The sequence below is a fragment of the Rhinolophus sinicus genome, chromosome 9 (genome assembly GCF_057876585.1).
Source record: "Rhinolophus sinicus isolate RSI-liver-muscle chromosome 9, RSI-T2T, whole genome shotgun sequence".
NCBI classification, from domain to species: Eukaryota; Metazoa; Chordata; class Mammalia; order Chiroptera; family Rhinolophidae; genus Rhinolophus; species Rhinolophus sinicus.
In genome coordinates, this window is record NC_142509.1 from 39429229 (window position 1) to 39708888 (window position 279660).

Genomic DNA, 279660 nt, shown 5'->3' on the forward strand with positions numbered 1-279660 from the left:
TAAAATTAATATAAAATAATATTGCATGTAAAAAATATATAGATACACATATAGCTATAAATATATAGATTTTTTTACCAGTTGCAAAGGACTCAGCCATACCCTACATCAATATAGATATATAGATATTGAATATATGTCTACACTATATATATCTGCATCTATCTATCTATCTCTCTATCTATCTATCTATCTATCTATCTATTATCTATATCTATCATCTGCTGTGTTTCCCCAAAAATAAGACCGGGTCTTATATTAATTTTTGCTCCAAAAGACGCATTAGGGTGTATTTTCAGGAGATGTCTTATTTTTTCATGTATAACAATCTATATTTATTCCAATACAGTCATGTCATCTTCTTCTGGAACATCGTCATAATGTACTAAATGCGTCCGTCTGGCTGAGATCTTAACTGGGGCTTATTTTCGGGGTAGGTCTTATTCTCAGGGAAACATGGTATCTATTATCTATCTATCTGTCTATCTATCTATCTATCTATCTATCTATCTATCTATCTATCTATCTATCTATCTATCTGCCACCTCATCTATCTCTCTGTCTGCCTATCCATCTATCTGAAATGACGCAGAACCTGACACTGCTCCCCTCCCCTGCCACCCACGGGCCCAGACTCCCTCTATCTCTCACCTGAATTATTACAGCAGCCTCCTGACTGGTTCCACTGCTTCTGCTCTCACTCAGCGTAGTGCCCATAGGGCGCCCAGGGTGACCCTATAAAAACCAAAGTCATCCCGTCGCTTCTCTCCTTCAACCCTTCTGGTCATTTCCCACCTTGCTCAGAGTGAGAGCCAAACTCCTCGGGGGGTGTCTGAGACCCTCTGTGGTCCGTCTTCTTTCCTCTTGGGCCTCATCTGCTCCCTTCCTCTTTGTGTATCCTGCTCCAGTTTCCACACTTCCTCAACAGGCCATGTCTGCCCGGCCTCGGGGCCTTGGAACGTGCTATTCCCTCAACCTGGAATGAATGTTCTTCCCTCCGACAGCCGCCTGACTTGTCCCTCTCCTCAAATGTCACCTTCCTGGTGAGGCCTCTTTGGGGAATGCTGTCCAAAATAACGCCTGGCCCGTAACCCCAGCCCTCCCCCCCTTCCTTCGTTGCTTTGTTCTGCCCACAGCGTTACCACCATCTAACACACTCTGCCTGCGTCCACTCCCCGGAAGTTTAGCTCACGAGGATGGCAGCTTGGGTGTGAGCACGCTGCTGGTTCCTCAGGGCCGGGCACACAGCGGGTCACAGAACTATCTACCGACTGAAGGAATGAGTGGGGCAAGTTATAATGTATCAATTGGGTTCATAAACACGGTACGGTAATGGTGACAGACTAGAAGTTTCTTTTCTTGGGATGAAAGAAGAAAGAAGTGATGCATTCAATGGACTTTTGTGTTTAGCACCACAGGGCACCGAAAACCCAAATAAAGAAGTGTCCTTCTTTACGTTCTGTCCTCTTTTAATGTATCATCAAGAATAGTGTTATTTGGGGAAACTGGAAAATTCAAACGCTTTGATCACGATCCATTCACTGATTTTTCAAGGAGAACTTTAGGTGGGGTTTTGTATGTGTTTGATGTACCTGATTAGAAAGCAAAGCCTCACCCACCTAAATTTCTGGTTGAAAGGCTCCATCTTTGTGTGGATGCTCACAGAGGGGCATCCGGCAGATGTCAGCGGGTTCGTCCAAGGAGCCGGTTTTGATCATTTGGCAGGAAACAGCTTTTGCAGGATTTTGAGAGCACAGGATTTTGAACACTCCTGGGTTCGCCTATGTGCAAAGAAATGCACACACCCTGTGCCACACACCCTCCTTCACGTCTCGAAGGGGGACCCAGTCATGCTGATTTCAGCCCCTCCTCCCGTGTGTGGGTTAAATTAACTTTAGAAGCTGCCCTTTCCAGTCTTGAGGACCTAAGATGTTTCCTTTCATCTTAACTGATACCTGGTCTTGCCAGGGGAATAGCGTCGCCCATTTGGACAGGACCACACATTTTTCACTGTGCGCTGCTAATTGCTGTGGTCACGGGGCAGCCATCCCCTCTCTCTTTTCCATCCTTTGTGTCATTTCCTGTCCCTGGATCTACTGGCCCAGTTACCCACACAATCTCCTGGTGCTGACACACAGAGCAGGGTGCGTCCTCGTGCACATTAAATACCACAGGGTGACCCCTTTCATTGTCCCCGACGTCAACTACATGGGATTCTTTCCATCAATAATAATGTCAACAGCAGCTATGACTTATCAGGTGCCTCCTTTGTGCCGGGCACGGCACACACTGTCCCACATCACATCCTCCTGACATCGCTTCCTGTGTCAGCAAAGGGATCTGAGATGCAGAAGAGGTAGGTTCCCCAAAGTCCCCCAGGTGTCGAGGGGGACCCCGACTCTGCCTCTGGGCTTCACGTCTTAACCCTGGCCTCCCATAAGCACCACCATCCAGGGGTTTTGTCTGTGTTATTTGAATGAATCCTTGCAAGGATGCCAAGTGCTGGGTAGTTAGGATTGTCTGCAGTTCCCAGGTCTTCCTTACGGAAGTGCCACAGGCTGGCGGCTTAAACAGTGGAAATTCACTCTCTCCCAGTTCTGGAGCCAGAAGTCCAAAGCCAAGGTGCCAGCAGGGTTGCTCCTCATGGAAACGGAGGAAAAATATTCCCAGTTTCATCAAGAATAGTGTTGACTTGTAGGCGACTCACTCCAATCTCAGCCTTTGTTTTCCCATGACTTCTCCCTGGGCACCTGGGGGCCCCAGTTTCCCTCTCTGTGTAGAGACATCAGGCACTGAAGTAGGTCCACCTAAATCCACCATGAGCTCATTTTAACCTGATTACATGTGCTAAGACCCTCCTTGCAGATAAGATTCCAGGTAGATATGAATGGTGGGGGAGGGCACTGTTCAGCCCCAATTATCGTCCCACGTTAAACACAAGGGGCTGAGCAGGTTGGCCCTTCACAAGGTCAGCTTGCCCAGCTGACACACAGGGTTAGAACCAGGCGTTACACATCGCTCACGGTCCACTCTTCCCTGTCTCTCTCCTAAGGAGAGCAGCACTGCAAGGGCATGGTGGCCCCAGCCCCCAGGGCTGCTGGGCGTGGGCGGATGCACTTACAACACACCGCAGTGATGTTTGGCAGCAGTGAGCTGGAGGAGAGGCCTCGGCGACGAGCCACTGAGAGCCTGTGCCTCCCGCGTATACACACCACGCACCAGCATTTTCCCGTTGGCGACACCATGCGCTAGCATACACGTACACGGCCTGTCCAGTAACACACTCCGGTTCAGACGCAGACATGACGTATGCAGATGACAGCATTCCTCCGGACACTCATTTCACAAGAGACTGTGTCCCGTGGTCCAATCCTTAGTTCCACAGAGTAATTCCACAGGGGTGATTTCTAGCACATCTCTTACAGTTACAGAAAAAACACGCGGGGTCGCTCGGCCAGGCCCACAGGTGTTTGCTTCAAGGAGCTGGGAGCAGTGTGAGCGGGAGCCCCTCAGCCTCCCCAGTGAGACAGAAGTTCTTTCCGGAACAGCTTCCCACTCCCAGGCATGGGTTAACGTTCTCTGCCTTTGTGAGAAAATCGTCCTGCCCATTTCAAGACTATATGGCAAAATCTTCTAAATATACAGAATCCTCTAAAGTTGAATTCTGTTCTCAGAGCCCATGAGTGTTAAGCGATATTGATAAATAAAATGTAACAATAATAACCAACCTTGAAGGACTATTTACTGCATATCACACACTGTTTTAAGAGCTTTCTACACATTATTTAATTTTTCAAACAACCCTTGTAAGTCAATTACTATTATGATTCCCAACTTACAGATAAGGGAAATAAAGTCCAGGGACTAAAAGAACACGCACAAGATCAGACAGCCAAAAAGCAAAAATACTGGAGCCATTCGAGTGTGATTTTCAAAAAAATGTATAGTCGTATTTAAAAGAAATGGGCAAAAACCACCATTTGACAAACACTCCAGTACGAATTGTTTCAGACAAAAGTCATCAATGGATGCTAAAATTAGTGGGTGAAGGCTTAACGAGGAACAAGATATTTACATCGTCTGGAAGTATCTCCTCATAGGATACTTATCACTGACAAAAGGAAAAGCAGTAACTTTGCAGGAGAGAAATCTGGCCCCCCCCCAACGTTCCATTACTCATCAACTAGCATTTACTACCTGTCCCCGGGGACACAGAGCTACATAAAGCACCACCCTTGACTCAAAATAACTGAGGGAAACAATGGATCATGTCTTCATGTCTTTTAGTGTAAAGGATGGTTGGGGTCAAGCCAGCTTTTATTACTCGTTGAAAAGATTAAAAGCGTCAGTGTGCAGGGTGAGGTTGCATAAGGCACCTGTTTGTGAATATTTCTGAATGAGCTAATTAATAAAGCCATTGAGCTACCTTAGTTTGAACCTAAGCAGCTGTCTGACATTCTTTAGGATAATAAAATGATGTAGAAAAACTGAATGTAGGCAGTAGATTTTTATTAAAAAAAATGCACAGAAAGAGGCTTCGTCGTGCCAGGTAGTTGACATAGAGCAAGGTGATTTTTAACTGTGCTCAGTGAAACCAAAAGATACATGTGGAGAGCGTTAAATCATCCTCTCAGGGCAATTTATTGTACCAGCGGGGTTAAGTTCATGTTTTAAGTGCACGTGAAAGTCCAGGTTCTAACCCAGGTTTTTTTCTCACCTTCTATCTTTAAGTGACACCCTCACTATTGCACCCTGCAGCATTCACTTGGAAACATCTACTATGCACTGGCTTGTTTATTTATCTAATAAGTGCTTACTGGACGCCCAGAACACCGTGGGAAACGTGCGTGAACAAGACGAGCCTGTCGCAGGACACTTAAACTCAGGAGACGGGAACAAGCATTGCACAGGGACCCACACACGTGGCGTCAAGTGGGGTTGGCCCTCAATGCCACGGGAGGGACCCAGTCTGCTCCCGAGGGACTTGGAGAGTCCTCAGGGGTGAAGACACAAAGGACAACCACGATGGTGGGAGGAGGAGGCGAGAAAAAGGGATGGGACAAGACGGGGCGAGTGGGAGGGGAGGCGGAGAACTGGGAGCCGCTGCCATGGGGCAGAGAGGGGAGGACGTGGGTTGCGCCAGACGCCTGATTTCCAGTCCTAGCTGTTCTCCTTACAAGAGGGGTATCGTTCCAGAGTCAGGTAATGTCTCTGGGCGTTAATTTCCTCATCTCTCAGACAGGGATTAGGGCACCTATTTCCCAAGGCTCTCGATGAGAAGTAAGCCCAGGCGTTAGTTATTTAAATCTTTAAACACCAGCAAAATGCATTTTAAAAGGATGTTTGATCGAAACAGATGTTAACACCTGCCTCCCCTTCTTGCTCCACGTTCCCAGAAATGATGGGAATAGTGTAATTACAAATATTTTTAAAACTTAAGGTCTAGGGAAAACAAGAAAGGTGCCGTTAAGAGAAGAAAAGTTTCCAGAAACACCTGAACATGAGAGCGCAGATTGGGTGAATTGGGTCAGAGATGGGTCAGTGCCCCACCCGCAGCCAGGACGTGGTGGCTGAGGAGGGTGACGGCAGTTGCACGACAACCCAGAGAATGTCAGCGTGTCAGGGAGGCAGTGAGGTGAAGGCAGGGGGTGGGTGAGTGCCAGGGCTCTGGTTCTGTTTGGTGAGTGGAGCTATTGGTTAATATTAGACATTAAACAACCATTGTAAAGATCCTATGTATCATAATGGCGATTTTTAACAACTGGCTTGCAAACTTCTTGAAACGTAACAAGCAGCTCTCAAAAGTGAGTATGAACGGACTGGCACCGTCCCCCACTGAGAATTAGCAGAAACTCAGGTGGGTTGAAGAAAAGCCTGACTGTCACACTGCACGAGTGTCTCCACTCACTGGCACGTGGGGGGCAAACACCAAAAGACACATTTGCCGACAGAGGAGGAGTCGATATGCTATCTGACTGTATTCATGGCACGGCACCACTGGCAAAACCTTTTGCGAGCCACATTCTCGCAGAACCTGAGGAAAATGGGCTTGGCACCCCAGAATCCCAGCTAACTCAGTGCGTGGGAAGGCAAACATCGATCTGAACGGCGATCCCAGAACAACCTCTTACCCCGGGAGGATGCGTGAGAAACATTACTCGTGGATTAAAATTCTAAAATAGCTTGTGATGTAAACGTTAATCTCTGTCCTCTTCATGGTCAAGATCAACACAGAGAGAAATTCTGCTGAACGCCAGCATCTTGAAGGTGAAAAGAAAATCCTGCTCTTTCATTGGAAGAAGAGAAAGGACGTCTATTTAGGGCTGTCGGAATTCACAAGCCATAATAAATTATTCCTTTTCATGACTGATTGATTAAGCCGGCTGCTTGGTGCAATGGCATAAAATTTCTGTTTAATTTTCACAGTATCGGACAACTGTGATTTCTGATCTGAAATCATATTGAGTTGTTAGAAGAACGGGGTGTATTTAGTGTCATCCACCAGACTCTGTCTTTACTCCATTCTTTCAAGAGCAGGTTGAAGCACTTACAGAAAATGGCCGTTTGGGTTGGAAACAAGACATCAGCCCTGGTGTTGGGGGGGGGGGGCAGTCTCTCTCAGCAGTGTACACCCCAAGTCTCTCTGGTCTCAGAATCACTAACAGGTAGATCAGCTGTAAAACACTAACAGGGTCTGGATACCCCATGCCAAAGACTCACGAGACCCAAAGGATTCTCGATTTTCACTGAAATGAGAATTTTTTTTAAATACAAAGAATTGACCAAAACGTTAGCGTCATTGGTGTCGCTAGAAGGTGGGAAACATAGGATGTTTCAGGAAACTTTCTATATGTACAAAATTATAGTTACGTGCGCAGTGTCCGTACTCACAGAGAAGCAAATCAAGGCCCCTGCCGGTGAGATTGTCAGCGGAGGCCTTACAGGGTTTCTTCCTCCCATTCACGCATCTTATATTAAACGAGCGTTTACCAAGCTCTTACTATGGGGTGATTCAGCCCTCGAAGAGGTTTGGAGAGATTCTGGGAAAAGCTACAGAAGATCCAGATGAGACGTGCGATGGCTGAGTCAGGTCCGGAAAGCGTGGAACAGCACGCAGGGCCCGTCTCTCCTGGAAGGGCAGGCAGGAGCGATGCTGGCAGGTGCTGAGACTGATTGTCTTCCAGGCAACGGACGAGCTGGAAGGTGGGCAGAAATGGACCCGGATACAAGTGGTGTTCTCCGTGGGGATCTCACTGAAACAACAGGTCTTGCTGGTGACTGGATGAGGGTGAGTGGGTGAGCTCGGGTGGGTGTCAGGGATGACAGCCGTGTTTGGCACGCACGGCTGGTGGGTGGACTTGCCCTGAAGTAGCAGAGGACAGCGGGAGACGGGCAAGGTCGGGGGGAGTAGACGGCATCCTGCTGCCGTCAGAACAACGTGTTCACGCCGCTTTGCCTCTGAGCAGCGGATGCACGGGGTCGGAGACGTGTGGTCAGGCCTGCGCAGCCCGGGGCAGGCCGCCCGAGGTGGCACCGGGGACACGACACCAAACCCCAAGGGGAAACCTGTGCCCGGCCACGCATTCCAGCCCATCCCCCCAGGTGGCGCGTTTGAAAACTCCCTGTCCTCTGCCCCGAGCAGCGCCATCTGCCGCCCACCGCGGGCTCCTCCCTGTGGGCACCTGGTGACGGCCGTGGGGTAGGTGGTCGCGTCTGCGGACGGCGGCGAAGGCGCAGGACGTGCGCTCACCAAGCCGCCATCCAGAAAACCGCGGCCGGGCAGGATTTTCCATTTCAGCCGGGGGTGGGGGGTGGGAGTGAAAGGGGGAGAAAAGGGAGCAGAAACAAAAATAACAAGGTCATTAATCTTTCATTAAGTTAAAGGGATGAAAAGAAATCGCTTAAAGTATCATTCTTCCGTTGCCACGAGCATGTTGCCCCCTGCCGACTTCAAAGGCGCAGACGAGAAGCTGGTTAGCGTTGTTGGCACAGTCCCAGGCTGCCGCTTGCTTTTGCTCAAGTATGAGCTTTTTTCCCTTTTCAGCAAAGAGAGCGGAAGGGCCGGCACTCGCGGATGGGGGGAGGGGACGGGGGAGGGGGACGGGGGGGAGGGGACGGGGAGGGGAGGGGACGGGGGGGGGGGGGGGGGAGCCCCGCAACGGTCCAAGACGGATTTGTGCTGCGTGCAGAGGCCTTTAGAGCGTGGCTCTGCCAACACGAGTTGTTTGTAGACTGACACAGTCCGCACACCCACCACACGCGTACGCGCGTGCACACGCACACACATGCACAGCCAGAAAGAGCGCAGAGAACGGCCTCAGCGTCCTCATTCTTTCTCCGCTCTCCGCCTCTGGAGAGTCAGGCCTCGTCCCTGACTCCACATCTGGGCTCCTGGTGGCAATTTGCAAGATACAATTTGAGGGAAAGAAAAGAGAAAGTCCCACCACTTTTCAGGCAGAGTGAAAAAGCCCAGCGTCTCACCTGCCTGGGGGCTGGGGGTTTTGTGCTTTGGGAGGCTGTATTTTTCTTCAAGGTGCTGCTATTGACACTGAAAACAGAGCTAATTGGTGGGAGTGTCCGGGCTTTGTGGCTAGGCCCTGGCTCTGTGTTGGTGGCTGTGCCACCTGACAAGCCACTGTGACCTGGAAAGCTCTCCCCGACTGAAGGATTTATCTCACCAGTGTTCTGGACAGGTGAACAGACAGTATACACAACCCATTGACCAAACTGCCAAAACGGTCCACCTGTCTTAATGTTAGTTGCATATTTTTATGATTGTTACTGTCTGCAAAATATTTTTTGGTCAAAACTTAAAGCTTCAAAGGAAGTGTTTACTCTAAAATTGAAGAGTGGGTCCTTTGTAATTATAAATCAAATTTCCCCCCTTTGTTAAGCTTGGAATAAATTCAATTGACTAATGGTTTTAGAAAGCCAGCTGTCTGGGCTGTGACACTTTTTAACAATTCATCAATGAACACGCCGGTGTGACGTCTTGTTATCTGCTCCATAACAACTAATCTAAAGTGCAAAGTGAGTGAACCAGAGACACCTTCCAAATCTAAGACCAAGTTTATAAGACACGTGGCAAATGGATCCTTATAAGGACTGCTTTAATGCAGACGATGTTGGCTTCCGCGGTCCTTGCACATGTCAGTACAGGCAGCAGCAGTGGGAGAAAAGTGCTGCTGCCAAAGCACTGCGAGGAGGCCCAATTTTTTCATATTCAGTCAACAAATGCTTATAAGACTCCATTACATGTCAACGAAAAACTGTCTCTGTTCTTAGGAAATTAACAACCGAATGGGACACACAACTAAATAAACAAGTATAAGGGTCACGAGAGTCCTGAATTAAATTGCTTTATTTGGGGGAAAGCGAAGGGTATGAAAGGGCACGTCGATTGGGATGCTGGGAAGATTTTGCTACAGAAATGACATCTAAACTGATTCCTGAAGAACAAATATGAATCATCCAAAGGAAAAGTGAAAGTTACTTTCACTGCCCTGGTCACGGGAAACAGTGAGTGGGGGAGGTCGGGGGAGGGGGACAGAGAAGGGCCAGTTCCAGGGACCCAGGAAAGTTCCATGTGGCTGCAGTCTAGAGCCCGGGGTGATGCTGCAGAGACAAGCGGGGGACAGGTGACAAAGCACCAGGATGTCCTGAGCTGGACAGTGGCCATGAGTGTCGGTGTGACAGGTAATTGGGTGGTGGAGTGGACAGAACTAGATGCTGGGTCAGAGAGCACAGGTGAAGGGGAAGAGTGGCGAAGGACTCAGATTTTGGGGGCAACCAAGGGAGGACCACGGGGGCTGGAGGGCTGGCAGGGACATGCTGAGTTCCGTCTTGGGATGGTTGAGTTAAGGCATCTGGAAATCCCTAAGAGGAGACATACAGGCCTCAGCTGGACACATGGCTCTGTAGCTCAGACATACAAATCAGGGAATGGAGAGTTATCCCCAGATGGGGGGTGTCTGGTGTCAGGGGAAGACACGAGCTTGCTCCATTTGCTAGAACAGCCGAGGACCCTTTGGCACCCCATCTTTAAGGACTGGCAGAAGAAGAATACTCAAGAGACACTGAGATGGGAGCGTATACGTTGGGACAAGACCACAGTGACCGGGCCGTGAAGGTGGACGACTGTTAGCAGGTGGGCAAAAACAGAAAAAGTGAGCAAGAGAAACGAGGAAGGGGTGACCAGAGAGATTAGAAGGAGACCGAGGGGGTGTGATGCTGACCCAAATGCCGGAACGGGGGCCCTAGAAAGTGGAGGTGCTGCCGACACTAGAGAGAGTTCAGGAGGAACAGGCGCTGAGCTGGCATCAGTCACGACAGGCAGAGGATGACCGGGAACATGGGGGCGAGTGGGGAGGAAGCCAGAGGGGGCGCGGGGACCACACAGCTTCTTCAAGGAGTTAACTGCCAGGGCAGCAGAGAGACTGTGCAAGAGTGTTGTTTTCTTGCACTGTTTCTATTTTATTTCATTTTAAGTTGGGAGGGACTGTACGACTTTCAACATCTATCTGCAAGATTCCACAGGGCAAAGATGTTTTCCACGTGCGTTTCTGATTCACTGCACTTTAGACGAGATCCCTACTTTGCAGAGCCCCCCTCTGAATGAACGGACACCCCTGAAAATGGAAACTCATTGTTACTCATTCAGATCAACTCACTACAAAACCTTACCCAGAAATGCCTGACAATGAACACATTAACATGCTGTGGTTGCCATTTGGATTTTTTAATTGGATTTTGTTAGAAATGTGCTTTGTCTACTCCCTGTGAGTCTCGAGGGGTCGCTCAACCTCCGCCTGAAAACTCTGGTGACTAGATATTCAGCATTTCCAGAAACAGTCTGGTCTATGCTGGAGCACCTCTGACTTCCAGAAAGTTCCCCATTATACAGAGTCCAAATTTGTCCTCCTGCAAGTTTCTTCTGCTTGGGAATCACGAGTAGAAATTTTGAAGTCAGACTTCCTGGGCTCAGAGCCCTGCTCAGGTGACTTGGGCAAAGCCGCTGATCTCAGTGGCCTCGGTTTCTTCACCTGTACAATGGGATGAGCACCAGAAGCAGCGTCATGGGCCCGTTGCTAAGAGCGATCTGGATAATACACGTGAGGGTCTAGAACCGAGCTCCACAGATTTTAACCATTATCTCACTCACCTGCTCTACTCCGTGGCCCATACAGGGAAAATGAAAAGGAAACGCTAACAAGCTCTAACCTTTGAAACCTTTCAGGGGGACTCTCACGCCAACCCTGTATGTTTCTCTTCTAAGTATCAGAAGTGTCTCCACAGCTTCTCGTCTGACACAGCCTATGTTCCTTCACCATCTTGCTTACTTTCCTTTGGACATGGGTTTTTTATAGCCCCTCAAATCCAGGTTACTTGTACTCCTCCCCTCGGAGTGCGGTGCCCAGGACAGGATAGAATATTCCAGGATGGTGTGTCCTCAGCAAAACTGACAGGGCTTATCGCTTCTTTTTTCCTTTATGTTGAAGTTCTATTAAGGTCACTGAGATGCTGTAGCTTTCCGCGTTGTTACAGTGACAACACAGGGCTGCTGCCCGCGGAATTCAGCATTGGCACAGCGCAGCAGCCCCTGAGCCTGTGCACGCGTGCCCCGCCCGCCAGCAGCAGAGCCCACACTTCGGAGGGGAAGGCCTGACGTCAAGGTCACGTCTGGCCCACCAGCGCTGTGATGCTGAGCACCCTCTCTGGGCCCGGGTCTCGTCATCTGTGAAATGGCGTCATGACACTACACCTGCTTCACAGAAGTTGTTAAGATTGAACACAGCTAACACATGGCCATCCTTGCCCGGTGCACAGTAAGCCCGACGCAGATGCCGGCTGTCCTTATTGTCCTTCTGGTTTCTCCCCCTTGTGAAGGCCGGTACACAGCTCTGCTATGAGGCGTGTTTCCAAAACACGAATTTGTTCCAACATGACTGCTGCATTGGGGGCAATGTGACCACAACACAAAATTCACATTCGCTCACAGACGACTTCGGCTGCAAGAGAAGCTACGTGAATACGGAGAAGCGCACCAGCTGAGTCAAGCAGGAAAGAGAGCACACAATGCATGCATGCGTACACACGTGCTCACACATGCACTCACATGTGCATACATGCTCACTGCCCACACACGCACCTTGGACACGGCCCTGCTACTCAGCACGCTGAGGATGGAGGATGCGCCCCAGGGGACCTGCATCGGCACACTTTCCTTCTGATTTCGGATGACACTTTACACCACTTGACAAGAACTCACCGGGTCCGGTCCTGGTCCCACTGCCACAAGCCGACGTCAGGTCTTTTGCCAGCCCCCACATTCACTGTTGCATGGGCGCGCTTCTTAACCACCTAAAGTGCAAAACCACGCTCGCATTGTTACTAGGTTCCTATCTTTTTTCAGGTGTCCCTGACAAGCTTGTGAGTGCTGGGCCCCACCCCCTTTTTCTCACAAGCTGTACGGTTTTTATCGCGTGATTGTGCGTAGCACGGTGATTGTTAGGCGTGCCTGGGTCAGCCTCGTGATGGCAGAACTGATCATGACAATCTCTGCTAAGTTGCGTGCACTCAGAATAGTTTGATCCTGATTCTGTTATTCATATTTGCTATTTCTAATCTTCATGTTATGCATGAATCTGATGAGAATTTAACACTCGGTGTCTGAGTTACGTTCCGGAGGAGTGCCTAAGGAACAACGCATTTTCAGGATAGTAACGCAGTTTAAATAATGTGATCAATTGAAGAAGCTATTTTCCAAGTTCACTTCCAGAAGAATAACCCCTCCTCCGCCCACACACACTTATTGAAACCTTCATTTAAGAAGGTTTCTTAAGAACTGTGAGGCTGTGGGCTTTGGACGGCTTGTAAGGAGTTGTCTCGTTCAACCTCTTCACTTTAGACATGAGTCCGCGTGGCTGTGGGAACGTATGTCTCCCAAGATCGCACGACTGGGTCACCGTGAGTGACAGAGCCAGGTTCCCACCTCCTGGTTCCCAACTGCGCTCACCATCACAGGCCGACACCCAGGGGACATGCTGTACAACTCAGATCCTTGTAATATTGCCATAGCTTACCCCAAACCAAACCCACCCGCTCCCACAGGATGGTTTTGTACAGTAGGTGGCTTTCCAGACTGGTGACAGGAGCGGGACCGCTACAGCCCTCCAGAGTGGCCCACACCACCCTCCTGGGGAAGGGGCGTGGGCAGCTTTTGCCGTCCCAGCAAACACTAGCCTTGTAGATGCCAACCCATAAAATGAGGACAAACCCAGCTGCTTCCAAGTAAGTCTCTTGCGTCTCAATTTCTCCCCAGTAAAATGGGAAATGACTTCATAGGGCTTTTGAAGCCCCAAAGACCCTTTGTTTGCAGGCGGAATGAAAAAGGACACATGCTCTATGGGTGTGGCTTATAGTGATAAAATAAACCAGCAACCCCACCTCAGTCCCGCCCTAGGAGCACACCCTCTTGTTTTTACTGGAATAATTCTCATCAGCTGTGTGTTTACCCCCTTGGAGTTAATTCATGAGTTTATAAATAGAGAACTTGGGAGGGCCTGAACACAATATCTTTACTTACACCCCCTCTTGTTTGGGTGTTAGTTAGTTTAGCTCCCCACTTATTTACCTTTGGGAAAGCTCCGGGCTTATATTATTTACTCTTTCGTTGGTTTGCTGCTTAGAAGACGTAACCATGTACAGGGCAGAGGATTAAAAAGGTGTGAAAGGTCTGACAAGGAAAAATAGATCACTGTTGTGCGGGGCAGCCTGCGGGTTCTCTGCTCCCGCTCCCCACATAAGAACACAGGGCACGGTGAGACCAAAAAGGAACACCCACGGAGCCATAGATGGGGGAGTCATACCACTGTATTCTCACTGGTGGCATCCGCCTCTCTGCAATTCCGCGCTTGCTAGCTCAGCCACCATCTTCTTGCTAGCCCCCATATTCTTTCTCTTTCTGCTAGCGTAGCCACAGCAGTTATATTAGTGGCCAATGGCTCACTGGTTACAGCTGATGGCCATCCAATCACAGTTGATGGCCATTTACTACCTGAGCCAGCACCTGTCTATGTGAGGCTGAGAGCCTGGAAACTACTTTCTGGGGCTCTGCCCCCACAATCACGTTCCCCCATCTCCTCCCCACCTAGGAGAGGAAACTACTTTGTACCAAATGAGAATTTGCATCCCTTTCCAGGATGGGCCATGCATTCACCATCGTGTGTGCACGCACGTGTGTGTGTGTGTGTGTGACACAAGTGACAGCCTGCCATATGTACGTTGCTACAGTGCTTCTCAGCTGGGGTCGATCTTCCTCCAGTGACATTCAGCAACGTACTGGAGACATTTTTGGCCTGTCACACTGGAGGTGGGCAGCGACTGGCATCTGATCTGTACAGGCCGGGGGTACACGGCTCAACACACTAAAACCACAGGACAGCCCCTGGCACCAAGAGCGACCCTGCCCAAGAGCACTGGGGTTAGGAATATCCAGCTTTTGTTCCCCCCCTTTTTTTTTTCACCTCTTAAGCTGTTTTGACTATGGAGAGAAGAAAGTTTTAAAGTTGCTGGGAACGGGAGATCAATTTTGTTTTCAGATCCCCGGCACCTGGCAGAAAGCATGGCTATAAGTACACGTTGAATGCAAAGATGATTGATTAATTATTATTTAATTTAAATTAAAGCCATTAAGTAAAAAAAAATGAAGTGTACTGTAAGCTGTTCTTTCTTTAAGTCCGAAATCCCCTCTTGTCTGGAGCAGAGGTTAGAATTCAGCGGGAGTCCCACAGATCAGGGAAGCTGTGCAGGTCTTTGGACCTGAAGAAAACAGCGTGGCTGCTGAAGGAAATGTTCTATTTTGGAAACAAACATCAGAGAAATTGGCCGCCTCAGAGTGGCCCCAGGTCCTTCACCTGTCCTCACTTACAGAGACAAGTTATTAAAATAAACAGAAAGCTTGCCTGGCTTTTTAAACGACAAGGCCAGCCACCCTCCCTCAAAGACATCAGAACACACAGCACTGAGGGGGTAGAAGGTGTTTCAACCTCATCAAAAGCCATGAAAAGCAGGACCCCTTTTGTATCGGTGCTTTCGGGACGTCTGTCAGGATTGATGTGTATTTTCCATCAGGACCGCTCGCAAAGCAATCCCCTTTCCAAAATGCACGGCACAAAGCCATCCTAGCAATGACCTCTACAATCCCAGGCTGGACGGAGATATTATTTTTATAGAAAAAAAAACGGATCTCTTTAATCAGCTTTAAAAACACATTGGGAACAGTCACTTCTCTTATTTAAAAGTTTAACTTTACTTTCATCAATTTATAATCAGAGTTCTTCTGGTATGTTTGATTCCTGACAAACAAGGATAAAAGTCTGGTGCCCCCATTGCTAATGAGACGATAAAGCAGCAGGGATCAAGGTTTTAATTACTACAGGCGCTGCACTGGAGAGGTACCGATGATATTTTCTATGGCATGTCGAAGTTGTAACTTCAGGCTTATGACAGCCCTGCTGCGCTCCAGCGCCTTTGAAGATCACTCATCTTTGTCTCCTGAGAGCACACAAAAATTTCTGAGCCAGAATCCTGGGGGGCTGGCAATTATTGGCATAACCTGGTCCAGGTTCCCCTCTTCAACCATCACACTCAGTGAGGGTCCAGTTTCTTAATGCCTGCCATTATCCCGAAAGGGAAATTGGACATTCAAAATGTCTGTGAACTTTGTTACTCGGATGATACCCGTTCTCACTCACCCAGCATGGACTTCCTATCAGTAATGAAATGCTTAATTGAATTGGGAGATTTCTGGTATATACTTTCTCATTTCTTTTCAAAGTCATGCTTGAGATTTTTTTTTTTTTTGGCAAAAACTTTATTTTTATAGTTTTGTAGACGTGTATTATACTTATCACTCTAATCTATTTAAACCTATTTCTAGCAATATTCCCTTTGTTACTGCAGACAGTTGATAATTGGAGTTTTTAAAGGTGTCATTTTGGGTCAAGTGCATGAAATGGAAAGGTCACGTGTTCTTACCCTGTCTGAAATGGAAGCTGGACGTGGATTCCATTAACTCTCATGTTCACAAGGTGCGTGCGCTCACGCATGAATACACACACACACACACACACCACTGCTGAATGGCCTAGAGCACTCAACAAATAAGCCTTGCTCAAAAACCTACTTTTGGCCCTAAAAGCCAGAGCACAGAGTTAATCTGAGCTGTGGGTGGCCACCAACTCAGTCCGAGCCTAACCAGTTTATCAACCAACTACCCAACTCATCAAATGACTAACCAGCTTAACTAACAACTAATCTCTGATCACGCAAGTCAGTTCTGAATTATAAGGTAAGAACTGAGAATCAGAAGCACAAGTGTCGACCGAGCCTACTGAATGGTTAAATTTCTAAGATTTTTGGATCATAAACGTAAAAATGCATCCTCGGCTACTACATCGGGAAAACCCACAAGTGAAAAGAGATTCACAGAAAATAAATCTAAATTGACCTTTATGTCCACTTATCCCTCTAAATTTGCAATACCTATTAGGAATTACTATTTTTATCAGCACAGCTTTCATGGTCTTAAAAAATATCATCTATGTGAAATGTGAAGACCACATACATGCAGCTCATTTTCTTCTTGGCAAAGGGAAGTGACAAAATGTTCCAACTGTGTAATTTGTGCATATACTACAGACTTCTCATTACTTGTATGAGTCAGGATAGACCGATGCTGTAACAAACAGTGCAAAACCTCAGCGGCTGCACACAACACATGCTTAGTGCCCATCCGTGGGAGTCCCTGCCACAGGCCTGGGTGGGCACTGCTCCTGGCAGCTGTCCTCAGGGCTGCTCCTGGCATCCAGCAGCGCCCCCATCTTCTTGGATGGCAGAGCCACCACTGGACTGTCTACATACGTCAGGCAGCAGGGGAAGATCCAGTCTGAAGACCCCCAGGGGCCACATGGGCCATGCCCAGAAGTGGTGGCTTTACCTTGCACACCTTCCATTGGCCAGAAAGGGGAACCGAGGAGTCATGTAGAACTGGCTCAGCACAAAACTTGAGGAACTTTTCTGCATTAATTGCAGCAATACTTTACCCATATAGAAGACTCTATAGTTGTTGAGACTTTTATTGCTATCACCTCATTTCATCCTCAGAGTCATGGAATTAGACAGAGATTATTATTATTTACAGATAAGAAAACTGAGGTTCAAAAATACTCGTTTCCTTGCTAGAGGTCAGACAGCTACTAAGAGCTGGAACCAAACGCTGGTTTTTCACTTTTCTTTTCATGTCGGTTATGTCACATGCTTGTCTTGATTTATGAAGTCCATTGTCTTATACAAATAGTTATTTAGATGAAAGTAAAAGCCTGCCAGAATTAAGATGTTTAACCATTAATGACTTAAGTTATTCATTACCCACATGCAATAAAATAAATGAATTTCTGGAGCTTATTGGGTACAAGGCATTGTTCCAAGTGATTTTATATTTGCAAACTCTTTTAATGCTTGGAGCTACTTTACTAGGTGGTCACCATCATAATCATCATCACCACAACTGCCATCATCATCTCCATCACCATCACCGTCATCATCACCGTCATCATCACCACCACCACCACCACCACCACCACCATCACCACCACCACCACCACCACCACCACCACCATCACCACCACCACCACCACCACCACCACCACCACCACCATCACCACCACCACCATCACCACCATCACCACCACCATCACCATCACCATCACCATCACCATCACCATCACCATCACCATCACCACCACCATCACCACCATCACCACCACCACCACCACCACCATCACCACCATCACCACCACCATCACCATCACCATCACCATCAACATCACCACCACCACCACCATCACCACCACCACCACCACCACCACCATCACCATCACCACCACCATCACCACCACCACCACCATCACCACCACCACCACCACCCCCTCACCATCACCATCACCACCACCACCCCCCCTCACCATCACCATCACCACCATCACCATCACCACCACCACCACCATCACCACCACCATCACCACCATCACCACCACCACCACCACCACCACCACCACCATCACCATCATTATTTGTATCATCATCATCTTCATTTTACAGGGAGTGACCTGTCCAGGGTCACACTCCAATAAGTGTCAGCGAGGGGTTTAAGCCCAGGCAGTTTGACTACACACTTCACACTGCAGTCAGTACTTATTTGAGGCAGCCAAAGAAGACTTATTATTAATAGCTTCCCACTGTAAAAGACTGTTAAGTGTAAATATTTCACTGAAAAGCAATGAATGTAAAAATAAACAAGGAGAATACTTTATTCCTTTGACTATGATCGAGATTTTTCCACTTTAATGAGAATTTTAAAATACAATTGCTTGCAGAATATTTTGTAGAAAATATTATTTTAATAAATGCCAACTTTATGTAATTCTCTTTATACGCCTTTCTTGCTAACGTTATAACAACATAGACTTAATTTTTCTGCTGTTTTCCTTACTGTTACTTTTATGCAATGTTCCCCTGTATTAATGTCGCTGCTGTACTTGATAATCTGAGACTTATATTCAATCACACTGATAAGCCACAGTTCTCCTGAGCATTGCCCAGTTCCTAGACATTGGAGTCTTTCCAACGTCTCACCGTTATAAATACTCAAGCTGCAAATATTCTGGTGAAGTGTTGTTACATGAGTGATTTCCTGGGTTACAGTCCACAGAGTGGGATCTTTAGGTCAAAGATGTGGATAATTTCATTGCTGTTCTTACACATTTCCTTATGAGTGCATTGATTAAGTTTTATAGCAGATGGAACATATAATAATAATTTCAGATGACTTTTAAATCTCGTCACATCAGCTAAGATGCCGTGAGCACAGAAGACTATTCAAGGTGACTTAACAAGCAGTTTGGGGGAAAATGGTGTCAGATATCAGCTGGGATCCCGATGCTTTCCCCCTCTCCCCCCACCATCATTTATTCGGTGGTTTCTCCTCTTAAACCGACAACTGTCAGGGTCTCAGGATGGCTGCCAGAGTTCCACGGGGGAAGGAAGGAGGGTGTCTGGTGTCACGGCCAGCCGACTGAGGTGAAAGACGGTGGTGCTCAGGCTGGAGTGGCAGCAGTGAAGGAAGGGGTCAGATTCTGGAGCTACAGTGAAGATGCAGCCGGGTTTTCCGATGGTCGGATGTGGATTGTGCAGGGAGGTGTAGACTGTTACTCCAGATGGAGCTCGATGCCCTCTGTGCCCCAAGGACGGGTCTCGTACAGACTGTTACATGAGAAAAACAGAAGCCACACACACTGTCTCTTCCTGGATGTCTTTACATAGATCTAGATAAACAGACAGCAAAGGGGATAGAGACATGTAGGCAATAAGTGTTAACAGCCATCATCTCTGGGAGGAAACCTTGGCTGCGGGTGAGGTGGGCAGAGGAGAAACAGCCGAGGGAGGATGGTCGAGCACGGTTTACACCGTATATTTCGTTCACATATTTTATTATAAGCGTCCATACTGTCTACATGATGTTTTTAAATGTTTGAAACAATTTCCAAAAATCCAAATTTCCAATATGGCCTAAAAGAATAGAGGGCAATATTAGTGAAGATGTGGTTCAGCGTGATGCTGTTGGAGTGACATTTAAAGAGGCTATGTGCAGACAGACAGACAGACAGACAGACAGACAGACAGACAGCTCTCCTACGGACAAAGATGGTCTCTGGCAAGACACAGGTGACACTGGTCAGAGTGGGGTCCCTCAGCGAGGTTACTGGCTGGGGTGAAACTGCACCTTCCTTCGCACTTGGTACCCAACTTTTGAATTTGCTTCCTTGTTCATGTGTTATCTACTGAAAACTAGTCACTTAAATGTTCAAATAAAGGATAGAAAGGAAAAATTGAAATGCCCAAGTAGTAACACACAAACCAAAAACGGAACCAAATCTGAAACACCCCAGGTAAGGCTCAAATCCCTGTGACCGTCACCATTTCTTTAGACTGGTTTTAGATGAAGTCTGGGTGACAAGGTGAACAGAATAGGTGGCTTGGAGGGACCTAAGAGGTTCTGTAGTTTCTCATTGACGTGGATCACTCCATTTCTAAATTAAAAGAGAAAACGGAGTAATTGTAAAAGCATCCAGTCAACACAAATCAATAGATATTTACCGAGCCAAGGGACTGACTTGGGCATGTGCCCACTTCCTGGGGGTCACCATCACTTGGGACCATTCCCAGTGACCCCATCACTTGGGAAACTGTTTCTAAGCTGTTCAGGACACAACGTTTTGCAGGCGAAAGGACAATGGAGAATCCAGCCATTGCTGTGATTGGTAATTTCTGAACGTATTTAAATGTTTGCCTCTGTTTCTAGTTAAAAGCACAAGTGTAGGTTTCTCTTCTTACAAAATCACAGATTAATCTCTTCCATTTCCATTTGGAATTACCAAGAGCAGCCATGGAGAGATGAGTGAAAGCAGAAAGATGCTTTGGTAAAAAAATTGACACCAAACTACAGTCATTCTGGTGAATAAATGAATTGGGGCCAAGGCCGAACGATGAACGTTTCAACAAGTCTGAAATTAAAAACAAACATTCTTTAAACGTGAATGTGTTTTGTGTCAACCGCCGAAAAGCAAACATGGAAAAATCCATCTCGTGATAAGAGGAGGAAAAGGGTAAAATTGTTGACAAAATCTTGGCTTTCCTTCCAGATACGGTCTGTGGTTTGTATGACACCAACACATTCTGAATGGCAGATTATTTAACAATTTCAAAAAAATTAAATGATCTAGTTAGCAAAAGGTCTGGTGCACAGACGGCCACCTACCCCAGGGCCCGGGAGGGGAAGTTTTCCGGTGGCCTCTCTCTCCAAACCCGCCCCTGCTCACACACACTGGTGCTCGCGAGACACATGCCAAGCCGTGTGATTCTCCCCCTGCTATGTTAAAAATGCATTGCTATTTTTTCAAGCATGCTTCGATGAAAGAGGGCACATCTGTTTTCAGTCTTTTATGAAAATTACTGAGCTTCCTCAGTGCACTTTATCTTTTAATTTCAAAATTCTTTGTCGCAATGACTTGAGATAATCACCGACCATATTTCTGGCCCCTTTAAAAAATAAAGGGTGGGTGTGGGGGGGTGGGGGGGGTTTAGGAAAAAAGAAAGCCCGAATGAGCCATTTCTAGGCTTTGAACTCCCGTCCCTAATCCTCCCCCTTCAGGACTGGGTGGAAAGGGCCCCTCATTTGCGTTTAGAACGGCTGGGTCGCAGCCCCTGATGGCAGTCAGCTCTCCTCCCAGCTGCAGCGGGCGCAGCGTGAGGCTGCAGGATTATTCATCAGCTCCCCGGCAGGGGGGAGCCCTTCTCACAGCCACTGCTCTGCGGCAGAGGGCTCCACTTCCCTTTATAAGCCTCTTCATAGCCTCCTCCCCAACCCTTTTGACAAAGTTTCTCACCGTCTCCCAGCCACGGGAGGGGTGCCTTGATTGTACAACACACTAGATCAGGTTTTAATACCCATGCCTCCCACCTCCCAGCACTTTTGTTTTGACTAGCACGCAATACGCAGGGGGTTGTTTACCGTATGTCTTTCTGCTTTTAAACTGGTGTTCAAGGCCCCGGTCATTGGGAGGACTGGAACCAGAGGCTTGAGATTCCTCGTCCAGATTTCCTGTACCCCGTCCTGCTTCCTCTAGGCATCGATTAAACGAGTCCCTGGAATAAAGTGGGGACCAGAATGCCACTGGACAGTCCAGGCATGGCTGCGCGTGGGACACGGCCCAAAGGCTTGGACAGTGGCGCCGGTGCCGCGTCTGGGGCAGACCCACTGCTTGGCTGCAGTGCGATGGGCTGCAGCACCAGGCAGACTTACACTCTTGCCTTTGCTCCCCATCACGTGAGCCTAACGACATTCCCAGCAGACTTCACAGTCATCCTAACAGAGGGGCTGCTGCCAGGCCCGACGCTTGCTGTGTGCTGTGCTGGGAGGCTAAAGAGAAAAGACAGGACTCCGGGGTCTGGGTCCTGCCTCTCCCGTCACTTGGAAGCACTCAGTCCCACCCAATAGTCACGCCTACGATGTCCACTGGGAAATTTCCTGAGTCACTAGCCGCATAAGAACACAAGACAGGAAATGAGCGTAAAATTTAGAGAAATGCTACTGGCGTTTCCCCACACCTTCCAGCCCCACCCGTACAGTGGCAGTGTCTTTCCCCCTTGACCTTGGTGGACAGGGTCAGAAAAGACAAAAGGCATCCACGCGGACATCATGGACAAGTCAGAATTCCGTGGGTCTTCCTGGAGCTTACTTTATGGTTTAATGTTTCCTTACTTAAAGGATCGAGCCAGTGCCGCAACATGCATTCACTCAACAGTGCCGACGCCAGACACAAAAGCTGCGTCATGTTTGGATCCATTTATGTGCTGTTGGAGGGCAGGCAGAACGAATCCAGGCTTTCAGAAGTCAGGTTAGTGATTCCCCTTGTGGGATGGGGCCCAAGGGACCCCCTGTGTGCTGGAGATATTTGCTACCTGGTTGGGTGGTGGCTATCTGAATGCGTGCAGACATAAAATTTCAATGAATTGAGCACTGGAGGTTTGTGCATTTGAGTGCATTATATGGACGCAGAAGACACCCTTTTTACAAAGCTTAGAGTTTCTAGAGCTGCCTTCGAGTCTGACCCAGGGCAAGCCTGGTTTACTTCTGGCTGGCTGATAAGATCTATATGCATTAATATTAGCAGCGTCCAGGGCTGGGTGAAGGAGCCTTTATGATGAAATGGCAGGCGTCAAGACAGGGGACAGCAGCTAGCCAGTGACGGGGAAGCAAAGTCACCCTCTTCCAGCCGCTGGGACATCTGGCCCCTTTATGCTACTTAAACAGGCCCCAAGGAGATGTATCGGCAAATGCCCTCCCTGAGAGGGAGGGGGCAGCTGGCAGCTCCAGGGAGGCCCCTGGCATCACAAAATGAAGATGGATTGGTGGGCAGAGGGCTGGACAGACAGAGGGACAGAAAACCCAGCAGATAGAGCATCTAGGGTGTGAGCCATCCGCGTTCTCTCTAAGATTCTTCCCATTTTTCCATAGGTTTGAAGCATTTTATAGTACAATCTTGGGGGAAAAGACTCAGGCCCCTTGCTTTCCGTGTCTCCTGGCTCAAACACCACGAGACCTTGCGGAATGGAGCCAGGTCCCTTGGTCATTCATTATAACCTCAGCAGTGTGAGCTAAAAACCCCCAAACGCATTTTGGGAAGTCTTTTTTTTTTTAATGGTGAGATGATTTCTCAAAAACACACTTCATGTCGACTTTGGGGCACTATATAGAGCCCTTTTAAGTCCAGCTGTCTAGAAAAAAGGTTCAACATCACCTTCGTGGAGAGACCCAGTTAAGGACGAAACGAATCACTACTTTCCTTCCTCCCTCAACTTTGCTCTCAACAGCTGAGATGGGACCAGAACCCCGCCCGCGCTGGAGTAGCTGCTGGGAGCCTGTGAGGTCACAGTGGAGCGTGAAGAGTCACCGGCTGCCCCCCAGGTATTGAGGGGACTGTCCTCTCGGGAGGGGGGTTAACAAAGCGATACATTTCATGAGAGACACGGTGGTTCCCCACCCTGTTCTGAAGCGCTTCCAAACACACTCCCAGCTAAAAAAGTCTTAGAAATAAGAAAAGGAGGCCTGTGTCAGACACCCCAAGAAGTAGTGGACAAGCCGGAGAGCGAAGGGCAGGGTCACAAAGACTGGAGTCGCAAGTCCGGGGCCAGGGCAGGTGGGCGGGGCTTCTTATGGCCCCGCCCACTGGGTCCCCACTTTGCACCACTCAGGACAAAAGATGTGGACTCCTGCCACCCGTGCATGCATTCTGCCCCAGAATGCGACGGAGCTCATTTGTATCTTACCCCAAACCGGTGTGCAGCGTCTTCCTTGCAGAAGGACGTTGTGTCCCCTGAAACTCACAACCTCTGGAAGGTTGCAACGAAGGTCAACGAGAAAGCAAAGTAAGGCAGGTGTGTGTCTTATTCAGTGGGTGACTTGTAAAGCAGCACGTATGTCTCGATGAAGACAAACCAAACTTTTGAAGGTAAACAATGAACTCGCTCCTCATTGTTTCTGGATTTGTCTCTCTCTTTGGAGATAACTGTGTTTTACGAACCTTTCAGGATGAGTAGCAAGGAAATGTAGTTAAGTCGGGTCTTGTGTGTGTGAATAGAACTATTTTAAAAGCCATGTTCGTGGGGCTCACGTAATGCAAAGCATTTAAAACCTCTTGATCACGACTGATCATAAGTCTCGAGTCTTACAAAGAGGTAGAGCTGACGTCTGATATGTTTTCAGTTTCATTGGTCTTCATGTGCTTAGACTTTTGTTAATCGGTTAAATTTTCTTCATAAAAATGAAATATATTTAAAATTCACTGAAACTAGTACCAATAATTTGTCATTATTTTAAAATCATGTGCACAAGTTATAGAGTCTACAAACTATAGGGTGTATGTCATGCAGTGTAGATTAACCTACACCATATATAATAATAGATCAGATCATAATACAATAACGTAGCTCTATCATTACATATTATATGCAGCCTGGGTCAAAATTCTGCTCTGACGTGCACCCACATGTTCTTGAGCTTCCTATACAGCATTCCTAGGCCTCAGTTTCCTCATCTATCAAGTGGGAGAAACACAGGTACCGGGCGTGGTCACAGTGGCACACAGAGCTTTCCCCACGCCCGCAGGCCTGCGTCTCCGCCAGTTTCAATGGTGCACCTGGCTTTGTGGGAATCTGCCCTGCCACCAACACCCCTCTTCCCTCCCCCGCCCCCGTTTATTCAGCTATTCAGCCCTGGAAGCAGGACAGGGGAAGAGAAAGACATTTCCTGTCCAGCTGCAGGCTGCCCTTTCACCTCCACGTTCACACGCCCAGACCAGACGGCTGGCACTCGAGGAGCCCTCCTGCTGTCCTCTCACTGCTGCTTTTTGCCAGCATCTGTCTCTTGAGACAAGGACACAGAGGTGAGGGTGGGGGCGGGGGCAGATAGCAAACACACCACTTTGGAGGGTAAACAAGGAAATGCTGCCAACCTTCCCTGGACCCTAAGGATGAATCTGAAACCAATAATTTAATTTGAAACGTGCTCGCCTGAGAGCCAACTAGGCCTGACCCATAGAAGCCAGGCCGTTCCCTGAAGATTAGCTGACAACACCATCACCCACTTCAGAGAAATAACTTGGAGCCAGTTCTTACGAAAAACAATTAGACGGTTTCAAAATGTTCTGCGTTCTAAATTAGGGAGGAGGGCCGTTAAAAATGCTACTGTTGTTCCTGCTACGCTAACACTGCTGCGGAACACTAAATCCATAGTTTGGAATAAGTAGGAAACATATTATTCGTGCATTTTTCTGAAGCGATGATACATAAGACAGAAAGAGTCTATGGCCTCGCAATGTACTGACACTTTTAAGGAGCTTCAGAATAACTAACTCTATTCTGCAGAACAATCAGGAATGTGAGTGGACAGCTGCTGTGCCGTCCCATCCCAGCTATAGCTGTCAGAGTCCACACTAACTTCACGAATTAAGTGAACCTGGAGGGAAACGCCCTTCTTTTATAAAGAGGTTAAGACAGCTGATAGACTCAACCCACAAACGAGACATCAGGAAGCAGACAGACATTCGGTGACCTGGCCACCAGAGGAGAGGTGTAGACTAGAGACGCAAATGTGTCAGGTATCCACACAGGGTGTTCAGTGGAGCCAAGGGGATGGGTGAGGTGGGAACGTGGGGTGGGCTGGTCTAGGTCCAAGCCGTGAGGAGCCCCAACTTTGGGTGACCCTGAGGAGAAGGATGGTTACACAGGAGAGAGAGAGCAGAGGCCAACGAGGAGGGGATCGGAGTGTGGGGCCGTGGCCGGTGGGGGTGGGGTTCTGCCGACAGTTACGTGACGTGTCCTTGCCTTAGGGAGAGATGAGCACGTTGTCACAGGGAGTAGAGGAAACGTAACATCTGCCAGGAGTTAGCATCACGCTGAGCGCCTATCAGATGACCTGACACGGAGACGGTGCTTCTGACAGGGAGGTGCCCCCAGGCCTGGGGTGGCATCCTTCCCGTGTGCCCGGAACCATCCCGGTGTCACTGGGGACACCCCCCCTCATTCTCCAAAGGTCCCAAGTTGGACTGTAAATGACATCACAGTGACCACCATCACACGGACAGTGAAGGGAGCGTGGAAGACACGTCCTTTTACTGGAATGAAGCCCATCTTTCAGGTGGAGCCAGACGGGACGGTCCCACATCGCACCAGCTTCAGGAACAAGGGACTCCAGAGCGTCAGTCAGGGCCCCAGTCAGGGCCCCAGAGCCACGCGGTCCGGCTTCCTCGTGCCACCGGCAAAGCTAAGTGCCCGACACAATGCAATGTCAGGGGTTTAGGAATATACGACATCTTTCCCCCTAAAACCACCCATGGATATTTTCACATTGAAGTATCCTTATAAATGAAACTCCATTGTGACGTGGAGCTTTAAATATTCTAGGCTTGAGAAAACAGAATCCTATCCCGGAAATTTCTTTCCAGTCATTAATGAGGCATGCATTTATAGAGCACGCAGTTTTTATTTTTATTTATGTTCCTTTGATAAATAGCTATCGGTGGTGACAAACGTCCTCTCCCGTTCTACGGAGCCTCAGAAATCAATTCCTTATTATGCGAAGTGACGTTATAGATCACACTATACCGATTGATTCCTTCTGAACCAGGGGTAGTAAACAGGATTGATAGGTGTGAGGAGCATAAACATTTTAAAAAGGAGCCTTTGATATTTACAAACAAAAATGCTTTCTGTCATTGCTGAGAGGTGATTTTTCAAAAAGTTGAGATAGCAGAGTGTGTTTAAAAGAGGGTAGGAAACAAAGACCAGTATGACAGGATCATCGATGTAAAAAGAATTTGTTATGTTTCTGTAAATGTAACATGAAGAAATTTGACCATAGTGCAAAACAGAGCCCCCACCCCTGCTGGGGACACCCGACAGGAAAAAAACCACGAGTGATCTGCTTAGAAGAATATAAACTACATGTCAATGTGACAGTAACATGCGTTGATTCGCATGAGAAATGTCAAGACCTCAAAATGGCTTTATTAAAATATAGATTTTTTTTTTACAAAGATCTTAGCAAGCTCACAAGAAAATATATTATTTTCAAAGACATGGAATTTTTTAAAATAAATTTATCGAGCAATCCCTCTCATGCAGTAAAATCCATGCTTTAAAAGTTTGCAGTTCAGTGGGGTTTCATATAGTCACGTGATTGTGCAACCATCTCTAATACATAATTTTAGAACATCTTCCTCAGCACAGAAGGAATCGACGTACCCATCAGGCATCACTGCCCCTCCCCAGACCTCGGCGTCCATCAACCTGTTTTCTGACTTCACGGATGTGCCTAGCGAGACATTTCACGTAAACGGAATCCTACAGTAAGTGGCCTTTTGCGCACGGCTTCTTCCACTGAGCGTAACATTTTCCAGGTTCCCCCGTGTTGTAGCACATGCCAGCAATTCCTCCCTTTTGATGGCTGAACAACAATCCATTTTGGTAGATATACCATATTTTTTTTTATTCATTTGTCCACTGATGACCATTTGGGTTGTTTCCACTCTTTGGCTATTCAATTCTCTTTCAAGTTTTTCCTCTCAGCGTCTGGAGCCAGACATCTGACATCCAGGTGTGGGCAGGGCCAGGCCCCCCCCCCCCACAGAGTTCAGGGGACGCTCCTTCCTGCCCCCCCAGCTCCTGGGGCTCTCGGTAGCCCGTGGCGTCCCTGGGCTTGTGGACACAGCACTCCCATCTCTGCCTCTGTCTTCACGTGGCCTTTTTCTCCATGTGTCTCTCACCGGACTTGCGGACCCACCTAAACCCAGGATGGCTTCATCTCCAGATTCCCCACTAAGCACATCTGAAAAGACTCTATTCCCAAATACGGCCCCTCCTGAGATGTGTGTGCACACGGTGCTGGGGGCACATGACTCACCCACAGGGCAGCATCACCCAGGCTCCCTCACTGGCTGCTCCTGAGTTGGGCTCAGTCAGGGGGCAGCAGCCAGAAATCAGAGGGCAGCAGGCGAGGGGCTGGGGTGCTCCTTCCCACTCCCTCCCGGGCAGTGGCAGTGGCTGCTCCCTGCCCACCTGCCGTTCCCACCGACCGAGCCCACCTCCAGGGCTCAGCTCACTTGGCTCTGCCTGTCTCCTCCTCATGTCCCTTCAGGCCTGGGGTGGTGACACGCCTGCTGTCACTTGCCCCTTGGTGCCCCCATTTCTCGTGTTTTCTCCTTGCATACTGCCCGTCCTTGTAGGGAATCCTTTGTGTAAAGTATCTCCCAGTGAACCATCGGAAAGAAATTCCTTTTCCTGCTGGGACCCTGATTGATACAGATTGTCATTGACTTTTTTTTCTCAGTACGAGTGACAGAGACGACCCGTATTGGGGTGAGTGACTTTTTTCATTTTTATCTCAGAGCAGCAACACGTGAGTGTGCCGGGCTCAGCTCAGCACTCTAGTAATACTCCTAAATTAAAATTAGTTCTAAAAACAGTTCTAAAATCATAAAGGAAGATGCTTGGCTCCATCCGCTGGCATTTTCCACCCTGTCCCCACCATGTCTTCATCCCTCCAGAGCCCCTGCTCGCCTGAAACCATCTTCCTGCCATTCCTTTGGGTGTAATGACCCAGCACTGCTGGTGTCCTCTTGGATAGTCTTCTCTGAGGGACCAATCCCACAAACATCCCATGGGCCACTCCTTTCTGTCACACTCGTTACTGGAAAAGTGTCCTGTGACCCTGGCTGTGAGGTCTGCCTGCCAGAGATAGAACAGGCCCATCTGGGAGAGACCGATTCCTTTCTGAAGGAAGAAGGTCTTACGTGTGTAACTGCCCACGGAAGTTGGGCAAGGTACAGCCCGGGCTGCCTCACAGCCTGCGGGAGGTGAGCGCCGGGCTGAGCCAGAGTCCGAGGATGCTGTGTTCTGGGTGTGCAGCTGAGTGTCAGCAGCGACCGGCACACCTGGGTGGCAGGATTATCCTTCTCTGTGCAGGTGAGAATCATTTTCATCTCGTCCCCAAATCCAAACCATGGAATTGAATTAAATATTTTCCTTATTAAAAAAAAAATGATGCCTTTGCAATACTCAGTATTCTTGTCCAAGAATATATATTTCTCTCCATCTATTTTTATAGCCATTGGCAACGTTTTAGGGTTTCTTCTCACATATTTTTTATTTATTTTAGTCTCTTCCTTTTTTGCTATTTGTAGCTCTATTTTCTATCGCTTGTCTTCTTGAATTACCTAGCACGTTCCTCAGCATGAGCACTGAACATTTGAGACCTTTGATTCCGGTCCTGATGTCGATGCCTCTGCTTCTCACTGTGAGGACGGAGTTTGGTGCTGGTGTGAGGTGCAGGTCTGTTGTCACGCCGAGGCCGTGCCCTTCTAGCCCTCGTTTGCTTGTGTCTTAGCAAATGCCTCCCCAGCATGTTCCAGTGGTTTTCCTTCTCTCACCATTTCATGTGATGAATCCTATCAATGAGTTTCGAAATACGCGAGTTTCAAAATAAGCTATCCTCGCCTTATCCAAAGAAGCCCTAACTGGCCAGGGTGCATTGTCCTCCCGCATAGTGCTGAATCCGATTTTCTGGCATGTTGTTTAGGATGTAGAGATTGCTCATTGTAAAGGGGAATCATCTCTGTTTTCTTTCTTGAACTGTTAGTTTGGGAATCAGGGTCAGGCTGATTTGTACGACTAATGGGGAAGCATTTCATCGTTTTCTATGTGTATAAACTAACGAGTTTTCGAGTTTGGAGATTGGAACTCCAGAGGGACCTTCTCTCATTCCTTCTTCCCAGCCCCTCTGCCACCACTGCTCTGGCCCCTGTCACTGCACATCCCTAACCAGCACCTCGAGTCTCTGCCCCTGGAATAGTCGTGGCGGGTGCTATGATTCAAAACCTGGCCCCAGGCCCCTCAGCAGCCTCCTACTCTGTGCTTAGCCGTGAATTCCAGCTGCCTGAGCACGAATCCTGGCCTGACCACTTGCTACATGACCCACGGCGAATTACATGACCTCTCTGCCTGTCTCCTGATTTGTGAAAGAGTAGGAATAACCCCCGTGGGTCGGCTTCCTGGGTGCTGGCAGCACCCAGAATTTGCTGGCCAGAGATGGGTACAGGAATTGGGAATCAGCACCGTTGCAACTAGATGGTGCTGTTTGTCGACTCTCGTTTTTAAAGTTGAACTTGTAGATTGTACATCTTTGTTTTCATTTCACGTTCCTGGGAGTCCGTTTGCATCGCATTTTAGAAAAGTAGCCGTCAGTTGCACATCGGAAGTAGACAACACAGAGCTGATTGCGGGGAGACTGCTCTGTAGCCTTTGCCCTGCATCTCTCCAGAGACCTCAGCACCCTGTGGGTCACGCTGAGACGCGGAGACGACATCAAGACCAACAGGGCAGAGCTCACACCAGGTGCAGACTGTGTGTCATATGCGTACTTCAGGTATCAAGGGTCGCCTTAGGAATCCAATATTCCCAAGCAGCAAATCAAGGCTTAGAACGTTGAAGAAACCACTCGAGGGCTCAGATCTGGGAAGCAGCAAAGTCGGAATTCAAATCCAGACCTCTGGGAGTCCTGAAACCCACCTTCTCACCACATGATCCGTGAACTTGGTGGTGGGGGTGGGGCATGAAAGGTGGGGGTGGGAGACCGTCTGTCTTGATTACTGATGACAAATCCTGCTGCCTCCACTCCAAGCCCTCACATAGATTACTTGTCTAGCCCCAGGGAACTCACAGGTGCCTTTTTGAAAAACCAGGGCACTGTCTCAAGTTTTAAGTAAGAAGCATGGGGAACTGAACGATCCCAGAAGCCCAAAACCACAGCACCAGAATGACAGTAGCCAGAAAAAGCAGCCTGTCAAACCTTATCCTCCAATGCCAGTCACCCTTTTATTTTTTTGACCAAAAAAAAGACAAAAATGTTGCTCCAAGAGCCAGTGGTTCAGGTGCTCAGATTCGCCCTGAGCTTTGAGACGGTATTTTCTCAACCACGAGCTGGTCTGCGGATTAAAGGCAGGCATTTCAGAAATAATTCTGTAGCTTAAGAAAACATACTTCAACAATTACTGTTTCCTTTTCCATATAACCAAATTCACTGTACATGACAACTTTAAAGCTGAGATCTAAGGTTTCGATCAGCCCTTTAATCCTGCCTGTGGGTTCAGGTTCTTCCTGCTCTTTATGAGAAGGGCTCCAGGCCAGCAGCTGCCTGCGAAGGAGAAGAAAACAGAGAGCAAAGAAAAAGGACTTCGCTGGCTGGGAACAAAGTCCCACAGCATTAAAAAGGTTAAGCCACAGCACTTAAAAATCTGACACTTAAGGAATACCTAAGGTAATGACACGACTCACCCTGTGTGCTCCTCGGGGAATGAAATGATTTAAAATATAATGACGCAGGAGAGAAGTGGCACTTATTACCCATCTTGTCAAGTATTTAACTTGAAAAGCGTATTCCATGCCAGGAGCGCCTAACCTTGTTTTGCAAAATTGAACCCACTTTGGTCTTCATTTGGTTTGCCACGTTCCAGATTTACCCAGTGTTTTGTTGTGTGTGTGTGTGTTTCTTTTCATTCATTAGTCAATACAGGGCTGCTAACGATCGATCGATCGATCGTCATTGAGGTCAAAGTCACCTTAGGAGTTCTGGAGAGGAGCGGAGACTCAGAGCGTCACGCCCTCCTAGAAAAAAACATAATAACGCGCTCTGGTTTTCCATCTGTCAGTCAGGGAGTAAGGACGCTCGTTTCAAGTGCATCCTTTGGAAGAAGCAGGAAGTTCAGGTCCAAGAGTGTCATGAGAGTGCTCGCCCGTCCTGTTCCTTATCCCCTCTCGTTTTTACACCATTTGCTTTCACCAGAAATGTTTGTTTCTTGTTCAGGATCTTCTAGAACATATTTCACAAACATCCAGCCCCATAAAAATCGAGTGACAGTGTCATGGGTCTTCCACGTAACAGCTGACACCCGAGTGCCAGCCTGGCCCGGTTACACGTCTGGCTTTGCTTATGTAGGACCAGGCTGTGTCAAAACTTTGGGAGCCTATGAAGACACTGGCACCTGAAATTACTGCCCACCCGACTCTGAGCAGCTTGAGGGGCTTTCGGCCTGATCCAGTTAGCAAGTCTGCACATCTTGAAAACCAGATGGAGAGGCAGCGCTCAGACTCTTTCAAAAGTCCGTTCCTCTGTCTGAGCTCGCCCCTCCTGGGAACGCTGCGCAGATCAGAGACTCACTCGATTCTGCTCGTCACACACGTAACTTAGAGCTGCGAGGGAGACGCAGCGTTTTCTCACACCCTGGGCTCTCCTGCGTGTTCTCCCTCTGCAAGTTCACTGAGGGCTCTCTCCCGAGAGCTACCGACGACGTGCATTCACAGTTGTCTGCCAAGCGATTCCGGCCTCCCCAGGCCTCTCTTTCCTGTTTGTACTCGTACATCAAACGTGGCTTTGGAAAATTCCCTGATTTCTCCTGTCCTGTTTTCTTTGTTCTGTTTCCATTTAGAGACGGCATGTAAGGGAAATGGTTTATTGCAACGACTAGAGATGATGGGGAAGGGAGCCAAATGGAGAAAAAGTAAACACGCACACACACACACGCATACTCACAGACACACACACGCACACACACGCATACTCACACACACACGCATACTCACAGACACGCATACACACGCATACTCACAGACACACACACACACACACACACACATGCACACACACAGGTTATCAGAAAACAAAGCTCAAAGCTGAACCTTCCCAAATAAGCATGGGCTGCTTCTCCTCACATAGGACCAGGAACAGTGACATGTGGATTTGGGGGGAGAATTTTATACAAAATGGCATGTCACAACCTTTTCTGGAACTTTTAGCTTCAAAACGACTTTGTTTCTGACTATCACCAGGGCAGGCCCCTCAATACCAAGCTGTGCACGCATCCTGCCCCCCTGCCCCCCCCTGCCCCTGTCCCCCACCCCCCTGGCCCCCCGGCCCCCGCCCCCAGCACTGACGGCGGGTCTCTTTGGAACCAGCCAGGTCCCATAAGGAAATGTGTGTTCATGTCACACAGATGGCAAAGGAGCTAAGAAGACAACTGGCAGTGGAGGTGGGTTTAGTTCTCGTCGCAGTCACCCCACAGGAGTATAACATTGAAGTAAAATGGGCCTGCTTGTTATATATTTTTTTTTTTAAAGGGTGGAGAACAGACTCTACCTTTTTTAAAAAAAAAATACATTTTATTGGGGAATACTGGGGAACAGTGTGTTTCTCCAGGGCCCATCAGCTCCAAGTCATTGTCCTTCAATCTAGTTGTGGAGGGCGCAGCTCAGCTCCAAGTCCAGTCGCTGTTTTTCAGTCTTTAGTTGCAGGGGGCACAGCCCACCATCCCGTGTAGGAATTGAACCAGCAACCTTGTTGTTGGGAGCTCGCGCTCTAACCACCTGAGCCACCCGGCCGCCCCTGGCCTGCTTGTTATGTATGGAGGCAGTCTCCCTGCCCCCAAAGCGCATGGCCATCCCTAATTCCCTCAAGGAAAATTGGGGCTGTCACTGTTTGCCCCAGCGCCGTGACAAATGAGAAGCTCAAGAAGAGCAACAGCCACACACGTTTGTTTTCATCTGTAGTGTTGCATGGATTGGGGTGTGGCCAGGAGGAGACAACACTGAACGAATGCAAACTAAAAATAACTCACATCTGTAAATGTAACCATGGAAGGTTGGGGGGGGGGCACGTTGAAAATCCCTAATGTTTCATGAAAGGGATACTGGTATTCACAGGTTTGGTTCTGATTAAACCGGTGGGTCCTGGTCCTCTCGCCACACTCCCAAGGCAGTGCATTGAAATAATGTTGTGCAAAGGCTTCGGTAGCCCCTCTGTTTATCTTTCTGACCAAGCTGAGCTCAGATGATCCTGAAATCATATTCCTGTAGCTTTAACCCCCTGACCCCAGGAGAGCGCGGCAGGCTGCCACATAATAAAGTTCCCCACTGTGGGGAAAGTGCCCAGGGCAAGAGCGGGCTAATCAGGCAAGAGCACGTCTTGCATAACTGCGCTCTGTTTTGATGAAATATTCATCTATATTGATATTGGAGCAATAAAAATTATGGCTGAGAAGTTCCATAACCTCTTCCTGAGCCCAGTGCCGACGTGCTAAATGTCATCCTTTCAAAGCGCCACCGAGCTTTTGATTTTGTGGCACCAGTGCCTGGCCTTTACGACGAGAACTGAAACACAAGGGAAACCTTTGATCGGCCAGGGCCAACCCACGTCAATCGCATATGTTGTCTGACGGTTTTTTAATGGAAATAAGCTGCTGTTTTTATTATTTTGAAAAGAATGTAGGTCCACCAAAACGCCAATGATACAAAAATGCATAAGGTAGAAATAAAAATAATGACGACTGCGGCTCTCCAGAGTGTTGATCTTTCCAGATCTGTACACCATGCACAGGACACACACACACACACACACACACACACACTGACACACACACTCACACTGACACACACTCACACTCACACTGACACACACACTCACACTGACACACTCACACCCACACACACAACCACACACACTCACACTGACACACTGACACACACACTGACACACTGACACACACACTCACACTGATACACACACTCACACTGACACACACTCACACTCACACTGACACACACACACTGACACACTCACACTGACACACACTCACTCACACTGACACACTCACACCCACACACTCACACTGACACACACTCACACTGACACACTCACTCACACTGACACTCACGAACATGCACACGTCTCACACACGTCTCACACACACACACACCCCGCACACCACACACACACACTCACACACACAGGATATAGGTGTAAATATGTGGAGGGAAAGAGTGCAGAAGAGAAAAAGGAGAGAGCAGAGGAGCAGAGAAGCAGCAGAAGGGGGGGCGGGGAGGAAACGGCTACTAAACGGAGGTCATGTGACTCCGGCTAGTTTGCAAGTAGCTTTTACCAGTAACCACGAATGGTGCACTTTTTTTGCTGCCAAGAGACATAGACCTGCGTGCAATTTTGTAGCGGCTCTATAGATTACTACCCACAACCCATACTGTATTCAAATATCCTCCCGGTAACGGTCATTTCTGGTGTTTCCACTTAGCCCCATTTTAATGACACATGCATGTTCTTTATACTTTTTAGTTAGAGGCTGACTCACACTCACTTATCTTTAGAGCGAATTAATAAAGTCAAATTCAGACAGAACTGTCAGTGATCTAATTCTTAACTGTTATCAGTTTAGTGTTTAGGAATAATTTCCTTCATTTACTACGCAAATCTCCTCGAGGAAGCAAAGGGATGGGTGTATGAAAGAAAGAAGAATCGAGATGAGAGTGAATGAGGTGGGTTTGGAAACACTCGAAGACCCTATCAGGAGCTGTGTGTGTGAGTGTGGTAAAAATCGGACCGGTATCTACAAAACTCATGTTATTAGCTTCCATTTTCATGTAGTGGTATGTTTTCTTCAGGATGGCATCACACACATCAAAAGTGTTCTCTGCCTTTAAAAAAAAAAATAAAACTGTCCCAAACCCCAAATCCAGCCTTTTGTCCTGGAAAGCAAGGAGCCCTGAAGCGACCTCAGTTAACATTATATGAATCTGTAACTATCTTTTCTTTGTACATAGACTCACACAGACCATCACACCCATCAACTGTTACATCGAGAAGTGTGTGGACGTGGCTGTAATGTCTTGACTTACTGTGGATTGAAGTATGTGTGTATTATTGTGAGCAGGTAAATGCAAACACATGTGCAGACTCTAAAAGCTGCCTTGCTCACCAGCTAGAAGCACAAGCTTTGGGCCACAGAGACCGGGGCCTGGAGTCTGCCAACTGCTGACTCTGTGGACACGTTACATGAACGTCCGCCAGACTCATTTTCTGCACCTGTAAAGGAGGGACCGGAACAGTGTTTACCTTGCAGGGTGGTGAGGACTGAATGAATAACGTTATTAAACTGCTTAGACGTCCAATAAAAACTATATAGCATGATGACAGCGAGGATGAAAACAGTGGAGGCATCTTTGAAGCTGCAGCTGATGACAATAGACACTGGGCCTGGCAATGTGGGTGATGGCTGACCACACTGAAGGATTTCCAGACGAGCAGTGACACGATCCAACCTGTAGGACCTCAGTGAACTCCAGGAGAACCCATGACTGAGTGACATACCTTTCTTCTGGATGGAAAAAATTACATTTTATAAAAATGTCGGTTTCCTCCAAACTTACATCATCGATCAAATAGGGCTTTTGCTGGAGGGTAACGGTGGTGGTTGTGTGCCTCACGTCCACGGCTACCCTTTACTGAGAGTGTGGAGTGTGCCAGCCAGTGTGCAAGCACCTCTCTGCATCGTCTCCTTCCTCTCCCGCACAGTTTTACTGGCGTCACACAACTCACCATTTAGTGCACGACTCAATGGTTTTAGTATATCTGCAGACCGGCGCAAGCGTCACCACAATTTCACAACACTTTCACCACCCGCAGAAGGAGCCCCGTACACATAACGCTCGCTCCCCGTTTCACTGCACCCTGCAAGCCTCTCGCAGTCGGCACCTCCTTTCTGTCCCTGGAGACGGGCCCATCCTGGACATTTCACACGGGCCCTCGTGACTGGATACTCTCACTGAGCATCGTGTTTTAACTTCCTGTCACACATCACGGAAGGAGCAGGTGTCAGTGCTTCATTCTGTGTCACATCCCCTCGTGTGGACAGACCACATTGCGTTTATCTGTGTATCCGTGGATGGGTGTTTGGGGTGTTTCCACTTTCTGAGTACTGCGAGTAATGCTGTTATGCAGATTCCTGCACAGATTGTTGTGTGGATATGTTTCCATTTCTCTTGGGTGCAGACCTAGGAGTGGAATTGCTGGGCCACATGGTACCTCTACAGGTAAGCTATTGAGAAGCCCAGACTCTTTCCCAAAGCAGCTGTAGCCTGTATATTCCCATCAGCAGTTATGAGGAGGCTGATTTCCCCATGTCCTCGTTAAACACATGGCTTTCTTACTGTAATCGCCCCCGTGGGATGTCATTGTGGTTTTGAGTTGACTTTCCTGGGCAACTGATGGCACCGAGCGTCTCTTCATTTGCTTATTGGCCATCTCTGTATCTTGCTTCGCTGTTCAGATCCTTGGCCCCTTCCAAGCGGCTTGTCTTTTTATTATTGAGTTGTAGAAGTCCTTCACATCGTCCAGATGCCATTCCCTTATCAGAAACATGATTCTATCATCTGCAATAGAGATCGCTTTACTGCTTTCTTTCCAAGCTGGACCCTTTTTGTTTCATTTTCTTGTGTAATTACTGTAGCTACACCTTCTGACACACTTCTGAACAGAACTGGCAAGAGCAGACATCCCTGCCTCGTTCCTCCTCAGCCTTTCACCAGGAGATAGAACATCAGCTGGGGGTTTTCCTAGGTTGCCTTCATCAGACTGAAGAAGTGCCCCTTCCGTTGCTAGTTTGTTGCGTGTTTGACCTTGAAAGGACACTGAATTGTGTCAAATGCGTTTTCTGCATCTATTATGAGGCCCAAGTGTCTGGGTCCTTTAAGCTACGGGCCGGGTGCGCCACATTCATTGATTTGCGGATGTTAAGTTCACCTGGCATTCTCGGATAAATCCCACTTGGTCGTGGGGTGTCATCTTTTTTCAGGTGCCTGGGATTTGGTTTGTTGGTATTTTTGTTGCAGATTTTTGCACCCATATTCATAAAGAATATTGGTCTGTCATTTTCTTTCCTTGTGATGGCTTTGACGGGCCTTGCTATCAGTGTTATGTTGGCTTCATAAAAAAATTGGGAAATGTTTCTTCTTACGTTTTTTTTTTTTTGGTAAAAGTTCTTGAAGAATTTGTTTGAATTGTTCTTTCGGTGTGTGATTAAATTCACCTGTGCCATCAGGGCTTGCGCACCAGGATTACTGCCAATGATGAGTTTACAAATAGAGTCCGACTGAAACAGATGCAGGTGACGTACTGTGAGCAGTTGACATGCAATGCAACGTGCCATCTGTTTGGGGACAGTTTTCTCTCCTAAGCAGGTTACATCGGTCCCTGCAATCTCATTCACACAGTGCTTTGCATCAGAAACACCCCTTGAAGCACAAAGGTAAACTACAACCAATTAAGACGTCGTGATCCCAGGTTCTCGTCAACAAAATTTAACACAACAACATTTCCCCATATGCATCCTCACTTATCACCTGAATAAGGTCCTGTGTCCATTAAAATACATAAAACCGAGTACCTGTAACTTGATCTACCTGTAACTCAGGCAGATGGACCACCTCCCTTGTTCAAGGTCACAGAGCCATAGACATGTATTTCAGCATTTATTCATTCAACGGACATTGAACGAACCACTATTTCTGTGAGATACTAACAGCAGCAGCAAGTGGTAGTGCTTTGGGGGGTGAGGGGGGTTTGCCAGCCTCCCTGACCTACCAGCCCTCACTCAAGCCAGCCTGAAGGAACAGACAACTGGTGCCCACTGTGTTCTCACACGCAAACGTGCCTGCACACCCCTTCCGTGCCACCTCCCACTGCCCCTCCCACACAGCAAGGCTAACGGTGTCCCTGGGTCTGGCTGGGGGCTCAGCTACAAAAGTCCCCAGTGTGGTCAGTCTAGTCCCCAGCAGGGTACAGCCCCAGGGCTAGATCAAGAGCCTCCCGATAGTGGGTGGAGAACGGCACACACTCATGTGAGTGTGTGTTTCCACGCCAGGCGGGAACCAGAGCTGCCGGATTTCAAGAGGGCACAAACTACTGACCTCACGTCATCACTGCAAGGTCTGTCATGCAAAGGGCCAGCTCTGCCGCTCACACCGTACCTGGGGTCTCCAAGTCACGTTTTCCGCACATTTCTCCATCATCCTACCTATCAGAGCAGGAAGAAGACTCCAACCGCAGGCACGTGCTCATAATATCCCAGTGACACACCATGTGGCAGGGCTCAGTATAACTTCTTGTCATTTTGTAGCAAAAGACTCCAAGTGTTTGATCTTTGCTCTCTGACTATAAAGAACTGAACTAAAGATGGCTGAAGTTTCAAAGGCACGGATACCTAAATAATAATACAGGTTGACACACAATCCAAATCACTTCTACGTCTGCTACCAATCATTTCAGATGCTCAGCGAGTTCCAAAAGACGGATATTTCAGGCGAGTTCTAGTCAGGGAGCCAGAGTAACTGTGTTATTCAACGTAAGGGGAAACTGAAACTTCCACCGACAAATCTAATCACATGTACGTGGTTTTATTATTGTCGCCAGACTAACATGAACCTTTTTCTGAATGATATTTTTCAAGGTACTCTCTCACGTGCATCCTTTCCACAACACTGATGCAGAAGCGTCGTGACAATTTCTACTAACATAGAAAGTAACACAGATTTCAGGGACGTTCAGCTTTGGTCATAATAGAGCTCAATAATTGCTGGACACGTACAACAAGAACACTTATTTTAGAGCACTTGTTTCCCTCGAAATACTTACCCTGGACAGATACCAAGGCAGGCTGCATATTTGTCCCAACTGGATGTGTCCCTAACTGAATTCTGATTTTATGTTATATAGATTCCACCGCCATGAAACAAATAGTCACAATGAAATAATGTGAGACCCAGCAAATCTGGACCTTATTCCTCTGGGTAAGGACGGGCTAGGACCCAGAGTCACGGACTCTGTCAGGTAGGCACTGGCGACACTGTTTGTCACAGTCCCTGCGTCTACCCCTCTTTGGTGACCAGCCAGCTCTGACTGCATCCCTGTTGGTGCCCGGGTGTCATGCGGGAGACCCTGCTCGCTGCGCCATTTGTCGTGCAGGGAGGCCTGCGGGGTCTCTGCTCCCGCTCCCCACACAAGAACGCAGGACACGGTGAGGCCAAAAAGGAACACCCACGGAGCCATAGGTAGGGGAGTCATACCACTATATTCTCTCTGGCGGCACTATACTCTCACTGGAGGCTGGATCCACACTGTCCGCAAACCGCCATCCACGCTTGCCAGCCCAGCCGCCATCTTCTTGCTAGCCCCCATTCTTTCTCTCTTCTCTCCCTCTCTCTGCTAGCGTAGCCACAGCAGTTATATTAGTGGCCAATGGCTCACTGGTTCCAGCTGACGGCCAACTAGCCACAGCTGATGGCCATCCCATCACAGTTGATGGCCATTTACTACCTGAGCCAGTACCTGTCTATGTGAGGCCGAGAGCCTGCAGACTGCTTTCTGGGGCTCTGCCCCCACACTGGGCCTTCCATCAGCAACAAGAAAGAGAGTGTATTTTACGCACAGCTCCCAGTGGGGTGCATTCTGCAGTCTGATGTGTGGTTTTTATTGTCTCTCAACTTCTACAACCTGGTCTGTCCCGTCAATGTCATCACCTGCCACTGCCTACATGTCCCTGTCACTCCTGCTGTACCAAAGTACTGGTAGTTCCTGAACACCCCGCCGGCTCTGACCACAGCCCTTCAGCCAAGCGGTCCCCACCGCTCCCTGCAGAGCCCATCCTTCCGGCGGCGCCCTTCCATGGGCGTCTCCCCACCGCCCCTCCCTCCAAGCACTCTGCTCCCCTGCAGTGACCGATTAGCCCCCTCAGGATCCACTGATGGAAGGATGAACTGCATCCATTCATTTTTCAGTTTCCAGAGGCAGATACATTGTTGCCTCCAGTAACTGAAGCCACTAGCCTTCTGGTCCCACTGTCAATATGGAAACTCTTAACAATGTTCCCCCAATTTCTCTCTGTGGCTTTTCTTTTTAAATTCTAGGTGAGCTTTGTGAGAAGTCCTGTTTGCACCTTCAGAAGAATGAGGGTACCTGCATCTTGCTCTCTGTATTACAACGTTTTATGTCTTTAGAAACCAAGATTTCACACATCACACACCCCAAGACACTCCTGGGATGTTTCACAAAAGCGTTGTATCTTTAGCAATTACAAGGTGAGGCATGCAGAGAAAAATAACCACAGAGGGAGAACTGTTACTCCTACCTTCTAACGTCCTTTCTTGGTATTTTTCTCCCCTGCGGCTGAGGCGGCCAAAGATCTATTTCTTGTTTTATTGTGCCATCTGCTGGGCACATTGCAGGACAGCTTTTTCACCAACATAGTAAATCTTTTCTGGAAAGGCTCAAGTTCGTATTGTATTCCAAATTGTGCCTTTCACTTTTTAAAAAGTGCAAACCTTTTTGAGGCCATTTTTTTTGGTCCTAAATTACTCCCATCTTCAAGTTTTGCCTTTTCTCATAAATTCTTTAATTGTGAATGACGTCAGATCACAGATCTTGCCTCAAATTTCTCACATTTCTCGGAGCATGAGAATCAGTTGGTGGGCCTGCCAGGTGGCGCAGGTGGTTGGAGCGACGTGCTCCTAACGCCGAGGTCACCGGTTCGACTCCTCCATGTGCAAGGCCATAACACCAGCATGAGCCAGGGAGCTGTTTCCTACACAACTAGACTGAGAAACAACGTCTTGAACCTGAGTGAGGGGGAGGCGGAAGAAGGGGAGAATAAAAAAGAATCACTTGGCATCTCGTTAAAAGAAAATTCCTTCCTCCCATCCCCAACTTACTGAATCAGCATCACCTGGCAATGCGTTTTTCAGAAATTGCAAGGACCCAGTGGATTTTTACAATCAAGGTAGTGTGGGAAACACTGAAATGTAGCCTGTTCCTTCGCCCCCCCCCCCCCACAGACAAGACTGTAGGACTTGGGGAGCTGGCTCAGGGAGACTTCCTCCCTCTCCAGCTTCCCTACCTGCGCTAAAGCATACATTCTTCACCTGCAATATAAATGCAGCTTTAAAACTAAAACAAGTCAGGCAGCCATATCGCCACTACCCCCTACACTTTGTTATAAAAAAGCTATTGAGTTATTACTGGATTTCACCAGTTGCATAATTACTTACGGTCAGCCCCACTTTTCAGCTGACAAATAATTCTGTTGTATTTTACAATAGTTTTGTGTTCATTTTGCCCCGTGAGGAAATAAACTCCCATTTAGTTCATTCCAGCATCGAGCTCGGTGCCTCCTGTCAACATGGCCCCTGGATCCGCGGCACCAGCATCACCTGAAAATTGTTAGCGGTGCCCAGCAGTGGGTCCCACCTCCCAAGCCAGCAGAGTAGAACCTTGGGGGGGGGGGGTGCAGCAGTGCAGACAAAGCTTTTGAATCTCTTCCTTGCGCGATGATATGCATGATATGCATGAACTCACCAGCCAAGTTTGTTGATTCGGGAAGTTAAATGTGTAGGTGCGCAGCCGCCTGGCATCCTGGCCTTGCAATGCAAATTTATTTTTTTTGGGGGGGCAAAATTCAAATCTCATCTCTTGAGTGAAATAACTTCTAAATTCAGTGGCCACCCAAGATTAAGTTCACTTTTTTACAGCACAGCGGTCAAAGCGCACCTGGTCACAATTTCAAAGTTTCATGACTCTGAGCTTCAGCCGGGAGTGAACTGAGCCCACGGCCATCCTAGCCCTCGCGGGATTACGCTCCAGGGACAACATCTGGCCGGGCCGGGGGTGGGGCCTGGGCGCGGGGCTGGGCGGGCCGGGGCGTGGCCCAGCCTGGGCGGGGCTCGTCTGGCCCCGCCTCCATATCCGCCCCGCCTCCATCTCCGCCCCGCCGAAAACCGCTGTCGGCGCAGCAGCCAATCAGGGCGCAGCGCGCGCCTCCTGTCGCACCGTTAGCCGGGTCACGTGCAGGACATGTTTGCACTCGCTTGAAGTCCGTGTCCATCCGCCCAGAAAAAGGAGACCGCGCCCACTTCCGCCGGCGCCCCGCAATCGCCCACAGTGGGAGCCCACAGCTGACAGCGAGGTGACAGCGAGCGGCGTGGCTCTGCGGGGACGAGGGGGCCGGGTCCCTGGGCGCCAGCGTCCAGGCGCGAAGTCCCGGCGCGGAGGGATCGGCGTGGGTAACGGTTGGCGACGCGGCGGCGGGACTGTTAGTGCGGCGGCGGCGGCGCGGCCGAGGGAGCTGCGCGGCGGCTGTTCTCCGGCTCCAGCCTCCGGGCCTGGTGAGGCCGCAGCCCCAGGGCGCGCGGGGCTCCACCGCGCCGTGTCCACCCGCGATCGTGGCCCCACGCGTGGTGGGCTGGGCGAGCCGTGAGCGGACCTGCGGAGCGGGGTGACCGGGGTGGCGGGGGCGCAGGGCCGAGCGCCCACCTCCGGGGACGCGGGCGTCCGCGGGCCTCAGGTGTCGCCTCTCCGGTGTGATGCTGGGCGGCGCCGGCCGTGTCCCCTCGGGGCCGTGATGGGCCGTCCGGCCTGGGGACCTGTGAAGGGCGAGGGCCCAGCGCCCAGCGCGGCGGGCGGGAGCCCTGGGTCCCGGCACGTGGTGACCGTCAGCGTCGCCTGGAGCCTCGCTCAGGACGGGGAGCTGGGGGCCCGTCTAACTGCATTTCCCGCACGTTCCCGGCAAGTTCCAGTCGGAGCCACACTGAGCAGTACCGCGCTGCGACGGCGGTGCAGCTGTCACGACTGTCGCTGACGGAGGACAGTCCCAGGGCTGCCCGGCTGCCCGCGATCAGCCGTCCTTTCCCGTGTCCGCGCGGGACAGGGTGGGGGCTCCCCACCCAGCGGATGGCAGCTGGACACAGGCTTTGCAGGACAAGGTGGAAGGAGCCCCCGAGCTGGGCCTGGAGGGACAAGCGGGTCTTCCTGGTGCGGACAGGACGCAGGCGGGGCGGGTGACTCGGGCGGCTGCTGGTCTTCGCTCGTGTCCACGTGTGCGGGGCGCACCGGCGGGCAGACCTGGGCGCGCACACTAGTGCGTGACGCGTGCCTTGTGTCCCCACAGCCATTGTCGCAATTGGCATCGCGGGAAACAAGGGTTTGACATGGCGTTAAAGTTCATTATCACACGCTGGCGTCCCCACAGCTTATGTTGTGCAACTTACTTTGGAAATTGCTGAGTTCAAATGAGATTGAAAGGCTTTTTACAGTTAGGTGAGCCAGTGTATCTGCTTTGAATCCTGGAGAACGTGCTAGGAAGTCACAGAGGCCTTTCAAATTGGAGCCTGTCATTCGATTTGTCTTTCCAGGAAGATGGTGATGGAACAAAGCCTTTGAGAGGCTGTTAACAGTCAGGAAACAAGATGGTGTGACTTAAGGCACAGTGATCTTTAATGTTAATAGGCTGCTCCTCTCATTGCCCTCAGTGGTCTCTCATCGCACCTGAACATCACGTTCCAGGCCCTGCTTTTGTCTGTGAGGCCTTGTGTGGACTGACCCACGGCCCCCTCAGTTCGCCGGCTCTCAGTCACTTACTGCGGTCACACTGGGCATCTTTCTGTTCTCCAGACAAGCCAGGCGCTCAGCCTGTGGAAGGGCCTCCCTCTTGTCTGAGGACTGGTGCCACCTGCCTGCCCCCCAGCGCCCAGAGCTTCTCCAGCTCAGTGTAAATGGTAGCTTCATTGGAGGCAGGCCTCTTCGGGACGTAAATTAGTTCCCACTTTCTTTTTTGTGAGAACATGTTGCTTATTTCCTTCTTAAGCTCTTAAAATTTTATAATGACAACTTGATATGCCTTTTCCACTAGGCTAATATTTGTTGGCTATTTCTCTGTGGCAGGTACTTTGTAAGTGCTTTGTGTGTGTTCTCGGCGAGCTTGACAATTGACCTGTGTGGTAGGTTATTGTAACTCATTCCACAAAGGAAGGCACAAGTCCCAGGGTCCGGGAAGGAGAGGGATTTGGGCAGTCTGACACTTACAACCTGGTGGTACTGCTTTCTGCGTGGGGACGGGGAGTGGGCAGGGAACCTTTTATACACAGTAGCACAGCCGATGCCTGACACAGGTCCTGGCTCCCCGTGGGTACTTAGAAGCATGGTGGTGCTGCAGAAATGGGGACAGTGGTTGGGTCGCATGAGGAAGGAGCAGTAAAGGAGTAGTTTCGAGAGAAATGACTCAGTCATTTTTCTTCAGCGACCAAGAATGAGACTATGGGACAGAAATGATGTCATAGGAAAGACACTGGCCTGGGTACATTCACTTTAAGCTACACATGGAATTGTGGGAGGATCCAGGAGGAGGCAGTTTATACATACACGGGTTACCTCAAGGGCCTGGCATGAAACTCGCCACCAATGCTGTTTGACAGTAGCTTCCACAAGAAAAGTAGTTACCAGCATCCTCAGTCTCAACAGTTTCTCCTGCTGTTTATACTAGATCAATTGAAAAATGAAACAGTTATTAAAATCAGTCTTCCACTTGTGCCCTCCCACCTGGCCCAGCACCCAGTGCAGTCAGCACTGAAGTTTGTTGAAGGCGGGGCATTTGTGCCGTAAGAAACTATATGTTAGAGAGGTTAGGAAAGAGGAAGTTACCAGGAGCTGTTTCAGACTTCCTGACCAAATCAGTTTAAAGGTGCCCTTGTAGAAACAGTCAGATGTAAGCGTGTACACTGAGTGCTGTCCTCACGTTTATTTCCTTGCAAGCAAGAACGCAATGACTGGGCGAGCCAGAGCGCGAGCCAGAGGAAGGGCCCGTGGTCAGGAGACGGTGCAACACGTGGGCGCTGCTGTGGTGAGTGAGCCACCATTTCCGCTTTGATCATGGAAAGCTCTTGGCAAACCTGTCTTGGCCTCGGCTGGCCTGTCAGGGACAAGGTGAGGCAGGAGAGGAACGCTACAAGGACGAGTGTGGCCCACGTCCCGAGGGTGCTAGACATGGGCTTGTGACTCTCGGTGGTGACCCTTTGTGAAGGAACGTCTATAATAAAACACTGATGAACAGTTTAGATCAGTTTTGGCTGGATGCCTTAGATTTGTTTGAGACTCATTACTTCATATCTGTGAGTCTTGATATAATAAGAATGTTCTTTATTTGCGGATAACTGCAGAGTCAGCAGCCTGGTTACGCTCAGCTGAGACCTCAGCAGCCCCTAGAGGGGGAGCTGGTTGGCCGAGGACGACTGAGAGGACCAGTGGGAGCAACAGCCAAGTCACAAGGTGACGGGAGTGAGAAGACCGTGTGTGTGGGGGGGGAAGGTGTCCTGTTGGACGTGAAACGGTAACCAGTGTACACACTAAATAAAACGTCCAGTATAACGATCTCACACTGTGTAGCTGTTACCCAGTGGGGTGTCACAGGCTTTCTTCTTTCCCTAGAAATGGAAAGAGCATGTCTGTGACACGCCCAAGGATTACAAGGCAATTAAATGCTAAATGAATCGTAAATTCACTTATTCATTAATAAACCATTTTAGAACATTCTCTTGGCATCTTTTGTGCTAGGAGAAGCTGGAGCAGGTTTAACATTTGTAGCTTTGGTTTATAAAATACATTTCACACGTGTTGTATTGGGTCATCCTGCTTCTCAGATGTGAAAACCGAGGTCAGAGCTGTGACAGCTGGAGGGGTCAGAGCACCAGTTCTGATTCCAAACACGGTGCCTTTTCGCTGCATTGTTGCCAAAAATGAATTATGTGGATGCATGATACAAGATTCCTCTATGGCTATTAAGTTTTCTTATTTTTGTATAGGAAATAACAGGGCCATATACACACGGGGAATTAATGTAGGAACATTGGATTTTAATCTGTGAGGCGGGCCTGGGAGATGGCTGGTCAATTAAATAGTGTCGAGGCACGTGGATAACTAGAAAACAAAGCTGTGCCCTATTTTATCTCTTGCATTAAAGTCCCATGTACTCCAAATACTTAGTCATAACCAGTGAAATCCGTAAACATTAGAAAAACCACAGATGGATCTAAAATCTTGAAGTGGTATAAAGTGATCTGTGACAAATTCTGTCAGTGTCAGAAGACAAGCCGGACACTTACTGGAATGTTGTCTGATACACAGAGCATTCTTACAAGTCCGTGATCCTGAGCAGGCGGGAGAGTGGTGAAAGGGCCGTGCACTGAAAATACAGAGGCCGATGAAAACGCTCAGCCTGGTCATTAAAGAAATGTCAGAGAAACTGGCACTCCATTTACCTGTTTCTTCTCCATTTTGTTTGTTGCCAGTGTTGGCAACTGCAAAAGTGGTACCTGTGCTCCCCGTGGGTTGCATGATGGCTCTAACTGGTGGCAGGTTGTGATGTGAGCCTCGGCAGTGGCCCTGCGCAGGGGAATGTGCTGGATAAGTAGGTACCTGACTGTGTACAGGTGTGAACTGTATACCACACGCGGTGCCAAAGCACTGGAAACACATGACCAGTCAGAGCCACAACTACTGCCCGTAACCACAGCACCATTGAGCCATTTTCAAGGACGGAGAAACCCAACCGGGCTGTGTCGATTGAAAACGAGCTGTAAAACAGCGTTCGCTTTGTATTTTTACTAAATGCAGGTGCATGTGTGTATTTCCTGTGTGAAAAGTTTTGAGGAAAAATACATACGTTGATAGCACTTCATCTGAAGAGTCAATTAGAAGATAAAGGGTCTTGTATTTGTTACTTGATGATGTATCCAATTACATGTGTTACTTTTTGGGTACAAAGTGTTTATTTTTCAAGTGCCTGATGAGACTTCATTTATGGGCATTAATCTCTTAAAGGATTTTACTCAATCGTTTTCTCTAATCTTGATGCCTCAGTTCTTTGGAAACTTCAAATGTTTTAATCATTTAGCTGCGTTCAAAATATTTAGCAAAACTTCACTTGAATTAAAACTTTGTATAAAATGATGAGCTGAAGGTGTTTTCAAGCATTTCTTTATGGATGCAGCCTTGCATGCAAACGATACTGTGGCAAGTCCTTAAATCTGGTGTCTCAAGCACTCCCCATGCTGCTCTCCGCTAACTCGTTTTAAGTTACTCGGGAATGCTGTTCAGCGTCTGTAGAAAGGTGCCCTACCTTCCCAGCAAGGGTCCTTGTGAGGAGTCAGTCCTGCCTGGGTCGTAAGTGGAAGGCCGAGCTACCACTTCTCACCGCGTTTGTAAGGACGGGACTGAGCTGCTCATCACAGGAAAAGTTCCAGTACCAACTAGGTGTTAGAAGTAAAAACGGCACATTGTAACAGATGGGTGGTTAATGAGGTGACGTTTAGGACTTTGGTTTTCATTCTGTGAAGGGGGTGGACACACCAAAGGGTAGAGCGGCAGCCAGTGTGATCTGTGCCTTTAATAAATCACTCTGACAGCTGCATGGAAGGGAATTAGCAAGGCTTCCAGTTTCATACGTTCTCAAATCTGTCATCTAGAGATTGACAGTCAATCAAGCTTTGGTTAAAGATAATAATCGCAGTATTATACGTGTAGGTAGAGAGGGAAACAGACCTCACCATTGTTTATATTCAGAAACTTGCAATCAGGTTTTTGCATCCAGAACTGAATTTTTTAAAGAAAAATTCAGATTTTTTCAGGGGAAAGCTCAAACCTTTATGACCTGCTGTTGCTCTCAGGTAAGATGCAGAATGCCTGACCTGTGTTAGGATTCTCAGTCAGGGCCATAGTGGTAGAAACCGAACGTGCTGGGGAGAGAAGTTCACTGAGGGCGACAGATAGGAGCAGTCACATATTTAAAGGACCTTTCAGTCGAGCCCCTGAAAGTCCCGAGGTCCAGGAACCAATGTGTTCAGCAGCCCCTTTAAAGTGCTTTATAAGTGATGTCTCGTAGACACTCACCACGTTCCTGTGAAGTTCATTATCCTCAATTCTTCAGGTGAAGAGCATGAAGCTGTCAGTAAGATGCTTCCGCGGTGTGTCTGGAACTGCCATTGTGTTTAAGCCACTGTTACTTCTCTGACGAAGAAATCGGCAGTTCTGAGCGAGTTCTGGTGCTTGTGGGCGGAAGAGAGCTGGGCTCTTTGTTCTTTATTTCCTGTTCCGTTTTACTGGGGTGTATAAATTCTCTTTTCTTTTTTTAAGAAGTCCAGATTTCTGCTGGATTTCAGGAGCTATCATTGGCAGAGAGAGGAGGTCGTCGTCGAGACTTCCACGACCTCGGTGTGAATACAAGACAGAACCTGGACCATGTTAAAGAGTCAAAAACAGGTAAGGTCACTCTTTTTTTTTTTTAATTAAAGTTTATCAGGGTGACAATTGTTAGTAAAGTTACATAGATTTCAGGTGTACAATTCTGTACTACATTATCTATATCTCACATTGTGTGTTCACCACCCGGAGTCAGTTCTCTTTCCATCACCATATATTAGACCCTGTTAGGTTCATTCTTAATGTAGTTCTGTGCACTTGCTTCTCAGGTTTCAGGACAATGCATCGAAGTGCTTTGTCTTAGGTGCTTTCTTGTCTGTTGCATTGCCAGATAGAAAGGGTATGTTTGGTCCAGGATGCTGCATGGGTCTTTCTCCCCTTTGGCTTTGAGGAAGTAGGTTGCAGGTGTCTTCAGCGGCACCAAAAGGTTTTTTTATTAAATAGTACGTCGATCACTTCTTTCTTTTAAAACTTTCTGCCATAAAGGGATCTGGTTGGTTCAGTTGTAAATTACTTGGTCAAAGGAGGATTTATTTCTAAATGTGTGCTTTTAGGGGTTTCCCTAGATGGGGAGGGGCCCCCACAGTCTGGTGGTGTCTGGTGTTCTGTCTTTGGGTTACAAAAGGGTATCCACCTTGTCACATAGGAACGATTTCATGGAAGGACAAACTTGGTGATTTGCTAACTGAGTGTGACTTGTTTTCACAGGTTCTTCAGGCATCATAGTGAGGCTAAGCACGAACCATTTCCGGCTGACGTCCCGCCCCCAGTGGGCTCTGTATCAGTACCACATCGACTACAACCCTCTGATGGAAGCCAGGAGGCTCCGCTCCGCTCTTCTTTTTCAGCACGAAGACTTAATTGGAAGGTGTCATGCTTTTGATGGAACAATATTATTTTTGCCTAAAAGACTACAGCACAAGGTTATTTCAGATGTCGGTCGGGATGGGAGAGGGAGGTGGGGGATTCCACTTCAGAGCAGACCTCCACAATCTAAGGTAGCTCTCGGAGCAAGCCCGTGAGAGCCCGTGGACTAAACCCAAAGGTCCTGTGGCATTGTCGTGGCATTCTTACATCCCGAGTAACTCAGTGATTACAATTCCGTTACAGTGTGGGCACTTACCCGCTCTTCTCTCGTAGCCATCCTTTGTCTCCACTTTAAAACTTGTCTGTACGTCTCATTGTTGCCTTATTAAACAGGCGTTATATGACTAGTTTTCTTTTAACAATTCAAAGTTCGGTTTTGCACCTGTCTGGCCTCAGGTCACTGAAGTTTTCAGTCAGACGCGGAATGGGGAGCATGTGAAGATAACGATCACCTTGACCAATGAGCTCCCGCCGACGTCACCCACTTGTTTGCAGTTCTACAATATCATTTTCAGGAGGTACGTTAGCGTCTTGTAACGTGTTATTAGGAAAACTTTAGACATAGAGCAAAGTTGAAAGAACTGTACAGTGAATACTTGTGTACTCAATTTCACAGTGGTTTGTGAGGGTCATTGGGTCGCTCTGAACAGCAGCCGTTTAGGGCCTGGTGTGCTGGTAATGTCACTGCAGGCAAGCGTGCGTGTGTCTAACTCCCTTTCTGTGCTGCCATTTGCTATTGGAGCCTGTGTTCAGAACACTCCCATTCTCAGAAGCTCATCGCTCGCTGTGTTCCTTCCCCCACCACGCTGGTGACTGTCCAGGCAGCAGGGCATCTGGAGGTCTGTTCAAATGGGCTTGTTTCATCCCAGGAGACACTGCATGCTCTGTCACTTGCTTTCAATATAGACACCATATTTCCCAAATCTAAACTAAGGACCCATGTCCTGCGAAGCTTTTCCCCCTGCAAGAAGCAACGTGGGAGATTTGCCTGAGCAATGAGGCACAATACTGGGACTTGTAATTTACCTCTTGAACTTGGTCATGAGATGCCTGTCACTGATGCCAGGACGTTCATCTCGGTGGGCACCTGTTTTGAATTAATGCAATCAGTAGGCTGATTTTTCTCTAAATGAGGGGTTGGCAGACTTCTACAGGGGGCGGGCAGTGAGCACTTTAGGCTCACAGGTCCTACGCTCTCTGTCTCAGCCACAGAGCGTTTGTAAATGAAAGGCCACTGCTGTGTTCCAGGAAAACGCTGCTGATGGGCACTGACCTTTCATATAATTCATGCATCATTAATCTTTGGGTTTTTTCCAATCTTTAAAAATGTAAAAAGCCATTCGTCGCCCCTCGGCCCGACACAAAATGGCAGGTTGGCTGGATCCGGCCCGCGGGGGCCCCACCAGCCCCTGTAGTAAACACACGCCACTGTGGTCGCAGCTGGGACACACCGATCAGTATTCACTTCTCTGTTCTGACCTTTCAATTCCTAGGCTTCTGAAGATCATGAATTTGCAACAAATTGGAAGGAATTATTATAATCCAAGTGACCCAATTGACATTCCGAATCATAGGTTTGTATGAAGTGGAGAGTTTCTATTCCTGAGGTTTGGAAAGTGATGCTCAAATTTGAAATGACCAGATTTCCCCCTGTGGCTGTTAATGGTGCCCATGACATTCAGTGGACATTTAACCTGGCGTGGATAATAGACACATCCTAGAATACTCGGATTTGTAAAAACCACAGGAGAGCTGAAAGACATGCCTGACTCTAACTCTGTTTGCTCTGAGGTAGTAAAACTCACCAGCTAACCGGGATCGCTTCAGAGTTACTAGTGGATAAGAGTGCAGCCCACGAGGCTTAGGTGTATCACAGTGATGCCAGGTGCTTTCAGTTAGATCGGCAACTTTGTCAAATCTTGGGCCGGGGTCCCTTTGATTTTCAGGCGCTATTTGAACTTGTGTGAAGAACACGCCTGCTCTCAGAAGCTTAGCACTAACTTTATGTTCCTCCCTGCCCTCCCTTTAATAAATATTAGTCTTTTCATTTAAAATTGGACTTACCCAGTTGTTATAAAAGAACACTCATTGTTGAAAATCTCTAATAGACAGGTCTTCCTCTGGAACCACGTAAAACCTAGAAAGAAGTAAATTGACTCAATCAGAACTTTTGTACTTTAAACCCAATTCATAAAGCTGAAAAACGACTTGATGCGTGTGAACCACGCGGCCGCTCCTGAGGTGGCCCCCCCCCCCGCCCCCCAGGTTGGTGATCTGGCCGGGCTTCACCACGTCCATCCTGCAGTACGAGAACAACATCATGCTGTGCACCGACGTGAGCCACAAGGTGCTGCGCAGCGACACCGTGTTAGACCTCATGTTCCACCTGTACCATCAGACCGAGGAGCACAAGTTCCAAGAGCAAGTCTCCAAAGAGCTCATTGGTCTCATTGTTCTTACCAAGTAAGACGTCTTCCTAAAATGCGAACGAACCACTTTGTAAGTCTTACGACTGTGGCTTTCTCGTCCTACAAAGTTAGGAGAAGGGAGCGTTTCGAGTGCAGGGGTGGGAATGGCAGGGAAGTGGAGGGATGCTTGTAAGCTCTCAAGACGAAGCTTTCGGGGGGGGGAAAGCACAAATACCTAATGACTTCTTTCCTTTCTAGTTTTACTTTCTAATAGTAATTTAGTCACCTTCCCGTCCATCCATCATAGTCTTTAAGAAATTCTTTTCCGTTTTTCTTTCCATAACATTGCATATTCCTGAGTGATTTGAAATTTCATTTTCTAGAGAGTACATACTGTCTAGTTAGTCTTCCTCTCCGATATTTCTGCCCATCTTAACCAAACACCACTGCATGCTATTGTCCCACAGGTATAACAACAAAACCTACCGAGTAGACGACATCGATTGGGACCAGAACCCAAACAGCACCTTCAAGAAAGCAGATGGTTCGGAGGTCAGCTTCCTGGAGTACTACCGGAAGGTGAGACGGGCAGCCAGCGGGGCTTTCGCCCTGGTGTGGAGTGCTTGGGCTGGTGGGGAGAAATCGGGACGGTCCTAACGCCATGTGTTATAAAGCTGCGTATAAACGTGTCCATCAGGCAACTGCTGCGTAGTTCATTTTAGCTCCCGAGCCAGTCAGAAGCGCCCTCTCCTGCTTCCTCGGCCGCAGAACTCAAGGTTACATTGAAGTTCAGCTTGTGGAGGACGAACGGGAGGGTACTGGGCGGTAAGCACTGCAAGTTCACAGCTGCCCAGCCCTCCCCTTAGTCTAAGGCGCTTTCAGACCTCACCTGGGTGTGGGGTGAAGCTCCCGAACCCCCGCGTGAGTCGTGCCCCGTCCGAGTGTGGGCTAAGTTAGAACTTGTTTGACACGCTGACCGTGCAGACAGGCTTGTTTTCCTACGGCGACACGAGCTTATCTTCTAACACTGTTTTTATAAAGACGTGTCTAGCTTTTGGCTCAGTAATCACCACACTGAAAAAAAGAAAGGCAAGTGGGGGCAAGAAAAACAATTTCTGACTGGAAGAAAACAAGTGTTTATGTAGGAACACAGACTGGCATTGTTGTAGCGCTCAGAGGTGAGCAGATCTGGGCCCTGAAGCCTCGGAAGGTTGGATTCCATTTGATAACTCGGTTAAAAGTGCAGGAAAAGTATTTCTAGAAAACATAGCAATTAAAATCTTAAAACTTATCTTTGAAGTGCTAAAATTTATCTCATTTTTTCAACTTTCTGTAGATCATTTCCTTTGTCTAAAAAGCTGGATGAATGAACTATTATATATTCACATTTTGTCTCAAAAGTATACATCTCACTAGTGACTTAGTGACCCTTGAGGGGTAAATGCTGTGGCCTGATCTGCTCTGAGACAAACACCAGGGGCCACTACAGACACAAGTGGTGCTCTGTGAAGTTGCGTTAAGAGCTGATCTTATTCTGGGCAAAATGAAGGCAGACGAGGGGTCAGCTTAGCTCAATTTCTTGGCTGCTCTTTCCACCTCTTTCCTCCTTGAGGATCCCAGTTACAACTAACCTCCTCCTTCCACGTGTCAAGTTACTGTGAGAAATGAGTCTCAGTGTTTTTCTGTGGTTTATTTCAATAATCACTGTTGGGTGGGAAGAGGTGATGAATATCAACACAGGACACTGGTGAAAGTTTGGTTTAAACCTGCGCAGGGTCGGGGACGTCTCCCTGAGACTAGGACTGAGTCTCACCTCCCAGTGTGGCTTCTCTGAGCGGCCTTTTAAGTGTTGAAAAGCTTCCAGGTCCCACCTCAGGCCCAGCCTGGCCGCCCGCTGTGACTCCCTACATATTCACTCGCTGCTGTCTCGTCTCGTCTACACCAAGACGTCAGGTTGAATATGTTACGATTCCCGATCCCTGGCCCCAGCCTGGCGTGTGTAGGCTCCACGGCGCCCTGATTCTGAGTGTCTGGATGTCACGAAGATGCTGCCCAGATGACCCACTGGACGTGTCATCTCCCTGACTGGGCCCCTGGGTCAGTCAGGGTGCAGCCTGTACAGAATCGGGGTCTGTAGTGCACCCCTTCCGTGCCTCAAGCAGGCACGCAGGCCGTTGAGCGAGTGAACGGGTGAATCACAGGTCACTGAACCCTCGGCCCCCACATCTGTCTGCCGGACCCTGTGTGACTGTCTGTCCAATCCTGTCCGTCCGCCTTGCTGTCTGAAAGACCTCCCTCCTTTTCTGAGTGGTGGCCCCGTTGCTCTCACCTATTCAACTGGTCTCTCGGTTTTTTCATCTCTCCCGCCTCCTGATCCATTTTCAAACTCACACAAATCCGATGTTACTTTCTTCTACCTGAAGAAGTTGAGAGGCTCTGCGTTGCTCTGTTGACTTGTTTATGCACGTGGGTCTTTGTCCACCGAGACGCTGAGTGACTGGCCTGCCTGCTTGTTCATCCCCGTCAGGCCCCGCCCTCTGCCCCCACCTTAGCTAATCGCGGGTGCCTCTGCCAGAAGCGCTGCCGGCTTCCCTCTTGCTCTCAGATGTCAGCTCAGGTTATTTCTGAAGGGAAGACTTCGCTCACTGCCAGGGCAGATGAAGTGTCAGCAGATGTGATTAATGGAAAGGGGGTGGGGGGAAATATTTGAAAGAATCAAGGCATTCTGAGGACTTCCCAGTAAGTGCAGTTGTAGTCATAAGTGACGGCGTGGATTTTATAAAGATAAGAGCTGGGAAACAGAGCAGGAGACTCGAGGGACTTGGGAAGGGAAGGTTGTGGTCGGTCAGTTTTAAAAGAAAAAGGGCTGACATTAACATTAAGCAAAAGTGAAACTGCTGGTTCTCAGACACGGAAAGGTGTTCAAAGGATCGACAGGCTTTTGTTTGGACCCTAAGAGGCTAGAACGGGGGCCCCAACGTTCTGTAATCAGGGGCTAAGCATTTAAGTTCCTTTGGGGGAAGAGAGCGAGAGTCAGAGCAGTTCTGCAATCACTCTGTGTGTGTTGGCTCCCAAATAAATGTGTGAGGAGGGTGACTGTGGGGCCCCCATTCAAGAAAATAGGTTGAACACAAGAGTTTGACATGATATTTTCTAGTTTAAAATAAGAAAATTAACTTTTTTCCTGGATGTCTGGAAAAGAGTTCAATACAGGACAAAGTCCAGAACAGGCTGGAATTCATGGTCTCTGAATTCAGGCGGCTGAGTGAGCAGGACCTTGTCAGATACCAGGAATAAGGACTGGACGGAGGAGATGACCATGATGACACTACTCTCTTGTGTGTTTAGTGGAGACGTGATGTTTTAAGGAAAAAGAGCAAGTGACGGATCAGAACGAGGGTCTTGAAGACCCTCAGGGCCACGAGCTCGAGAAGCCGGTGACGGCGCTACAACTGCAGAGCTGAGCGCAGGCCAGAGAGCGTCTCGTATGCACAGCAAGTCGCGGGCATCGGCGTTTGCTGTGTTTTTACAAATTGTGCAAACTTGCCTTAGACAACGGTGGCACGTGGGAACCTTAAGATGGGGAATCTTAATACTCTGAAACCGAAATTCACCTTCAGTGTGTCGCTCCGTAAAAACTTCCTGCTGAAAACTGTCGCGTGGCCTGCAAACCGCCCTTCCCACATTTATTCTTAGAGCAGAGACTCACAGCTGGTTCTCACTGTGATGCCAGTGGGTTCAGAGGAATCCCACCGTGGTGAAGACCTGAGTTACACAGGCTCCTGCTTATGAATCAAGAAATGAAAAAATGAAGCGAACAGAACTGTGACGAAAAGTCAAAGCTTAGAGCCTTACTGCCCTTGGCCTCTGAGTTTCTAGGAAAGGAGGGGCTCAGGAAGGCACATAACTCACCACCTGCTGTAGTGGGGTTCACACTGCGTTTGTGAAGCCAGCCTTGCTTTCGATAGCATCAGTCGGAATTGACGCAACTGACCGTTCTGCCCACGGACGTGTTACCAAAGGCGTTTACTGTCAACAGTGACGCCTTTCTCCTCTCAAACAGCAATATAACCAGGAAATCACCGACCTGAAACAGCCGGTGCTGGTGAGTCAGCCCAAGCGGAGGAGGGGGCCCGGGGGCAGCCTGCCCGGCCCGGCCATGCTCATCCCGGAGCTCTGCTACCTCACAGGTAGGCACCCGGCGGCCGCCCGCCGCTCCGCCCCAGCGGGCACTGGAAGCTGCTTGACAGCCGCCCCCCGCCCCCCCAAACCCTCAGAGCTGGAATCCTTTCCCTGTCGCCAGCCCACACCTCACTCACAGAGTGTTCCCTTCAGCAGACACCTTGAAACGCTTTCCTTAAAGGGCTCACGGACAAGATGCGGAACGACTTCAACGTGATGAAGGACCTGGCGGCCCACACGCGGCTGACCCCCGAGCAGCGGCAGCGCGAGGTGGGCCGGCTCATCGACTACATCCACAAGTGAGTGGGCGCCGCTGCGCGGCGTGGGTGCGGCGGGGGGCGCGTTCCTTGCGTGTGGCCGTGTTTGGGGGTGCTGTGCTTCCTTCTGCCCCTGAGTGAGGCTGCCGTGCACCAGAGAATAGTACCCTGAACCTTGGCAGCCGGGCCTTTGACTCTTCTCGTAGAAAAAGGTAACAAAACGAAAGTGAAATGTTTGGGGGCAAATCGATTTTCTCTCGGTTATAACATGAGGAAGAGATCGCTTGAATATCAGCATTTTAAATGAAAGGCTGTCGTGAGGGGAACATAGATGGGGTGACAGAAAGGGGCTGTGCCTGGGGTCCCCAGAGTCGTCCCGGGACTCGGGCCCGAGGGACACGGGAGTTCACTGCAGCCGGGGCGGACGCTGTGCAGGCCCCTGTGCTGTCTGCTCACGTGTGGCGCCTGCTGAATACGTTCACAGAGATGACAACGTGCAGAGGGAGCTTCGGGACTGGGGTCTGAGCTTCGACTCCAACTTGCTGTCCTTCTCAGGAAGAATCTTGCAAGCAGAAAAGATTCACCAAGGTGGAAAAACAGTAAGGCCCTTTGTAAAGTCGCCAGTCCTGTGGGATTCGGGTCAGACCCCCAGAAAGCGAGCAGAGCGCCCTCGCCAGGCCAGCACAGCTCTCAGCTCCCGTGCTCCCCACCTCCTCGGCCATCTGCCCGCAAAAGGCAGGGGGGGTGGACTGCCCCAGGAGTGGGCGGGAGATGCAGAATTAATCATCTGCAGCAAAACGGTGGCGTGAACGTCTTCAGTAACCTGAGCGGCTTCAGGTGCAGTGGGGGTTCTGCCTCATCGGGCCCCTCTTCCGTCTGCCGCCACAGGGACACGCGTTCTTTGGTTTCCTGTTTGCCTGGACAATGTGTGTGTTAGGACACATGTTAAACAGTGTGGTGCCTTTTCTGTTTCACCTTCAGAAAAGGAACGCGGCTGTTCTAAGGTGCCTGAAGCTGCTTCAGAGGGCAGGGTCCCCCGACGGCTGCTGAGTGTCCTCAGTAGTGGCCTTGCCCTGCAGGCGGGCTGTTTACCTACAGTTCTTTTCTTATCCCGGTAGAAATAATAAAAACGTACGCCCGCCTGAGGGCCGCCGGGAGGTAGGAGGACGTGTAAGAAGCACCGCAGTTCCCTCCACGATGCGTGTCCCTGGGTCGCTGGGCTCTGGTGCTGTGTCAGCTTCTGCCCGGCTGTCCGAGCTTTCCCAGTTTAGTCTAGCCGCTTCCCTTTCAAAGCCAAACCTTTTTGTACCTTTGTCATGAGGGAAGTCATACCTGTCTTCGTAAGATTCTGGAAGAGATGAAGGAGAATGCAGCTACAGCACTCGGGGTCCCTGGTGCCAGCAGGCACTTGGGTGGCCACTGTGGACGTGAGTGCTGTCCTCCTCTGCACACACTTTGTCTCTGTCCCCTCCGAGGGCACTCTGCCCGTCCCTGCAGCCCCAGTGTCAGCGGGGCCCCCTGAGGTCCCCCACGTCAGTGGGGGCCTTACTGACGACGCTTTGGCTTTCTCGTGGGAACGCACACAGAACGGTGTCTGACTTTCTTCCAGTTTGATTACAACCCCCAGTTTGCAGACTGGTCGAAGGAGACAAGGGGGGCACCGCTGATCAGTGTGAAGCCGCTGGACAACTGGCTGCTGATCTACACGCGGAGAAACTACGAGGCGGCCAACTCGCTGATCCAGAGCCTGTTCAAAGTGACGCCAGCCATGGGCATACAGATGAAGAAGGCCGTCATGTAGGTTTGCCAGGTCACTCCCCCTGATAATGACGGCCACGCGGAGCGTGTGGGGCCTCGGGAGTGGTGAGAGAATTAACAACTCGATCATCTTCATGATGTGACACAGCTCCGCCGGACGCGGACACAGACGGATGTCAGTAACTGGGAGTGGGCGGGAGACCTGGCCGGGCTTCTCAAGGTCCTGCTCTCGTGTGGGACAGACAGCTGCCGTCCCAGTGGCGGCTCTGGGTGTTCTGTGTCATGTCTCACCGGGAAGTGCTGTCTATACCACAGCATACAAGGCTTTTTGACAAACGCTGCGTTTGCCGCCCCGTCCTCTGACTGGATTGCGTGTTTCCATGCTAGGATCGAAGTGGACGATAGGACCGAAGCCTATTTAAGAGTCTTACAGCAGAAGGTCACATCAGATACCCAGATAGTAAGTAGCTAATTGACCCACAGGCGGCGGTCCTGGAATGCTGGCTTTAAAAGGGGCATCTGTAAATCTCAGAACTTGAGTTCATTTTCCAAATATTATAATTAGTCCACAGCTGGCCACAGAATATATTTGTTACTTCATACAGTAGCTAAGTTCATGCCCGCTCTAGTCGTGTGCCGTGGAGCTTGTGCACTCACTGAGAAGGTGGGGAAGGGACGGGAAAACAGCCGCCTTAAATTTATTTGGACTCAACGGCTTTAATTGTTCTAGAAGACGGGGGAAACAGAAAGGCCCAAATGTAAACATCAGCACTGTTACCCAGCACGCACTGTAAGTGATGAGGCGGCAGCGCTCACGATACGGTGTGCGTCGTGCTTTACCTCCGAAATGAACTGGCTTCACGGAGCAGCTGTTGTAGGCCTTCATCTCATACGCACATGCCAAGGCAGGTCACTGCACGTTGTCAGGGATAAAGGAGACGCCCAGGACGGGAAGACGAATTGGTTGGGGGCTGTAGAGAAGGAAGACAGGAATCTGGGAATAACCTGGAGAACACAGCAGTGAGAGTCTGGAACGTTCCTAAACTTGGACGTCCAGGATTTGGGCAGCCGTGCGTGGGTCAGTTTATTTTCCTGCGTTACTGAGATGTAATTGACTGTAACTTGTATGATGATTTGATACACGTATCTGTTGTGAACTGATGACTTGATATGTGTATCTATTGTGAACTGATGGCCACAATAGCATCAACTAACACCTCCTTCCCCTGACATAGTTAGAGCTGTGTGTGTGTGTGTGCGTGCGTGCGTGCATATGTGTGTGTGTGTGCGTGGAGAACGTTCCAGCCGCTCTTCAGCAGCTCTCAGGACCAGTACATACCACAGGACTGGTAACTGACCACCATGCTGGTGGTGAGACGCCCACAACTTACTCAGCGTAAGCCTGGAATTTGTGCCTGTGGACCAACACCTCCCCGTTGCAGGCAGGGCTGTATTTAGAGGTGGCACGCCACTTTGTTTCCCAAATTGTCCATGGACTTCCTGGGACATGTCAGTTTGATCAGATTCTCAAGCCAGAGCCTTCAAAGGTTAGTGCCCACCTGGTGCTAGAGCATAGTTACGTCCCCAGGTTTTCAGGGCATTGCGTTTTAGGTGGTTTGCTGACCACGATTGCTTTGTCAGCACCGATCACTGAGCTGCCTGTGATGAGCAGTGTGTAAAGCTCACGTCACACTCACTAGCTGTACGGCGGACACGAGTAGTAACATAAATGCCTGTTCGGCATTCACATCTCACAGCAGGTGAGTCTGGTTTCCTTCGTCTTCCTTGAACTTAATCATCAGTTTCCTAATTCCTTGTTTGTTTTCAGGTCGTCTGTCTATTGTCAAGTAATCGGAAAGACAAATATGATGCTATTAAAAAGTACTTATGTACCGACTGCCCCACCCCCAGTCAGTGTGTGGTGGCCCGAACCCTAGGCAAACAGCAGACGGTCATGGCCATCGCCACGAAGATCGCCCTGCAGATGAACTGCAAGATGGGCGGGGAGCTCTGGAGGGTGGACATGCCTGTGAGTGCCAGCCCCTCGGGGGCTGTGTTTCAGTGGTTTAAGCAAAGTGGGTTGACTGTGCACGCTACCGGCGGCGTAGTGCTGTCACTGACACCCAGCACTGTTGTGACAGCTGAAGCTGGCCATGATCGTCGGGATTGACTGCTACCACGACACCACAGCCGGCCGGAGGTCCATCGCAGGGTTTGTTGCAAGCATCAATGAAGGGATGACCCGGTGAGTGATGGAACCGCTAAACATGGCAGCCGGGACAGAGTCCAGGGGCAGGTGTCTGGGGGCCAAGAGGTACCAGCACTGTGCTGATTCTTTATTTTCAAACTGCTGATTTCTCTGACTTCTCTCCAGCCTAAAGTGTAGGAAAGAAAAATGATTAATAACTCCTACCAGTATTCCCTTTCTTCACTGTCTCTGTCTTTCAGGTTATTTCACTATTATTTGTATTCCGTGGGTGGGTGGGGGCACATCTTGTTGAATGTGACCTTCTCTAGAAGCGTCTTTGTTTAATACATGTTATTGATGATTGAAATGTAGTTTCAAGTTTTCACATTGACTTTATTTTAGAAAACCCACTTCCGTTTACCTAATCACTTCTATTTCTACACAGTGAAATTATTTTTTAGTGCCTTGATTAGAACTAAGAGAATTGCCAAGAATAGGGGAGAATGAAAATTGGATGTATATTGATGTGTTGGCATCACTAATGGGCATATTTCCAGGCTTTTTATCCTTTAGAAGAGTGAAGTGTGTGACACATGGCTTCTCAGGGTTTGGCAGCAGAGTGTGCTTCTGTGTGTGTGGATATGGGGGCCCAGGTGGCACTGTGGGTGGTACGGCTTACATTTTATTTTCTCCTCAGTAGTGGAACAATAGCATTGATTTATAATAAAAGAAACTGAGTTTATGGATTTTATAAAGGATTTACTGCGTCTTCTTCCTTCTGTTTGGGCTCAGAAAGTATTTGGAGATATTAGCAGGTATCTTAGGGAGGTCAAAGGTCATTAATTACTAAGAGCGAAAGAAATATGGAGTAATCCAAAGGCAGGATGGCTAGACGGGCATTCTCACCATGGCTGTGATTTCTCTCTGAGCAGCTGGTTCTCTCGCTGTGTGTTTCAAGACAGAGGACAGGAGCTGGTGGACGGGCTCAAGGTCTGCCTGCAAGGTTAGTGTCCTGCGCTTGTGCTCTGGTTCTGCAACTGTTAGTGGAAGGTGTGCCCGGATTGTGGTGGGGACACTGTGGGCAGTGTGTGGTGTGCGCGTGTGTCAGCCGTGGGCGGTGGGCGGGGGTGTGTCAGCCGTGGGCGGTGTGCGGTGTGTGTGTGAGCTGTGGGTGGTGTGCGGTGTGTGTGTGAGCTGTGGGTGGTGTGCGGTGTGTGTGTGAGCTGTGGGTGGTGTGCGGTGTGTGTGTCAGCCATGGGCGGTAGGCGGGGGTGTCAGCTGTGGGCGGTGGGCGGGGGTGTGTCAGCCGTGGGCAGTAGGCGGGGGGGGGGGTGTGTGTGTGAGCTGTGGGTGGTGTGCGGTGTGTGTGTGAGCCGGCCCGTGTCCTGCACCCTCACAGCGGCCCTGCGGGCCTGGAACAGCTGTAACACCTACATGCCCAGCCGTATCATCGTGTACCGGGACGGTGTGGGTGACGGGCAGCTGAAGACACTGGTCAGCTATGAGGTACCACAGTTCCTGGACTGCCTCAAATCCATGGGCAGGGGCTACAGGTGAGTGGCACGGCCCGGGCGCTGGGTGTGCAGGGCCACTGTGCGGTGCTGGCTCAGTGTCGAGGAGGAGGAGAGCAAGAAGCTGACCTGCTGGGTGCGGGAGGTGGGGGTCATGGGGCGGGCGAGGCTGCGGGCATCCCCCTGCGGCCCTCGGCTCAGCGCCACCTGGAGTGCAGGCCCTGAGGCCCTGCGTGTGCAGACAGCGTGGGCGTGGGGCTGCTGAGTCAGGCCATCCCAGTCTTACCGTCCTCGTCCTCGTCACAGTGACACCTGCTTCACTGCTCTGCGCATGTGACTGCGCCCGTCCTCCTCGATGGGGAAGGTGGGGATGCAAGTACACGTCCCCGGGCAGCCGCTGCACGCAGCAAGGCCTCCTTCAAAACCCACGTGGGCTTCTGTCTCCTGTGCTCTCCCGCAGATGTCACTGGCCCTGCCGTTGGGCAGCCAAGTGCCTCCCACCTCACACTAGCTGATTCCATAAGTTACGCTGCTTAACGTGTGCTGGTTCGCTTGCCCCGGTGGGGGTGGGTGGAGGTCCGGGACTGTGGTACCAAGAGCTCAGCGCCTGGCCCGTGAGGGCTGCTGGGCTGGTTCCCAAGGACACACAGGAAGCCGCCAGGCTGGCTGGTGCATGCCTGCCCATGCACACGTCAGCGCTGGTGCTTCTGCCAGACCTTCTCGGCACACTTGGCCCCACTGGAGACGTGAGGGCTTGGAAAGCTGCACCCATCTGGGCCCAGCATGGTTTATGTGGCCTGTGGCTGAGCACTGAGAACGGGCTCCAGGCTGGTCTGCTCTGGGCTCACTGCCAGAGACCTTGTCTAAGCGTTGGCCCTACTTGTCCCTGACAGCGCCGTTATGACGCTGGCAAATTCTCAGAGCAAGTCAGGGGTGTCATCTCTTGAAGTAATTGTGTTTTGGGTTAAAATGCTAGTAAGCAGTTTTTAGTATTTTGGAAATGAAGGTTAGCGTTCTCTCCTACCCCTAAAACTCTTTTAACACTGTATTTTCTCACGACTGTGTTGTGTTTCACATTCTCCTCTGACTTCAGTATCTGTCCATGGCAGGTGTGTGTGTTTGGTGGGGAGCAGAGAAAGTTCTAGAGAGCACTGTTGTTTCTAGTCTTTTTAACTGTCTGCTACTGTAGCACTCTGCATTTCTAGTTTGTTTAGGTGAAATCACCTCCCTGTCCTGTGCTGGGCGCCAATCCCGTGAGGGAGCACAGCTGGGCCTCTCCCCGTTTGGGCCCCGTCTGACCGTGTGTGTGAGCAGCGCACTGTGCGCTGGGTTTGTGCTCGCAGAACAAGCGCCCTAGTGGGGAGGGCACAGGACCGGCCAAGGACGCAGTTAGCGTGATACTCACCATGTGCTCAGCGCGTGCCAGCACCGTGTGACTCCTTTCCCCCTCTGACGGTCCACACGCTGGGTCTGAAATGAACTGTAAGACGTAGCTAGAAAAGTGTGTGGACGTTGCTCAGGCCGACTGCACACTGCCCACAAGAGAGCCACAGGGATAGCACAGTGACCGCTGCACATTCACTAGGGGACAGTTTAGTCTGGACTCAGGGAAGCCAACTGAGGAGTTGACGTAAGGACTGGGGGGTGACGTGTGGGGGCTGAGGGGTGAGTGAGCAGTGACACCCCCCCCCCATGCACTGTGAACCAGTAACCGAGAAGCAGGAAGTCGGGCGTGGAGACCACTCGAAGGCACCTACCTAGCAATGGCTTCCAAGTAATACCTCCTTTTCCACACAGTAGGAAATGCCCAGTGAGGTGTTTCGAACTGTGCACTTTCGCAGACGGGCCGGGCTCAAATCTCCATGTGACAGACACAGAATGTCCCGTCTGCTGAGCACACGTCTGCATGGCCTGTGTCACAGGGCACGTGCACATGCCGTTGTTTCCCACCCACAGTTCTTCCTCATCCTCTAGTCTAGGGCCTTAAAGTCGCGGGGCTTCCCTCACAGCCTGGGCAGCTGATGTGTCCAGGAGGGTGGGAGGGGGTGTATTTCTTTTTAAATGGAGTATATGAGGTCTGACACTTAAGTTCACAAAGTTGTTGCAACAATGTTGCTAACCTTTTTTGATATCCGAGGGATTGTCCATTATAAGTTTATACCAACTGGACAGTGAACCAAGTTTACTATTGGGAAGTGCTGAAAAGGCTGCATGAAAAAGTTAGACGACCTGAACTTTTTGTCAACAGTTCATGGCTCTTGCATCACGACAATGCACCAGCTCACACGGCACTGTCTGTGAGGGAGTTTTTAGCCAGTAAACACGTAACTATTGGAACACCCTCCCTACTCACCTGCTCTGGCCCCCAATGACTTCTTTCTTTATCCGAAGATAAAGGAAATATTGAAAGGAAGACATTTTGATGACATTCAGGGCATCAAGGGTAATACGATGACAGCTCTGATGGCCATTCCAGAAAAAGAGTTCCAAAATTGCTTTGAAGGGTGGACTAGGCACTGGCATCAGTGCATAGTTTCCCAAGGGGAGTGCTTCGAAGGTGACCGTAGTGACATTCAGCAATGAGGGATGTAGCACTTTTTCTAGGATGAGTTCGCGACCTTCATTGTCAGCCTCGTATACAGCCAGAACAGTTCATCGCGTGAAAATAAGACGACTGAATGTAACTTTCTTCCTTGTCTTTAAGCCCAAGACTAACAGTGATCGTGGTGAAGAAACGCGTGAACGCCAGGTTTTTTGCTCAGTCTGGAGGAAGACTTCAGAACCCACTTCCGGGCACAGTCATCGACGTGGAGGTGACCCGGCCAGAATGGTAAGTCCTGATTGGCTGAAGGTGCTTCTCTGGCTCTGCATGGCCCGTGCCCATCAGCTCAGCCTGGGGACTGCGTTCTGAGCTGTTTCTTGTAAGAACTGCAGTCTTCAGCCAGTGAGACCTAAGATGACGACGAAGCTGTGCTCCGTGAGCTGGTTTCCTGGGCGGCGTTTCACGGGGGCAGACTGTGCGTGTGGGGCATTAACTATCCACACACAGGTTAAGAGCGTCGGCTCAACCCTGCATGTACTTGGTGGTTTTTCTACATGTGTAACGTTATCCACAGATTCTTGTTTTCTAATCAGAATTTTTAGATCTGTAACGCACTTAGTTCTCCAAAGATCAGAAAGCTCCGTCTGCTGAGAAAAGTGGCTTCTGAGTAAACACAGCCTTTTCTGTAACCTGGAGCTCCAGTCTGCTAGGAGAAAATAAGCGAACCCACTGGGACATTGGGGCACACTTGTGGGCACTCAGGGTCCAGCCAGGTCCTCTGTGGTGGGCATTAGTGGTCATGTCCGTGCCCTCCTCCTGAGAGCGAACGTCAGGATGATTTCCGCTCTTCTGCGGATGTGGTTGGGAGGGAACCTTTCCACACGGGCCCCTTTCATCAGGAGGCAGTGGCGTCAACCTGCAGAGTGTGTGGGGGACGCTTTTACTGGGGGTCTGGGGAATGAACCCTCACCACACTTGCTTTAGAGACCAATGATAATACCGATTTTAGCTCCATTTAGTCAGTTGTGTGACAGTGGGCAAAATATGTATTCTGGAGTGCACTGCCTTGCATGTCTGTCTTTTTCTCAGGCAGTTGTTAGTTACGGCAGAGCTTCTGACTGACTGGGAACAGACGGCTCGGGCAGCGCCTCGTGGGGGCACTTCCTACAGCAAGCCCACGGCCCTGCCTTCTGCCGCTGCCCTCTGCTAACCGGAGCTCAGGGCGACCCTGACCCGAGGGCATAGTCAGCTCCCACAAGTGGGCTCAGACCCGAGTCAAACGATGGAGTGTAAGGAGTGCCTTCTGTACCCGACGCTACGCAAGCGTGCCGGCTGCTGGGGCTCCTCGGGCACCTGGAGAAGCCAGGCCCTCATGTGGCCAGTCCTTGGCATGGGCACTGAGGCTGTGCCCTCGCTGCCATGGTGTCGGTTCGGGCGCGTCACTTCACGTTTCCTGTGAAGTCTGCACGTGCTGCACGCAGCTGGGGTCTCATCCGCCTCTAGTGCCGCGGGCAGCCGGTGCACAGCGCCCCGCCCAGCCTCCCCGGCTCCCAGGCCAGCGCTCCGCCTCGTGTCTCCTGGCTGCCAGGTGACATTTAGTAGCTCTGTAGTTGTGCTACCTGGTGTTTGTTTTGCCCTTTGAGCCTGTGCTCCTTCTCCTTACAGTCTTTCATGTTCTCTGCCTCTCGGACTTGCTTTAAATCCTTAACGGTCACAGTTAGTTAAGTAGCAGTGGGAACAGCCGGTCGGGCGGAGGTTCTGGGGCACAAGTGTGTTTGGGGAGGGCAGGGCCTCCTCCAATTCCCCACTGGGGGCCCCGGGGCCTCTGGCTGCTCAGCTGCCTGCCTCGATGTGCACGTGGGAGTTGGGACAGGTGGGTGCCTGTGTTGAGCAGCCTGTCACGTGTCTGTCATGCCATAGACTCCGTGACGAGTACTGACATGGAAGCAGCTTTCACACACACACGGTCCCGAGTGGGTCACGGTGCATTTCTGGGCCCCACGGCAGCACCGTCCTGAGGAGTCAGGTCACATTAGTCCATGAGACCTTTGCTGTGTCAGAAACTTGAATCATCTTGCTTCCAGCCTTCACAAAAGGAGGTCTCACGTGCTTGCCGTCTGGTTTTGTTCTGTAATTCCAGGTATGACTTTTTTATCGTGAGCCAGGCAGTAAGAAGTGGCAGTGTCTCTCCCACCCACTATAACGTCATCTACGACAGCAGTGGCCTGAAGCCAGACCACATACAGAGGTTAACGTACAAGCTCTGTCACGTCTATTATAATTGGCCAGTAAGTATTCTTATACATCGTGAGTCACTTTACAGAGTGGAATTGCTGTGTTTTCAGAGGCTTGTGTAGTTAATACTGAGCTTTAGCGAAAAGACAACTTCGAGTAATAGAAGCTTTTTTTCTTCCACCAAAGGGTGTCATCCGTGTGCCTGCTCCGTGCCAGTACGCGCACAAGCTGGCTTTCCTCGTGGGCCAGAGCATCCACAGGGAGCCCAACCTGTCACTGTCCAACCGTCTGTACTACCTGTGACCTGCGGGGGGGCAAGAGGAAGGGCCGCTTTGCTTTTTGAAAGTATAACTTGGGGATTTTTTTCAAGCTTAATTTTTTAACATTACCTTTCTCGATGAAACTGGGGAAGGGAATTAGGAAATGTTATACTGCTATTAACTTATTTTATAGGTAAAATTTAAGATTTTATATTTTATCTTGTTTGCTTCTCATAAATACACTGTGAAGAATTTTTTTGTTTTTGTTGGAAAATGTGGTTAAGATTCTTTGTTCTAAACAGACTCTGTTAAGCTATTTGAAAAGCGGGGATTTACTTGAAAAATCCTTTCATGAGTGAGTCCTACTTGTGAACCTATATTAACCTTTTGAAGTATTTCTTTTGAATTTAAAGGAGAAAATACATAAAGTGGGAGGCTCGGTCCAGTCGTGAGCTCGGGTTTTATTTTGGTATCTCATAGCTCCTATTTTAAAGACAAAAGCCACCATTTAAAGAACCGATAGACAGCGTAGGGACCAGGGAGAAGTCTGCTCAGTTTTTCATTTTGGGGCAAAGTGATATGGGGGGTTAACAAAAGCTAGTTGAAAAGTTTTAAATTTCTGTCCAAAGAAACATTTTAAGACTCGTTAACAAGAGGCCAGTAGCCTGTATTAACATTACTATTTATTTTGTTTTTCAACTGGGAATCATTCTATTTGTTATCAAATAAAATTGAAGTGACTGTCACTTTATTTGAATGACAGTGTAGTTTTTGCTTTTGCTGACAGCATGCGCATTTTTCTCCATTTATGTATTTTTTAAACTGCTGGAGCATACACTTCAGTCAAAAGGGCTCAAAGCTGAATTAGCACCATTTTTGAAGTTCATGTACGAGCAAACGTGTCGGCAGCACTTCCGCATGCAGCGTTAAAAGCCTGAGACTGGATCTCGGAGCTTGTAAGGAGACGCAGGCTAGGCAGGGGGTGCTGTTGCGAAGCTGGTCATTGGAATGAGTTCACAGCAACACACTGGTAGGACTTTTCAGGACCTTTCGCAGAGTAGGCTTCAAGTTGATGAGTAATTGTGTGTCATGAGAACGCCCTTAAACGTTGCTCATGAGGAACGAGGGGAAACTCTGCGGAGGGTACACAAGCACAGGAACGCTACGCTGGTCTTATGTTGTACTCGGTCGTGCGGAATAAATGCCTTGTAGGTCCAGCCTTCCTAACGAATTATGAATGAAAACCGTTTGTTTCCTTTCAGTTCTTGGAGCTCTTAACTGTTGTTAACCTGGCTCTTGGCATTAGCTGTTTCTAAACCTGTTTGATTTCTAAAGATCAGAAGAAAAGAAACACAGAGGACTGAAGTTTCAGAAGAATGCCAGAAAGACAGACTAGAGGAAAGGGCCGCAGTGCTGGGGGAACCAGAGTCTGGGCAGTGGGTTTTAGTCACGCAGTTGCGTGGCTAGTCAGTAACTTCGGGCGTTAAAGCCTCGTTCTTAGTACATTGTAAATGATCCCTTCAAGTTGAAAGGCTTTAATGTCATCAAAACCACCAAGTTGGTAATTGTGGTAATTCTGGGAAAGTGGCAGTAGTCGAGATACACTCCCTGTATCGTAGACTGGTCTCAAGGAACAAAATGCCTGTTCAGGTCACGTTCAGCCAAGAGGGGCGTGACATCACGGGCTGTGTCACTTAGCCTAGGCAGCGGGTCCCAGATGGAGCCCGGCACACATCCCAGACTGCTGGGCTCCTGCCAGACCCAGGACGGCAACCGACGGGACCGAGGGGACCGAGGGGAGGCCAGGTGAGCTGTCACCCAGCACAGGTAGTTGGCAAATGCCGGTGCACAGGCGTGTGGCCTCGAGTAGATGAAGTGACGAAGTGACTGACACGGGATCTGTCTTCTGCTTATGTTTTAATCACGCGTCCTTCTGGGGGACAAGCTGGTCAGAGGACCCAGGTTCATGTCCCAGCCTCCCCAGTGGAAGGAGCGGTGCTTGTGGCAAAACCCAAGGCCCACGGCCCCGGTGGGGGGGCCCGCCACGCACGGCACCCGGGGGTGTTGGGTAAGAGGGGCCCATTGGAGAGTCGGTAAGAAGTGGTCCCCAAGGAAGATGGGGTGCTACAGCGCATGGCGCCCCAGTGGACGTCGCTCTGCTTGTTAAAGGCACGTCAGCATGGCTGACAGTGAGACAAGGACAGCAGAGCTCTGTGAGGGACCCTTTCAGAAAGCGAGCACACCCACCCCGTCCCGCTGCTTCCTGAGGACAAGAAATGGCCTCCTGTGCTGTGCGGGCCCCTATGCAGGAGGCCAGACTGCGGGCGGCGTCCCCCACGCCCCTGGACCTGGAGGTCTCCCCACGGTACAGGGCTCCATGGCGCCCTCATATTTCACACCTATCCCCATGCCCCTCGGGCAGCCCTGACACCCCCTCTACCCAACACTTACCGGTGTCTTCTGGAACCCAAGGTCATGCATCAGCGACCCCTTGTTTGACGGGTCCCTTACCTCCTTGCTTTAGCACGCTGGCTTTCTCCCTGGACACTTCTGCTTTCGAGTGGCCCCCGTCTCCCACACCTCTGTCCTCCAGGTCTGAGGTGGGGCAGGTGTCTTCCAGGTTCTGCAATGACACTTCCAGACCCCCTCCTCACCCCCCGCCTGCCCAACACACAGCTGACCCCGCACAGCACCCGGTCCCCTCCCTCCTGTCGTCCTGGAACACCGGGCCTCAGATTCCTCCGTGAGGATTCTGGCTCTGGCCTCGCTCACGCCGTTCCGGGGCACTTTGTTCCAAATCCCATCAAAAGCACTGCAGTCACACTGGGCCGGCGCTGGCCGCCTGCCTGCCTGTCCCAGGCCTCGCTGCCACACGCTGGACTCACGCACAGTCGTGGTGCTGCCCGAAGGCCCATCTGGCCCCCAGGACCCCTATCGCCCCCTCGCCGCGGCCCAGAACCCTGCTGGTGTTGCGCTGAGACGTGGCCATGTCCCGCACCCCCCCAGTGCTGTGGCCCCCACACAGGACGCCCATCCAGGACGTGGCTCTAGGACCACACTGCTCATTATCCGGCACCCGGTCCGTCCCCAGCAGCCTGCAGGCCTGCTGTTCTATTTCCATCTGAAAACCCAAAAGCCTCTTGGGCCCCATGGCGCCTGCAGCTACACTTGTTTCTCTTCCCCTTAAAGCATCATTCCAGCCTGGCCTATCCCTGCCCGAGCTCCCCGCCCGCCAGGCCTGCGTCCGGTGCACGGCTTGTGTCCCGGGCTGGCAGGAAAGCGCTGAGGAGGAGCAGTCCCGGCCAGGGTGGCATGGCAGGCGCTGTGCTCCTGGTCCCGGCCTGGAGATGGCCCACGCAGGAGGGCATGGCCCACGCAGGAGGGCATGGCCCACAGGGCGGGCCCTGGGCCGCTGCAGCTCTCTCACAATGGACTCCCTTCCCATCGGCCGGGGCGCAAGCTTGGGACGGTGGTAGAGACGCCTCTTTCCAGGCCGCAGGGGCCTGTGAACACCCATCTCGTTCCCCCTCACCCAGCGTACAGGCCATTGCTTCCTGCTGTTTGGAATGGACTTCACTGAGGTATAATTCACATGGAAATGAATCCAATTGGATGAGTCCTGAGAAACTCAGACAGGCCTGCGTCTCCCACCGGGAACATTTAGCTGGATCGCTCAGCAGTTACCATGCTCCCAGTGAACATGTCTTAGACATATCTTGTTGAATTTGTCCCTGTTTCGTGGTTTTGATGCTAACATAACTAATTACCTATTTTCATTTTATCATTATGTCACATAGATTTGTATTTTGTTTCTAATTGTTCCTGCTGGCTTGTAGAAATACAGCTGGTTGTTGCATGCTGACCTCGTACCTTGTCACCCTGCCACAGCCACAGTCACTCTGCAGATCCGAGCCTTTTCCACGGTCATGGCACGTCTTCCTTTCCCAAGGGTCTAGCTTTTCTTTTCCTTTTCTTTCCTTATCGCGCTGGCTCGGAGCCCAGCTCCAGGACGTCCTATGTTGTTTCTGAGGGAAGGGGAATGGATGGTGGCCGGTCGGCACTGCAAAGGGTGGTGATGGCGGTTAACTCTGCCAGGCGGAGCTGAGTGCCTTTCTTTTCCTGGTTTCCTGAACAGGCGTTGAGTTTTGTCCACTGCTTTTTCTGCATCTATTGAAATGATCAGCTCTTTGCTCACTTGTTCTGTTAATACAGTAAAATACGTTGATTTTTTTTTCAGAATGTTAAACCAACCTCCATTCCTGGGATGAACCATGGTTGGGCCTTGTGTGTTCTCTTTTATATATATTGCTGGCTTCAATCTGCTAATATTTGAAGGATTTTTAAAAACTTTCTGTTCGTGATGCTATTGCTCTGCTGTTTTCCTGTGATGTCTGTCTGGTTTTGGTGTCAGGATAGTGCTGACCTCCTAAGTTTGGGCCTTTTTCTTCTCTTTTCTGGAAGAATTTATACATAGTTGGCATTGTATATTCCTTACCTGTTTAGTGGTATTCAACAAAGCTGAGTCCAGCTTGTTACTGCTTTGTGTTTTGTTGGGAAATTTGTAAATGTTTTCAAAAAAATTTACAGAAACATTAGTCCCGACTACTTCTGCTGATTTTTTTTTTTTTTTGAGAAATTGTCATAAGCTTATTTTTTATTATGATAAAGTGTATGTAACATAAAATTTACCATTTCAGCCATTTTTAAGTGTGGTGGCATTAAGTATTCAGGCTGTTGTGTAGACTTTAATTTCTTACGTCAGAATTCTTATAAACAGGAGTTTTAAAACAATTTAAAACATTCCATTTAATCTGGCATTTGTTTTTGTTTTGTTTTGCTTTTACATTACATTACGCTGCAGAATGTGTTCACCCTGCCTGCCTCAGACTTTGTGCCCTTTGCCTGTCGTCTGCCCTCCCCGAGCCCTGGCAGCCGCCCCTCCCTGCTCGTACGGGTCGTTTCAGGTCCCTCGTGGAAGCGAGCGTCCCTGTCATCACTTCCTCACTGTGTCAGTGCAGCAGGTGACAAGCTCTCCAAGCGTGAATGACATCAGGGAGCGGCTGTGACAGTTCCATAGCTTTGCACTTGAATTATATTTTCATCTTGCCATATGCACGCTGGTTTTACCTCTTATCAGAACAAACCCTGTTATTTAGAAAATTTTAAAATAATGAAGGCCTGTAGGAAAAGTCCTTACGTTTGAGAAGACGGCTCATGTCTGCTGCATTTCATTGGCTTAGCTCTGTTCATACCATTTGAATGGTCATGTTGCCAAAGGGACATGCCACAAACGTGTCCACTTTTGAAGTCTTGCTTGCACACAAGTGTTTCTTGTGCACAAGAAATGCTGACTCAATGCTCACTACCTGGTTTTTGGCCACTGAGGGGGTTGTCACCAGCAATGCCAGTGACAGCACTTTGTAAATGACTCCCAGAACACAGGCCAGAACTGTTTCAGAAGAAAGTGCTGCCAGAACGGGCGGGGCCGCAGGCTGGTCCTGTACAGACAGGAGCAGGGGTCAAGGCGCTGCTCTGACAAAGCTTTCAAACAAAGACAGCGCAGGTGGCTCTGTACAAAATAACAAGTTTATTTGTATAAAAGGTTTTACACTAACTGTACACATGCACACACCCACACAGCTCGTAGCCACACATCGAGGACTCTCCTCTTAATAGATGTACCACACACTTTGATAGTACAATTTACAACCTAGTGGTTGAAAACAAGTGGGAAGCTTTCTCATTTATTTATAAACCTTCCATAAATTACAAAAGAAAGGCAGTCTGGAAAGTGTGTATAAAGAATAAAAAGTTTACAAGTGGACAAGAATTACAAAACAGTCATCATCCAACACATGTGCCAGCGACTCTGTAAGTCTTTTGTTCAAGTGCCTGTGACGGTGGGTATGGAGCCGTCGGACCTCGGTGTGGGGGGTGTGGTGGGGCTTATGCTTGTGGATTGTTTTTCCTGTGTGCTACTCACTGTTGAGTATTTGTTATGGCATTTTGATAGGTAATGAAAGGAACAGAAATCCACATGCCACAAAACGCAGCACTCAGAGCAAGGAGTGTTACTAGCTCTCTGGCAGGTTGGAGGGGTGGGAGTTACCAAACCAGGTTACTTTCTCTCGTCTGTTTCGACTGGTTTGAGAAGTAAACGTTCTGTACTGCTTGGCTGGCTGTGAAGGACGTCAAACCAGAACCTTAAGACTCAGCGTGTGCTGGTCGGTTTGAGCCCTGTGTGAGAGCACGGAGCACACTAAACGCACACACACGTGGACACTGAAGCCTTTATTAGACCGTACAGCTCACTGTGCATTTATAAGGCAGAATCCCACCAAGGCCGTTCGACTAGGAATTTCAAGACCAGAGGTGAGTGAGTTATGCATTACGAGGGAAGCATTTGCACAGGGACAAGGCTGAAACCATTCTTTTAAGGGCAGATGACAAATGCAGAGACTGGAATCACAGGTAGGGGTGAGCTGCCAGGAGTGACTGGCCCCCCGTTTGTTCGTGAGACCCCACCTGCCGACAGACCTCGGCATTACGAGGACGGCTCAGGCCGGGCAAGAGCGCCAGCCACCCTTCCCTGGCAGGTGGCGTAAAGCGATGGTGCAGAGAGAGCACTTCTCTGCTGTGTCAGGGGACATGGGTTTTAGGAAGTCCTTGCGTCGTGAAAGCCCTAGTTTGGAACTAAAGACAACGACAGATGCGGACGTTGTTGGAGGCGCGTGAATCACTTCGCTGCCCCCAGCTTTTGCAGGAGTCTCTTGCCTCTGAAAAGCAGCCCCTTTTTCTTTTTCGAGGAGACTTCCCTGCCTCTCCCAGGACTACCAGTACCCATAGGTGACGCAGGTGACCCCGAATGGAGGTGGGCTGTGGGGGATGGCGCTGTCCTTGCTGTACCTGCACCCTCAGGAGGGACCTGGGACGTACAGTGTGACAGTTTATTGAGTGCGTGAGCGCCAGCAACACCAATCCACTCGGTAACACCGCATGCCCGTGGCCCGCCAGGAAAGGTAAGGGTGGTCGTTCCTTCTTCCAAGTGCTAACATGCCAGCGCCTCTGAGGGAAAGGGTCTGGCTTTGCCAGGTCTGTGTCCTCAGGGGAGGGGCTGGCCAGTGCTTTGGCAGGACAAGCTAGGTAACCACTGACTTGGTCAACTCAGACCCAAAGCAGGGTGGGGGACGTGACTTTAAATTAGGTCGATAGAAAAATTGGCCGAGTACCCATCAGAAATCTTAAAAGCGAACGAACGTTCTTAAAGGGGATTTTGTCGTCTCTGAAAACTACTCGGGTCTGTGAACCCTGCTGTGGTCGAGCGCATTCCTGGTTTAGAAACATTGGAGATGGCACACCGGTTGAAAGAAAAAAAAAAAAAAGAACTAAAATGAACCTTAATTACAATCAAAGGAAGCGTCAAGGCCCTTAGTGGCTGCTGCCAAGACTCCCCCGTGACTGAGGTGGGACTTCTGTCCCCAGTGAGCACGTGTCCGTCCCGGCACGAGAGCCATGCCCCCCAGCAGTGCCCGGGGCCGTGCCCCCACCGCCTACCTGCACTCCCCATGAGTGTTCATTACCAGCAGGCAAATGACAGAAGCAAGGGGCTTGGACTTGGACTTGAAATCAAGGTCCGACTCTAATGGAAACACCTGTCAAGCACCCAAAGCCACCTGAAGATACCAGCTACTCCGTCTAATGCGATGGTTTGAGCTGCGTGTCCCAGAACCTGGTACAGCACGGGCAGGCCAGCACGCCCAGCTCCACCAGCGTCTGTGCTCACAACACTCCTGGTGCTGAGCGCCCTCGTGAGACAGGCTCGGCTGCTGCAGAAAAACACGTGCGGTTGTCACACCAGCACGTGCAGTGCTCAGAGCCAGCTCGTCACCTCGTGGTCACGCTCCTCGGCCTGACCTCGAGTTATGCTTTGCAAAATAATTGACTACAGTAAACATTTTGATTGTGTTGTGCTTTTTCCAGGACGGGCTCACAATGCAACATGCAGCTTCAAGCACGTAGACCTGGGAGACTGTGTAAACACACAATTAGCCTGGTCAGAAATATGTCCCCAGTGCTGGCCTTTCAAATGTCCTCACTGCCGAGGACAGGACTGGGAGAAACGATTCATTGCACTACACACTCAGTTGCTTTACAACAGACCAAGTGCTGTCCTGATTCTTTAGGTGCAATGCTCTTTTGAGACATATTTCTTTTCCTTTTTTCAGCCCCACAGAGAACGTAAGTCTACCGCATTAGCCCACTAAGGTAGCTTAAGGTGGTATCTTTATAGGTATCTTCGGTTGCTCACTTACGTGAAGGTATACTGCCTGATTAAGGTGTGAAATGAACACTCTTCTTCTGTCTCCAAGCAGATGAGCAAAGAAATAAAAAAAAATATATAAAAATAGAATATATAAAACTGGATGAAATAAAATAAAAATGAGACACTAAGCGAATGTAACCTCCTCCTCCAGTACGTCTGAGGGGTTCTCTGGTCTCTAGTAAGAGCACTGAACCCTCCACGGGGCGAATCGCCCTCCTGCCTGGAACCTAAGGGCTGGCCACGCCCCTCCCCTCTCCGCCAGACTGGAAGGTGCGTCTACCAGGTGGGCTGGGGTCCCTTTGCTTACCAGTAAAGGCGGGCTGATTAGAATGGAAAGGGTCACGTTTTGTGACATAAACTAAGGTTTAGAATTACAAATTTTTAGGCACAGGCCCCATGGAAGGGCAGAGAAAAAAATGCCGGGTATGTGTTTTTCGGTCCAAGATAGAAAAACAACAGCGCAAACACTGTGGGAGACCGCCGGTGGCCAGGGGGGGTCAAACACGCTGAGGGTGGCTGCTTACCCTTTTAGCCTTTGAGTGCATCGGCGCGTCTTGTGAGCAGTGGGACGGGGCGTCAGAAAGGTAGACTTCAACGTCGTCAGGCACTTCTTCTAGGAAGTTGGAGGGCACGAGGCCTTTCTGCCCATTAAGCTCGCCCTAGAAACACAGGCAGGAGGCAGGAGAGTGATTTACTCCCTATTTCTAAAAACCCACTTCTTGCTTTAGCTAAAGGAACATGGGTCGGAGCGGAGACGCATGGTGGTTTGTTCCGGTTCCAGAGCAGGCGGATCAAAGGGCCTGCAGGGTTTCCAGACTGCCCTGATCACGGGACACCCTCGGTGACCTGCTCAGAGCGCGGGGACCCGGGCCTCCCCTGAGCTGGCCTGTCTGGGGCCGGGGGAGCCGAGGGGCCTTGGCGATTCTTAGCACCAGGCACATCTAGGAACCCTCCCCGGGACCGGCTCGTGTAGAGTCCTCAGCCCTGGGAGCCGAGGCCCCTCGCGCACAGCTGCCGAGACGGAGTGCATCCCGACAGCAGCCACACCCAGCGGCCTGCCTGGCCCGCCCCTCACCTCACACAGGCTCCCACCCTCGCTGTGAACACTGAACAACATGGGGACAATGAAGTCTGCTGACCCCCCTCAGAGATGACTGCTTCAGACTGGCACAGAGCCTTCCAGACCTTTCTACGCATTTGCATATCTGTGACATGAGCCATAGGGCCAGCTGCCCACTGGACACCCGACTGAGCAAGTCACATCCACGGTGCCCTTTCTTCCCCACCCCCAATGCTAACCTGCCCCTCAAGTGCGCAGACCCAAGTCCAAAGTCAGCCCCAGACAGCACGGGGGTCCCGTGTTCACAGGTCAAGAGATGACAGCATGACAGGCTGCCTCCCACGTCCCAATAAAAAACGCACCCAAGGATCAACAGGGAAAGCAGCCTATGGAAGGGGAGGTCGGACACGGGGCAGTGTCCAGGCCGTGAAAGGACTCCTTCAACTCGAGAGAAAACGGGCAAAGGACTCGAATAGGCCATTTCCCCAGAGAGGCCACCATGGCCACCAGGCACACGAGAACGTGCCCAACCATGTCTGACCCTCACGGCAACGCAATGTACGGCCACAAGACACCACCTCACCTCCCGTGGGATGGCTACTGCCAAAAACAAAGTGTAGGAGGTAACAGAGAACAGCGTTGGTGGAGACATGGACAGACTGGCACACTTGGTGGGCGTGTGAAACGGCGCGGCTGCCACCGAAACAGCATGGCGGGTCCTCACAGAACTAAACATGGGACAACCATGTAGCCCAGCAGCCCCCTCCTAGGAATACACCCCAAAGAAAGAACAGACGAGCAAAACCAAACATACAAAATGAATAAAAGGGGACTTGTTGATGTTTCAAAAACTTACATAATAAAATCCATCTTCATCGATTTCACCAAAGACAGTTATAATATCTCCCGTGCAAAATGTCAGTTCAGCCTGTGGATGAAACACAGTTAACGGTTCTCTCCCTTACAAAGTAGTTGTTTTTGTTTAAAAATCATGATTTCTCTAACCATTTCTCCTTTTTTCTTATTGTTTTGGTATTAACTTTCAGGTAAATTAGGAAGAAAGCTACAACGCTAACGAGAGCCCCTGTTCATAGCCTTTTAGAAAGTAGCCACACATCAAAATAAGGCCAACCCTTAAAAAGGCTCCGTGGCTGAGTCTCAGCCGGAACCCCAGGCCACTGCCAGGTCCCGGCTGAGCTTCCAAACCTGGAGCCCGAGGCACACGGTCCCCAGTGGAAAGGCCCCCTCTCACTGAGCCTAAACGTTTTTGTTCATTTATTAAATGTCTATTTACGTGCCCACTGTGGGCTGGGCTCCAGGCTCGAGACGGGCAGATGAATATAGTAGAGGGTGCAAAAAAGTGCAGTTTGATCTCTAAAAATGAACGCACACAAGGGCAGGAAGTGCACGTCTCGGGGCCAGTGGGTCCTGCGCGGGGCCAGCTGGTACAGGACTCGGGGGGCCTGGCGCCGCTCGCCTGTCGGGTCAGAGGGACACTGGGCACCACCACCTGGGGCCACCCTGTGCTCTAAGAAAGTGGCCACATGGGTGCAAACCCATCTCTCATTCCTGAAGGCACAGCTTCCCAGCGTCCCCGGGGCGAGGATGCCGAGCATGGCAGGTGTGGCAGGTGTGGCACAGGCCGCAGCCCCATCTCCCCACCCACCTGCCTGCTTTGCCTGTCACCCTGGCGGTGGGCGTTTAGTCCTCTCTTCAGGGTGACGCTATTGGGCCACCACCATGGGGACCCTGGGCCGCTGTGCCTGCTGTGCCCGGAGCATGTCCGCAGGCTGCCCCTAGCGTCTGCCGACCATTTACTGGCCCTGGAGCCCCCCTACGCCCGTCCCCGAGAAGGCTGAGAGGCTGGGTCAAGTGGCTGAAGCGGGGTGTGAGGAGCAGCAGGGACATCGCACAGGGTGTGGCCGTGGCCGCAGAGCGCTGGCGGCCGGCGGTACCTGGACGTCGATGTTGGGTGAGCTTTCTCTCGGATCGTAGTCGTACAGGGCCACCATCCTGCGCGTGCACACCGACGGCTGCCGGCCCCTCCTCCTGGTCCTCTCTGCTCACACCACAGGACGAGAGAGCCATCGTGAAGTCACCGCAAAGGCAGCGGGCCCCTCCCTTGCTATGTGGGCGCTGGGACCAGACAACCCCCTCCCAGGTCTCATGCTCAGGAACTGGCGACAGCACTCAGCCTGGGCCCACGTGTGCAGGGCGTTTTGCCCTAATTTAGAATAAGCAGAGGGCAGCCAGCCGGCTCAGTGGTTAGAGAGCAATGCTCATAACACTAAGGTCACTGGTTCGATTCCCACAGAGGCCAGTGAGCTGCGCCCCCCACAACTAGACTGAAAACAATGACTTGACATGGAGCTGATGGGTCCTGGAAAAACACACTGTTCCCCAATATTCCCCAGTGAAAATTAAAAAAGAATAAGCAGCACACCTTCCAGGCCCGGGCAGGCCGCCCTGACACTACGCAGACTTTCCCCAGACGGTTAGTACAATGCCCTGAGCGCGGTCATTTCACAGGACGGGACAAGTCTGACTTCCGGAAGGTGGCAGTGACCACACACACGTTCTCTATTATACAACCAAGTCCACCCCTCCTAACGTGCACTCCTGTGAGGTCTGATCAGCTCACACGGTCACAGGAACAGCATGACAATCAGGGAGAGTTCCGTCACCCCCCAGTGCCGCCATGCTCCTTCACTGTCCCCTCCGGCCCCCGGCAACCCGTGAGTTGTCTGCTGTCCCAGTACTTTTGTCTTTCCCAGAATACGGTTTCAGTGGAATCGCGCAGAAGGCAGCATTTAGACGCTGGCTTCTCTCCTTCGGCGGAGGCATCTGAGCCCATCGGTGCTGTGGCATCTGTCAGCCGTTCACGCCGTCTTCACCAGCGAGTAGGATGCCGTCACCCGGACGCCCCGGTGGTCTCCTGCGTCACCAGGCAAACGGCAGGAGCTGTGCCTGTCATCAGCGACCCCTGTGAGTCAGGCTGCCGTAATCACGCACGGATGGCTTCTGCGTGACGTTTCCATGTCGCTGGGACTGTGGGCAGTATTGTGTGTTTACCTTCCTAAGAACCCGCCAAGCTGGGTGTGTGTGGGTTTCCATCAGTTTTATCTGTGTCTCACTAATGAGGTGAAGGTCTTCTGGATGCTTCTTTACCATCCACACGTCTTCCGTGGTGAAGGCGCCCTCAGGCCTCCTGACGCCCTGTTCCAGGTGGTTCCACTTCCTGTTGCTTGGAGAAGGCTACTGCGTGTCCCAGACTCAAGTCCCTCTTCAGCTGCGTTGCTGGCAGACTGTCGTTCCTGCCTGTGGCTTCTCCTTCCATTCTCTTCCTGGTGTCTTTCTAAGCTCAGGAGTATTTCATTTGGATGAAATCGAACATCAGTCATTTTTCCTTTTATGCATCATGGTTTTAGTGTCTGATTATCAAAGAAATCGTTGTCTGACCATCACAAAGTTTTCACCTATGTTTTCTTCTAGAAGTTTTATAGTCTTCCTTTTTATATTGAAGACACTGTTCCATTTTGAGTTAATTTTTTTAACATGGTTTGAGGATGGCCTGAGATTCCTTTCTGGCGTATTGTTGTCAGAAGCAGAAGGTTGTCAGCAGCTGTCACTGGCCTTCCACTGAATTGCCTGTTTATCTTGTTGAAATCCATTGACTGAGAAGTGTTGGTCTGTTTCCAGATGCCATTCTGTCCCGTTGACTGTGTGCTGGTCCTTTCTCCAATCCCACCTGTCTTGGTTCCCTTAGGATTAAGTGATAGGAAGTTTCAAAACCAGGTTTTGTTCTTTAAAAATTGTTGTGGTGATTCTCGCGCCTCTGCCTTGTCACGTGGTCTTAGATTTAGCATCCTGGTCCGACGGGCACCCTGCTCAGACTTCCTCTGGGTCTGCGTCCATCTCCACGTCAGTTTGGGGCATCTGACATCTTAACCAAAACAGTAAATCCAGGAACATAATATCTCTGTTTATTTAGGAATTCTGAGATTGATCACATCACTGTTTTGTAGTTTTCAGCATACAAATCCTGCCCATATTTTGTTAAACTTGAGCCCAAGTCATTCGTGTGTTGTCATTATTGGAGATGATACCACTTTGAGTTTCAAGCTTTCGTTGCTAACACCTGGGAAGACATTTGGTTTTGCATCCACGGACCTCACTAAACTCTCGTTAGTTCTAGGAACCCTTTTTATAGAGGCTTTGAGACTTTCTAAGTAGATCTGCATGTCGTCTGTGAACAGAGGAAGTCGTTTCTTCCTTCCCACTGTGTATACTGTGTATTCCTCTCTCCCCACTGTGCTCGTCAGGCGCTCGAGCACGAGGCTTAGGACTGGTGGGGGCAGACATGGTGCCCTAACCAGGCTTGGGGGGGGGCAGCGCTACTCTCTGAGCCCCGAGCGTGACGCTTCCCGGTAGCAGAAGGGCAGGAGATGTCTCCGCTGGCCCCCTGGACGAAGCGCATTTAGAAAGCTGGACTAGGATAGAGAGACGGCTAAGCCACTTGGTCGTGTCCATCCAGCGACCGTTTCTTAGCAGGCTGCTTCCAGGCGCCCGGGGCTGTGGTCACACAGCCCCTCCCTGCACGTCACTGTGGACGTCAGGCAAGGAGAGCGACCGCAAAGGGGTCGGCAGGGTCGGGACTACGTGTGGGCAAAGGATTCACGTGAAACCTCAGCTGTCAGAGGTGGGCTTTAACGTGAGACAGTGAGTTCATTACTATGAAAAAGGCTGAAACGTTTCATTTTTGTGATTATCCTTAAAATGATGCATGTCCTCTGCACCACTGAGTTTTGTGAAGTCTGATTTAGGCGTGAATCCAATGTTCGCCAGCATGAAAACCTTACATATGAATGACATAAAAATGGTCTGTCTCCGGAGATTCAGAAAAAGGAGAGACCTTTGGAACGAGAAGCTGTTCCTTGCACGTGGGGAGAACGAAGATCGTACGTGTAACACGGTTGAAAGACTGGGTGCCCAGGGAGGACCTGCTTCTGGCGCCTAGATGGTGGCTTCTCCCTGTGCCCTCACGTGGTGGACGGGGCGAGGGGGCCCCTTTCATCAGGACACTGACCCCATCGCCTCGTAAAGGCCCCACCTCCAAACCATCACCTTGGGGGGTAGGATCTCAGCACATGAATTGGGGGACATGGACGTTCAGTCCCAAACCACCGGGGAGCAGGTGCCAGGTTCAGGGAGAGCAGAGGCCGGCTGTTACCTATTTTCTCCACAGGGGTGCTGAGAGGGAGGAAGCCCTGTCTGAGCAGCTGCTCCATCATCTCGTCATCGGCTTGGATCTCAGAGACCATGTTACAGGGGATGAGGCCGAGCCGGGCACAGGTCTCCCCGCGGTAGAAGCCGTCCACATCTTTGTCACCGTAAACCTAGAGCCGCAGAAAGAAGGCGGGGCCTGTGACTGGCTGCTTCAGAAATACAGCAGCTCTGCTCACGGCGCCGTCTTAGTTAGCGCGGACCGTGCCTTAATGCCATCGGTCACCTGGACGTCACTACAGATGTGCACGTGCCCTCGCCGCCAGCCTCGCCCAGGTTCCGACAGCGCTGGGGCTCCTGTCACTTCTGGGCTGCCGGCCAAGGTGGTAGCTGTGCTTTGCTGGGCGCGGGACTGAACTTGCACAGTTCAAGGTGTTGGTACAGAGACCCCGCCCCCGGGGGGTGCCCACTGCATGTTCCTCCACAGGGAGACAGTGCCCCGCGCCGGGTGTCCTGAAGTTAGAACTCTTGACTGACCAAGGGACCCTGCAGGACCAACCTCAGGAGCACCCGTGTCCTTTACAGGCACTCACTGTGGGACAGGACAGCTGTGCTCTCACCGCTGCCCAGCGCCAGCTACCCCCGGCCTTCGGGATAGTCCAAGATGGGATCCAGGCCCGGTCCCACCTCCTCCCGGGCGCCAGCCTGGCCCTCATCTCCCAGGCCCCCCCCACCATCCATCGGAGGCTGCTATGCTGAGGACCCTGCCCCCCCGGTGGCCCCCCCAGCCCCCCGGCCCTCACCTTGATGATCTGCCCCTCTTTAAAGGGCAGCTCCTCTTCTGCAGCATCGGGATTCGGGGACATGCTGAGAGGGTCATAATCAAACAGGGCCACGAAGACCCGGGCCATGGGCTCCTCGGCACTGGGGTCAGTCTCCGACTCTTCGTAGAAATCTGGGGACAGCCGGTCTCGGCCGTATTCATCTGGGAGCATGAGACAAAGGACACAGTGCTAGGTCATTCCTGCAGAGCCCGTGCAGCACAGACAATCACACGGTTTTGTGAACAGGGCGGTGGGAGGAGGAAGACGCTGCAACACTGGAGTCTTTTCTAAAAAGTTGCGGCTGTTTGTACGCAGACATGAACCCTCTCAGGGTGGCTTTGAACAGCAAACACCTGTCATAAAACTCAGCATGTGAAGACAGAGGAAGGACTAAGTGGCCTCAGGGACGGCAGCCCTGAGCGCCCGGGGGCATGTCGGGGTTCGCACGGAGGCCACACCAGACAGGCCGTTAGGGGGCCGGGTACAGACATGTCGCCACTCCAGGTGAGCCAACGCACGTCAGGGTTAAATGTGTTTGTATGTCAGTCAGTGTGACAATGACCACACTCTTCGCTCAGCTCTAGATATTTACATGACAAGTGCATCCTTCATTAGTGTGAATTAATGACTTCCCGGCAGAGGTGAGTTTCAATTCCACCTAACGTCCAGTTTCTAAAAATTATTCTTCCTGAAATCATAATATATGTGCGTATGTGCTGTTAGGTCTCAGTACAGATAAGCACGTGTCATTATATATCGTTACGCATGTGATTGTGTGTGTGGGGGGGGGGCGCAGAGAAGATGGATTGTCTGCCCCCAGAGAACACTGCTCTGCTCAGGAAGCAAATGAGAAAAGCTCATCACCAGAGACAGCAGCCGCTCAGAACTTTTGTCACCAGCACCAGGAGCACAGGTGGTGGGATGACAGGACCTGACTGTGTGTGGAAAGACCGAGAGCTGACGGAGAAAACCAAGCCGCTCAGCTGCTCTCACCCGCAGAAACATTTAGTTGAAAAATAAAAAGCACATCAATTGCAGGAAAGGTTCATTTTTTTAAATGCAGCAAACTATTTACATTATTTAAATTCAGGATCTTTTTTAGGATGCCTAGAAAATCTAAAAATGTCAGTAATTTAACTTCTGCAAGGGAACAAAACTTTTAAACAGCGGCCTCATTCATTTCTTCCCCCACATTTGGGTCTCGTTCATAGTGGGACAGGCTCGTGGCCGCCGGTGCTGCCAAGTCCCGCCGTCTGTCACGAGTGTCGTCTTCCACGGTGTCGCATTTCCTGACTACCTGACCGAGACCAGCACCTCGCCATGACTGCCCGCTGTAACAACTACAGAGAAAAGGGGCATCAGCGATTAAACAGACGTCACAGCTTTTCATTTTCTTCTTGTAGGAAAACCCGGGGAAAAGACGTCACCTTTTCCAAGGGCCAGGCTGCATCTATCCATTGATTTGTTCTCAGGTTTTCCTCTCTGGACATAGAAAAGCATGTGGCATTTCCTTGCTCTGTGGCCAAGTGTCCCGGAGGAACGGGACAAAATAGAGATTGTCACAGTCCAGTAGTGAGAACGGGAGCCTCTGGAATGTGTACTTCATTTTTAGAGCACTGTACCCTCGGGCCTTTCATCTGACAGGTAAATAACTAGATAAACACACAGAGCAAAACGTATAAAGGAGGAAACCAGACCCAATTACGTGTCCTTAGGAGACACCCATCATCTTAGGAGTTCCCTCACACTCATTATATGATTTAGAATTTATTACGCATGGAGCTATCTATATAAGTTTGTCTTTAAATCAGAAAGGGCATTTTTTTAATTTAGGAAACTGAGAACTTAAAAATATTGAAATTATAATATTTTTATTATTGTGAATGCATCACTTACTAAAGTATATTTGGGAGGTACACGGTGTACAGACTTAAGTTCCTCTGAAAAAGAAAACAGATGCTTTTGGAGTGCAGGAGATTTCTAAAATAGTAATTCCTAATATTTGTACAAGGAAACAGAGCTAGAGGGAAAGAGTCCGTGTGCGTCCCCGGCCTGCTCCCCCTGGGGTCACTGGCTGGGTCCCTGGTGGAGGCTGCTGAGCGCGTGTCACTCTTCTGAAATCTGACAGGGTCGAGCGCACGCCAGGTAAGTTGTGTGGTCTTCACTGTGCTTTTCATGCGGCTTCTCACGTTGCTACATGATGAGAAGGCAGGTAAATGAAAGCCAGTCTCATGGATTAATTCAGTACTTTTGTGAGTTGAGTTGTTTAGAGGCTTTTTGTTGTTGTTAAGGGGTTAACATAACACTTCTCTCTTCCTGCTTTGTTGCCGGGGGTGTGTGTGTGTGTGTGTGTGTGTGTGTGTGTGTGTGTGTGTGTGTGTGTGACGAAAGGCTAGTTAGTTGCTGCTGGTCACCAGGCTCCATTATCCTGTGCATAACACTTTCGAGCTTGTTTTGCCTGATTCATTCCAGGAACAGAAGCATTCTCCTCTGAACTTCAGCGACACCCCTCTTAGTGGACTGGTTAGAATGACTAAAGTGACAGCACGCCGGCTAAAGCCCCCACCCCCAAACGTAATGAAAGGAAAGGGAAGGCCAGGTGACGACGCAGGAGCGAGCAGGTGACCAGACAGAAGGGCAGCACGCACCTCAGGACACTCGGGCCTCGAGCTTTCGGTAACCTTTAGGCCCGCTTGCCCAAGTGTCTCGTGCACACAGACAACTCTCTGTGCTGGGAGCTCAGGGAGCCGTGTGGAGTGCGGCCACCAACCCTGCTGCTGCTGCTCTGACCACGCGCATCGCGTCGCAGGGCATGGTGTGAGCGCGTGACACAGGACGGGAGGGTGTGCACGCATTCTCCAGCTGTGCGTGGCTCAGCCTCTCCAGGAGCAAGTGGCCAGGGAGAAGACTGACGTAAAAAGTCAGCATGCTATTCTGAGAACACTTACGGATAGGTTTTATTCACCTTCTGCTGTTTCTGCCATCTTTTTGCTATACATAACTGAGGGTTTCCTGTATTTAGATGAAAATGCTATTCCCACTAAGTTTTGTAAACGTTTAGCCTGAGAACTAAGCAGCCATGTGCTCTGTGGTTGAAAGAAAGAGAAAGCCGTCAAACAGGCCCACTAACCGATGGCCGGGACCATCATCGGCCGGGACCTCTGAGTGCCAGCACTGCCGTGGGGAAAGCGCCGGCCCGCGTGCTCTGCCCTGTCAGCCCGTCCTGCAGACGCTGGGTTTCCTAAAATCTAACGACAAAACAACAAAGTTGTGAGTCTTGCCAGCCGTGGGAACAAAAGAATTAAGTTAGCCAAATCAATTCAACTTAGAAGCAGAAGCTCTAAAGGCAACTAAACTTAGCTTTTAACTGAAAGGTTAGCTGAATGACCTGCAGAGGAAGGCTGCTCACCCCAGCACCCCATCAAAGTTGCTTTCCGACACACGGGTGGGGGTGGGGGCAAGAGAATTCCTCAGGAGGCAGCTGTGTCACGGCTACTGCAGCAGAAGCCGGATATTCCGACCCAAAGTGAGAATGGCTCCAATATCACCCATTAGCCCGCTGGTGCCTCTGGCCGTGTACCCCTGACCTGGTCTCCACAGGGCTGGTCCTCCAACGATCACAAAAGTGGGCAAACGCTTCATTGCCACGTCCCGCTGACACAGAATTGTATGTGAGGTTACCGAACACTCAAAGACAGAAGTTTCTGTGTGTCTGAAACTCAAGGCAACGTCCCGACCCTAACCTGAAGACACGTCACGTGCAGGACTAACCTGCATGTGTCTGTATGACGCACACCTCTACCTGGCACTAGGGTAGAATCGTGTAAGAGAATAAAGCACAACCTCCAGCTCACTGGGAACTAATCTGAGTCCGGAGGTTGTAGGGACCCAGGGAAGAATAAGGCTCATTACAGGTGGTGCAGGATCGGCGCCCCCTGTGGTCAGGTCACAGACTGCAGGGCTCAGCCTCTGCCTGTGTGTGCAGGGAAGAGGTCAGCGTGACAGGAGCGAATGTTCTGGAAAGAGGACGCAATATAGACATGGATGAAGCCTTGAGTGAGTGCCTCCTCCTGAAACCAGTAACGAGCCTGGAAGACAGGCAAGGGGGGTGTCTAGAGGCGGTGATGGAAAACTCATTCTGAAAACTGGATGAAGAAAAAAAAAACGAAACAATATGCAAAAATGGATCTCTTCAATAATTGTTCTCCATTTTTTTCAATTATGAATGAAGGCCAAAAACAACAACAACAAAAACCAAAGCCACAACAAGAAGAGAACCTTCTATAATACCAGTAGTCACCAGTCAGCCCCCACGGGTCGTTTTGAAAACGTATGTGTTGCCAAACTTTTGGACGATCACAGTTCAGCTAACCCTTAATTAAAATTTAGATTCAGTTGTCCTTTAATCACAGAGCCGTAACCATCGCTGATTGGCAGGTGGGGGGTGGTCACTGTTCTACAGCAAAGTAAAGAGTCCCCAGCATGGCCAAAGGTTGGGAGGCAATGGGACCCAGAAAATCAAAGCTGCGTGGAAACTAAAGAGAGCCAGCAGTCCCCAGGAACGGCACCCAAAATAAGCACACAAAATGAGGGATGGAAACGGATTGGTGTGGCAAGCAGGTGTGAGGGGTGCACGTCACACACCAAAGGGCCTTCTGCCACGCGGGGCGACGCCTGTGCGTGGTGGGCAGGTGCCCTACTGTCGAGCGTTTTTGTGCTTTTCTTCCAGGCGTCCCGGAAGTCCTCCGGACCCGCGGGCTCGTCCCAGCCACACTTCCTGGGGGCAGAGCTCTCCGGGCTCCGGGGGGCATCGTCGCTCCTGACGACGTGACCGGGGTCCACCTGCTCCCCAAAGTCCTCTTCGATGCTGCTCTGCCGGGTCAGCGTCCGCCGCCGGGCCAGCAGGGGCCTCAGACTGCGACAGGGGCAGGGCCCGGGGCCTGGGCTGCTCTGGGCGGCCGAGCTCCGGAAGCTGAAGCGCAGCTCGTCCTCCTCACTGCCACAGTCCAGGCCGCTGTCGGGGCTCCTGGTGGCCGAGCGGCCGAAGCGACAGCCTCTGTCTTCGAGCAGGAAGTCGTCGGCGAGGGTGCTGGCCGCGGGGCCCCTGGGTTTGGCGGGGAAGCGGGAGCCCTGGCCCCGGGGCCTGCAGGGGTGCCCTAAGCCCTGCCTGTGCACGGACTCGCTGTGCTCCGCGTCCTCCTCGGCTACTTCTGGGATACTGAACAGTCTCGTGCTGTGCTGGGGGGGGCCCTCAGGCGGCTCCAGGAAAGCTTCAGGGGTCCTATTCTTATAGCACTCCTACGGGGGGAGTGCGACAACCAGGTACCGGAAAAGTGTGTGAGCAAGCGTGAGGTGGGCGAGGGAGGGAAAGAAAACACACAGCATTAGTCTCGGAGGTGGTGGGGGCGGGCGCTGCTCCCGGGCCGGGCAGATGGCATGCTGAGCCTGGGCTGCAGGTGACGGAGGAACTGGCCGAGGGACGGAGCCGGGCGGAGCACGCAGGGAGCTGCCCTCAGATGCCAGCAGTCGTGGGACCGAGCCACGCAGCTAAACCAAGGAGAGGGGGCAGCCTGGCCCCACAGAGGCAAGGACCAGGCGCTTGGTCCTGTGACACGGCTGTGCCCGGAGTGCCAGGGGATCTGCTCCCCACTGCCTGGGGCTGCACCCAGAATCTCAGAGGGCAGCTGCCGCTGGGTGCCGATGTGACCAGAGACGAGTCACAGAACAGTTACTGCCACTTCCGTTCACTTTCTAGTACTTCGCTGAAACCTTGCCCGTTCTGTTCCCTGTCACCTTCCTGGGCTGAAATGTACGTGTGTGAAACCTGGGCCTTGTCACTGAGCATCGTGTCCTCACTGAGGGACCAGTGCCTGCTCCTGTCATGCTGTCAGTGTTCGCAAGGGCCTGGGGTCTGCCTGACCCTCCTCCAGGTCCTCGACTGCAAGGCCCCAGTGGGGAGCCGTGGCCCAGCTGTCCTGGGCCCTGGGGCCGGCATGGAGCTGGCACAGCCAGGAGCCGCCTGGTGAGCGGGAGGGAGTGAGCACTGCGTGTGGGCACGTCCTTGCCCGAGCTCGTCCCTCAGCTCAGCCGCCAGTCCCGCTGAAGGGCACCCGCGGGGTCGATTCCCCAGCCAGGCGTGTCCCAGCCTTTCCCCTCATCGCCTCCCCCGGTGCTTGTGCAACCGTGTCCTGCCTGCCCCCCACCAACCTGTGGGCTCCGTGAGCACAGGGACTGTGGCAGGTTTACCTACTGGGGTCTGCCACATGCGTGGAACCCACTGAGTGCCAGGTGACGACACTGATACACCTGCACTCAGCTGGCTGAGAACGAGGGCTATCCCGCTAGCAACTGAGGAACGTTCTCAGGGCAAAGCAGAAATGGGTGCAGGCAGGACCCAGCCGGGAGGTTTCCAGGGCCAGGCCGGGAACGTGCAGAGCAACTGGGCCCTTCCCGCCAGGAAACAGGCTCAGCGGCAGCTCAGTGGCCGGGGGGGGTGGGGGGGGGATGGCGAGCCCACGGCGCCAGATCCCAAACCGTCTGGGATTTCCTAGCGAAGCCGATGTCCAGATCAGCCTCTGAAATCTCCTGATTTTTAAAATAATGTAAGAACACTGTGGACAAACTAAAGTGAGCCAGCAACTGTGACTGGCCCCACTTCCTGCCATGTCAGCGGCCCCACTTCCTGCCAAATCCTCACCACTTCCTGCCACGTCCGCTCCACTTCCTGCCACGTCCTCACCACTTCCTGCCACGTCCTCACCACTTCCTGCCACATCCTCTCCACTTCCTGCCACGTCCTCACCACTTCCTGCCACATCCTCTCCACTTCCTGCCACATCCTCTCCACTTCCTGCCAAATCCTCACCACTTCCTGCCACGTCCTCACCACTTCCTGCCACGTCCTCACCACTTCCTGCCACATCCTCTCCACTTCCTGCCACGTCCTCACCACTTCCTGCCACGTCCGCTCCACTTCCTGCCACGTCCTCTCCACTTCCTGCCACGTCCTCACCACTTCCTGCCATGTCCGCGGCCCTTCCCGCCAGCTGTGATCTCCCAGGGGGGTGGGGCTGCGCTTGTGGCTGTGGGACGTGGCCACAGGGTGTTAGGATGACCCTGCGTGCCCTCTGGGCTTCCCACCCGGGAGAGAAGGTGACCTTTCATGCCTTTGCTCAACACCTCCCAGGAAGCACCAGCTCAGGAGCTTCTCCACCAAAAGGAGACCTGGTGGGAGCAGGAAAGAACAGCCCAGCTATGAGCACTGGGGGGTCCTGGGAGATCACACTGGACTCCCCCCGGGCAACTCCCTCCATCAGTACAGGCCACTGTGAGTCCTGCTGGGCGGACGGGGTGAGTCTGGGAGCTGGCGGGGGCAGGGAGCCGTGCGGGGTTTGCACAGGGACCTGGCATGCTCTGCGGCCGGGGATTTTGCAGGAGGCCCTCAGTCAGTCTTTCTATGCGAGCAGATGCTGGGCTGGCAGCCAGATTTGGGTGCTGCCTCCTGTCCTCCATTCCAATGCAGGACCCTAGGTTCCTAGACAAATGCCGTGGTCGGAGCTCCACGCCCAGTACAAGTCTCCTCTCCAAAGCCTCTCCATTCGGAAACCCCACAAAGGTCCTACGGCGTCCAGCCTTTTGTCTACCCCCCGCCCCACTAGGTTGGGAAGGGCTGGAGCGCGGGCCACGTCCATCCTTGCGCCCCCAGCCACGCGCAGTGCTAGGCACACAGAGGCGACCAGTTCTGCTGCCAGTGGAGCAGGTGAATGCCCAAGCCAGGGAGCCAGCGCAGCAGGGGTGGGACAGGGACAGGGACAGAGGACGCACACCGAGGGCAAGCCTCATACTGGGCCCGCTTCCCATTGTCCTGACCTCCCACATCGCAGGTGGAGATGTGGGGCACAGCGGGTGCTGGTGGGAGGATTCTGAGAAGGGGCCCCCAGCGTGGCTGCCGCTCCACGCCCAGCCGTCCCCTGGCCTCAGCTGCCCCCACCCTGGCCCTCTCTCCTGCTCCTCCCTTGTGCAGGGCCACCTCACTGCCTTCCTCCTGTGGGACCTTTGCACAAGCACCCCCAGCCGGCCCCACATGGGGACCCCCAGCTCTGACTCAGGCTGGGTCCTACTCTCCTAGCTGCTGAGTCTCTGGGTGTGGAGTGAGGGAGTCTCCATTGTTCAATTTGTCCCAATTCTACGACTGGTGCAGAGCTGGAGGCCCCCAGGAGGGTGCCAAATGGGTTCCCCCAAGCTCCTTCACCCAGACTTTTTGGCAAAGAGAAGGGACCAGAAGGACAGGATTCCGGATACAAATTCAATGGCGAGAAAGCAGCTGATCCAAATCGGTGGGCTCCCAGGGGCAGGGCACGCCGCCCTCTGGAGCCGCCTTCCACAGCCCCAGCGAAGGGACAGCACAACTGAGGGAGCTGGTGTCCCAGCCACTGACCTTCAGGGCGTTGTGGGACGTGCCGCTGGGCCGCCGCCTGCCCCCCTCCTCCAGCTGCATCTCCGAGCACAGCTCCTCCTCATCCTCTTCCATGATGTCCGAGAGGTCGGACCCCCGGCTGCTCTCCGTGTGGTACTCGTCTCCATGGCAACAGTGCGGCTGGGGACAGGAAGGGGACATAGCTGAGCACCACGTCAACGCTGTGAGCCCCCATGAGGCTCCTCGCCGCCCTTCCTTCCTGTCTGCTGCCTCGTGAGCTCACAGATACGGGGTTTCTGTGTGTGACGCCCACTCCTGAGGCGAGGAGGTGGGGCAGGGGGAGGACCAGGCCGCGTCCCCCACTTCTGATCCCAGACGGGGACAGGCGCAGGGACCCTTGGGCTGCAGGCAGGAGACACCACTAGGGCTGGGAAAACGCCATTCCTCTGGGTGCCGTCAGCTTCTCCGACTTGGTGGCTGGACCAAGGCTCAGGCCAGGGGTTGCACACTCAGGTGGCCATATGGTGAGGGGCACAGAAACACATACGTCAGACCTAGGGCCACCCAACAGAGTGGAGGGTGCTGGGCAAGTGGGTGTCTATGCAGCTCGTAAGGCATTTAGGGTCTTAAAGAACACTGCGTGGTCTAAAACACACACACACACGCTGGGCAGGCTCGGGACCTCCGTGCGCTGTGCGCCTCCCGTGCCCAGCTTCGTCACCAGCACCAGATGGAGACTGTGACAGGGACGAGGCTGGGGACAGAGTAAGAGCTTTACCAGAAAAGCCTCCATTGAAATTGAGACCGTCTGTGGTACCGTGCAAACTGAAACGCAGACAGCCCTGCTGGGGGCTGCTGTGACGGTGCCAGGCCCCCCAGGTGACAGCACCCCCCATTCAGGATCTCTAGTGGTTAAAGCAAAACAAGGAAACCGGCAAAAGCTCAGCCACACGCCCCGACGAGCTCCAGGGCTGCTGCGTCTGTTTGACGGTTGTCCTCCTGTGGGGCCACAAATGTGCTCGGCAGCATCTGGAGACATTGATTCAAAGTACCCGTTTCCACCACTGCCCTTGAGAAAGATGCATTAGCACTTCCAGGCACACCAAATGCACGGCCTGGGCAGCAGGGGGTTGTGTGAGCACTCAAGTAGGAAGGTTCCGGAAGGTTCCTCCTGAACCGTGCCCGCAAGAGGTGGCCTGGAATGTTCTCAGCCAGAGTAGTTTCTGTGGCAGCGTCTGCACTGCTCCAGCCCTAATTCTTTCAATCAGCCCCAAGCAGAAGACATAAAGCCAATGGGTTGTAAATGAACGAACAGACGCCAGGCTGGTTTCAGTGAGGTCTTCCCAAGGCACAGGGGAAGAAGTCCCTACATGACAACAGTCTCACCCGCTTCAAATCCTGGGAGGAGTTAGCGATAAACTCGGGGGATGGAAGGAGGTGGCTGCGGTTTGCCAGCTACATCACTGACGAGCCACTTGCAGGAATCCTAGGAAGGGGTAGGCACGGGACGCTGGCCTGCCCACGAGACGTAAGGGGGTCTGATGTTGCTGCTGGAAGAGGAACATGCCTGCGGAGAAAGCCGCCGCCTCTCCTCATCCGTCCTTCCCTTCCTTCTTGGGATGCTGTCTTATGAGGTGTGATGAGTGGAGCTACGGCAGCCACTTTGTGACCGTGAGAGAAAAGCCAAAAGAACGGAAGGCTCACAACGGAGCAGGTGGATGAGCCTCGCAACCTCCTGCCTGAGACTTCCTGCGATGTGGGGCAATTAACCGTCTGTGTTATCTTCGTCATTGCTAGTTGGGCATTCCGTTTCTTGTGGTAAAATTAATGCAAATAGAGTTATTTCAATCTTGCAGATAAAGAAGCTGAGGCTTCCAGGAGCTGGGCGACATGGTACAGGGCTACAGCCGGCAGCGCAGAGCCGGGCGCTGACACCCCTTTCTTAGGGAGGTCCTGACACTGTGGAGCCGTAGGGACATGTGTTGAGACTACAGGGTGTCTTCAAGCGCTGACACTCCATGATTTCAGGACTGTCCAGGCCCCACCCCACCTGTTGTCCAGTATTAATCTTGACCGTTCATGGACATTTCCATTAGAAGGTGCGCAGTCAGAAACGAGACAGTCACACTGGGTGGACGTGTGGCTTACAAGCCTGGAGGGGAAGCATTGACGTTTTGTCGCTCTGAGGGCAGGGCGCTCACCGTGTCATTTCTGAATCTCCCATGATGCCCAGTGCACAGATGACCAATAAACATCTGCCCAGTTGACGGAAGTGAATAAACAGATGGTAGGTTTTGCCTCAGCAGCGACCAGGTGGTTCCCCTAGGGGTACCTGGCCCCAGGATCACCCCATGACCAGGTAGCACTAGCACAGGGCAAACACTTCTGAAATGGTCCCCAAGTGGGGCCACAAATGCAGTGGCAGCGTTAAATCTGAACTTCCCCAATCCACTGTGACTGTCACGTGGCCTGCGACCTCTCCCCCTTCCTCACGGGCCCAGCAGTCTCTGGACTCCCAGAGACTCGTGTGGCACTGCCGTGGGCTCCACGCCTGGCACTCACCGGCTTGCCAAGCTCAGAACCTTTCAGGAATTCGTCCACCGACGTGCTCCTCCTCTTGATGTCGGGGGACTCGTAGCCGTCCTCCTCGTCGGAGTTTGCGTACTGCCCGCCTCGCTCCAGGAAGACGCTCCTTGTCTCTAACTTGGAAGGAAAAAGGAAAGACACGGCTGAGGAGGCCGTGGGGAGGGGCGGGCAGACGGGCTTGAGCGGGGCTGCAGGGGGCAGAGGCTCCCAGGCTCCCTGTCTTCTGGGTTCCAGCCTTTCCTCTGCTCAACCTGCAGCTCTTCTCGGAGCCACTGCGTGAAGTGAAGGGTCCCACCGTGCTGGCTCCTGGGTTGTGACCCAGGCCAGCTCCTCTCCCCCTCCCCTCCCCACCCACGCTCACAAAACTAGTTATTGACTTGGCTGCAAGTACCCTGTGGACAGCGAGGAGAAGCCTGGCTCTTAATGCGGCCACTTAACAGTTCCTTGAAAAAGGATCTCAGATGTTTGTTTTCTCTCCACACCTGAAAGGGTCGGTGGCTGGGAGCCAGGAGCCCCAGGCGTTCCTGGGCCCGTTCTCGGGGTCCTGTCTGGGGGTCTTAGGGTTGTAGGAGGCAGTGTCACCCACCAGCCCTTCCTGCCCCTGAAGCTTTGCCGAGAGCTCCAGGCTGCGATGGCGGCTCAGCCGGGGTTTCCGGGACCTGCGACATCAGAGCACAGGGCGTGGCCCGTGGTAAAACGTGCACATTCTGAAGCTTTTCCTTTAGTCAGAGGCCACAGGCTGGTGTTTAACTACTTTTTAAGCATCAGAGGCCACTACTGAACAAACTGAGGTTTCACAGAAACGCCCGGGCTCCAGGTTTCAAGAACCCGAGACGCACCCATGGCCGCCCTCCTGCCTCCCAGTGCCCTGGTGTGGCCACCTGTCAGCTGTGATCCCGGGGTTTCTGGACCCAGCGGCCAACACCTGGACGCTCAGGAAGCGGGGGGTCTCCCAGCACCAGCATTCAGACATGGCACTGCCAGGGGCCACCGTCCAGGGGGGACCCTACAGGCTGGCGGGCAGTGCTGGGAGGGCCGCTGACAGCCACTGCCCCCGCCAGGGCCCTGGGCACACAGCAGACACCTGGGCACCCTAGCGACAGGTGCTCCCAGGCAGGGGGGCGCCGTGCAGTTCAGCGCCAGGTCCTGGCAGAGGACACGGAGGCCTGGATGGTGCCGCGTCTCCTAGGCGTTCGTTGCTGAAGCTTCCGCGTCTCATCGCACATTGTACCCGGTTGTGGCCCCATCACAACGCACACACTCCCTGCCCCACGGCCATTCCCAGGAAGAGGCGTGGGAATATATCTATGTATGTCTGCTGTCTGTTACGTGTATCTGTGCACACACACACACACACACACACACAGAGAAACGGGCTGAGCCAGCCCAGATGTGCCCCGTTCAAGTAGACAGGTCCCCAAGCCAACTTCCAGGAGTCACCTCCAGACCCTGGGACAGACCAAAGCCTGCCGAGCCACTGGGCCCAGCGTTTCCTAGCGAGGCTGGCACATAACCATTTCCCCTGGTGATGGGTCTATGTTCGCAAAATGGAAACACATTTTGGTTCCATCGGGATCAGGCCTAAAAACCCACCCCAGGAGTGGGCTGGGGGAGAAACACGCCACACGTGCTGCGTGCACAGCACACACAGGCTCGCGGGGCTGAGGGAAGACCCCATACCCACGGGGGCACCAGCCTACTCACCCTGCTGCTCTCAGCCACTCTCTGGGCAGCTTCCCGGGCCATGGCCTTGGCGACAGAGGTGGGCACTGGGGCCCCCTGCGGCTGAGGGAGGACACGGCTGGGCGACGGCGAACGCCTCCCGGGGCCCAGGCCAGGCGGTGCCAGCATGTGCCCATGGGCGGGGGCCGGCGCCCGGCTCTGCTCCCAGGCCTCGTCCACTCGGACGTGGGGACCCAGGTGGTCATCTTTGGTATCAGGGACTCCGGCACTTGCTAATGGCTTCGGGGTGGGTGTTCTCGGAGGGGCTGGAGGCACCAGGAGGTCGGGGGGAATGGCAGCGATGGCAGAGTCCGCGGACTCGCCCTGTGCAGAGAGGGTCCGCACGGTCACACCCTTGGCATCCAGGCTCCGTAGCCGCACGACCTCCACGGCCGTGCCATCCGCCGTGGGGGCGATGACCTCAGCCACCTGCCAGAGAGAAAGCTGCTCACAGGTGGCCGGCACCCTGGGTGGGGTGGGGCGCACGCTGCATAGTCTGTACTCACCCGCTGCCCCTTGGCATACACGCCATAGCCCGTCACGGTGGCTCCGTTGGACAGCCCGGTGGTGGTCAGGGCGGGCGGCTTCCAGGAGACGTGGACCATTGCTGGGGTGGCCCCAGCTTGGACGGTGACATCCTGTGGGGAAGCCGGAGGACCTGGGGGACAGAGGGCAGAGGAGCCTTCAGGGCCTGGCCTTGGGCAGGTGAGCGGTTACTACGCTCAGCAGGTCTCACCTGGAAGGGGTCATTCATTAGAGGCACAAACTCCTAGTGATAAAATAAGGAAACCACGAGGACGTAATGTACAGCCAGCACCGTAATAACCGTGCGGTGACAGACAGTTACTGGTTTACCGGCTGATCGCTGTTGCACACTGAAACTCGTATGATATTGAATGCCAGCTCAACTTTAACGGAAATAAAACAAAATACGAGAAAAAAAGAAGTTGACAGGGCAAGGATCTCTGAGACTAGGAGGTGTGAAAGCGAAGCAGGGGCCTGGGCGGGGGCGGCTAAGGACACCCCATTGAGCTGTTCCAACCCCACTTCTGTCGCCCGTCTGGGACCACCGGTTCCCCGGTTCTCTGTCTGTGTGATGACACAGCTACCTGGGCCCCGTCTCCAGGCCCACCTGGGACTCAGGCCTGGCCAGTCAGCCCCATGAGAGCTTCAAGGTGGGCCGAGGGGACCCATGTCTGGCAGAGGGCGCCCTCTCTGTCCTCTCCCTCCCCTTGTGCCCGCCTCCAGGACAGAGTGGGGCTCTGCTGGGGCCACCTGAACCTGGCAGTCCAGCTCCACACACAGACCTCCCGTCAGCACCTGCTGGCACGTGTCCTTTGGTGCCTGAGTCGGAACCGCCTGGAACTGCAATCCAGCAACAGGTGTCGGGCCTGTGGCCGTGACCCAGGTGGTTCCTGGAGGTGGCAGGGCTGCCTGTCCTGCACTGTGCCCGGGGGGTCCCTGTCCTCTAGGGCTGGGGCACAAGCCCCACATCTTCCTGTGTGTGAGCCCACAGCACTCTGGAAAGGAGGCAGGCCATGATGTCACATCCTCAGACTGTCCAAGTCCCAAAGCCATGACCCCCAAGGCAGGAGAGGACAGGCCCATGGGAGACCCTGTGCTCCCCTCACGCGCCTGCCCACACCGACACTTCCTGTCCTGTGACTTCAGCATCCTGACCGTGCACGTGAGGACACGAAGGCTCCAGGGACGTCACTCAGCCACCAGCGGCCACCAGCGCCGGCAGGACCCACATAGCACTTGCCTGTGACCCGTTTGCAAAGACAGGACAGTCACAGGCTGTGACAAGGCAGCCCCGAACACTACGACTGCAGTGTGTGCCAGTTACACCTCAGCTGAAAATCTGGCAGCCTGGCTCAGGAGGGAAACCACACAGACGCCAGACGGACGGGCCCTTCACCCGTGACACGTGTGACATGTCGCCTCACTGTTGTCAAGGACAAAGGGCAGGAACCGCCCAGCCTCAGCTTTCTCGGCACCTCTTTCTACATAAAGTGAAACCACAGTAGAGACCCAGGGTCTGTGGGTGAAGAGAGACTCGAGTGGCTGCAGGCCTGTCACCTCCAGCCTCTCTGGCCACGTGGGCCCCGAGACGGCGACAGGGCAACGGGAGGGCTCCGACATTGGCTACGTGGGGCATTGAGCACAAGCCACATCTGACATTGCTCAGGAGGCGGCCCATCACACAGCGGGGGCAGGGGGTCCTCACGAAGGGGACGCTTCCCCACACCTCCCACTCCGTCATCTCACCGTCCGGTCAAAACCCTCCCCTTCTGGACAGGAGATAAAAATGGTCTGCTGTGGTCTGAATGTCCGTGTCCCCCAAATCCATGTGCTGAAATCCTACCCCTGAAGGTGATGGTACTAGGAGGTGGGGCCTTTGGGAGGTGATGAGGTCAGAGGGGGAGCCCCAGGAGTGGGGTCAGTGCCCTTCTAAAGGGACCCCAAAGAGCTCTCTCGCCCCTCCCCCCAGAGAGGACACGGCGAGAAGAGGGCCGGCCAGCAGTGGACGAGGAAGGTCTGCCGGTGCCCGGACCTTGGGCTTCCAGCCTCCAGAACGGTGAGAAATCAGCGTTTGCCCTGAAAGCTGCCCAGGCCGTGGGCATCTGTCCTAGCAGCCTGGAGGGGCTAGGACACCCCGTAACTGGGAGTCGCCCATGGGGACACGCCACGTGCTCAGCAGCTGGTCCTGGGTGCCCATTCCTGTCCTCCCAGCGGTGTCAGCGGGCGCCGTGCCCAGCTGTCCGAGGCACATGCCCCTCACCTCTCCTCTGGTCCCCAAGGCTCCCGTGCCGGTGTTTCTGGTCGTGGGACCCCAGAGTAGGCATCCATGAAAAGAGGGGTCCGTGACCCCATGTTCAGGATTGACATCCCCTTGTCACGCAGGAGGACATCAGGCCATCAGACGAGGGGACTGAACTGACCCTTCGTAAACCAGTCCCACAGGCACACGCCCTCGTAGGGCCGTGTCTGTGCCCCGCTCGTGACGCTGCTGCTCTGTGGAGCAGCCTGCAGTCGCGTGTGGACCCCGCAGGCACCGGGCACACGGCAGGATGAAAAGCAAGTCTGTGGAGCCCGGAAAACCGACGCGTTCAATGGAGGGCAGAGTCATGCTGGACAGCAACTGGGCTGCCAGTAAAACTGCCCAGCAGACTGACCGACGAGGACAGTGCCAGGCCGCTGTGACCAACGCAGGACTGAGAAGGGCCGGGGGCCAGCAGATGGTGCCCACGGATGCTTCTGCACAATGCCCGGCTGCCCTTCCCAGGAGCTCGGGCGCCCAGCCTGGGCACGCGGGCGGCAGCCTGTCCACACCCGCAAACAGCAGCACGGACCTGGAGGCCGAGGTGGCCGCTTCCCGTTAACTCAGCCGCACCAGGGTCTGGATAAGTCGGAGAACGAGCAGACCCACAGGCCTGGCCATGTCACCCACGTGTTCGCAACTCCCGGGGGTGGGTGTGTGGGAAGGGCAGGGGAGCCCACCCCTCTCCTGGAACAGCTGAGGACGCGAGGGCCCGGGCGACACAGGAGGAGGGCCCAGAACCAGCACAGGGTCTGCCCACGTCCCTCCATGTGTGCCATTTCTACCACAAGGGAAAACAGGAGGATGTGGGTGCTTGGTTCACTGTTCCACTCCGCATGTCTGGGAGGCAGTGTCACCGGGACGATGTGACTCTCCCGGCCCCGAGGACGGTCTCATTCCTCCCATCTTTTGGAGAACCAACCTCTTGCTCATGCAGGTGTTAAAAGAAATATCTCCAACACCATGGCCCCGAAACACAATCTTCCCTGTGTCTCATACACACACACATGTACACGCACACACATACATTTACACACATGCACACATTCATACTCATGCATGTATACACACTACACACAACCACACACATGCACACACGTACATGCACACATACACGCACACATGCATATTCACACCACACAGATACATACACACATGCATGCATACACACATGTGCACACACATACATGCAAAGCACACACAAATACAAACATACATGCACATACACGTGAATATACACATACGTGCATATACACACCACACACATACATGCACACATGTGCACACACACACACTATATTCCATACTTCAAGAGCGGTTTAAGGGATTTTCCAGGAGAACGGTGGCTGAACGCAGCTCTGCCCTTCGGCTCCCTCCCACCACAGGTCTCCATGTCATGTAGGGGGTGACATCTGGTGTCCCCCGGGGACCGCAGAGGGACGGGCTCACCTGCAGGCAGCGTGGAGAACTCCACGACGGCCTCCTTCTTCTCCCTCTGCTCCAGGGGCAGCTGCCACGGCACCTGGTGGGGCCTGGCCAAGACCTTCACCTTGTGGGCCGTGTTGGGCCTGAGGTCCCACAGCTGGTACTTGTAGCTGGCGGCCTTGACCACATCCAGCTCCTGCTCGTCCAGGAAGACCACGTGGCTGTAGTTACTGTTGCTGGGCATCCAGGACAGCTGGGCGGAGGTCTGTGTGATGCTGTCCACCCTCAGGTGCGAAGGGGCCACCACCACATCCTTGCCCACCAGCAGCGTGCACTGCAGCTGGTCTGAGCTGCCCCTGCTCGTGACGCACTGCACGGACACGCGGTAGGTGCGGGCCGCCATGTTGAGCTTCTCCACGAGGGCCTTGGTCCTGCCAGCCGGCGTGAGGCTGCGGCGTGGCTCCTGGTCCACGAGCACGGTGTAGCTGCTCACAGCCCCCCAGCCCGGCGGCACCACCGGCGGTTCCCAGCCCACAATGACACTTTTGGCAAGTTGTTTGATGAGGGTGATTTTCCTAGGGTAAGGCACGACGTCTTCTGCAATGTCATCCACGTTCACGTCCAGCGTCCCCACACCGTTGTCAGTGACGCCGGCGTCCAGGCGAGGCGGGGAGTGCAGGTCCAGAATGTTCTCCCCCTCCAGGCCGACGCCGGGACGGCTGATGAAGCCCCGATCCTGTTCAGGCCCCAGCGTGCTGAAGCGAGCCTCACTGTCTTGAACAAAATCCACAAAGTTGGAGGGCACCAGACCCCTCTGCCCATCCAGCAGCTCGCCTGTTGGGCACCAGGACAGAGTTGTCATCACACAGGGCCCCGAGGTCCTGCAGGGTAGTTGGCACCTCCCCCCACGGGGTCACAAGGCAAGTGACAGGAAGGCAGTGGATTCCTCATCTCTGTACAGGACTCTGCTCAATGTCACCTCCTTGGGAGCCCGGGCCACTGATTACCCCCTCCCCCATCCCGCCACCTGCTTAATGCCCCCCATCCGTCAGCCTGGTTCCTCCATAGCGCCTGTTACAACCTGAACCCACCCAGCTCATTTCCCTTCGTCCATATGCTGACTCCCAGCTCCCGATGGGGACAACACTGTGAGGGCAGGGCCCTTTGCTGCTCACTACTGAGCAGTCACAGAGTGACGCCTGGCACAGTCGGTACGAGGACGAACAAACGCACACAACGTGATTTGGGAGGCTGAAAACAAACATGTTCCTCTTAGTTTTGATTGAGGGATCATACGGAAGAACTAAAGGGGACTGGACCCCCTCGCAAAGCGCTGTCTCATCTTAATGAAATTCCCCATGCGTCCATTTGGGGGGGAACAGTGACTATTAATTTGGTGCCACAACCACCTGTAAGTTGAGAGGCAAAAATGCACCACCCCAGTAGCTCTTGTGGCTGTAAGTGGTCAAAGTGGACTTCTCTGTGTTTTGTGAAATGGTCTAACTTCTGTGTGTTCTCTCTACTCAAGGGGCTCAGAAGCCTGCTCCAGGCAGAAGCCCGGAGAACTGACAAGCGTGGGTCATCTGCCAGCACCAGCGGGAACGGACCATCGCCCACTCGTTGCAGAGCCTGCAGAGGGGGCTTGCTTGGACGGGACCCAGGAGGCCAGGAACTGCTCCCGGTGCAGCCCCTGTAACAGGCCCAGGAGCGGGCATGCCAGCCATTTCATTAGTTACGGCTTCTTCTAGAATAAATGAGGACTGAGCCTGCTCCTCACCCTACCAAGGTGCCTTATGGGTGCTCTCTAAACACAGCCTGATTTAGATTTGGGGAAGATGATGGTGATGGTGATGGTGGTGATGGTGGTGATGGTGATGATGGTGATGGTGGTTATGGTGGTGCTGGTGGTGGTTATGGTGGTGCTGGTGGTGGTGATGGTGGTGATGGTGGTGATGGTGGTGCTGGTGGTGATGGTGGTGGTGATGGTGGTGATGATAGTAACTCACATAACTGAGCAATTACTATGCATCAGACCCACTCCATGTCTAGGCCTCAGTTATCCTCACAGCCGTCCCATAGGTGGGGATTGTTACTACCTGCATTCTATAGCCAGGGAAACTGAGGCATAGACAGGTGACATAAGCATCCCACTGTCACACAGACGGTGGAACTCTGACCTTTGCAGCCTGCCTTTAATCAGGCCCCTGGAAAGTTTATGTGGCACAACACTTGGCCTGGTGTCAATACTCTAGAGATTTCCAGCAAGGGTTTTCTGGCAGCAGCCGTGGGCACACACTTCTACACCAGTGTGCAAACCAGTGGTAGTAATGTGAATTTACTTTGCCACCCAAATTTCTTGGGTGACTGTCCTCAGCCACGGTACTTCTGCAGCTAATGTCAGTGACTCAGTCCACGGGCAGGGTCCCGCTCGGGAACACTGATGGAGGCAACCTGATCGCATGCCAGCAACACCCAACACCAGACTTGGGCTCCTATCTGCTCTAAGGCCACTAACTCCACGAGGTCATGACAGAGAAAGCTGCCAGTTTCGCAGGAAATAGTCCTGCTCAGGAAACAGGAAGAAACCAAATCCCTTCTGTTTGTACTGGGCAATTGCAAAGTTTAGGGACATGCATGGGGAAACTTGATGTACGAAGCTGCTGGTGCTGTCACATGTTCACCCTGAACCTAAAATGCGGCAAAAGGTTAGGCGGAGTTCACATTCCTGAGTTCACATTGTGGGAGGTGACCACAAGAGGGTAATCAGGCAGAAGGTGGGGCCAGCCCACCAGTGGGGTCGCACTGAGCCAGGGGAGGCAACCTGGATGGCCCTGGCCCTGCTGGAGAGAATCTCAACTGGGGGCCCCCCCAAGTGTTGGGCGGTAAGAGGCAGGAAGGAGAGACCCTGTGGAAATGAGAGGGTCCTTTGGCCGATGTGTCTGCAGCAGCTGCCTGGGGAGCTCTGAAGATGAATACAAACAGAGCATCTCCACTGAGTGTCACACTAGGGAACACCCCTCAGTCATCAAAAGGGGAAAACTGGTAACTCTGGACAGCATGAAGTCAGAGCAGAGGCCGGGGCAGCCAGGAGTGTGTGGGGACCTGGCCTGTCTGGGGGGTGGACCAGCCAGTGTGCCGACCGCCGCCACGTTCTAACAGACCTTCATAGAAACCGTCCTCATCCATGTCCCCATAGACGTAGAGGTATTTCCCCGCTGTGAGGGGCAGCTCAGCCTCTGGGTTCTCATTCGGCCCATCAAAGGGGTTGTAACTGGAGGGAGAAACAAAACTCGCTCAGTGGTCGCACGGGACACAGGCTGACCCTCGCCGGTCCCTCACAGGTGCCGGGCTGGCAGGCGCCGTTCGCTCCTTTACTGAGAAAGTGCAGTCCTGCATGAGGGCTCGGCGCTGAGTCAGCCGTCTGTGCACGGGAAATTCAGGCCGCCTCAAGGAAGAAAACAAAACGACAATTCCGAAATCGAGCTGTGCATTTGGCACCTTTGCATCAGATGAGCATGTGATGATGGAGGCAGAGATTGGAGTGATCTGCCTACAAGCCAGGGACCCCTAGGGCCCCGAGAAGCTGGGGGAGGCAGGAAGGGTCCCCCACAGGCCTCAGGGGGCGTCGCCCTGCTGACACCTCCATTTCTGCCTTCCGGCCTCCAGAGCCAGGAGAATAAATTCCTGTTGTTTTAAGCCACGAAGTTTGTGATAATTCTAGGAAACAAACACTCTGCAAACTCTATCAACATGGACAAACCGTGTCATCCTCCAAAGCGTGGCTGAACCACCTTCTCCCCATGCCTGGGAAGGGAAGTCTGCAGCTTACAGATGTCCCAGACCCACCACCGCGTCTGCCCCAGGGCCCCCGTGCTCACGGCTCTCGGCGGGTGCACAGAGCATGGCTCTCACCTGTAGCGGGCGACACACAGGTGCACCTTCCCCGAGCACCTCTGCTTGGAGGTGTTGGAGTCCCGTTCATTGTCCATCTAGTAAAGACACAAATGACATTCGGGTATGAAGCTGGAGGCCTGACGTTTTGTGCGGGAAACACACAGGTGGCCTCAGACGGCAGAGCTCCTGTGAGATGCTGCTGCCCAGGGATAAAGTGGCCCTCGTGTGGATGTTTTTATAAACTGGACTCGGGGTGAGGACTCAGGCATGGGAGACTGAGAAGCAGGACCTGCAAGGGTCCTGGACAACACAGACCGACGCAGGGTTATGCCGTCTGCCCTCACGGGCTCCGTCCCGGGGTGGTGGGGGGACAGACATGCCCACCGAGCTCTGGCATCCAATGGTGCCTGGGCTTCTGGACAGACATGCGGGGAGACTGTTCTTTCCTCCCGACCCCTCAGCCCCCTCCTCTGCTGTGTGAGTCCAGAGCGCGAGGATGGAGCAGCCGTCTTAGGGCGGAGGGGAGGGAGGGGTCCCACGCTGGCCACTGGGGCGAGAGGGGTGTCGCCTGCTCTCCTGAGAGGGGCACAGTGAGCCCATGCCCAGCCCTCCTCATTCCACGCTGTGCACTGCAGGCAGGGTGGGCTTCACAAGCCGGAGTTAGGCCAGGTCACCCCCTCGTAGACCCTTCAGGGGTCCCCACGGGACACAGGACAGCAAACACAGAGCTGCCGTGGCCTAGGGCCCGACTCGTCTCCCCTCGGTCAGCTCACGACAGCCAGGGGGCCTCTTCCTGGCTCCTTCAGCACGGCCATCTGAGGACAGCCCTCTACCACCTCTCAGCACTCGGGGTCGTGGGCTTGCTACACTGTGCTCACAACACTCATGTTACCTGATTTTTTAAATGTTGGTTGGTTTACGGCGGTCTCCCCCAGGAGAATGCCATCTCCAGGAGAGCAAGGAACCCCTCTGTCCACATGAGGCCCTCACATCCTGGCACACAGTAGGTGGTCAGTGAAGACTGGCTGAGGGACTCACAGGAGGGAAGGAGCCGGGAGGGGGAGGGGGAGGCGGTCGGGGGAGGGGAGACACGGCACAGGCAGCAGGCCAGCTGGGCCTGCCGGGCAGCACTCACCTCTAGCTCAAATCTGCATCTTAGGTTTCTGGATCTTGACAGATAGGTGGGTTTGACAGACAGAGGCTCCGGCTTGTCACCAGGGAGTGGGAGGGACCGGATATATTCACCAATTACAGTGCGGCTTCCTACGGAGCTCTCCTGACCTGGCCACGACATTGGGACAATAGGAAAAGGCGACAGATGAAATGACAGCACATCAATCACCTGCCTTCCTGGTGCCTCTCCCCGTTTTGGGCACCAGCCTCGGATGTTCTTTTGGGGACCCACCCAGCACCCACGCTCAGTGCACACCCCCGCTCCGCCAGCCGTCTGGCTGAGTCTACTCCTGGGCATGACAGTGGCTCAGTGCTGATGGCCGTGCTGCCCACGAGGTGGGACGGTCAATCAGAGAGAATTCAGTGGGCGTCAGGCACAGAGGCCCTGCCCCTGGCGTCACACTGAAGACAGGCGGCTCAGTGCGGCTGCAGCCCTGCTGTCCCCAGGAGCAGTGTGCCCGACAAGGGAGCCCGCTTGTGGAACGAGGCACTGTGACATGGACACAGAGGACGGGGTCCTGCTGACGAGGCTGGAGCCCCTGAAGCCAGCTGCCCCGAAGCCAGACCTGGCTCTTCGTCTACGAGAATCACTGAACAGGCTCGAGGGCTTGAGGACCCTGAAAAGCACGTGCTGGCCTCCTCACATGACCACTCAACCAAAAAATATTTTTCCACCTGATAAGAACTGCGATTGCCTCACCCATTCTTACCCTACAGCTTCCACACCTCACACGTCCCTTCCTGGAAGTGGCCTCCCCTGACCACCCCACAAAGTGGCCCTGGGTCACTTTCTGCCTTGTCACCCTGTCCCCCCCTTGTCACATCTGTCTGAGGGGGGGCTACCCAGTCACCCATCTGAACACCTGTTCCTTCTCCATCCACTGAGGGGGCTGCACACAGGGCCTGGCCCTGGGGTTAATGTCAGCCGCACGTGCTCAGTACATGGGTGGGGGGACGTTCAGCCCCCCTTCCCTCTGTCCTGTTTTTACAGCCCCTTGCGTTCTGTCTCATGCGTGCGCAGGAAAGGTAAGAACAGGGAGAAACCTACAAGTTCTGTCTCGCATGGAATTCCCAAGGGGTGCTGACGCTCATCGCCCCGACACTGCCAACTCTTTGGACAGGTAGACGTAACCGTGACCTGTTCAGCCTGTGCCGCGGGGGGAACTGTCAGTAGAGAGAGGTCCCTGACCGATCAGGGCTTTCCCTGTGTCTACACTGGACACCTTCAGGGAGGGTTCATTAAATGCTGCTGTCACCACTTTGCCCGAGCGAAGACAAACCCCCCGCATGATGCACGAAGTTAAACATTCTGCTCCCCACTCTGCCGTCTAAATACAGACGTGACGGACGGGTGTTACTCTTCCCCGCCTTGCTGGGCACAGCGCTCCAGGCACGTCCCCGCGCCATCAGGAAGCTGCTGGGGTGAAGGAGGGAAGCAGCTGGGGCACAGATGCGGCTGGCGGGCCCCAGCGCAGCAGTGGCTGTGACCCCCACGAGGGCCTCGGCCTTGCCCGTCTGTGGCGTGGGGCTCACGATGGCCCTGAGCACATACGCTGCCAGGATCACACCTGCTGACACCTGTGCAGGGCTCAGAACGGAGCAATGTGCCTGGTGAGCTCAATGTCGCCCTCGTCGGGGTCGCTGGTGGCTTCCCAGACGCCAGACGCACATGCCTGGTGAGGGTAGGGGTCACCAGCCAACCCCTGTCCCCCGGCCCAGGCTGGAAGGGTCCAGGCACTTACCTGTGCCGATGGAGGGCGCTATTCCGTTCACCAGCTGTGGCAGAGGCTTGCTGGGGGTTGAGGGGACGTCCGTGGAGGCCCCGGGGGTGCCGCCCAGCAGGTCGACCTGAGCCGCGTGCTGCCGGAACTTGTGCAGGTCTCGCGACAGCAGGCGGAACTGCTCGCTCTGCGCCCGGCACTTCTCTTCCAGCTCCCGCACCTTGCACTGCGGAGGGGCACACGTGGCGGTCAGCGGGCGCCGGAGGTGGGCACACCTGTGGGTGAAGGCGGCGCCTGCGTGCACGTCAGTGTGGTGTGTGTGTGGTGTGTTTGTGTGTGTTTGTGTGTGTTTGTGTGTGTGCGGTGTGTGTGCGGTGTGTGTGCGGTGTGTGGGCTGCCTCCTCCCTGCACGTGGGGACAATCTGATAAAACCAAGCTTCCCACGCAGCCTGGCGTCTGGCCAAGTTCCCTTCCAGAGCAAACGTGGGGGCCACAGGTGCCAAGAAATCCTGCGAACACTCCGACCCCAGCCAAGTCACATGGTGCGGGCTGTGCTGCCTGGGCACTTTGTGGTTGGCATGCCTCGCCATGGCTGTTTGAAATCTGGCATGTGAGGCGGTGGCACAGCCCAGACTTGGGGACAGCCCAGCCGCTAACCCACCGATATGCTGTTCTCCTGGCGACGCCCGCCCTGGGTGCTGCCAAAGCTCAGAGCACACGGCTTTAGCAAGGAAGGGCAACTCTCCCTGCGGGGTTGGCAGCCACGTGGTGACCCTGCAGACGATGTCTCGGGGGCACACGTCAGGCAAGGGCCGCCCGCAGCTCCCTCCTGCTTCCTCTGGGTCCTGCCCAGCCTGGGCCCAGGCTGCCTGCCACCCACTCTCACCGAGTGGGCCTGAGCGAGTCCCTCCCCGGACACTCATGGCCTACACGTCCTGTCCTGGTGCAGAAACAGGCTTTGTGCCCTGCTGGGTGCCCACATCACGGACGGGCCCATGGAGGGTCCACTCCACCCCCTCACCCTACAGTGTTCTCTTCATGGCGCCTACCATCCCCTACGTTTCACCAGCTCCACGATTGCTTCTTGTCTGTCTCCATGACCACACAGTAAGCACCCAGCCTTTGCTTGCTGGTTCCCTGAGATATCCTCGGTGCTCTGCACAGAATTGGCACAGAGTAGGTGCTCAGTAAATGCTTGCTGGATCAGGGGAAAAAGGGACCCCGATTTGCAGGCATCAACTTCCCTGTGGCAGCGCCTGTTACATCTGCACGGACGTCCCTGCACGGCGCAGGCTCCTTACACGCTGCTGCACGGAAAACCCCATCCACTGCGCTGCTGATTCTGGGCGTTGTCTGGCTCCTCCCACTGAAGTGGCAGCTACGAGAGGGCAGGGACTTTTGTCTGCTTCCTTCCTGCTGTGTCCCCAGTGCTTGGAAGAGGGCTTGGTACCAGCTGGCGCTCAGCACATCTGGTTTCACAGAGTTTGCGTGGGAAAGCAGGAGCCACAGGGATGGTGACAGACTGACCCTCAGCCTGATGGAAGGGCCAGCAGTCCCACTTGTCCCCATCCTGTTCCAGCATCGGCAGCAAGCTTCCCAGCTCCTTCGTCCAGAAGCAAGTGCTATTTATGTCTGAGATCACAGGTTTCTAAAAATAAACCTAACAAATCCCAAACCTACGATTAAGTTCTTCGATTCATTAAAAAATCAGCAGGATTCTTCTTTTAAAAAAGCTGAATGAGCTTGGCTGCGATCGCTGTCTCCACCGAGGGAGGCACAGGTGGGGAGAGCGTCAGGTCGCCTCCCGCCCCCATGCCCCGTCGAGGACGTGCAGGGTCCGGGAAGCAGCGCTGACCCCAGAGCAGGGTGGCACGGCAGAGGCCTCCCGGCCAAGGGCAGAGGCTGTCCCCACCCAGCCCTTACGGCGAGCTGTGTGGTCCTGGCCAGCGTTTTGGGCCCTTGGAGGGCAGGCAGGGTCCTCAGACGGGACAGTCCCCAACGACCCGGCATCAGAGGAGCCCTGAGCTCAGCTGGTTGCCCAGGTGGTGTGTGCATGGTCAGCACCACCAGCCCCGTGGTCTGGGTTCATTCCCACCTGTGTTAGGAAGACGCAGCTGGCACATGAGAGACTCGATGCCGTGTGTACGTAACACGTCTCACTTACGTAACCTTCTCAAAGTGACACAATCATCGTGATGAAGAACAGATCACTGGCTGTCAGGATTCTGGGTGCAGGAGGGTGTGCTGATGAAGGGGTGCCCAGAGGGAGTGTCTCTGGGGTGACGAGCCACCTGTTACGTGAATCTATACGTGCAAGCAGATCCCACAGGGAAAACGAGTGAGTGTGAGAACCGGGAGAGCCAAACGAGGGCTGCAGGTGGGCCAGGGGCACGGTGCCAACGCCAGCATCCTGGTTTGGACAGCGCCCTGGGGAGTCGGATGAGACGTGTCCTTGGGGGCTGAGGAAGGACACCGTGGAGAAAGCTGCTATTTGGAAGCTTCTTGTGAGTCAAAAAATTGCTTCAAAATGGAAAGTTTGCAAAAAGGAACCGTTTTAAAGAAAACATGAGAAAATAATGTTGGTGGCATGCAGATGTGGTGAGAATCACGAAGGCAGGGCATGAACAGCTGGTGTGTGGGGACATCACGCCAGATGAAGGGGTCTTCCTGAGCCTGAACTGGGGCTGGGGTCCGATGCACATCTACGACAGAGGCGCACGGGACGGGGCCCATGACATGACCTATGGGGGAGATACGGGCAGACGGTGCTCCCGGCCAGCCCTGTGGGACCTCAGCCATAACCAGGGAGCCAGAGGTCATGCAGGGTGGCAGGACGGCAGGACCTATTATGAGCCACCACGAACGCTGTCTCCTGGGCACCTACTGCTGGCAGGGCCCAGGGCCCAAGCTCCCTGAGCGCTCTCTTGGGCACTCCTTCCAGGGGCATCTCTGTTCAGGGGTCCCCTTCACTGATGGCACCTGTGACACACTCCCCTGGCAGCTGGCTCAGGATATGTCCGTACAAATGACTGTTGGTTCTGAGGTGACTGACATCAGACTGTCGCTGTAAACTGGACATGCACAGGGGCTGATGGGGAGTGCCAACGAGAGAAGGGGGCAGGGCAAACCCAGAGGAACTGGGGGGCACGGTGAACCCAGCGTCCGGACCCACCGTGAGCCAAACATCCTGTCTTCCAAGAGAAGCACTGACTCTTCACTTCAGTGTATAATCTCTCCGTATTTCATCGCTGGTGAGCGTTTCAAAGGCTATTACACAGTGTGGCCGACAAGGCCCGTGGAGACATGGACACGGCCAGTGGCCGCCCTGCTGAGTCTGCTCTAGGTGGACACGTGGGTGGGATCCAGGCACCAGGCCTCGTGGCCCTGGCAGTGGCCTCCAGCGGTGCCCACAAGTCCTGGCATATGGGATGGCGCCCAGAGCGCCTGGGCTCAGGGCGCTGGGAGTGACAATTTACGATCTTTCTAGCTGAAGAGCGCGTGTCCCAAGGAGTGGAGTCAGCTGGGGGGCAGTCAGGTGCCGTAACCGAGGACCCTACCCCAGGATGGGCAGTGCAGACGTCAGGACGGCTTCGCACCCCAGCAGCCGCCCCACAGACATCTGCCGCTTGCATCTCCGTTGGTGCCCCAGCTGGCTCATCAGTAGGGCCGGTATCAGGAAACAACTGAAAAAGTTACCAGCTTTTCCCTTGGCGTGATGAGCGGGAGAAACAAGCATTCACTGGAGAAACTTCAGGAATTCACGACGCAGCGACTGTCTCCGACATCTCAGCGCTGCCCCAGCTGCTCTTGGACGGCAGCACAGCTGGGTCCCTGAAAGGCCCTGTGTCCCGACACTGACTCCACTGGTTCCTGGTGCCCGAGGCCACCACAGCCAGGCCCTGCAAGCTGACATTCTCTGGTGGTGGGCACTCCCCACAGCGCAGACACACAGGTTGTTCTCTGCCGTGTGTCCACCGCTGTTGGCTGCACACCTGTCCACACGTGTGGGGCAATTCCATTACTACCTTGTCATAGGGGAGTGACCAAGTCTCTCCCACCTCAAATTTCTACCATAAACAATCCAAGTCGGCCATCACACCTACTTGTTTGCAACTGTCTCCCGTCAGGTGCGTCTCCTCCACGTATCAGAGGCGGCGGCTTCAAGGCAGTTTCCAAATGCTTTTCATACTCGTTTCAGGGGGGAAATGGTCAGAGCACCAAGGAGCTGGGTGGGGGCTGGGGACCCAGAGCCCCACAGGCCCTGGCACAGGTGAGCGCCCCCTCAGGGAGCTCCTGGGACTCCTGTGCGTTTCCTCTCCAGGGGCGTCTGGGGCACAGCCTCCTGGCCTGGCTGACACTGGTGCAGGCTGCACGGTGATGCCCAGCCCGGCAGCTGGGGTGTCTAATGGCCCCTGAGTCACTAGCAGAAGGAAGTGCCACTGAGTGGTGCACAAAGAATGCAGCAGCCCATGGTTTGGACGTCAGTATCCCGGGCCTCCCGGCTGGTGGCCAGGCAGGCAGGCGGAACCAGGCCCATGTGAGCTGGCCCAGCCCCTTCAGGTCTCCAGCCGTTGCCCCACTTGTCCCCGAGTGACCGCTCTGGGGGACGACGGTGCAGTCAGGCAAGTGAGCTACAACTGGACAAACAGCAGAGACCTGCCAATTTAGACGCGGGTCTTTATAAAAACAGAAGCAAATGTATCCAGACACGTGCCGGGCAGCACGCCCAGGTTCCTCAGACTTCCGGCTTCACGAAGGGCGGCCGGCAGGTGAGTGTCATGCGCTGAGACCAGTGTCCCAGCCAGGACAGCATGAGGGAAGGAACACGGAATAATCACAGCAGAACAGCAAACCCAGGCTCACCCTGCACGGCAGCAAGCTGCCTTTACGTGCAAACCAGGGCTGTGCTGCTACCTATCATTTGCTGAGCACCTACTACGCGCTGAGCCCTGCCGGGGCCTCCTGTGCATTGTCACCGATGGTCAGAGGCTCCGAGGGGCTAAGCTGGCATGAGCTTGTTGTACCATGAGAGACACGAGGCCAAGACAGACTGAAGGCCAAGGTCACACACCCCGTGGGGGGCAGGGCAGACCCAGGTCTCTGACTCCAGGCTTGAGCTGAGCCCCCCTCACTCACTCAGGGGCCAGAAGGCAACTCGCATCAGCTCAGTGAGCCTCGGTCCCCTCGTCTGTGCAATGGGTGCAATGTGCCTTCCAGACGCCGGGCGTGGGAGCGGCTCCGTCAGCAGAAGCTGAGACCTCCCGCCCTCTGTGGGCAGAATGCCCACAGGGACATTGCCGAAGGACAGGCCCTGTCCCTCAGTCACCCCCTGCTGTCACACGTGGTTGACGGGGTTTCTGTTTTCAGCAAAGTGGGACAGTACCTTTGAGTCCATCAGAACTCCCTGCTTTTTATCTTCAGAGAGAGACACAGAGGCTCCCTCAACATTTTTCAGGGTGATCCCCAATGAAGGAGCACGTTTCACTGCCTGGGTCACACTCGTCCCTGCTCCAGCTATGCCCGCAATTGTAACACTGTCCACAGAAAAGCCGCACCAGCTCATCGGAACAGGCTCCGAGTTAGGACTGTTGCAGGACATGCAATCTGGACACTGAAATGCACCCACGTAGTGACCAAGGGGAGAATGTGGGAAGTGGAGATTTCCAGCTAATGAATGTCTTGCGTTCTGCGATCTGTACGGCTTCAGCACTATTAAAACACAAGCGTCTTAAACGTTTGCTTTGGTTCATATGATTAATGTGCTCATTAAGCATCCAACTGAACCCCCGTGAATTCGACGCTGATGGGTCTGAGTCGTGAGCGCGTCCCCGTCTCGGTACAGACGTGTGTTTGTCATACGGGTGTTGTGTGCACAGACACGATGGGACCTCAGGACCCCTGGGCTGCCCGCTGGCTGTCTGCTGCCCTCCGGGGCAACTGAGACAGACAAGGGTGTCAGTGGGTAGAAAGAAGCAGTCAGTTTGTCCTGGGACAGCTGAACTCCCCAACGTGGGAGCACGCACGTTTCCTTGTCGCCAGCCACCCCCTCCGGTCCCAGCGGGGACTCGTGGGTTCGGGAAGCTAAGGCTACTCACAGGGGTGGGGGCAGAGACCCTGTGCCCACCACAGTCCCTGGAGGACAACACCTAAGAGACACAGGATTCAAACCATGAAGGACAATACTCGTCTGTTCACTGCCCAGACTCCCAACGTGGCTGACAGTGTCACACTTGCGCGTCCCAGAACTCAGCGTGGCAGAGAGTGCCATGGGGCCACCCCAGGGAGCCTGTCCTTTCCTGCTTCTCCCCCACTGAAGGCGGGCTGTGTTGCCAGCTCTGGCCAACGGCCCATAAGCAGAGGTGACACGTGCTGCTTCTGTAGCCCAGGCACAGAAGAGCAGATACGGGCCCCCCACGACACCTCTCTTGTACACAGACACAGATTCACAGGTGCAACGTTCAGGCGCCAGGTCTGAACTCTGATGACCGGCCCCCTTCTGGGCTCTCAGGAGGGCTGTCAATCACGGGACTGGCCAGGGCTCCCAGCTTCTCCCCATGATCAGCCGAGTTCATGGGGCTCTTCCCCCAGCCTGAAAGTTACAGCCGCAGCAGAAAATGGGAGACAGGTCCGCTGGGCCCGCTCAACACTTCAGAGACCAGAGGCTAGTGTCCCAAGGTCAGTGAAAGCCTGTCCCCTCGAGGGTCTCCCCAAGAAGCTACTCAGCCCCCCCTCCACCCCAGGGTTGGAAGAAGAGGGGGTTGAGCAGGCCCAGGGAGCGAAGCTGCTCCATTTACAGGGCACACGGAAAAGCACCCCCGGGCACACGGGAAAGCACCCCCGGGCACACGGGAAAGCACCCCCGGGCACACGGAAAAGCACCCCCGGGCACACGGGAAAGCACCACCAGGCACACGGAAAAGCACCACCAGGCACACGGAAAAGCACCCCCGGGCACACGGGAAAGCACCCCCGGGCACACGGGAAAGCACCCCCGGGCACACGGAAAAGCACCCCCGGGCACACGGAAAAGCACCCCCGGGCACACGGGAAAGCACCACCAGGCACACGGAAAAGCACCACCAGGCACACGGAAAAGCACCCCCGGGCACACGGGAAAGCACCACCAGGCACACGGGAAAGCACCACCAGGCACACGGAAAAGCACCACCAGGCACACGGAAAAGCACCACCAGGCACACGGGAAAGCACCCCCGGGCACACGGGAAAGCACCCCCGGGCACACGGAAAAGCACCACCAGGCACACGGAAAAGCACCCCCGGACACACGGAAAAGCACCACCAGGCACACGGAAAAGCACCCCCGGGCACACGGGAAAGCACCACCAGGCACACGGAAAAGCACCACCAGGCACACGGAAAAGCACCACCAGGCACACGGGAAAGCACCCCCGGGCACACGGGAAAGCACCCCCGGGCACACGGAAAAGCACCACCAGGCACACGGAAAAGCACCCCCGGACACACGGAAAAGCACCACCAGGCACACGGAAAAGCACCCCCGGGCACACGGAAAAGCACCCCCGGGCACACGGGAAAGCACCCCCGGGCACACGGGAAAGCACCCCCGGGCACACGGGAAAGCACCCCCGGGCACACGGGAAAGCACCCCCGGGCACACAGGAAAGCACCCCCGGGCACACGGAAAAGCACCCCCGGGCACACGGGAAAGCACCCCTGGGCACACGGGAAAGCACCCCCGGGCACACGGGCAGAGCACTGCCTTCAAGTACCTGCATGCTGTCCAAGGTGCTCTGGGCGAAGCCACAGACACAGCGGCAGAAAGACGTGTGAATAAAAGAGGACACTGGTCTCAGACACCGCACGGCCGGCCCCTTTTCACACCAGAGCTGCGGCCGTTACCACATGTCACAGGCATGCACTGCCACCAGCCAGGGTGACAGGACCTCAGCAGGACCGTCAGCAGCAGCTCAGAAGGCGAATTAAAACAACACAGACCATCACATCAATGGGCTCCCAGCGAATGGCAAAAAGAAGCTGCATTTGCCCCCAGGAGATGATGCAAATTAAAGCACAGCAGGCACCCTGGGCGAGGGGACCAGTCGTTTTTCAGGCATGTGTGGCCAATTGGAGGTCTGCCGCCATCTTCCCAGGTTATGTTTCCCAACTGCTATTTATCACACTCACCCCACAGATATTCATTAGCTAATGGACGTTTTCAAAAAATCAATTTGAATATACATGGAACCTCTTCCTGTGGGAGGAATCGATTTTAAAAGGCCATGTTAAGAGACGCATACATTCTGTCTTAAGTGGTAGCTAGCTCCCTGGGGACAGGAAGAGATCCCCCATCTGGGGACAGGAAGACATCCCATCCCCCGTCCCCCCTTGTCAGGAGATGGCAGGCCCAGGAAAAGCCCTGTTGCCCTTTTTTGATGAGACAAACCAGGGGAGGAGGGCCAGCCAGGCTCCTGCAGCCACGTCTGTGGCTGTGCCTGTAACTATGGTTAGTAAGGGCTCAGCAAAGGCATGACCTCTGTTTTCAGGGGGCAGAGGCATTCCCATGCGAGGCCCATCCTCCTTGTTTGCAATGAGAGAGGCACAGCAGAGGCCAGAAGGCTCGACTGAAACCCACGGCCCTGACGCTGGCTGTGTGGCCAAGGGAAAACGGCTTGGCCTCTCTGTGCCTCATTTCCTGGCGTGTAGAATGGGAACCATACCAGCGCCTGCTGCAGGCAGATGGGCTGACGACATAGGAGGAGGGTGAACAGCACTAGTGGCCAGTCTCCCACAGGCACTCAGGAACATTCGCTGTTGTTTCATTTGGCCTAAGGCCGCCACCCCCGCCCTCAGCTGTCCCACAGGTTTCCCGCAGGCCTCGTGGGCTTACCTCTAGCAGCTGCACGGCACCTTCATGTTCTTTCTTAGCTTCAACCTGAGCCTTTTTGATGATAAAAAGAGAAAAGTGAACATTTAAAGGGGAAAATGGGATTAATGTCTAAATTATCAGGAGTGGGCCATCGACTTTTATGACACTAAAAAGGCCCAAATTCTAAGAGTCTAAGTCAGTTCTCATTTTCTGCCCTTTGGGCAAGTTGCAGTGGATTTCGGTTGGGTTTGGCTCTGTAGAAATGGGGGCATGCACCCTGACCTGCAGAGCACGGGCCGGCTGCCAGGATGTGGCGTGGGGTCAGCGGGGAGGCCCTGATTCTTTTCCTGAGACCTGGTCACACACGCAAGGTGGCTGAACCCAGAAGAGCAGGATAACCCTTCCTGAAGCCTCAGGAAGCAGCCCCATTTCCCCAAATGTCCTTAACTGTTCAGGAAACAACACAGTCACGTGGACTTGACCCCCAAATAGCTGATGCCGGGGGTCCTGAGTCGCTCACTGGCTCTCAGTAGCTCAGCCGACAGCAGGGGCCACCCTCTTCAAATTACTCAAAGCAAAACGTCTCCGGATGGCTGCTGCCTGGGCCAAATGGAGAATTCCCACATCGCTGACATGTAGCATTATTACTCTCGGCCCAGCAGACCCCGAGGTTCCAGCTCTGGGACCGCAGCGAAGATCTGCTGTGTTTGCCCACTGGTGTCCTCTTCTCCTGGAAGGAGGCCTGAATTTGCTGGGATCCAGCCCTCCCTGCACTGAGAACTCTAGGACTCGATCACGACTGGGTGGACAGCCTAAGGAGACCAAAGGGACTGCCTGGGAATTCTAGGATAGAGGAAGGTGCCTTGTCTAGTGGGTGTCAGCCTGAGTGGATGAGAGTTTGGAGCAGCTGCAGCTATCTTGCCACCATGAGGGGCAGGGCTGGAGCAGCTGGGGGCCTCGGCGTGGAAGCCAAAAATGAAGCCAGTGCAGAGCAGAGCAGAGGTGGGAGAGTAACTAAGGTGTGACGGTCCTTGAGGGGCACCAGATGGGGCTGTGCCTGAAGCCAGACGGCTTGGGTCCTGGATCTGAAGTCAGTTTGCAGTCACGTGTCAAACTGAAATTGTTTGCTGAATGAAAGCAAGGACTGCCGAGGGTTTTCCGTCAGGTGGAAGCAAGAGTCCTAGCAAACACAGTCACCAACTGTTTAAGAATGTGACACTTCCCATTTAAGGTTGGGAACACCGCAGTTCAACGTGAGTCTGAGGTTGTGTCCAAGGCTGGGGAAGAAAGCCCGCAGCAGGTCACCACGCTGACGCGTCTGTCACACTGCTCCCGTGGCCTCACAGACATTCCCAGTGGAGTGGAGCAAAGACACCAGTTTCTAAAGAGGGCTATGCCCTGACTCGATGGGGCCGCTGCCCCTTAGATACTGAGCACCCACAGGAAGCCCCTGTCAGGCTGAGATTCAGTCAGAGTTCTGTTCTGCAGCCCTACCACGTGACCCAGCAGCCCTGCTTCTGGGTCTCTACCCGAAGTGTTCGCAAACACTTACTCGTAAAGGCACATGCAGCCCTACGTTCACTGCAGCATTAGTCACAGTGGCCAAGACGTGGAGACAAGTGTCCTTAGATGGACGATGGGATAAAGAAGACGTGGTACATCCAACGGGACAGGACTCAGCCATAGAAAGGATGAAATATTGCCTTTTGGGGCAACATGGCTGGACCATGCGAGTACCGTGCTCAGTGAAATAAGTCAGTGGAAAAGGACAAGAATCCTATGACTTCACTCATATGTGGGACATAAAACAGAAGGCAACAAATGAATAAACAAACAGAACAGACTCCCAGACACAGAACGGTGGTCACCAGAGGGAAATGGGGCGGGGGAGGGTGACGAGGGTGAAAAAGGGGTCAAATATACGGTGACGGAGGCGACTAGAATCTGGGTGGTGAGCACACAGTGCAGTCACAGCTGCTGATGTATTACAGAAATGTGAACTTGAAGCTGACATAACTATTAACCAATGTCACCCCAATAAATTTAATGTTTAAAAGAGAATCATGAGTTCTGGAGGTGCCTGGAGAACAGCCCGTGAGCGCCATCCTAACAGCGTCCATTTCTCAGTCGCAAACTTCCGTGGGTGGGAAAGCTTGGCTTCCCCAGCGCAGAAAAGTGGAAAGTGGCCCAAGACTGTCACACTCACTCATCTGCATCCCATTCTCACATGAGGATGTGAGAATGAGGGTTTTAAGAGCTGGGACGTGAAGCGAGCACAACCAATTAATTACACCGTTCTGGAATTCAGCACAATCTTCGACCGCTGAAAACTGTTCCTTTCAAACCAAAAACAGGAACGACAATACATGACAAAACAGGGGGAAATGGCAAACCACCAAAGAACACATTCGGGTTTTATAAATACCATCACCACTGAGCCAGCTGAGTCAAAGAGAGTTTTAAAATGGCAGGATGGAAAAAACACGACGAAAAGCTTCACAGTGGCTGTTAAAACTCAGCCAAGTTGGCAGTGACGACTTAGCTTCCGGCTTCCAGCAATAGTCAGGAGTGCGTGTTCGTAGCTCCTCGCAAGCTGGGCCATTTGGGCGACCAGAATAGATGGTTAAAATTAACAGTGAAAACTGGCAGCAGTGAATTGTTTCAAAATCTCAGCAGCAGCTTCAGCGAGGCTCGTTTCGGGGCCCCTGCCCGCTCCCCGCTCACTCGTGGGGAAGATGCGGGCTTCATCCAGACACGCTTTCCCTCCGCACAGTGACACGAGAGGGACGTGACCCTCAGGCAAGCTCAGGAGAGGCCAGCATCCAGGGAAGCAGACGGCCATGGGTGGGGAGCCTACACACACAGTGTTTGGGGGGGCAGACGTGCACAGGAGCGACGGTGGGTGTCCTGTCACCCCCGCCTGACAGGCGGGTACAAAGCAGCCACCCCAGCGCCGCCGGGAGCTTGGGCTGGGATGGCGGAGGCTGGTGGGGCGCAGAGGGCGCCATTCCTGGGAGCTGTAGCTAAGCTCCTGGACCCCGATCACGACACTTAGAATGAACATCCAGTGTGGCTGTAGCGTTGTCATTACTCACTGCTGCGTCACGAGGCCCTGAAGTACTGCTGACCTGTGCTGCTCACCAAGTGTTTGCTGAATGAATGAAAGTGAGGACCGAGCACTTGGCTCCCTGATCACCATGAAGCAAGCACGTGGCCCCCGGGAAGCCAGGTGGCGTGGCCCGGCAGGTGGGACTGGGCTCTGCTTGGGGGCCTCTTATTTACTTATTTAGCTACGCGTGCACGGAGCTCAGGGCTGGCCGACGGCCTTACTGCACCTTGATTTCCCCGAGACCTGCCTGTGGCATCTGACCATGCATTCATTTGCTCACAACTATCTTCACTGGCACGTTCCTGCACGCCTTCTCCCACCACTGAATGGGGCTGAGGGCACTGAGCCTGCAGGGATGGAGACGCTGGGCCCAGGCTGGGTGTCGGGTCCCTGACACTCATGCAGGGCGCCCGGGTGGGGGTGAAGCTGACTCCCCAAGGGGACCAGTCTGTAAGTGCTGCCTTGTTCTGGGGCAGTGACAGCCCAGGGCAGGAAAAGTCCATCTTCATGTGCCGTCCCACTCCCCATAGGCTGGCAGCAGCGTCCACCCTGCCCTGCGATGTTCATGGAAAAGAAAATGCCCCACCCACCGCTTTTCTCATCCAATGAAAACACTGGGATGCTCAACGGCCTAGAAGTAGGACAGCATCTCTCCTTCATTTACAACCTGGAGTCTTTCCTTCCTCGTCTGAAAATTTCGCCAACAATCAGACTCCACTGAGCAGATTTGAAAGAAGCTGTGTGTTTTGGGTCTTGCAAAACTCTCCAGATCTGAATATTCAGTTTGGGTTTTTGTTGTGTAGAAACAAAGCAGTTGAACCTGACGGATCCCTGAGGGAATAGCTTGCTCGCAGTTATGGCTGTCAATGATTTTTTAAACTTTTCTTTCAAGTTCCAGAACAGAACAATGTCCATTTCACAGGTGTCCATCTCAGTGCGTCTGTGACTGGCTTTCAGTCGACGCAGAATGAAGTCAGCTGTGCGGCCAGGCTGCCCTTCCCGACAGGTCTACACCAAACTGGGAGCCTGTCACCCTTGCTTTCTCTTTCGCTTGCGTGCCCGCCCCTCGGCCCTCCGGCCCACCCAGGAGCAAACCTGATTCACGCTTCCCCCTGACTCCTACTGAAACGTGTCCGCCTCCTTCCATCTGTCACCAGCCCAGTCAAGGTACCAGGCTTCCTGGTCGTGGTGCCAACCGGCCTCCCTGCTCTTCTACAAACCAACACCCATCACGGTTTTTAAAGGATGTGACTCAGACCTGTATCCCCTGCTTGACCCTCTAACGGTCCCGTTTCCCTTGGAACAAAGTCAAGCCCCTTCCTAAAGCCAACCCAGCGTCCGGGGTCAGGACGCACCCGCCCGCTCTGCATGGCCCGCGTCCTGGCCACGGCCTCCTCTTCCTAGGCACTCGAGCCGCTTCCTGCGTGCACATGAGCGGGCAGGGCCATCTCTCTACATTTAACCCGCAGCCCGTCTGAACGCGTGGCCCCTTCCATCTACCACTCTCTTCTGTTTGCTGCCTTTAGAGCATTTTCTTTCGTCACCTCCCTGCTCACACTCACTCTGTGGGGGCAGGAGCCCCGTCCTACCCGCCCTGTGTTCCCAGTTTCCAGAACGACGGCTGAGCAGCGACAGCCAACATTTACTGAATGAGTGAAGGAAGGAAGGAATGATGCAGTCAGCCAGTGTGGCACAATGGCCTTCCCCGCTGGGCATCAAATGGAGACAGGAATTCTGGAAAGAATTCACTCTGGCTTCGCTCAAGGTCCCACCTTTCTCTCCTAACACTTGTTTTAAAACTCAGAGCTCTGAGAAATTACAAAATTGACACGTGTATTTCGTCAGTTTCGCTTCCTCTGCTCCCCACTGATGAAGCATCTGTGTGGCCAAAAGAGAGACAGTGACGAAAGCAGAGGAAAAAGGAGCAAAGGAGACTGGACGGTGTGCAGACGAGAACGTGGGAGCTAAAGAGTGGAGTGGCTCCCGTGAGCTTCCCCGGTGCCACAGGCTCTGCGGAGAAAAGCCGCCCGTTGCCTTGCTGGACAGACGCTGTCTCCGCAGTCTGGTCACCTGTCAGGCACTCAGCCTGGGGACACGGCTGCCAGCTGCCGGGAATGGGCGCAGGAGACCGTGGCCACGTCCCCGTCACCGGAAGGTCCCGAGCCGGGCGGGAGGAGGGCAGAGCAACAACGCTGTCTGCAGCGCCCTGGCTGATAGCATCTAATGAAATACTGCCTCTCCGTGCGCCAGCCACCGTGTTATGACAGGTAATAAGGCTGGGACAGGCCCTATCAGCACAGGCGTAATGAAATCTCCCCTGATACGAGATCTCCATCAATGATTAGAGAAACGGCATCTGAAGCCCCCACCTGATGCACTGGCTCTGCTAACGAACGCTGGCGACCACAGCCCCCGCCAGGCCTGTCGCCAGCAGGGTTGGCAGAGACATCCTACACCCTTCATTCTGAGACCAGAGGCCTGGAGAGGCTGCTGGGTGGCGGAGTCGCCGGCCCCCCACTCCCCAGCAGCTAGGCACCCCCAGGGCGTCTGCTTCCATCTCTCTGTCCTGCGCCTGCCCCACCGTGACGGGCTCTGGCTGCAAGGGCCGCTGCCCTCAGGGCGGGGGTGGGCACCAGGCTTCTGAAAGAAAGTGAGACGAGACTGACACACAAGGACCCCAAGTCCCCCGGCTCCAAAAAAGAGAACCTCATACACATCTGAGACACAGGAGGACCACGGCTTCTAAAGATGGGGCCGGGGGGGAGCTACATGTCAGCCCCCATCCCATCAGCGCAGGTGCTCTGGGGACACGTCCCCACCTGCTCAGTCCCTCTGCCTCCTCCACTCCCCCTCCCTCTGGTTTCTCTCCTGCCCTCTTCCTCTCCTCTTACTTTTTTCTTTCTTCTTTTTGTTTTCTCCCCCCGTTAATGAGATGCTATAAATATTACCCTGAAACTTGATTTGCTCCCTTAATAACACATCACGCAATTTGCCGAGGTAACAGATATAAACCAAAATTATTCCTTTTCTTGACGTCAGACTGGTCTGCAGTGTAGATGGACCACGGCTGACTCAACCGTGCCCTCGGATGGGCACAGAATTTAATCCATCTCCCGTCTCCCAACCACACAACAGTGCTACAAAAAAGTCAAAATCCTTTTGAACTGTGTGTCTTGCAGGCATATTTCCAGGGTGGAAAGTTGCAGGATCTGACTGTATGCGTGTTTTTAATTTCAGCTGCCACTGTCAGGCTGCTTGCCCCAAAGCTGAAGCAGTTCACACCCACCAACAGTCCCCAGGAGACTGCCTTTCCCCTGCAGTCTCGCCAGCAGTGAATGTTACGCATCCATTGGCTTTTGTAGCATAAACATGAACCCAAGTCAGCTTGGGAGAAACCAGAGAGCACAGGGAAACAGAGCCCCCGAGCCTTTGCAGGCCAGGGAGGAGGGACACACTCTGGGGCCTGTGACCAGGCTGGGGGCGCAGCCAGCCGGCACCCACAGCCGAGGGCCCGCCTCTTCCCTCTGCCCCGCGTACCCAGGCGGTGCAGCCCCTTACCTTCTGCAGAAGGTCGATCTCCTGCTGTTTTGCGTTGAGAACAGCCAGCGCTTGCTCATGCTCCAATTCCAGCTGCTGCCGCCGCTCAGCAGCCTCTCGCATGTGCTGTGGGGGACAGGGTGAGGTCAGGCGGCCGTGCAGGGAGCGCTGTCTGTGCGCCGTGCTCTGCAAGCCCCCCGCTCCGCTTCCCCGGGCTCTTCCTGAGGGCGGTGGGGCAAACGGGGGAAGCCCTGGCAGCAACAAGGCTCCCACCTCCTGCTCGTGTTATATTCTAAATGCAATGAGCATTTGAGCAGAACTAGAGGTTCCCGTGCAAGGGGGAGCTGCTCTTTTCCCTCATTTTAAAAAATTCTGTCTCTCTTCTCTCCATCTTGTCCTCGGTCCCATGCAAACAACAGCCATGGTTTATTGACCTTTCCCTACGTAGTGGGTTGTTCCAAACTTTTGAGCGCTATTTAATTCATATCATCCTCATAATAATCGTAGGATGTAGGTACTCTAACAAGCCCCATTCTACAGAGGAGGAAACTGAGGCACAGAGGCGGTTTCCTTGCTCGTCACACAGCTGGTAAGTGGCCGTGCAAATTCAAATCTGAGGCTCTTGATGGAGCGGCTGAATGTAGGCTTGGCGCTGTGTGCTCGTGTCACGCTGGTGGACCAGAGCGCTCAGCAACTGCCATCGCTCTCCCTCCACACAGACCCCTGAGGGCCTGTCAGCCAGGTCCATCTGCTGGGCAGCTGGGGGTGTCCCCTGGCTGTGCTCTCCTCATGACAGCTGTCTGTCTTCCGTGGCAGGGTAGAGTTCAACCCTGACTTTAATTAACACATAACCAATGTTAATTATTAATTGACACCTGCTTCATACAAATGTTTTGAATATCACATGAGTTAGAATAGTGCCTAGCATCTATTGAGTGCTGTCTTACCCGTTACTCTGAATATAAGAAAACCCCTCCCCATTGACCTTGTGCAGTGTCATGCAATACAGTGTCACGCAATACAGTGTCCCATAATAATACAGTGTCACATAATAGTTTCACATTTTACAGTATCACGTAATAGTGTCACATAACAGTGTCACGTAAGTATCATGTAAGGGTGTCACGTAATACAGTGCCACGTGTCACATAATAGTGTCATGTAATACAGTGTTGTGTAATCGTTTCACATAATAGTGTCCGTAACAGTGTCATGTAATACAGTGTCACACAATAGTGTCACATCATACAGTGTCACGTAATTCAGTGTCACGTAAGTTTCACGTAATACAGTGTCACATAATTGAGCGTCATGTAATAGTGTCATGTAACAGTGTCACGTAATTCAGTGCCACGTGACGTGGGACCATGGAGCACCATGCCCTGTAATCCAGTCTCATGTAATGCTGCTCTACTACTAAACCCAGGGCATAGAACGTATGCGGTGACCAGGGACTCTGCCAGCCTGACAGTGAGTGACTAGGACGATGGCACTGGTAAGATGAAGGCAGCACAGAAGAACGGGAGCTACCACTTGGAAGCACATGCCACGTGCCGGGCACTCCTTGTGTCATGCTGAGCTGACGCGTGCTCACTGTTCCTAGCAGACAGGAGCTGAGCGACTGGCTTCCGGCCACACAGTGCCATGCAGGAGAGCCTGGACGCCATCCCAGCGTGGCACACGAGCAAGCCAGTGCACGCCTACCCACTGAGCCCGCCTGGCTGCGGCCGCTCAGCCACTGCATTTCACCGTGAAGCACGACCAGGGAGCGGCGGGCAGCCCTCCTGGTCTGGGCGAACAGTTGCACAGCTGTCTGGGTGCTTTGTGGCAGCCCGTTCTCGTGCCTCTGCTCGCTGTGGAACGGCAGAGCCAATGCAGCCCCGCGATCCTTATTGGCTCCGGAAGGAAGTCAGCAGTGGCAGGAGGAGACCCTCTTCCTTCCAGGAGCCCATTAGAAACACCGAGTGAACACACAGCCACTCCAGGCTTGCAGCTGCCGGCTGTGGGGTCCCTGAGGACACACAGGGACACAACGTCTGTGAGCTTGTTCCTTAGAGATGAAAGGACAGGTCAGCTCATGGAGCAGAGGGACGGAGACAAATGGAAACGGCGTTTACATCTCTCAGCTTAATGAGCCGAGTCCACAGGAAGTAGTTGTCAGCAAAGCATAAATGTGTGAAAATATATGCCCTCAAGGGAGAGTGTCCAGGGCTAATGCCGAGGGGACAGACTCACTGGGGACTCAGCCCTCAGCTGCCCCACCGTGGCTTCCGCCCCCCACAGGGGCTCACAGGGAGTCTGCACTGCCCATCACGTCCCACTCCCACTACGCGGCCGTTTTCAGTGACTCCCTTCCACTGGCAGCCAAAACCCTCCTGCCAAGATGACCACGCAGGCCCCTCTGTCCACGTCAAGGGCCAGTCTCTCAAAGGCACGTGACACAAGGGTCCCTGCTCTGTGACCTCTCCCCGCTCCTGCCCAGCCTGCCCCTGGGAGGCCATGACCCTCACAGCCTCCACGAGCCACCGTGATTCTGGCGCTCCCTGGGCGCACGAGGGGCCACGGTTCTGAGAAGAAAGGCCTGCCTGGTGCCCCAACACCACCTGGCCCCACCTTCTAATATGCGACTCCACTTCCTTATACAAACATCCTCCCCGGTCGGTCCGGGGACACAGGCCACGCTCCATGGGGACACTTCACATCTGAACAATACTAAGGATTACACAGCACAGCAAACACACCCGCTAAAGGGCTCTGCCTGGGGCCGTATTTATACTTCAAACAGTACTATTTATAGCGGGATGTTGACATTAACTCGAGCGCTTAAGTAGCCCATAAATGTCACGATGCTGCTTTCCGGGAAAGCTCAGGTGCGACACAGAGCAAACTGAATCATGTCAACCTCACATCACGGGGGCGGATGTGTCTCCCACTTGGGCCTTGACTGCTGGGCAGAGAAACCCAACACGTGGGCTGAGCCGGCTCCCCTCCAGGCTCCCGTCCTGCCCTCAAAGAAAGACAGTTGTCTGTTCCGTCTGACAGACAGAGTCACTGAGCAAGAAGACACACGGGACAGGCGGGCTGCTCACCCCAAGGGCCGTTTCCTTTTCACAGGAGCTGTAAGATGCTGAGACCCAGAGGGCTCTGAACACCAGCAAAGGGAAACTCATGTAGTAAAAAAACCACTTCCAGCTTTTCTGCAGGATGCTTGAGTGGAGAAGCTGGAAGGAAAACGGTTCGCTGCGTTTGATCACCAGGTCAGACCCTGCGCCAAGACTGCAGGACTGTGGGGCTGGGTGGAGCGGGGCTCGGTGCCGGGCGTCCTCATCCCACAGTCGCCAGCCGGGGCCCCGTACATGCTGGAAAGCACGTCCCCTCCAGCAGTCTGTCTCCTTGGAGACTCAGTCTTTGCCAGAAAGACAAGACACTTGATTTGTGGCTGCATGTTTGCAGAACCTCTGCAAGCCCCAGAAGCCATCCTTCCAGACAAGCACCCAGGACCACAGGCTTTCCACTGCTCGTGGCTCATTCTCCACGATGGCAGGTTGTGTCTGCAGGGACAGGCCACACAGCAATCACGCAGCCTCTCACTCACTTGTTCATGTCTCAGTCACGCCTCACGCAGGCGGTGATTGCTCACGCCCTCACTTGTTAGCTCACCCACGCAGTGAAGCCATCACTGCTCCTCGGGCTCTCGCAGATATGACATCTTTGAAGGGGAAAAATAACACGCGAGTAAACAACTGAAACAAGCAGGGTAGGTTTTCTTTGAAGAAAGTAGAAGAAGCGATATGATAGCAACTGGCAGGCAGGTGGCTGCTTCTGATAAAACGGTCAGGAAAGGAAGTGACGTGACACCGAGCCCTAACTGACCAGGAGCCAGAAATACAGACCGAGGGAGACCGCATGCCACGTGGAGGAAACTGCACGTGCAAAGGCCCTGGGGTGGAAACAAGTGCGGTGTGTTCTGGAGACACAGGGAAAGCCCATGCAGCTGGGCCCGGGGTGCCAGGGGGCGTGGCAGGGGTCAGGGCGAAAGGACGGGGTGGAGGGGGGGTGGAGTGCAGCGTCCTGTAGTGAGGACGTCAGAGTCAATCTCTGCGATCAAAGGCCGCTGGTGGGTGTAGGCAGCATAGGGCCATGACTCTGGGGAATTGCCTTCTTCAGAGAGAAGGAGGTGGGCGGACGTGAATTGGTGGTTAGTTTCCGAGTTTTACCAAATAAAGTAGAATCTAAGAAGAAAAAAAATATATATATATATATCCCTGAAGAAATATTCTTCAAGGACACCTTGAATATCCTTTATTCTTCTAGGTATCCCTGGTGCCTGGACTTCTGTTTCATGAAGGTGACAGAGGCCGCTGAGTGCCGACTGGGCCCTAGGGGACAGCCTTACGTAGGGCCCCCCATGACTCTTTTGAACTGTCACTGTATCACTTCTTCCTGCTTCATCCTAATATTTCTTCAAAGCACCAGCACTGCCTGATGTTACATCTTTCTCCTCGCTGACTCTCTCCCAGGGGGATGACCCGCTCTGCTGTGCTACCTGCTGTATCCCTGGTGCCTAGCACGGGGCCTGGCTCACAGCCGGGGCTCAGCCAGCACTTGTGAGTGAGGGAGTGAGTGAAGGAACGTCAGGCGATACGCGTCCCGTGAGCCTCCTACCTGTGTGCCCCACAACGTGCCTCACGCGCCCGTTTGCCTTGGTAAGGACGCTGGCTCCCACCGGACAAGGTGGGCATGTGCCAGGAGCCCCTCAGCCATCTCACTGTGTTCAGACCCCAGGGCTCTTCATCGCTTGGAATTTTAAATTCCAACAGCTCAGGAATAGTCCTCTTTGTGTCCTTCAACTCCCACCGAAAAGAACTCCCCTAGGGTTGCTCGTGTGTGTCGTGCCATCTGGCTTTAGCAGTTCCCCCCAAGGATGGCCCCGAAGGAAGACAGCTGGGGAAACGGTCCCTGGATAGCTAAGAAGCTGTTCCTGAAGGTAACCTCCACGGGAGGAATCTGCAGCCTCGGACATAACTTTCTAAGTGAAAACCAGGTTCAGTGTGTCTGCTTTGTTCTCCTGGGGAACTTGGTCTCCCGCCGCGGGAGTGACAGTTATGTAACAGCTCACATTTCCTTTTATATCCAGGCTGCCAGGAAGCACGGGCCAGATTAGAAGCTTAGAGTAACTGTGTCTAAACTCCCAGCTGGCACCTGAGTGCTCATTTCTCCATATCTAACTTTCCTATTTCCATTCACATTATTTGAGCATGTTATTACATGTAACGATTTTGGCAATTTGACCATGTCCCTGGAAAGAAATAGAAACGTATGCATACATGATGAATTCATCAATTATTCGTTTTCAAAGTACAAAAATCAGGAGGGAGTCAGATCAGGTTAAACGTTATTGGTTTGCTTCACGGGGGCGGGTTCTCATCAGCTTCAGTACGATTCTCGCTGGGTCGTCTTAGAAAACAGCCCCCATTTCAGTCTTCTCTGCTTCACTAAATGCTTCCATATTCTGAAGGAAAAAATGTGTTCCATTCGCAGTTCAGTAAACCCAGTGCCGGTGCAGTTCTGTGACCTCGTCACAGGCCCCGCCCCAAACCAGGCCAGCCTCTGCTTCCCCCAGACGGAGGTTGGGGTCGGAGCGGGGCCACCGCCCAGGTCTGGCTTCAGGTGTGTTGAGACAGGAGCCCTGCACCACCTCCACCACCTGGCATGTTCCTGGACGGCCCTCGAGCCTGGTGCACTTCTTGGTTCTCAGCAAACTGGGCTGATTGAAACTGGTTTGGGTTCCAATTCCGATCAAACTGACCACAAGAGACTGCACGTCACACTCAGTGCAGACCAGGCAACTTCTGCGATGCAAGTCCGTGGTTTTACTCAAGTTTACGGAAAGGATGGGGTTTTCTAATCAAGCAGCCGCATCTCAGCCCAGCCCAGCACTCACCTGCTCCCTTCTCATCACCACTGGCTCAGGGGGGAAAAAAAGGCTAATTTTGAAATGGCCCTTTTGTTACTGTGACAGAACTACCAGAAGGAGAGCATGAAAATCACTGTGCTTTCCAGTCGGGCAACGCTTACAAAACACACGACCACCACGCTGAGGGCGCGTCTTTGACACAACAAAGTTTAGCAGGTTCCATCCAAGAGCACGGGGACTCCCCACCTCACTGCCGTAGGGGGCTCATCACCCCACTGTCCCTTCCTGCTCTTGGAACCCTGTGTGGACACCGGCAGCTCTCACAGGCTTTTGCAGATTTGCAAGACATTCGCGTTCCTTCCAGTGCAGCACAGTGACCCCGTGGAAAGGCCAAATCTTGTCACATCTCCACTTCTTCCCCGTCTCCCTTTCCATAGAGCAAATCTCCCTTGAGGCGCAGCTCCAGGGCTCCCCGCCAGGCCCCTGTGCCAGGCAGTGAGCTCCGGGCAGACCAGGCAGTGCAGCCCCCAGGGCCAGCTGAGGGCTCAGGCTGATGCTGGGTCCGCGCACTGGGGCCTGCGGAGCACAGGGGAGGCAGCTGAGCTCTGACTGCTAGTTGAACAACACAGCGCTGGCTGCCAGGTGACAAACAGGACAAACGCGTGTGGTGCCAGCTGGAGACCAAGGGGCGGTAACTGCCAGCACCCTGGCCCCGTAACACTGTCACTTGTCCCCATGGGGCCCTGGCTGCCAGCTCCACCGGTCCCTGCTGCCCTCCTGCTGACAGACACGCCCACTCAGCGAAGGTCCTGCCACCAGGACCACCCGTTCTATGGGCACGAGGGCTGTGCCCACCCAGATCACAGCTCTCCCCTCCCAGACCACAGTGCAGCTACCAGGCCCTGGAAGCCCCTATCCCAGAGTCCCCAAGCTCACCCAGGTCCGGCAGAGGCATCCTCCCCTGTCTGTCCCCCTCAAGGCACCTGACACCCCTGGTGTGTCCCCCCCAGACGGCAGGGCAGCTGAGGCGAGGACTGTTTGCAGGGCACGATGGGCCGGACCTGGACGTGAGCCTGCGCGTCTCCAGGTGCAACGCCCCGAGGGTCAACAGGAGGGCGGCAGGGCCCTCAGTTCCGGTCAGAACACAGGGCCCTTCACCCAGTCCGGCAGCAGCGAGACTGGCCTGGTCACCGCTCGAGGCAGGAACACAGACACATGGAGGGGAGACCACACAGCACACGTGGTTCCCACGCGGGGCCAGCATGAGAACAGGGCATCTTTGTTTTTCACTTGAGACACCATTCCCATACCACAAAACTCACTCTCTTCCAGTGCACAATTCAGTGCTGTGGGCGTCCTCACAGGCTGTGTAACCATCACACGTTCATCACGCCCCAAAGAAGCCCCGTCCCTGCAGCAGTCCCCCATTTCCCGCTCACCCAGTCCCCCCCCCCACACTGAAGTGCTTCCCCTCAGAGCCCCCGCAGTGTCCCCACATGTCACGGACAGAGCCATAGTCACTTGTGATGAAGGAGGGCCCGTGGGCAGCAGGGCTCCTTGCTCTATGCCTGCACGCAATACCCAGTGGTGTAGGTACAGATGGTGGCACTGCAGGTGGTACTACTTTACTGCGTCACGTTTTAAAATGTTTCCCCACTGACAACCCAAAACATTAAAAAAAAAAGAGGGTCGGCCTAGTGGCTCAGGTGGTTGGCCCGCTGTGCTCCTAACGCCGTGGTTGCCTGTTCGATTCCCACATGGGCCAGTGAGCGGCGCCCTCTACAGCTAAGACTGTGAACAATAGCTCTCCCTGGAGCTGGGCTGCCATGAGCTGCAGATGCTGCCAGGAGCGGCTGGTGGCCACCGTGACCAGTGGCAGCCAGCAAGAGCACAACCACTGCCTCAGCTGGGGGGAGCACAAGGCTCCTAACACCAGCACGGGCCAGGGAGCTGTGTCCTACACAACTAGACTGAGAAACAAGGGCTTGAACGGGAGTTGAGGTGGAGGGGGAGGCAGAAGAAAGGGGGGAAAGTCAGAGAATCCATTCCGCTTAACTCAGTGAGACCAGCAGCGAATGAACCCCCATTATACCGAAGGCCACCCCGGCCCATCAGAACTGCATGAGCAGCGCCCCATCCTGCTCCCTGAGAGTGGTTTTCTGACTTAGCTCGTCTCTTCGTAACAAAGCGCATCGGACATGTGAGGAACAGAGTCCTGCGGTTTGGAAAACGCCTCTGGCCTCCGACCTCCAAAGCGCGGCCTCCCTGCCCAGCGCCTGGCTCAGCTGTGCTTAACATCCTAAGAAGTGCAAATGCGTAACTGGCTTTTCGGAGCGCTTCCAGAAACAGTCGGATGTTGTTCTTTATCGCTTTTTAGACCATAGAGGGTAGAAACAGCCCCAAGAGTCCTGAGTCTGGATGGAGGCTTGGAAAAGAGTTGCGCCCTATTCCTGCTCCTGCACCCGCAGCCCCCCCTCGCGGACCCCGGGGAGTGGGACGGCTGCCCCCACCTTTAGGACCTCTTCCAGGCTCTCCAGCTTGGCTTGCAGCTGGTGTCTGTCCTTCACGGCCGAGTCGCGCTCTCTGGTCACGGTGGTGATGGCGTGGCTGAGCCGAGCACACTCTGCTTTCACCTACAAGTGGGAAGGATGAGAGGACTGTTCACAACACGCGGGAGCGCAGCGCGGGCACGTGTCCCCAGCCAGCACCGAGCACGTCCTCTTTAATTTCTGTTTGGAGAATCCTCCCCTCCCTCATCCCTAGTCATGGATTTGATGGTGGATCCACCCGGGCTGGGGTGAGTACATGTGACCAAGGGCTGGCCAATCAGCACACGGCCTCCCTCTTCATCCCACCCACAGCCACAGGGATTGGCTCAGGACTGGGGGTGTGACCCAGCCTGGCCTGCAGTGTAATCCCATCCCCTGGTAGAGACTGGCTGGGGCGGGGCATGTGACTTAATCGCATCCACAAAGGGTGAGGTGTTGCACTTGTGTAGGAGCCTGGGCAGACTCTCTCTTTTGCCCATTGGACGTGGAAAGCTGAGGACAAAAGGCGGGAGGTGCACCGCCACTTGCCACCATGAGGGAATGACCTGTCTGAAAACAGCCGAGAGACGCAGAGGGAGAAGCAGGAGCCTGAGGACATCATTTGAGCACCCAGATCAAGCTGTGCCTGAAGCTGACCTTTGCCATCCATTTAGTGGGGCCAGCAGATTCCCTTTGATGGCTTGCGCTAATTCTAATTCTTTTGCCTAAAAATTTCACCTGTCTTAAAACTGGATAAAAGTAGTGACAAGGCTCCATATGGACTGGCATGATGGCTTCTCCAGTCACCTCGGAAAGCACGTCCATTCCCCGACTGCAGGCCCCAGGACCACAGTTAGAACTTGCCACACTCAGTCTCTCCTGTGGCATCTTTGGGACAGAGAAGGGCAGGCCGTGGAGAGAAGTTACCGGGGTCTGTTCCCCATTCCTTTCCACTGTGCAGCACACGTTGGCCCAACCACAGACTTCTCATTTCTTCGCCTCCTCGCCAAGTTACATGAATTATGCTTCCATAACAGATGGTCCCAAAGTCATGTTTTTCAGCTACAGAAGTCCTTTCTGTGTGAGACACTTTATGTCCAGAGTGTTAGTTGAACCTGACAATTTCTGTGGCACCGAAAGGAGGGAAGGCACCCACCTGGCCTTCTAAGTAGGACAGGGTCACGCGGATGCTGCTGGTAAGGTCACAGAGGTCTCATCTGCAGAAATACCTTAATGCCACGTGCTCCAGCGTGATGTGAACCTGGGCACAAATCAAATGCTCCCGGTGAAAATGACATGACCTATCTGAACGAAACTATACTCACACTTGAACTTCCCCACCAAGGGGAGCAGTTTGCTGGAAGCTATCACTTCTCACGTTCTATCTAGTCAAGAAACGGCAGCTCGGGAGCAGAGTTTGAAAGCCCCACACACCGGTCACAAAGCGGCCAGCAGCAGCTTTCTGAGATGGAAGTCAGATCTTGCCGCTCCCTGACTGAAACCTCCTGTGGCGTCCATGGAAATGAGAATACACTGACCTCCTGGCTTAGCCTGCAAGGTTCTGCAGCATCTGGCCCCACAAACTGTCTGATGTGGCCTGCTACTGTCACTAGTCACCATGCTTGGGCCACCATGGTCTTCTTCTTGTCCCTTAAACAAGCCAAGCTCATTGCCACCCCAGGGCCTTTGCATGCACTGTTCCCAGTGCCAGCACATGCCCACCCACCTCCATACCTGATCTTGTGAATTTGGCTCCAGCTGGTGCCTCTGCCCTGAGCATCGGACGTCTGGTCACATGAGAACAATGACGCCGCTGGTGTTTACACCACTGAGCTCAGGTCCCTGCTCTACGCAGCTCATAAACCCAGAGGAAGGCGTCCTCTCTGATCTGGTAGCAGCTGATCTGATGGGAAACAGGACTGATGCCTCCAGATAAAACTCTCAATACCCGTCACATGGGCTGAAGTGGGGCTGGCATCTCGGGCCTTCGCTCCACTGCCCCACTGGCCTGGCCAGCCCCGTTGGTGCCAGGAGCCTAGGTGGGGAGACCCACTGGCTTACAAGTCCCCTGGCCCCTGCTGCCTGCTGTGGGAGCTCCACACTGGTCAGTTTCATGAACAGAGAACGCTCCCAGAGAGCAACCCACGTCCCTGTCACAGAGGCACATGCACTAGAAAATTCTCCTGCGAACGAGCCAGATCATTGTGCTATAAAGGAGAAAAGGCCTCAGAATAGCAGAAGGACGTGAGGGACTGTCACTAAGACAGATAAACGGCCCCCTCCAGAAAGGAGAAATGAGAAGGTCTCATATGTCCCAGTGAAGAACCAGGAAGCTCCCCCTTTGTCGTGATGTGGTGGAACGTTAAGAATGGTTCAGTCTTACAGGATTTTGGTTGGTGGCCAAGGAGAACTAGACAACGATTCTCAGGTGTGACCCCTGGTGACGGCCCCGCCTTCCAGCCAACGATACTTAGCCCCACAAATCCCACATGTGCACATGTGTCACACCCACAGTTTTCTCATTATTAAGATAGAAAAGAGGGATGACAGCTGTTCAGTGAGTTGCGTGACTGCTGTTCGTAGCGGTTGTTTGTCACTGGACGCCGAGTTCTGGCCAGCAAGTGAGAGCTCGTAGGTCACAGGCTCACAGGGCACAGGTTTCACGAGTGACAAGGACCAGGCTCCGGAACTCAGGGTGCCACCAGGTACTGCATGCTGCCCGAGATTTTGTCACTGCACAGACACAGCCGTGCATTAACAAGCGGGGACACCAGCCACTCGACTCATTTCTGTGTCAAAATACAGGTTTTGGCAGCAGCAACAGTGGCGCCAGGTGGGAAAGCAGCTTCTAACATTTGGCTCAGTGAGAAAGTCCTCAAACTCTGACCTGTTAGAGGAGCCCCATTTCGGGGGGTTGAATGGGACCCTTTGAACCCAGAAGAGTAAGAAATTCGAATTATTTTTCTGAAATCCGTAAAAAGTTGGGTGTGTGGGCTAGGCGGGCACTGGGCACCCTGTGCACGTGTCCTGCGTCCCAGCACCTGTTTCCTTCCGCAGGGCTGCCGGCCACCCGGGTCCCACCCAGTACCAGACGGCCCCATCTCTGACTTCACAGCTAGGAGGCAGTGGATTCTGGGCAGGCTCTGCGAAGGAGCCCGGCAACACCTCCCCTACACCCGTAATTAACAGTGCTGATCATTAATTCTGCGAAGCTAGCATCAGGGAATTCCCAGCCGTCTCCTGGGAACCGCAAGGGTCCCCTGTGCTTCCGCAGGTCCCATGGACAGGCCCCAGGAAGCTGGGGCTGTGCTGAATTTAATCGAATGCTCTCATTGGCGGCACTCACAAGCCCTCCTGCCCCTTCTATGGCCCCTGGTTACCTTGGGACACAGGGAGCCCAGCCCCAGAGGCGGTCTTTCTGTGTTTCCTGCGGTGACTCTACCACAAAGTGACAAAGACAGCAGAGGAGCAGGACAGAGCTGCGTGGCCCCGCCGTCTCCCAGCCTCCTCTCCGAAAACTGCTCTACTCTGGTCTGCGGTGAGTCACCCACACCCTTACGTACCCGCAGAGCTACGGGGAGGCGGCTCCTTTACTGGGCCTGCAGCCTGTTTGAAAGGCCAGGTGAGGCGGTGGCAGGAGGGGTCCCCACGTGAAGGGAAACATTCATGTGGGATTTTGTGACAACCCTAGGGGCACAGGGCTCCCACCAGCACAGCCAGCTCCCAGGTCCGGGAAAGGGGCCAGGCGTGCGGTGAGGCCTGAGGGCCATGACGCCCGGCGCTGACCAACCCTGCCACGCAGGGGCTGGCTCTGTGCCCTCTCTGCCCTCGCGAAGCTGGAGCCACCTGTCAGGTATGTGAGCCCCGCTCAGGAGCAACAGGAGTGATGGGAGAAGAGGCCACCCGCTCGACACTCCCTGCTTCCAGCTCCCACATCTCACGCCTGGACACCACCTTCATTCTCCATTTTTGTTTCTGTTCAAATAAAAATGCCCCTGGCTTCATCCCGTGCTCCCACCTCAGTGTGAGTGAGTGCCAGAGCCTTTCCTGACAGCAGGTCTGCAAAGAAACGGCAGGAGAGCGTGGGGGCTGAATGCAGAGCTGGGGATGAACCAAAAACACGTCTTTTTAAAAAATGTGCTGAAATATACATAACATGAAACTTCCCCTCTTAACCATTTTTAGTGTCCAGTCCAGTGGCACCAGGCGCTCACATGCTGCGTGACCATCCCCACCACATCCCTAGCACTGTCACCTTCCCAAGCTCTGCCCCATTAGACACTCACTCCCCACGCCCTCCGCAGCCCCTGGCACCTCCGTCTGCTCTCTCGTCTACTCCATGAATCTGACGGTTCTGGTCCCTGATGGAAGCGGAATCGCGCGGTATTTGTCCTATGGTGACTGGTTTGCTTCACTCGCCATCATGTCCTCAGGGTTCATCCACGTTGCAGCAAGTGTCAGCGTTTCCTTGTTTCCCAGGCTGACCACAGCTCCCTCGCAGGGACAGACCACATCGTGGTTACCTGCTCGTCACTGGGGGACACGGGGAGCCCCACCTTTTGCCTACTGCAACACTGCTGTGAACGTGGGTGCCAGTGTCTCCCCAGAAGCCTGCTTGTCAGTCCCCAGGAGCACAGCTGCTCGTCACATGGCCCCTCCCCGCCCTCCCTGCCCCCAGTGGCCTGTTAATGGCGCTGAGTTACCTTGTCCAGTTGCTGGGCCCTTGTGGGAAGAGCTGCATACTGGGGTGTCAGGCGACGCGTTCCCTGGGTGGCACACTCCTGTCCATCCTCCTAGGACAGAGGAAAGGGTGTTGTGAGATGACCCCAGCTCACCAAGTCCCCGTCAAGCACGGCGGTTAAGAGTCTGAGCTGAAATAAGACCTGGGTGGGGCGTGACTGCAATTCCCACGCCCTGTGCTGTGGGCTCGCTTTCCTCCTCCTTCCAGGGCTGTAGTCGTATTCTATGCAGTGGTAGTAACGATACTGCACAGTGATGGCCTAAGGATACCATAAACGGGAGTAACGGTACTTTACAGTGATGAGCTAAGGATATAATAAAATGAGGTCAGCTGCTTAACCTGATGAAATCAACCGTTTCAAGGGAAAAGCTCAGGACCCAAACCCAGTCCGGAAACTGACCCATGACGTCACCGCAAAGGGAGAGCGATGTCCACACGTCACCCCAGTGCAGTTCCCCCAACTCAGCCCAAGGTCTACTAGCTACACGGGTCTCCCCACTGCGAGAGGCCAGTCACACTAAGATCTAGCTGGAAGGCAAAACCACCCCCCAAACACCCCCCCCAATGCTCCAAGAGCCACAAAACACCCGAGCGGACGCCCAGGCGGGTACAGAAACGCGCCCCCTCATCAGCACAGAAGCGCCCGGGAGGAGTGACCATGCCCGTCTGCGCCCGCCAGCCCACGCAGACACGAGCACCTCCCTTGTCCACACGTGGTGTTTACCCCCGAAACAGCCCAGTAGTGGTGCAGCCGTGGTGACGGACTGTGGCCCCGTCCCGTTGGTAACAGGCATGGAGGCCACTCTGACGTGCGTGTCCTTCGGGAACATTCCGAGGATGCCTCTGCTCGCTCGTGCTGCTGCGCTAACGAGCCAGAGACGAGCGGGGGGACTTACCCTGGACGCACGCATCGCTGCCAGTGCACGGGCCGGAGCAGCCCACCCAGGGAGCTGTGCCCGCTCCAGCTGAATCGAGCCCGTCTGGATTCATCAGCAGCGCCAAAGGAATGTCGCCAAGCGAAACACAGACCACCTCATGGACCGGCCGCATGCTTGAGACCACAGGCCCCCAAAGATGTGGGCTGGCAGTTGCAACATGACAAAATGAGAATCTCCCAACAGGCGCGGGCGGCACTACTGTGACAGTTCACAGGAGGAGGAGGACGACGGCGGCTTTGATATAATCTGACACTCCTGTTATAGCAGGGCTGGGGACGGGGGTGGCCGGCCACACGTGCCTCGGCTCACAGGTGCACACACACGGCTCTGCTGCAGTGGGGCTGACACCTCTGGCTTCCCTGCTGTCGTGCGACACTGTTGACCGCTGACCACATCCGTGCCCAGGAATGGGGTCTGACAACATACGCCCACCCCACGGCCAGGAGCGGGGGAGCCAGTGACTCACGCCTCACAGGACAGAGCCCGCCACTGCGTGGAAACACCCGCTAGCTCCGTCCTCCGGGCCTGAAATAACAACGGCGACAGGAACTGCTGTGCTGTCCATAGGCTCCTTGGGCGTTTCAGAGGAAACAGTTTTGAGTCTCAGATCCTTTACATTTAAAGCCACACAAAAAGGGTTTAGGGTTTTCCTAGTGGACGCACCCCGAGCCGGCAGCTCCCTGTAAGAACCCAGACGCACAGTTTGCCGACTTAACTGTCTGCAAGCACAACCATCACCCAGACAGCAGCGTCCAGAGGGGAGGACCAGCCCCGGCAGCTGACCAGCTGGTACCTGCATCCCTGACCCCACCCCACCCCCAAGGGGCGGCTCCGGCAAGTGCAGGGAGGGAGACTTTGATATCCACTCATCTGCACTAAGATAGTCGAGCAGGACGGCCTCCTCTGCGGTCCCATCTCCTGATCAGCAGACTTATGGGCAAGAAGCACATTCTGATCAGGGCAAGGGAACAGGACAGGGGCTGGGGCAGGAGCTGGAAATTCAAACGCCCCAGGGAACAGCAGGTGACTACGGCGAGCTCGTCCAGACAGAATGTGCCAGAGCGACGGGAACCTGCCAGGTGCCTCACGCTGGGCAGCTGCAGCCCGTCCAGCCAAGTGGCGCCGTGTCGGAAGGGAGCCCAGCACCCCAGCTCTGCTAGGCCTCCAGGAACCTGAACGCTGGGTGTTTACCTGAAATAGACCTGTTGCTAAATGTTCGCTCTTAATTCAAATAAAGACACATGGCATGTAGTCCCTCCCATAGCAAACACGTACACAGGACGAACTGGCTTAAAACGAACTGGCTTAAAACAGTTAAACACGAGGTGTGGTCCACGCACACAGTGGGGCATCACTCAGCCACAGACAGGAGTGGAGCGCTGACACTCGCTGTGACGTGGAGGATGCTGAGTGAAAGACGCCAGGCAAAAGGCCACAGACTATAGCACAATACAAAGCATCAAAAACAGGCACATCCACGGCAGGAAGCAGCGGGCGCTGCCAGGGGCTGGGGAGTGCCTGCTGCCGGGGACAGGGTTTCCCTTGGGGGATGAAAGTGTCTGGGAACTAGACAGCGGTGGCGGTTACACAACACTGGGAGTGTGCTAAGTGCCACTGAGGGTGCTCGGTGAAAAGGCTCACTTTACATTATATGAATTTCGCCTCAACTGAAAAGAAACTAAAGATGCCGCCCAGCCCTCCAGCAACGGAGCCGGAAGTGCTGTAAGGGAAGAAGACGCAATGCCCCACGCCCGTCTCCATGAGCCTGTCCTGTGGAAAGCACCGCCCCTCACTGAGTGCCGCTTGTGACAACTGGACCCCCAGATGCAAACGACCACGGCATGTCACTGTCAATCGGTGGGTGCCAACCTTCCCCAGAGCCAGAGGGAAAAGCTGGCACTTGTGAGGTGTATGTCCAGTGCGGCTCCTGCCACGGCACTGCCACGTCCCCCTTTCCTAGCTGTGATTTCGGCACAACTGCTGGCTTCAGGACTGAATTTCTGCCTCACATGAGCCTGCCAGGTGCCGTACACCACATGCAGTGAACGACAACTTGTGAGTTACAGCCCACCTCCTCCCCAAAGCACCGGGGATGTCTGCAGTGAGGATACCTGTGCAATAAGGCGTCAAGAATAATGGTGGGACAAGGGAACAACACGCAGGAAAACTCATCGCAGGAAGTCGCAGAGAGTTTTGTCACCCTTGACAGGGCACCCGCAGAAGCTCCGGGCTTGCCAGCTATTAACGTGCGAAGGAAAAGTTCTCAGGTACAACTGTCAGCGTGAAGAGGGAGCCCCCTGGGACCCTTCTACAAACAGCAGCAGCAACAACAATTTAAGTGTCTGTAAACACACGTGCGCTTTTCACGAGATGATTTATCATCTTGTTACAAAACGCCACTGCCTCGTTCAGCGCTGCAGAATCCTGCTCTCTCCTTCCAACCCCGGGGCTCCCCTTCAGCACATTTCAAATTCTTGATCATGGAAACCATGAGTTACATAAGCAAATGAAAACAGGGCTTCTACAAACTGGCCCAACGAGGCAGAGTCAGGCTGCAAAAACTCCCACTGCAATGACATGACAGCGTCTGCACCTTCATTTATTTGGGGTGCAGCGACCAGTCCCACAGCCCACCCCTGATACCAGAGCCCTAACGTGAACATTCCTCCCGGTCTGCCCTGTCCAGTACATTCACCACCAACCACATCGGCTGTGAAATTCCCCTCCTGAGTGCGGCTGGGCTGGAGTGAGCGACCTGCTCCAGAGACGAGAGTCTGGCAGAGAAGGACAGTGACGTTGCAGTGGAGACGCCTGGCCACCCCCCTGCTCACGGCCAACGTCAGCAGAGACAAACCATGGTGGCGTCACGTGCCCCTGGCCAGGACGCGACGAGAAGGCCACTCCATCTCTGTGGGCTTCTTCCCCAAAGCTGCAACCTCAGTCTAGGCGTGAGAAGACATGGGACAACGCCAGGCTGGGAGCGCCGTCACGCACACAGCAGGCCTCTTCCAAATGGTCAGGTTACAACACACGCGGAGAGGGGGCCACACTGGGATTCGCCGCGGCCCACACACCCCTGTGGCTCCCCAGCCCCGAGGGTGACGAGAAGGGCAGCTGTAACTTGTCACCACTGGTGCTGTTCTAGTTCTCGCGTTGTGAACACGTTCTGCCACAGACACTGAGAATGGAATCTGTTTCTCGTGCCTGAGCATTTTCTATCATGTTCTTTTTGTGTCTTCTGGACTCCATTCTGTGAATGGAGATGATTCTGTCTGTTTTCCTCTTATACAGCAAACCTCAGGACGGCTAAGCCGCTTTAGGAGACAATAAAAAGACATTCTTGAGCATGTGTATATGCTTATGTAAAGAAATCTCCAAGCCTTGACTTTCTTTAGTATCACTTATTACAGTTGGTTTTCTAGCCAAATAACGGGGAAAACCATCCCTTGACCACAGTTGAGTGGACTGTTCGGAAAGCCCCACCCTTGACTTATTAATATAAACTTCAGGTGTAACAGAGACCAAAGGCAGACTGTTTTCTCATCATGGTATTTCGTAACTGTCAGCAGACTTACGAATTATTCATCGAAGGTCTACATTCCACGCTAACACTGGCTGCAGAAAGGCATTTCCAACAGCTCCCACTTGGAGGCCGTGGACATAATAAATAAACCCAGCAGAAGAAACTGCAGCCTGGCAGTGGGGTCTGGGAGAGGAGAGCGTCCCGGGGACAGGGCGGGATGACGGCCTGCTGACTCTCACGTCACCCCAAACGGGGAGGATGCAGGCCACGGCCGCACCTTAGCTGTTCCCCGCTGGCCCTCAGTCACTGTCCTGATGCCGGGGCCTCCTGCTCCCAAGCATTCCTTGGCTTTGCTCCGCAGTGAGGATGGAGTAGAGAAACTCACCACATTTAAGAAATCCCCATTTACGTTTCTAAGAAGGAAGCCTCTGCCAGGACCTAATCCCTGTCTTAGGTCTCCTTCCTCCGCCTTTATTCTGCTGTTACGATGCCCAGACCTTCCTGTGTAGCAGCTGCTGTAGCAAAGCAACGTGCGCTGCTCATGGGCCACTGTCCAAAAACCACCCTCACTGAAAGCATGAACAGAAATAACAGAAGACGAGGAAGCCATGCTTCACTTGTGTTACAAAAATAAAAGCTTGGATGTGAGTCACAGACATGACTCTGGAACACGAAGGATGCAAATGACGGAGTGAGCTGAGACGACCTTCCTGGCGCTGTAAGTTCTGGGCTTCCACTTTTGCCACCACCTCCCGGTCCTATCTCTGTACACAAAATGCAATGGCTGGTTTGTTATAGATCTTATTTCAATGCCTTTCATCGCAAGTCCATAGCCGAGGCTAAGATCTGTGTCTCCCTGTCTATTAGACTGCAGAACGTTTTCAAGTGACCTTCCTGTTATCTCCATGAACACGCCCTAAGAGGCCATCTCTGATCTCTCCTGGGAAGGCTCACATCCATCTTATCACCTGGGCTTCGTTCAATCAGGTGAGACCCCTCGAGGAATCGCTCATGGTTGGCAGCTGTGTGGTGAGGTATTTCTCAGAGGATTTCTGCAAAACTGACTGGGTGCCAATGATTCTGCAAAAGCATCTCTGAGAAAATGTCCATATCTTGTGCTAATAATTTCACTTCCCCCTAATTAATCAACCCCAGGAAACATGTAAGAAATGCCGACAGAGTGCATTTTATTCAGCATGATCTCCACTGGGGGAGGACAGGCCAATTCAAATGTGTAACCTAGGCTGGTGGATATTTTGTCTTTTTCTGTGGAGCTGAACCAACAGTGAGCATCTTCGAGCCTAAATAGAAATGCCCTCCAGCACACAGACTCAGCCGGCCCGATGCCCACCCTGGGAGCCGACATGACAGTAGTTTCTAAATTAATGTGGGAACTACAATGAAGAGACAACACACCACACACTGGCAAAGTAATCCCAACACTCCTTAGAAAAAGTGTCGCCAAGATTTACACTTAGAGCAAAGGCAGAGAAAGGCTAACTGTGCTAGGGAGGGGTGTCTGCTGCCTCAGTTGCCACTTCACACAATGCCCATGTAGCGATAAGTGCCAATAGGCTGGGATCAGACCAGGGAGGGACGTGAATGCCGGGAAGAAAATCGATATTAACTGTGTCGCCTCCCAGGAACCTTACAAGACGTTTCCCAGGATTTAATTCATACATTTCCCACTTCATCTCTCCTGCCTGCGTTCATGCGTGTAACATGTCCACAGGCACTCGGTTATTACATGAGATGTGTTAAATACAAAAATAAACAAGTTTTTCTTAGTTTGTTATTTAAAAACTAATAGAATGCAAACAACGATAATTTTGTTTCTATGTTTGTTTTTTCTTCTTTTATTGCTTTGGCAAAGGCTGCTAGTCCAACAGTGAACGACAGACGGCAGGCCCAGTGATCAGCTGTTCATGTCCAATTCACAGAAGTATGTATTCCTGACAAAAGGGAATTCATAAATGTGGTACAGGAAGATGGGACCAGAGAAAACCGAGCAGGGACTGAACATGTGAGCACAGCAATGGGTCACCAGGGTTGCAGAGACCTGGTGCACGCTTCCAGTAAGAGTCCCACTTACAGGCAATTCTTCCCCACGAAATCCACTTACCTGACAGGATTTTATTCATCCATTAAAACCCCACATACCGAATGACCTAGCAGTTTCACTCAATGTTAGCAGCAACTATAAATTACAAGCTTAAAAGAAAAGGTTCCAACTGACAGAAGTGAGTTGTTTCAATCCCACAGGAACTGCGTGAACCGTTAAACTGCCGTGAAAGGCGTTTCCGAGACACAGGTTGCACGGGACACGGGCTGCTGTGCTGACCGCGGCTTCTACGCCTACACGGCGTGTCCATGGCTCGCTGCTCTGCGTGGCAGTGGCATGAGATCAGTAAGAGCGCTTCTCGTGTAATAAATGAAACCCCACCAACCGACCCGTATGTTCTAGTGGGGAACGCACGAAGCCTGCATCTCTGAAACACATTTTGCTGGCTGGGGGGACGAGGAGCGGGCAGTGTACACGGGCTCCGTTAAAAATACATTCTTTGTGGCATTTACATAGGCAAAGCTACTGCTGACACAAATTATCTCTTCTTTCCAAAGTTAGGACAAGATTTGTGTCCAAAATGTAATGGGAAATAACAGCAGTGAAGGTAATGGCTAAACCATTAGAGCATTATTTTCAAAAAATAGGACACTAAGCATTCTTTTCCAAAATACTACGCTACTGAAATACGACATCTTAAAAGCTGCCAGGGAGCTGATAAGGAAACCGACATCATTTATCCTGACACAAGGAATTAATACAGCAAGGTCGTATTTTCATAACGAACCGCCTTGTTGATTCTGTCAGTTTAATATAAAAATCAGTAGACAAATCAGCGATTAAAAGGTATCACATTGGCTTGTGTCTGCACTGATGGCTGAAACTGATCAGAAACGTGACGGTGACCCCAGCACGGCTGAACCTCTGTGCCCTGTCCAAGGTGCTGATTAGAAGAAGGCCAACCCCACTCCATCCTGCGGCAGCGGTTACGGCTCCGTAAATGGTACAAAGCAACTCCGATTTGGGGGAAACACAGAGACATAAAGGAGAACAGATGTGTGGCCAGCTCCACACCAAAGAGGCACTGACAGGCTGTAAGTAACAGTAGTGTTACAATACTGAACGCTCTCTGAATGCCTGCGTGCTGGCTGCTGCGTGACAGTTACATTTTCTCTTGAACATTTACAGTAAAATTATTATCCCAAGTTCAATATGTGGAATTTTAATGTTAGGGGCTTGATAACTTGACCCAGGTCACAGAGCTACCAAGTGGTAGTTTTGGGACCTGAGCTGCAATGTGTCCTTCCCAAACTCTGCCCAGGGTTAGGAAGCTGCGAGGAAACTGTACTTGGGTTCACTCAGTCAGTGGGGGAACCTGAGGGTACTGGCAACATGTGGGACTTAGGGACTCTGGACTTCTGAGGTCACAGCGAACGTGCCAGGGAGGGACACACCCAGCAAACAGTTCCTGTGGGCCAGCTGTGTCCCAAGTTCAGTGTGGGAACCAGTGACAGTCTGTTACCCCACTGATCTCGGGAAGCAGAGTTTAATGGAGACAAAAAGGGGAAACACATGTAATTACCAAGGACAGGGAGTCTGGGAGCAGATACAGACCCGCTTCCAAACCGCGTTGCACCTCTCGCGACCTGTGTGGTCTCAGGTCAGTCACAACTCCCGTGAGCTCTGGTTTCCTCAGTTCTCAGCACCTCGTAGGCCTTTTGGGCACAAATGACATACTTCAGATTAAGTGCTGGCTACAATGCCTGGCCCATGGCAAGTGCTCAGAAAAATGCTACCATTCTGTCCCATCATTCAAGTGTCTTTAGTGACTCTCCTGAGATCAGAAACCACCTGGGAGGGGAAGGCTGTAAGCGAACGTGAAACCTCATGTTTCTGGTTGTGGAAACGGATATAACACATGGTCCCCCTACGTGACCCGGTTACCCTCACTCTCAGGATTCAGGAGGCTTAAGAGTAAAACTGAAAATGAGAGACACCGGCGAGGGCACTGTCAGACAGAATTCCTAAAGATTTACTTTATTCATGGGAATGTTTACATTCATTTACCATGCGCTGTTCTGAACACTTTATAAATATTAATTCATTCAAGGCTCACCATGAATATAAAGTCGGTGCCACCATTGCCTCCACTTTGTGTAAAGACAACTGAGGAGACGTGTGTTGAATGGCTTGCCCAAGGTCACAGGCTGGGACGTGAACCCAGGCAGGTGGCATCTACCCGCTGCCCTGCACTGGCTCCCCCTGCGAACTCCTGCCTCAGTTAGGACAAACCAGGAAACCACGTCTGCTGACCGCTCCTATTCTGCATGAAAGGCGAGCAGGAAAAACACCTCCATAAGCCCCTTTCAGCCTCTGGCCATGGCAGCTGTTGGACAAACTAAGGGCCAGTAGGGTTTCACTGACGCACGCTCCCTGACCTGGGTCCTAAGTGCAGCTGGGCACTCGCCGCTGCGTTGCGTCTGAGGGCAGAGGTGCGATTACATTACGGCAAAATACATGAAGGGGCAACTGACAAAAGTGTAAGTATCTCTATTTCCTAGAAAATGTTTAAATGTCTTAAAATTTAACAAAGGACCTATCTCGGGGTAGCGGGGCAGAGGTGAGGAGAAGCAGCCTCACCTCTGATTTACAGGAGGCATTTTTGTGATGTTTTTATGACTCTGACCTTGGACAGATTTCTATATAAACCAGCAAAGACACAAGGCTGCTCACCCAGAAGCCAGGGCCACAACCCAGAGGCGGGGGGCTGGCTGAGCCCCACAAATAACACTCCACATCTGGCAAAACGTCATGACCGTCTGGCTCGTTTTGAGCCGTCACCATAAACGGCCAGCTCACAGAGGCCCCCTCAACAGCCAGGCTCACTGCAGAGAGGGGGACACAGGTGGCTGTCACGGCACCCGCAGGGACGCCCTGAGTTCCTGGGCCCCTTGGACTCTGGAAAGGAGCCGAGAAGGGGAGCAGAGCCCACAGCACTGTGTCTCATTCTGCTTCCCAGCTTCGAGCGGTTCTGTTTGAAAAGCAGGTTTTTGCTGAGTATTTTTAATCGCCCGGTGGCATCCATCTGCACTCTGGTGGCTGAATCTCCATTACAGGCTAAGGGCTGAGAAGCAGGGAAACAAGCCGCCTTCTCCACGATGTTTGTTCACACAGCAGCACAAAAGCCAATATAAAAATAACAGGTAATGAAATAAACAGGAACCACTTATTTCCGAGTTGTAGCCACACAACACTCCAATTTTACTGGAAAAGGGGGAGGAACCAAGGTACTTCCACACTGGATGACCTTTTAAATACACTGCTTTTGCTGTCAACAGAGAGTAATACAAATCTAAAAACGTGCACTGGAGACAATGTCCTTTCTGTCCAGCATCTTGTCAAATATCTGCTCTGAATGAGAACCACGCAGTGGAATCTTCACCAACAGAAACTGTGAAAGCCGGAACTGCCCACACCTATAACGTGGGTAGCTGGGTACGGGCGCGTATACACGGCAGGAGAGACCAGAAAATACCCTGAGAGGTAAAGGGACTAAAAGAAAAGGGAAAAGTGAATACACAGAACTGTGTCCAGATTCCACTTGCCGACAGAACAGTGGTTCGCTTTGGGAAAGTCAGAAACACAAAATGCTACAGTCTGGGAAAGCCAGAATTCTTTATAACAAAGGGAACTTTCAAAATATTTAAACTGTTGAAAATTTTGTAAGAATGTATCATACAATTATCCCGTAGATTCATGAGAAACAACGGTGATTTAAAAACATACAAACAAGTTTGTAGACCTGAGTGAGGTGTTCGGCCGTGGGGGCTGATACACGCGGTGCCGTTGTAAGGAAGTGCCCTTGTCCCACAACAAATCTGTCACTGCTGATAAAGTGTGTTTCTGTTGTCATGAATTAGGGTTCACAATGTCACTGTGACGGCCACTCATGTGCAGCTGGTCTTCTCTGGGGGGACGCTGTCTCTCATTCAACTCTCCCCCCATCCCCATCCCACTGTCAGCAGGGGCCACTAGGGGGACAGGAAGGAGGAGGGAGAGGTGTCCCCTCAGGCTTCCTGTCACTGTGGTCCCTGCACGGGCACTTAACTGAAAGGGGCACATCGTTCCAGGGCAGCAATTCCCTCAGGGCTCTGGGTCCCAGCCCTAATACCCCAGCCTCAGGGTGCCAGCCACTTAGATGTTTAATACCCGGCTGCCTGTTCTGTTGAAATACTTGCGTGGTCTCTGTCTCCTGACTCAACCCCTAGCGATACACCCATGTCCTTCAAATAAGGCTCAGTCTCCCTCACCTGTGCCTCGGAGCCCTTGTGTCACCATCACCTGCCACACGTCACAGAACAAAACTAAGAAGTGCTGTCACGGAACCATCAGATTGTCGTGTTCCCCCCAAAAGGTTTCCAGTGATTTGCCATCTAACGTCAAGCCGGCTGCCCTCACACGTGAGTGAAGCATCAGAAGCTGCCCCGGGCCACCTGTCATAAGCGAGAAGGTGCAGACTGCATGGCCGGGCCTCGCGTCCCAAGCAGAGTTCACCAGCCAGCCTGCAGGGGGGGAAGCCGGGAGATGTCGGGGGGGGGGGGGGGGCACAGAAGCCGGAGAACTGCCTCTCCAGAGCGCTGCTGTCCCGGGCTCCAGCTCCTCAAACACCTGCACCTCTAAACAGAAAGGAGCCCAAATCTGATGGCCGGGCTTGGCTCACTGGCATTGCTGCCCAAGTCGGCTTCAGCATGGCCACAGGTGTCATGGTTCCCATGCGGACCGGGGCCCGTCCCAGGCAGCAGGAAACTTGTGAGCAGACACTCAGCCCTGGATCCTAATTCCTTCAGCCCAGTTGCAGAGGACGCGCCCCTCCCCTCACCCCCTATCCCCCCCCTCACACACACACACACACACACTTGCTGGGAAACTCAGAAGCAAAGGAGACAACTCTGCAGCTCCCACAGCAGCCACTGCACCCAGGGGACCTGTCCCACTAACAAGCCCTGGTGCGACTCCATACGTGCTGCCTCCCGGGCACTCAGAGCCGAAGACGTTGCTCTGGACCCTGTCTACAGCCTCCCAGGTCCCACCACACAGCCACGTCTTGTATAAACACACTACTTGGCAAGCTCTTTCCTGCAGCCGGGTGAGCTGGGCAGAATCACGCGCGTGCCAAACAGGTGTTTGCTGAGGTATAAAAACTTTCTGGACAGGAGGCGTCACGCAACGAGAAAACCACGGAAACTCCTGGGGTCAATACCCCCTCCTCAAACAGCCGGTCTCCACACCTGAGCCTCCGATTAACGATGGGACACCTCTGCCACCTCCTTCCTCGGTGACCGCACACAGCTGCTTGGGCAGGTGTCCCTGTGTGTTGTGTCCTTAGCTCCATGAGTACAATCTCCCTCACGTCAGCACAAGTGAGGAAGGTCTGGAAGCCTCCTGGGCAGTCAGGCGCGGAGGCCTAGAACACGCTGACCCTCCGGACACTTGGTCAGCCTCCTCCGGTCCCTCCCGGGTCACTGGTGAGGCTCAGTGACCCTGATCCCAACCTAAAGGGCAGGAGCCGACACCTAACGAGACCATTGGAGGGAACCTTCCAGGGGAGAGCAAAGCACCTCCCGCTGGCCACCTGACCAAGGGCCCCCAGGGCTCTCTCTCCTTAGTCGCGTGCCCCCAAAGCTCCCTGCGTTCCCCCGACTCTCCTGAGCAAGCCGGGGCGCAGCCACAGAACCGACAGCTGCTCTTCCTCCCCAGCGAGGACAAGACTTCAGTCTGTAACCTGGGCACAGACGCTGAGCCTGGGCGTTTAAAGGTCTACGGAAGGGTTTAGGTAAATGCACTTGACCCCAAACAACAGATGTTTGCAGTAAATACGTACAGTGCTGTATTTTCTCTTCCAAATGATTTCCTGAATATTTTCTTTTCTCTCGCGTACAGAGAATATAGTACAGAATACATGTAACATACCAGACATGTGTTAACCAACTATTTATGCGTCCGGTAAGGCTGCTGGCCAGCAGGCGGCCATTAGTAGTTACATCTGGGGGAGTCAAAACGTATACGTGGATTTTCTACTGTGTGGGGGGTTGGCGCCCCCAACCCCTGCACTGTTCAAGGGTCAACTGTACTAGGAAAACTCAACCCGAGTCACATAATAAAAGTAATGACAGCAGTGACATGGGCACAGTAATGGTTAATAGGAGCTGGCTTTAAGGAGGCGGAACAGTCGACAACCAGCAAATACTTACAGAGCACCTGCTATGTGCTGGGCACTGCTGCAGAGGCAAGAAGCACAAAGCTGGGGGGACACGGGGAGCCGCTGCCTGGTGGGGCCTGGAGCAGCCATGTTGCAGAGACTGACAAAAAAGTGCCATCTGGGAGAAAAGTCATCTGCAGTCATGTTTCACATGTGAAGTGAGTGGCCCGAAGGGCTTAGTCTGGGAACCTGGGGACACCCGGGACGAGGGAGAAGCTGGTGTGGGCGTGACAGCGGGAAGGCTGTGACCACAAGTGGTGAGACATCCCACATTCCACGGCCGAGACGTGCTTCTCCCCACACTGCTCGGCCGCACGCGGCTGTGCCAGCCCATAAGGAGCCCAGGGCCTCCCACACAGCCGGAGGGGAGAGACAGGTGCCCCCACCTAGGAATCCAGCAGGAAGCACACAGGCGTGCACGTGCATATAAGGCTCACAGAGCACAGGGAAGGGAGAAAACAACTCAGTTATTGATTCGGGGTAGATCAGAACATTTATTTAAAACGTTCTCGATTATTACTGGTACAATACTTTGACAGACAGCTCTGTGCGTGCGTGTGTGTGTGTGAGCGTGCGTGTGAGTGTGTGCGTGTGTGTGTGTGTGTGTGCATGCGTGCTGTCCCCCAAGAGCTAGGGGAAGCACATCAGTCAGCCAGTGGTTCTTGGGATCCAGATCCGCTCAGACATCAGAATGCGTCTCAGACGAGTGTTTTCACCCTGGGCTCCCCACTCTTCTCGCAGCCTGGGACCTGGCTCTGCAGTGGGGCAGGGAGGAGGCGGGCTCATGCCGGCAGGGGACAGGTGCCTGTTTCTGGTCCCCAGAGAGCAGGCCGGAGGCACAAGCAGATACACGCAGCACTGAGACGCTGCCAAGCCCTGGCTGGGGCTGTTCCAGGACTCGGGGCCAACTGTTCAGATCAGAGAGTCCCCTTCTTGTGCAGTCGCCCCCGCGCCCCCTCCCTCTGGGCTCTCTCTCCAGCCTGGGCCCACGTCTCCGCAGGCACAGGGTGGGATTCAGGAGGAACGGAGAACGGGCTGCCTTTTCTGAAGGGGTGGAAATGGCAGCCAGCTCGTCGCCAGCTCGTCGCCATGAGGGTGACGCTCCTGTGAGAAGGCAAGCTGTCATTTTCCTCCTTCAAGAGGGTTTCTAGTTAAACAACCAGCAGACAAGAAGTCATCAAAATGAGAGAAAATACCCCTCAACTGGATGAAAATATCTCGTCATACATACCACCTGTTTCAGGTTGGAGGAAAGCAAATGCAAGATGCAGAATTTTGTAAACCAGGGGAGGCCTGCCTGCCGGGTGGCCAGGAGGCCGTCACACCCTCGCTTCCCTCCACGTGGCTGAGCCGCACCCTCCAAAACACCGACAACAAGGGAGGAGCCCCTCTTCCCCGGGCAGTTTAAGAAAACCCTCACTAGACAGTCTAGTACCCATCCTGCTCTGCTTCCAAAGAAATGGGGGGATTCGGGACCAAGCTATTTACTTTCAAAGAAACTGTTATGCTGTCATTTCAGTCTTTATACAAATAACATTCCAAGTGTGTGCGCGTGACACACAGCTCGCGCTGTTCCACAGGGAGTGTGCTTTTCTGCGTGTGGCCCTCTCAGTTCACACTGAGGGTCTCGGCTACACAGGCAGAGAAAGAGGCTCCATAAGCTGCACGAGCCTGTGCAGAAGCACACGGGTCAGCGGGGCGGTGTCTGCGACCCTCCTCCTGGGCAGCACAGAGGGCACCTGGGAGCCACCGCAGCCCCGCTACAGGCTGGGCCTCCAGCGCTATCCCCAGGACACCGCCTGCACCATCACATCTTCCTCCTGAGAACTCCCTGCACCCCTGCGGTGGGCGGGATCCTGTGACCAGTTCTGACCAATGAGCTGAGAGCAGAAGCAGCCGGTGCCACTTTCGAGGCAGGAAGACTTGATGGCTGGTGCCAGGGGTGGTGACCAAAGCAGCCTGGGTCCCTGAGGAACAGCAGTGAGCCCAGAGTCCTGCCAACCTGGGAGGGACACACGGCTTGAGCAAGAAGCCAGCCCCTGACGCAGGGATGCCCCTCACTGCAATGTGAGATGACACAGGACTAGATCTCAGCTGTACAACACCCTCCCCGGCACTGACATGCAATCAGGGGAAAGCCAAGGCCCCGTCACTGGAAGTGCCAGACGTTCCAGGGCTACTTCTGCGGCCGCAGACGGTGCCACACTGTGTGCACGCACCCCTAACAGCTATCCGCCACGCCGGGGATGCCTGCCGTTGGGCGCCGGCGACGGTCAGGGCTGTTCTAGGCAGCGGGAGCAGCAACGCGCGAGGCACACAGAGCCCGTTCTCACGGTGGGAGACCCACAGCAAAGTGCTGTGACGTGCAGGTCGTGCTGGGCGCCGGAGACAGTGTGAAGAGGATGCAAAGGCACTGGGTAGGCTGGGGCGAGCAGTGGGGAGCGGGAGCCAGGCCCACACGGGCTGGGGGGCCGCGCTGCACCCCTGCCTGGATCCACGCTCGGTGGTGTCACCGGTAACTTGGAAACAATCCCAGCGGATGTATCACAGCAGGAAACGGGCAAACGCTACCAAGCAGAGTTGTGAGGGGTTTTCTCCCCACAGACATGCTTTCCCCGGAGTCTGAGTCAGGACTGAGTGAGAACGGGGGAGTAAGCCCCACGGCTGTGTGCGGAGGGAGAGCATTTCAGACAGAAGAAACCCACATGCAAAGACACCGACGTGGGGAGGAACCTGATCCGCTGGAGGACAGCCCGGGCGTGTGGCGGGGGGACAGCAGGTGGGGGGCAGGCCAGGTCCAGGAGGAACCGTCCCACGGGGCCTGCAGACAATGGGGAACTTTAAATTTTATCCTGGAGGTGAGGGGACCTCTCTTTGGCCTTCCTGCATCGTCTAATGCATAGTTTGAAACCACAGGACCAAAGCTAAGACAAACAAGGGAAGGAAGGTGGGGAGGCAGGGAAACAGAGAAGGGAAGGGAAGAGGAAGGGCCGGTTCGTGTTCAGGACACAGTGTCACCCATAAAAGCAGCAGCTCCACACAGTTTGAGAATTGCTCTGAACTGTGGCTCCCATGCCCGTCTGAGGTCCTGGCAGGATGGCACAACCCTCAGAGCCCGAGCAGCCCGCCCACCATGTGGCTCTGGGCACCCCTGTCCTGAGCAGTGGGGAGCTGCATCCTCCAGAGGGAGCAGGGTCCCCGTGTGCCCACCTGCTCATACCCAGGACCAAGCAACCACCGGAAGCAGAGAACCCACCAAACTGTTCTTGTCTCCGGGCCAAGTGGTGGCTAAGCCTGCATCCCACTGTTGGGAAGCAGAGCAGGCGACCTGGGGTTGAGTCAGAGCCGGTGGCAGGAGCCGGGGGCGGGAGGGACGGCGCAGCTCTTTAGCAGGAGCGCAGGCTGCCAGCATAAGAAGCAGCCCGGAGCCAAGAGGCAGACGCAGGCACCGCAGGCCATAAACGGAAACCCGCGCGTGTCCTAAATGAATCCCACCAGGAAAGAGACTGCAAACTGGCGTGTCCCTGCTGCACTCGGGCAGTTGCAGTGCCTGCAAAGATGTCGCAAAAAGCCTACCAATGCGGCTGGGGGTGAGTGGGCAGGCAGGAGCCTCGGGGCAGAGGGGAGGACAGAAAGCAGTAAAGGGTGGCCAGGCCCTGTCGCAAGGTCTCATGAAAAGCTGAAGGGGAGGACACGGCCGGCTCCGCCCCAAGCTGGCCTCTCCGTCTGGGTCCGCCTGGTCAGGACGGGCTGAGCTCTGCTTCTCCTTCCTGTGCTGGGAGACCTGCCCGCCCACGCTGTCTCGCACTGTGGCTGTCATCTGGACGTGGTCCCCAGTTTTGGGTGTAGCAACACCAGGCCCGCAGAGTTGTAGGGAGGCCGCCACGGCCGCAGCCCACCATGCCCTGCAGCCCTGCATTTGTACCAATTCTCACATTTGGCCTGATTCACTCAGTGCATTACTCAACCCACCCGTAGGCGTCTGAGTTTGCAACCCCTGAGACCGTAAAACACGCGTCAATGAAACCAAGAGGAAATGGACCGGGTGGAGAGTGTCACAGCGGCTAATTGTTTTTCTGGTATCGATTAGCTCAATCTTCCCAAGTGTGTTTTAGTGGCTTAAAAGTACTTCTGAAGGTAGGGATTTAAAGACCACAAGCACTTTCAGTGATCAGCCAGGAAACACACAACAGACTGGCTCTGGCAGGTCCGCACACAATTCATCGCTTTGGCCCCGCGGGAAACTCGCAAGTTAAGATGGACAAGAGTCGGGCAGGGCAGTGATGTCCCCCCAGTAATCTCACCCCCGACGGTGGCAGCTGCGCACGCCCCCCACACAGGCACATTCCTGCTGGTTCCTCCGCCCTCCTCCCAGCAGCCTGAGCTCATCCTCAGAACGTTCCAGCACATTTCTGTTCCCAAACCTTTGCACCCCTGACGCCCGTTCCCAGTCTGAAATGTCTCTCCTCCTTTCCAGCCCACCATTCCAACCCTGTCCCATCTTCACGTCCACCTCCTCCAGGAAGCCCTCCTTCCACACCCCCTCCAGCCTCTGGTCCCGTCTCATGCTCTGAGCTCCACGCCAGTGTTTCCCAACCGTCAGGGAGGCAGGCTCTCCTCCGCTATCTGTGCCTTTTCCACATGCTGCCTACTGTTCATCTGAAAAGATTTTTTTATTTAAATCAATCCACTTTATTTTAAGTCTTTCTCAAATAAACTTACTTTCAAGGAGACTTGGTATCATTACACTGAAATGGAGAACCAGGATGGTTTACTCTCAGTTGTAACCATAAAAATAAATACAAGAAACAATGGCCATTATTAGACCTTAGCTAAACCCACTGTCTGCCCCAGTCACTGTGCCCAAGACCTATTGGTCACAGGTGAGCTACGGGGGACAGGCTCTGGTTGGCGAGGTGACGAAGGTGACATCACCAACCTGAGGCCTTGTTTTCAGAATCAGAAGGCCTGCAGGAGACTGGAAGGCAGTCGTTCAGATACGATGGGACGGGATTTACCTGAAGCACACAGAACACATACTCCAAAGCATGTTCATTTTGTCACCTGACATAACCATACTGCTCTGTCACCTGTCTCAACAAAGTGACGACACAGTGGCTGGAGCTCACAGGACATGTCAGTACACGCTTTAGTTAAGCTGGTGTCCCAAACACGACTACAAGTCTTCTCTGGCCCCCACGTGTTCCGGGGGGACCTGCAGTCATAGCGTCAGCAATGCCTCCTGAAATTCATCCCCTTGGTCCGCTGTACCGAGCGTCCTGGCTTCAGTGCTCGGGAGACGGGCCTTGTGTCCTAAGCCCTGTCTGAGAAAGTGGAGACTGTGTGGAGATTGGACTCGCTACCCAGTAACTGAAAGTCCAGCTCGCCAGCCAGCAGTGACACACGCAAGCCCTCGCAGGACGGTGCTGGCAGGGCAACGGCCCCGACCCCAGTGCTGTCACGTGATCTCCTTAACCAACTATTCTCTAGCACGTCCCTCTTTGTCCTGTTCTGTGTTGCTTTCTGCTGCAATGAGCCGAAACAGCCCCCAGTGCAAACCACTCATTTAGGCACGAAGGGAGTTCTCTCCCGCACACGAAGCTCCTCTGTCCAGCGGGAGCCTGTGCCTCCCTGCTCCCCGACACAGGCAAGAATTCCTGGTGACCTCAGCACCCAACTGACAGTGGGTGCAGTACCACCCAGCACCCTGACAACACCAGGCACTCCAGCCAAGCCGGGCCCCCACCCATGAACCAGGGTGACCCACCATCCTGCTTTGCCTGGGACTCACGGAGGCGGTCCCTGTGTGTGACACTTTCAGTGCTAAGGCTGGTAAAGTTGCGGGCAAGCCAGGACGGGTCAGACACGCCTGTGAACACCCCCAGCCTTCTGACGTCTGCAGGGGCATCTCCCACCGGAAATACTGTCGCCCCCCCCCTTACCCAAAACTCACCAACCCGCGGGCCTCCTTAGATTCCCCCATCCCCGAGCTCGCCTCCACAGGGCTCCTCGACGGCCCTCCACAACCGCCCCGGCTGCAACCCTTCCCTAGGACTACCACTCACCTCTCCAGAAGCTTCTGGAAGCTGGATGCTGTGCACCCCCTGCCCTCCGTCTGCAGAAGGCCAGGTGACGGCGCTGAGCCCACCATTACAAAACTCTGCAGCACCCATTTCCCTCTGAGGAAAAGAAGTCCCTGTGACCCCGCCAGCCTTTTCGCAGGTTGAAGTTTTAGTGCCATGAGACCCTTACTCCCCATGGAACTCACTTCGGTGTGCAGTCTGGAGAGGGACCCTAACTGCCAGGTCACTGAACTCCGTTAGCCGTGCTCACGCCCACTTCCGTCTGCACGCGAGCCTTGCTGTCACCCCTGACTTGAGATGAAGGCAGTCTCAAACTCCCAGGTGTCCACCCCCACCCTTCCAGTTCTAGCACCCCAATTTCCGTCTGGGAAATGACTGCTCTCCTGTTCAATCCAGAGAGGGCACATGACCCATCCCCGACCAAGTGCCATCTGTCCTCAGCCAAATAGTGGTTCAAGGAACAATGTCTCAGGTTGACTGCCAAGTTGGTCCCATCAGAGACAATCTGGGGGCTTCTGCTCAACTGCCAGGAAGGAGCAACAGCCTTCCTTCGCCCCACTCCCCGCCCCCCAAGTTACTAGGAAGAGAAGGCTCGCCTCGAGCTGCTGGCCACCACATGGAGAGAGCCTCTGAGAAACGCTGGCCCAGGAGAAAGGCGGGTGGAGAAACGGAAAGAGACTACGTCCTGATGACCTCACTTCAGCCTCTAGACCCAGCCATGCCTGAAGCCCTGCCCACAGTGATCACCCTGCTTTAAGTCAGACAGTCTCCTGCTCAGTAACAAGACACCATCCTCTGAACCCCAAGTCCCCCTTCTCCGTACCAGCCATTCAAACAGAGAAAGGTGCTGTGTCTGTCCTCACACGCTTCTCCTCAGGATGTCAGGCACTGCATTTAGGACCCACCCCCATCCAGGAGGCCCCGTCTTAACCTACGTCTCTGTGTCAGCAAGGACTCTGTTTGAATACAGGTGTACTCACAGGTACGAGGGGTTAGGATTGGAATGTATGTTCCGAGGGGACAAAAAACCCATTTTAGCTACCACCTCGCAACTCTTGTACTGAGAAAGTAAGTCTCAGAGCAAAGCCCACACTTCAGAAGACAGAAGGAAAGAGGGAAACCAGCTGGATGTATCGCTGATCTCACGGATGTATTACATCTCAGCGTCCCTCCCTTCAGCCCCTCCAAAACAGTCTTTCTTATTTAAGCCAATTTGAATGGGTTTTCTATCATTTCTAACAAAAGCATCATAACTGAAATGGGTACGGCGCTTCCCAAGTTACAGATCTCATGAGGGTAGGATGGTCTCCCCAAAGCAGGGCCGGTTTCCAGGCACAGTGACCAGCAACTCGAGCCACCTGCGATCTCCTCTCGGTAAAGACACAGAGCAGGTGGGCCTCATTCCTAGGTTGCCCCGGCCCCTACAATGTCCTGGTCGGATCTGCTTGGGGTGGGGAGGGCGCCCCTCTACCACCTCAACACCTTGAGTCCTTTGTACCTGGTACTTCCCGTCCCCGGGGGCTTTGCAGCTTTTCATAATGTGTGGCCACATCTGAACAAACTTCCCAGAGGCTGACGGAACTGCAGAAAGAAGTTCAGGCAAAATGCTTCCTTCCAAAGCGCTGAGATGACAATTGGGTTTGTAGCTTTGTCATGTAAATGACCTTGAAAACTCCAGCAGCTCATAGCAATGGAAGACAGCTCCCGAAAGGATGGAGAAGCGATGCTTTAGTCACATCCAACTGTTTAGTGATCTTGCTAATAACGCAAGACACGGCCCTTTGGGAAACAGAGGGAGGGAGGGTGTGTGTGTGAGAGAGAGAGAGCGAGAGAGAGCGAGAGAGAGCGAGAGAGAGCGAGAGAGAGAGAGAGAGAGAGAGAGAGAGAGAGAGAGCTCACCCACGGTTGAACCTCCACCCCAGACTTTCACCAGAGGTGATGGGTCTTTGTCTAAAAGCCAGAAGTTAACAGCTTCTTGTTAATGAAGTTTCTGTGTTTTTCTGTTTGTTTGCTTTGTTTTTTAATTACTTTGTGGGAAGTTACCTTCAAATTATGGCACCAAATTGGCAAAACTGGGAAAAAAAGGTATTTTTCCAACAGATTAGTATTCATTCACTCATGTATCCACGCAGGCCTTCATTCAGCCCGCACAGCTCTCACTCCTGTCAGAGAGACGTCCTAGGTCTCTCTGGGAAGCTGAATAAACAAGGCCAAGTGTGGGCGCTCACGAAGGTACGTCCCAGGGAGCATGCAGACCCCAGCAGACAGACAAGCGAGGCTGCAGGTGGCCTGAAGTACCATCAACTGTGGTAACCACGTCACAGAACCAGTGGTCACGACCAGGAGTGTCAGTTCCCCATCTCGTCCCGGCTGAAGCAAAGCCACCTGCAGGGACCGTGTCGCTGTTGGCATCCGAGTTCCTGGGGAAACAGACCCTCCAAAGGCACAGGAACCTAACGCCCCCAGATTACAGAGCAGTGCTCACGCATCTCAGCTGCCTACAGTAAATTGAGGAAAATGACTCAGAGTTTAGAACGCCACAGTTCTGGATTAAGGGGCCTGGGACATCTTCATGTGAGACGGGAAACGCGTGAGTACTTCTTTCCTTAGCGACTGATTAGCACGCATCCCTAATCTAACAAAGCCACGTCGTCAAGGGAACCAGACACAGTCCAAGGCCACAGGTTAAAAATTAAGCTCCACCTGTGGTGACGTTCCTTATCAATCTCTCCGCATTCAAAGCCTTCCACCTGCACAGGCGGCTGGAAGATAGCGTCTGCCAGCGGCACAAGCTCTGTTGCCTGGTTACTAACTGGTGACACGGACAAGCCCTGGCTGGACACAGTGACTGACTGGACAGCGTCGGGAAAGAGGTGGCCCTGCACAAAGCCCCCTGTCATTGGCCTCTGTGCCCACGAGTCAACACGGTCCCCACGGGTCGGCACTGTCACCCCACAGGCTCCTGCAGGCGCTGATGACCCCACTCATGGCAGCGATTCACTGGGATGTGCCCACGACTCAGTGACTCATCAGGGAAAATGAAAGGGAGGGCCCCTGGATCCTGCAGCAGCAGGCTGTGAAGGGACGTGAGAGCAGCCCTTCCAGGCCCCTCCCCGGCTTCTGCGGCTTGCAGCCCCATCCCTGGCATCCCTCCACTCGTGGGTCACCCCCGTGGCCCCCCATCTCTGCCTCCAGCTTCACATGCGTTCTCCCTGGTGCATGGCCAGCTCTGGGCCCACATTTCCCCCTTTTCATAGGGACACCAGTCATATTGGACAAGGATCCACCCTCACGATCTCGTTTTAACTTGGCTGCTTCTGGAAAGCCCCTGTCTCCAAATACAGTCACCTTCTGAGGTCCTGGGGTTAGGACTCCAGCCCTTTGTGGGGACACAATTCAGCCCCGAGTAGACCTCTAAGTGAGCCAGGTGGGCCCCCCTGTACAGCCAGTGAGCACAAGGACACCTGCGAGTGGGGGGGGGTGGCGAGGCAGGGCCCCTGCAAGCAGCAGCCTGAGGTCCGCTGGAGAGAGGCCGGCGAGTGCCCAGCGCGTGGGGGGTGGGGGGCACGTGTGGTGCTCTCGCGGGGGGGGGGCAGTGCTCTCCCAGGGGGGCACCCTGAGTGTGCCCTTTACACCAACCTCCTGGGAAGCAATAACCTTAGATGACACTGAGAACCCCTGACCCTGACCACAAGGCTTCAGGAAGCAGGGCTTCTGAAAGGTGAGTGTGAGGTGCAGACTCCGAGTGGCGCCTTTCCACGCGTGAAAGGTGTGGAGCCCACGCAGTGAGAGTGCAGAGCTCTGCCTGCCTTAGTTGAGCCTAACTGTAGGTGTGTCGAGACAACAGGGAAACAGCACCAGGCCCGTGAACTCTAATTGCATGATTAAGGCCCTCGGGCGAAAACGGAAGCCAACACAGAGGAACGTGACTGGGATTCCCAAAACATCGGCTGAGCTCCTGGATCAAGCCCTTCCTGAAGCCAGCGACTCTGCAGCGACACCAGTCAGTGAACTCCCTCCCCGTTCTGCATGAGCTGGTTTGAGCTGGTTTTCTGTCACGAGCAAGCTAGAGAGCCCTCACACAACGCTGGCACAGGGCACCACGAGCCCAGAGACCTTTCTAGAATACAGCCGTACCAGCAGCCTCGGGCGTCTACCCCACAGAGCAAAAGGAGCAAAAGCCAATGGCTCTGCCCAGAGACAAGGTGAAGCAGGTGTTCTCGAGACCCTCGTGGCAGCGCTGAGGTCGGAGCTTCACGGCACCTCCACAGCCGCTGCCAAACTCACCGGCCCTCTCCCTGCCTCCGTCTGGCCGGCTGCACACGAGCGTCACTGTGCACCAGCCTGCGGCAGGGACAACCGGCCAGCACCTGTGTGTTTCCCGACAGGCCCAGGACAGCACCAATGGCTGCGCGCCTGCAATCGGCACCCACAGAGCCCGTTCCAGCCTGACTTGTCTGCTTTGAAAAAGGCAACTTAAAATACATAATCACTTTAGTCGTGAAAGGTAATGACATTAAGAGCCACTGTCACTAGACATTTCTGCACAAACACCGTTAGGCCGGGACAGCGTGTCCTGAGGCCCCGACCAGAAGGGAGCCTGGAGCCCGGGAGGGGCCTGACCACCATCTAGGGTTTGGTCCCAGACCACAGCGCTGCCTGCAGCTCACCGGGCACAGCTCCGAGGTCACTGGGGCTGGGGTTCCCCAGACATCACAAGTTCTGTCACGTCTGGGTACCAACTACTAACCTCGCCCTTTTCCTAGACAAGCGTGTGTGTGTTCCATGGATATAAAGATACTGAGAAAGGAAAGTTGTATCACTAGCCTGACACCATTGGTTAGTGTGCTCGTTATAACTGTTTCTAATAGTTCTAATTTTCTCCAGCAAACGTGACCATATCTGGGTTTTGTTGCCTGTGTCTCTCTCTTTTGTTACCTGTAGAACACTCTGGAAATACTGGATTGGGTGGTGGATGAAGGCAACGCCTTCAGCAGGCTGACAGGAAACTGCCCACAGAGACTGAGAAGATACACCCTCTCCCTCTGCGAGCCTGCTCACGGCATGGATGTAAGCATCTCAGCTCCAGGAGCTCAGGACACTGAGTGAACACTTCCTGCCTGCCAACCCCAGGGCGGGGGCGCACGACTTATAGAAGAGGGGACCGAAAGAGCAGATGGTGTGGCCCACGCTCCCGGATACTGGGAGGTCCCCTTCCTTCCAGTCCAACAATTCCTGGCACCAGCAAATATTGACTGAGCACCCGTAATGGCCTGAGTCAGGATGTCAGACGACCTACACGCACGTGCAGGCGCCCACACAAATATGCGGAGAAAGCTCCACAAAGACCAAACTGATGGCGCTGCTCAGCTGGTGGAGAGAAGAGACTCAAAGACACTTGAGGTTTTACAAATCGAATATATTAAGTTGGTGCCAAAGTAATTGCAATTATTTTTAACATTTTAAACCGCAATTACTTTTGCACCAACCTAATATCAATTTATTGCCAGAATAATGAAAAATGAATTTGAAACGCTCTCGCACAGGGTCTGCATGTGCCCGGACACAGACAGAGAGCACGTGTACGCACACACACGCACACACCCCATTTCTGGACGCTCATCTGCTTCCTAACACAGCAAAACCGTGTTGCATGTGCGTTTGCACACACACGGGAAAGGTCTGGAAATTCTGAGAGGAAACCAAAATGTGAGCAGTGACCGGGGTTAGCAGCCAGTGAGGTCAGAAAGAGGAAAGCCACACAGCGCACGCTAACTTTCTACCTGACACACCTCTGTGACATGTGACTTCGCTGAGCGTCAGCTGCCCTCGAGGTCTGATGAGGAAAATACTTTAAAGATGTTCCCACGACCTCTGAGCAGCAGCTGCCGATGACACACCTCCGGCTCAGCTCTATGGATAAACAGCTCACTGTCTTATGTGCACAGAGGGCTCCAGAGCCTGCTTGGATGGAGACGACCACACTGAGAACAGTGGTCATTACAGATCTGGGGATAAAATGTCATCCTCCGTGAGCTCCAACCTCCATGACCGTGAGTGGGGCTGTGTCGGAGGCAGTTTTAGCTTCTCCAGGCTGAAGGGCCTCTCAGAGAGCCAACTCTGAGTCTGTGACTCGCTGGCCGGGATCCGTGTCTGTAGGTCGTGAGGATCTGTTTTCTAATTGCTTTTCCTTCATGGTGAAATAACCCAAACACCACCACTCCCTTCCAAAGTGAGAGCAAGAGCTACATTCAAATGCAGTAACTTAAAGATGCGTCTGCAATTGCAAGCAGCCAACAAGCTATCACCAAAAAAAAAAAAAAAAAAAAAAAGATCAGCACGTTCCAGATCGGAAAGATTCGCACACAGGCCGAGCCCTCGTCTCAGCAGCTTTCAACCCCAGAACGAGGGAAATAAGAAGCATCCATAACCTGCTCTGGAAATAACCTGCCTGTTACCCCCAGAGAATGTTGCCTGCTGTCTCCCCCGGCCGTGTAGAGTGAATGAACTGGGGAAAGTTACATGCAAATAACTACCAGCATCGCTCGCTGAGATCCACCCAGTTCACAAGTGTCCCTCACAACACGTGTTGAGAGCACGTAAATAAACATCTGCTCATAAATGACATCCACTGGAGAAACTGCTACTATGATATCGATAATGATCAAAAATAAAGGGTTTGGGAATATTTTCCAGGCATGTCCCCCCTGCAAGGAGCCTGCCTTTACTAATTAAATGATGATTTTGACAACCAGTGCCTGGCCAGCCCCCTGCCAGGCAGAAAGAAGCGGCTACGGTCCTTACCACCTACCATTGGTAAGGACCTACCACGGGCTGAGAGAACGAACGCCCCACAGGCGCCTCAGACCAAACGCCGCGGAAAGGGACGAGCGAGTGCCCCGCCTGGATTTCTCTCCTGGACTCTGTACCTACACACGTTTCTCAAAACAGTTTCTGTGCAAATCTGAATCGAAATCTTCTCCCAAATCAGATTCTCGTTCAACCTTTCCTGTCACAGGAACTGGCGCCCCCGTGCACTATATCGTCCTCGCCGAATCTGAAAGCCACGCTTGTCATCTCTCGTCACCATCTCCCACCCCAGTTCCCACGATGACTGACAGGTCCAACGGCCCTAGTTCATCTGGAATCTCTCCGATGGCCCCTCTTCCGTCACTAACAGCCTGCCCCAGCCACCTCTGTGACTCATCTGGACACAGTGGCCCCCACTCTCCTCGCTGCCACATGTGCCTCTATCTCCACTCAGAATTCAGTGTGATCATTTTAGAAGGCAAATCTGATCATGTCACTCGCATACCTAAAACCTGTCACTACTGGCTGGCCTTGGCTCTTAAGATTTAAAATCGAGACGCTAGCACAGCCTGTGAGGTCCTACACGTGCAGCCCACCCACCACCCCACGCCTGTGGCCAGACAACCACTTTTCATGCATCACACTCCATCCTGCCTCGGGGCCTTTGCACTGCTTTGCCCCACAGCACTGCTGTCTCCATGAGGGTACAGACAGCACCTGCTTTGGCCACCGGGCTGTCCCCCCAACTAACTGACATACAGTTGGCACTTGAGCAACAGGTCTTGAACAGACCATTAAACAGTGACGGAATGGACGGAAGGAAGAAAGAACTTACCTAAATTCCACGGCTGGGTTCCTGGTCACAGGACAGGAAGGGGAAACTCCCAGGTGGGTCTGCCAAATGTTGGATCTGCCAAATGTGCCTTCTGGACCCACAGGCTTCAGGTGTGATGGGTCGTTTCTAAACTGTAGGAGGAAGCATACGATCTTCAGTTACAAAAAAACAGCCTGTAAAGTTGGCTTTTCTGCCCCTCTCACCTTCCTCCACGCCTAAGACACAGGGAAAATCAGGGACTATGCTACCATGTTCCAGCTCACAGCACTGGGGGCTGAGTGACAGAGCTGTCACTTACGTCATGGTCCCAGCCCGACGGCTCTTTCCCTCCAACCAAACTTCCTGGTGTAGAACAAAGCACAGACGCACACACACCCGACACAAAGCTCTCCTGACTCTGCGAGTAGAATTCTGTGTCCCTTAATGTCCCAGGAGAAACTGCAGAGAGGGCTCATGACCTCTCTTTGTATGTCTGCAACATGGCCTGGCTGATGAGAACGAGGGACAGAACGGCAGCCACTAGTCAACACCCAGCTTGCTCTGTACGCAACCTTAGCTGCATAAACATGGCTGCCGGCCAGGGCACCGCGAGACGTGTTACCACAGGTGAAAGCAACCGAACACGGAGCAGCGTGCCGCAGGTGCCAACTCTCAGGAAATCCCCATCTTGCCAGCAAACATTTAAAACAGAAACTCCCATATTTCAGGAGAACTTCAAGTTGACATAAACCATCAAGATATCAGAAGTACTTTTATTTCTCTCTTATTGTTAATGAAATGTTGTGAAACCTCTTGGAATCACAGAATCAGATGGCGAGTGGAAACGCTAGATTTTTCACCGGAGCGCCCGTGTCCACGGAGGCAACAGGGGCTAGTGGAAGAGCAAACAGCACATGAGGAATCAGCGTGAAACGTGGAGTTCAGGAACGGTCTGCAGGACCAGAATCCACCTTATTTCAATACAGCGAACGTTTGCTGAGTCCTGCAAAGGTCCTGGCAGTGGCTGGAGCCACACAGAAACGAGAGCGAGTGCTTCCAGGACACACAGTCTGACAGGAGGCCAGAGCCTCCGCACACAATTTTAATTCAAGCTAGACTTTAATAAGATTTAGAACGATGTGCAAAGGTGATGTGAGGGGAAGATGTCTAGACAGGAGATCGGGGTTTATTTCCTGACAGTTCGTGACAGGGCGCAGGACCCCAAGGAGGCAGGGGGAGCTCGCCGCAGCGAAGCTCCTGCTGAAACAGCGGAGTCGGTCGGAGAGACCCCTGCCCAGGCGCCACGCACACGCAGGCAGGTGGGCACGCCCCGTACCAGACGGCCCCGCTTGACAGCCCCATCGACGTAACAGGAAGGGCTGTTCTCGACTTAGGACACTGGTAAGTCAGAAAGAGCAGGGCAGGCATGTCGCTTAGGATTACTGAGGTAATTTAGAGAAGAAACCTCTAGAACGCTTACAAGTGAGTTAAAGGGACAGTGGACAGAAGACAAGAGACGGCGGGTTTTATTACACTGTTGATTTTTTCATTGTGTGTACGTGCTTTCAACTTAAAAACAGAGTTGGGGCTCAAAAGGCTTATGTCTACTTTGGAAACTCCCCGAAGTGTCAAAGGGAAGCTTATCCGGTCACACTAACTTACTCAATACGCTTCTTTCCCCTAAATTACATGAAACAAACAGCTATCAAATAACATCATTTTTTTAATCTATACACCTCCTAAAACCCTGCTGTGACCCCATCGGTCCAGCTGGATATGTGGGAGTGACTGCTGGAAGCGAAGAAAAGCATGGAGAGGTCTCTACACATAGCAGACGGGCCGAATGGAAAGTGAACTGAAGCAGAGAGACTTCCAGAAGAATCCAGCCCAGCAGAAGCACTGCCTGTGTGTTGACACTGTCCTTCTAAGGAATCCTGTCCTCTCAGACAGACAGTTAAGGGTGCCATAAAAGTAAGAACACAGAAAACCATGATAACTTACTAGTTATGCAAGTATTTCTCTATTCTGTGAGAAACATTTTAGGTGGGACCTCCTTCCCAGCCTCTCGATGCATTCAGTGATTGCGCTGCTGGCTGCACAGAACGAGGAAATTCACCTTTTGTTCCCCTCGTCTTTCCGGCTCTGAGTCTGTCCTTCTTCAAGCATCTTCCGCCCTGGGCTCTGGGCCCCGTCCCTGGCCACTCACAGACGGGGCTAAGCGGGCCTCAGAGCTTTCCACCCCACCAGGCTGCCCGGAGAGCTTGTTAATCATTATAAAGCATGGAAAACTACTCTATATGGTGACACATGCGGGGTGACTCTTACTAATTCAAAAGGGATCCAGAGAGACGAGGCCCTTGCGGGGTCGTGCGTAACCGACTCTCATGACACCGCAGTAGATCTGAATGTGGGGCTCAGCTATCACTTCAGACGAAGGGTCAATTCACGGAGCTGTTTGGGTAGACCTGGCAGCAAGCAATGATTTAGTGATGTCCATTTTATATGCAGCCACCAAATGCCAAGCCACAGAGCACTGCCCACCTGCGCTGCCCTGCAAGCAGGTTCACCACCGTGCACAAAATTAATTCTTCTGCCCGAGGGGACAGCCAGTCCTTGCTACTCAGGATCAGGCAGGAATAGACTCCACCTAACTATTCCCTACAAGATTCTCCCCACACAGGAAAAATGAGAAAGAACCCACTGGTCTCAGAGCCAGCATGAGTCTCCTGACATCGTCATGTGTATTATCTCCACCAATATCAGACTTGGAGGAAACAAAAATGCTACAATTACCGTCAGCATCTAATTGTATTCATTGAAAACCTTCGTGACGTTAAACATGGCCTCACTGACCAGGCTTACAGAATTGGCAAATGCTGCCCCAAATTGAACATGAAGCAAAGAGTAAAACCTCCCACTGGAGACATCACGACTCTGAAGCCACGCTGCTTTAGCAGCAGTTCTTTCTGGGATGCCAACCGAGTGCGGCCAGACTGTTTCACTCGGGACAGAGCCTTCCCGAGGGGTACGACGCAGAGGACAAGTGCTGGGCTGGACCCCCTGCCTGCGTGCAGGTTAACCTGTGGCCGTTCGTCTCGAGCAACTTCATACTGTGGGTGCCCTACGCACAGCCTACCCTGTGAACAGCCCTCGGTGCCAAGGACCCTTCCTAAGCGCACTGGCCTGGGCAGCCACAGTGACTGCAGAACGACCGAGACCCACAGGCTGTGATGCCAGGACTGCTCGCAAACTCCACGGCTGCCGAACAAAGCGTGCTGTCTCTCGGTCCCCCCTTGAGCCAGTGGCACCTAGAGGTCGGCTTCCCAGCCTGTCTGCCTCGGCCACATCTCCCTGACCCGCAGACTGTCCCCAGCTCCACAGCGGGTACTTACAAGCTGCTGGGATGGGCATTCTGGTGGATCAGAGGGCCAGCCCGGGCCACTCACACAGCACCAGCCTTCTATCCCCACTGGAGGCCCGTGCAGGGCTTCGGGAAGACTGTTTATTTATTCATGGATGGGCCCAGCTGGCCAGGAACTGCTTTGTGTCGGCTGAATAGGATGGTAATTCAATCCCCAAATGGGAACTGCTCGGCCCATGGCACAGCTGTCATCACGAGTCACGCAGATAAGGGACACGGCTCCAGAGCCACTGGTGAAACCTGTGTTTGGACAATGCGCAGTGTTACAAGGCGCTGCCTCCTCTTCCTCAGCCACGCTCTCGCCCTCTGAATCTCGCCACCCCACTCACATCCTTGTGGGAATTACGGCCGGGAGAAGAAGCAGGGAGGCAGGAAGTGCTCCCTGATCTGTTGAAGAAAGTGTGAGCACCGGGGACTCAGAAGATGGAAATGCTTGAGAATCAGCAAGAAAACTGCAGGACAGGGAAGCCAGCATCACCGGTGTACGTGGTTCATGCTTTGTCAGCGGCGGGGTCTCCAGCACCCCCAGATGATGGCATTAATTAAGAAGTCACAGGATCCAGAGAATGGCCTGACACTTAGGGCTGAAAGGAACCAAATCAGGTGGCGAAGCCAAAGTCCTGTGGTCCCCAGAGAACACACTCCGTCTCCGCTCCGTTCCTGCCATGCTCGGGCCTCCTGGTCACTTGTCCTTGAGGACTCGAAACCGGATTTCTCTGTTTCAGCCACATGAAGCCTCCCCCCTCCCACGCCCTCTACGAGCCCCTTCTCTACTCCCCTCCTTCCCCACGGAGCTGGGCCTCAGCCCTCAGAACAGCCCTTTCCAGTGAATCCTGACCTGTTTTTCCTGTTGTTCTCCAGTTGGCACAACCCACCCCAAAGGCAGCCCACAGACCATGTTCTCTGCTCGTACCACACAGGGTGCTGGTGACGGCTGTGAAAACCCACTCCCAGGCGGGCCCGTGCCCCCCTTACCTCTGTCCCCCAAGACCGAAAGCTCCGTGAGCATCCAGACCATGCCGACCCTGTTCTGTGCAGCACCCTAAGCGCCCCACAGAACGCCCGGCCACAGTAACTATTCAAAGAGCTGTTGAAATACCAAATGCGTGAAGTCTTCAACTTCAGTGTGACCCTGAAATACGTGTCCGTCAGGACGGGCCAGGTTACGCCGCAGTAACAAAGAGCCCTCAAGGGTCAGCAGCTGACAATGACAGGTCTCTGTCCCACTCCTGCTCTGTGGCTGTGGAGTGTCAGCTGTACCTCTGGTCTGTGTCCACACTCCACGACCAGGCTGAGGGAGCAGAGTGGGAAAGCGTCCACAGTGGCAGAAATAAACAGTTCCGTGCCACACGGACACCGGATGGCTCGCTGACATGTCCTGCTGAAGTGACTCTTCACCTGTTCACCAGCCCAGGCCTTCCTGTCCTCATCACCTCGCCGTCTGCTTAGAGGCCTCTCCCGCCACCCACAGCTCACAGCATCTACTCCCCACCACCCCCAACAAACATTTTTAGATGTGCCATTAGAAGTACAGCCCTTGTTCACCTTACTCCCCACCAGTACCTGGAACATAGTAAATGCTCAATAAGCACTTGTTGAATAAAAGAATGAACGACTAAAACGGCATATGACCCTGGAGCAACCACAGTATTTTGGTGTAATACGTTATAAAATGAGAGCGTCCAAGAAGTGGTCCCACTAAAGCGAAAGTAGCACAACACGACTGTTCTGTGGGGTAACACAATGAGAGTGACACAATCAGAGTAGAAGCTTCGGGCCCCATGTGAAGAACCCTGAAACTAATGAAGATGGAGGTCTGTCATTGTCATCCCCGCACTGTCTGCTAGGAGAAGAGACGTCACAGGACGTGAGCAGAACCAGTCCTGACGAATGGCCGGGTGGCAGAAGGCCTGGCCCCCGGCAGCTCAGTGGGAACGTCCCTGAGCGAGCCGTGCCCACTGCCCTGTGGCTGTCTGCCCAGCCACCTTGCGACCTACACTGGGGTCACTCAGTGTGCCGCTCGCGAGAAAGGGAAGAAAGACCGTGAGCTGCCACAAGCTGGCTCATGTCAGCTCTGTTAACTTTAATTAAGATTTCCTTAAAGTCCTTGGTCAATTTGGTCAATATTTTGGCCCTGGATGGATAGTAGAGAAAATCAGCTTTGGCAGTAACCAAAGTTAATGACACAGGTTACTACGCCCCCTGAGCCCCACCCCACTGCCTTGGTACAGACGTACCCAGTATCTACTCGCTACAGATGACACTTGGGGATAACCTGTGAGTTAGTCATGTCCAAAAGCGGAGACACCCCAGTGCCTCAGCCTCCTGACGTCCCAGGGCCTCCCCGGACCCACACATTAAAGCTGCCCTGTTGGGACTATCCACGGGCTGGCATCGGCTAGCAGCACCCTCACCAGCAACCACGGCGTCCTCTGACGGGCGATGGATAAACCAACTGTGGGCTGTCCAGACAAGGGAATGCTAACATCATTCAGCACTAGGACGAAACAAGCTTTCAAGCCATGAAGAGACATGGAGAAAGCTGGAATGCACGTTACTAAGTGAGAGAAGTCAATCTGAGAAGGCCGCACACTGTGATTCCAACTCCATGACATTCTGCAAAAGGCAGGATTATGGGGACAGTGAAAAGGTCAGTGGTCGTCAGGGGTGGGGGGAGGGTGGGAGGAGTGAGTGGAGCTCAGAGGACGTTTAGGGCAGTGAAACTACTCTGTGTGACACCATAATGGTGGATACATGTCCTTGTACACGTGTCCAAACCCAGAGAACACACACCACCCACAGTGACAAGTGCCCCACACTGACTCACGGTGAGTTACGGGAGCTGTGGGGTCAGGGAACGGGAGGGGGAATGGGGCAACCGCACGTTCTCATCGACGGGGCCGTGAACCTAACGGCACTCTTCGCTTAAAAGTCTATTACTTTTGTAAAGCAGCCCCAAAAGCACCGCACCCCTTTCACTGCTGCTCTTTGGCACACGACAAGCTGCTGCACCACTGGCGTCGGTGCGTTTCCCCCTCGTGCCCACGGGCCCAGGCAGGATGCACTCTCTCCGAGGGTGAGTTGGGACGACTGTCACTGCCGTACCCCGTCCTCAGATGATGCCTGGCTCACAGAAGGTGCTCCAAACTGTCTGCAGTGACACCTGCCATGAGCGACAGGCAGAACACGAGCAAGGGAAAACTGCACGCCGAGATAAGCCCTCCCACGAGTGCTCAGGCTGCCTGTCCAGGGAGAAGTCCGCGAAACAACCTGAGCCCGGAAGACACCAGGTCACTCTGGAGCGCCCGGTGAGCAAGGCGCCCTCAGCATCCCGTCTCTGTCCCGGGACCCATGGCCCTGAGGGCACCTTGTGACGGTCCCCAAAGCCTTGACTGATTACATCTCCCTTCCACACACGGCACCAGGCACACACTGGATTCCCCACTACGTTACTCTCCACCTCGGCCAATCCAGCCACGAAGAAAGGTGGGGAGGGACCGCCACCCGAAGGGACCGCTGTTGCACAAGAGAAAAGGCTCCAGGAATGACAGGAAAGGGCCACCTCCGGGGACGGGGACGGCCACGCCATGCATTTCATTAAACGCGGTGACCAACTTCCCCACCCATCGTCTTGCATGAAAACTGACTCTGCTCTGGCCCGAGCGCGGAGCAGCTGCGTGTGGAGCCTCCATCACGGAGTTGCTGCTCTTAGCCCAACCACGTCTTTGTTTTCAAACCGAAGTTCAGTGTGGTGTTTTCTTCTACAATAAGGTTATTTCAGGAACTCGGAGTTCTGCCTTCGCGTTAATTACCGGTGTTAACAGTGGCTGCAAACATTGCGAGCGCTGGTAGAGCCCAAGCCTCTCACATAAAGTGTCTCTCTGAAGCCTCGAAAGACCCTGAGGGGGGTTCTGTGATGACCTGTGTGTGTTACAGGTTAAGACACCAAGGCATTGGAAGGCGTCACCTCGCGGTCACACAGCTCGGGAGATGACGGGGTGGGACTTGAACTTGGGCTGGCTGCCCCCCCCCCAAAGTGAGCAGCCCCTCCTCAGACAACAGGTACAGACCAAGGGGGAGGGTCACCACTCCTGATGCCAGTGTTTGCAAGTTAAAAACATTCTCTTCTTTGATGTGACAAACACCAACCTCTACTAAGTGGACCTTTGGGGATATTGAACTGAAACCTTCCAAACTAGAAAAAGTGCCAGGAATGTTACAAAGCACAGATGGGACGACAGGCTAAGTTACGTCAACAGGCAGCCCTCCCAGTGCTCAGAACTGTTTCTGTCCATGGGGGCAGGGGGCAGGCGGTGGGGGGGCGACAGCCTCCGTCTCACCACCAATTATAACCAGTCCCTGTTCATGCTGCAGCAGCGGCTTTTTCTGAGCCACTCTCGGATGCGACATCATAATTACAAGATTACAGCAGGCTCCAACAGTCCTGACTCCTATCTGCTGTTTGGCATTTCGGAGACAGAAGCTAAGTAATTAGCCCGATCAGGCCACCTGACCCGCACTCGGGGGCGGGAGGACGACTCCATTTGACAGATGACTTTGCTGACGTCAGCCTGACGTCACCCAGCCTGTGGAGGAGGAGGGCTCCAGCCGCCTGCCCCCTCCCACATAATCAACACTTCTAATCAGCCACACGCCGCTAAGAGGCCTCATTAGCGCCTGGGAACTAACAAGAGCATGAAGCAAAAACAAACTGTAAAGGTGTTGGTCCTGGACTCCTGGGGAGGGAAGAGGCTGAGCCTGCTGGGAGAGCACTGGAGAATGCGTCACCTGCCTGGACACATCTACATGCCTCGCCTGACCCTGGCTTTGAGTTTGAGTCTTGGACTAGGTCCACCTTACAATCCCCAATTCTCCGAGCCTCTGATTCTCCACCTCTGACAACACCCTTAGGGTCCGGGCTATGGGCTGGCCGACGGTCCTCAGAATGAGGTCCTCGCCCAAATGGCCACCTGCGGGTCACTAGAGTGAAGCTCCCTCCTGAGCTCTCCAGCACAGGAAGCACGTGGACAGTGCTCACCGTGGACCTGGGGGCGCTCACACTCACCTGGCCCATCACACAGGCCATGCACTTGACCTCAGGAAGAGGCCAGCCGCACAGGCGGCCATCGGGGCAGCCTGGAGGCCGGAGACGGCGCCCAGTGGGAATGGTCCCAGAATCTGCAGCAAATGCAACAGAATGAGAAAGCCTTCTGGGAGACCAGGATTGTCAAACCAGGAAGAAGAAAACAGGTTTCTACAGGAATCACTAGGTCAAGGGCAGGCCCGCATCTTACAGATGAGAAATCTGAACCCCGCAAACGGGGGAAGAAAGCTCTCAGGACACACTGGATGGAAGTGGGGCACTTCTGCTCTCCATTCATTCATTCACTCATCCATTCGAATGTACTGAAGGCCTCCTGCACAGATACATCAGCGAACAAGAGAGAAATAAAGATAATGTCCCCCACAAGGGAGCCCCTTCCATTAAGGAAGAGACAACACACGAGACAATTACAGCTCACGATAAACACTCAGAAGAAAACAGAATCAGAAAGCGTGAAAGCATGAGTGGGGTGGCTGACGGGGAGCTGCTGCAGCCAGCACGGTCAGGGTGGGCCTCCCTGAGGAGGTGTCCTGCAAGGAAAGCTGCAGTGCTGAGAAGGAGCTGGCCTGGCTGAGACGTGGAGAAGGAGAGAGTCCCGGGCAGAGGGCACAGCATGTGCAAAGGCCCTGAGGTAGGAACGAGAGGCCACAACCACTCTCTCAAAACAGTGTCCTCCTTACTACAGAGCCCACCTCTCCCGGCTAGAAAGCGGGACTGTGGGGTCGAGGGGTCTGTTACCTCCTGCTTTAAGACAAAGGAAAGGAAGCAGAGGGCAGTCTAAATGTTGAGGGCCTCACATTTGCTCAAAAACATCTTTGCTATGAGACTCGCAGACCTAGAAGGCGGTGTGAGGAAACACACCATTTCCTCACTATGGTCTTGGATAAATTAGCTTTCACAGCACTCTTAGCTTTTAATCTATTAAAACAGACTTGTGTAACCTTGGGCAAGAGTGTAGTAAAACCCAGCCCTGAGACGCATGCTGCATTTAAGATGCAACTGCCATCGATTCCGGCTCTACTGGTGGCCTTATTCATTACCCAGCCTAGGAAGATTAACCATTAAAAGAATCTGTATGCTCCGAGTGGATTAAAACAGCGTTACTTTAAGGAGCCATTAACAAAGTGCAAATGAGTTTGCACAAGGCACTACATCTGCGTCTAAACCTAACAACAGAGTGTGAAGCACAGGAATTAGGGAAGAGATCTCAAACCAGCCGGCCCGAAACAGTCATACTTCAGAGCTAGCACGACCAGCTAATGACACCAGCAAAACCAGGGGACAGACCCAAACACCCCTGAAATCCTCCTCTAGGAAGAAAAGGCCACAGGAGGCCCAAGGCGAAGCACCTTTAGGTCCCGCTTAGTTCAGGTTTCTGAGAGCTGTAGGCCGTTTGTACTGTCACATGGCCAGTGAACCAGTTACAGCCAAAGCTACGGCAACACCCAGCAGTGTGCTTGAGCCAGCGTCCACCACCCCAGTGTTCATACCTTCAGGAACATGGGGAGCCGTCGTTAAATCAGCGGGAGCCTGAACTCAGCCAGGCTGGAATACTTCCTTGCCCATGGACTTACTCCCCTTGATCGTGGACTTCCAGCCTCCAGAGCGGTGAGAATAAGTGTCTGTTGATTGTGTGCCACTCAGTCTGTGTGGTATTTTGTGAGAGCAGCTCAAACAGGCTGAGAAAACCAATCAGCACATTCCGTGTTCTTACCTATAGCAGTGACCTGTGACCTAAGCCGGTCCAAAGGGAACTGGAAGGTGGGGAAAGTCATGCTCTTCCTGGGACCTGGATGAGAAGCACGAAGCCTGGGGAGAGGTTAGAAGGCCTTCGCGGCTGCAAGGGGAGCCAGCTTCAACCCACAGGCAGCACAGAGCGGGAAGAGGAAATGCAGGTCCCACCTCACCACGTCACGTCTCTGGGCCCACCCAGGCCTGATGCTTTCCTGATGCCTGGGCTTTCAAGCCACTTGTGTCTGCACACCCCCTTTTAACACTTAAGCCACTTTGAGATGCATTTTCTTTTAACGCAAAAATTCCCAAACAACAGAAATCTGAACCGAAGCCTCCACATTTTGGTCCTCCTTGGTGCATCAGAGCTTTTCCACATTCCTAAATAGCGTTGTTTGTACTCCCAAGCTTTTCACACAAAAAGAAAGCACCACGATCAGCGAGCAACACTTCACGTTTCTCCCGAGTGGAAATCTGAGGAGGCGGAAGCAACTCACACAGCAATGGCCGTGAGGAAGGTTCAAGTCTGAGCTTGAAACGAGCGTTGTCATGATGTTGTCATGAAAGGGGGCACCTTGTTTAAAACACAAAATCATACCACGCTGCGGGTGTTAAGAGCCTTACAGGTCATCTATGCAAGAACATGAGAAAACGGGCTCCAAGGTGAAATGACCTACTGATGGTCACTCACTCTCCTCACTCTTCAGTCACAAGCAGGACCGGGCACCCCAGCCAGGACATTCCAACACCCACTGAAATCCAGGGCTGGCCAGGAGCACCCACTGCCCACCTGCTGACCTAAGGGCCAGCGTTAGCCGATGTGCTTCTCAGGGGACACACGCACGCCATACCTCATACACACACTAACGGCCATCACCAAAATCCCAGCTTTGAGTGTCACTGAGCGTATAGCATACATCACTAATTATTATTTCCTTAATTTTTACACATTTTCATTGTTAACTTTTCTATAATAAATAATAACAAGTGAAAAAAATTTCCTCAAGGCTTTCAAGGTAAGAGAAAAATCACATTTTGTTCACTGCTAATGGGAAAGGCGGCCTGGCACTGTCCACCAAATGCCTTAAAACATGTCGACCTTTTGACCCGAAATCCCCCTTTTATAATATGTTTGTCTTAAAATATAATAATGGGTGTGATGGAATCGTCTTATCTTTTAGCATGACACACATAACGCAGTCATTGTTTACAAAAAGAGAGCAGATAAGCCGGAAGAAGAAAATAAAAACCATCTAACATCCCCCCAAATCCATTAAACCTCTTTACACTACATTTTCTAAATATCCCAGCAAAATAAGACTCAAGCTATAACCGACAAAGATCCAAGATGAGTTGGGTGGGATACGTTCACGGGTGACTCAAGTTTTGCCTAAATTATTTCCTATACTCCAAAAAAACGTCTACAATGAACATACGTTCCTCGTTGAATCAAATAAAAGGGAGCTGAAGCGACTGGGATTTAACAGGACACAGGAACGTTCGCTGCGTTCACGTGACTCACAAAACCCACAGGTGGTCCCGGTGGGAGGCCGCTTCCGTCCTGTCTGTGGCCCTGCGCCCGGGCCTCGTCCGCTCAGCGTCCGGCAGGTGAGGCGAGAGGCGCCGCTGGGAAACGTGGCCCGTGGCCGAGGCGCGTCCCACGGCCATTCTGTGCCCGGGCAGCGAACGTCTCAGGGGCACAGCTAGCTCCCCTGTCCGCGGGGCGGTAGTGCGGGCTGTGCAGGGGCCCCCAAACAAAGGACACCCCTGCCTGTGAGCGATTTGCCCAGCCTGGCGCTGCAAGCCCCCTCCGTCCTGGGAGAATTGGCCCGTCCGTCGTCCTCCCCACTCCCAGCGTCTGACCAAGACCACAGCCTTAGCAGCCAGGGTCTCCGGCCTGGACCCTCCCCAGAAGAGGACGCGGAGATCGCGGAGCACCCACTCAGTGGCTCCCACAGTGGCAGGTGTAGACGCCTGTCCCACACCTGCCCAGGGGCTGGGGTCAGCTAGGATTGAACCTTGTCGCCGGCCGGAGACTGGATAGGAACGCGCCTTCCAAGGCTCAGAGTAGAGGGATGACAGCAGGGCACATCGTGGAAGCTGACCACGGTCAGCATGAAGACACAGCACACCCTTGACTGACTTCATTACCTCCCCAGGATCTCGACTTTGCATCAGCTCCTGTGGCACCAAAACCGAGGGGCATTGCCCCAGTAGGTAGCTTGTGAGCTGTCTCATGGGGTAGGTTTCTGTCCCTCATGTGCAGTGTGCTCTCTAGGGGGCAACTTGCAACCCCATGCCCCCAACAGCCAGCTGCCAATTCCATTCTTAAAAACGTCCAGGGGCAGGTTGGAGCGTCCCGCAGCAGTTTACTGTCAGTTCCCTGTCTGGGCTCCAAATAGAAGCACTTTCGACACCATGTCTATGCTATTTCCACCTGACACGGCGCTCTGTTGAGTTGAGCCTCTCACAGCACCTCACAGGCAGGCGGCTTCCCTTTCTGTGAGTCCCTGTGTCCCCTCTGGAAGCCACACAGGCTGACCAAAGAGTGGTCCCGTCTTGGCATTTGAAATCCACATGGAAGCATTCTGAAGACCACGCTTTCAACTACGAACGCTGACCTCAATCTTTTGCCCAAAGTTAATCTAATTGTCCGAAGACCCCTTTCATCAATTCATTGCGTGAGGAAGAGTTGGGTTGTTTACTTAAACCACCATTATTTTCTGGGGGGGAGAGAGGGTAACGGAGGAGTGATGGAAAGAGCTATTTCCCTTCAAAGCAAACAATTGCTTCCATAATTTATGTTTAACAATGTCGGCCTAGGCCCTAAAAGGAAATTGCCGGGAATAAGGGCAAGCCTCCTGACCTTGGAGGAAAATATCAAAGAGATTTCAAGCGGCGTTTTCTTGAACAAAAATTTACACAGCCTTGTTTTAAAAAGAAAAAAAGAACACCTGCTTTGTAAATGTCACTGAAAGGAGGCCGGAGCTCGCTAACTTCTGTGAGGAGATAGATGAGCCACCACCTGGAAGAGGATGGAGGTTCTGGCCTCTGAGGTCTCAGGAGGTCTCAGCCTCCACAGTGACACTGTGCATGGTGCTTCCAGAAAAGATTGTGGCTCGTAGACATCAGCACGTTTCAGCCTCACTCTGCAGGCAAACGGCCCAACACTGACACCTGTGGGCCTTCTCCCCCCCCCCCCGGGAGGCAGGGTGAGAGAAGCACCCACGCTGGGTGCCTGAGGGGCCCTCGGCCTCCGTGTGCTCAGAAGAACAGGTGTAAAACAAGGAAATGGTCAAGTGACATGTGTGACTGATGAGACAGGCAGTGTGGTGATGGCTACAAGGGACCTGGCGGGCCTTCACCGAGGTCTCCCGGAGGCACCAGGCAGACTTCTGAGCCTATTAAATGCATTCAGTGTTTTCGCCCTCACCGGCCCCTATTCAGCAGGTAACACCGTCAGTCCCATGTTACAGAGGAGGAAACTGGGAAGGACACTGAGGTTGAGTTACTTATTCACTGTCACATGAGGAAGAAGAGGAGGCAGAGTTCAGACCCAGATGGTGCACCGTCAGGCCTGGGGCTGGGCATTCTCCCCAGGCCATGGAACAGCTCAGTGAGGGACCCAGGTGAGGAGACCAAAGTTCACCTGGATGGAACCTGGAAATAGCCTTTAGCTGAGTCTTTTTCTTTCTATTCATCCCTTCAAAGAATCAGCCCTTTCTGACGATCTTAAGTAAAGGATTTCTGACGTCTCGTGTCTGTAAATTGGAATTAAACATTTGTAGGATGATTGCACTTCCAAAGAGGAGCAGCAGTGCCGGCTGTACTCCCCAGGGAGAGGCTGAACAAAGTCCTGCGTCTGAGCAGTGACAACTTTCTGAAAGGTTGCGGTTACAAGCACCATGTTTACAAAGCAAAAACATTTTATTTTCTAACATTTGTGGAAAGAACGAACCCTTCAGGTTGTTGGCCAGTTCTCCTGTTGTTCCCTGATTCATTAGTCTCCCCTTTTCCCTTTATTCCCTCTTTCCTTCTGCTTCTGCTTTGTTGGTCATCTTCTAGTTTCTACTGTTCAATGCTTTGGTTAATTTATGTTTTTAATACTGTTTTGAAAATAAGAGGATCTAAAACTATGTTCTCCTGCGTATAGCTTTGCAATAATCTTGGGTATTGCTATGTAGCAAGAGTCAGGACACTATGATCCTCCACCAGCTTTTGTAAATCAAGTTTTGGTGGCACGTGGCCACACCCACTTATTGACATGTGATCTGTGGCTGCTTTAGTGTCTTGCCACAAAGTTAAGTAATTGCAATTGCATAGCATTCAAAGTGAACATACATATTTACTACCTGGTCCTTTCCGGAAAAAGCTTGGTGATCTTAGCATATGGGGTCTTGTTATCTTTAATTTCTAAAGAGTCTTGCAGTTTTGTGTTTCTCTTTGACCTCCCCTCCCCCCCGGCAATTTTTAAATACATAACACTCACGTGTTTCTATGACACCCAGTGATCAAATGTGGGGAGGGGGGAGTCTCTATTCTCAGCTGCTGAATGCATGGCATTGACCCTGGTATTCTGTCCTGTATTGGCACCAGGGCCTGCTTTGCTAGGCACCGAGGCTTCACGGCAGCCAGCCAGCACGGCCCTGCCCTCCAGGAGTGTGCGGTCAGCAGCAGCATTCACACAAATAAGGACAAATGCCAGCCAGGAAAACAGAGAAGCGGCAACCCCTTATATACACATTGCAGGCGCTCGACCAAACCAGGCCCAGACGGGAGACAGGGAAAGGTCAAGTTTAAGTGAGGCTGGACGTGGGGCTGGATAGTCTGATAATCAAAGTGACGCTGCTCGGGGGACAAAGAGGGATGTTCACGGATGAGAAAAGTCAAAAGGCAGATGTGCGATTTCATCCGAGGGGACAGGGACACACTAGCCTTGTGGAGAGGGTTTGGCAGGGCAGCAGGTGCAAATGGCGTTTCATTATGTCCCCGCGTCCCTCTTGTCCCACCTAATAGCTTTAACTGTCTCACAGAGCACGTGATTTCCCCATCGGACGTCCCCAGTGTGTTGCTCTGTAAATCTCCCTGTGGTATATATTTTATCTTGCTTTAAACATGCCGATGCTGACAATATTCCAAATCAGAAAATGAATAGCTGGCTTGAGCCGAACCATATTTCAAACACACATGTTAAGGAGCACAGAGTGTTTGCCATGTGATGCTGACCCCCGAGGCGCCTGACTGCTTCCCCCACCCGCTCCTGCACTAGTAACTGCCAGCTCAGGAGAGCGGCTTTGGAACAGGAAGCAGGCCAGCGCACCCAGGAGCCAGCGGCCGGCAGCCTGGGGAGCTCAGCCGGGGCGCAGGGAGAACCAGCATGACCGCAGGGCACACATCCTGACTGCGAGGGTCCCTGAATCCTGCTCCAACCAATTCAACAACGCTGCACTGCCCACTGCCTCGGGCTGGCCCTGTGCCTCTGGTTCTGGAACAGCAGCTCTGAGTGACAAGGCCAGCTCTGCAGGCAAGAACGGGCGTCCTGCTACGCGCATTTACATGTCCACAGGAGACACAGACACTGCGTCTTCTTCATTCTGCACTGGGAGAACACGCAGCCGTTTCAACTCTGAAGACACCAGGAAACAACAACAGTTTGAGGGGAAAAAGGAGAGCAGGAGAATCATATTTCACTGAGTAAATTGACAAAAGGTCAGAAAGCTTGGTCTTTGCCACTGACGCGCTTGGTCTGAAAGCTGAACCGCCATTTAAATATTTATAGGCAAGGGCCTCAACGGCCTCTTATGGTCTCCCTGAGTCCACGTGGGAGCCAAGCTGGGACCATTTCATGAGAAGTAACCACGGCTCCTTCCCAGGGAGCGTCTGTGCAGGGAGAGGCCAACATGGCGACCAGGGAGGGTCCTGCCGACAGGCCGGGGGCCACAGAGTGCTTGTTGCTCAGTCCTGGGCCCTGAAAAAACACGAGCTGCTCCGAGGTAAAAGCTGGAGGCGGCAGGCACACACGCGCAAAGATGCTTCAGCTCTCACCTGTGACACGTCTGCCCACCGCTGCCTCCCCGTCCTACCCCGTCTCCACCTGTCCAACACGTCTCGTTACCCACTTCTCTCCCCCACGCCTTGGTCTGGGCTGTTCCCCAGGCAGGATGCTCTTCCCTCTTCATCAGTTTGCATCCTGCATGTCCGCTAAGGCCCAGCCAGCGTAGAAAAGGGCACAGAAGCATCATCATTCAGGACATCCAGGGTAATACGACGACAGCTCTGATGGCCATCCCAGAAAAAGAGTTCCAAGCCTTGTTTACTCCCCCCTATAAAAGGAAAACCCAGCTGCCCGACCTGAGACGGCTGCAGATCCCGCACTCAGACCACCCGCCCGCCTGTTACAGAGGCCCCGCGGCTGCCCCTGGAAAGAATCCTTCCAACCCAAGTCCCTCCTTCCAAGGCCCAGGTTGTTTCTTGTTTGACACCCATCACAAATTCTTCGTGTCACTCAGATCAAGACAGTGGCTAAGCAGCATCCCTGCATCTTAACATCCTGTCGGCCATGTGAAGCACACACACCCCACACCTGTCACGGGCTGTTTTAGGGCGCAGGGCACTGCAAATGCTGTACCCACAGGACCCTGAGCCCAGCAGCACGTTCACCCCACTTGAGAAGGAAATACAAACGAATGAGGGACCGAGCGTCCAGTCCTGGAGCCAGACCTGCTGTGGGAAGGAGGCCGGGCGTGACTGCACATTGAGTCCCTGCTGAGCCTGATGCCATCGCTGGGCCAGGAGACGGCTGCGTCTGCCAAGGGGAGCCTCTGAGGAGGGACAAGTGTCTGGCACAGCCACCGGCCCAGCCCAGGGCGCCCGCGGCCCGGCGTTCAGCACGCCAGCTTGCCCGTCACCAGGCACTTCGGGGCTATCGGGAGCCAGGGCCCCATCTTCCAACAGCACTCGACAAGCCAGAGGGTCACCTGCCAGCTGGCGGGATGCCACCCGAGGGGCTTCGCAGCCGGGGGCTGGGAACCAGATGGTTGGAGATGGTGGGGAGGAGAAAGGAGGGTGCTCGGGAGGGAGCAGGGAGCCGGGGGCCTGAGGGGGAACAGGAGGGGGGGGGAAGAGCAGCGAGAAGCAGAGAGGGCAGCGGCCATGAACCTGTTTGCGGATAAATGACACACACACGGCAGGTGCGAGGACTCGCCTGTGACCTGGACGTGTGCTGGGTAGAAACCAGCTTCCCGACAAAACCACCACCGAGCACGACAGCACGTGTCTTCCTTCCTTTCAGCTAATCCTTGAACGTTCTCACCTGCGTCAAATGAAACTATCAGACAGCCTTCCTCGGGTCACACACACACACACGCATGTATGTGTCATCATCTCTGCACATTATGGGCTGTGATGTTTTCCACAAGGAACGTGGGGGGGGGGGGGGTGCAGACCTTTGTTCCTGAGGCTCCATGCTGTTCCTTTTGCTTGATGTCTGTTTCTTCTACTAAAGTCCCCAGCTGACCGGACATTGAACAAAACAGATAAATAGAAACTAAAAGCAATGCTTTCTACACATAAGACAATTTAGGCAACACGGGAAGGTAAGAAGGAAAAAGGGTACAAATTAAGAAACGCGCATCGTGCAGAGACACGTTGCACCATATCCACATGTGGAAACAAACACACGCCGTCACTAAGCAAGCTCGTGAGCTGCCTGGCGTGGGCTCCGTGACGGAGCACGGGGCACGCCTCAGGCCTGAGCTGCAGGGACGAGCCCCCACAGGCTTGACAAATGCCTGCGTCAGGCCCCGACACGGGTCCACAAATGAATTAAAAGAGCGCGCAAAGTGAAATGGGATTTTAGGAAGTCATTGCCATGAGACCAGATGGACCGAGCCCAAGGGTGCAACCCCGCCCTCTCCGACCAGGTGTGATTCATTCTGAGGGAAGGAGGGGCACGCTGAGGAAGTCGGCAGACAGCTGTGAGGTTGTGAGCGTTCCACCAGGCTTTGCTGCCTTCTCAGCGGCGTCCCTCCCCTCCCAGCCTGGCCGGCCAGCCCTCCTGCCTGGACTCCTGCAGCGGACTCCTAACTGTCCAAGCCCAGCAACCACACAGGCCCTTACTGGGAACGGGCACTCATGGCGTCCCCCCACCTCCTGTTGCCCATTTGAGAGAATGGACGCTCAGTACCATGGATCCAAAGGCCTGACCCACCAGCCTCTTCTCACACCCCTGTCCCCACCGGACTGCCTTCCAGTCACTGACTGGGTCATTCTTCCAACACATCCAGCTCGCTCCTGATGTCGGGGAGGAAATGGAACATTCTAGAACACTCTGGAGCACTCTTCCCCTTATCTGTGCATGGTGGGGCCCTCCCACTGCCCTGCTTTCTGTCCAGACCTCACTCTCTGAAGGCCCCACTGCAGCCCATGCCGGTCACGCCCACGTCTCAGTCTTCACAGCACGTGTCCGTCTGAAGGATAGAGTTCAGTGCTTCTATCCGTCTCGTCCTCAAGAATGCAAGCTCACCTGCCTGGTGGCTGTGGTCCCTGGCGTGTGGTGAAGGGCCTGGCCACAGTAGGAGCCCAGGACATACTTAGGGACAAACGTGTTTCCCTCGACAGCAGCCCCGTCCGTGACTCGGAGGGCTGGCTTCCAGGCATGCCTCCATCACCTCAGGTGACCCTTAGAATCCCCCAAGGATGCCAGGCAGGGGTTCTGCCTCAAGGACCCTGAGTTAGAGGGACTCACGGGGGGGGTGGGAAGGCCTCCCTTTGTGCCTGGAACTGGTGCCAAGGGGCAGGTGGCCTGCAAAGGCCAGGGCATTGGGACCCCACATTCTAAGGACAGACCCCACAATGGGGGCCAGATGCCTCCCTCAGGGCTCACAGGCAGCAGAGCTACCGTGAGGCCCCCACGCACCAGCCTCCCCCCACCCCCAATTCCAATGTCTCAACTGGACGGTGGAAACTTCCTGAACTGAGGCAGGCAACCCCCGCGGCAGGCGGCCCGAGTACCCGAAACAGTTTTCCTGACCTGGAACCGTGGGCAGTGTGGTGGCGTGTCCCTTCCCCTCCACTCTCTGAAGCACACCAGTGACAACCCGCAGACCGAACTCACGATCGTGACGGACTCTGAGTGCTGCACAAACACCAGGTGACAACGGAAGGAGCCATGACCGCGGGAGCTGGGCTCATGGACGTTGTATCAGAACGTTCACACCTGTGACTTACGTAAGGGCATTAACCGATGTCACCCCAACATGTTTCATTTTTGGAAAAACCACTACAACATAGTGCTTTGGGCAAATCCCTGGGGCCCATGTCCCCCACAAACCACACGCAGGGGTTTCTGTGAGGAACAAATGAGCGGGCGGGCATACAGGGCCGAGCAGTGCAGGGTGCGCAGGGCAGGGGTGCAGTGGGGACCCGCCCCTCTCGTCACACCTGCCACGTAAGCAGAAGGAAGGAGCGACTACCTGAGAGCCACAAGAGTTCACAGCCGGAAGCCGTCATGCTGCAGCCTCGTGGGGCAGGCGGGAAGGGAGAAGGGGCGTCCCCAATGCAATGGGACTTGAAACAGACCGTCATCTGGACCCGAAGAGTTTGGGCCCCACAGTTCCCCGCAGGCCCAGCGGGGGCGGCCGCACACGCCCAGCTCTCCCCTGGGGGGGCTGCCAGGCCTCCCCCCCACCCCGCCTGCCCCTCCCACTGCCTGTTTACCACCAAGCCTCTAACTGCCTGCCGTGGAGCAACGGAGAATGAAGAATGATTGCATGAGCTCTCTGTTCTCTGTTTTATTTATTAAACCTTAATTAAAAACCATTAAAGGCACAGAGATAAATCTTACCCAGACCCTGGAGGCCTCCTTCCAGGCGAGGCTTTTTCCACTTCCTGACCGGGCAGCCTCTCATGACGCCCAGCCCCACCCATTTCCAGCCTCGCCCCAGCTGCTGAGTGAGAGTCTAGGAAAGCGCTGTCCAAACGTCAAGTCCTGACAGGTCGGACGCGGAGTCAAGTGAGTAGGTCTTACACCATTTTTCCATTAAAATGGGATGGGGTGGGTTGGGAAGGGGTTGGATGGGAAGAGATGGAATGTGATTGATAGAATGGAACAGGTGGAATGAATGGAACAGAACAGCACATACTTCAGTGAGGAACTATTAGTAATTAGGAACTACTATGAATATATACTATTAATAATATACTGTTAATCGTTAGGAACTATTGTCGTCTGCATTTTAGGAAGCTGAGAGTGAAGGTCACTCCAGGAGCAAGCAGCGAAGACATGATTTGAACACGGAACCTTCCCCCCGAAGCCTCACGCTGACCCCCACATGCTCGCAGTAGCACTTCTCAGAACACGTGTCCGTCCCCTCTCGGCTGTCGGCTTCCTGTGCTGTGACCGTATCTTCCAGCGTGCAGGGGCCATATAACTCTGATTCACTGAGTGAGGGAGTGAGTGAGTGAGTGAATAAAAGAAGAAAAATGCAGAGGGTTATCTCTGAATTCATCTTTCCACTTTTTCTTGCAACTCCAATCCTAAAACAATCCACAATCACAGAAGCGTGAGCACTGAAGGGGCTCACGTAACAAGACGTTTTTACCCCCAGCCAACAGGGCGGCTAATAGATGAAGTGGCACGAGGATAACACTCCCAAGCAGCACTTTTCCTGGCAAAGATGATTGGGGAAAATCTGAGCGCGCACACACACACACACACACACGCACTTTTCGCACAGTGACAACCTGTGAGAGAATCACCCCAGTGAAACTAGGTCAACCACAAAAAGCGTGTTTATTTGTCCTGTACGCACCCCCTTTAGAAGTCGTGAGGCTCACTGCCAGGAGCCTCAGGACTGTCTGGAGAATCTGCTTCCGGCCCCCACAAGAGAGGCGCAGGACCGGAAATAAATGTCCAGGGGTGAGGAGAGCAGGCGTCCTGAAGCTCACTGGGGTGAACCCAGCACGTATTTTACCCTCTTTTCTCACACAACTTTCGTTTTATTGGAGGTGGAAATGGCCCAGCTGAACAGCCACCTCTCCCAGCTCTGGTGCCGGCTGGGTGGACACCTGGCAGGTCTGACCAATGAGGTGTGAGCTGAAGTCCCCGAACGGGCTTCTCAAGGCAGCTCGTTACAGGGGGGATTTGTGGTCACTCTCTTTTCCTTGCCCTTCCTCCATTCCCCTCCTTCCTGCCTGGAAGGCAGGCACACTGGCCGGCGCGCCAGCGCCATCGTAAGAGCATGAAGACCATTGGCATCTGATGACAGAGCATCACGCCTGAGTCTCAGCGATTCCGTGCAGCCACCACAGCCCGGGACGCTCTGCATCTCCCACAGCCAAATTGTTTACGCCACAAAAACAGAAGCCTTTCCCTTGGTTGAGGCACTGCGCTCTCTGACCTGCAGCTGAGCCTAACCCTAACTGACATGCACCCTCGTACCCACGGGCCGCAGGAGGCGAGAAGGCCCACTGTGCGCCGGCGCCCCGACGACCTGGGCGTACAGGTGCCGTCTTCTCCCCGTGTCCTCGTGCAGTCGTGCCTGGGTTCCCACATCGCTGGCCTCTGCGTCCAGATCTCCTCGTATAAGGACACCAGGCGTACGAGATCAGGGCCCACCCTGGTGACATCACCGAACCTCCATCACCTCTTCAAAGACCCATCTCCAAGTACAGTCACATCCTGAGGTCCTGGGAGTGAGGGATTCAACATAGGAATTCTGGGGACACAACTCAGGCCGTCACACACCCCTTAGAGGCACGAAGAAGAGGAAGAGTAGCTAAGAAGTCGGTAGCTCACGGTGGGGGGTGCAGAAGAGTCCCAGGGGTCACTGAAGGGCGCACTTCACATCGGGCTGCTGTTAGGACGGGCCTGCCATGGTGCCATCGTGCTCTGGCGCTCGGCTCAGTGAGCCACTGATCACAGTGCCGCGGTTTCTGAAGCGGTGACAGGTCAGCTTATTCTAATCCCTTCAGGCACCCAAACCCAAAGCATTCGTATTTGATGGGCAGCGACAGAATTTGTTTTTCTTCCTGATTTTTTCTTCCAAATCGTGGTATGTCTTTTAATAATGGATCCTTGAGCTCAGTGGGCAGAACTAGTGACAACTGACCTAAAATCCAACAAGTGGGGGGACAGATTGCTGCACCACGCCCCTGCCCCGCCCATGTCCTCTCCAACCTGGGGCACCTCTGCCCCGCACACAGCCCTCGGCCCTGCTAAGCGCACGTGTGACCTTCACATGTACTAGAAGGGGGTCAGGAGCATCGCAAGCAAAGGCCCCCCAATAACATAGCACAGAAGAGGTCCCGTGACAACACCGTCCCGGGTCCCAGCTGATTTCAGCCAATCATCCAGTACAAGAAATTCCCATGGCTCCCAGTTCACAGAACAACCGCTCTTCATAGACTGAGACGGCTGACTGTGGGTGTTACAGTGGAAAGGAAACTCCCATCTACAGCTGAACCCGTCGCAATGGTTTTGGGTAAATTCCAAAATCACCGCCACCACAACCAGCAATGAAACACTTGCGTATGTGATCAGGGAGTTGGAGAGAAAATAGGTATGAATGGGGGGGGAGGCGGGGACCATGTGCCCTTCCTGTCCCCTCTGGAATTCCAAGAACCTCTCGGGCTGTCGGCCTCTCCAGGGAGAACCCTGCGTATCGATTAAGAGAGAGAAGGCCCTGGGCTCAGACAATCTGGAACGGAACTTGGCCTTCCCGCTACCAACTATGGGCCTTTGGACAAGTTAATTTCTTGGTGACTCTATTTTCTCCCCCAAAACCCAGAATTGATGTGGTTCTGTGGAAATTCAATGGAATAAAGAAAGCAGAGCTCAGGAGACGACCGGCCGCGTGTGGACCTGGCCCCCTAACCATCCACTTCTCCTTTTGTGCTCGACGGTCAATGCGACTGTGAGTTCCAGCCACTCACTCATTTCAGGAGCATGTACGTGAGATGCCCGGAGAAGTTCCTTACGACAGGATCTTCCCAGCAAGGCTGGCAGGTCACTGGTCACCGCCTGCCGAGAAGCCGAGTAGAACGGCTGCAGGGGAGGCCCGCTAACCGGGAACAGGAGGCTTGCCACTTGTACCCCCTCCTTGTCTGCCGTTTGCAGCCACCACTACGCGTCACACAGGGCCCCTCACCGCCCAGGGCGTGTCCAGGTCCCCTTCACTTACACACAGGCCGCCCAGGTATCTAATAAGAAAATTATCACCTAACATCTGTGTTTGAAACATACACTTAGGATTCAGGCAGGAATGGTGCTTTTCAATGATCCGTCTTTTTAAAGCAGGGAGCAAACGTTCCTTTTGCCACCCACCATCCTCTTCCCCAGCCACCCCACCCCCGTTGGTCCCTGTGGCTTGGGAAGCAGGACTGTCCCCTGGGGCCGGCCAGCCTGGCGCTGGGCCTGGCGCTGGGTCAGGTCCCAGGAGATTGTGAAGCATTAGTGCTCACGTGCCCCTGATTAGCTTTCTACAAGCAAGCTGGCTCTGCCGGGGGTGGGGAGGGGGCATTGTTATTCCACATTTTGAGTAAGATTTGACAACGTTAACATGTGGAGTATTTGGGGGATTTGTGTGTGGTTGTTTTGAAATGGAGGTTCCTGGGAGAGAAGAAAGAAAAATATCAGCCATGATTGAACAGCCTGGGAAATGCAGAGAGGGAGGGAGGGCATGACATAGTGGCAAGGGGGGAAATCGTGGCCCAGACCCCACAGCTGGTGAGCAGGCAGGCGTCCCTCAGTGACGAGATGGAGAAGCCACCCATCACCTTTGTGGGGTTTGCAGGAACAGTGGGAAGGCCTCCTCAACACCGCCCTCGCCAATGAGCCCGAAACGCCCACCGGAGCTCCCTCCCTCTGGAGGTTCCGGCCCCGGGACCCGGGCTGGGAGGGAGCAGGCAGAGGGGGGGGAAACCGCTGCTTTGGCCTAAAAAAAGCTTCTGCTGACTCCTGGTCACTGCCAAGCCCCCTCTACCCAGGCTTTCGGAAAGAGGAGCTCCCCGCCTCTAGTTTGAAAAATAAACAAATGTACCGCAAATGGCAGCTTTTAAATCCAGCCATCATCGTCTGCCCTGTGGAGCGTCCATTTCCGGAGGAGCCTTCTAAAAGACCTCCAGGGGATTCTGCCCCCACCCTGGGCTCTGTGCACCAACTTTCCCTGAGTGCCGCTGCTCCTCCAGAGTGTTTACAAGTACAAGCCGGTCCTGCGTGTGCAGCCTGGGGGACGGCTAAGACTCCCAGACTCCAGGGGTCGCCGCCTGGTTCAAATCCCTGGTTTGCCACCCCCTGCTGTGTGCTCTCAGGCTAATTCCTTCACCTCTCTGTGTCTCGGGTTCTGTGCCTACACAACAGTGACAGTAGGAGTTTCCTGTAGCTGCTGTAACAACTTACAGCAAAACTGAGTGGCTCAGAACAACAGAAACTCACTGTTTCACAGATCTGGATGCCAAATCTGAAACAGGTCTCCCGGGCCCTAGGGGAGAACCCCTCCTCTTCTTCCAGCGTCTGGGGGTGCCAGGAGGTCCCCGGCTAGTGCACCATCACCGCAGTCTCTGCCTCCTGGCCACGTGGCCTCCTCCTCCTCTGTGAGTCTGTGTCACAGGCCCCCTGGCTCGCTCTTGTGCACCAGGGACTGCATTTACGGCCCACCAGCACCATCTCGGATAAGGCCACCTCGGAAGACCTGTCCCTTAACCATACCTTTCGCCATCCAGGTCATAGTCATGGTTTTGTCACACAAGGTTAACAGTCACAGTGCCAGGGGTGGGGGGCACACACAGCCCACTACAGCCTCCTGAGGGGCCGCTGGGAAGAGTCAATGAGCTACTGTCTGCAAAGTGTTCACACGTGGCTGGGCCACAGCCGAGCCGACACCATCGTTGGCTGGTACATGGTACAGTGGTTGTTGTTATTATTTGGGTGCCGTTAAAAACATTAACTCCGAGTGAGAAATTACTGGTTTCCATCCTCTTCCACGAGTCCTCCAGGAGGAGGCGTAACGGGTGCTGGAGTGTCCTCACACTGCCCCAGTGCCCACTACCCACCCCTTGTCAGAAGGGGGCGGACCTCACCCCGGCCCAGGCAGGCACAGCGGGCGCTGGATGGAAATGGTTAGACTTCTCTAGTTTCACTGTCTTCCTTTTTAGGCTGACTTCATCTAAGAGGATACAAAGATTTCATTTATGGTAATCACAGAACATTTCATTTGTTTATTTTTAGCCTACATAAATGTCTTTAAAAGGAAAATGAGCTCATTGAAAAAAAAGATATTAAGTCAGTAATAGCACGGGTTCCGACGACGAGGGCAAAAAGAAATGACGACACTGCCATTCAGAGGAACAGGGAGAAAGACCATCCAACCAGCTCAAGGGATGAGCGAGTGCGGTGAACGCCGGAAGCACACTCCACACACACACACACACACACACACACACACACACACACACAGGAACACGGGAACACGGGAGGAGACGGTGCCCGCGGAACCCAAGTTTGGGAAACGCTGGTGTGACATTAGCACCCCCACTTTGGAGGCGTGGAGACCAAGTCTAGAGACGTGAAGTTCCCCGCCTGAGCCCCGTGGCCCATTAATACAAAACGGAGACCAGAACACAGGGCTTCTGGGGCAGCCACCCTGTGCTTTCCAGAGCCGGTTACTTCTGGGGAGCAGGGGGCTCCGTGCCCCCATGTGTGATTTCCGTGACTGTGGGCCACAGAATCAAGCTGGGGCGGGGCCTGGAATAGCCAGCCCTGCACCCACCGTGTCGCCATCCCCCCGTCACTGGGGCACCCCTGGCTGACGACAAATCCACAGTGCCCTTAACTGTGCTGGCTGCTGTGTCTGTGCTGGGAACCGGCCGTGCCTCTCCTCCCCCCTCTGCCTGGAGCTGCCGTGTAGCCCGGAGGAGCCAGAGGGCCCGGGTCACCAGCCTGAGGAAGACCTGTCCTCCCAGACCGCTGGGCACGGCTGCCGGCCACACGCGCTGCAGGAGGCCGCGTGGTCTGAGCTGAGACAAAGGGAGGCCTGAGCCAGTCTCATCGGAGCTTCTCAACCAGTGCAGGGTCACGTGACACGCACTGCCACTCGTGCACACGTCTCCCTCCCACACATTTTAGGCAGCTCTGCTCATAGACAAGAACCACCACTGCAGAGGTGTCTATAAAACCTCTGGGCTGCAGTGCCCAGCAGATGAGAGACAGAACAAACCACAGGACCAGTGCCATGGACGCCTTAGCTAACGGCTGTGGACAGTCGGATGCTAAGCCTGACTCTAACCTGAGCTAAGCCAGGGGTCCAGGCTTTTAAAGGAGCCACCACCCAGGTCAACGCAGTGGCCAGCATGTAATACAGAAGCCACACGTGAGCCAAGCCACAGCTCCACGAGGCTATTTCTGCAAATGACCTGCCACAGGATGTAACCCGGCTGCTTGAACATCCAAGTCACTGAGAGCAGGGAGAAGGTGATATTTTACTGCTGTGTGGATGAGGGCACTGATGCTGACGGCGGAGTGTGCAGTGGGGTCAGTCGGTGGAGCAGAAGCAGAGCATACAGAGAACAGCCCCACCAGGTCAGGGACACAGAAGGTCTCCATTCACACCGTCCATGGGATCGTGTCCCACTGGAGACCACTGCTACCAGCCTACTAACTGCATTACCATCTCAATGACTGGTCTGTTTGGAGTCCAAGAATAACAGCGGTCGTAACAATCGTCAGCATGCACTGAGCCATCAGGACCTGCCAGGGCCTGCTTGGGATGGTTCCTGTCCTGTACTTGTCACAACGTCCCATCTGCAGCCTCTCCATCTGAGTGACCATACAGGAAGCTAATATTATCTGAGTGCTTACTATATACTTGGCGCTTTCCCTGTATTCGCTCATTCCATAACAATCTTTTGAGGAGAGAGAGAGACCAGTTCTCCCATTTTACAGATGAGAAAACAGAGGCCCAGAGAGGTTAGAAAATGCAACTGCGGTTACACAGCTAGGAAATCGCAGAGCCAAGATCAGAACCAGCCAGTTTGGCTCAAGACTCTGCTCTGTAACCACAGCCAATGCCACCTGGGAGGCCATTCTGGACAAAGCGGCTCACAGAACAAACTTCTCTCACAGCTCCTGGCGGGGAGAAGCACATGGACAGACTGGCGTACTCGTCGGCTGTGTGGCGTGACGGCAGGGGCGTGAGCTCCGTCCAAAGAGGCTCAGTTCATCCTGGCTGCTCCGCTCACTGGACCATGAACTTGCGCAGGTGACTTACCTCCCTGGGTCTCAGTCCCCTCCCCTGCAAGACATGGAGCATGACTGCGCCCGCCTTAGAGGGCCGTTCTGACGATGAAACGAGGTGACCGATATGACACCTGAACGTAGGGACGGCTCAATAATCATTAGCTGTGGTGCAGACTAACCATCATAACTACAGTGGAATTATCCAGAACGCACCAAAGGCCCCAGTGAGGCAGGACGGCGCCGACACGCTCACGCAGAACCTCCACACCTCAGACACCCAGGGGAGGGCACGTGTGGGTCAGTCCTGCTGAGGCTCGACTTGGCCTCTGCCGCCTGAGCTGCCCCCCCAACCTGCCCCCCCAAAACTGCCCCCGCTGCACATTCCTCCTCTCCCGCAGAACAGAAATTCCCTGTGTGAAACCCGGAACAACCAAGAAAACGCCAACCAACCAAATTTACCCTCAAGTGAGTGACAAGGTTCACTTGTCTGCTCTTGGGGAACAGCAGACGCTAGGACAAGCTGCGCTGGAGACAGTAAGGCAGTCTCAGGGCCACAGACCCGGTGGGGTCACACGCCACCCACACACATGCACTCACCTGGCTCACACCTCCTGCCCCATCCGCACACCTAGCAGAGCCTGGCCCTCCAGGGGAGGGGGCTCGGGCGGGAGCATCGGGGAAGGAGACGGACACCCAGGCCTGAAGCATTCATGCGCCCTGCAAATCGTGAGCCCCTCAAGGAAGGCCGTAGCGCAGGAGGACAAAGGGAGCCGGCCCCTGCCATCGGGGACAGGGAAGGACAGGTTTCCTGCAAGTGGGGACACGCTGCACAGAGAACTAGAAGGGAACAGAACAGATCCTGGAGCCCAGCACGGCCACCGTCCAGGGAAGCCCAGTGTAGCCACCGTCCCCGGGAGCCCTTGAAAAGCACCTGCATTCAGGGCACATTCAGGCTCTCAAAGCAGGTGCTCTGGGATGCGGCACAGGCAGCAGTGTTTCTGAAACAGGTTTACTGAGATGTAATTCATGTATCTCCCATTCATCCAATGAATGGTTTTTGTATATTCGCAGGTACACGCAACCATCACCACATCAACTTCAAAACACTCTTCGCTCAGAAAGAACCTGCACCCTTTAGCTAGGGGTCCCCGATCCCCCACCGCCCGCCCAGTGTTCTGCCTTCTCTCTCCGTGGATTTGCCCCTTCCGGTCATTTCATATAAGTGAAGCCACACACCGCATGGCCTTTGTGTCTGCTTCTCTCACTGAACACCGTGTCTCCAAGGTCCAGCCACGGCACTGGACGCATCAGACGTCTGTCTTTCTCAGGGCTGAGTGGTATTCCATCGTGTGGATGGACCGCACTTTGTTTTTCCATAGGCATCAGTATTTTTAAAAGATCTGAGAACCACCGCTGGAAACTGACATGTACCCCTGCATATGGTCTCTCCTCCCCCGACCCCCAGCATTTCTGCTTCCCAGACCCTGTCGAGCTGCACCCTAGATTTGTTCCCTCTTGTTCCCTTCACATCCCAGATCTGACTTCTTCTCACTGTGGCCACTGCCGCGCCCTTGGCCTGAGCTGAGACCCCCGCTCCCAGGCTCAGCCCCTCCCGGCCCCTGTGAGCCTCTGCCCGAGGGTCTTCTCTCCAGCCTGGCAGGTCAGGCTGCTCCCCTTGGCACTTTGTTTGCTTTTATTCTCACACAGAACAGATGTGAGTCCCGCTGGGTACTGCATGGTCTGGTCGGCCGCCTCCACATTTGTCACCCCACAGTGGGTGCACCGGCCTCTGAGCTGGGCCGACCAGTTGGGATCTGGCCCGTCGCTCCCCAGCTGTGCGTTCTTGGGTCACTCCGCCTCTTGGCGCCAACTGCCTCATCTGTCAAATGGGTCTCAGGAGCAGCAGTGCTTGTCTCGCAGCCTCAGGGCTGTGCAGGTCAGAGGGAGAGCACCGGTGACGCCCAGCCACCAGCAGACCGCTCTGCGGCATCTGCAGCCTCAAGAGCTGTTTACGCAGGTTCCCTTATTTAATTCTCAGCCGAAACCGTGGTCCCAAACTGGACAGAAGGAACCACACCCAGGGCTGGCGGCTTGGGCACTGCCCAGAGTCTGGGGGCGACAGGTGCCCCCAGCCCATCCTGGAGTGTGTCACGTCAGCCACTTCATTCCTTACTGAGCGCCTCCTACATGCCAGCCACTTACTGGGCACTGGGGATCTGGCCATGAACAAATTCAAGCAGTTCCAACAGATCTGGGGGGCTGTTTGGATGGGGGGGCCAGGAGAAGTCCCGAGGGACTCCCAGTTCTCCAGCCAGGGTGTCACTGGAGGGTGGCACTGCTCATGCTCGGAGCAGGTGGAGGTTTTACAGGGAGAATGAGTCGGCCGTCACCGTGTTGTAATCTAACTCTATGGCTGAGACTCGGTGCCGTGGGAAACCTGCTGTAAAATTCAGCCCACGACCCTCCAACGGCCAACCCGTGTGTCTCCCAGAAAACCAATAGGTTGGAGCCGATAGCCATCCATTACGTGTAGGAACGGGAAAAATGCAAACAGATGAAATGGCGACATCAGTCAACTGGGGGTCAGCCTTGTTTAAATACCATGTAGCCACCCCAGAGGATGTTTTGGCAATTTTTCATGCCATGGAAGAATGCCAATGTTATCATGTAAAGTTTTTTTAAAAAAAAACACACAATTCAAAAGCGTTAACTACATAAAAATCCCTCATGGAGAAAAATCTGAGAAAAAAGTGCCCATATTAATAATGGTTGTGTCTGGGTGATGGGATTAGGAATGATAATGTCTTTTCTTCTTTCCGTTTTTGTGATACTCGATCTAACTTTCCCACAATGAACAGTCATTACTTTCATAATAAACACTAAAAGCTGTCATCTAATAAAAACAACAGATTAGAGACGCAGAAGGTACGCTGGGGCTGGGCGGGGCTGTGTGTGCTGGGGTGTCAGCCAACGAGCCCCCTCATGTTCCCCAAGCCCAGGCGGGGACAGGACGGAGGCCAGGGGCTCAGCTCCAAGCTCCTCAGCGTCCCTGTGCCCACAGCAGCCCCACCACCGAGGCAGCCAGCCCAGTGAGAGCCTTGGGCCCCAGAAACTGAGCTCTGCAGAGAAACGAGCTCCTCAAAGAGCCTGAGTCGGAACTTTATATCCTGACACTGGCGGCTTCCTTGGGGGGACACAGAAGCAAGCAGACCTGTTGCCACATTTCCTCTGCACAACCGGATCTGAGCGGTGGGGAGTGTTTCTCAGGCTTAGAAGCAATGGGTCAATAATACCCATTAACACCCTGACAGAAACCCTCTCCTTGGACCAGCTGCAGAGGCCAGTTCTAAATATTGTCATCACAGAGTATATGCTGGGTTTGACACCAAGCGTGTCCCTTCGGAGGGCATCGTAGCAAAGTCCCAGGCCAGCTCTGCTAGGCGGGCAACACGGCCAGGTCCCACTCAGAAGGCCTCTATTCCACAAGCAGAGCAATGAGGTTTTCTCCACGTGGCACTGCCTGGGGGTAGGGAGGAGGGAAACGGGGGGCGTGTGCACTTCAGGCAGAGGGACCCCCACACCCAACTGCCTAGGATGGAGCTGACAAATGGTACCCACGCACTGCTGTCCAGACGCCCCTGGGAGCTCACGCCTGACGCTGAGGGTCCACGAGTGAAGGGTTGGGGATTCCAGCCCCTCGTCACCCACACATCCCATCAGCACCTCCTGCACAGCAGTTGATGAGAATTGAACCCATGAGAGCGACTTCTTTCCTTCAAACACTCAGGGTCTTCACACTGGCAGCTGCACGCCCGGCCCTTACTCATCACTCGTGGCTCAGCTTCAATGCCGCCTCCTCCATGCAGCCTTCGGGGCCACCTCGTCACAGTGTCTCGCACCAGGCTGTCGTAATCCTCTGCATGGCACTCCCTCCGTCTGGTCGTCTCTTGTGTTATGTATTCACCTGCTTGCTGTCTAACACACACACACACACACAAACACAATCCCAGGAAAGCAGGGACTCATCTATCTTGATTGCAGTTCTCTGCCTAGCACCTAAAATGCGACTTAGTATTTCATAAGTATTCAGATGCTTGTTGAATGAATAAGTGAACACACTGCCTTCATCGCTGAGTACACAGAGATAAATAAGTCACAACTGCTGCCTTCCAGGAACTGAATCCTGGGAGGACTGACACAGTAACAGACAATTGTATGAGAAATGTTTCCTTCTTCAAGTCTTCTCAGTGGTTCTTGGTGACTGAGAACACAGCTTCCGAAATCAAGGGGTTAATTTGAAACTCTGCCGATGTGAGACTGGGCCAAATGCACCCCCCACCTGATTCACAAAGATGGCCCATTACCCAGGGCCCTGACACACAGGCAGGGCCGTCTCACATACCTCCCTCTCCCCACCTCTGAAGAGATGCAAGCCTGTCACCTGGACCTGGAGACCCGCCCATCTCCACACCGCCTCCCGCTCAGCTGCTGGTTTGGAACTGCAGGGTCTTATAACCCCCTCTCTCAACCGTCTTCAGGGAGAAAGGGAGTATGGATCTCCGGGGACAGGAGGATTTCGCGAACATTAGAAAGTCAGATGTGCTCAGTGTTGGTGAGGGCGTGGGGAAAGGGGTACACCTGGAAGACCTTGCTCAGATGCAGCAGACGTGCCCCTAGATTCAGCAATCCACTTCCGAGGTGCACTCGGTACGAGTCTCACGCAGGACCACAAGCGACACGCGCAAAGACGTCTGTGGCAGCACCGTTTGTGTCGCCAGCCTCGGGCCCTCACTGGGGAACGGGCTGGCACCACATGGTCCATGAATATGACGGAATATTACGCCGCGGTTAGAAGTAACGAACCAGAAGTACACACAGCGGCGAGACAGATTGTAAAGCACAGGGCACGTGAGAAAAGACGGGACCAGAGCAAGGTCTAGAGAAGAATGGGGTTTGTCCTTATCAGAACAGTGACATACATAACAGCACTAACATCTTACCTACACTGAAGTTCAAGGTTCCACAGCAAACACGTTGAAGGGGTTGCTGATGATGGAGAAAGGACAGGGCGTGTGGGGCGGGACAGAAGGGGAGGTACAGAAAGAGAGGCCGTGGGAAAGGGAGAGAGAAAAGAAGAGAGGGAAGGGAAGGGGAGAGAAAGGAAAGGTGGGACCAGTTATGACAGCAGGTAGGGACAGGAGTGTGCTGAATACCGCCCCCCAGCAACCAGGCACCAGGAACAAGAGTGGCAGCAGCTCCCAGCAGGCAGCCCAGACAAGCCCTGGAACAGGCTCCATAACAAGACCAGATAGCTTTTCAAATGGATGGAAGCGGAAAGCAGAGCTGGGGGAGCACGGGTCATGGAATAGAACAATCTAATCCAAAAGGAATCAGAGAAATCAAAGACAGAACTTTCTAGAAGTTGGTGTCGGTCACTCTGTTTCATCCGTAACAGACCAGGACAGCCAGTCCAGTCCCTCACGGGCTCTCAGAACCACACAGACCCCAACCCTCCAGCAGACGTGGGAAATGCCGGCAGCCTGGGGAAGATGCTGGAGGCGGCTCCTGGCACAGGGAGGGGTGAGCATTCAGGAGACTGACCCAGCTGAGAGGCGAGTGCTGTTTTCATCACACTTCACTTATGACCATCAACCAGCGACAGAGGGGACAGAGGGCGCCTCCCAGAGACACTTCAGCACCTTGTGGTCCTGCGCTCGCCCAGAGGTTCTCAAAGTGGGTCCCTGGGTAGCAGCATCGGGACCCCTGGGAGCTGAGAAATGTGAACTCTGGGCGCCCCAGACAGACCTGCTCAGTCAGAGACTGTGTTTCCCGCCAGGGACTCCGGTGCCCGCTAACATTTGAGAACCCTGCTCCAATGGAAACTTCAACCTTCATTCCAAACACTCAGAGGAGGCAATGGGAGTGAACAGAGTCTCTCGGCTCTGGCTCTGCTCACACCCATTGCCACAGGCTGTCCTCCCCCAGCCACCAGCCACGCATGTAGCACAGCAAGTGACACTGGAAACCACCGTGCGGGAGCCGCTGGCTTGGGTCGCTGGCCTTGTTTCTGCCTTGCCAGTTTTCAGCCCAGTGTGCATTCGGCCTCACTTGGGGAAGGTTTTCCATGCCCACGCCCACACGTCTTCATAGACATGCTCTGGGGTGAGCCGGACACAGAAGCCTATCGCTGGGGAAGGGGCCAGCCCCTCAAGTTCAAACACCTCCCGGGTTGTTGACAATGCCAGCCTTCCATTCCCTGACCCAGTTTGCCATCTTCTCAGAAGGGGAAGGTGGTAATATCAGCTGCCAGCCACTTCTCCAAATAACCTCAAAACGCATTGCTCCATGCCCTGGGTACAGTGCCATATGGCCGTCTGTGCAGCCTTGGACCCGGGGCACAGCCCAGTCACCCCACACCGCAGAGGGGCCCCCGCCCGCCTTCCTCCCACACGAGCCCCACACTGAAGCCATGAGCCCGGACTGAGCCAGGATCGTAGCAACCATCCCACCTGGAGGCTCGGAACTCACATCCCAGGAGCCCACACAACACTCTGAGATACAAAACCCCAAATAACAGGTGCCAGCAGCCAGGCCCAGGACAGAAACCAATTCCAGGAGATTCCGGCAGAGCCAAGAGAAAGCAGAGGGGCCGCTGTCTAGGAAGGGGGGCGGGTATTTCCCAGAGGACCCCAGACTGCTCCCCGCGCAAAAGATGTGAGCCTGAAGAACTTCCCCTCCGCTGGTGCCCAGTCACTCCTGGCTCAGAAACTGGACACAGAGGAGGGGTGCCCCATGCCCCCCCCAGACACAGTCTCACAGGCCTCCACAGCCTCCCTCTTCCCACCTAACCTTCCATTTTCAGAGTGAGCTCACGCTCCCATCTGGGCCATTTATCTTCCCTTGATGAGGTGGGGTCTCTCAAGTGAAAGGAGATGATGCAGGGAAATGCCAGCTTAGACCTGGCACCCTCCCTCTCCTTCCCCAAGCCCCCAACCTCTGAACTCACCCAACATCCGAAGACCCTGCGACTGCCCAGCCCTCAGCCTGAAACTGGTGGGGACAGCCAGCGTGGGCTCCCTGGGGATAGGAGCAACCTGCTTCCACAGAGGCCTCAGCTTCAGGAGAACAAGCCACACCCTCGCCCCACCCTGGCTCCCCCAAAGCCAACTTCCCTGGGGGCAGGTGGTCCTGTAAACACCTCTTGTGCAGGTGCAAATACAGCTTGCAGGGGAGAGTCTGCCGGGCAAATAGCCTGCTGCGTGTACACAGGCACACACGCACACACGCACGCACACACATTCTGCCGGGAACATCTGTTTTGACAAACAAATTATTCAAGTCAGCCTGGGGGACATGAATTGACAAATTCTTTACGTGCTGGCTCCGCGCTCAGTGCATCGGGCATCTGAGCCCAGCGAGCTGTGGATGAACAGCCAACTCTTGGATTTGGGGGCACATTCCCTCCCCCACTCCAGCCCCACCCCACAGGAAGACCCGGTCCAAAGCCCCGAGAGGCTGAGACCTGAGACAATCAGACATCACATCACGGGCTCAGGAAGGCACTGGGGTGCGGCCAAACTTCGCCCAGAGGGGCATTTCTGCAAAGCTGGGGTGGGAGGGGAGCGGAAACCCCACCGCAGAGCCGCACGGTCAGCCTTGCCCTTCGGACACGGGCCCATGGGATCCACGGGACCGAGCAGCGCGGTGCAGCAGCAGCGGGGCCAAGGGCCTGGGGACCCCGCGGCCAGCTCGCCTGCACCAGGACCCGCCGCTGCGGCCTCCCGTCACCTGGACCCCTGCTGAAGGGCACCCTCAAACCGCTGGAAATAAACTTTGTCAGGGCAGTTTCCGGCCACGGCCCCGCGATCCACGCCGCTGCAGCCGGGTGCGGAAAGGTGAGGGCACGCGAGGCTATTTTTAGGAGAAAAAAACAATCTCAGCCTACCTTGCATGCAGCAGTGCCAAGGCTCGGACGGCCACCGCGGAGACAACTGCAGTCTACTGTGTCAGATTACAAACCGGGGCGCGGGAGGGAGGGCGCCGCGAGGGGGTGGGGAGGGGGAGGGCGCGGGGGGCGAGAACCAGCCGCCAGGCAGCGGGGCGCAGCGCCTCTGAAACGCCAGTGTTTGCACACACACACACACACACACACACACGCACACGCACACACGCACACAAGATGGCTTTCCCCTCGCTGCCAGCTTCCTTTAGCTGTGGCCTGAAGCTGGGACAGAAATGGAGGCGGAGCAGCCAGCCTCAGCCCAGCAGGGCTCGTGTGGCTGGCTCCCTCGGTGGGTAACTGCGCCCATCTCCCCTGCCGGCAGCCGGTCTTGCAGCCCAGGAGGTGAAACCCGCCCCCTGCTCGCCCCTGCCCCGGAGCTATATGCCCCCCACTGCCAGGAATTACGTGGTCGTGGAAAGACGCCGGCTTCGGGGTCTTTACCTCTGGTCAGCTCCCTGGTCCCCCAGGCTTCCAGAAGGAAGAGGAAACAGAGCGCTGCGTCCTCCTCCTCCCCCCAGAAGTTCAGGCTGTTGCACAGACCCACCGGTACCTAGCAACGCGGGAGGAGACGGAGAGGACGAGCCAGGCATCCGGGCCTGGACTTCACACACACGTACTTTCTTCCCCAGGAGGGAAAGTGCATCATGTAAAGATGCAGAGCAATCTAGCCCTTCCAAGGGGAAGCCCTGTGTCCAGCCCCACACACCGACTCCCACTGACCGCTGTCTAGGGACCCGCAGGGGCTGAAACTGTGCACGCACTGGGGACCACAGTGGCCTAAAACTCAGGGCCCAGTGGGCAGCTCCTTCCTGGGGCAGCTTCTCCGGCTGCAGCACAGGGGTCTCTGGGGGTGGAGCAAAGGTTTTCCTCCTGGAACTGGCCCTGTTGCTGTGACCACGGAGAGCCTGGAATGAGCCTGGAGGCTGCGGCTCCTCAGCTCCCCACCCCCACAGTCACGAGTCACGAGTCAGCACACGTTCACCAGCCAGAGTCTGTGCTGCGGTCAGCGGTAGGCAGCCCACCACCGCGTGGCTCCCATTTTCATTCTGCCGACAGAGCTATCAGGCCCCTTCACAAGGATGGACGAGGGAAAGAGAGGAGCTGGCCCAAGACCATGGAGAGAATGGCCCACAGCTGTGTTCACAGAAGCACCAGTGACCATGGCCACGGGCGGACACGGCCCGAGGTCCACAGACGGATGCCCGCCGGACAAAGGGCCCCCCCACACACGCATGGAATACTACTCAGCCATGCAGAGGAAAGAGACTGTCACTCGCTGAAGACATGAAGCTGAGTGACAGCCGCCAAAGACCACAGATCACATGATTCCATTTATGTGAAGCGTCCAGAGCAGGCAGATCCATAGACGGAAGGTAGGTTAGTGCTATAGATTCTGGGCATGGGGGCCGGGGGTGGTGGGGGAAGTGACCACTAATTCAGACAGGGTCTCCTTGTGGGCTGAGGGGCATGTTTTGAAACTAGATAAAGGCACACAACATAAATAAATGTTCCACAAGATTGTGAATGCACCAAATGCCACGGAACTGTTGCTTTAAAATGGTTCATTGTGTTATGTGAAGCTCACCACACAGAAAACGGAGAAGGAGACGAAAGGGCCATGAGAACAGCATACGATTTGGGAGCCACACTCAGTCCTGACTGGAGGCCTGCAGCCTGTCATTTTATTCCCGCATCTAAAAACGTGTCACCCCTGCTTCTAAGGGGACAAACACCCACTTAATAGCTGTTTGGGAGACAAAGAAGTTGACAGAAGAGAAAGCTGTCCCGCCTTAGAAAGGACTCACTCTTTTCGAACGTCATTGACGGGGCCAGCCGAGGCCAGCAGAGGAGCAGGTCCCTGCAAGACTCACGCTGTCCCACCAGAAAGGAAGGCAGGGATTCCTCCTCTGTGCCAAACTCACAAATCTCAGGTGAGTTTGTCCACGAGATAGTGGACGAGGTAAGAAAGCAGAGAATTTCACAGGCCTGCTCTTAGGTAACTAGTGGTCCACGGGACGCCATCTGCCTCTAGGAAGGAGGGGGACATGGTCCCCACAGCGGAAAGAGTTACCCAGCTTTGAAAATGAGCTGGGGGGCTGAGACCCGCTTCCTGGAAGAAATCAAAGAAGGTAACCCCTTGGGTGCTTGTTAGAGGCCCCCCTCCAGCTAGCTAGCTCTGGCCCGGACCGGAAACAGACCACAAAAGGTGTGCTACTCCCTGGCCCATTTGGCTATTGGAGGCCCCCATAACTACCTGTGGACGGGGTGTTCGCCAGACGTCAGAGAGTGCCAGATGCAAAGGTGCATTCAGAGTTTTCCAGGTTCGATGTGGAGAAAGGCGCAGCCAGGCAGTTCCCATTCGGACGGATATCTGAGAAAATGCCCGTGACTCCATTTGCTTCGTGGCACGAAAGCAGCAGACCAGCAGGGCCCTGGAACCCCTCAGAGGGCTGTGTAGACTCTTAGCCTCAGAACCCGTAGGCCCTGGGCCCAGCCAGCTCCGTGAGGCCAGTTTCAAGGCCAGCGGCCAAGTGTGCTCGCCTGAGCCTTCTCAGAGGACATCAGAGCCCTGGGGTTCGCCGTAGGCTCAGCACTGGGACAAATGCAGGCACTGCCCCGTCCCCGGAGCAGGCGAGTCGAGGCGGGAGGTTTGAAAGGCAGGCGGCGTCTGGGCAGGATACTGGGCAAGCCCAACTGAACCATGAAAGTGCCACAAGTAAGACTGGACACGGAGAACAGAATAATAGGAGAATTCTATATATGCTCTGGGATAGAATAGAATAGCACATTAATTTTGTTCCCAGCAAAAACAACCTGTGCATTATTGCATGTAATAATATGTAAAAATCAACAGCTTTCCTGCACAGGAAGAACAGCCAGTCAGGAAATATAATATAATGGAAAGGAAAAAATCCCATTTCTAACAGCATACGAAAAGAAAAACATCCCTACAGATGATTTGAATCAGAAATGTGTAAGCTACACATGAAGAAAACTGAGGAACAGAACAGGAAAATTGAATAAAGAGAAAAGCATGCCCTATGCTTGGATGGGATGCTTATTTTATTTTATAAAATTCTCCCTATAATTCCCTTAATATTTAATATGATTGCAATAAATGTAAAGGCAGGATATTTTAGATCTATGGGTGCTGATTCTAAATTTTAGCACAAAAGTATAATCTGAACACTTTTTAGGGTTAAAAAAGAGTAAGAAAAAGATACTAGCCTTATCAGACATTAAAATATATCATAAACACATAAATAGAACTGTGTGTTCTCGCTGTGTGAACAGACAGACCCACAGAATGGACTTGGATACACGGACGGTTACATGTGAGATGTGAGAAAGCGGCACTCTTCCCTTTTGGGGCTCTCGGCTCCCTTGCGAGAGGAACGTTCGCTTGGCATGAGAGAGTCTGTGGCTGGGTGTTTTAATGGAACCAACTCAGCTTTTTCTACATTATTCCAATAACTCAAAACTCAGAGCCACAGAATGTGAGAGTGAAGCCTCCATTTCAACTTTTAGAAGTCAGTGTCAGCCGAGAGGGGGCTGACTGCGCAGGTCTCCGCTTTCCCTCCATGTAAACAGGGTCAAAGTGAGTCCCGCTACGTCTTCCAGGACAGGCCCAAGCCTCTCACTGAACGTGTTTTCACCGGCTGACAGAACCAGGAGGAAAACACCACTCTCGGCAGAACCGGTGGTTTCACCATCGAGGATGATGTCAGGCTAGCCCCACACTGGGAATCTTCCAGACCTTCCTCCCTGAGAAATAAACCAACAGATTGTCTCCAACCAACACACAAGTCTACCATTCCCAAGACATGGCTCACGCTCACGCCCCTCACCGCCGACTTGCTGGTGGCACCCCCAAGTAGCTGGGGCGCAGAAGCCTGGGGATCCTGACCCCCCCAGAATCATGACCAGAATATAATACTGTGACCACAACTGGCCGATGTGTTTCAGGTCATGTCACCGAGCTGCAGAAGCAACCGGAGCTAAAGCAATTAAGTTCATAACTACAACCCTCCAAGCTCTCGGATTCCCCAGGGGCAGCCACACGACACGACAACGGACGCTCTCTTCCTGGACTGTGGCTAATTGGGGCACTAAATATAAACATCCTGATTTGGTTAAGTTTCCATGTGGGATTTAGCATTCCATGGCTACAAGAGATAGGAATTCTAAGGTGATTCCCTGATTGTCAAGACTTCACAAAGGGGTGGAAGACAGACATGTTTTCAGGGTCAAATAGAACCCATCGATGTGGGGAGGGGGTGGAAAAAGGGAGGCGAGAGGCCTGTGGTAAGCGGGAGAGCTCAAGCCCCACCAAAAATAACGCAGATTAATCTCAAGTTGTGCAGACCTGAGCAACACATGGATGGTCCCTGACCCTTCTTCTTGAGCTTCTAGGGGACCTGGCCATTCTAACCACAGGTGATGTCACAACGCCTTTCAGGTTGAGCATCCGGCTGCTGCATAATTTGATGCATCCTTTGAAAATCTGTGCACCAAGAATTAAGATCCTGAAGCTTCTAGGTGGGACCCTAGAGAATAGGAAAATCACTCATAAGGGAAAATTCCCGGTTGTTAAGGGTAGACCAGCTGACCGAGGTATGAAGTGCAGGGCCATGGGCTCCCTCTGGCCCACCGCTCGTCTTTGTAAATAAAGATGTATTGGAACACTGCCGTGCCCATCGCTGTTTCCAGAGTGGAGGAGTTGCAACAAAGCCCATACGAGCTGCAGAGCCTAGAAGATTTACTATCTGAACCTTTACAGGAAAAGCTTGCCATTCCCTGGTCAAAGGTTTCCAAACGTTTTAATTAGATATCCCCACCGAGAAAAACTGTTATGGGGCATACACCCTAATACATGGACGAGAAACAGGATATTTGCATAGCTTCGAAGTATCACGCAACCAATTACTTGCTGTCTGACAGACTCGACCCCACAAGGCAGCCAAAGTAACGCCCCCAGAAACACGACAAGCCCAAATCACGTGGGTCCTGGGAAGACTCAGCACCGCTCCGGCAGTCGTCACGCCAAGATTTCACAGCGAAACTGAACCACGAGGAAACATCAGGCAAACCCAAACCCAGGGGCAGTCTGAATGGTGACTGGCCTGTCCTCTCACACATGTCAAGGTCACAGTAGACAAGATGGGGCTGGAGGACTGTTCTGAATTAAAGGAGACTAAAGAGACGTCACGTGACGGCAGCATGCAGTGTGCGCCTCGGATCGGACACTGGCCCAGGAAAGAAGGCGCCGTGTAGGACATTATTGGGGCAATCCATAACATTTGAATGGGGACTACAGATTATAGTGTTTTATCAGTGTTAAACTTTCATATTTGATCACTGTACTGTGGGTGTGTAAGAGAATGTCCTTATTCTTAGGAAAAAACACACTGAAATATTTAGGGATAAAGGGACAATATATCTGCAATTTACTTTCAAATAGATGCTTCTGGAGGAAAATCTCTCTCCCTCTCCCTCACTCTGTGTATGGATGGATGAATGGATAGGAGATAGATGGATAGATAGATGGATAGATGGATAGATGGATAGATAGATATAGGTACATAGATATATAGATACATAAACATATAGATAAATGATAAATTAGGGCACAATATAACACTTGATGAATCTGGGTATAAAATAGTTTTTTATGCTATTCTTGCTGCTTTTCTGTGTTAAATTATATCAAAATAAAAAGTTTTTTTAAATGCTAAAATAGAACAGTAGAAAAATCTAGAAGAAAATCCTCAAAGCACCCAAGGACAGAGTTTGAATCAGTCCTGGTAATTCACGCTCTGGGGTTCATTTATTTACAGGCCTGGAGTGCAGAGAGGATTTACCCTGAGACACCCAAGCTGCTCTCAGGCCCCCATTCTTCATCTCCTGTGCACGGATCTCTGGGTGCCCTCCCAGTCGGGCAGCCCTGGGTACCTGCCGCCGGGCTGGGTTCCTCCCTCTAACTCAGCCCTGGGTACCTGCCGCAGGGCTGGGTTCCTCCCTCTAACTCAGCCCTGGGTACCTGCCGCAGGGCTGGGTTCCTCCCTCTAACTCAGCACTCTTGAATTCGGTGGAATGTCGCCTTGCAGAGTACGTTGTCTTTCTCCCAGGCACAGAACGGGCCATCTTCCTAAGACAGAAAAGGAGAGAAACAGGATGTCATGCACGATTGGTTTGGCTAGTGTGGCACACGCTGCTGACCCTTCCCAATCCCCATCCATCCCTTTTTCTACATAAACAGGAGCTGATTGATTGAGAGTGGCCGTGTCCCCGGCTCTGGGGGAGTGAGAGATGACCGTGGAGCAGTATTCTGGCCAGTGAGCTGTGAGCACCGGTCTGATAAGCTCTGGGAACGTGTTTGCTTTCTTCATAAACAGGAACCGATGAGGTCAGTGTTATCCCTCATGCTCTTATTTCCTGTCCTGAATACAGATGTGATGGCAGGAGCTGTGGCAGCCATCTGCACTCATGAGGGAAGGGCCAAGAGAAGCATCATCACAGCCCCGACACCCCTGAGCCACTGAACCATGGCCAGCAGCTGCCTACATTCAAACTTCTTCTCTGTGAGAAAAAAATTAAGCCTTATGTGTTTACGACACTGTCAGCTATATATTCTATGGTTTTTGTCAAACCCACTTTTAACTGATATAACAATAATTTTTCTCTCTCTTCTTTTTTTTTTTTTCTATCTTGGGCTCCAGAGAACAGTTGTGATGAAATATTGTGTATTACGTTGTCTCAGGGTTCCTTCCTGGTGTCCCTCCCACAAGAAGATAATTTTCAGTTAAACTACGGACTTAATTCTTAAATCCTGAGTCAGGCACGTCCCCTGCATAAACATGACGGCTCCGACTTGCCTCCCCAAACTAAACATTTCCCCATTCTGTTCAATTATTAACGTGCTGCAGATATAGTTAAGACACAGCCCTAGCATCGGTATATCTCAAGCTCCAGCAGGGTCCCATTACATGGATAAATAAAGGATGAGTGTCCAGCCGCCTCACTGTGCTGGCGGCTCGTCCACCTGGTCTGTTTGTCCAGCCAGCTGCCAGGATCGAAATGAGGACACGCTCTGGAACGTTATGAGCCCAGGCGTCTGGGAAATGGCAAGTGGGAATGACCACCAAGAAGGTGTGTGTGACCATGACATTCACTCATCAAGATCCAGAAGGGATGGGCAGCTCTAGAAACAGACTCTGCGGCCTGACTCAGCGCGGGGCACCGAGAGGTCCGGCAGCGCCCCCTGCTGCCCTGAGAGCCCAGTGCCCCACCTGAAACCACAGCAGCCAGAACACACACGGCTGGAACAGGAGGAGCCGGCAGACTCTGCAGCAGAGCCGTGAAGTGCGGCTGGGACACCAGTGACAGACTCAGGATGAAACTGGTGCAATTTATTTCCTGTGGGTCAGAAATTCTACACTGGAAGGTGTTCCTTTGGGATATTAGGATTCCAGAAAGCCCAAACAACTGGAAATCTCTCTGCACAGGTTACAGGGGGCAGAGACCTCAGACAGCTCCTAGTGCGTGTATCAGACACTGCGTAGAGCTGGCCGTGGGGGAATGGAGTACAGAGCGGGCCAGCTCTGGTAAGAGTGTACGTCTGTGTCCCCTCGGCTGACTCCAGCGGAGCCATTGACTTGCTATGGCCAGTGCACAGTGAGCAAGTAGGGGTGTGTGTGTGTGTGTGTGTGTGTGTGTGTGTGTGTGTGTCCTCTGGGCTAAAGGCTCTAAGAGTCCACAGGCTCTCTGTGATTGCGTTTCCTTGTCTCCACAACGTGGAAGCGTACGTGGGATGGGCTCCCTTCTCCCCGAGTCTCCCCGGGGACTTGCAATGCACACACAGCCCGATGGAGGAATAAACATTTCTAAGCCATGGAGATTTTCACTTTGTTAGAGCAGCAGAAGCGAACCTCTCCTCACTCATACTGTGCATGCTCAGATCAAGTGTGTACTAGGTGCTCTAGGAAACCTTCAAAAAGTCGTTCCACCTCTTCACGCTTCGGTTTCCTTGTCTGTCATACGGGGGCCAACACCATACCTGCCTGGCAGGACCACTGTGGGACTGAAACGCAGTAAAACGGGAAGCGCTTGGCACAATCAGGGCTCGATAAGTGAGGTGGTAATGAATTACTGTTACCATCGTTACCATTTCCAAGGTATTTAAGGAACACTTTGGGAATTTAGCTGGACTCTATTTATCTATTCTCATTTATGGGGGGTGGGGGGAATCTATTCCGTTCCTTCCGAAAGACCCAACCCATGAGTCTCTGGGTTCCAAGCCTCAGCTCAAGGTGTGCGCGGCTGACTATGCCGTGTGGGGTGCACTTAACCTTATCATTGCTGCTATTGTTACCATTATCACGATTCACGTTTATAGGGAAGGAGCTAGGCCAACAGCTGATTTTAGTTCTCCCGGGTTACTCTTCTTTCCTCTCGGAAAATACGGCTGCACAAAATTCTTAGCACAACTTCCCACCGCTGACCTGGTACCCACAGCTTCTGCGCCTGTCTTGCATCTCCCTCTTTTCACTGGTTCCCGTGTGCCTGAGATTAGCTGATTTTTGCAGGAGGAGCAGGTGTTTATAAAGCCTTAGGTGCGTTCCGTGGTAGTAACTTGCCATTGCCCAGCTCAGCATTTCCCCGGTTCAGCCACAGGGAGCCGAACCCCACGCAGAAGCAAAATCTGCAGAAACACCAGCTGCTCCAAGGACCTGGGACGTCACCGGGGCCAGGTGGCTCACACTGCGCTTCCCGCCCAGTGAGAAAATCCATGACCCTCACTGTCGAGTGCCAGCTACTGAGTACCTTCTCCTTCCTCCCAAATTCTCTGTGCCGGGAATAAGCAGAGGGTAAAGACCTTGAGATGGCGGCACTAGGAAGACTTTGTCCGAGCTCACCCAGCGTAGTGGGAAGGACTTCCGGAGGCAGCAGGGGTTGGCAACTCCCCATTGTGTGGCGTTTTAGAATTTGAAAAGCTGTTTCTGATATAAAAATAAGATGAATTCATAGATGGTGTGACGGATAGATGGATAAATTTATGCTAAAACAAATATAGCAAAATGCTAATTGTGGAACCTAGATGGTGTTCATGGTACAAATTTCACATTTTTCTATGCTTGAAAATGGCCATACAAGTTGTCGATGGGGGGCTGCTTTTCATACATGATTTCGTTTCTCCACTCTGACCACGTGGATTTCTGTCCCTTTGCCTACATCTGTCTTCCTTCAATGCTAATGTCCCGGGGGCCTGTCCCCACTCTTTCCCTTTATAAATTTGCATCCTCCAGCCAAACTTTGTGTGGTCCCAGCCCTTCAGCCGTTACTCTCCCCTGACCACCCCGTCCTCTGGCCTCAGCACGCATCCCTTCGGTGAGGCCACTCCGTCTTTGACAGCCACCCACAGCCCTTGCCTTGACACGTCGGCATCACATCTTAAATCCATCCAATCAAAACCGGTGGCACCACGGTCGTCAGGAACCTCCAGTTCTCCCCAGTCTGGCCCCGCACCAGCCCCCTCCTGCCAGCCAAACGCCCAGCGCGGCCCCGTCTGTCTGCAGCCCTGGACTTGCTCCTCCTCCGTGGTACATGAGATTTTTTAAAAACCGGTCCCACTTCAGCCCCCTAGCACCAAGCCCGATCTTTGACGACACTGCTGAGGGATGCAGTGTCCACTTTCACCACCTGGCCAACCTCGGTTCCAACTGTCTGTCTGTCGGGGACCAAGCACAGTTACATGGTTGGGGGTGAACTTGTTTAATCTTCGGAATTCCAAGTGATTCGGATTCCCACAGGGCTTCTGACCACGGAGTCATTTGTTCCCGCTCAGGTCACTTACGGATCCCTTCCTCCGTGCCCCTTGCCCCCACTTCCAAGGGGATTACTGGAAGCCACTAAGCATTGTGGGAAACTCCCTGGGGTCGCCTTCTCAGGAGGCCTTGTGTATTAAAACTCGGTCCCGTGGTTTATCCCACCTATTGACCGGAGTCCCCTGCTGGCTCGGGATCCTTCTGGGGGCCTGAACTGTCTCTGTTGCACAAAAGCACTCTCGGCAGGGCTCCCTGAGGCAGGGATGTCCTACAGGTAGCCATTGTTTGTGGATTCCGTGTGCACTGCTGGCTTGGAGGCTTGAAGTAGAGGCCCCCTTCAGAAGCAATGATAAACAGCTCTTCACGGGTCACACGGGTCAGTGAGAAAATGGGCTTGATTGACACACATTCTATCCACCCAAGGTTTTTAAGAAAACAGTTGCCAAGGAGAAAAAGAAGCCCCGTTGCAGTGGGGCTGAGAGGCCGGACTCAGTGCCTGTGACAGAGCGCCCTCTGCTGTGCATCCCAGGCCCTGCAGGCCTCTGGAGCCGAGGATGAGAAACCCCCGGGCAGGGCGAGGTGGGGGGGTCCAGCGAGGTGGGGGGGTCCAGCGAGGTGGGGGGGTCCGGTGAGGTGGGGGGGTCCAGCGAGGTGGGGGGGTCCGGTGAGGTGGGGGGGTCCAGCGAGGTGGGGGGGTCCAGCGAGGTGGGGGGGTCCGGCGAGGTGGGGGGGTCCAGCGAGGTGGGGGGGTCCAGCGAGGTGGGGGGGTCCAGCGAGCTGTCCTCAGGGCCGTGGAGTACTGGGGGGGGGGCACAGACGGACGGACGTGACTTGTTAACGCACTTCGATTGAGGTATAATTTACACACCACAAAATGCCCCCGTTGCAAAGGCAGGTTGGATGGGCTTCCGTCCGGTATGGTTACGCAGCCATCACCACAGTCCGGTTGTAAACCTCTTCCTTCCATCGCCGGGGAAAGTTCCCAGCCTCAGGCAACCACTGATGTGCGTCCTGTCCCTGTCGGGGTCCCCATCCTAGAATCACAAAGAAATGAAGCCCTGCAATAAGCAGCCTCGTGTATCTGGTTACTTTCACTTCATGGAATGTTTTGAGGTTCACCAACCACGATGCTTAACTCACCGCTGGGTAGCATTTCACTGAGTGGATGTGTCACACTGTTTACCTTTTCACCTGCTGACTTGGGTTGTGTCCTGCTTTGGGCTATTCTCAACAGTGCTACTACGAACATTTGTCTACACGTCTGTGTGTGAATGTTTATTTTCATTTCTCTTGAATAAATAAATACCTAAGAATAGAATTGCTGGGTCATACAAAACTATGTTGACCTTTTGAAGAAACTGCCAAATTATTTTCCAAAATAGCTGCACACGTTACGTCACCACCAGCAATGCATGTGGCCTCGTTTCTCCGCGTCCTCGCCTGCATGGCCGCAGCACCCCCCACCACCACCTCTTAGGGACAGGTCCCTAAGTTCTCTGGACACGTCCCCACATAAGGGAGGGGGGTTTTTATCAAGTCGTTGCAACACTGAAATGCAGGGGAGGCTCAGGCTGGACCCAGGGGTGCAGCTCCTGAAACCTGGAGGGGCTGGGAGCCGTGGCCTGCTCCCCGGCTGGCAGCAGGCAGCCGAGCTGAGTAGCAGCGGCTTCCTCGACAGGGCTGTGCTCTGCTGCCCCATGAGCCACGCATTCCCTGCTGCCTCTCCACCACTGAGGTCCGTGCAACTGTCATTTGGCCAGCTGTTTTCCTGACCATTCAGTAGGAATAGAATATTTCTTACACTTGAATGTCTTTCAAAATTGGGAAATAAACAGTCCTAGAGAGCCATTATTTGGAAAAAACAAAACAAAAAAGGGATAAAACAAAATTCCCTCTAAGACCGAAGGCCGTCTCTGCTTCGCCTGCCTGCCCCAGCTCACTTACTTAGGTCTCAGCGACACCAGCAGGCACCTGAGCTGGTGACGCCTGGATCTAAGCCTTGATTATTTTAATTTTCCAACAGACACGTACTGAGTTTAAGAAAGTCCAGTGTCTGGCACAACAAATACACACGACGGCTTATAAAGTGCAGCCAAATTCCATCGTGCGACTGAACTGTCCATTGTGCTCTTGTCCCTGACCCACCATGAGGCCCAGGACAGCTTCGGCTGGTGCCAGCCTGGAATATATTCCACCCCAACACTCTGCTCTTCACCACGTTTATTTACAACACGGGTTTTAACAGTTTGCTTCAGCCCAAGGTAGTTTAAAAATCATACGGGAAAGTCTTGTTCCGAATGACTGGTGCTTCACTCTCGGGCCACATACTCATTTCCATGACAACAGTAGGCTCCAAACCCGAGGTGTAACACACGCCACTCAGAGGGCACGAGGGCCAGGCGCAGTAAACCCAGGCCGAATCTTTCCACGGAGCGCCCCGTTCTGAAACCCGTGCAAAGGCTGCACTGCTGGGGCTCTCCCTCACAGGCGGTGGAGTGACCCCCACAACCCAGTCACTTGGTACTCACACAGGAACGCAATTCCCCTCTCCCGGAAGTAGTTCATTTTGTCATAAGTGAACAGAGACGGGAAAATGGGCTCAAACTAAGACGTGTTTCACCTGCTCGGACCCTCCACGAACATGTAACAGCTGAGAGCCGGAAGCAGCAAGACTGGGGGCACCCGGCGGTGATCCCCACCGGTCCTCCACCTTCTCCTCCCATGGAGCCTCTAGTAGGACGGTGGGTGCCAGCTATTTAAATGTGTTCATTTCTTTAAGGGCGTTTTTAGGGCCGTGGAGGCGATGCTGTCACAGCCCTAAAAGAGAAGCACTGCTACTACTTCCCAGGCCAGCAGAACGGGCCCCAGTTGGAGCGCTGCTGGTGACAAACCCCAGCACGCCTTCGAAGTGAACTACTTGGCCAACAAGTACCACCTCCACATGTTACACTGAAGTCCCATGCAGCCCACGCCGAGGATGAGACAATGCTCCTGGACGTGGACCCTCAGGAGAGGGTCAGTGTCATGCGGGGCGTCCTGCGGGGTCTCTGCTCCCGCTCCCCACATAAGAACGCAGGACATGGTGAGGCCAAAAAGGAACACCCACGGAGCCATAGGTAGGGGAGTCATACCACTATATTCTCGCTGGCGGCACTATACTCTCACTGGAGGCTGGATCCACACTGTCCGCAAACTGCCATCCACGCTTGCCATTCCAGCCGCCATCTTCTTGCTAGCCCCCATTCTCTCTCTCTGCTAGAGTACCCATAGCAGTTATATTAGTGGCTAATGGCTCACTGGTTACAGCTGACGGCCAACTAGCCACAGCTGATGGCCATGCAATCACAGTTGATGGCCATTTACTACCTGAGTCAGCACCTGTCTATGTGAGGCTGAGAGCCTGGAAACTACTTTCTGGGGCTCTGCCCCCACAGTCAGGTTTGTCTCCTCCACGGCTCCGTCACAGCAGCCTACGAGGTTGCCTGAGGAGCTAGGACCTCGGGCATTAGCTAAGCCATTGTTTTCGAACCTTCGGGGAGACTGAGGCCCAGAGAAGAAAGCTAAGCAGATGCACCAGACGTCATCAAAGTGAAGGCAATTGGATGAAACACTATGCATCGATGGACCAGCACGTGACAAAAGACACAAAACACAGCTTGCAACTTGCCACAGATGCTAAAACTCAACTAAATTTCAGAGACGGTACAATGTGTGTGTGTGGCAGGCAAGGGGCGGGGGGAAAGTGTGTCTTAGAATCTATGAAATCTGGTCCTTTAAATGATCTTGCTCAACCTTGCTCATAGATGGGGCAGGCAGTGAAAGAAAGAGACACAATATCTGAAATTGCGTTGTTAAAGATTCAGGGCCCTGTTAGTGAGCAATCTCCCTAACTGGAGTTTTCAGGCCTCTTACGCCCATTCCCACACCCCAGCCTGTCCCTCAGTGGAAACACCTGGACGTGAAGCCCACCCCCGCCCCATGGTCTCTGGTTCCAGCCCGTCCTTCAGCCCAGTATTAAGCTGGCCGCCTCTCCTTTGTAAATACACCTCGGGCCTGCTCTTCCCCCAAGCCCACACCCCCACCTGGAGCCTTCTGGAGACCCTCCTGATTCTCATTTCCTGTTACAACTCCACGTGCATACAAGCCACAAAGGAAACCCTCACAAATAAGATTCGTGCTATTGTGTGGAAGAGGGAAACGGGGGTCTCCCCCACCAGGAGCAGGCTAATCGCGGAGCTTCCACGTGTTACTTCTGTATTCTGTGCCCCCCCCCCCCCCGCCCCGCCCCGCCCCGGCACACACAGCGCCCCCTCCGCTCAGCCTCAGCTCCCGTCTCTGCCTTCTACGCCAGCTCTGCACCTCCTGGGGCCAAGTGTGAAAGGACGCGCCAGCAGGGAAAGGTGCTGTTCAAGCTGCTGAGACAAAACGCTTTCCTGACTTCCACGGCCTCTCTGCCTGCCTGACACGGCGTCTTCATTTGCTATGAAACGTGACGTCTACAATGTGCCAAAGGCAGGGATTCCCCTGGCTGAGGAAGACCATGTGTGGGTCCCTGTGTTTAAGGACACAGCGGGAGAGAAATGATCAGACAGGAAGGGGTGAGAGGCCTGAGAGCGCCCCTCCCTCGGACACCCTGCAGGACACAGCACCACCCAGGTATCGTTCACACGCCCTCAGGTCTTACGAGAGGTGATGGACAGAGGGGTGTCTCAGTGCTTTTTTCTTAAACTGACACAGACTTGTGATTAACATAATCTCACATCATTATCACAGCCAACAAAACTAACACTAGTTCCTTACCCAGCCTATGTGCACATTTATCTGATTATCTCAAAACAATGTCTACAGTTGATTTTATTCAAATCAGGATTCACACACTGCATTTGGCTGTTTTTAAGTCTCCCTTCTCTCCCTTTCTCTCTCTCTTTCCTCTCTCTCTCTCTCTCTCTCTCTCTCTCTCTCTCTCTCTCTCTCTCTCTCTCTCTCTCTCTCCCCTACAGATGCATTAACCTAAATCAGATATATGTCAAACGAGCAGGCAAGCAGGATTTTAAAAGAAGGAGCCTCTTAGCCAGCTGAGGGATCCAAGGGCACTGCATGGGGCCCTTCTTAACAAATATGCAGCCTGTCTCATGGAAGCTTCCGGAGAACCTTGCTTAAAAGGCCAGTGGCTGTAGACTATCAATCTCCTTTGTAGCTCAGAGATGGATAAATTATTATGTGACTCTGCCCAGAGGTTCGGGCTCCTTTTCGGGGACTCCCAGGTATTCCAAGAGGTAAAAATATGAAGGAACAGGCCCAAAAAGGGGACTGGGATGAAAGCCCCAGGGACCTGCCTGTGTCCCCAGTGGTTTGGGTCACACACTAATTCAGCTACGAGCTGCTCGTACTTTGTTCCAAAATCCAAGTGTAAAGTAGAATGCGGTAAGTCTCATAAAGAAAAAGAAACACAATAATTGTTCTGCAAGTTCAGAGAATTAAAAGACCTTAGTGCAACCCATGTGAAAGCCAGGGCCCCACAGAACCAGGCTGCACCGGGAGCCACACAAAATACCATATACTCACGAATTCCAATCTTTAGTTGTGCTTCTCAGAAAAGCTTTCACGGTACCTAGTTCATAACCCATAGCGACATTTTTTAATGTACTTTTTACTTTGGAATCGTTTTACAGCTACAGAGAAGTTGAAGCGATTTCTTTGAACGTCTTTCCCCCCTTCCCAAGTCCCTCGCCCTTGGGGACCTGTCACCCCCCGACTCCCCACACCAGCCACCCCCCACAAAAGTACTCTTCTAGCACCTCTTGTTCAACATTCGAATCATACAGATTGCCTCTCGGCCTCTTTTGTAGTTTGCGCTGCACCCATTTCACCCCCAGACTGTGCTGAAACTGGCTCCCTTCCTCTCCGTTTCCTTCCTGCTCCCACCCATGGCCGGACTATCCCACATCATGACATGGGAACCAGGAGGAGGCACATTCTCCTTTGAGGTGGAGGAAGCAGCAGAGTCACAGCTCCGTGGGAGGGACGAGAGGCAGGCTGGCAACCCGTCACGTCTTCCCTGACTGCGCCCAGGCCGAATGGCTCAGCCTGCTGCTGCGCTGCCACTGTCCCAGGGGCCAGTGAGGGAACTTGTGCAGTCAAGTCAGATTCGCAGGAGACATTTCCCAGGAGTGGAGGATGTCTGCATGGCTGGTGTTACCTCTGCTGAGATGCTGCCCAAAATATCTGCTCACAGCTCTGCTTCCCAATCCGATTGCCGAAGCAGAGTTCTGACAGGCGGCAAGTGGGAGTGCATGAAGCATGAGTCACGGCCCTTCAAATAAAGCAGCTGTGGTCGCAGTCCGCCATCTGCAGCGGGCACTGGCCTCCCAAATGCGGAGAGAAGCCTTTCAGCAGCTGCCCTTGAACCAAAACCCTCCTGGTTCCTGGGTCCCGTGCAAGCTTGTTATTTATCCATGGATCTGCACCACAGTGTGTATTAGACGTGGCTTTTCTATAAGACAGCACATGGCTCTAAAAGACATTTCTACTGTGTCCTATTAAAGACACTCAATCAGCTCCTCACTCGTCCCTCTTTCTACCCTCATCCTCCTTTAGATCTCCCCACAGGAGGCAGGGCGATGCCTCTGAGACTTAAAAGTCAGATCAATGATCTGTACACCAGCTGCCAGGGCTCCCATTTTGTCAGCATGAAAGTCAAAGTCCTCACAGTGGCCCACAAGGCACTGAGTGGCCCGGGTCCCCGCGCACCAGCCCTAACACACGTCTCCCACTTCCTGCCACCAGCCTCATACCTCATGCTGCTTCCTCAGCCTGGACTCTTGCCCCAGAAATCCACATGGATCACATTGTCACCGGTGTCGTGTCAGCACTCAGATGTCACCACCTTGCAGTCAGGCCTTCCCTGACCACCCAATGTACAAATGCACCACACTGCTTAGCCGCCTGAGACTTACTTTTCTCCAAAACCCTATCACACGTGGCACAGCGCACGTCCTACCTGAGGATGCTGTTTGGTGCCCGTCTCCTCCTCTGGCCCATAAGCCCTGCAGGGCAGGGGCTTGGCCTGGGCGGTTGACCGCTGTGTCCCCAGCTGGTAAATGTGTAAAAGGTACATTAGCACAAGCATCACCTCTAGGTAGGTAAATATCCTTCAGGACAAGTTATATCCGCAAGGTAAGCGCCAATCAGTGAGCACATTGTGCTGACAGAGCCCGAGGTCACAGCGTGACAGGCCCGGCCTGGTCACCTGGTCACCTGCCGACCCTGACTCTGCAGCGCGTCCCGAGCCCAGGCCTTCACCAGCCTCTCTGGTTTAGGGCCGCTCTCGGCTCCCGGACATCTGTCTGGACTGGTGACAAGTGTGGCCTCAGGGGACAGGAAACGGCCGGGCTGGCCCAGGGCTGCCCCTCCAGTCCACTCTGTCCACCGCGGCCGCATTGCTGTGACATGTCAGACAACAGAAGCTTTCAATAATAATGAAATAATCAAAAAATTTATCAAAAATACTTAAATTATCAACTCCCATTATATTATTACACATAATAATGGCCACAAGTAATTTTCTTGGTAGAACAATTTATTAGTGGATATGCAATAAAATACCTCCCCAAATGCCTTTCCAGAAATGACAAGGCAGAAAGTTAACTTTTTCTTTGGGTTCTTGGGGAGTTTTTTTTAATGTAAACATGAAATATTTGAAGAAATAATAAAAGGTAACAAATGGGCCTGTAAAATATATTTTAAAATCTGATTTCAAATAACTACAAGACTTAGAAATACAAATGTGTCATCTAAGGAATGATTTAAGTATCCAAATAGAAATCCAAAAGTATTTCTCTAACTTCAACTATAAAAACACAAATTCAGTAAGTATTTCAACTCTAGAAAAAATGACTTGAAAAAATGCAATAATTGTTATGAAAGGTGAGGACTAACAGACCGAACTTGAAGAGAAAGTGGGACGATGGAGACAGGTCATCAGCACAAAGCTCCGCTCCAGGTGACATAATTACACAGACAAGTGGGTGTGGGAAAGGCACAAGGCACAAGCATGATCTCTGAGTAATTAGCTTCCCTTCAGGACAAGTTCCATCTTCAGGGTCAGCACGAAGCCGTGAGCACACCCCGCGGCCCGACTGCTGAAAGATGTTAGAATCTCCTAGAGGCTCTGAGTCCACAGTCATCGGCAAGTAAAGAAGAGGCATAAGCACAGACTTTAAGCGAAGCGGTTAAATGTGTAAATTATGAATGACTGGAATTCATAACTGGAACAAATGAGGACACAGCTTCTAAACTGTTTGCTGTAACTCACACTCGTTTGGAATCAAGCGTATCTATAGGTTTCCAACTAAACCGTGTTACAACGCAGTCACATGCTTATACAACCACATACACAGTAATAAGAGTTAAGTATAGTTTGGGTACCCTGCACATTCATTTAAAGTTTTGATTAGTTGCTACCTTATAGATGTCCATTCACTAGCAAGATTTCATACATTTTACACGTCTAAAGCACATTATTGTAATAAAAAACATTAATGACCAATACAAATGTTTAATTATCATCGATGCCTATAAACGTTGGGATTAACTTTTAAAGTTCAGCAGAGTAGTAGGTGCTTAACAGGAACACTGAAGGGCTCTAGACAACAATTTAAATTTAGAAGAATTACTTAATGTCTGGGAATAATTTCCTTGCGTTTAGAAAGTAGTAAATCCTGGTTTACTACCATCTGAAATCTTGGTTCTCACCATCTTCAATTCAGACTTTATCAAAGTAAACAGGGAAACACAAACCTTATGTGATGAACAAAGAAGAGACGGTTGTCTGTACAGTGCGGTGACTAATTTATTATCTGGGTAAAGGAACAGGGAGAAATGGAGCTGCACAGAACAACTGAGACTTTTTTGGAGGCAGCAGGTGCGTTTAAACCTTATAAACCCGTAGTAACAGAAGGCACTTTGGAGGCTTTTTGGGGTGCTTTGCAACTAACGTTTTCCACGCCAATGGCAAACTCTGTAAACAACTGTGCCAAGATGGCTCTAATACCATGAAGCTCCCTATTTCTTTGACAAGGCGGTATAGAATATATAAAATGCAGTAAATTAAGATATTAATATATTAAACAATTAATTTATAAACATTTAAAATTATAGATATCTTACAAAACAGCTCTGTGATAATAAAAATTATTTTTGCAAACAATAAACACGACTTAAACATAGTACAAAAATGTCTCTTAATTAGCTTGTTAGCTGGGAAAAGGGCAGGGAAGAAAGTCTAGACCTGAAATCTAATAGTTTTGTAACATAAAATATTCCTAATTAAACTTTACATACAGATATTTTTAACACTGAAATATAAAAATTGAAATTTTCAATGATTCCTTATTTTAAGGCCATTGAAACAAGTTTCACATTGTTAAAGGTTTGTGACGTGTTATTTAGAGTCCGAGGGTGTTTGCGTTAACTCATCTCTTACGGCTTTTTCACTGAACAATACATTCTGTTGTGTTTTCCCCTTGAATTCACTAATAAAAAGCCAGCACTCTGTGCCACATGTCACAACGTGGAGGATTCACTCGTGGGTGGGAAGGATGCTGATTTGCTGCAGATGTGGTCTCGCAGGGGCTTGGGCTGTGGTTGCTATGACAGTGTTGTTGCTAGGGTAATTCCAAGGACCACAAGCAAAATAATCACACAAATAATAACGAACATCATTTTCTGCAAGATAAAGAAAAACTCTAATTAACTGCAGGCTGTCAAAGGGAAGAAGTCACTAGTGTGCTTGTCTAACAAAAGTCTCCTGGAGTGTGAGACAGTTTAACATACAAGTCCACTAGCAAGCAAGAACCCTAGAGGTCACAGAAAAGGGAGGGATGGGGAAGGAAAGTTCTGAAGGCAAAACAGAGTTACAGACACGTGCACATTAAACGAAAACTAAGACAACACTGATATGCTCCTGGAGGGAGAAGACAAGTCTGGCTGGCACCATGTGGTTTCTGCAAGGACACTGTCTATGGGTCATAATAAAATTCCAAACTGCTATTTCTCAGATGAAACGTGTATCGTTTTAAAACTTTAAATGAGTCTATTTCTCATTTGCTCTTATCTACACATTGTTTTACACTGAGCTATGATGTACGTGTGTCAGAAGTCATCAAGCCATGGGCTGGCGACAAGCATTTTACTTAATTAACAAGCATCCTCGCACCACTGAAAGCTAAACAACCTTTGGCTTAAGAAGCTCGTGTCGTGCAGGAAGCCCGTCTGTGGGAGAAGAGAAGGGTGTCACACGATGAAAGGTACACCATGCTGTCGGACTTCAGTTCTCTTCGTAAAAAGCAGAGATTCGTCATTTTAAATTAGTCACCAAAGTCTGCCGCACTTCCATCTAAGACACCAGAGCGGCGGACACTGGACGGCTGTGAATTAACGTGACGTGCCAAGAGCTCGATGAACTGGGGGTACAGAAGACAGCCTGGCCAGGCCCCTCAGCAAACTTGCCAGTCACTTACTTGGACCCAGGGAGCCCTGCCTTTGGGTGTCACCTCTCCCTCAAGTTCCACGTGACTTGTCAGGGTTACGTGTGTCCCAGCCTTCCCGGTGGCCTCTTCACACGCTCCCCAGCACCTTCCTAGGACAGCTTTCCCGCTGGCCTGTCCTACCTCCTTCCCACCCACCCCCGCCCTCCAGCTGCTTCCAGAAGGCTACATGGACGAGTGGACCGACGCTCACGGCCTATGGAGTGTGCCGATGTCAGGGTGCTTGGTACGCGCGTGTGCCTCCCCCACATCTGGCTTCCGGTGCACCCTAAATGCCGTACATTTAACAACCATCTTGCCCAGACTCCTGCTAACGGCTCTGGCCCCCTGCTAGAGCACCCTGGGAGTCACTCCTGTTTCCATTCAGCTCCCGGCTCTCCCACCTACGATACAGAAGTCATGGGCAAGCAGCTTCCTCACCCCGACTGCCCACAGGAAGTCGGGTGTCCTAGCCATGCTGAAGGTCACGGGGTCGCCTCCCAAAGAGCCTACGTGCAGCCCGGCCTATCAGAAGGCTTTGCCGAACGATTTGCTAAAAGAATAAATTTTCAAAAGTAAAATTAAAGACACCAACCATGGCATTTGTGTACAGATAATTGTTGCTGTGCCTCCGGTGTGTTTCTTCAGTAACGGGGATTGTTTTGTGCACCGTATTTAAGCAGCCGGCCAGGCCCGGGGCCAAGAACCAGCCCACGGCTCCTTGACAGGCCCCTGGGAGGAGCCTGCATTAACTACCAACAGCAGCACCCATGAAAAAGCAGCTCGTCTCACTGAGGCCAAGATAAAGACTGGTTTTAGTGTAACCACATTCAACTAACCATGTTACGGCCACTAGGAAAAGTTAAGAACATTCATATTTTAGAAAGAATTATGAAAATGTCTTTAAAATACCATTCTATTAGTAAAGAAAACTCACATATACTGTTCTTTTCGGCAAGGCTAATAGGAAAGCACTAGGAAAGACACATAAATTTCCTGCCAATACAAGTAGAGTGCTGTGAGTTCCTTCTGCCTTCCAAAAAATGGACCATTACCAAACTCAACATCCCCGGGCTTGTTACTGAAACAATTTCAAGTGCAACTTTGTGGCTTTATGAATGTTAGAACATTAGCTGGGAAAGCTGCTCATGATTAATTGATTAATTGAGTGTGCTGAGTGTCACAGGTGCTCAGATTAAGAAGTAACTCTTCAAGATTGAAAAGCAGCAATGAACCTTGACCACACAAGTGGTGTCTTTCCACCGTATCTTTTTTTCCCCATAAAGTGCCAAGTGTCTGTCAAGGCGCAAGTCACCTTCATAATAAAAGACTGAATTCATCAAAGACTACTTGTCACAGTCTAGACATCCCGGGACATTTCACAGTTTTAATCACAATGATTATGCCAAACAAACATTTTAGGAGAAATAATTGGTATGTCCAAATTTGCCAGAATATACCAGAGAACATTCTAACTTAAGGGTTAATATAGGAAGGCTGACTCCAAATGCATAAGAAAGCCAGAGGAAAAACACAGAATCTACTGAGGTTTGAACAGTGATACTCATATAGTGAACAAAAATAAAGATACTTTAATAATTGAATACCTTTTATATTCAGAATTGTTTAAAATTAACAGGCATGCTAACTCAATAGTTTTCATTTTAATAAGGGAATATTTTTAAACAACGAAGTCAGGAGGAATTTTAATTTCACTGACTGTTTTTCACAGCTTTAGTTCCATTCCTTCCAATTCCACTATAAAACAATGAGTAAATATATTTCACAAAGCAACCTTCAGTTGTTGCAATTCTTCTAAAAGTTAAAATTTAAGAGATAAATTGAAATATTAAATGTGAGTTTTTAACTGCAGATTAACCTTCAGTGCTCTGGTTAGTACACTTGATGAAGGGCCGCCAGCAGGAGAGACACGGGCTTCCCGGATGGAGAAGCAGAGGCCCGCTGGGTGCTGGGTGCCACACTCACATGCCAGTAGTGGGTGAACCTAGAAGCTTTTCAGCTGCATAGGAAGAAGTCCTTGGTTTAAAAACGAAGACCACCCAGCCTGGGTGTTCTCAGCACGTATCCAGCTGGAGACCAGAACCCGCGAGCAGGGCAACTCACTGCTCCGTGCCAACGCCTGCACCGCTCCCAGCAAGCTTTGCTACTTGCAGGCACATTAGAATTGGGCGGCACTACTATTAGCTAATTGAGAGCGTGAATAAGTAGATCAGTTGATTAGTTACTTACTGCCGCGCCGGCAGACAGGCACACACACTGACGTTGTCCGCGTCGTCATTTGCCAACTGATAAACCAATAATTAGAGCAATTACAGCAACCAGAAACACCGACACAGCAACAATTATCCACTTTTTCTGTCAAAGAAAAGCAAGCGGATCATATCACGGTTAGTTTCATGTCACTACATTGGGAGACGTCAGTCATTGAAAATAAATGATTCTTCAGAATTCATTTTAAAGTCTAAGTTACGGGACATCTGACTAGTTCTGTTTGACAATTTTTAGTTCTCAAAAAGTGATTTTTATTTTAAAATCAGACTATTTGGAGATAAACTGTTATAGAACTCTTAGAATATCAGATTTCATCAGTGTGAGAGCTGCATGATCATATTATTTTGATAAATTTCTGATGGATTGAGATATACACCTTTTTCATGTCTATAGAGCTATGCAGCCAGCCTGGCCAAGTTGTTGATCAGTTAGTTATCTATTAATAAACAACTAGATATAAATAGGTAAGTTAATAGATAAATTAGGCATATAAATAGATTAACATATCCATTAATTAATAATTAATAATATCCGTTAATTAATAATATATATTGATTAACATCTATTAATATGTTAATATCTATTAACAAACAACTAGATATAAATAGGTAAGTTAATAGATAAGTTGGTTATATAAATAAGTTAATAGTTATATAAATAGATAAGTTAGTAGATAAGTTAGTTATCTATTAATAAGGCCCCTCCACTCCTTTGTTTCTTTTTTGTTTGTTGTCGACAATCAACTCCCTCCCTCCTCCTGCCATCGCCTATAAAATAAGTCACTCCAGTCATGCCACCTGGCTCTCGGGCCACACACAGCTGCCCTGGCAATAAAAACAGGACACCAGGAGAGGGGCCAGCCAGCAGCCAAGCACCCGAGAAGCAGACTGACACGCTAAGCTGCGTGGTCTCAGATGCCAGGCATTTGACGGGAAAGGTAGGGATCATTTTTGAAAGAGGCATCGCATTTCTGACCAACTGACAGTCCAGGTGACAAGGAGACCCTAGCATCTTCCACAGCGAGGCTTCCTCAGCAGGTTAAGCAGGAAGACACACCCTCCACCATCTTTTCTCATTCCAGGAAAACCAATGAACTCTTTCTTCATTGACATTTTCGCTGGACTGACAGGCTGTGTAGGTCATGATCTCTCAAGTGAAGGCCCAGCCTGTGCCTGGAACTAGGCTAAGCAAGCAGTGCCCCTTGAACCTCATCACCTCATGACCACGTGATCACGACACAGAATGACGTGAGCAACCGCGCCTTTCGTTTCATAGACGATTCACACACCAGATGAGCCCACGACCAAGCAGAGTGAGGGGCCCTGCAGGCCGCCAGTGGTGCGCAGAATGTGCGTGGACAGTCACGACAGGTGAATCCACACGCAGTCTGACTCCTGCTTTTCCCCAAACATTTAGAGACTCTCCTTTCACGGACTCGTGGACGTGGCGTGGAACCTGCAGTCCCCAGCACTCAGCCCTCGGCCTGGAAGAGAGGCCTGCACACCCAAACAGCCATCTTCCGGGGGCAGGAGGGTGATGCTCATGGAGAGCAGTGGTTTGGGCTTCGTGTCCAAGGCGGAAGCCACAGAGTGATGGGCAGGGACACAAGCCACAGCTCGATGGTTCCCCAGGCCCCAGAGCAGAACTTAATTTTCTAATTCATTGTGTTCCTAGAAGAGCTTTCACTCACATGTACGACACACTTAAGATTCAGAAAGAGATATTAAAACCCATTGACAGAGCTTAAATGTGGGTGTTACATAAAACCTTAGGTTCACAGTCTCAAATAATTCTCTTCTTTCCTCTGAGACAAAGGATTAGCAAATAAATAACCTAACTAGAGAATACAGTGTTCATTGCGTAAAATGTGTAATCAATGGATTTTAAGAGATTTTCCAATCCCATTAGTTTTTTTATCTCCCTCCAAATAATGACCCAAGAAACAGCGAACTGTAGAATTTGAACCACTTAACCTCGAAAAGTAAAATGGCCTGACCTTTGGTTGTACAGGGTTATAATTACTTAGGACACAGAAAGATTCATGGTCAACTTACCTAACAAACTTCAAATTTCTCAGCAAAAGGAATAGTTCAGTTTTAAAATGAAACATTAAGAAATTTTATCTCTTGGAATACCTTTCAAGTTGGCTAACATCAATGTAGTACAACTTGAAACCAAACAGAAAAACGCACGTTATTTCATGAAAACGAAACTCACCCTCCTCGCTTTGCTCTGGTATTTAATAGCTTTCTTTGTTTCTTCCTTCGCATGTTCTACGTAGTCTGCGGCATTCATAACGTTTTTTTCTATGTTGTTGATCATTTCACCCTTAAAACAAAAGTTTCAAACTGAGGAGACATTTTCAAATGACTGAATTACGTATCTTAAGGCAGCCATGTAGCATCAGTAAAGTTTTTCACATGAACATAATGTGTAAGTAATGGATACCGAGTTTTTCACATTTACAAAAAGACACCATTACAAATGCTCTAACACAAAGTATTCATAATTCGACTTATATTGTGAGAAGAATGAGAAGGGATGGAGAAGACTGATGAAGGCACACGGAGGAGACTGAGATGTGCTCTCATGCGTGAACTCTTTAAGGACGAGCACAGGGGCAGGGAGGCAGCTCCGTCAGCTAAACCAGTGCTTTATTCAACGCGCATACATACAATGAACAAGAATGGCATCTGTTCTAACGGGTGCTAGATTGGTGCGATTACTTTAAAATAGCAGTAAACTAAGAGTAGCTTATGTTTGACACTAAGTTGACTAAATTAATGAGCAAAAATGTAAAGTGAGGTGACTAGTGAAATGTCGGCGAGAAAGCGTATTACCTGGTTTGTGTCCCCCCGCAGACACAGCCTGCAGCAGTGACAGTGAAGCACTGAAGAAAGGTGCACGATTAACTCACTCGCTCACAGTTTAACTCACTAGTAAGTTTCGCTGATACACAGACGTGGATTAGATGAAGCAACATAACGCAATACTAACAGACTTCTAGGAGGGCAGTGAAACAGGCTAAGAACACAGCAGGTTTTCTAATGGAGCTGAAGGCAATACAGTTGGTCTAGAATAATTACTGTTGAACTCTAAAATACTGTAAAATCTTCAGTAATTATAAAAACAATGTACTGTTCTTATTGTCTCACTGGTTTTCTTTGGAATACTTCCTGAAAAGCAGCAGCTGGTAGACCAGACTCCCAACTCTCTAGTTCCTGTATCGTGAATGACAACGGGTACCCCCTGACCCCGCTCCCCATCGAAATGCCACGTGGTTGGTGGTTCCTCCTAACAAATGCATAGGACCTGTTTTTCCCACATTTTTATGATAAAGTTCCTCAAAATAAACTGCTCTTCAAAAGCTCGGTGAGGCCGGGGGAATGAATTCTGTGCATGGTGTCCTGTCTTCCGTACACAGCCCAGGCAATCACGAAAAATGAGCCGGTCAGACCTGAGCCTTCAGAGGGCTGGTCCTGCCAAAACAGACCCAACACCAGGCCCCACAGGCGTGAGGACGTGACGCAGCGGCGATGGCCCCATGTGAACGTGCCCACTTCACCAGGGTCAGCTGAGCTCTCAGCGGCCCGTGAGCGAGGCCGTGACCAATGGGGGACCTTGCTCAGCATCGCGAGTAAGTGGACACATCTGACAGGCACACACCGGCCTGGGTTTTACTCCAAATTTTATAGTTTTTAAAAACTACTAACTTCTTCAGTCCTCTCCTGGGGGGCCCCTCACACCCCCTTCACTCCCTGCCTGTGTTACTGGACAAACTAAGAGCACCATGTAAGAAGTACACACTTGTACTTATGTTGTGGACTGTATCCCCTTTGGGGCCTATTCTTTTAAGCATTTCTTCCAACTATTACTATAATATATGCCCCTTGTAGAAAACTTAAAAATATATACATATTAGTTAAGAAAATTTAGATTTCCATAGTCCCACTGTCATTACTCTGTTTGGTATATTTCCTTCCTTTTGTGAATTCTATTTTATGTAGCTAAGTTCATGCCATATATATATATATATATATACACACACACACACATACACACGTGTGATATATTTATATTTATACATATATCTATGCACACATAAGGTTTTGTATCTCCCTCTTATCTTAAAATTGCAGCACAACATTTGCATATTTCATTGGAAATCTTCCATGAACAAAAAGTTTATGCTGCCCATGGTTGCCTAACACGCTGTCCTATGGACACACCGTAATTCAATTCACTAAACCCGTCCTTTACTGTTGAGAGTTTAAGCTGTTGCCAGCATTTCAATCTTACATTACAATAACATTGCAACCAAGTTTTGAACTGGGAGACTGGATCCAATATAATGGCTTCCCCAGGAATACTGGACTCAATTACAGAATTCTACGTATGGCTGTTCTTTGCAGTTAGTCACCTGAGTCTCAACAAACATGGCCATGTCCATAAACATTTCATGTAGCTCTCGGATGCTGGTCTCCAGTTTTATGATGTCTTTGTGACGTGACTCAATTTCATTAAGAGCTTGTCTAGTAATTTGTGAATCGGATATAATCTTTGAAAAACAAAAACAAAAGAGAAATACTGATGAACTTACGATTGCTCTAGGAGCTTAAGAAAAAATACACATGCACGTATATGTAGCCACAGTGGGCCGGCTGTGCACTCACATCTGAAGTGAAAATGGACGGGTTCCCACTTTCCAGCATTGCTTCTAGCTCATCATCAGTCGTAGTTTTTCCAGCTGAAAGGTTAACAAAAACTCCATTCTGAATGTGGCAATATTTTTTTTCCTTACTTATTTATTTTTAATTTTGTTGGGGAACAGTATGTTTCTCCAGGGCCCATCTCCAAGTCGTTGTCCTTCAATCTAGTTGTGGAGGGAGCAGCTCACTGGCCCATGTGGGAATCGAACCGGCAACCCTGTTGTTCAGAGCTCGCGCTCTAACCAACTGAGCCATCTGGCCGCTCCTCAGAATATGGCAATATTTAAAAATGACTTTCAACCATAAGTCAGCAACTAAAATCTAATTGAGCTAACATTTTAAAATGTTTTTCTAACCTTTACGAATGTATTTTCTTAGGCAAGTGTTAACGATGAGAGAAACTAACATAAGACTGAGAAGGAGGAAAAACTGAAAAGCACTCATGAAAAGCCTTATAACTGGAATGAATAATAAAATCTGATTCTACTATGAATGAGAAATAACTATAAAAAGGAAATCAACACAATGCTTTCGGCATGTCAGTTTTCCTAAAAGTTTAACTCTGGCTTATGGAAAAAGGGGACAAGCTGAATTCAGCATATGTTAAATGGACGTAAATAAAGATGGCCTCACTGGAATCAGATCTTTAATAGTCTACATTTTGTTTGTTAATATTTTTCCTTAGGTGTATTAATGCTCTCTATGAAACATGTCAACAGGTTTCTGGAAAAACTGAATGGATCATACTATTTTTCACAATTTGTGCCACAAAAGACAAAATTAAATAAATGTCATAATAATTAAAATATTTAATGTTAATGTTCATAGCAGCATTATCCATAATCGCCAAAAAAGGGGAAACAACCTAGAGGCTCATCACCCGATGATGGACCCAGACGTGGCCCAGCCACGCACTGGAACACCGGTCAGCCCCAGAAAGGGGCGGGACACTGACGGAGCTACAGCAAGGCGGAGCCTCCAACAGGCTGTCAGGGGAAAGGGCCAGTCACAAAACACCGTATGTGGTATGATTCCGTCTATATGAAATGTCCAAAATGGGCAGGTTTACAGTGAAACGTAGGTTGGTGGTTATCTAGGGCTTGGGGCAGGGAAGTAGGGAGTGACTGTAATGGGTAAGGGATTTCTTTTCCAAGTGATGAAAATGCTCTAAAATTGACTGTGCTAACAGACTAAGAGCCACTGAACTGTGCACTATGATCCACGTGGTAAGTTACCCGTCTCCCTGAAAATAAGACCTCACCGGACCATCAGCTCTAAGGCAACTTCTGGAGCTAAATTATGTTCTATTACATAAGACTGGGTCTTATATTACATTCTATTATATAAAACTTGGTCTTATATAAGACCGGGTTTTATATTAATTTTTGTTCTAAAAGACACAGTAGAGCTGATGGTCTGGCTAGGTCTTATTTTGGGGGAAACACGGTAGTTATATCCCCACAAAGTTGTGAGAAAGTCATTGAGTGGGGTTCACGTTCATAGCTGTTCCCATGCTCCCCAAGCCTGCAGATGCTGCCCCCGCAGTGGGTTTGTGTCACAGCTAAGGGACCCGATTTTGATAATGGGGTGTAAGCAGGCCGCCCAGAGGCAGACGCGAGCTCCGTCTGCAGCACTGATTGCTCCACAGACGAACTCGAAAGACAGAAGCAAAAGGGCCCTTGGTGTCTGCTCACCAGAACCATGAAACACAGAGAACCATCTCCCACGATGGGGCCACAAGGCCTGGGAGACGCAGAAACATACTTGAAGAAACAATGACACAGTTTTCCAGATCGGATTAACACTCTAAAAGTAATGGTAATTAGGAAGCAATTTAAAGTCCACTCACCCAGAATTTTCTGAAGGGTGTAAAGAAACAATTCAATGAACAGGAAGTTATGAAAGGGCTTCAAGTTTTACAATATTGGCAAAAACAGAGAGGTACTTGTTTCGAGTTACACTACTTTGATGTCAGACCTTGAGATGGAAAAATGTTTTTAAGAAAAAAAGCATTTTCATTCACTCACTTATTTCTAACTGACGCTGTATGCGCCCTTTGCTTCGCTCCCGAAATAGAGTCTGTGCTTCATTATATTCCGTCATAACTTCCACAAACTTTCGGGATAGTACTGAGTGCTGTTAACATGGAAAAAAATCAATGTATGATGCTCATTTCTTCTATTGAAAGTGAATATATAAAAACATCACATTATGGAAATTCAAACTATTCTGCTACCCCTTCAAACGGAAGATAAGGATAATAGCACCTAACTCTGAAACAGAAGCTCTGCTAAGAGCTGTACCTGCATTATCCTATTTGATTTGACAATAACCCTCCCTACTGTCATTATCCCCCATTTTATGGGCGTGACAGCCCTGATCAGGGAGGTCACAGCCCACGGGATCAGGCACCAGGTGACCACGCAGGCTGTGCCGAGTCTGCGCCTGATCGCCATTTGTCAAGCGCAGTTACCTAGTCTGAATTCCACATGCTGCACGGGAACACTACAGTGACCCAAATAATTCTCTGCTTTTCAGAACAGAATTCTGTTGATGGGCTGAAAGGTGTTTTTCTCCATAACAGAGAGAGGTAACCTGTAAGTACCACATTCTTGTTATGCAAAAATGTTGTGAGGATTAATGTGACAGTAAATATGAAACGACGTCGCAGCCAGAAGAGGAAAGTGAAGAGATCTATTCTTGAGAGTCTAGATGAAGCACTAATCAAACCTGGGTTCTTCGTATCCGAACATCCACGGAAGTTCGGTGCCCACTCTCATCCTGATCAAAGCTTTGTTCAATTGCTAGAAACAAACACAGGAGAGTTACCTTTTACACCCAAAAAATGGACGTTTTTCAAGCCAAACCTCAACATGCTTTCCCTGCCTATCTTTTCAACTCCCAATCAATGTATGGATCTTACTAATCATTGTCAATTGTTGGTAATATCACAAAATAAAAGCAGATGTTACATATTAACATTTAAAATAAAAAATAAACACCTAAATCTGTCAATCTACAGAAAATAGGGCAATGGAACCTGTTAAATGACATTATAGGAGTGAGATCAGCGAAACCCTGAGGCCAATTCTACGGGACAAACGTCCTGGTTTCGCCACCAAAAGAAAAATATGCCGTGGGGAGAAAGATGGAAGGAGACTCTGATTTTAAAAAATCTTAAGTGACGTAGCAACCAAGCACAGTGCATGGTCTTTATTTCGAAATCGCACGTGTTAGAAATACACATTCAAGTATTATCTACACTGATGAAGTCATCGAGGTCTGGGATTGGGTTCGAGCTCATCGGGTGGGCGGGAGCTGCGGGAGGGGCCGAGCTGATGGGCGCGGACGCGCCTGTGGCAGTAATGTCGCCGCTTCTAGACGGCTCTGAAATTTCCCATACTACAAAGTTCTTCTTGACCTGCAGAGACTGTCCTGATCAGAATGCTATTTTGCAAAAATTAAACACAATGTGCCTTTCTACAATATCAAGAAAACACAGCCTCCGTTTCCGTCCCACAGGAAAGCTCAGAGCCTCTCAGAAGCCACTGCTGCTGAAGGGAACAGGGGGCCCGTAAGCCCAGTGAACTGTACGCAATGTCCAGAGGGACCTGCCAACTGAGAGGGCAGCTCAAGACCCTGGCAGTGCATGTTAAACGCTACTCACCTTCTCATGTCTGCAACATAGCAGCAAGTGTCATAAAAATACCCCACAAGAGGTTAACAATTTGTGAGCAAGCTCCAAATCTTCCGGACTGAATTAGTGCTTCGTTCCCACCCAAGGATGACCAACCACTAAACTTACCCCTCACATGCAACCCTGAGAGCCAGTGGTTATAAATTCTAGGATCAGTACCTTACACAAAGGCCTACTATCCCAAGTAGATACAGATAATTTATTTTAAAGTGTTCACAATTCTAACTTTGAAACTATAAAAGAATAAAAACTTACAAAGAAAAAAATAACTACCCTAGTCCCACCATCAGTGATTAAACTTAACCAAAACTTTAAACTCACACTTTAACTTGGTGCGAACTTTGTTAGCAGTTTTCTTGATTTCTTTGTTCAGATCTTCAAGCTCTTCTTTTATTTCTTTAAAATAGAAAAAGGCACCTGAGTTGTAATAGCCAACATTAATAATGTCCAATAAATTGAAATGCAACAGCGTTTGGTCTGTTTCTTAAGAAACACTATCGATGATGCTAATGGTTCGCAAAGGGTGTTTCCTGGACCAGCAGCCTCAACATGGAGTGGGGGGTGCTTGGACCCCACCTGGCTCTTCTCCACAGACACTGCTGGGGGGCCCCGCAGTCTGACGCAACCAGCTCCCCAGGTGATTCTGCTGCACACCCACACCTGAGACTAGCTGGTTTTACCAGTTAATCGATGAAACAGTTCACTGAACCCACCACCAACACCCAGACCTGAAAAAGGAAAGCAGCACTTTAATTGTAATCTGGAAAAAGAAAAGTCTCCCGTATGTTTGATTTCCTTTCTGCTCTCCACTACAACCAAAGCAGGTCCCCGGAGACCTGCTGGTTGGAGGGGGAGCCGAGCACAGGAGTGTGAGAATGAGAAACGGTGCCGAGCGAGCGCCTGATGGCAGCTAAGGACGTGGTGCAGCAGTCGCTGGGCACAGTCGCGAGCCGCAGAGCAGCTGAGGGGCCAGGACGACCGAGGACAGCCTGCTAGAGGACCAGAGTCCCGCTCTTCAGCTGGCATTCCACAGCAGGACTCACCTCTCTGGGTAAGAAAGCCCCTCTGCTGTCACACAATAGGGTGGGGGACACTCTAGGCGGATATACTGGACTTCCTGCCAATGTGGGCACACAGGGCAGGGCAGAAGCATTAGAGAAATAAAGGACATTCCCATATTTGACCCTAAAAGTGGTATTTCAGATCACTGAGAAAAGAACGGGACCTTGAGAACTTCCCCTTCCAGTGGACGACGTAATTCTGATCGATACTCTTGCTGAACAATCAGAAAAACTGGACAAAATCTTTTTTCAAATCTGCTTAAAGGCATCATGACGCTAGAAAGGCAGAAAGGAAGATCCAGAAGAAGGAAACTGGGATCGGTGAGCCAAGCGAGGCAGCTGAGGGTGTGGGAGGCCGAGGACTGCTGAGCCCAGGGCCATGATGCCCTCACAGGCGCAGGCCATGCTCTCATCTGCTCACTCTCCGAAACTGAGCCAGGACTGCCGGCGTCTGGACCCCAGCCGTCTGTCAGAATGCTTAAACATCACCTCTTAGAAAAGAAAATACTATCCTAGGACTCAAACTAGTATCACCAGTTTTCATATACAAAGCCCAGTACTCAGTCAAAAATAACCAGGCAAACAAAGAATGAATAAAACCTAAGGAACACAACAGACGACATAACCAGACCCACAAGAACACCAGTTAACAGAGTTATGTGACACAGACTATAAAATAATGTTCAAAGGGGTAAAATACAAGGTTAAGAATTTTGCTGGAAAACAGGACAGTATATAAAAAGGAACCAAATGAAATTCTAGGACTGAAAAATATTCTAACTGAAAATAACTCAATGGATGAAGCGATTCCGACCAGAAAGACAACAGCTGAGGAGACGTCCAAAGATAAATCAGAAAGGAGATTTCGAAACAAAACATAATGAGATAGAATAATGGGAACAGAGGCCAAGAGACATAAAGGATACAATGAGAAGATCTAAAATACATGTAATTCTAGTCTCACAAAGAGAAATGACAGAAAACGGAGCAAAGATGATTTTTGAAGAGAAAATGGACAAGATTTGTCCAAAATGCCAAAAAACATCAGTCCAAAGATTCAAGAAGCTTTATAAAAAGCAGGATAAATAAAAAAGAAAACCACATCTGGAAACATCAAAGTCAAACTGCTAACCCCAAAGACCAAAAATCAAATGTATTAAAAGCTACAATTAGCTGACTTAAAAAAAAAAAAAGGAAAGACATCTTCAAAATCTTCAAGGTCGTGAAAGAAAATAATTTCCAAACTATACTCCTATACTCAGTGACAATATCTTTCAAGAACGCAATGAAGGACAATTTCAGACAATAGGATGACCCTACTAAAAGAAGTAACAATGAGAGTTTTTTAGGAAAAAAAATGATCTAAGATGGAAGTTCTGAAACCCAGGGAAAATGGGGAGCCTGCTGTGGGTAAACGTGTGGGTGGGTCCACATGCCTGTTGATTGTAACTATTACACGTATATGAGAGTAACAAGTAAGTAGGAAGAGACGGAATTCAAGTTTGCTTGCCATGGTCCTCACGCTACTCGGAAGCAGAACTACACATTCAGATTAGATGTTACCAGGTCTGGAATGCATGCTGTCATCGACAGGACCAACCACTAACCAGCAGTAAAGGATGTGTGAGCCAGCCAATGGGGCAGGGGACACAATTCTTTAAAACCAATCCAAAAGAAAGCATGAAAAGAGAAAAAGTGACAGAACAAGCAAAAAAAATTAAAAGCTAATAAGGTGATGCATGTTAGCCCCAACATATCAATACTTCCAGTAAATAGACTAAAGGCACTAATTAAAGACAGAAAAAAAGGATAAAAAATGAATAAAAAGACAAGACCCAACTATGTTTTGTTTATAAGAGGTAAGAGAAGCATGTAAAATATAAAGACATAGGAAGAGTAAAGGAAAACTGAGGAAATCTGTACCGCGCCACCCCGGTCAGAGGAAGCTGGCGCAGCTCCGTTCCCAGGGGCACAGTGACAGGGAGGCACCAGGCAGCCCTAGTGACAAGAGGGACACTGCCTATGAAAAAAAGGTTCAGGTCGCCACAGAGACAGGCTTATGCTGCAGGTGTTACCTGGGCATGTATCTGGACTGGATCCTGGAAAGGGGAAAACATAAAGGACAGGGCTGTGGATTGGATCACAGTGTTTTGTCAACATTTCATTTCCTGAATTAGGTAACTATCCTGTCAGTATGCACGAGAGTATGCTTCCGAGGGGTTATAAATGAATCTGAACGGGAGACGGACAGAGCATTTCATGGACTCAGAGATTCGGTGCTGCAAAGATACCGGTCCTGCCCCGCAGCGTACGGACTCCACTGTGGTCTCTGCCTCTCCAGAACCATTTCATGTCTTCAGGCGTCATCACTCCTGATCAAGCAAACACCTCCTTCTCACTACCAACACCCAGATGCCAGGTCATTTCAAAGCACTTGTTATGCACTGTCCTCAACATACTCTGAGAACAGACACTCACACAGAAGCCTTTGCTGGAGAGACATCACCTCCAACCTGCTCTTCCAAGTACCGCTTTCCAAATCGATCCCTTCTGAACTCTCATCTGAACACAAAATCCCGTCGTTCCTGTTCAACTGGCCATAATACGGCCCTAAGGGCCAGTCACTGAGAGGCGCGGATTCCGCAGAGCCGCTCTGGTGCATGGCACTGGGTCTCACCTGTATGTATCTGGATAAACTGATGGAGGACCATCCGTGGTCCTCCCCAGGCTGAAGGCCAGACTCACGCGGGACCTGGGAAAACCACACTGTGCCCGGCTTCAGACCCCAACACGTGGCGTGCCAGGCTCCAGGATGTCAGACAGGCCCCCAGCTCCATCTCCTGTGCGACCAGCAGAGCAGGAGAGAGGCACGCAGGCAGGCAGACAGACAGACGCGCACACACAGACACAACTTACTTCCTTCTGGGTTTGGTGCAGAAAGAATGATGCTGTGGTTTTTCTTCACTTCTTCAACATGCTGAGCTATTTTAGCGACACTGTTTCTAATCTCCTCAACCTGGGACAGAGAACAAGAGAAAAAGTCGTCACCAGTTGTGGCAAAGCCAACTTGACTACCACTTTTCATTTCCTAGAAAGGGAAGGATTAAGGAAGGAAATAGGTGAATAATTACCACATGAAGAAACAAAAGCCTTTTCCCATCTCTCATTGGTAATCATTTAATTTAAAAAATAAAGAGAAAGCACCACATGAAGTCGTCTGCCTTTATGAACAGCAGGGTCCATCAGCAAAACCTATTAGGTTGTGAAAACTTTACAATCAAGACGGATATGTTACCTACTGGAAGGGTACGCCTAGTACTGCCAGTACTCGTGCAGTACTCGTGCAGTACTCATGGAGTACTCGTGCAGTACTCGTGCAGTACTCGTGCAGTACTCGTGCAGTACTCGCGCAGTACTCGTGCAGTACTCGTGCAGTACTCATGGAGTACTCGTGCAGTACTCGTGCAGTACTCGCGCAGTACTCGCGCAGTACTCGTGCAGTACTCCCACATGAGGAAGTAAACACCCTGCAGGATATCCTGATAACCATATTCTCATCTGGGAGGCATTCACACTTGGGACGGCCAAGCCTTCAAAGCCATTCTTTTTCCCTCTAATGCTCTAACCTGTTCTGTGCCTGTTTCACAATGCAGTGTACTCACTAGCAAGACCTGTCTGGATGGACTCATAGCATTATCTTCATAAATCCCTGTGGTAGGCTGACTACTGTCCCCCCAAAATGTCCAGGTCCCCAGCCTCTGGAACACTGAGTGTTACCCCAGCCGGCAGAAGAAACCCTGCAGGTGCCGCTACACTATGGCTCCTGAGTGGGGAGATTATCCCGATTCCGCAGGGACGCTCAGCACAATCACAAGTCACTTACAGGAGAGCAGCAGACAGACATGTGGCTGCAGAACAGGCAGTGTGACCTCCGAGTCTGGGCAGGCAAGCGGCTCCCGGGGCCTGGGGCGCGTGGCCTGCCCTCACCTTGGTTTCATTCCCAGAAACCATTCTGGACTCCTGGCCTCCAGAACTGGAAGAGGGCAGCTGTGCCGCTAAAGCCACCAAGTTTATGGGGAGTGGCTGCCGCAGCCCTAGGAACGAGCACAACCTCTGTATTTAAAAGACCAGGAAAACCCCAGAGCTCATCAACAGGGAACAGGGGCGATTAGAGAACAGCCTCGGGAGGGGACATCACGCAGCTGTGACATACCGTGTTTCCCCGAAAATGAGAGCCAGACCATCAGCTCTAAAGTGTCTTTTGGAGCAAAAATTAATACAAGACCCGGACTTATTTTAATATAAGACCTGGTATAATATAATATAATATAATAAACATAACACCAGGTCTTACATTAATTTTTCCTCCAAAAGACACATTACAGCTGATGGTTGGGCTAGGTCTTATTTTTGGGGAAACACGGTAAGCTATGAAAAGGTCTCCAGGGTGAAGTTCAAAACAAGGGAAACCCCATAGGTGCAGGATGTACAGAGCACGTTAGCAGTGATGTAAGAAAGGGATCAAGATAAGCACAGATACCAACATTTACCTTAAGAAACTGGGCGTCTAAACAAGTACCTGGAAACCAGCCACGTCTGCGTGGGAGCTGAGAAAGCAGAGCAGATAAAAACAGGTGGGGCGTACCTGTGTCGTTTCACATCATTTTGATTTTTTTAAAATGTGAATGTATGCCCTACTCAAGAAATAAGACAAAAGTGTTACAAACCCTATGGACTAGAGCAGAGCTCGCCAATTTGGGGGTCCCAGGACCTCTTTAATTCTCGAAAGCTACTAAAGACCCCAAAGAGCTTTGGTTCGTGCAGGCTATCGCTCGCTATAATTACCTTATTGGAGAAATTGCTTAAATCTGTTAATTCACTTAAAATCGAAATTACAGAGCTCTTAAGACATTGTGCCAGATGTCCACACCCTGACCCTGGGACCTTTGAATGTCACGTTCCAGAGCAAAAGGGACTTTGCAGATGTGGTGAGATTGAGTCTTGAGATGGGAAACTACCCTGGAGAGTCTGGGTTGCTCCGATGTGCCCACAACAGTCCTTATAAAGGGGAGGCAAGGGGACCCAGTTCAGAAAAAAGAGGGTGGGACTGGAGCAGAGGATGAGGCCATGTGCCTTCCGAGGGAGGATGGCCACCAGCAAAGGATGCACGGCTTCTGGGAGCTGGGAGGCAGGACAGAGGCCGCCCGGGAGCCTCCAGGGGGACGGCACGGCCCTCAGATGTCCAACCTCTGGAACTGCTCACAATAAATGTGTCTGTGTAATGTGTTACCATGGCAGCAGGAACTATTAATAACACACATTAACATAAATAATGTTTTTTACAGAAAAAAACAATGTTTTCCCAAAATATCAGTGAAAATAAGAGCAGTGATGTATACTTTTTCTGCAATTCTAACTTTTGGCTTAATGGAAGGCAGCTCGCTTGTGGTATCTGCTTCCGTGACCAGTGTGTTGGGATGTGACACCCTTCACGGAGCCCCTGCAAAGCCCCCCGACAGCACATTCACAAGAGACCGAGAGGGAAAGCTATGCATCTCAGTGTTTCTGTGAAAACAATTCTGACTTCGTGAACTTGGAACGGTCTGAGGGATGGACCCCAGGGACCCTGGTCCAAGCCCCAGGCCAGTTTGAAAATCGCAGCATCTGAGAACAGCCTAGCATAGAATCCTGCCTTCACGGAACAGCGAGCAGCTATTCCATCAGGCTTGGGTGTTGCTACTTCCATTTACACACAATTTCTACACTTCACATACTTCTCTTTTAATTTTGTTAATCATGTACAAACAACACAAAATAAAAACTGATTCTTTTTCAATTTTTTGCTACTTTATCAGGAAGGCTTAAACACAAGTGATGATATTTTGGTTTTAGTGCACAGACCGACATTTCAATCGGCCATCTTTAAAGTACTGTGTCTGAAGGAACGTCACTGCTACCCATCGGTCACGGAGTAGAAGGGACATCGTCTGAACTCTGAGGGAGCTCTGCAGTGCACCCCACTGAAATCTCTGTGGCAGGAACCCCAGTGCGGCCCCTGAGAAAAGGAAACAGTCGGCTCCCGACCAGGACCAGGAGGGCAGGACCGAGACTACAGCGGGGTCTGTGAGTGACGCCACACAAAGTCTTTCTGTCCACCACGAATCGCCCTCACAGAAAGGGGACCCCTGGCCACCATCAGAGCGCCATTTTAGTCTTCAACCAAATGCGGGGCGTGTGCAGAACTCCTGCCTTTTGCATCGTCTGTGGGCTATTTAAGATCTGAATGCCATTTTCTAAAACTGAGTTTATATTAACTAACGTCATTTGCTTTTCTATTTCTCTAAGAAGTCATTTCACAAAAAACAACTGCAAAATAGAGCAACAGTTTTACAAATGAAAACCTGCACGTTAGACTCAGGTGCTCTCCAAGTCCCTCACGTGAGTCACCTGTGTTTGTACGCGTCTCGGAAACACCCACAGCCACAGGGGACTAGCACTCGGTGACCAAGACGACAGCGTAATGACGTCCAGTGACCTACTGCATAGAATTCTTCAGTAAAATATAACAGTGACATTTAATGCTAGGAGAGTCTTTAAAACAAGGCATGTTTTCATGAGGAACTGCTACAGAAGAGTTAAGCATCCAGGGACAGGGGCTGAAATCAGAGAACAATGACTCACGAAGTAGGCAGGTGAGCTGAAGGCAATAGAGAGTCTCTCTTCCAAAGTGACACCAGGAAACCCAGTGTCTTAACTCCTTTGGACCTCAAAGTCCATTCCTGTCTCTAACAATGTCAGCTCATGGTTTTTCCATCAGATAAAATTAGGAACTCACATAAATACTTGACACCCAAGGACTGGGTTTACACCAGGCAGCCAATGAATTCTGGCTGAATCTGGAAGACTGATCATTTTTAAAGTGATTTGTTAACATATTACATATTTTCACTCCTGCACTGATGGACTAGTTTAGACTGTAGATGGATTTAAGTAACTGAAACCAGTAGATTCAAATCGACATAATCAAAACAAATCCTACAAATGAAGTTTTCACTCTAAAAAATTATCCTGAACTCGTTTCTTTCTTCATGTTTAACAAAGTCAAAATACTTGTTCTGAGACTCAATTTCAAAAACTGAAATTACGCAAAATTTGCTCCATTACTTAGCTTTAAGAATTTAAACTAGTCACTCCAATAAATTTAAAAAATAAATTAAAAAAAAAAAAGAATTTAAACTCAGTGTAAGCCTAACACCAGCCTCAGAGGGGAGGAGAGCCCCAGAGTAAAGCCCGAGGGAAGGGCAGGGTCAGAGGTGAGACCCCAGGTCATCACGCAATCAGAGCTGATGGCCCTCAGAGAGGCCAGGCTGAGCCCGGGCAGTGGCAAGCGGAGTGTCCACGGCGACCTGTCCACTTGTGTATGAGACCTCTCAGGAGGGAGTCCTAGGACCTCCCCCTGATGCCGGAGATGTGGAATTCAACATGCAATCTGAGATTCAGAAAACAGACACTGCGAGCTTTCCAACGCGTGCAGTCAGCATTCGGGGACTCATCCCACCCGTGGGAGAAAAGCGTGCCAGGCCACCCGACTCAGCATGCTCCCTGGACACCCACTCGGACAGACCAGGGGCCATTGCTCTGCAACACCACGGGTCTTGGGGTAAGGCCTTCTTAAGACCCTACCAAAGGGCGTGGCAGGCCCGGCAGCAGTGACGGGCGCTGCGGGAGGAAGTGCTATCAGCGGGCACCCAGCTCCTCACGCTGGGCAGACCCTGGCCAAGCTGCACCCACAGTGGGCATGGACCTCCTCACTAGGCACAGCCTGGGCCCTGCCCACCGCATCCAGACCTTCCTTCTCACCCAGCCCCGCCCCACATCAGCCACCACGAAGAACGGTCAACATTAACGAATCTTTTAATAACACTAAACATTCTGGGGAACTTACATCATTCGAACATCAACGTTTAAAAACACTAGCTTGCGTATTACTTTAAGTCTGACAAATACAGCGATACTAACAGAACTATGTTTACAGACAAAGTCTGCCTGGGTTCCACTAGACAACTCTTACCCACCTGATGGAAGAAATCATCCATGAAATGGTCCTGCTCCACAACAACAGCTGCGTCCACGTCATCATTTTTCCTGCACTGCAACAGAAAATAGAAAATGGAAAACTCAGATTTTAACATTTTTCACGTAGGCACAAACAGTGAATTAAAAGACAAAAGCAAGTCTGTTCCTACAAGACCTTAGCTCCCTGGAGCAGCAAACTAACACACCGTGCTTCTGCCAGATTTCAACAGGGCAGGTCCCGTGGCAGGTGGGGAGGGCGAAGCCCCGGAGGGGACAACAGCTGGCTTTCTCAGCACCCGCCACGAAGCACCACTCGTTTTCACAAGTCACTGTTACGCAGGCTACTTTTACCTTCAAGAAGTGAAACTGCTGTACTGCACATTTTCTAGAAAGATTCGAAACGCTGACACGACTAGTTCACTGTGCTAGAGTACATAGTAATTTTCAAGGAACTTTCACGTTATTAGCTGGCATTCATCCCTCTTCCCTGAGTGACCCCCCATCACGTCCACGCTAACCATCGATAAGCACGTTAACCACACAGGACCTAGTCAAGGAGACCTTAGCGACTGAAACGGAGGATGGAAGCTACCGTGACCACCACTGGGAAGAGCCAGCGTGGTTACTGTATTTCAGAAACCACAGACTTACTCTAAGTTCAAAGTCACGTGGAAGAATAAAGAATTTGGACACATTCTAGGCCATGGTTCTCAAAGCTGAGAAGGACCCAGAAAGCTGGGTCTCTGGCTTGGCGGTCTGGGCTGGGGCGTCCTATGCGGTATTAAACATTCTAGAATGTTGCTGGACTCCACCAAGTCCCAGGTCAGGCTGCTGGCCCAAGGGCACCATTGTAGGCAGGCAACAGAACCGCACAGCGAGAAGACCGTTGGGACGACAGTGGCGGGGATGGGACAACCACACCAGACCCGGGACCGGGTGTCTGAACGCGCAGTGTGTATCCAGGACATGTGCTGGAGCAGCCACGCGTGGGACCACAGCACTGCACAGGAGGGAGAGAAGAAACCCTGCCAGAAAGGACAGTGGTTGGAACTGGTGCCAACTGTGCCCGAGGACACACCAGCTGAGGACAAAGGCTAACCGCGTGACCGCACGTTCCCCTAACCCTACGGAAACCGAGCCTTCACCCATCGAAAGACTGAAGTGCAGCTTACTGATCTGCAGCCCAGGAATACTTTGGAAGCAAACTCTACCACAATTGAGCTAAGAAAAATCTGCCAGATTTAGTCAACGTGTTAAGACAGCACAGTAAACCCTCCCTCTGCAGCCCCCAGGGCCCTCAGCAAGGCAAAGCAATCGGGCCTAAAAACCAGCACCATGTGTCCCCACCCTAAGGAAGTGTTTTGTGTCACATCTCGGCCTGGGACGTCTTGGGGCGCAGATAAGACAGTTCAGTTAGAGTGAAGGGAAAGAGGCGGGCGTCTCTAAGATAGAGAAGGCTGAGCTCACTTATCTGAGGGTCCATGAGGAGAGTGTACAGAGCTGCACGACCAGGCTCAGCCAACGTGCCCCAACAGCAGAGCACTTTCCAGGAGGCAGCAGGAAGGTGCCACATGGGTGACTAGACGTCACTGGCAAACGGCAGACACGGGCTGTGCACCCACACAGACTGCCATTCACTGTGCTGGGCTCCACGCAGAGCGGTGTCCCGGTCGTGCCCTGAGCACCCCGAGCCCCACCCTGCTCTGCCAAGAAAGGTGCCTGCAGTGAAGCTGCCGTGCTGCTGAGAACGTCTCGTTTGTGCTCTGGTAAGAGGACAAGCTGGCTTGTGTCCCCAGAAAGCAGACACTGAAGGCGTCAGGTGGGAACAGTATTTGGAAGAGGGGTCTGTGCAGCATAATTAGTTACGAGGAGGTCATGGCAGAGGGTGGGCCCCTGACCCCACATGGCTCGTGCCCTTGTAAGAAAAGACAGGGACACACAAGGCAAGATGGCACGAGCCGAGGGGCAGAGAGCACGGAGACCCCTGCAAGCCACGGAACATGCGGACGGCCAGCACGTGATGCCACAGGCCAGGAAGGTCTGTCCCCACAGGCTTCAGAGGGAGCCCCGCTGACCCCGTTTCAGACCTCTGAGCACATGTGGCTGCTGTGTTGAGCCGCCCAGCTGGTGGCACTTTGTTGCGACACGACAGAGTATTGGGACACGAACACACCAAGCGAGGGTGGAGGCACACCTACTGGACCATGCCAGCCAGCCACACTTCTCCACAGGGCGGAGCCAGCCTGCACCCAGCTCACCTGCCCCCACCTCCTTCTCTGCACCCCGGCTCCTGGCCTGTAAAACGGGCGGTAAGGACAAGCCTCCACGTGTTTCCTCAGGCACGTTCACAGGGAGGCACAGCCAGGCTACGTCGGCCAGTCCACGCGCCTCCTCCGAAGCCAAGCCACGTGGGGAGGCCGCCCGTGCGCGGCCAGCGAGCACCGGAAGCTGGACACAGCCACACGCTCCCCCAGGCCCAGTCACTGGAAGGAAGAGATGCTGATGGGCGCTGAGGCCCAGGACAGCCACTGGCCAGGGCGTGCGTCATCCGCGCACGTCACACAGTGGAACACACCGAATGGCGCAGGACGGTGCCCAAGTCTCAGCTACGTCACGGCAGAGCAGCGCTGGAATCCAGGTCTGTCCCACTGCACACACTCCCATCCTAACCTCTCCTGCTTCCAATCGCAGGCGACCGGAAGGACTTCCCATCCGCAGGCCCACTCTGTGGGACCCACTTGCCCAGAGGAGCTGGAGGCACCGCGGGGGGTCACTGAGCCGATGGCCTTGCCAGCTGTGGCCCACACCCGTGCCCTAGACTCGGACAGCCTGCCTCCTCCCAGAGGAAGGAGCCTCACTGCAACCCCTCAAGGCGCCTGCAGACGAAGCCGGGCCACCAGGCTTTCCTCCCAGCTCCGGGCCAGCCTCACCCATCTCCCGACAACACCCCCATTCCCATCCTAACTGGGCTGCACTACTTCCCCTTGTCATGGTTGTCTTTCTGCTCCTGTCCAGGTGGGGGCTCAGAGGGAAATGGTGTGTCTTGTAGGGGCCGGGACAGGACCAGGAGGGAACTATCCCCAGGTCGGCAGTTCACTTACTGTGAACTCCACCCAGGAGCACGGGGGAGTGGACAGAGCAGACACCTGTGGCCCAGGGACAACGATGACGAGACGCACATCACTCCCGTGACCTCACGGCTAGACGTCATCCTAGGTCCACACGTGCCTCCTCGCTGTGACTTGTTCTTATGGACAACCACAAACACATGTGAATGAAGAAACCACATAACGAGCCCTCGATGTACCTGTCACCTGGATTCAACGAGCATCAGCCATGGCGTCTTGTTTCCCCTGCACACCCCCATCACGCCCCCACCCGCCAGCACAAAACACGCCTGTCGTGCGTAAGACACAGCCAAGAACCCAAGCTCACGACTCCTCTGCCACCCCAGGAGGGAGACTGGTAGCCACCTCGGGGCCCAGGAGAGACTGTCGCCAACAGAACGCTTTCCCTGAAGACAGCAAGTCATTTCACTCTGCGACTTCTCCATTCCACCCAGCAGGCGGTGAATCAGTTACTGAAGAAGCCGACTCCTCCTGACGCTGAGACCCACGTGTCATGCGGGACCCTTCCCCACAGCCACTCGCCCGCTTGGAAAGCATCTGCTTCTCACCTGCACACCACCAAAGAGCCGATGCCTAGGAAGGTCTGTCCTCCGCTGTCTTCTGTTTCATTTGTATTTTTAAACCTTTACTTATATTTATTTCTACCTGGAAGTCTCAAAATTATTGGACGTTAGGAAACAGACCCAGTGACACCCTCAGCTTTTCCATTCACAAAAACAGAAAAACAATGACCACCGAAACAATGTTATTCCACTGAAGCTGCATGGCCACCAGAGCCGCGGACGCCCGTCCAGGCACGCCTGCACAGCCGCTGTTGTCTGTGGCAGAATCCACTGTACCAAGACAACACATGGCACAGCATCTCCTGAAAGCAGTGGGGGCACCGCCAAAGTGTCCACGTGCGAGAGAAACATTCGAACATGAACATGCCGTCTGTTCAATTTTAAAAGAATCCCCCCCTTAAAAGTAGCATTATACTAAAAATACAACTCTCCCCATGTGAAAACTATTGTCAGGAAGAGACGGCCAGTAGCTTCCATGTTTACAGACTCCTGAACGGAGATGAGAAACGTGTCACCGGAATGCTTGCTCACCGTTCAGACTTCAGCAGAAGCTGACTTATCACCAAACTGTAGGCTGCGAAGCTGCACGATAAACCCTGCTTGTTCCTCCCCGTACACGTGCACTAGGACCTTGCTTGCAAATAACTGTGGGGAAATCAATGAGCTTGGTATGCACAGTGGTTGTAGGACCTTTGCTGCTAGAATACACTCATTTCTTTTTCAAAATTAAATCACTTGCATAAAAGGAAAGAATACGTGTGATTAAATGTCGGTAAAAGCGGACGTTGGCTGGATTGTGATTACGGCGCCCACTGTAACACTCCTTCCTCCCGTTTCTGTACAACCAGTTGTAGCCTCACGCCCGGTGGTGGAATGTGACAGTTTCATGTTCTTACGACGCCTCCGTTATCCCCAGGATACCAACCGGCCTAGGTACTCAGACTCCGGACACACTACAGTACACCGAATGCCCAGAGCTCGGTGGGCGGTTTCTCTCACGCACAGGGTTAAAGACCTGTGCCGCTCACTTCCTGTCCTGCGTGGCACCGCCCCCGTGCCCCCAGCCTTCACTGACTGTCCTGCCGAGAGCACGCTTCCCAGGCCTGCGCACGCTGGCTCCAAGACGGTGCCCTGGCTGCCCGGGCACAGGAGCCCACACCACACCTCTCGCCTGGTTACGTTTCTCAGGGCAGGTCCCACCAGAGACACTGGATCACTCAGTGCTGAGCTGTCTGCTGTCCACTCACGGACTTCGTCTGTTTTTTCACAACCTGTGCATCACACCTAAAACTGTGCCAGGCAGACCCCAGCGCCAGTAAAGATCGGCTGAATGAATGAATGAATGAAGAAATGAGGGTGGACAGGAGAGCGGGCACACAGGAAGGAGACACACGGCTGCGACAGGCGGGGGTGACGTGGCCCTCCATCTGAGGCACCCATCTGCCTCTCAATTCAGCTCCCTCTTCCGTGTTTCCTCATTCCTGCCCTTTGCAACTCAAAGCCTTGAACACAAGAGACTCCACGGTCATCCACCTTTTTCTTCCATAGGTATTTTCAAATGGAAACGCACCAATACACACCCATCAGGTGCTCTGTGCAGAATACTGAGGCTTCAGGGCAAAACGGGCTGCACAGGCTGCCCCGGAAAGGGTGGAGGGTGCGGAGAGGGTGCAGGAATAAAACAGGACGGCATCTGTGCTCAGATATAGGCTGATGGCCACTTCTGGGGACATTGGAGGGAAGGGCAGGAAGACTTCCTGGCAACGGTGTCTGAACTGAAACCAAAAGAAGGTGCGAGGCAGCAGAAGAAGGGGGACAGAGACGGCTGGTGGTTTCTGACACAGAGAGCAGTGTGTGCAAAGGCCCGGGAGAGGGAGGGCCGGTCAGGACCAGCAAACAGTGTGACCGGACCCAGGCGATGGTGGGAAGTGAATGTGCTAAAGAGGAAATGCTTTTAATGAACTGGTTTTCGTTCAGGTTTTCTATTCCTGAAATTCAGAACAGACTTTAAGCCTAAAATAAGTACTAATCTGTGTAAATGTAAATGTTCTGCTATCTTTAAAAAAAAAAGAGGGACACATTTTGTGTGCAAATGTATGTATTGATTAAAGAGTAGAGAAAGTACAGCTTCCAGCTGTTGGAATTGTTTCTGTGATGATAAAACAAAATATAAAAAGCTGGCCTGAATGAATCAACTACGAAATTTTAAACTGTAAGGATAAGCATCTATAAAATTATAAATATACTGTAAAATTCTTAGTATTTTAAGTTTCAGTGAAGTATTTAGAAAAACATGTTTTATGTTATAAATCGGAACCTGAACCTTTACTACATGACACTCTGCTCCACACATGTGATCGGAGCTGTCAAAAAGCAGCTTTAAAAATATCTGAGCAGTTTGTCCTGCCCTTTAAGAAATTGTATTTGCAATTCATCACCTTGAACCCAGGGATCAAAATAATAATAATCTCATTTCTCTAGATCTGCTCATGAATACCACATAGCTACCTGTGTTTATTATTCCGCAAACAATTCCCACAGTTGAAATCTGTAGTTTCCCTATTTTTCACTAAAATATATCCATTGACACACACAAACATTTAAAAAAAAGGTAATCAAGATGTATCTGGAGCCACTATCTCGCAGAACAGCTACCCCGTTTGGATTTGCTGGCACCCTACACGCCACTCGCCGTGCCTCCTTTGCCCCCACCCCACCCGACTGTCCACCCACTGCACACACCCACTGCATCTGTGTGTGTCTCCACCCACACGTCACCTCGCAGAGACCCCGCATGCAAGACTCTCCGTAAACCAGAAACATCATTCTGGATTCAGAGCCAGAGAGCCTGGGGAGTCACTTAAAGTCTCTGCACCCACGTGAACTGGTGGCTCAGAGAGACATCATTGGTTAGAAGCGGCCCCATCTGCATGTGAAAACTTGTGTTGCACAAACTAATTTTTATGTCCATTCCCAACAGTTACCAGCGATAATCTTTTTCTCAGGAGGAAGCACTAACAGCTGATAAGGGAAACTTTCGGGTGGCATCACAAGTACTGTGCTAGTGTGGACACTGTTGATGAGGCATTTTAACCACCGAAATTAAATGTTAAACTTTATCTAAGAACAACACCAGCCATTTAGAAACATGGTTGTAAGTAGACATTCAACTAAGAGCTACTTGGAAAGGACACATTTCCAGGGGGGAAAAAAGGGTTTAACTCTTACATCTGAAAATTTTCAGATAGTTTTTAAATATTAAAAGTTATCAAACTTCAAGTATGTCAAATTCAATTTTTAACTTAGTATTTTATACTAGAGAGAAGGTTGCTTTTTATAACTTCTTGAAAACATAAAAAAAGAATAAATATTAATAGCACTTATAATTACATAGCATTTTCTGTCTCCTACCTCTCCCAGAGTATCACACACAGGAGATAATTTTGTGTTTCACAATTCCCTCTATGAGTGGACAAGACAGATATTATTATCCCTGTTTTACACACAGAAAAATTGGCGTTTTGAGTTTTAAAATTAGACGACTCCAGAAGTAGAAACTTCCACTAATTTGCTCTCCAATTGCTTATTCTCCTCATCTAGGCAGACGGTACTGGACAAGAGAAGGTCACCTCTAGGTCTAAAACTCTAGATTGAAACAGGGTTTATGTTCTTAGACACGGTTGCAGTAAGCAGGAATATACGTACACTTACACAGTGACAAACAGTTGTCTTATTTAGTTTTTGCTCATCATACCGAGGAGAGCTGCTTATACATTCCACTGACAAATCTTTCTTACTGTCCCCAATACCACATAAACTCGGCTGCCTTTTGCTGAAACAGTTACAGCTCTTGTGCTCAGAAACATTCAGCATTTCTTCATTTAACAAAAATTTGAGCTCCTCCTCGGGACGCAGCATTCTAGGGTGAGATAACACAGCCCTAATTGGCTACGTTAACATGATGTTCACGAACGAACTGCAGAGGTCCAACTACTTGACCATTAGTAAAAAGGGAAGGAAAGAAATATCACGATGAAGAAACTTTTCCCGGAATGAGTGTAAAGCACAATTTCCATGAAGCTAAGGATAAACAGCTCATTGCCTTTCTGAGCCAGGTTCCTCATCTGACCCACAGAACACAGATGATGGTTTCAGTGACCCTTCTCACCACTTTCCCACGCACGGCACAGAACCAGTTCCATTCTAGGAGAGAAGTTAATTCATTACATGCAAGGACGCCTTAGGGCAGTGGGCCCAGCACCCTGAGCTGAGCTGCAGACCGTCCAAGGGCAGAGGCTTCATCTGTGTGCTGGGAAATAAAACGTCAGCGCTCACCATTAATTAGTACTTGTATGTGTAAAGGAAAAAGTCATCATTCTAAAATGTTTCAACTCTTCCACATTTTAGAAGCATCCACTATAGGTTCAGGGTCCCTGTGTCATTCTCAGCACTGTCACCTTTCACACACACAGAAAGCATCAAAAGTTGTTCCACTCCTAAGTGAACTGCTTTTCTCTTACTAAATAAAGCGAACGGTAAGTTGTGGGCATTATTCACTGAGCACCTGTATTCCACTCGCGGGGAGTGTTGATGGTTAAGAGTAAGCAAACACGCAGCCCGGTTCTCAGGAAGCACGCTGTTTACTGGGGAAACACAAGGCGCCGCTGTGGACCTGCCTCTCTCCGGACCCCACGCGTCCAGCGGGACGGTGCCCACCTCTATGTGGCAGCGCGAGCAGGATTCCGCAGCTCTCCACGGAGCTCCCACCTGCGCAGATCCTGGGTCAGCCCCCAGGGATGAGACAGCGAGCGAGGCCACCAGTCCCTGCTCTGGGGGGCTGACACCCAGCAGGGTGGGACCCACCATGGCGACACAGGTCCCTTCTGGCTCGGGCGGTGAGAGGGGAGATGTGATGGAGTGACGTCAGCGCGGGGAAGGGCAGAGCCCAGCTCAGAACAGCGGGTTCACGGCCCGGCCCGGCACTGGCCGAGACTCCCCGCACAAACCCCGTGTCCCCATGTGCTGAACCCAGCCCTGGCCGTCGGGGGTCGGAGCGTCCAGGAAAAAGGGGACACAGCGACCCACGCTGCGGGCGGGGGCGGCCTGCCCGGAGCCCCCAGCCCGGCTCGACCGGCCGGGATCGAGACCTTGGACGCTGCTCTGGACGCTGCCCGCCCCGCGCCCCCGGCCCCCGGCCCCCCAGGCGGGTCGATCCCCCCCCCGCCTTCCTCCGCGCCCCCCACCCCGTGGGCCCCGCCCACCTCGCCCCCCCCTGCCCCGCGCCCCCCGCCCCGCCCGGGCTGAACCGCTATCCGCCGGCCTGCCGCTCACCGCCGTCAGGTCCGGCAGCCGGTCCCGCATCCCCGCGGGCCGGGCGCCGCGCCCCGCTGCTCAGGCCTGCCCGGCGCCGCTGCCTCCGCCCGCCCGACGCCCAGCTCCGAGCCGCGCCCGCCCGCCGCCTCCCCTCGGGCCGGCGCTACCACGGCAACCGCGCCCGCGCGCTCTGCGCATGCTCGGCCCGCGCCGCGCCCAGGCCCACGCAGACTGCGGGAGCCTTCCTGCGGGAACACCGCGACCCAGGGGGCGGGGCCTGGGAGGTGGGCGGGGCCTAAGCGCGGGGGCGGGGCCTGGCGGAGATGTCGATGGTGGGGCGGGGCCTGATAGGGAAGGGGCGGGGCCTTGGGATGGCTGGGCGGGGACTGCGTCCGGCGGCGGATTGGAGTCTGGACGCCTCTTTGGCAGGTGAGCTGCACGTGCTGTTTGTCCCTTCGTGATTTGTTTTTGTGTTTGTGCTTCCACACTTATTTTATATATTTTTAAATATCGTGGAAAACTTGAAGACGAATTTAGCCAGGCTATGGAAATGAGCTGGGTGCAGCTTTGTATGTATACATACCCTGAACAGGCCTTCCCTTTAAGGATCCACACCAGGGTTTTGTGTGAATAAAGCAGAGACAAAGTAATGCACACAATCCTTAAGGGACATAAAGCTAAGGAATAGAACTCAAAAGTGGCACGGGTGGGAATGTGCAGTTTTCATCTTTGATACGTGATACTGGCAGTTCGGACATGCCATGAGAAGCCATAAAGTGCTTCCTCTAAGCGAAAAGGCGAATCCAGTACAACAATACATTTAGAGAGAGGGGCCACATTCACATGACTTTTGTTACAATATATTGTTACAGTTGTTCCATTTTATCATTAATTATTGTTAATCTCTTACTCTGCCTAATTTATAAATTAAACTTTATCATAAGTCTGTATAGCTAGGAAAAGACATAGTATATATAGGGTTCGGTACTATCTGTGGTTTCAGAAATCCGTTCCACTGGAGGTCTTGGAACGGATCCCCCGCAGATAAGGGGGATGGCTGTACTCCATTGTGGGCAGGGGTTTTTGTCCACCTTGCCAATTACCTCCAGCACCTAGAATGGGGCCCAGCACATATAAGGTATGTGGTAAATATGTGTTGAATGAATGAAAAAGTGACCCTTGCTGAACTTCACATTCTTTGCTTGCAGTACAGTGGCTCAAGATATTAATGGCTTCTGTTTATGAGGGTTGGTCCTGTGTACACTGTGCTCTAATTCACTGAGCCTGTCGTTACCTCTGTAGTTGAGGGGACCTGTGGGTATCACCCCGGAAAACTGAAGCACAACGCTTTCGAATAGCTCGCTCAGAGCGACATGTCTGGCCAGAAGCAGAGTTTGGACGTGAACCCCAGCAAGCTGCCTGCCTGTTTTAAAATTCTGTGATTCTCATTTAATTTCTTTGTATTGGACTTAAAGAAATAGTGGGGGGAATTTTAAGAATCCATTTCAATTCAGACCCCTGAAGAATTGAGAATGATTGTCAGCTGACCATAGGAGTGTTTGTTCTGATCGTAAGTTGAAGACTGGCTCAGAACTCACTATGTCTTCTCCCGATCTGGGCACAGAATGTAAATTTAAATGAGGATGAAGCTTGTAAGGTCTTCAGAAATGCAATAGCCTTGTTTAATTTATCATTATGTTAAGCTTAGAAATAGGCTACCCTTTTAAAGCTGAGGCTGAATACACTCTCTGGAAATAGCTGTATGAAGTCACGTATCAGTCTCCGATTGCCGTAACAAATCACCAGAAACTTAGTGCCTTAAAATAACACAAATTTACTATCTTACAGTGGTGGGGGGGTCAGATGTCTCAATGGAGTAAAATCAGCCTTTCCCGGAGGCTCTAGGAGAGAAGCCTCCCCTTTTCCAGCTCCTAGAGATGCCCACATTCCTTGGCTCATGGCCCTTCCTCTGTCTTGAAATCCAGGGTGTAACATTCCCCTGACCCTTCTTTCGTTGTCACATTTACTCTGACCGCAGCCAGTTCTCCACTTGGAAGGACTCAGGTGATTAGACTGGACTCACCTGGATGCTCTCTCCATCTCAAGGTCCTACCATTAATCACATCTGCAGTGTCCCTTGGCCATGGAAGGTGGCACAGCCACACGGTGCGGGGCCTAGAGTGTGGGCATCTCTGTTCTCTGCACTGGGCGTACCCTTGGCTTATTTTTCAGAGAATTATTTGATGTATTCATTTGTGTGAATGGACCAGAGATGGGATGAAATCCTTCACCCATCATGACTCGTGACTTTTGTTGTAGCATCGATGTTACCCAAGAGAAAAAAGGCTTGGAATGCCGTGACCAGGTCACTTCCGAGGGGCCCCCTTGGGGAACTGCGAGGCTGAAATGGCGCATGGGGATGCAAAGGTGCACATAACCCTGACAATCAGGAAAAGCAAATTCAAACGTTAGCGCACGCTGTTTCCCAGCTTCCAGGGAAAACAGAAGTAGGAGATACACATCCCTGTACCTACAGTTCCTCCTGAGGGATCTAAAGTACCGTGACAATAAAAGTGCCAGGATGCAAACATGTATGTTAGCGATAGTAACTGCCACACTGTTCTAGTGGGGAAAAGCTAAAAAACACCCCTATGTCTATTGGTAGTGGCAGGTTTGAATAACGTGGGGCTCACTAGTGTGGAGACTAATGTAAGGCGGAGAGTAATGTGGGGAGACACACAGCCTGTGCTTCCCAGCCCCCATCCGAGTGGGGTTATATGTCCCAGCAGCCCGGAGACGTGCTGTCAGGGTCCATACAAGAAAACAGCCCGCACAGACTTAAGCTTGTGCCCCAGTTCTGAATTGTTCTAACAAAACATACTATGCACATATATTTTATAAACCCTGCCTTATAAGTTGAATTATGTCCCCAGAAAGATAGGTCAAAGTCCTAACCCCCGTCCCAGCTGTGCAAGCGACCTTATGTGGAAAGAGGATCATTGCAGATGTGATGGAGTTAAGATGGGGGTCACTAGGATGGGCCCTCTCCCAATATGACTGGTGTTCTCATAAGAAGAGGAGATTGGGACACAGACACACACGAGGAGGGCGCTATGCGATGTCAGAAGAAGATGCTGGAGTCCTGTATCTACAAACCAGCGACATGAGCAGCCGGGAGAAAAGGCCAGAACAGATTCTCTCTGAGAGAGTGTGGCCCTGCCAGCCCCTTGGCTTTGGAATTCCAGAACTGTGAAAATAAATTTCTGTTCTTTTAAGGAACTCAGTTTATGGTATTTTGTTATGGCTGCCCTGGGAACCCAATACACCCTGTAATTATCTTATAAATAGCACAGTTATGTCACATTGGTGATTACTACTGTGTCCTGAGTCAGGTTGTTAAAAGCAAGCATTTAAAATGTACCTCAATTTTTGAAACCCTGAAACAAATGTATACTAAAATGTAAAAAATATATACATTTAAGTATATACTGGAATATGACTATGTATTTCAATATTTCATACTTTTAAAATTATGTCTGTAGCTACGTATCCATACATAAATATAACCTGTATATAAATATAGGTACTACATCTATGTAGCTATAGATACTGTATAGATGCTATATCTGTATGTATATATCTGGAGATAAATATAAATATCTAGATATCTAGAGATAGGGATTGAGAAAGAAATAGAGAGAGAGAGAGAGAGAGAGACTTAACGTGCCCCAGGCCTGTCTCAAGCTCTGGGAAGTCCTATTATGTCCTGTCATGTACTTCTGTGTCCTTATGATATTTTCTATCTTCTTTTCTTAGACTACACTCTCCTAAAGTGACAGAGGACACAGAGTGACAGTTTCTTTCACAGAGAGCATTCTGTCCTACCATGGAATGCCAACAATCTGCTTTTAAAGAAGCAGCCTTGCTAAAAAGAAGCAACCAGTGTTCTGAATACAAGAGGCCGCTTGCACTCAGTTGACACAGAAGCGTATGAACATGTGAGCTCCTCCTAAGCTCTCTGAGCTCATCTGCCCCAGCCACACACCTCGTCACTGTCCCCGACCGCTCCAGGCAGGTTCCACCCCAGGGCCTTTGCACTGGCCGTTCCTTCTCGCTGGAGTGTGCTCCCCTCAAACACCTGTGCGGCTCTTTCCCTCAACTTCCGCAGGTCTTGGCTCTAATGTCACTATCTTAGGGGAGGCCTGCTGTCACCCCACCTCACTAGCACCCCATTCCTCTGAACCCCCATATCTTTAGTTTTCACCTTAGCAATCATCACTATGTCATATATCCCATGTACTTATGAAGCGTATTTCTGGTTTCTTCCTTTTAGAATGAAAGCTCCATGAGCCTAGGAGCTTTGGGTTTGTTTTGTTCTGTACCCCGGTCCCTGGGGAGTGCCTGCTACATAGTAGGTGCTCAATAAATATTACTCAAATGTCTAAGGGCGTCTGTACTTTTTATTACCGTGCCTTAGGCTCACTAGAGGTTGTAGACACAAATGTTTCAGGGCTCAGGCAGATAAGTGAGTAGAGAAGGCTGTCTGATGACAAGGGGCAAATGGCACCAAGCCTCCTGCCTCAGATTTAGTGGGGGATGGCGGGGCCAGTGGCAAGTGGCAGTGTGTGCTATTTGTGGGGGGCACATTTACTTCCAGTGGCTACTATATAGTGGCTATTGACTTCCAGATAGTTGTGGCCAGGCAAGAAATCAGACCCAATGCCTCCCAATCTTGATTTTCTAAGAAGCCAAATATTTGGCTTTTTATGTAAAGTATCCTTATTTCTTGTATCAGCCAGCTGTCACTGCATAACAAATTCCATTGGAAGTTAATGCTAGAAATGACAGTAAACAGTATTGTCTCAGAGTTTCCATGAACCAGGAATTCAGGAGCCACTTAACAGGCTGCTTCTGACTCAGGACTTGGGGCCGCAGCCATGAGAGGCTCGGTGGGGGCGGGAAGGTCTGCCCCCAACATGGTCCCGGTCGTGGCTGGCAGCTTCCCACAGGCTCTTCGCAGGGGGCCTCCGCTGGTTCACGTCACATGAACCTGTCCACAGGGCTGCCTGTCCCCAGGTGTGATGACTGGTTTCCCCCCGAGTTGAGTGATCCCACAGAGCTTCCTGAGTCTCAGAAGTCACACTGTCCGTTCTGACTTACTCCCTTGGTTAGAAGTGAGTCACTACGTCCGGTCCACACTCAAGGGCAGGAGAACAAGGCTCAACCTTTGAAGCAGGAAGTGCCAAAGATTTGTGGACTTATTTCAAAACCATCACCTTTTCAAATGCTGGCAACTCGTTCAGATAGAACGTTGTGTTTCACCCAATCTAAGGCAAACAACACGTCGGAAGGTTGGGCTGTGTTCATGGGCCGTCAAGTGTACCCTCTGCACTATTCAGACCTTGATGTGAGACAGATTAAATGTCTCTGTGGTGTGACTATATGACAAGTCTCTCCATTTTCCTTTCAGGGAAAATAATTTCTGTGCTAATGCTAAGAGGCAGCATGCAATCTGTGCAGGGAAGCACTGCTTGTGTAGAAACCGAGTGTCAGGTAAACACCTCGTTTGATAGGTTATGTTTGATAGCGGGACTGATGAACAGATCAGATCATGAAATCTTTGAGAATAGCTTCTGTATTGCTTTGCAAACTCAACAAAGTTGAGGACAACTGCAGGAATAGAAAAGCTTGGCCATGTATTTGGTAAATGTTTGTTATTTGCTTAATGGTTAGTCTTTAGCATGAGGTCATATTATTAAACTTCTAGTCAGCTTGTATATTTAAATCACTATTATTGTTACTAGAATATAACGCTGCTGTTTCTGGTTACGCTTTCTGTATTCAGATGGGGTAAGAGTAATTCCCTCAATGATTCAACAAATATTGACTGAGCACCCATCACGTGCCAGGCACGGCGCCAGATCCCATGAATACCGTGCCAAACACGGTGTTTTGTTTATTCTAGTGAGGGAAAGAAAGATAAAAAAAGCAACCTGGTACATAATTAAGCAAGATATTTTCGGTGAGCAGTGAGTGCGTTGGAGAAAATAAGAACTGGTGCTAAGATTGGGAATGGCTGATGTGACGACACCATGTCAGAAAAGGTGGTCAGGGTGGGCCTCCCTGAGGTCACATTTGAGCTGTGACCTGAATTCAGGGTGCGAAGGAGCCTGCCAGCCAAAGGTGTGGAGGAAATGCACGTTAGGCAGAGGGACCAGTAAGTCCAAAGGCCCTGAGGCAGGAACAAACTTGGCCAAGGTGAGATGCAGAGAGGCTTGTGTGGCCACAGCAGAATTACAGGGAGATGGAGTCGGGGAGTAGACCCCAGCGAGCTCATGTAGGATGTGGCCAGCCATGGATTTCATGTCTCTAAGTGCGACAGATAGAAAAGCATTGCAGGGTTTAGGAGGAAAGAAGGACGGTCTGATATGTTTTCAGATCATTCTGTGCCTCCGGACGTGATGCAGAGAGGGATATAACATCAGTTCTGAGGTGTCCCGACCCATAATCTGAATCTAATCCTGAGGAAGAATCAGAAAATCCAAGTGGAGGGACATCCTACCAAATAACTGGCCTGTGAAACACTCAGCAAAAGTATCAAAGTCATGAAAGACAAAGACCAAGGTGCTGTTCCCAATTGAAAGAGACTGAAAAGACGGCACAGGTAAAGGTAACATGTGAAAGTAGGACGATCCTGCACCAAAGGACAGGAGTGAGACAACTGACAGTTAAGGTCTGTAGGTTACACGGTCGAATGTAACAACATTCATTTCCTGATTTTAATAAGTATACGGTGGTTATGTAAGAGACTAGCCTTAGTTTGAAGATATACACACAAGGGGCATCCTGTTTGCTACTTACTCCCAACATCTCGGTGGGGAAAATCATATAATATATATTAAAAATCACATACATAATACATACCGAGAGAGGAGCGAATGATAGACAGTTGGAACATAAGCAATGTCAGTGTTGGGGGAAATCGGTGGTAATGGATGCTGAAATCCCTTGTGCTCTCTTTTGCAGCTTTGTAATTCTGCACACATTCCTTTGTGTATTTGGCTGCAGTTTTTTGGACTACAGGCTAAGCATGGTTTACAATCCACATTGGATGGTAGAGACAAGTACCTCTGTGAACTGCAAAGCTATCGACAGTGGGAAGAGCTGGGGTGGTTTTACTGGGAGAAGCCTTGTGTCTGCCAGCTTGAGTATCTTTTCCCGTTTTTCACTGTGGTGTTTAAAATAAGCTGTAGAAGTTGTGAGGTTGAGCCTATTGATGGACGTTTATGGAAGTTCCATGTTTTGTTACTGTAAATAATGTTGCAGTGTCTCCTTGTGCAAATGTGGGATTTTAACTCTAGGGCATTTCCCTAGAAATGGAAATCTAAGGACATGAGCTCTGGACACTTAAGTTTTATTAGTGTCTGCTCTCCCAAGAGGCCGAGCCAATTTACACTTCCACCAGCTACATGGAGATCGGCTTGGTGTTTTCCTGAGGGTCCTTCGGAGTTCAGATGTGTTGAACACAGAGTCTCAGATGTGTTGTGCCCAATTTGCGTCACTTGGGTTCCCAACAGACCTGATTGCCACGTGCTCAGGACTGGGTGGCTACCTCCTTGGTCACCGCTCCAGCAAGAGTCCCCATGGTAGAACCTTTCAGGAACCTGAGTACTGCAATGGGGCTTTTAGCTGCCTGCTCTTGGGGAGGGGGACCAAGCCAAGTCATCTGTTGAAAAATTGTGGCTGTCCCTACAAATGCCAAACACCGGCCTTAGATTTAGGATGTGAGGTCGGAGGACTCCACCTGGCCCACACCTTTGCTAAAAGCGACCGGATACTTGTTGAGCTAGTGGTGCACCTCATCTTCTACCCGTGAGGACCCCACGAGGTGACTTCTGCGTGCACGGCCTGTGCGGGACGTGGCAGCCTCATCTCAGGCGTCGGGAACCTAAACACTCAGGGATTGCATCCGCACGTGTCACTAGGAGGGGCTGCCAAGGTGTCATCACCGCGTCTGCAGAAAACGGCCACGAAGTCTGCCGACCAATTAGATACGAGGTGTGACCAAAAGATACGGTGAATATTTAAATTTAAAAATATATGTGCAGTAAGACACATTGTCATTCGTCCCCAACATTCCCCCCCCTGGCTTCCAACTCACGTGTCCCGTCATTCTCGCCACTTTCTGAAGCAGCTCTGGGCGTCCTCTTTCACGAGTGTCGTTACTTCACCCTCCATCATGACGACGCTCCATGTCACACGTCGCTTCTGGTACCGCAATTTCCTGTCAAACTAAAGCATTGCAGTGTGTCCGCAGGCACCTCATTCACCGGATCTGGCACCGTGAGACTAATGGCTCTTCCCCAAAGTCAAAACGATTCAGGACATCGAGGCAGCCACGAGGACGCAACTAAAGACACTCATGAAAGAGGACGCCCAGAGCTGCTTCAGAAAGTGGCGAGAACGATGGGACACGTGTGTTCAAAGTGGGGGGGGGTATTTTGAGGGGGATGAACGGCAATGTGTCTTCTACTATAAATTTTTTTAACTTAAACATTCACCGTATTTTTTGATCACACCTCGTACATTTAGCCCCCCCCCCAGGGTCCCACGGGAGGGGTGGCCACGCCCCCCGCACGCCCAACATGGCGCCAGCCGGGGGCTCCTGTGCCCCTTGGCGCAGCTGGACCACGGGCTTTGTGCGGCCCGCTCTCCCGAGTTTCCCGCCCAAGGGGCCCCGGCCTTGTCCCCGCGCCGTGACCCAGGCGGCACCAGGACGCGCCTCCTCCCCCTTAGCGCCTGCGCGCGGGGATCCGCCCCCCGGGTAGGCGCGCGTGCGCGCTCCCGCCCCGCCCGCCGCGCGGCCAGCGGCTCCTGCGCGCGAGGCCAACGGGTGTGGCCGCCGGGCGGGCGCGGTACGTGCGCGCGCGCAGGGCCACGTGGGAGCGGCGCGGTGCCGTTGCCCCGCCTCCCCTCGGCGCGCGCCGGCGTCGGCTGCGTCTCCGGGCATTTGAATTGCGCTTCCGCCATCTTTCTGGTTCTCAGACGGGCCCGGAGACGTTTCTGGAAGGTAGAGGCGGCGGCGGGGCCGGGCGGGAGGCCAGGGCCGGGGGCGGCGGGCCGGGCGTCCCGGCGGCGGGCGTGAGCGGGCCGTGGCGCCGGCTGCCGGCGGCGGGCGTGAGCTCTGTCCTCCCGGGCGCGGAGGCCGCGGGCCGGCGCCGGGATCTCAGCGCGGTGGGCCCGGGAGGCAGCGCGGGCGGCGGGGAGGCCCGGGGCAGACGGCGCGGGAGCGGCGGGGGGCCCGGCCCGGCCCGGCCCGGCCGCGGCGCCCGCCCAGGCGCCCTCCGCGCCGGCCTCTCGCGGGGCGGCCTCTCCTGCGGCGGGCGCGCGGCCAGGCCCGGCGCTGAATGAGCGGGGCGGGGAGAGCCGCCGCCATTGCGCCCGCCGGCCCCGCCGCCGCCCTGGCCGCGTGCGGACGCGGTGAGCGCGCGAGGCGGCGCGGGGCCCGGGACGCGCCGGCCCGGAAGGCGGCCTTTGTGGCCCGCACGTGGGCCGCCGCCATGTGCGCCCGCCCGCCCGCCCGCCGCGCAGGCCTCATCCTCCTCTCTTTGCAGTGACATCACGATGGCTGCCCAAGGAGAACCCCAAGTTCAGTTCAAAGTATGTGATTCTCGTGGGCGGTGCCGGCGCGCGGGGTCCGGAGGGAAAGCGGCCGTGGCGGTGCGGGCGGGGGCCCTGGTCCCGCGGCCTCTCCTAACGAGGCTCCCTGTGCGGGCGCAGAGGTGCTGCTTTGTCAGCGGCCGGCGTGCTCGCTGCAGCGCTGCCCGGGCGGCCCCCCAACGCGGGTGGCTGTGCTGGCCCCGTTTCACAGAGAAGGAAACCAAGTCTGATGGTCTCCAGTCGTTCATTACACGGGCGGCATCGCTTAATTAAGACCTTTTGTCTTAAGTACACTTGAGGGTTGTATATAAAATGGCTATTGTTCGAGTGAGATGGGTGGTCGGAAAACCTTAACAGCTACATAGTTCTGGGGTCCTGATGTGTTAACTGTTTGGGGGCTTATTTCAAAAATGTGTTCTCTGGCAGCTTGTATTGGTTGGTGATGGTGGCACTGGAAAAACTACATTTGTGAAACGTCACCTGACTGGTGAATTCGAGAAGAAGTATGTAGGTACGTGGGGGGAAAGCCGTTTGTGAGACTGTGTATGAAGTGCCCGCGTTCGTTGACTAACGTGAAATGCTTGTGTTTCAGCCACCTTGGGTGTGGAGGTCCATCCCCTCGTGTTCCACACCAACAGAGGGCCTATTAAGTTCAATGTGTGGGACACCGCTGGTCAGGAGAAGTTTGGTGGCCTGAGAGACGGCTACTACATCCAAGGTGGGTAATGAGCAGTTTCTGAGAGGACGTGTAGTTCACTCTCCTTGGTGGTTCACCGATAATCAGATCTAGTCCAGTAAACACAAGTTGGATATTGACTAAACCAGGAATTACGGGATTCACATTGACGAAAAGACGTGCTGCCTCCAGAGAATTGGCTGTCATTTGAAGGGGAAAATTTCTTGAAAGTTTCTTGTGTCATTTGCTTGCATGCTGTGTTGTGTTCAGCAATTTTGAGGACATAAAACTGTCATATTGAGGCTCCTAATTTAAAAATAACAGACAAGCTATTGCTGCAGCTTCAGTATTTGAAAACTTAGTTTGGGTGTATATTTTGATGGTTACCAATGATTATATCTTGTCTAGTCCATTAAAAAGATAGTAAACAGTTTAACCAGATACGGGATCAGAGGAGCTGGTTTCTCCATCCTACAAATGCTGTATAACACCTGCTCATTTCTTTTAACTGTACTAACTTTTGCAAAAAAAACTTTAATACTTAAAAATTGCTAAGGAAATAAGTGTTCATTGCTGTACTGAACAAAAAAGAGTAAAGAAAAGACTCATTTCCTGTAATCTCGCACTCTTGACGAAGAAATGCTAGGACTCCTTCCATGCCTTTAGCTTTCCTTGAGTATGTACAAGGCTCTTCCCCCAATTCTTTAGCTGAAAATTATACTGTCCCTTCTCAGGCTTGTTTTCTTATTTACCATACCTATCCGTACAACTCGATACATACAGACCTATATGACTTTTTAAAAAATAAAGGTATAAAATGTCCCAAGTGTACTTGGCCATTGAAGGGCTTTTTAAAGAATAGAGTCCTAGACCCTCATAATAGGGGAGGGCAGTTCGGGAATGCTGGCTTATCATTAATCTACTTTGGGTACCTTTTCGGGATGAGGCAGAATTAATGATGAAATACTGCAGGAGAGAGATTTGCTAGGGTAAGCTGGTCTTTTCGTGCTCTCATGTAAAAGAAACGAATTTTAAATGATACTGTATATTACAGTGATGTGCAGCCTTTTGAATTGGAGACCTTGAAATTGATGGAGACATGTAGGTGACCTAGAGTCTGGCCTGAGATGCTGAGTCCGAATTCCTAGTTTTTAGCATTTCTCATCCGCGTTGTAAATTCCTCGGTGTGTACTAACGACTGAATGCATCTTTCAGCCCAGTGTGCCATTATAATGTTTGATGTAACTTCGAGAGTTACTTACAAGAATGTGCCTAACTGGCATAGAGATCTGGTACGAGTATGTGAAAACATCCCCATCGTGCTGTGTGGCAACAAAGTGGATATTAAGGACAGGAAAGTGAAGGCAAAATCAATTGTCTTCCACCGAAAGAAGAATCTTCAGGTTGGTTTCTTAAAACTTACTGAATCACGGCCCTTTGATAAACAGTACAGTGTGGATTCATTAAAGTGATTCGTGAACGTCTTTGATGTACGGGTTGAAAGAAAATTCCTTTCAGCTTGAAACATTCCCCAGGAATAAGCATGGATTTTTTAAAATTAATTTTCTCTTTTAAACAGTACTATGACATCTCTGCCAAAAGTAATTACAACTTTGAAAAGCCCTTCCTCTGGCTTGCTCGAAAACTCATCGGAGACCCTAACTTGGAGTTTGTTGCCATGCCTGCCCTTGCCCCACCAGAGGTTGTCATGGATCCCGCCTTGGCAGCACAATATGAGCACGACCTAGAGGTACGAGGTCTGGTTGGGTTCCTGTTCCTGGAGTGGGCGTGTTCCCAACAGCCCCGTTGGGAGTGTCACCATCTCTCTCTCTCGCTCTCTAGGTTGCTCAGACAACTGCTCTCCCGGACGAGGATGACGACCTGTGAAAGTGAAGCTGGGGCCCAGCGTCAGAAGTCTAGTTTTATAGGCAACTGTCCTGTGATGTCAGTGGTGCAGCGTGTTTGCCACTTTATTACATAGCTAAGCAGAACATGTGCTTAATCTTTGGGATGCTGAAGGCGATGGATGGGCTTCGGAGTGAGTGTGGCAGTTAAAAATACCTTCCTTTTTTGGACCTGCATATTTAGCTGTTTTGGAACGCAGTTGGTTCCTTATTGAGTTTCAAATATAAGACTGCTACAGTCACATCACAATATTCAGTGGGAGATCTTGTTTGTTACTGTCATTCCCATTCCTTTTCGTTTAGAATCAGAATAAAGTTGTATTTCAAATATCTAAGCAAGTGAACTCATCCATTGTTTAATAAGTATTTTAAAAACCACTAATAAGGAAAATTGCTGTTACTGTTTAGATTGCCTTTGCTGGTATCACTTCATTTGAAAGGATTAGCTTAAATTCTTCCTGTGTCTATTTTTTGTACATTTGAATCATTTCACACAAATGAAATGACAGGTAAACAGTAGTTTATGTGGTAAGTTGTTAAGAGGTGTGCATTGTCGATGCAGCTGGGCTACGTAACGTCTTCCCCACCAGCCTTCTGGCTAGCTAGTGTCACCTGGCAGGGGGAGCGCTTGGTCTAGATGTATGCGACCTGTCAGTAAAAGTGGCACGTGCTTTAGACCTCTCAAATAGGTATATTAAGAACTACAGTTGCTATCGTTTTATGGCAAAAGTCACCATGTGCTAATCCAGAGCTTTTAAAATCGGATGGATAAAACCATACAGATGATAGGAACTTAAAGGATGTCTCGTTTGTTGAATATAAATTATACATTTGCTTTTTGTATTAATGTTACATGTTTAATGTAAAGTGGATATTCTAAGATGTTCCATATTTACGTGCTGCTTTCAAGTACTCCCAAGCTTTAAGTACGCCAAATATTAAGGACTGAAGTTAGACATACCACAGCTTTAATGATTTCTTTTTCTGGAAGGTTTTGTGGGCACTGCAAGGACAGACAAAATAACCAGGAATAGTACTACAGCAGAAAAGTAGGTCTTAGAATGCTTCTCAGTAATGTGCAATGGACTACAAAACTTTTATTAGATTAACCGTTTATCTTTTATATGGTTTCCACATTTAGAAATGAATTGGGTCTGTCTGGCCTGAGTTGGATCTCAGTGACACTATACTGTAGCAATTAGTCTCGAAAATAAGAGCTATTTTCTCATATAAGTACTGCTATAGTTCAGTTTACCAAAGTTCTGTAGATGTCCAGTGTTCCTTAAATGATTACTTTCTTACCTAAAAAGGGAGGAAAGCATCACTTACATATATGGAAAAATAGATACAATGGGTAGACTTGAATAAGTTTCAAGTAAGATGGAATAAACATCAGTAGATTGGCTTACAGATAGATTTGAATTGCTGTATATGTATGCTGTATTCAGAACCAGATTTTAACAGTCTCAGATGTGAAGTTTCCTCCCCTAATCAAGATAACACTTTCCATTCAGGTGATTTGCTATTGAGATGTGAAGTTTCTTCCCATAATCAAGACAATACCTTCCATTCTGATAATTTACTATATGGGGTACGTGTTTGTAACCGTGTGTGGAATGCAAGAATGACAGATCCTGAATCTTAAATGTAACAGTTAAATTTTGGAAGCTGCTTGTGGAATACATGGTGGGAGAATTTATAAGTCATTGGAAGAAAATGTTGCTGCAAAATACATTGCTTTTCTTTTGCTCGGATTTTCTGAATCTAGTATTTGCTCTGCGAAATGCTGAATAGCACAGATTAGCAATACCTTGGGGAATAGATTTCAGTTCATACAAATGGGGAAATTTTCTCCCCAACATTTTGAAATCTGGTATCTAATGGGGGGAGCCTTGAATTAAAAGCCTTGTATATATGGTTTGGTTGCTTCAAACTAGTAACATATTAGAGCAAATCAGTTACAAATAAGCATAATCTGGTTTCTCTGCATGGTAGACAGGAAGGTTCCTCCTGTTTGAGTTTCAGAAAGTTTGATAATAAAGTGGAATTGAACAGTGGAGCACGTAAGACTTAGGAAGGGTAAAACGTCTTTGAAACGCAGTTTCACGGTGTGTACTGGCCAATTTTTCAAAATCCCTTATAGAATGTGTTCTCGGTTCTCCATCTCAAAATTATAAGGGCAGAGATTTCCAAAAATGCATCAAGCTTCTACAAGGACCGATTTCCTGGCTGGTCACGTGTACCTGCAGTAAGTCACGTAGTGAGCCTTTGGGTTGATGGGTAAAACACCAGATTGTGTCAGGAAGTAACATGTTGAGCAGATGGGGTGATGGTTCACTTGGTTTGACTTGCTTGTGCACGAGGGACAAACGGCTCGTGTTACCTTCAGCCACGTTGGGGCTGCAGGTCCCCTGCCTGCTGGACTGAAATCTGCATGACCCGCAGCATTGACCTACGTTCTCCCCGCACCTTCTCACCTGCAAACCTGAAACCCTGTAGGGAGGTGAAGGGTGCCCAGCCCTTGGAAACCTTGCTGTTCCAACATCAAGGGCTTCGTCATTGCCGTGGATGTGATCGCGTCCTGCTCCACTGCCCACCAGGCTTTGCAGGGACAGGCAGCCCTTCCTCACCTGCCATCCCCTCCCAGTTAAGCGCTTCGGCTGGTCTTTAAATGAGTCATGTCCCTACCTGAACGTACCTCTGAATCCCCTCCGCCCTCCCCAGTTAGGAGGGTAACTGCCTTCATCTCCCCTACTGAGGCTCATCACCCTAAGGGCAGGTCCCTGCCCCTATTACTGGCTCGTTCATATCCCCAGTGTTGATTAAATTTTCCATGGGAACTTGAGGAAGGGAATGTGGGGCTGAGGGGAGGGAGGGATGGGATAAAGTGGGAGGGGCAGGTGGAATTGTATACAATTACAGTCTGGTCATTTGGAGCAGTTCCCTTCTGGAATTTGTGGTTTGCACTTGGCCATTTATTCCAGCTTGTTTTCTTTGGAGGAGTAGGGAAGGTGGACAATCGGGAGACTTGGCAGGTGTGATTCAGAGTTAAAATGTTGCTATTGGTAGATACGGGTTTCTGACGCCTATGGCTTAGCCACTGAAAGTGGAAATGGAACCTTGGATTTAATTGGTTTTCATTTCCCTGCCTTTAAGAAGCAAAAGACTATTCCAGATAAGTGTCATTTCATGAGGTGGCCACTTCATTCCACAGACCCTGAGCTGTGTGCCCAGGGAGGTGACAGGCAGTCGCTTTGCCCGGCAGTCTCATCCTGGGAGGTGGGCAGTCGGGTAATGGAACCAGTGTGATGACCGCATAAGTGCCAAGACAAACTAGACGAGGCTTTAAAGCTTGACAGGAACTGCATCTGGTGAGAGGCCTGGGCAAGGCGGCAGTGAGCCGAAAGTGCTAGAAGGGGTTGTCGCAAAGGGACAAACGGGGGCAGAGACGCTGGGGTGGGAATGGCTGGAGAGCAGACGTGGAGGCTCAGCGCAGGCAGGGTTTCTTAAGGCCCGTTTACAGGTTTGACACTCAGTACAGCGGGGGCCCGGGAGGGTCAGAGGGTACCCAGGGAGCCTGACATTTGGGCCTGGCCCCACTCAAGTCCATTCTCCATGCTGCAGTGCTCCAGGAAAGGGAGGGGGGCGCCACAGTTAAGTCAAAACCTCTGCATCCAACAAACGTCTCAGCCAGAACTGCTGAACGGACATCCATGGTACACAGGTACCAGCTTTCTCTCAAAACCACCAGCTCATTTCCCATCTTCACCGAGCTGTAATGGACAAGTTGGAGTCGTGCTGACCGCGTGTGAGGTGGTGTTTTGGCACACGTGAAATGATGGCCACAACCTCAGTTACTGCTGTGTGTGCAGCAGTGGTGTTTGGGATTACTCTCAGCAAGTTAAGTATGAAAGCGTACGGTAGGCCCACGTGTCAGAGGCTAGTTACCTGCGGCTAGTCGGCAGGGCTCAGTGACCCTCATGGAGTCAATAGTAGCCTGACACTGCCACAGTGTTAGTCACTTAGGTCATGGAGACATTGTGTCACCACAGGAAGTGAGTGGGGACAGTAAGGTACTTGGGGACACCACATTCACATAACGTTACAGTGCCTGGTTATGGTTGTTTGGTTCTGGTTATTATTAATCTCTTCCTGTGCCTAATTTACAAGTTAAACTTCATCATAGGTGTGTGTTATAGGGACAGAGTCTATCCAGGGTTAGGTGCTATCGGGTCACCGGCATCCAGTGTGTAGGGGTCTTGGGACGTCCCCCTGAGGTTGGGGGGACCTGCTGCAGCCTGTTGACTAGTCACCAGGCTCACGTCCGCCTCCCAAACTCACTCGTCCTGCATCCCTGAGACCTGGGCCTCGACCAGGCTCCCCAGCCCCTGGCAGCCAGCATTCTCTCTGCTGCTGTGGCTTCAGCTTTCAGATTCCACATGCAATTGCCAGACTGTTTGTCTTTCCTGTGTCTGGCTCATTTCCCTTAGCATAATGTCCTCTGGTTTCATCCAGGTTGTGAGTGACAGGCTTTCTTTTTTTAAGGCTGAGTGCCATTCCGTTGTGTCCACATCCCACATTTTCCATATCTGTCCATTTGTCCGTCCGTGGACACAGGTTGGTTCTACATCTTGGCTGTTGTAAATGTGTTTGCCACTTTGGTGAGGGTGTAAAGTGAAGGGATTTCCCGAGTAGCAGAGACGAGCTGCGCTGGGTTTAAAGTTCCCGACACGAATCAACGCCAGTTGGTTTACTGACAAAACTGTCAGGCAGGGTGGTCATCTGGCCCGTCCTCGGCATGAAATTCAGGAACCAGGTTTTTAGGAAGAACATTCCAGACACAGAAGCCGGCCGGCAGGTGGGCCGCTGGGACGTGGGGGTGGGTAACGTTTGCTGTTTGCTTTTATTCCCCGACATACTTGACCATTCTAACTTCCAAAGTGAAAAAAATTATATACTTTATATACTATTAAAAGTTTACGGATTTGAACAGTTAAAACATACAGTCACCACATTTTCCTGCCATTCAGAGGTTAACTTCTGGTGACACTTTGTCATGCAACCTCCCCAGTGTTCTCCCAAAAGGAGAGACCATTTCTCACTTTTCACTGTGGGCTTTTCTGAGTCACTTTTGCACTTTCAGTAATTACCCCGGAATCCTCAGCATGGACGGGCCGTCATGTCATCTGACAGATCCTTTCATTGTGTCAGGTTGAGTTTCTGTGTTCTGCTCGGCGCTCAGCGCTCAGAATGGGTTTAGCCCTTCAGGGGGGCATGTGTTTCCACACGTGCAGGACTGCCTCATTCTTTTACCCACTTGATGGAAAACCAAAATTATTATTTTTTTAAATCTCGTGTGCGTGTGGTATCTTCCACCTTCTAGCCCCAGCCTCTGACATGGAACAAGGTGCAAAGGTCTAGTATGTGCTGAATTAAACTCGTTTTATGAAGTAGATCGCTTGGCGCTCTTTATTCCACAAATTCGTATTTTGTATTTTCAGAGACAAAGGGAGGCATGCACCCTTACCCCGTTTCAAGCATTTGTGTTGTGTTATGCTCCCATTTGGAGCTCAGGAAATAGTGACTGGGGTGTTGGGAGTGGACTTATAGGGAGGAGAGCAGGAAAGGAGGAAGCTCCTCTGAGGAAAGGACACGAGAGCTTAAACAGCAAAAAACAAAACAAAAAAAACCCAAAACGAAAAGCGCGGGGCGGCCAGGCCAAAGGTCTGAATCCTGGGCGTCTACGTGCTCCCTGGCACGTAAGTTCCACTAGTCAGATCAAGTCAGCAAAATCCAGAATATGGGAAACTCAGCAGCACAACCTCCTTCTAGAAAAGAAAGAAAAGAACACGGGGGGAATTATAGCTCAAAAGACACTTAATTTGAATTGGAAGCAATCTGTGGACCTGTTTGCATCTTGATTTTGACAAAATCGCAGAAAACATTAATATACATTTGAGCGTCGATGATGTATTTGAGGACGGTAGGAAATACTGTTCATTTTTCTATGTGGTAAGTTTTTTAAAAGACTATGTGGGTGTATGTATGAAAACTTCAGTGGTGAAAGACGGATTGCTAAGGGTCCCATGTCAGTCTCCGTGATAGCCTTACCGTCCCTGATGGGTCTGAGACTATCGTGTCATCACGATGTCCCAATGCTGCCATTCCTTTGCTTTATTAGCGGTGACTCTTGTGAAGAGTAACTTCATCAACCAGTTGTTTGCCCTGAAATATGGCCCCCGTGGGGCAGGCAGAATAAGTACCTGATCGTTTTCCTTTACAACTTTCTGAGTAATGACTGAGGTTCTTGTAAGCTCCAGAAGTGACCGAGGAGGGTTTTCACGTGCCATCATTATGTACTCATGTATGTTATATATTTGGTGTGCGTCAATAGATCACAGCCATTCTTCTCTTTTTATGGTCTAATTGTGCGATCTTTGGCCAGTGGGGACCCTATCAAGTTAGCGCCTGTGCCATCCTGTCCACTTCTGCTCCGGACCTAGCGTCAGAGACTTCCAAATCCTGGAGAAATGCCATTACAGAGACCAGACTCTAAATATCTGTTGTTCCTCATTTGGCTATTGCTTCTAGACTTTCGGTTGACAGAAATAGGAGGTAAGAATTTATTTTGTGAAAGGAAAAAATGATGCTATTGTCAATTAAAAATTAAGAACATACCGTTTTTCTTTGATCATTTACATCTTTTTATGGTGAAATCTTGGTTTTTAACAGTGTTCATATAATTACTTAATTGCTTTATTGTACAGCATATCATAGTTCTAGAATAACAACGCCGATATTCCCACTTAGGACAAAAACACTGACTGCAGGTCTTTAACTTTTTTTAAAAAGGGGAGAAACAGTTATGGTTCTAAAGCCAAAACCAGGAAACAAGTTACATTAGAGAGGTCAAGAGTTTATTTCTATTCCTTCTCCCTCTGCTGCTTTCTCCCTCCTCAGTGGTAACCAGTTTTATTAGTTTTGGGTTTATCCTTCACTGTTTTCCTTTGGGAAAGAAAAAATGCAAAATTTTATATATTTTGCAAATGTAAGCACGTGTGCATGTGTGGCTGTATTTGAGTGTGTGTGATATATGTTAATATTCTCCTTCCTGACACAAAAGTTACGTGTACCCTTGTGAACTGTAAATGGTACGTCCTGGGCACACTCCATGGCAACAGAAAACTTGCACGTTCATTGTTACAGCTGCAGGGTATGTGCTAGATGACCCTCCAGGATGTATTCAAACACCCTCCTGGTGGGCAGGAGGTGACTTGATGTCCAGTCTTCTGAACAAAGTCTCCTGCGGATATGATTTCGTAGTGTAGCAGCCAGAGTATCTTCACAGGACATACCCAGGCGTGGGGAGGGCTCACAGGCTGAAGACACACGCAGTCTCGCCAGACACGGCCAAATTCCTCCCCTCAGGGCTCACGCCGATTTTCATTCCCACCAGCAATGTATTCTGTTTTGGCCACGATAATTTTAAAAATTTCACATCTTAAAAATGTCGCATAAAAATGTAGATTTCCATTTGCTCTTGAGAATTGAGCAGGTAGAGGACCCCCATTCCCGCAGGCGTGCATGGGGTCTCCAGGTCGCCACCACCCTCCTCGGACAAACGCATGCGTGTCTGTTTATACCGGCCCAGGCGTCAGAGTGCAGGCTTCTGACTTGTGTGAAGTCTTGTTATATAAGTTGTACTGGGTAGTTTTACATTTTCATTACTGGGAATGAGACAGAAAATGTGTCTGTTCTGATAGTACTTCCATTTAGGAGTGTGTGTGTGTGTGTGTGTGTGTGTGTGTGAATCTTTCTCTAGTTTTGTTGTTATTTTCACTGTATAGAAAGTGAGTGGGTTTGAGATGAAGGAGGTCGTCCACCTCTATTTCCGTCAGAAGCCAGCCCTGAGCCACAGGTGTTTGTGCGTGGGGGGCCTGGACTCGCCTTGGCGGCAGAGATCAGGGCCTCTCGGTGGGATAACGGCATTGCTGTAGACGTGTGAACACGGCTGGCGTGGACTGGTGCTTCTGGTAGTAACGTCCCTGAGATGGTGACAAAGATGCAGCTTCTGCTTGTTAGTGACCTTCCAGAATTCAGTCACCAAATACTTATTAGTGATATTAAATTCTTACAATACTCTGGTTGGTAGAGCTCTTTGATATACATCCTTGTTCTCTGAGGATGTAATTGGTATGGAAAGTAATCACTTGAAATAAATCTGTTTAAAACAAGGATGAGCATGAAGAATGAAACGCGATTAGGACTTTATTTTGAAAACTGAAAGTAAAATTAATGACCTGCTTTACAGTGAATGCCAATGAGCGTGCAGTGGACGTTACATGCGCATTCTTAGAGCCAAAATGAGGCGCATTGACGGGGGGACACGTTTGTGCAGCTACATCACTGTCTGTCCTTCACTCACACTTGATTTTCACGGCAGAATCAAACTACTGTTTTCTTGTTGTGTAACAATATCTGGTGGCTCCCTCCGTTCCTGGCAGGTCTTCCTGGGTGGTCAGAGCTCAAATCGCTGCCTTGCGCGCTGACCACTCTTCCTTCATGGTGGCTGCTCGAAGGCTGCGCGACTCGTGTTTCCTGATACCTTCACCAGAGATTTGGGCGGTTCTTCCACCCTTTATCTGGTTGATCAAATCTTGCATCTTTGCAGGACCGGCAGTCCCTCTTTGAACTGATCTTTACAAGAATCCCATTACTCAGAGAGGGCTGGAGTCACCAAGAGCAGAGAGGTTGACGGCTGGCCCCGGCACCCACCCACGGCTGCGTGAAGCAGGGAGGGGCTTGGGGAGTGATTTTCCAGATGGTCATTGGTGCACGAGGCTGTGTCTGGATGACTTTGGCCTCCCAGGGCGACCTCAGGAGTGTGGCACAAGGAGAAGCTGCTGCACGTCACTCAGTTCTCAGAACGAGCCCGTTCACCAGCCACGCCTCACCCGGGACACGGTGGCCCACAGTGGGCTTTCTGTCCCACTGCGAGCCCCGGCCTGCTGGGTACTCCGGAAAGCCCCATGGTTTGAGGTCCATTACGATGCCTGCATGCATGCCTCTACACAGTCTTAAATGGGAATTTTAGCACAGATGCGCCCTCCTTAGGATTTAACAGGCTACTGCCTGTGGTTGGCTAGTGTTTTCTCCAAACGCAAGCAAATACAAAAAAAATAAAAAGAAAGAAAGCTCCACTAAGGACTCGAGTGTGCAATGCACTTGAACGTGCCAAATTTAATTAACAAGTTGATCCTGGAATTTGTCTGACGAAGTGGAATCCATGTCGCCTTTGAAAAGACTGTAAGTGTGATAAACTGCTCAATTTGAGTTCATCTTAAGCTCAGTCTCTTCATGGAAGGTGTTCCTTATCGATGGATGGTGGTGGTGACGCTAAGACCATTATGCACGTATGAATATGTAATAAAACTAGTTTCTACAGCACGCGTGTACCAGACGCAATGTTACACTGTTAAGTACCAACTGACAAGCCATTGAATCCTTTTCAGCCATCCTAATAGACCTGTGCTGTTATTTTCCTCGTTTTCAAGGTGAAAAGAATGGATGTTCGGAAGGCAGGTGTTCAGAAGGTGGCGGAACTGTGAGTAGTCAGGAGAGTCAGGGTTCCGCCTCGGCCGTCTGCTTGCTTTCCAGTCTCTGCACGGTGAGCACTGTGAACTGGCCGCTTGGTGTCACTGAGGTCACAGGCTGTAGACGGCTCTGTGCAGAGGTGGTCGGGGGAAGTAGGAAAAAGGAAGTGCTTTCCATCTAGAAAGACACGGGTTCCAGCCATGAAGTGTATGAGCCCCCGTTCTTCTCTCCATAGTGTTGATTTCTTTCTCCACTGTCCCTCAGCGTCCCGGTTGCTATGGTTACTATAAGGGTGGGCGTGGCCAGCTTGACAAAGAGTCAAGGCTCCAATTCTCCATCTCCTCTCCTCACACTGCACGAACTTCCCTTGAACAACTCATCACACCAGTGTATTCACCACAGTGACTAGCACTGACACACATCTGTGTGTCACCCATTTTACATTTTTATTCTTATGGCAGATAACAGAAGTATTGTGTGTCTTTTAGGTTTCAGGGGAAACCGTCAGAAATTATACGTAAAGGAAGGGCAGTGGTCATGACAGAACAGGGACCGTCCTCGCGGTCCCCAATAACATGGAACTTAAAGTATTTCAAGAAACAGCTCAGCATCCATTATTTCCAAACTGTTCACATCCACGAACCAACATTATGATGTAAAATTGCAACTCAGCAACCATCCCCTTTGGCTGCTGTCCGACTCTGGCCTGGCGTCTGCAGCGGCCCAGGCTGGGGCACAGCTGTCCGGAGGGCGTGATGTGCCCCCAGCCAGGCTTCGTGTGGACAAGTGTCGGCACCTTTTGTGAATACCAAGGAGCGTGATGGCTGCAGTGCTTGGTGAGAGCGTTTAGTTTTGTAAGAACCCCCCAGGCTGGCTTGCGATGCGGGTACACGGCTCGCATCCCCAGCAGTGATGGGTGAGTGTTCCTGTGGAACCATGTTCTTCTGAGGATTTTTAGGGGGATTTTTCCATTATTCTCTTTTTATTTTAAATCAATTTTTTTTTTTCAATTACAGTTGACATAGAATATTACATTAGTCTCAGGTGTAGTGGTTAGGCAATTATACAACTTGTGAAGTGATCCCCCAGTTAGTCTAGGGCCCACCTGGCACCATCCATAGTCATTATAATATTATGGACTATACTCGCTATGCTGCACTTTACATCCCCTTGGCTGTTATTTTCTATGCCAATATATCAGTGCTTATGAAGGCAGTTTTGTTAAGTTGCCATTTCCTTGAAAAAAATATTTTATTTAGGTCTTTTAATTTATAGACTTCTAGTTTATAGACAAGCAAATTGTTCCCTCTAGTTTTCTTTAATTTTCTTTCTCTGAAATTAATTCTCCTTTATCATTTCGTATTTCACATTAGAATATTTTCTTGTTTTTTTTTTCAGACTATTTAAGATACGAGCTCTTGGATTTTAAAGATAGTTTTTACATTTTTATGTTTCTTAAATAATTAATGTTTTGTTTCCTCTTTATGAATTCCTTTCTTCTTTTCTTGGAATTGTTCTAATCTTTTCTCATTTCTCTAACTTCAACATTTAAAAAGTTGATTCTTGTTAACAAATTATGTTAGACTAAATATTTTAATTAATGCTTTAGTGGGCTTCCATTGCTTCTTGTGTTTCAAAGTTGTCATTTTCTATATTAATGTGCAAAATTATTTTGTATGAACTCTTTAACTAAGTATTTGTGACATATTTTTAAACAGTTCCCAGGTAGGGTGTTTTGTTTTTTTCTGGCTGTGAGATGTGACTGACATAACGTGGTCTAAGTGTAAGGTGTGCACCGGGATGGTTTCATACACGTACTTACTGTGGAATGTGGACCACATGACGTTCCTTAGCGCGTCCGTCACCGCACGTAGTTACCATATTGGTTATTATTATGGTGAAACATTTAAGATCTACTCTCACAGCAACTTCCAGGTGTACAATCCAGTTAACTGTGCCCACCACTCAGCGCATTAGATCCCGGAACTTACCTCCTTTTAGGATTGGATGTTCCCACACTTTGCCCGACGTCGCCTCACTTTCCCTCCCCCCAACCCCTGCCAACTGCCATCTCCTCTCTGTTTCTCTGAATTCCACTGTGTAGTTTTCTATCTGTGAAGGTGCTGTTACCAAGATACTACATTGTAAAATTCATCTTATTTCCACTTTATTTTTAAATTTTTGTCACTTTAGACAAATAGAATATTTTTCTCCATTTTTTCAGTTTTAGCTGGTTATTGCTAATACACAGAAAAAACGTTTTTAGTTATATTAATCTTTAATCCAACTGCCTTAACACATTCCTTTATTTATTTGTTTTATTTTACAAGTCTTGCTTTTTCTGGGTACTCAATGGTATTTAGCAAGAAGAGACTTGTTATGCTGTGTCTAATATTTATATTTTCTTATATTTTTGAATATGCAGAACTGCTAATTAATTTGAATAATAATGACAATTATGGGCATCAATGTTTTGTTCCTGATCTTAAAGGAAAGGCATTAGTATTAACTGATTTAAATGATCTCTGTTCTTGGTCTTTGGCAAATAATATTTACCATATTTAAGAATTTTATTTATAGAGATTTTATTAGACGTGGTTACTAAACTTTGCCAGTTACCTTTTCAGCATGTAGCCCTCACCATTTATTTTTTTCTCCTCTAATTGATGTAATTTTGTGATGTTGATGGATTTCCTAATAGCATTCCTGAATTTCTGGACTATACCTTGTTTGGTCATCGTCTTTATTTGATGCATTTCTGCTTCCTTGTTGTTAATTTTTGTGTCCAGATTTGTGAGGGCATTTTCTAGTTTTATGTACCCGTTTCTGGTTTGGGAGCCAGGCTCTGGGAACAGACGGCCTGGGCTGGAATCGCCTGGCCCCACTCGCTGGCTGTGGCCCACGGACAGCCTTCGCTCTCCCTTTGAGTTGTCTCTTCTGGGCCACTGTTCTTCTCTCACACGGAGGTGCTGTGAGTGGCTGATATGCAGGGCTCTCTCAGCTGCCAGAAAAGGGTGCTGCCTCCTCGAGGTGGAACGAGGACCTTCCTATGTTTCTGTAGTCTGGAATTATATAAGGAATTGGTCTACTGACGTTAGCCTGGCATCTGGGGCACCCAATGTGTGTAGCACGTGGTCGTGAAATGATGAGGCCGCCTGAGGTAGGACACCTGCCTGCAGGTGTTTGTAGAGAAGAGAGGTCATGGTGGGCTGGTCTGTGGTCTGTGAACTGCAAGCAGGTAGGTAGATTCTCAAGGTGAGGAGGGTGACACAGCAGGCCGTGTCCCTTCTCGGAAGAGGAGGCTGAGGTGCGACCTGCTTGTACATAGCCGCTCCCACTCCTCTGAAACGCTTAGGATTTGCCAAAACGTTTGACACTCGCTCTCATCTTTTAAGAACCTGTGATCAAGTTGGGCCTCTTTTTGATGGGCCACGAAATAGAATGTGCTCTGGGAGGATGGAGGTTTTTCTTCTTGTCATTTAACCTGAGAGTTATTCTCCAACTTAGGAGCAGGTGTGTGTTTCTAAAAGGAAGTCTCTTGCTTAGACAACTTCCAGGCCATGTGTAAATAGGGACGTGAAACGTGGGGAAGGAAGTTCCTTGGTTAGTACGTGAATCTTATATAACCAGGCAACACAGTTACACTTGAAAGACGGAGCCCAAACCAGGGGACTTCAGCACTCGCCGGCGTCCGATGTCACCTAGAATGAAATACACGCATCTCATGTTGACTCTTCAGTTTGCTCCTCTCCCAGCGACTGCCCCCCACCTCCCCACCCCCCTGCTCCAGCCGCATCATTGTTCAGTGTAGTCCATGAAGACGCCAACTCGTACCCTTCTTGGGACCTTTCATTTTCCATCCCACTTTCTGGACAGGTGTTTGAACGTCTGGCTCCTTCTCAGCGCTCAGCGCTCGGCAGAAACGCACCTTGGTGACACCTTCCTGAGGTATTGTCACATGCTCCACGAGAGTTCTTCTGTCTCGTCGACGGCGGCCTGCCTCGTGTCAGGACTGTGGGTGAATAAATGAATTAACACACAGAAGGCTAGCCCCTCCACCAGAGAGCGAGCTGTTGTCCCTGGCCAGTTAGCTCGCTGCAAAATGCTGACGAAAATATGTTGTCAAACTGCATGAAAATACTGACATCTTTCATTTTGACCTGCACACTGGCAGTTTCGTGGGCTTGAACCTAGTAATTTGGCACCATCCTGGCTCTTTAAATATTTTGCACTAATATTCTCACACAAAACAAAGCTCTTTCCTCTCACCACCGAGGTGTGTTATTTTACCAGAACTGACTCTATTTCCTCTCCAAATTTCTGACCTTTTCTTCCTTTCCCCCAACTTTCCATTTTCAGTCTGGCTAATCCCAGGTGGCGAGCAGTGAGAAACAGTTGACCTTAATATGTGAAAGTTGCTCGCTCCGCCCTCCTACTGGAAGTATTAGCATTTCAAGGAGATTCTTGGTAACTCGTGTGAATCTTCAATTGACATAATTTAAGACACTTGAACAAAACAGAAATGAAACAGCTCACTGTGGGTGGCGGTATGTGTCAGGTTTTTTTTTTTTTTCTATTACAGATGACAAAATTCTAAATTGGCTTTGACTCCATCCATCTTATAAGGATCACGTGATGACACTGGGACCCCTGATGACCTGGATCCTGCCCCATCTCAAGCTCCTTGGCTCAGTCACACCTGCATGTGCTGCTGCCCTGTGAGGTAGCGTTCTCACAGGCTGTCATGCAGGGTCTCTGCTCCCGCTCCCCACATAAGAACGCAGGATATGGTGAGGCCAAAAAGGAACACCCACGGAGCCATAGGTAGGGGACTCATACCACCATATTCTCGCCGGCGGCTGGGTTGGAGACACAGGAAGCAGGAGCCACACAATTCTCAACCCTCACTGCACCGCTTGCAGGCTCAGCCACCGTCTTCTTGCTAGCCCCCATTTCCTGCTAGCGTAGCCACAGCAGTTATATTAGTGGCCAATGGCTCACTGGTTACAGCTGACGGCCAACTAGCCACAGCTGATGGCCATCCAATCACAGTTGATGGCCATTTACTACCTGAGCCAGCACCTTTCCACATGAGGCCGAGAGCCTGGAAACTGCTTTCTGGGGCTCTGTCCCCGCACCAGAGCTTTTCCGCTTTGCTCACCGATGGCCATTGAGCACCTGCGCTCAATGCATGTGTATTAAATGGTCAAATGAAAAGAAACAGAAGGTAGGAAGGATGGTGAAAGCATCTTGCATGGCTGCTATGGTGCAGCGTGTCACAGGGTGCCTCTGAGATGATGGTGACAGGCTAGGGTTAGGAGGAGCCGACCGCGGGGGTTAGAGGGCCTGTGGGCGCCTGGGCACAGGGGCAGTACCTGCTCGTCAGCACAGCTGGGCACAAAAGGGTGTCGGTGATGGTGCCCACTGTGCCAGCTGCATATGACCCCCAAGGTGTCCACGTCCTGACCCAGAGCCTGTGTAGGGACAGAGCCAGGAGAGCAGTTTCCAGGCTCTCAGCTTCACGTGGAAAGGTGCTGGCTCGGGTAGTAGATGGCCATCAGCTGTGACTAGTTGGCCGTCAGCTGTAACGAGTTAGCCAATTAGCCACTGATATAACTGCCGTGGCTGAGCTAGCAAGCGCGGGTTGCAGTTACCAAGGGGTTGGTTGTTTGGTTGGTTGGCTGGCAGGCAGGCAGGCAGAGAAGCGGACTGCGGATTGTGGCTAGCAAGTGGGGTTAGCAGGCGCAGATGGCAGATTGCAGATCGCGTGGATCCTACTTCCTATGTCTCACCGGACCACCAGCGAGACTGGGGTGCAGGAAGACCCCTCGTTGAAGTACTGGCAGATGTTTGCTTTTGTATCTCAACCTTCAAGATACAGCCGCCTTCGAGAATATAGTGGTATGACTCCCCTATCTATGGCTCCATGGGTGTTCCTTTTTGGCCTCACCATATCCTGCGTTCTCTTGTGGGGAGTGGGAGCTGAGACCCCGTCGGACTCCCCGCACGACATCTGGTCGGGGGACTTGTCCACGCGGGCATTCTGCTTTATTATAAATGCCTGCTGTTGGCCAGAATGTGCTCTGTGGGCACAGGGACCCCTCCAGTCCTGTGCCCTCTGCTCGGGGACCAGAACATTCGGAGTCCTCACTTCCTGGGTAAATTCCCCTAAGAGCCACATGGGGGCACTCATGCTCCATGCTTGTGGCCACCCATTCGCCTGAGAATCAAAAACCCAGTCCAGTCCGCAGGACTCACCCTCCACTTGGCCGCTGGAAAAGGGGAGACGGGAGCCCTTGTTAACGGCCGCAATACAGTCATTAAGTTACTAGGGAAGAAAAGCCACACCAAGTGCATATCCAGTGGGACAAGTGAGAAGATTTGGTGGCCTGATCTGCACCCAAGGCCACCATTCCTTCCCGAGTTGTGTTTCAGCCCCACAGGACGGTCCTCTGCTCCTTGCCAATGAGATCCTTGAGTGCTCAGAGCAGGACAGCTCGGGGACAGAGACAGGATGTCCTCGAAAACGCCACGGAGAGGCCTGAGAACAGGAGACTTAGCCCTTGGTAACCGGCGCTGCCGGCCTTCACAGAAGAGAGGAGTGTCACCCCCGGCTGTGTCCACAGCTGCAAAGGTCATTGAGGAAGGAGCCATGTGGCTGGCAGCCGCAGTCAAGCTGACGAGGCCCTGTTCCTTGAGTACTGAGCAACGCACTCCCTTTGCGGGGTCTCTTAGGGAGATTCTTACACATGTTTGGGACTGAACCCTGCGATAGCTTACGGTTCTCAGCCTAAATGAAATCGCGTCTCTGGCAGACTGGTAGCAACACGTCGAAGTCTGCAAAGCAAGCCAGACCTGGAGCTGGCTCTCAGAGCCAGGGTGCTTCCTGACGAGTTACGGCAGCCACCAGCTGTGGGCGCACCAGGTAAGGCACCAGCAGCCAGGAAGCCCTCAGTGGTATCAAGGTGGTTTGAGGGACTCCTGAGATCTTAGAGGATGTGAAGTGTTGACGCTCCGACAGAGGAAAGGCCACGAGTTTAGCAAAAGGACTCAGATAGAAAAGGAAAAGCTGGGGCAGTTTCCCAGTTTACAGTACACTCTCATGTGTCACTCAACGACGGGGACATTTGTCGTGCAAACATCGTGGCCTGTGCTTGCACAGGCCTGGATGGCACAGCCACCCCCGTCACTGTGTGTGCTAGCCCAGTATGTGTATTCACACCAGCGTCACCACACACACGTGAGTAACGCGTTTTGCTACGGCATTACCATGGCTACAATGTCACCAGGCGATAGGAATGTTTCGCTCCGTTATAATCTTATGGGACCACCGCCATATATGCGGTCTGTCACTGACTGAAATGCCATCAGGCGGCAAGTGACGTTGTTTTCTTTCTTAGGCTTCCTTTTTGTTTGTTGGTGTAGGTGGAGACGGCGTACAGGCTTAGATTCCCCGCTAATCTCAGAGCAGTGAGGGTCTGCCAGTTTCCAAAAGGGCGTTCTGTGTTCAGGGTGGACATCACCATAATGCCATCCCATTGTTTGTTCGTTGTCTTGGCACCAAAGAAAATACTTGCATGTTTCTCTGTATTGGAACTGGAGTGGCCAGCGGGAGTCATGCGTCTCTTGTCTTGCCCCCGGAGCGGACAGGCGGCCACCGGAAATGTCAGCCCTGCCTGATCCCATGCTCTTCAGTCACAGACCAGACTGGGTGATGTGGGTGGACCAGATGCTGACAGGTTTGCTCGTTCCAGCCATGGGTCTCCGTGGGGCCGGGGTTGCTGTTGGCCACTGCTTTCCTTTCCTGGTGGACACAGGGTTTCCTATCCTGGCCTCCCTGAGCAGTTTGGTGTGGCCGATGGAGTGAGTAGAAATGACGTGTGACCTGTGAATCGCCCCACACGTGCGTGACCACCAGCCGCTTCCCTGTCTCTCCCACTGGCTTGATGTCGATGAGCAGATGGGAGGGTCAGGGCTCCTGGGTCCTCTGCTGAGTCAGAGGCCGTGTGGGGAACGTGGACAAGAGATAAATATCAGTCACGCGTGAGTGTGGTACGTGGACGTGCTTGGTTCAGCAGTTGGCACTGTCTTACCCGGCACACAGGGGCTTCCCTGTTTTTATTTCCTTTTTCTGTTTTAAATAAATTTTCAATTACAGCTGACGTACAATATTAGTCTCAGGTGTACCACATAGTGATGAGAGAGACGTTTATAAACCGTATGAAGTGATCCCTGCTCAGTCCAGTCCCCACGTGGCACCACCTGTCATTATAGCATTATTGACTGTCTTCCCCGTGACTGTTTTTATAACTGGCCATTTGTACACAGCGAGCTTTTTGTCCGGGTTCAGGAACACACAGTATGAGGAGTCACCCGTCAGGAGGAGTCCAGAGCGTCTGGAGGACCTGGCGTAGGTGACAGCACAGCCAGGCAGAGCCATGTGACAGCTGTCCCGAGGCCTGCGTGCTGCCCAGCAGCACAGAAGGAAGCCTGGCCCTGACCTGTCTCCCTGTGGAGGCAGGTTTTATCGCTTACACTCAGAAACCGAGCTGCGTCTTGGAATTCAGCCCCGCCTTCCTGGGTCCTCCTCTGCCAATGTGTGTCTTGAGGCCAAATGATGACCAGGCCAGGCTGTTTGGACTGTCCTAGATTCACAAGACATGTTGGTGGACACTCTGCCAAAGGCGTGCCGCGTGGCATCGAGTCACCTCTGGCTGTGGGAGGCGGGGGCGCTGGCTTGGCTGAGAACAAAGTGTGTAAACAGGTCTTCCTTCCTGCCCTCCCCCCACAGCAAGCAAGTTAGCTGGGGTCCTGGGTTGTGGGCCGTAGACTGACTCTAGCTTCCTTGTGCAGGAAGGAAATTTTTGGAAGGATGTTGAGGGTTCAGAGAATCATTGGGGGGCTGGAGAGTCAGACTTGGAAAACAGAACCCCCAGGGAGGCCGGGGAAGGCTGGACCAAAGGGACGAGCGTGGAGGCTGGTGTGCAGTGGGGACTGTCCCTCACTGGATGCGAAGGCCGCAGTGGGGGCTAGGGGGGGGCACCGCACTCACAGAGCCCGGTCCCAGCTCCCTGGCTGTGCCAAGGTGGGGACAGGGGGTCTTGTCCCCTTCAGCTTCCAGAGTGGCTAGAAGTGCTGCCTCCTCAGTGCCCACACACAATGGCAAAATAAAAATAAAAAGTGAAATCTTCGTTTTTCCATGTCAGAGTCTAGTGCAGGCGTTCCCCATTGGGGATGCCCTTCCATGACGCGGAGCCAGGCCCTTCCCCTGGGGCTCCAGCTGTCTCAGAACCCTCGGCCCCCAAGCAGAACCCAGAGAGAGGAGCTGCCACCAGTGCGTCTTAGGCCCAACCTGGATGGCAGCAGGAGGGCACGGGTGACAAGTGGCACTGTGGCTCCCACTCCCAGAGCTTGTGACAGGGCAAACATAAGCTCGAAGGGTCTGGGACACACAGGCCTGCTGTAGGGCGCTCCCAGGGGGCAGCGTGACTGTTCCCAGACATGAAAAGTCCCTGTGAGCTCCTGGGGCTGCACGTGTGTGTGTGTGCGCGCGGGGGGGGGGGGGGGGGATCCTGGGGACAGAGTCCTTCCCTGCACTTGGAGAAGGTGGGTGGGCACTCGTGTTTGTTGGGCAGTTATCGTGCATCAGGCACTTTGCAGATAGAATCTCGCTTGATCTTTAGCACAAGCCTTTGGAATAAACCACTTCTTCCCATTTTACAAATGAGGAAACTCAAGAGAACAGGCCGCAGGGGGTTGTTCAGCCGGCTAAGCAAACAGAGCTGGGATTCACTCCCAGGCCTTGTTTACTCAGAGCCCTCTCCCCTCACCCTTTTCTGCCCAATGTAAGGATCCCTGGGCTCCACCCTTGGCCCCAAAGATTCCTACTTCTCACGGGGCCGCATTCGGATGCCCAATTTGGATCAAGATAAACCATAAGCAGTAAAAATACGCTGTGGGGTCAGAGGTCGCGTTTCCCCATGGAGAGGGAATTTTGGGAGAAGCTGGAAGGATTGGAGGGGCCAGGGAGGGAGGGAGAGGGAATAGCCTGGCTCAACTGTGAGCAGTTACCATCATCAAATGTTCCCCTAATTGCGAAAAAAAATAAATAAATAAAAAAGGGACTGAGGGTTGCCAGCAAAATAAGTACAAGAGTACTAGGCGTTGGCTTTTTTGGCAAAGCAGATTTGTCTGTAATCACTCCTAAAAAGATATAAAAGGAATTGCCTCACACAATGTGATCACTTAAGGCTGGGTTTTTATCTGTTTCTCCGGAAAACTGCCTTTTGAAGGGGGAACCACATTAGCTGAAGATGGTGAATTTGTCTGTTAATTGCTTTCCATTATAAATCTAAGCAACATTTAATACTACAAGGGGAGGCAAAATTATCAAGACCGCTAAAAGTAGAAATCGTCTTTTTCTGAGTCGAACATTTGTTTTCTTAGCTGAGAATGAATGGCTTAATGCGCACAGGACACCGTTTCCTATCACTTGGTCAGATGATGGAAGCAATGGCCATAAAGCTGCCGCAGCCCCTGCTGGTTTCGAGGTCTTATGAGCTGCCCCTGAGGGACATTAGAGGACCTACTTGGCCAGGAGAGACTCGCTCTAATCAAAATTATCTCCTGGTGACTTGGGGTGGGCGCGGGTAACACTGCCCTGCCGTCATTGCTTCAGGCTTTTAAACTTCTGTGCGCGTCTTTGACCCATGTGCTTCTATTTTCTTTGTCAAATCCCTTTTGAAAGTTGGTCAGCACCACTCTGATGATGGAGATAGACACCCAGTAGTCCCCGTCCATCGTTTTAGAATATTTGAATTCACTGTTAGTGTTGAACAAATCAAAATGTTTTGCACAACATTTAGAATTTGCAGCGTTCTCCAAAAACCCACACACATGAGAAGGTCTTGCAAACACGGAGGCCTCACTGCCTCCTGGCAGAAAGGACTCTCCTCCAGGACCCCCAGGCTAAGCCTTCTGGCTGCCAACCATCGTCTCTTGCTCCAAGCTCTTAGCAGACACGGGCTGTCCAGCGTGTGGGGGTTCACTGCTCACAGCCTCACCAACACGGGGTGCTCCGTCGGCATAACTTGAGCCAGTCTGGGTGTGTGAGTAGAAAGTCATTGTGTTTCATTTGCATCTTCCTAATGACTCACGATGTTGAGCAACTTGTCATGTGCAACTTCTTTCCTGAAATGTTACTGTCCCAGCAGTGGCTTAGTGCCCGACTGTCCCAGAGCCAGCTCCTTACACCCTGTCGTGCAGGCCCCCTCGCTGGGCGGCCCAGCTCCCCAGAGGGCTGAGTGCCTGCTCTCTGGGAGCCCAGCTGCAACCAAGGGGCAAGAGAGCCTTTGCTGACACGTCTCTGCAGGGAAACCACAGTGCAGTGCGAGCGTCTGAGCCTTACTGTGGTTTTCTGGCGTCAGGTGACAGACAGGCGTTGTGTCTGTCAGGGGCAAAGAGGGAGTTAAAGACGTCAGGTGCAGCA

General features: G+C 51.9%; 4 protein-coding genes and 3 long non-coding RNA genes across 31 annotated transcripts; 3 read left to right on the plus strand and 4 right to left on the minus strand.

The window, feature by feature from the left end:
- Positions 1-8441: 8441 nt before the first annotated feature.
- LOC109456424 (uncharacterized) lies at positions 8442-56816 on the minus strand. 5 transcript variants are annotated; one of them, XR_016022433.1, is made up of 4 exons: positions 52852-56420; positions 52022-52094; positions 41199-41685; positions 8442-12360 (listed from the first exon to the last, which is right to left on the minus strand). It is a non-coding gene; the product is annotated as an uncharacterized LOC109456424 (long non-coding RNA). The 5 variants fall into 5 exon arrangements; XR_016022435.1 differs by lacking the exons at positions 8442-12360; positions 41199-41685 and adding exons at positions 50470-50918; positions 56685-56816 and having other exon boundaries at positions 52852-53439; XR_016022436.1 differs by lacking the exons at positions 8442-12360; positions 41199-41685 and adding an exon at positions 50470-50918 and having other exon boundaries at positions 52852-53439; positions 54757-56420.
- On the minus strand, positions 18184-22185 carry LOC141569196 (uncharacterized). The gene is made up of 3 exons (XR_016022432.1): positions 21923-22185; positions 21632-21765; positions 18184-19323 (listed from the first exon to the last, which is right to left on the minus strand). It is a non-coding gene; the product is annotated as an uncharacterized LOC141569196 (long non-coding RNA).
- Positions 45129-67361, plus strand: PIWIL1 (piwi like RNA-mediated gene silencing 1). The gene is made up of 20 exons (XM_019748708.3): positions 45129-45737; positions 46054-46162; positions 49025-49150; positions 49799-50013; positions 50354-50475; positions 51451-51531; positions 52223-52420; positions 52833-52944; positions 56429-56555; positions 56729-56846; positions 57289-57403; positions 58414-58601; positions 58950-59022; positions 60391-60591; positions 60704-60807; positions 61683-61753; positions 62150-62303; positions 64966-65091; positions 66944-67091; positions 67225-67361. The coding sequence occupies exons 1-20, from the start codon at positions 45660-45662 to the stop codon at positions 67339-67341; spliced, it is 2583 nt and encodes an 860-aa protein (XP_019604267.2). The 5' UTR covers positions 45129-45659; the 3' UTR covers positions 67342-67361.
- A 5505-nt stretch (positions 67362-72866) lies between these two features.
- Positions 72867-197728, minus strand: RIMBP2 (RIMS binding protein 2). 18 transcript variants are annotated; one of them, XM_074321024.2, is made up of 25 exons: positions 197093-197230; positions 161680-161810; positions 135132-135221; positions 131585-131689; positions 130411-130533; positions 122005-122109; positions 115359-115409; positions 114241-114261; positions 106511-106715; positions 104731-104876; positions 103614-103690; positions 102863-102972; positions 99726-100535; positions 95959-96110; positions 95435-95881; positions 93707-93847; positions 91166-91324; positions 87373-88026; positions 85859-85976; positions 82708-82889; positions 81912-82077; positions 78637-78740; positions 77538-77609; positions 76146-76280; positions 72867-74223 (listed from the first exon to the last, which is right to left on the minus strand). In XM_074321024.2, exons 6-25 carry the CDS (start codon positions 122104-122106, stop codon positions 74035-74037), a joined length of 4041 nt encoding a protein of 1346 aa, XP_074177125.2. In that variant the 5' UTR covers positions 122107-122109; positions 130411-130533; positions 131585-131689; positions 135132-135221; positions 161680-161810; positions 197093-197230; the 3' UTR covers positions 72867-74034. The 18 variants fall into 18 exon arrangements, with proteins under 18 accessions (XP_074177125.2, XP_074177128.2, XP_074177126.2 ...); XM_074321027.2 differs by lacking the exon at positions 131585-131689 and adding an exon at positions 165051-165319 and having other exon boundaries at positions 197093-197204; XM_074321025.2 differs by lacking the exons at positions 131585-131689; positions 197093-197230 and adding an exon at positions 197591-197728.
- Positions 197729-197899: 171 nt separating this feature from the next.
- Positions 197900-205040, plus strand: LOC141569135 (uncharacterized). Its single transcript, XR_012492540.2, has 3 exons — positions 197900-198522; positions 203600-203730; positions 203869-205040. It is a non-coding gene; the product is annotated as an uncharacterized LOC141569135 (long non-coding RNA).
- A 9494-nt stretch (positions 205041-214534) lies between these two features.
- Positions 214535-246589, minus strand: STX2 (syntaxin 2). Of its 4 annotated transcripts, none has more exons than XM_074321925.2 (11): positions 246357-246583; positions 237334-237408; positions 232175-232274; positions 228519-228593; positions 227231-227304; positions 226528-226636; positions 224465-224538; positions 224212-224349; positions 222009-222119; positions 219750-219875; positions 214535-216699 (listed from the first exon to the last, which is right to left on the minus strand). In XM_074321925.2, exons 1-10 carry the CDS (start codon positions 246384-246386, stop codon positions 219795-219797), a joined length of 867 nt encoding a protein of 288 aa, XP_074178026.2. In that variant the 5' UTR covers positions 246387-246583; the 3' UTR covers positions 214535-216699; positions 219750-219794. The 4 variants fall into 4 exon arrangements, with proteins under 4 accessions (XP_074178026.2, XP_019604347.3, XP_074178027.2 ...); XM_019748788.3 differs by lacking the exon at positions 246357-246583 and adding an exon at positions 237510-237662; XM_074321926.2 differs by lacking the exon at positions 219750-219875 and having other exon boundaries at positions 246357-246585.
- An 8701-nt stretch (positions 246590-255290) lies between these two features.
- On the plus strand, positions 255291-258913 carry RAN (RAN, member RAS oncogene family). Its single transcript, XM_074321360.2, has 7 exons — positions 255291-255408; positions 255953-255998; positions 256425-256509; positions 256591-256716; positions 257890-258077; positions 258254-258424; positions 258517-258913. The coding sequence occupies exons 2-7, from the start codon at positions 255963-255965 to the stop codon at positions 258559-258561; spliced, it is 651 nt and encodes a 216-aa protein (XP_074177461.1). The 5' UTR covers positions 255291-255408; positions 255953-255962; the 3' UTR covers positions 258562-258913.
- The last annotated feature ends 20747 nt before the right edge of the window (positions 258914-279660 follow it).

Coding starts and splice junctions, on each gene's coding strand:
- PIWIL1 (XM_019748708.3), top strand. CDS start 45,660: ATGACTGGGCGAGCCAGAGCGCGAGCCAGAGGAAGGGCCCGTGGTCAG. Junction 49,151..49,798: donor TGTTAAAGAGTCAAAAACAG/GTAAGGTCACTC, acceptor TTGTTTTCACAG/GTTCTTCAGGCATCATAGTG. Junction 50,476..51,450: donor TACAATATCATTTTCAGGAG/GTACGTTAGCGT, acceptor TTCAATTCCTAG/GCTTCTGAAGATCATGAATT.
- RIMBP2 (XM_074321018.2), bottom strand. Junction 103,691..104,730: donor GATGCAGATTTGAGCTAGAG/GTGAGTGCTGCC, acceptor TGTCTTTACTAG/ATGGACAATGAACGGGACTC. Junction 100,536..102,862: donor TGAGGACGGTTTCTATGAAG/GTCTGTTAGAAC, acceptor GGTGCCCAACAG/GCGAGCTGCTGGATGGGCAG.
- STX2 (XM_074321925.2), bottom strand. CDS start 246,386: ATGCGGGACCGGCTGCCGGACCTGACGGCG. Junction 226,637..227,230: donor TTCGGATACGAAGAACCCAG/GTTTGATTAGTG, acceptor CCATGTTAACAG/CACTCAGTACTATCCCGAAA. Junction 224,350..224,464: donor CGTCCATTTTCACTTCAGAT/GTGAGTGCACAG, acceptor TGTTTTTCAAAG/ATTATATCCGATTCACAAAT.
- RAN (XM_074321360.2), top strand. CDS start 255,963: ATGGCTGCCCAAGGAGAACCCCAAGTTCAGTTCAAA. Junction 258,078..258,253: donor ACCGAAAGAAGAATCTTCAG/GTTGGTTTCTTA, acceptor TCTTTTAAACAG/TACTATGACATCTCTGCCAA. Junction 258,425..258,516: donor AATATGAGCACGACCTAGAG/GTACGAGGTCTG, acceptor CTCGCTCTCTAG/GTTGCTCAGACAACTGCTCT.